Source organism: Bos grunniens, chromosome 8, assembly GCF_055505025.1.
Source record: "Bos grunniens cultivar Pamir isolate PY7600 chromosome 8, Bosgru_T2T1.0, whole genome shotgun sequence".
Classification (NCBI taxonomy): domain Eukaryota; kingdom Metazoa; phylum Chordata; class Mammalia; order Artiodactyla; family Bovidae; genus Bos; species Bos grunniens.
The window spans coordinates 62,343,040-62,631,397 of NC_141172.1; the positions used below are offsets into that span (position 1 = coordinate 62,343,040).

A 288,358-nucleotide genomic window follows, 5' to 3' on the forward strand; every position below is an offset into this window, starting at 1 on the left:
CATAGGTGGAGGGGGGCAGGGGGCAGAGGGGAGAGAGCAAGACCTTACGGTGGTTACCATCCTTCACACTGAAGAGCAAGGGCGAGAAGGTGAACACTGACGGAAGGGTGGAGGACCAGCCAGGTCATGAGCTCTCCTTTTCTTCCTTTTACAGCAAAAAATACATAAAATTTTACTATTTTAACAGTTTTTAAAGTGTACAGTTCAGTGGCACTAAGCACACCCACAATGTTGTATATCTGATACACCCATCACCATTATCTAGTTCCAGGGCTTTATCCTGACCCCAAAACGAAACTGCCTACACATTAAGCAGTGGCCCCCATTCCCTCAGTCCCCAAATCTCAGCTTCCCAATCCAAATCTCTATGGATTGACCAATTCTATACATTTCATATAAATGGGAATCACATACTATGTGGTCTTTTGTGTCTGGCTTCTTCTTTTCTTGGCTTTTTTCAAATTTCATCCATGTTGTGGTGTGGATCATTACTTCTATGGCTGAACAATACTGCACTGTGTGGCTAATCCCACTTTTGTATATCCATTCATCCACTGATGGCCATTTGGGTTATTTCTACCTTGTGGCTATTGTGAATTGTGCTGCTGTGAATATATGCATACAAGTTTTTGCTCGACTATCTATTTTCAATTCTTTGGGGAAGGAGTAGAGTTTCTGGGTCATACGGAAGTTTGATATTTATTGAGGAACCACTTCCCCTTCTTTTTACAGATTTTCACAGACTCAGGAGGCTGGAACTCAAAAGTGAGCTAGAACAATGTTTCTCAGATTTTGGATTTCACACACCTCTAAAACTAAAACTACCATTACCACCACCCCCACCAAAGTAATAGGGACTTGCGTCAGGAATAAGGCCAACCTCATACTCTTTGCCTTGTACTTCTCTTCCTATCACCTCCACCATTGGGTCGTTTGGCAAACACTTGCCTGGTCCAATCTGCATCCAAAGTCTGAGTTTCCCTCTCCAGCTGCCTTGGGCTTGAGCAGCCTCTGGGGGCCCATCTGGGGGATGCTCTCCTTTCTAGGTAGCCCTGGTCCCTGAAATGTTCTCCCTCATGGAGAGTTGGTCCTACTCCCAGTCTCCCCAGTCTTTGCTCCCCACTCTGGGGGTCTCACAGACATTGGCCTCCTTTCACTTGTTTTGGGACTGGGACCTATGCTACTTTCTGTCTCCCAAATGCTCTATAGGGCTGAACACAGGCAACATGAGACACTGAGAGCAGAAGAGGTAGAGATAAGGGAGTCCCCCAATTTGTGAAGATTCTTAGCAGAAACAAAGAGAATCTCCAAGCTGTATGGGTGTGTGTGTGTGTGTGTGTATAGTATTATAGTATTTCATAAACACCTCTCCTCCTACACACACAGAAAAAGTTGTGAACAAGCTATAAAGACTAACAAAGTTTTGTTTTGTGGTTGGCTTGGCTTATCCCAGTTCAACATTTCTGTGTGGAAAGTCAGCAAGATAGCATGGGGAGAATTCAGAGCTGAGGTCTGCATTCAAATCAACCTTCCCCCGTTACAGGGCGACCTTGGTGAAGTTAATATGTGTGCCACGCTCACCAAATTGGTGGAAAAGGGATTTTAAGGCAGACTCATGAGATTATCATGAAGGTGAGGCTACAGAAGTGCCCAGCACACCATAGGCACTTGCTCCGTAAAAGTTCTCACTGGAAGAAATCTGAGCAGCATTTTATACCTTCTATGAGCAAAATCAAAGTGAGAAGACATTATTTAATATACATTTGGCAAACAAAAAATACTTCAAAGAATCAAGTCCCTGTATGAAAGAACAATAACAGAAAGAAATGTTTAATGGTAAGGAACACGGGAACACACAGCAGGGCTGAAACAAAACAGCATTTTGGTCTCTTATCAGAGGATCCAGGGGCTCTGCTGAGGTCAAACCCTGTCCCTGCCACCTGGACAGTGGGACAAGGTCTCCCAAAAGAGGAAGGCCATGCCCTGTGTCCATGAGCCCCACAGAGGCAGTTCCAATGGGAACTGGGAGGGACCTTACACGGAAGGCAGTTGGCTGAACCTACTGGGCAGGAAGGACCCTGAGGACGGGCCCTGGGTGGTCCCTGCCTTAGGGAGGAAGCTGAAAAGGGGACTTACCACCCATCTCCCCTAGGGAGGAGATTCAGTCCCTGGCTGGTCCTGCCGAATTTGGTACTGACTTCAACAGGGAAAGAATCAGGTGTCTTTATATGCTGAATAGAATCTGTTGTCTGATTACCTTGCCTGAAAAAAGTACAGGTGGTGCTTTACAACACCTTCAGTCTGGGCTGCAGAATCTTCCTAGGAAGGGTTCCAAGCCCTCGAGATGTGCTTTCTTGGAAGGTCAGTGTAGATGTCCACAACTGTCTAGCCCGGGTCTGGCCTGCTGGGCAGTGTCCATAGGCAGCTCTGAGGCAAGAACAAACTGGAGGGGTTTCCTGCTTCCTTTTTGCCCTGGATCAGCTGCTGCAATCAGGCTGGAAGGCCTTCCTGATGCTTTCTGTCCACCTTGGTGGGAATCCCAGTGACATAAACACCAGAGTTGGCCACAGCTGGAGGGTGGGGATCCACCTCCAACCCTCACCGCTTCAGGGCTCCAATGCCAGCAGAGCCACCCAAGCTGTGGCTAGCTCTGGCTGGAGGCTGCTGCTTCTGGCCCCACCCACCCAGCCCGACTACATCAGGGCAAGCAGGAGTAGGCAGAGGGATTAACAGAAGATTTCAAATAGGCAACCATCATGGAGATTTCTCCCATCTGCAGAGCTCCACATAGTGTGAAAAGGGTCTTCACCTTCATCTGACCCTCAGAACACTCCCCCCTGGGAACCAAAAGGGAAACCGAGGCTCAAGGAGGGGAAGAAACACAGAACCCATTAAGATGAGGCTGAGCCAGAACCCAGTGCTAGGACTGGCTATATCGGTGCTATGCGTTCAAAGAAAAGAACCAAAAATTGGAATAACAGATATCTAACATACCCCAGGGAGAAGGCAATGGCACCCCACTCCAGAACTCTTGCCTGGAAAATCCCATGGACGGAGGAGCCTGGTGGGCTGCCGTCTATGGGGTCGCAGAGTCGGACATGACTGAAGTGATTTATCAGCAGCAGCAGCAATATACCCCAATGTTTAACCCATAAATGTCATACACTGCCTGCCTTCACACACTGTCCCCCCAACTGGGGAGCACTTTCTCTTCCCCACCTGCCAGCTGTGCTGACTCACCCTTTTGGACCCAGTCTTTCGAACAGGGCACATCCATGCCGACCTGAGCTGTCACCCACGATGTCCTCACCTTTATAAAGCACACACCTTTATTATGATTGCTTGTAGGCACTTATGTGCTTGTCTCTTCTATGCTACTGTGGATTCTAAGAGCAGAGGTGAGTTTTTTTCATCTCTGAATCCAAAGCACAAGGAGAGGATGGCACAGGGTAAATGCTCAGTAAATGTACGGTGAATGAAAAAGTAAATGTCTTCTTGCAAAACTTGCAGCCTCCATGTAATGGTCTAGTGCTGAAGCAAGGAGGTGGGAGCCTTCTCCTGGCCACTGGGGACAGGGCTCAGACACGCAGCACTTGCCAGATAGCACACTGTACCAGCACTGGGAAATGATGATCTGACCCTGCAGGAGACACCGTGGATGCAGAGCCCTCTGAGCAGGATCCTGCTCAGATCCTCTCCATCAGAGGATGCCCTCACCATGATGTCCCACTGCCAAGCAGAGAGCTGCTGGGAAGAGGCAGTTTACCAAAGACCCTGACCCAGCTGAGGGCCTTGAGTGCCCCTGGGCCCACCCCCAGCTGCTGTGAGGCCTCATGACTGCTGCTACCCAGTCACAGGAGGGTTTCCCTGACAGTGTTCAGGGAACCCGTCTGGTAAGAGTGCTGTGAAGCAGCATTCTGTGATCAAACATGTGGGAAATGCTACCAGTCATATCGACTCAACGGCCATGAGTTTGAGCAAACTCCAGGAGATGGTGAAGGACAGGGAAGACTGGTGTGCTGCAGCCTGGGTGGCAAAGACTTGGACATGACTGAGCTACTCCCCCATGTGTGGAGTTCTAAGGATTCTGAGGTGTATATAGCAAAAATTATGTGACTGGGTTTTGACCCAGTATCTGCCTAACCTATTAACCACAGAGCCTCACCCCCACTGGCACATATACATTCCCTCTCCCTTTATTTTTTATTAAAAAACCTGTTAACATTTTATGGAAGTAGGGTTTCAAGGAACGTACTTTGAGGAATGCTGATGGATCACCTCATAGGGCCACCAGGAAGTGGGTGACCATGGTCCAGAAAGGGTGCCAAGGATCTCTCACCAACCAGCCCACAAACTTCCTGGGAGAAAAAGACTCAGAACCACTGAGTCCAGTGAAAAAGATGAAGGAAGCAGCTGCTGTGAGCCTGTTTTCCCATCTGCCAAATGAGAATGAGCAGACTATCTGCCTGGGGTCACTAGATGAGATCTTGGAGGTGTGCATTTGTGGAAAGCTGACCCCCAGCATGACTCCTGCATGTCACACAGATTCTATCAAACTTACCCAAGTGACAGCTGTGCAAATACAGGAGTGACGAAAAGGGCAGGAGACCAGCAAAGAACGGACCCAAAACCTCACAGCACCTAACTCAGGGGTCCATGTGTATTTTAGGGACAAACAACCCTACACATACTGATAGGCTCTAAAGATATGAATACGTTAAAACCACGAGAATCCCTGGTGCCTCTAGCCCCAGGAGTCTATGAGAATCAGCAAAAGCATGGCCTCAGAAGCCCACTAGACCCAGGTCTCAGCCAGCTCCGCTCCTTCCCGGCTGGGGAACTGGCCTGCAGCTCCACTCCTCTGTGTCTGTGTCCCCAGCATGCAGGATGAGGTTAAACCATGCCAGCCCCCAGGCTGGTGGTGAGGAGAGATGACATTGGAGTCCAGCAGCCGCACAAAATAGGTGCTCAATGATTGTGTCTCCTTAGAGAAGGTTGGGACGCGAGGAACATTTATAAAGGCGTCTGTCAGTGATGTCTAAAACAAAACCTCTTTCTCCAGTTATGTGGGAAGGTGGCTTCTACAGGTGGGAGGATGAAGGAGGAATAGCACCTGCTGGATCGACGGACGCGAGGGAGAATACAATGAGACTCCAGGAAGCACGGTCATGACTGCCTCTAGCAGCCAGCAGAGGGGGAAGGGGCGCTCATGGCCAGGAGAGGGGGAGATGAGAAGCTGTACCTCCTAAGGAGACCAGTATGCAGCCAAGCAGAGATCACAGTAAAGGTGACAACTCTGCAAAGGCTCCCATCCACTGTGCATGTCCCACAGATCAGGTACTTGACGCACGCTGGCTCTAAGCACCAACAGAGAAGCCAAGTTACCTGACCTGGCCACACAGCTGGCTAGCCGCCGGGCTGGACCAGAACGCTGAGCCTGAGTCCAGAGCACACGCTCTGTCCACTTGTCCGTGCTCCCCCTCAGGACAGGACCATCCATTCACATCTTCTCTTACTATCAGGGTCCTCAAGGGTGGGGACTGGGATCTGACTCATCTCAGCACCCCCAGCACATGGCAGAAATGCAGCAAGTGTTGGTTGAATGAATTACATGCTTGAAAACATTTCAGAAACCTGTTGGACCTAAAAGTCAAAGTCCCTTTCCCAGAATATGACACAGTAGAAAACTACACGAGCTGACTCCCTCCTGAGGAATGTGACCTGAGGAAAAATTCCAAATTCGCCTAGAAAGTGTGAGCACCTAAGTCCTTCTACAATGGAATATATAAGAGTCTTCTGCTCCCGCTCAAAGTGGAAAAGCCCTACAGTGTTACAGGGTGAGCAGCATGGAATATCAGAGCATTGTGTTGCCTGACCACAGACAAGGAGACTGAAGGTCCGGAAGGAAAAGAGATCCCTCAAGGTGACACCTTGGGCCTCCCCCTTTTTCCTATATAAAAGGCTGCCTCTGCAAGAAAGAAAAATGCATTCAACATACACATCCTGAACAGCTGTTGTGTGTTGCCTACAGCAGGTGCAGAGACGTGCTAAAGCAGAGTCATCACACAGAACGGTGAGGGGCCCCAGTGGCTGGAGGAGTGAGTTCTGTGTAAGGGAGCGGAGAAAGGCTTCATTTGATAGGCGACATTAGGAACCATTAGGGATATGTTAGAAGGTCTAAGGGAAATATGGAAGAGTGGCTAATCTTGCCCCAAAATATGTGTTTCCCCATCTAAGTACAGAGTTCTGTATTATGAGGCCACTACTGGAACAACGACTACACTTCCCAGTCTCCTCTGCATCCAGGTGGGGCCACATGACTATGAGTGGCCGATGGGACATAAGATGGAGGAACCAGTGGAACGTGAGCAGTTAAGAGCAAGACAGCTAAGAAATGGCTATATGCCTTCTTCACCATCTCTTTCCCCTCTGCCAGCCAGAAACAAAGACTCGGAAGCTCCCAGGAACGGCAGAGCCACAGATGAAAAGAGCAGGGTCCCTGAATCACCATGTGCTTCTGCCAAGCAGAAGCAGCCACATTGGACTTCATGGGAGAATAAGTCTCTACCATGTCGGACTTTTGTTACAGCAACAAGCATCACCAACTACTCCAGCAGGGAGGGGGAAATGGGTGTTTCGGGACTAAGGCACAGTGGTGTGCCAAGGCATAGTGTGTTTCAGGGAATGGGGAAGGTCTGATGGTGGCGGGAGCATCGGCCATGTGAAGAGGATACTGAGATTCAGAAAGCTCACGCTGCTGACCACAAGGAGGAGGGTCACGTGCAGGGATTGTTTCCAGGAGCCCTGGTGTTGCTGGCGCTACTCTCGAAGGAAGAGTGGAAATTGTGAATGGTTTCCTGTAAAATCTGTCTCTCGCGTCCCTGTGGAGGAAATTGAAAACAGACAGAGAAAGTCTTGTTAAATCTTTTAACCATTAATTCAGTTGACATAGTGCTGTTAACATTTAACTCATACTTGAAAAACCCATGGGCGTCTTGGAGAAAACAAATTACCTAATTGAAAGAGCACTGGGTTTAATAAAAACATTCTGAGTCAGCACCCAGAAACACAGCATGCCAGGGCTGGAGAGCCCCCCAAGATGCAGAGGTCCAATCTCCCAGAGGAGGATTGGCAGCAGAACCCAGATAGCAGGCATGACTTATCCTGGGTCATTTGGCCCAGAACGGACATCTCCTACCCTGCCCTGCTCTGTGCATATTTCTAGCCATCACATTTCCAGGGAATTTTCCAGGAGCCGAACTTTCTGATACAGACTCAGATCTGAACTGCCTTGACTACCCCTTGTCCAAAAGATGACAGGTCCGTCTCCATAGTGATTCACTTCTCACCCCATCCTTGCAGACTCCCCTCCTAGTTGCCACCCTTTACACACACATTTTAAGATGGGTAAAGAGGGGGGATGTGGACATTTCTTTAAATCCAAAGAACATCTTTACTGAATATATAACTGAGAGGCAGTGATACACAGAGATTAATAACAGAGACTGGAATCAAACAGCCTGGGTTCAAATCCCAACCTCTCCCCATTTACAAGCTGGGTTACCTGGAACTAGGTACTTCATCTCTCTGTGACTTACTTTCTATAAAATGAAGATGATAATTGTAACTCAAAGGGTGCTGCTGACATTGGGCTGTGGGTGGGTAGCAGGAGGCTGGCATGTCCTGACCTCAGCGGGCAGCAGTGTAAATTAAAAAAAATTTTTTTTTAAACCAACAAATACATGTGGTCAAACTCTAAAGTAAAATAGACAGCCAGTGGGAGTTTGCTGTGTGACACAGGGAGCTCAACCCAGTGTTCTGTGACAACCTAGAGGGGTGGGATGGGGTGGGAGATGGGAGGGAGGTTCAAGAGGGAGGGGACATATGTGTGCCTGTGGCTGATTCATGATGATGTATGGCAGAAACCAGCACAATATTGTAAAGCAAGTATCCTTCAATACATTTTTAAAAAAATAAAGCAAATAAAAAGTGAATAATCTCTGGAAATCTATTCCCTGCCAAGAGTAGGGGGGGGCGGAAAAAACCTCTACCAAACATGACTAGACTTTAACCTTCCTCTTCTTTCATTTCATGGACTGCCCTTTCCAGATCCCCAAGCAGGGACCTCTACTGCTGATGAGGCTCCTGGACACCAGGAAGGGCAGAAGAGTCTCCCTTCACACAATCCATCCCAGACACCTGGAAAAGTGCCTTCAGGATTCCATCAACACACACCCAAAGGCTATGGGGCAAAGGTCAGAACATCAGAGGTAGGGTCAGAGGACCCCGAATCCCTACTCCACCATTCACTCTGTCCCAGGCGTGACCCCATGCTGCTGAGTTTCTACATCTCTAACAGGGGGAAGGCATTGCATGCTGGTGCTGTGATGTGGCTCAACCTGAGATAATGAACGGGGGTGACACTGTGCAGACTGCAGAGGGCTAAAAAATAAAAAGAGGGGATGACAGCCATGTTATTATTAGACCACCTCAGCCTTAATTGCTTGAGAAATGAGGTCAGGGTGAGACAGGGTTCCAGCGCGCTCCTAACCTCAGGAGTGAGCCGTAGATGATGAAAACCATAATCGCTCCCTGCATCCACAGCTGATTGAAGATGATAATGATAATTGCCCTTTAAAAACCCCAGGCTTCAAAGGACCATCCAGATAATTCTCAAAAGAAAAAAGCAAATGGCCATTAAAAGTAGAAAAAAAACGTGTTCAGTCTATCTAGTAGTTAAAGAAATGCAAATTAACACAAGGCATACTTATTGGCCTATCAAATTAATAAAAATTAAAAAGCAAATGGATAGCACCCAGTGCTGGCAAGGGTGCCTCTGGAACTTATATCCACAGCTGGGGCAGATGTTTACTAGCTCCTTCTGGAAGGTATTTCAGGATGAAGTACTATATACCTCGATTTAGACTATTTGACTCCATAAATTTCAGTTTTTCTTTTTTTTTAGATATCTATTCTGAGGAGATAATTAGAAAGGCTCATACACGAAGTTGCCCACTGCAGCACTATTTATAAAAGTTTGGATATCTACGTATCCAACAAGTAGGGATTAAAGAAAAATAATTTTAGTACATCCTAACAAACTTATTATATTAAAAAAGAGTTCTTAATGACATGGGTAACTGCATATATTTAACATTAAATGCAGTAAGTAGAATATAAAATTATAGATTTAAATTTATCTCAGCCACATAAAGAAAAATACTCAGCACAAAACACTGCAGAGTGATCTTCCCAAATACCAACAGCGTTGGCCTTTGGGTGGCTAGATTGTGATTCCTTTGTAAGTTTTTTTTCCCCTTTCTGGTACTGCATACATTTAGTACAATGAATATACACAGCTTTGATAATCACAAAAAAATAGGAATGGAAAGAAGCAATGGCTTAGGACCAACTAAAGGTGAAACTCAGGCTATCATTTCTGGTTAAACTTCTCCAATATATAAACCTGTTTGAAACTAACACACTAATAAGCAGACTCTGCTTATTCATAACTCGAATGCTGAGGTGGGTTCATCAGAAAGTCAAATGGTTTGCAGGCTGAGGGGACACACTGCTTTGCTAATATTCATATGGCTGAGCCAGGTTTTGGGTGAATATTCATTAAAACAATTTTTTTTTGGCTAAAATATTCAAACTTTTTTGATTATGTAAGAAATACATTTTACATCACAACCCATGTAAATTGATGCAACTGAAACAAGCTTTAGTCTTCTTACCTGCAGAGAATGTTGATATTTTCTACCCTATTCTATTTCCCTTGTTAAAATGCTGCTCATGAACTACTAAAAAATTGATTCCACAAGCCCCCAGTGTGTTGTGGACTGCAGCTAGAAAGACATGGGGGCAAGGGGGCAAGGAGAGCTGGGCTTATCCTCTCCCACATGTCCTGAGTTCTCAGATACATATAGAGCATTTGAACCACAGTGGGTACTCTCTTGGCCAAGGTTGGGTTTCAGAAGTAAAAGGATGAATGTTAGGAGAAGCTCATGCCCTGGAGCAATCAAAGAGACAGGAGTCAGGGTCAGGCGGGTCCAGCCCAGAAGAGAAGCGGCCCCAGGCATCAAAAGAGCTCTTAGAAGCCACACTCAGTCTGAGAAATACTTTGCTCTTTCTAAGAAGCAGCACAGACTTGCAATGGTGACCTAGAGTAGGGAAGATACACTTGCTTTTGTGACATTCAGCTTCTCCCAATCACATCTTTGCTCTCAGATACAGTTGATGCACATGGTCCTCATTTCCACAGCATTCTGCCTGGCACAGCTGACCTTCCAATAACAGGGCTACTATACAGCAATCGGTTCAGATCAGCCCCTTCCCTTTGCACCGATCTCCATGGGGGATAGCTTGACTTTGCAGGGTGGTGCCTGTGGGGAGGACATGGATGTCTTGGCATGTTGGAAGCACCTGGGATCTTTCAGCTGGGAGGTGTTCAGCTGAGGGCCCCAAGGAAGATCTTTGTTATGGGTTAAATGTTTGTGTCCTGTGTTGAAACCCTAACCCCTCAAGTGATGGTGGTGTTAGGCGGTGGGGCCTTTGGAAGATGATTAGGATTAGGTGAGGTTATAAGGGTGGGGCTCCCGTGATGCCATCCATGTCCTTACGAGAAGAGAGAAAGAGAGATTTTGCTTCTATTTTGGGCCACATGAGGAATTGAGAAGGTGGCAACGTGCAACTTGGAAGAGGAGCCTCACCAAACTCCACCACTCTGGCACCCTGATCTTGGACCCCCAGTCTCCATACTGTGAGAATTAAACTTCAATTTATAAGCCACCCCATCTAAGGTACTTTGTTTTGCAGCCTGAACTATGACAATCACCAACAGCTGTTACTCTGCTTCTCTTGATGGGACCCTGTTTAGTAAACAAGGAGAAGGGGGAGGCCAATGGATTTGAGAGAAAACTATAAAAAATGTCCTAGTCTGTACAGACTTTAAGAAAAATACCCTCCTTTGGAGTGGGGCTCAAGACGTCATATCATCCACTCTGACGATGACTATTAAGTTGCCTAAGATTTGCAAACTAACCCAGTGTGTATTCTTTTTGTGATTCTGGACCAAAGAGGCCATGCCACAGACAGCAGAGGGGAGGTTTCAGAAATGCTGGCAGTTATCATCTACCAAGACTCAGACCCTGCTCCAGTGACACCCAGCTCCGGTCTTTCCACGCCCTCTAAGATCCTTACTGCCCCTCCATCTAGAACCTCTTTTGTCCTTCCTTTTTGACTGGTCCAGGCTTTCTTCCCTCACCTCCATCCTCTCCTTGGCTCACACGTCTGGCCCTTGCAGGCCTGAAGAAGGAAGGGTCCTAACTCCTGAGCTAGAGCCTCCTCACCGTCACTCACCTTGTCCTCTCACACAAGCCTCTGTGTACTTGCCTGGGTTACCCTCGACCACACTGGGAGCCCTAATCTGTCCCCTCTGGCCTCCTCTCACACCAGGCTCCTTGCTCTCCATGATTCAGCCACTTCTTTAGTTCTTTTCGTTAATTAATTTTTAAAAACTTTTGGCCACACTGCACAGCATGTGGGATCTTAGTTCCCTTAGGGATTGAACCCGTGCCTCCTGTAGTGAAAGCCTGGAGCCGTAGGGACCACCAGGGAAGGCCCGTTAGTTCTTTAAATACACCACACACGTCAGCGCAGCACCTGTGCACATGCGCTTCCCTCTGCCGGTACCCTTCTTTTACCCCTGTGCCAGGTGGTTCTCATCTTCCTTCAGATGGCGGCCCTCCTGCCCTTCCTCGGGGATGTCTTCCAGGCCCCACCCTCTCACCGGGAGCTCTCCCAGCACAGTTCGCCTCTCCTGTGCTGGTGGATTACATCAAGGCAGGACAGCACACGGGTCAGGACACAGACACTGGGTTCTAATCCTGGCTCTGCCACTTACTGACTGGGTGATTACGGGCAAGTTCTCTGACCTCTCTGTGCCTTAGTTCCCACGTCTGTAAACTGGAACCAACCTCAGGGGCCTTCCGTGAGGGTGACATGAATGACTAAAAATGATGTGCTCAGAGCAGTGCTGGGCTCAGAGTGATTCTCCGTGCTCAGCACTCACACAGTACCTGGGACATGGCAGAGAGTCAAAGGACAATTTTTTCATGAATAAATCAATGGTCCAAAGACTTTGGTGCTGGCTTCGGGTGATCCACCCACAGTAAGCCACCCTAAGGTTTCTGTTCCCTGGATGAACCCTTCCCAGCAGCCAAGACCTGCCCACCTCCTGCCCTTCATGTCTAAGGGAAGAGCAGAAATGGTGCTGGTCTGGGAGTCAGGACTCACAGTGCCTCTCGGAGCCTCTGCTTCCCTCTCTGTAAAGTGAGGCAGTGAGTGTCCGGGACAGGTGAACAGAATCAAGGAAGGGACCTTACAAAGCAGAAAGAACACACAGCAAAGACCTGCAGAAAAATGCTCAGGCTCACATGCATGGGTAGCAATGCCAACCACAACATTTGGAAGGCTCACTTCACAGCCTTGATGTTGCTGGCTAGTCTCTTAAGTCGTGTCTGACTCTTTGTGACCCCACGGACTGTAGCCAGCCAGGCTGCTCTGTCCATGGGATTTCCCAGGCAAGAATACTGGCGTGGGTTGCCATTTCTTTCTCCAGGGGAATCTTTCTGACCCAAGGATTGAATCTGCATCTCCTGCATTGGCAGGCAGATTCTTTACCACTGAGCTAGCAGGGAAACACACCCCACAGCCTACAGACAAGCAAAACAGCGATGACAACAATGGCAATAAAACCAGCTCCCAACCTGAGTGGGCTAGGAGCAGGTTGGGGAAGGGTGGCAGGGCTGGTTGGAGAAGCTGCCTCCATACAGATCTGCCCTCCCCATCCCCAATTCTGCTCGTGGGCTGAACAAGGGAAGTGGGCGGGTACCGGCCGCCCAAATTAACTAAGGAAATGTATGTGAAGTGATCTGTGAGCGACAAAATGCTACATGGATATTCACTTGCCACTGTCACTTCAGGTCTGATCAGTATTTCTGTGCCTACCCAGCAACATATAGACAGAACCATACAACAGTCACAGTCTCTGACATAACCTCATGTTGTGGCACACAGCCTGAGGAACAAGACAACAGAAGAAAAAGCATACAGGCAGACAAGTCCACTCTGACACTATTTATAATGGTAACATCCCATTATTGCCCAACGAGTGAGGAGCTGTAAGGCAACATGTGAAGAAGCATCATGTAAGCAAGCAATATTTTGGCCAATATTGGTTTGGCCAAAAACTTTGTTCGGGTTTTTCAGTCAGCTGCTATGGAATAAGAGACAAAAAAATCCAGCCCACAGTAGAAGGAAAGGCAGAAGGCAAAGGAATGTGAACAGCCCAAGAGCAACTGTACAGCCGCAGAGTGACCGGTGCCTCGCTTCTGTGTTTTGCTTGCTTTCTGCATATGTGCCTTTGGGTGGGTGGGTGGGGGGCACTGCTAATCTTTAGCTTTAAAGCTAATGACAAAAGTGCAGGATGCCAACAATAACAATAGTGACTGGCAGATCTCTGTGTGCCAGGTGCTCTGCTGAGCATCTCAGTCCTGGCAGTCAGCCCATCACCCCCACCCTCCAGACCAGAAAGCTAGGCTCAGAGAGGGGTGCGACTTGCCCAGGGTCACTGCAAGTGGAGGAGCTGGGTCAGCCTGACCTGGGGGCCTGTCTTCATCAACTAACACTGTGCTCCAGAGGGCAAAACCCAGCTCTGTGGGTTGAGATGATTGGAGGGAATATTTAAGCTGGATCTAAAGAGAAACCACCTTATGAGAAGAGAGGCCTTGGAAAAGGAATAGACATACTGGAAGGTAGTGACCCACTGGCCTTGAGAAGTGTGTGAGCGGGGCCAGCCTCCACCAGGCATGTGCGGGAGACCAAATCAGACCACGAAGGTCCTTGGAACACCAGGGCCAAGGATCCTAGTGAAGCTGTCAGCTGTTCGAAACAAAAAAAAAAAAGATTGGGAACAATACCTTGCCTGCATTCAGTTCAGAAATTGCTGCCAAAATCTGCTGCCTGGATCCATCTGTCTTAATACCCAGCTCCTTCAAGTCGCCGTCGGTGAGTGTGAGGAATGCTTCCATATCCACCTGGGGGGAGAGAGGGGGATTTGCTACCATCTGCTCAGTGCCACACCTCTTTTTTCCCAACCACAACCGGACTATCATGATTATGAGCTATTAGTGCTTATTAGTAGTGAATTAATGATGATTTACTACTTCTCAATTCCCGGCTTTATGCTGAATGTTTATTTGAAAATATCATTAAAAATAAACTGTCCTCAGCTCTCACCCTGGAATTTTTAGAAGTGCATTCTAGAAAGACTCTGAAAACAAAATAAGTAAGGGAAGTCTGAGACAGTAATCTGGGTGACCAGAGTGGTAGAAAGCCAAGTCCTGCTGATAGAAAGTTCATTGCAATGTTGCTGCACTTCAAACAGTATAGGATACTGTACAGAAAATATGAGTATATGGCGGTACTTACCATGTTTACCCCCCCAAGGACAAGAGAGATGCAGGCTGTGGAAAGACAGAGTGAGAAAAGAAACAAGCAGAAGCAATAAAGGCAAGAAAGACTGTGAAGAACTGAGGCAGAGAAAGGATCAGAAAATGGGCATCTCAAAGCTGTTCGATCCCTGGTTTTTACTGGAGAAATTCTAACATTTCTGGCATCCCTGCCGGGGCCTCAGCTCCAAGAGAATCCCTTTCTTTCAATTTTCATTTTACTTTCCTGGATTAAAAAAAAAAATCTTGAACCAAGTTTGCATCAGTGGGGAAGGGTCTGCTCCCGCACCCAACACCATGCTCTCTCTGAGATGCAGAGAGGGCCCCTGTGATAACGATAAGCTCCCTGCATCTCTCAGGGGCTTTTCAGATCACAAGACACTGACAGGCTGAAGGAACAGGTGACATGGTTTTGATGGAAAACACCTGCCCCCTGATCCTACTGGCCACTCCCCTCCCCCCACCATCCCAGACCTGAGGCAGAGACCCCACATCCAGCCTGCGTGTGGGTCCCCGTGGCCAGCTCCTCAGAAAGCACGGAACACATGAAATAAAAGCAGCCAGCCATCTGCAAACAGGAAAGATTTTTTTGACAACGAGAAAAATTGCCACTGAAGTTTACGGCATCGAGAAGGCAGGAAGGACAGACTGGATAGGGCAGAAAAGCAAAAAAAAGGAAGAAAGTCGTGGCACTCCTGACTTCTTCTTGAACCGAAACACAGACTCCTTAACTGGGTCTGAAGCTTGCTGGAGACAAGGAGGGATTCTCGTGCTACATTAACTGTGACCGTTGTCGTGCACTAAACTGGGCACTAGAATGTTCTAAGCCAGTGACTGTACCCTGGTAGCTAATGGGCCCACTGAGGAGTTTTATTTCGCTGACAGTAAAAATTTTAACATCTTATTGAGATGTAATTCACTTACCATACAATTCACCCATTTAAAGTGTAAAACTCAATGATTTTTTAGTACAGAGTTGTGCGATCGTCACCACACTTAATTTTAGAGCATTTTCATCACCCCAAAAAAGAAAACCCATATTCATTAGCAATCACTCCCATTCTCTCCTCCCCACATTCCCTGGCAACCACTAATCTACTTTCTGTCTCTACAGAGTTGCCTATTCTGGACATTGCATATAAATGGAGTCATACCATATGTGGCCTTTTGTGACTGACTGCTTTCTCTCAGCACAGTGTCTTCAAGGCTCATCTGTTTTGTAGAGTGTATCAGTACTTCTTTCTTTTTAATGGCCAAGCTACATTCCAAGGTAGAGTGATAACACATTTTATTTACTCATTCATCAATTGATGGGCATTTGGGCTATTTCTGCCTTTTGGCTATTATGAATAGTGTTGCTGTGAACACTGTGCAAATGTATGCTTTCGATTATTGTGGGCATATACCTACCTAGGAGTGGCATTACTGGGTCATATGGTAATTCTCTTCAACATTTTGAGAAACTGCCAAACTGCAGAACAGTAATTTTTTAAAATGTGATTGTAAGTGCTTTTAGGATTTTGAGTGAGAGCAAATAGGAACTCTTTTAGACTAATACAGACTCTTTATGTCCAGATACGTAACACAGACTCATTAGAATTTGCTTTTTACTTACTTTAAACCTAAAAACTGGCTAGGTAATCCCCTTCAACTAAAAGAGACCAGAACAGACACAAACTTTACTACAGAGAGCAGAGCTCAAAATTACAAAATTTTATTATAACACAAGCCAGAAAGTCCCCAGGATTTCACTGTTATGAATGAACCAAATGTGCTGAACACAAATTCTATTTCTTCAGCCATCTCAACGAAAAAGATCAATCCAGGCTTAAAGAATGACAACCTACATATTTAGACAACTGTTTTATGCTACGATTTAAATGGACACTCAAAAAGAGTATTCTTACCTCTTGCTCCTCAAAAATGGGCTGATATTTCTCAAGTGATAGTTTCTTAAGGATTCCAGTCAGTTCATCTTCAAGAGGGAAAGAATGTAAAATAAGACATTTTACAATTTGGTAAAATTGCCTCAAGAGTGATCTTCAAACTTTCATAAAGTCGTGGTAATCTTATTTCAAATGAAATTCTACAAGAAGCCCCGACACAGAAAGCAGATCTACACTGCACTCCTGGGGTGCAGCTGCAGGTGGGTCTCAAGCCACATGCTGGTCACACTCTCCCCTCAGGGCAGGCTCCCAGCATTCCCCAAACCCCAGATCAGGCTGTGAAGACAGAAGATGGGGGTCTTCATGGCTAGGCTGACTCTCCAATGGCTGCAACCACCACGTTCTTAGAGTTCTAGCTTCTGGGCCTAAAACCCTGCACTCTATCCCAGAACAATTTTAAATTATGATTTCTCAACTGCTGTTAGCTACCCTTGGAATAAACACTAAGACTAGCACCCCTCAGCTAGACAGAGAAAGACCTGGAGAGAATAGGCAGGCGGGCTTCAGAGTCAAGGTTTGGTATAAGCATTTGGAGACTGTGGGCTTCCTGAAGAAAAGGCGGGTCTGAGTGGAACAGGAGAGCCAGATGGACACAGACCAGGGGAAAACAGAAGATCTGGGGTATCAAGTTATCAGAACAGGGAGAGAGACAGGGAAGGAGACAAGACCAGCATCTGGGGGGTTTGGAGAAACATCCATTCACACATTCAAAAGGGGTTTACCAGACTAGGCACTGGGGACTCAACAGGGACCAAAACAGAACACAGGCAAGCTGACAAGGCGGTAAGGAGAAACAGAGCAGGGTGGGAGGGGCTGACAGGGGAGGCGAGAATGCTGTTTTATAGATGGTGGTCAGGGAAGGTCTCTCAGGAGCTGACGTTTCAGCAGTAAACGAAGGAGCGAGCTGTGCAGATACCAAGGCGAAGAGCACCAGCAGCATCCAGGCAGCAAGAACAGCAAGTGCAAAGGTCCTGGGGCAGTGGGTGCAGCTTACAGAAGAGTGGACTGGAGGTCAGGTGGTCAGAGGTCCACTCATTCATCATCCGGCAATGGCTACTGTGCCCACTACATGCTGGGAATGCAAGTACAGACAGGTCCCTGTGGTAAAGGAACTCGGTGTGACTGGGAAGATATACTGAGGAGGGTGACGGATGATGCCCCGTGCTCACCATCAGGCACCCTCCATACCCATTTGCTCTTAACAACCCCACGTGGCAGACCCTATTACTGCTCCCACTACAGATGAGGAAGTCACAGAAAGCTGGCACCATATCTTGGGTGACATCACACCGCTAGACCACAGCACACTGGGGATTCAAACCCAGTGGTTTAGCTACCAGGCCTGTGCCACATTCCACTCTGCCACCCCTCCCACAGGTGGTGAGCACATGGTGAAGGGCGTGACTAAGGGGACAGAGAGGACAGCTGACCACCCAGGGGACCAGAAAAGCTTCACAGAAGAGCTGCTAATGAGCAGTGGTGTTATGAGATGAAATGAGTCCCAGCCCACACATAATCCATTATAGATTCAGGACGCCTATAATGCTGTTCCCTCCATGAGTCTCTCTTTACATTTGTGTGCTGGCTTTCTGGGAGGGGGAATGTATACATATATGTAGATACATAACTTTACAGCAGATTTTACTCATGTAAGGATGTATGTGCACAATTTATATATGATAATAAATTACATGATACTCTATATTATAAACTCCATATAGCCAATGCCTTCATTGGATATCAGGCATTTCACTGAATGTCTTCACTGATTTTTGCATCATTCTTGTAGCCAGAGGGAATGAGTATAGTTCCGACATGAAGGCTTGCTGATGCTTCTGTTTAGGTGAAAATGTGAGATGAAATGAAACAATGAAGACGAATGTTGGAACTTCAGATAAAGGTTTTCAAATCCTGAAAGACTATTTAGACTATTTTCTCAATTTTCAGTGCTAGAACAGCTATAGACATGACACTTTAAAGTTGAACCTGCAAAATTAACATTGTCTAGATGATATCCAGATGATCAATAAAACATTAACTCAAGTCCTGGTGGGTATTTGCTGATTTCCATGGTGTAAATACATCACCATGGCTGACTTCAACCTGCCAATGTCATGTTCCTGGAAATGGAACTGGGAAAGACACACAGAAGTAACACATCAGTACTCAGTATTCCCACCATGAAGAAAAAAGAGACATAAAGAACTTCAAGAACACAGATATTAGAATGCAGTAAAAGATAAGAAAATAATATATTTTGATTTAAATGCCACATACCTTAACATGTAGCATAATCAGCTTAATTATAAGTTCATGTAATTTGACTTGTCTATTTTTTTAACACATATTTTTGTTGTTGTTGTTGTAACTTGACTTTTAACAGCTGTGTTTAATTGCCAGTTCATATGTTTCCTTGGAGAAGGAAATGGCAACCCACTCCAGTACTCTTGCCTAGAGAATCCCGTGGACAGAGGAGCCTGGTGGGCTGCTGTCCATAGGGTCACACAGAGTCAGACATGACTGAAGCGACTTAGCATGCATGCATGCATTGGAGAAGGAAATGGCAATCCACTCCAGTATTCTTGCCTGGAGAATCCCAGGGATGGGGGAGCCTGGTGAGCTGCCGTCTATGGGGTCGCACAGAGTCGGACACGACTGAAGCGACTTAGCAGCAGCAGCAGCAGATGTTTCCTATAAATTTAACAATCAGCTCTGGCCCAACTGCACACTGTCTGCTCAGTCCCTGCAGCCCAGCCTGAGTGTCCTCTTCAGTGAAACCCACGATGATGCTCCATGCCTTGCTGGTAACACAGATTTAATCCCACCTTGTGTTATAATCATTTAATGTTGTTATGCAGAATGTATCTGAATCCCCAACCTGATGAATGATCAGGACACCAGCACAGGTTACAGCTCCCAGGGCTGCCCCAGGCACCTTCACGGAATGAGTGTGAAGCTTACATGACACTGTCGCCACTTCACCATTTCCTTCAGGAGGAGTGAACAGAGGGACACAGAGTGAGCAGGGCAAAGGCTCGCAAGTGACCCTTCACCGAGACTTTAGGTTTTCCACAAAAATATCATCAAGAATGGCTCTTTAGTGATGGACTTCAGGCTCTGGTCTGTGATAATCTAATGCCTTCAGGACAAGGGTCTTGCTGCCTCGGGACCCAGAAACCCCAGGAAGCAAAAGTAGGCTTTCTAAGCCAGAGAAGGTAATCTTAAAAAAAAATGTGCTCTCAAGTCTTCCTCTGTTTTTTATCCCAACAAGGCTTTGCAAATGTTTTTTCCAATAATGAATAAGAGGGGAGAAGAGTGGGCACAAACAGGGCAATCAGATATCCACTGTCTCAACTCTTTTGGGGGAAAATGTGGGGCACAAATCCCAAACTGAACCACTAGGAGTTTAGATTCCTGAGGCCTTCTGAGGCAGGAGAGTTCATGGGCGGGGAACTTAAGATGCCACACAGAAATTCTCTGGTGGTCTAGTGGTTAGGACTCCACGCTTTCACTGCAGAGGACCCGATTCAATCCTTGGTTGGGGAATTAAGATCCCACAAGCCATATGGTGTGGCAAAAGAAAAAGATCATTATATGTATATATATAAAGAAGACACAGGGAGGAATGGGGTTGCTAGCCAGCCTCTGAAGCTTTCATAAATGATCGCGCTAGATAGCACAAAACAATAAAAGCAGTCCCAAATAAAGAGGATGCCAGCGGTAGTGTACATTTATCAACGCAGGACAGACCATAGGCTGTGCAGTTGATTTCAACTTATCACTTGCTGGGCAGAATCTCCTCTGCACTCCCTCCCAGCAGCTGCAGTGAGATGCCTGCAAACCACACACACAGTGAGATCTCCTTGCCTGTCTGATTCGTACTCTGATTGCACCTGCCTGGTCCCTAGCTCTCATCAAAGCTCCTTTCCCTCCTCTCCCACCCCTCCTCCCAGGAGCCACCAGAGGGCAGTTTTTAAAAGGATGAGCTTCTTCTCTCCTTTATCATTTACGTCTTCACACCTGGGACCTCACTTCAGTGCCTCCAACTCCCTCCCTGCTGTCTGATCCATCTCCCTTTCCTCATCACCCCCACTCACGCAGGTTCCTGCTTTTACTTGCCCTCCATCCACTTCCATTTTTCCTTTAAGGAGCTACTTCCCTCCCGCTCCCAATCCACACAATCTGACCCTAACCGACCCAGGCTCCAAAGGCAGACACACTCTGCCCTTGGGGACACAGAGATAGTCGAGGATGGGCAAGCAACCCAAGTCATTATCAATATAGCCAAGACAGGACAATGATCTTTACCCGTGGTTTTGCCAGAGCTGCTAAGAAGTAGCACACTTTCTACTGGGGTGTCTAGGTTAGTAGGAAGAAGAAGCATGAAGCTACAGGAGGTATCCCTGCCACCGCTTGAAGAGAGCCTACCTGAAAGATGGAGTGAAACATTCCAAGGCACATGGATTTAGACACGCTTGAAGCACACCCTGGATACTTCCATTATGAGCCCACAGATGATCAGTGTTTTGGTTTTGTTTTTGCTTAAATCAGTTTGAATGGAGATTTCATCCCTTGCAACTGACAGAATTCTGATTTGTACAAGGTTCAGGGAAAGGTACATAATGGGTGGTGGAAAGGCAGCTTTACAGGTGTACATACCAGGTGTACATCTGTGTATGTAGACAAAACCAACCTACATTCAGAAACCACTGTATACCTTTTAGGCACATGAGCTCAGTGAAAGCAAAAATGCAAGGTACAATCAGGGAAGGGAAAGATATTTTTGACTAAAAAAACTAAAAAACGCCTGACCCAGGATAGCTATAGCAATAAAGGGCACCTGCCAGGTTACCACAGAGGGAAGGGTGGGTTTCAGGACCTTTCAGGGGCTCACCCTCATCAGTGATGGTGCCACTGCTGGAGCCCCCGCTGCCCTTGGACTGCCGGTGGGATGAGGAAGAGGACACGGAGGACTCGGCCGCGTGCCCCTTGGGAGAAGGAGAAGGCGTAAGGGTAGGGGAGGTGCTTTTGGAGGTAGTGGAGGTTCCAGATGGAGGCCTTTTGCTTGTCTCCAGTTTCTGCTGAAAAGAGTAAGACAAATACATAAGCCATCACCTGGAGGGCAGACATGATTCAAACAGACACCCACAACAGGGAACACGGGTGATATATGACTCAACAAGATGTCTAACCAGGACTATGAAATCTACTTCATAGAACACATGCAAAGCAGAAACCATAATATCAAAAGTTTCAGGAAACTCCTCCCCCGAGAAGAGACAGGGAAGGGGATGGAAAAAGTGGCACAAGTGGAGCCAGAAAACCCCAGTCCTAGTCCTGTCCAGATGGCGGCCAGCAGCATGTCCTTGGCCGAGTCCCCTGACCTCTCACTGCCGTGCCATGCTAAGTCAGTCGTGTCTGACTCTGTGCGACCCGATGGACTGTAGCCCACCAGGCTCCTCTGTCCATGGGATGCTCCAGGCAAGAATACTGGAGTGGGGTGCCATTCCCTTCTCCCAGGGATCTACCCGACCCAGGGGTCGAACCCAGGTCTCCCACATTGCGGGCAGATTCTCTACCGTCTGAGCCACCAGGGCAAGTCCTTGAACCCACATCTCTCTGGCATCTCCTGCATTGGCAGGTGGGTTCTTTACCACTAGTGCCACCTGGGAAGCCTGGTGACTGCTCACTGACCAGCTCTAAAATGAAAGTGCGGCTTATTAACACATGTAGGCCCATTCTGCTCTGGATGTTCCTTCATCTAAACCAGTCACTTTCAACCATTCACCACAGAAGACTTACTATTTTTCCTTTGTATGTGTTGCACACAAAAAAGGCCTTTTTATTTTGAAGTACTTTTGTTTATTTTATAGAAGTACAGTTGATTCACAATGTTGTGCCAGTTTTGGGTATACAGCATTAGTGATTCAGGTGGGGTTTTTCCTGCAGCTTATATTCCATTATAGGTTATTACAAGATACACAGGGATTTACTGCTTATACAGTAAATTCTTGTTACTTATCTATTTTATATGCAATAGTTTATATCTGTTAATCCCATACTAATTTGTCCCTCCCCGCCCCCTTTTGTAACCTTAAGTTTGTTTTCTATGTTTGTGAGTACTTTTAGACTTACAATTATGGGAACTAAGAAATTAACACTGGGATGATACTACCAGCTGAACTGCTGATGGGACGCAAATATCTGTAGTTGTTTCACTGATTCTTACTTGGGTCCAGGATTCATGCTGCATTGACCTATTTTGCCTTCTTGTACTCCTCCAACCTGTAATAACTCCTTGGTCTTGCCTCGTCTTTTATGACCTCGTTACTTTCGAAAAGTCCTGGTCAGGTATTTGTCAGGTATTCGTAGTGGGTTTGTCCTGTTTCCTCATAATGGCAACCCACTCCAGGACTCTTGCCTGGAGAATCCCATGGAGGGAAGAGCCTGGTAGGCTACAGTCCATGGGGTCTCAAAGAGTCAGACACAACTGAGCGACTTCACTTTTCTTTATGGATCTTGAGGTTGACAACCACAGAGGTGATGGGCCATTCTCAGTGCATCACACCCGGAGGTACAAAGCACCAATACCTTATCACTGATGATGATTTAGTTAAGGTGGCGTCTGTCAGATCTCCCCATTATGAAGTTACTATTTTTCCTTTATAATCAGTAATTATCTGGGGAGACATTTTGAGCTAAATATTTTTTTTTCCCTGTTTGTCTGTTAACTTTAACATTCTCTGGTGCATCTTCTCTGGAGCAATTACTACCATGATGTTCTAATGGTGATTTGTTTCTCTTATTCCTTCCACATTTATTACTTGGAATTCTGTCCAGAAGAGTTGTTCCTTCTCCCCTATTTATTTGTTCAGATCAGTAGGGGCTTGTGGATATATACTCTCTGGGCTATAATCCAATACTATTGTTATGCCCTGGTCCCTTTTATTGGAGGGTGGTATTTAGATACCAAAATCTGGATGGTAGGTTGTTCATGGCTACTGGGATGTCACTCCTTCTAGATCCTCTCAGTGAACAGAGCAACGAAATGTATGAAGTCTACTAACCTACGCATACACATGCAGCCATACTTGGTCCTCTATCAACCTGTGTACACATGTATACTTACAAGCATGCATTCATACTGATTCATACTGATAGCTCTGACTCCAATCCAACACCCACAGGGTTAGTTCCACCATTTCCCCTATGACTCAATCTCTGAGTCTCATTATTTGTTCAACTTTAGTGTATGTGTAAAGTGTATATATACACACATATATATATACACACACACACACGTAAAGCAGCTTCAGAATTGCTAGCCTATAACACCTACAAGGGAAAAAAAAAACCAACTAGAATACAATGCTTATGTACAGTTCTTTTGTCTTTACTCTTACAGTCTCCACTGACGTGTTTTCGCCCACCTCCTACAGTGTAGCTGTGTCACTCACTTGTAATGCAGCTAGATCTGTTGTCACAGTCTGCACACATCCTTAGTTCCTGGTTGATTTAAAATCCACATGCAGTAAAGATAACTTCTGCGTACAATTCTTCAGGTATTGATAAATAAGTAGAGTTGTGTATCCGCCATGGAACAGTTCCATCATCCCCCAAATTGCCCTGTGCTGTCCCTTTCTAGTTAACTCTTCCCCCACTCCAATCCATGGAAATAACTGCTCTGTTTTCCATTCCTATAATTTTGCATTTCGAAGAAACTGTCATACACATGGAATCGAATAACATGTACACTTTTTTATCCGGCTCAGCATAACACTTCTAAGGTTCATTTAAGTTACTGCATGTGTCAGTGGTGTATGCTTTTCCATTGCTGAGTAGTATTCCATTGTATGGGCTTCCGGGTGGTGCTAGTGGTACAGAACTTGCCTGCCAGTGCAGCAGATGTAAGAGACATGGGTTCAATTCCTGGGTGGGGAAGATTCCATGGAGGCAGGTATGGCAGCCCACTCCAGTATTCTCACCTGGAGAATCCCATGGACAAAGGAGCCTGGTAGGCTACAGTCTATAGAGTCACACGGAGTTGGACATGACTGAAGCAACTTAGCACGCATGCACATATTCCACTGCATGGGTATTACCACAGTTGGTTTATGTGTTTACCTGTTACAGGATGTTTCTAGCTTAGGGTATTTATGAAAAACTGCTGTAAACATTCACAAACTGACTTTTGTATAAATATAATTTTTTAAAAATCTATTGGGGTAAGTATCTAGGAGAGAGGTCACATACTCAATGTATATGTAGTTTTATAAGAAACTGTCAAACATTTTCAAGGTGGCTGTATCATTTCTGCATTCCCATCAGCAATGAATGAGAATTCCAGTAGTTCCACATTCTCACAGCTCTTGTAACTTAAATTTTTTTTTTAATTTTAGGCAGTCTAATAACAGGTGTAGAGTGCTATTTCATTGTGGCTTTAAGTAGTATTTCCTAAATAATGATGTTGAACATTTTATCAAATGTTTATATGCCATCTATATGTCTTCTCTGATGAACAAACTGTTCAGATATTTTGCCCATTTTTAAATTTGTTGGTTGTTTACTTACTGTTGAGTTTCGAGAGTTCTTTATTCTGGATACAAAACCATTATCAGATACATGATTTACAAATATTTTGCCTAGTGCGTGGCTTGTCTTTTCATTCTCTTAATGCTGTCTCTTGCAGGGCAAAAGATCTGAATTTTTATGAAGTCCAATTTAACATTTTTTCTTTTATGGATCATGCTCTTGGTACTATATCTGAAACTCCATGCCAAATTCAAAGTTACACAGATTTTCCCCTAGGAATTTTATAGTGTTTCATTTTATATTTCAGTCTATGATCTATTTTAAGTTAATCTCTGAATTCACTGTGAGATATATGTGGAGGTTCATTTTCTTGCATAGTCAATCGTTCCAGCACTATTCGTTGAAAAGACTACCTGTTCTTTGTTGAACTGCCTTTGCACCATGGTGAAAAAAAATTTAGTTGACTATTCTTGTTAGGTCTATTTTTAGCCTCTCTATTCTGTTCCAATGACCTATGTGTCTGTCCTTCCCTAATAACATACTGTTTTACAGTAAGTCTTAAAACTAGGTATTAATAATATGATTTTTTTTCATAATTCTTTTGCTTATACTTTCTTATTGCATCTTAAAACAAATTTCAGAATCACTTTCTAGATCTCTACAAAAAGAGCTAGCTGGGATTTTAATTTGGATTATATTGAATCTATAGATCAACTGCAAAAAAAAAAAAACTGATACCTTAACAATATTGAGCCTTCTATTGCTCATTTAAGCTTATTTATCAATGTCTTGTGGTTTTCAACCTATAGATTCTGCACATACTTTATTAGATTTATACCTAAAGATTTCACTCTCATAATACATTTTCATATAATTTCATTTTTATATAATACATTTCTAATGTACTGTAAATGATACTTTCAGTTTCAAATTTAAAAAGTCTAATTATTCTAATTGTTCATTGCTACTGTATAAAAATACAATTGACTTTTGTATACTGACCTCGTATCCTGAGACCCTGCTGAACTCACTTTTTAGTCCTAGGAGGGTTTGTGTAACTTTTTTGTACTTTCTGAGTAGACAAACATAACATCTAAAACTAGAGACAGTTTTATTTCTTCCTTTCCAATCTGTGTACCTTTAACCTGTTCCTTACCTTATCACACTAGCTATAGGATAGGTTTTGGTACAAAGTTGAGAGAGGCAACATCCTTGTTCCAGATCTTTGGTGAAAAGCACTCAGTCTATTATCATCAAGTACAATTCTAAGTACAGGTATTTCATATGAGGTCCAGGGAGTTCTTTTCAATTCTTAGTTTGCTGGAAGTTCTGATCATGAAATGGAGTCTGAATTTTGCCAGGTGCTTTTTCTGCATTTTATTCTTCAGTCTATTAACCTGGTGAATTATGCTAACGAAGTGCTCTTTTCCAGTATTTATCCTATTCAGTGTTCTCTGAACTTCCTGGACCTGAGGTTTGGCATCTGTAATTAATTGGGGGAGAAATTCTTGGCCATTAAATATATATATATTCCTTATGCCCCACCATTCTCTCTCTCTCTCTTCAGGGGTTCCAATTACCTGTATGAGAGCATTTGTTACTATCTTACAACTTTGGGGTGCTCGGCTTTTGTTTTTGCTTTGACTTCTTTACTTCATGTTTCAGTTTGGGTAATTTCTATTACCCTATCTTCAGGTTCATTGATTCCTTCCTTGGCTGTGTCAAGGAAAGAATCTTTCTACTGAGGAGACCATCAGAGGCATTCCTCATCTCTGTGTTTTTTATTTCTAACATTTCCATTTGGCTCCTATAGTTTCCATTTCTCCGATAAAATTGCTACTCATAGGAGTCTGCATGCTGTTCAGATTGTCCACTAGAGCCTTCAGCATATTAATTGTAGTTCTTTTAAACTTCCTGTTATATAATTCCAACACCTGTTTCACATCTACATCAGATTCTGATGACTGCCTTGTTTGTTGGAAGTCTGGTGTTTCTTGCCTTTTTACATGTCTTATAGTTTATGTTAAAAATTGGACATCTCATATAGGACAGTAGAGACCAAGATAAATAGTTTTCATGCCTAGAAATGGGTACACCTTTCCTTCTGCTAAGCCTTTAATGTTCCTTCTTGCTAACTACATCCCAAACAGAAGTCCCTTTCTTAGACTCGAAAAAACTTTGTCAATAATCTGTCTATATTATTAATGGATTCTTCCTTCTGCTTTTTTTGTAAAGACAGCCATTCCATAATAAAGCTTCTGACTAAGCAGGAGACAACTGGGATATCCCTACAAAACAGATTCTATTTCAGTCAAGGGCAAATAAACACAATACTCCAGGCCTATAGGCAACATTATTGGGGAGGAGGCAGGTAAATATAAGATTTGGGGTGCTCTGAAATATTTGAACTATCCCTTTCATCTCCAGTGTGGCAGATTAATCATGTCGTGGCATCATCTCCGCCCTTCCTGTACCTATACTCTTTGCTACATAACTGTGTGGTCTCCTGCAGTGGGTGTGATGACTTGCTTAAACTTCATTGGTTTTCAACTAATGCCTTTGACTGTTGCCATGAGAACATGTCCAAACTTGTGGACACGCATGGACCCACTGTTCTGATCACCCAACAGTCAAACATGTAAGAGATCCCCTCAGTCCAGAAGCACTGCCTAGCTAAGTCCAGACCAGGCTGCCCAGCCACAGATGTGCAATGTAAGAAATGCGTTGTTTTCAACCACTGTGCTTTTGGGTGGGAACAGAAAGCTGATATTCCCAGGGGGCCTTTGGGCTTTCTGAGATCTGGGAAGTGAAGCACACTCCGGCCCCACCCCATCTCCACTCTGTATCTGCTAAGGCACACTTCACGTCAGAAGTCATGCCTTAGAAATATTCTACCACTGCAGTGTGCTTGGTTTAAGCAAAGTGCAAAACCCAGAATCATCAGGCTCATATTTTGAATACTAATTTCTAATTCTCCCTTAGCGAGTCTTTGAAAAGCACTTTATGTCTCCATTTTGCTGCTAGAGCCTTTGACAGAAAGCCCACTCCTGTGTCCTTTGATTTAGGGCAGTGATTTCTAAGAACTTGGGCTGGGCTGGCTGCAACACTCTCAGAAGAGAAAAACAGATTCCTCAGACCCTACCCTGAGAGTCTCATTTAGTTAAGCTGTGTGGAACCCAGAAATCTGAGTTTTTAAGTAGCTCCCCAAGTTTACAGCATATTCTTATGCTAGAAATATCGGGTGATCATTGAACTGGATTGTTTCTCCAGTTTTCTGTTGCCTGAATGCATCTTCTGACACAATTCCCTTTCATCAGAACACACTTGTACATACCTTAAATATGACAGGTGCGTCCAGGTGATGCAATGGTTAATATAATTTATAACTTAGATGCCTCCCTATTTCCAACACCAGTGAGAGGAAGCTAACAATACATAACACATCTAATAAGACCATCAAAACAGAAACAGAAAATTTTACACAGAGAAGAGAAACAGAGAAGAGGAAAACTATGTGAAAATTCTAGAGTAGCAGATTTACTGTAATGAGTAGCTGAGTTTCCTAGCAGCAAAGGCAAAAAGAGAAATATGCTAATTACAGAATTTTTACTATTGGATGAAATAAAACATATTGAAATATCAATAGACATTTTGTACCTAGCGCTGAATTCTAAAAGGAACTTAATTTCATAAATCCTAGTACACAAGTAATTTTGAACATAATAGAAAATATGCTAACATATACAGAGATTTTTTTTTTTTTGGAGCTACACTGTACAGAAAATAATTATATAAGACCAATTGCATAAGGGACTTTGAATAACAAAGAAAGCTGTATAACTAACAACGGTTGGACAGAAAACAAAGACTATTTCTCATATATCCATTACGATATTAATCTCTGAAAGCACTTCTGGGCAAAGGTCCAAGGCTGAGGCCTTCAGATGATCTAACTTTTCCCGGGGAGAAAGTTAAGACATCTAGAAAATAAAATGAAAAGTGGGGTTGTGCCTTCTGAGAGGACTTGGGGTCCTCTCAGAAGAGGGAATGGGCTATGACACCCCTATGGAGAATCCAGGGAGCCACCTATTAAAGGAGCCAGTTCATGTTCATGACTAGGACCCACACTCTGGGGCTTACTCCATTAATCAACCCAGGTGGAGGGACTAAGGAGGTGGAGGGGGCAGATTCTGAAGATACTGGAAGACCCCCACTCCCTGAGGCATGTGGGGTTTCTCATCCATTGCAACCCCACAGGTGCTAACAATGTGGTGACTACTCTGTGCTTGCACACTAACTGCTCTGTGCTTGGATGCTAAGTTGCTTCAGCCGTGTCTGACTCTTTGCAACCCGATGGACTGTAGCCCATCAGGCTCCTCGGTCCATAGAACTCTCCAGGCAAGAATACTGGAGTGGGTTGTCACACCCTCTTCCAGGGGATCTTCCCAACCCAGGGATCGAACCCACGTCTCTTATGTCTTCTGCATTGGCAGGTGGGTTCTTTACCCCTAGGGCCACCTAAGAAGCCCGGTAACTGCTCTGGGGCTCATTAATGGAGGCAGATGAGTCCTCAGCTCTGTCCTGCTCACCATCCTTCCTATAGCTCCTTTCCTATGCCACACATTCACCTCTGGAGCCCTGCACGTGCCATCACCTCACCCTGGGACAGTCTCAACCCATCCCACCCTTGACCCTTTCACCTTGCCCTTCAGATCTCCATTGCGATGTCAGTGGTGCCCTCAAGAATCAGCAAGGACACATGCCCCATAGCACCCTCCCTTCTCCATAAGACACACTGCTGTGTCTGTAGTGACACCAAGAGAACAGTCACCAACCCCTTCATTCACTGCTGGATCCTCACTGCTGGAAGTGAGCTAAGAGCAGATACTCCAAAGATGTCACTAGTGGAAGGATAAGGTAGGAGGGTGATTACTGCTACAACTGTCAACAGTAACCCCCGACACTTACACAGGTGTACCAGGTACCAGCCCCATTCTAAATGCTAAAATGTGAGGCTGAGATTAGAACCCAGGCAGTTGCTCCTGAAACCACTAGGAACCCTTTTGTTCTAAATCAACAAACAAAAACGTGTTGTGTGAGACTGGATGACCAGCACAGGGCTGTGAACCTGGTGCTCACCCCAGCAGCACCCCATACCTCTGCACCCGTCCCACCTGGAGGTATCTTGGGGGAGGTGAACACGCGTGCACACGACACCAACGGCATGGGGCGTGATCTTGGAAACCACACTTCTTGGAAAGCCCAAGGGCAGCCGGATGGAAGGTTTAGTCTGTCCCATGACAGCGGCACTGCCTGCACTCCCCAGGGTGTCAACGGTGCTAGGACAGGATCTACAAGCATCAGAGGAGGAGACGGAAACAGAACAAGCACCTTGCCACCAGGAACACTGCTGCCTGCCGGGGAGACCGGGAGTTCAGACGGGCTGGAGCTGGGCGCTGGCCCAACAGGACTTGACCGATGGCTGGGCTTCTGCTCAGATAATCCAGCTGCTTTTTTCCTCTGGGCAGCGATCTGGGAGAGGACACTGTCTATGCTGCCACCTGAGGAAAGAGGAATAGGAATGACTGCCAAGGTCCAAAGCACTGCATCGTGGGCAGTGGGTGTCAGGGGCTGACCCAGCTGAGCCGAAACCACATCGCTCAGACCATCCTCTGGCTCTGGGTCAGGGCTGACCACAGGACTGCGTATGACAACTGGCAGGTGGACAGGCCACCGAGGCTCCAGTTTCTGCTCACTTTCCACCACACCATGGCCAACTCAGCCTTCAGCAGGCCAGACACCAGGCCAGCCCTGGGTTACCACAGCAGCCCCTCCCAGTGCCCTCTAACAGCCACACACATTGCCCCACCAGGGCTCCTCCAACACCATCCAACATCCTCCCCAGCTCCGCATTCTGAACCTCACATCCCCAGCTACTCCCACAGCTGTGTCAATAGCCTTCTCACTCCATAACATTCAGGGGCTCGGCTTCCTTGCTTGACTCATGATTGCCACGTTCCCTCTCCCTGTTTCTCCAAATCTATCAGCAACCTTGAATTATGATGAAGGGAAAAGGGAAAATGATAATATCCAGGGCTAGGGAGGGCATCAGAGGGGGAACACTGATAACTACGATTTACAGGGCACTGACCAGGTGTCAGGCACTGCTGGAAATATTTTACATGTATAAACAGGGCCGTTCTGGAAGGCAAAATGGAAAGCTTCAAAAACAGGCAAACCCATTGACCCTGCCACCCTGATTCAAAGGCACTTACATTAAGCAAATCACTAAGCAAGTGTGTAAGCCCAGTGCTCTGAAGCCATTACTTAGAGTGGGATCTACAGGAGCAAAAATCTGGAACAGCCTCAGTGTTCAACAAGAGGGAACTGGTTAATTAAAATTGTGACACCTCACATGAGTGGAAGGCTGTTTGGTTATTTAAAAGATGCTGTCCACAGGGAACTCTGTTCAATGTTATGTGGCAGCCTGGATGGGAAGGGAGTTTGGGAGAGAATGGATATATGCATGTGTATGGCTGAGTCCCTTTCAGGCTGTCCACCTGAACATATCACAACATTGTTAACTGGCTATGTGCTAAGTCACTTCAGTTGTGTCCAACTCTTTGCAACCCTATGGACTGTAGCCCACCAGGCTCTTCTGTCCATGGGATTCTCCAAGCAAGATTACTGGAGTGGGTTGTCATGCCCTCCTTCAGTGCTGCTGCTGCTGCTGCTAAGTCGCTTCAGTCGTGTCCGACTCTGTGCGATCCCATAGACGGCAGCCCACCAGGCTCCCCTGTCCCTGGGATTCTCCAGGCAAGAACACTGGAGTTGCCATTTCCTTCTCCAGTGCGTGAAAGTGAAAAGTGAAAGTGAAGTCACTCAGTTGTGTCCAACTCTTAGCGACCCCATGGACTGGCAGCCCACCAGGCTCCTCCATCCATGGGATTTTCCAGGCAAGAGTGCTGGAATGGGGTGCCATTGCCTTCAGTGCTACTTCAATATAAAATAAAAAGTTTAGAAAATGAAAGAATCTGTAGATACACGTGCATTGGCATAAAAAGGTGGTTACAACATGGAAACAGGCACAGAGAGGGAAAAGGTTGCAAAGCAGAGTATACTCAGAAGTCAGCCTGCCTGCGCGTGGGCCTGGCTCTGCTGTTTCACTGCTGTGTGACTCTGGCTGAGTTAATTGAACTCCCCTGAGCCCCAGTTCCCCGTTCTGGACTCTGGGGAGGCTACCTCACAGGTTGTTGGAAGACTGAAGGAGATAATCCACTTAAAGGGCACTGTGCCTGGCACACACTAAGTGCTCAAAAACTTATTCTTCTTTCAGAAAGAAGCGAAATGTACCTTGCAAGATATACATCAAAATGTTAACAATGATTCCTAGTGGGTGATATTATACTTTTTTTTGCCTTTTGCTTTAGCTGGTTTTCAAGCTTTCCCACAAGAAGCATGCATTACATTCCTATGATGGCATAAAGCATGGTGCCTTCCTGCAAAGCTCGCTTTACTTAATCCTGGATGCCCTAGGAGAAGACTAGAAAGTATCCTGTAACCAGCCACATTACCTTTTTCCATATTCTGTTTTGTTTGGTTTTTTTACAGCATTTACTATTCTCAGATTAAAAAAAAAAAAAAATTGCCAGGCAAGAATACTGGAGCAGGATGCCATTTCCTTCTTCAAGGGATCTTTCCGGATCAGGGATTGAACCCACGTCTCTTGCATCCTCTGCATTGGCAGGTGGGTTCTTTACCACTAGCATCACCTCGAAAACCCCTACTTAAACATCTATTCAAAATTATCTGTTTGCACCAGAATACAACTTCCTACAAAACTGACTTTGAATTTTTTATTGCTACGTGTTCTATCACCTAGACTTTGGCTTATATCTAATAAGTGGCCAGTAATATTTTCTGAAAGAATATGGTAAATAAATGTAATGATTGAAAACAAGTAAACTTAAAGAGAAGGAAAGTATGCCATAAGCCCAAAATAACGGTAGGGCAAACGGCTTTGAGTTTTAATTGTCACCTCCTTGCTGTGTACTCCTGGGCAAATCCATTAACCACTCTGAGCTTCAGTTCCTTCATTTGTTCATTGAAGAATCAGGATGAGAAGATACGTAAGGTTTAACCTTCAAGGATTTTAAACACCACAAAAACACTATTCATTTCTCTTAGTTTCTTGCAAAATTTTCTAACAAAATAGACCATTACAGACTATCTCTTCCCTTACCACTCCCCACTTTCTTGCCCTAAGAAACTGCATAAAACAGACTCGGATTGTGAATTCACTGAAAAATCCTTTAGGCACATCAAGGAGAAAGACAGTGCGCATGCAGTGGTCTCAAGGACTGTCTGCAGTTCACACCCTCAACCCTAAGTGATCTTCCTGTGTTCCTGGAGTGGGCTGCCTGGGTACCCACCTGAGCGGTTATGCAGCTCCCCACCATGCCTGCTCATGCCTCCTCCCCCACTGGAGCCACCAGAGGAATGAGGTGAGTGGTTGAAGTTTCCAGAATTGGCGGGGGAGGCTGGGCTTCTGGAGAGAGATGGAAATTTAACTGGCCTGACGAGAGTCTGCAAGAATAAGGCAGATATGGCAGTTAGGGTGTGCTGTTCATTCCATCTGACACACAGGTCATGATGGGGAGGGCCCTGGAGTTCAGCTGGCCCATCCTAGCCGATCCTTGCTCAGTCTGCGAGGAGGCCCCCAAGGGATGGGAGTGCACATCTACCTGCTGACAACTCGACCAACCACTAGCTCAGGCTAAGCACCTGTGACACCACTTCCCACAGGTCACCCACCTCCTCCCATGTGGTGGACTTAACATAAACTCACTCTGTCTCTTTTAAACACTTCCAGGCACCAGGGCCTTGGTCTCCAACTAGTGATTTGGCATTACAACAGTCCAGGAAGGCAATAGCAAGCACCAGGGTGTCAGACAGAGACGGGGGCTCTGAGTGGCTCCTGTCACTCAACACAAAGCAGCAGGGTCAGGGTCTAAGTCCCTGAATCTCCATTGTCTACAGTCTGCTCGTGTGGGTATCAGCTCCCACATTGAGAGGGACCGCCTCAGTGCATCACAGCAACACACTGAGGGCCAGCAGGTCAGAAACCACCATGGTCAGAAGGACAGAAGTCACACTCTGGTTGCAAGAAAACTCTAGGAGCACACAGAGCGGTCTCCAGTGTTTGAGTCTGGTCCTGAACCTGTGCAATAATGTGGTGTGGAGCCTGATTAAAGCCAAGAACCTGATTTTGGGTCCCAGCATCCTCAACCCCACGTGGCTCGGTGACCTTCAGCAACTACCTCCGTTCTCTGGGTTGTTGGTTCATCTATTAAAGGGAACATTGGGTTAGATCAGGTCTTCAACCTATGTTCCTCAGAGGTCCAGGATTCCAGGGACAGGGGCTTCCACTTTCGTTCACTCTAATCTGCTTACATATTTAATTCCTTTGTAGGGTTTCATTAGACAAAGGAGTATCACTCACTTAAAATAAAAAGCTACAGCCCCCCTAGATCAGAAGGGATCTGAGGTCCCTCTGCCTGCAATCCATCACGACATCAGAGAGTAGTAGATGAAACGTCGAAGTGTGTGAACTGGACAACTTACACTGTCCGTGCTCCCTCCACCCGTGGGGTGGCCTCTGCCGGCTCTCTGAGGCAGCACAGTCTTCATGGGGTCTGCCTTCCCGTTGTGACATGTCCGGGACCGATCCGAGCTCCACAGCTCAAAGCTGGAAGGGGGCAAGAAAGGGGGGATGACTGCCTTCAGCTTGTCGCTCGGGAGTCTGGTGAAGGGGGCTCCATTTCGAAGCTGAAAAAGACAGGCTGTGGGTTAGGCAAGCCCCAGGAGGGCTCCTAGCTCTGGGAAGAAGACTCCAGGTCTCCCCTGCTTCTCAGAGAATGGCAGCACCCCCGAATCCCATCCCCCACCACAGCCAAGCCAGAAACCCACGTGATGTTCTCAGCTCTCCTCCCAGCAAGTGAGTGATACCCTCGTCTGCTCTGCTCCACAACCCCAGGTTCTCTTGGGTCTGTGCACAGCAACAAGACTAGCACAGGGGGAGAGGCTGCAGAGAGCCATGGGGGAGTCTAGAAGTGCTGGGTGTGCTGTGCTGGGAGAGGGCCCTGCAGACCAAGGGAATGGAATGCAGGAAGGACTGGAGACAAGAGGAGCAAGACCAGTGTGCAGAACAGCAAGGAGGCTGGTGTGGCTAGAGCCGGGGTTCCAGGAGGCGGGGATGAGGGCACTGGCAGGCCCAGGCTGGCTCTCTGCAAGCCCAGCAGACACCCCCATCCCCCATCCCACCACCTCCTTCCTGCTCTAGCCACACCTCCCACTGCTGACATTTTTAACTGCAATTTTATTTTAAGTTTTGAAAATGCGATTTGGGGTCAGTATAAAATCCACACCATGATAACTGGTGGATCATCAAGGAAAAGCTTTCACGTGGTCCACAGTAACTTTAATTAATAAAAGAGAGTGAACTTGGTGCCAGATGGTTCTTTGCAGGGAAGGGCATCCCACAGCTAAACCTGCCTCGGGAGCCAGGCAGGCGGGCATCTCCGCAAGGATGGCTGCAAACGCCTACTCAGCAGAGCACCCTGGCCATCCTCCATCTGCCACCAGGCAGGTGGGCACACCGCCGCCCTCTACAGGGCATAAGGAGGTGGGACAGGAGAGCAACAAGATGGGAAGTGGGGAGCCTCCTGGGTTCCCATCAAGGCACTGTCCTTCTTTTCTGAGAGTCCGTGAATAAGGGCTGACCCCTCTGGACCTCAACAACTTCATCGGCATAAGGATAATTCATCAGAGCTGTGAAAACAAAAACTAGGAACCCCAAAGTCCAGCAGGTCAATCTTGGATAAAGAGATGATGGAATGTTACATCATTTAATCATTGGATGCATTGGGGCCAAAGAGTGTTTCTGACACAGAAAAGATGGTCATGACAAACTGTTAATACAGCAGGTTCAGCACAATGGGGGAAGATAACAGTGCATCACCGGCTCAATGGACATGAACTTGGGCAAACTCCGGGAGACAGTGATAGGGAGGTCTGGCGTGCCACAGTCCATGAGGTCAGAGTCGGACATGACTTAGAGACTGAACAACAATAAAAGTGCCTGACCTGGCATGGTTTTTTGGGATATAGGTGAGTGAATATATGCAAACTGCAACAAATACTTAATAAGCATTTGGCTGGTACATATTTAGTGCTGTGCTAAGTATTTGTTTATTATATATAGCATGATATCATATTCACAGATACAAAAAAATGACTAGGAAAAATACTCAAAAGATATATGCCACAAAATGTCAATCATGATTATATCTGGATGTGTGACCAAGGGCAATTTTTTCTTTATACTTTACTGCATCTTCCAAAAATTCAATAAGATCATTTCTGTCTACATACTGAAAGCAATTATTGCTATTTAATAACATTATCCAATGTTGTAAGTCCCACGGTCAGTGTGCAGATACCAATTTATACCTATCTCACAGCAGGGCAGAGCAGACAGACCCCATCAGGGCCCCAGAGATCCTGGGGTAGCTTAGTTCTTTGGGGGCACCTCTGCTTCCTTCTTCTCTCCAACACTGCCCTCTCCTGGCCAGCCTCCAGATTAGGGCCTCAGAGTTAAAGGGACTCGAGCCCAACTCCAACCAGGAGACTCTCATTTCAGAGAAGAGAAATGAAGCCCAGAGAAGTGAGGTAACACATCCAAGGTCACACAGCAGATAAATAAGAGTTCACTCTGGGTCAGACGTTATGTTAAGATCTTCCTGGAGATTATACTTAAAAACCACAACCATGAGGGATAGCATCTCCTACGGAAGAGAAGGCTAGCTATTGCCTAATATCCATCCTCCATATCTCCTTCACAGACATGCCTGATAGATAAGCACATGACCAACTTGGAACAAAGACTTCTATGCAGTGTGAATGGGCCATGTGACTAAATTCTGGCCCATTTTATGTTCGCAAAAAATGATGTGTGAATTTCCAGGAAACTTCTTTACAGACACCTGGCCTGTGCCCATGGTCACCTCTTCTCCAGTCATCTTTGCTGTCAGCTGGAATGAAGCAGTAACGGATGGAGCTCTGGCAGCCATCTCAGACCAAGAGGTAACCTTGGTAGTAGAAGCCATGCCAGGGAGACCAACAGGTAAAAGGAACCCAGATCTCTAATTCTATGGATCAATGAACCAGTCTTGAACTTCACTTACTTTAAATATCCTGTCAAATTTATGCCAATCATTCGGGGATTTTGTTACTCACAGCTGAACCTAAAACTGATACATTTCTAATTTATAGATGAAGACACTGCGGCCTCTCTGAAGCTGGAAATATACTCTCTTCTTTGACTCCTGTCTCCTTGGCTCTCCATAAAATGGTAAGTCCAATGTCACCATCAGTTCCTCCCCTGACACGGCCCCTGTACTCAGTGCTACCTCCCTGATAACATGATCAGGGCTTAGCCCTGGCTGCTAAGTACCAGCACAGCCCTACCCAGAATTTAGGGCTGGCATCTATTCTGATTCCTTGGTGCCAGAGATATACCCATTGCTAAACATTTTGACATCGACCCCATCTGTAACCACCACAAAGAAAGACAAATGTGACCACATCCCTCCTTATAAGCCAATCCACTAACGATTGGAAGAGATCTGAAATGCTTTTAGAAAAGCCCCACACTCACCATGGTTGTCAACAACACATCTTCCTTTTCTCCTCTTGTGCTCCCAGTACCTGAGAAACAAATGGAAGTTTCCTGAAATGACCCCCTCCCCCAACCACAACGAATTCACAGCATGAGGACAGGTGACCAGGTCAGCCTTCATCCTGGAAAACCAACTCTCTTGAGTGATTAAATATTTAATAATAATTGGTATTCAATACTTGAAGAGAAAAGAAGCATTTAAAAGCTATCTTAGAGTGTGTTTGCAGCTTTTCCATAAACCATTGTCATGCTGGGTCAGACAGTGGTATGTCGAGCTCAATAGTCTGTCTCAAACAATGGTACCCAAGGAACTAGTCCGGGTATGGAGAGTCGGACTGTTAGAACGGATCTGACCTAATCAGTTTTCCAGTGTGGGAATCTTCTTCAGTGCCCTGGCAAAGTCATCCAAGCTGTTGACTATCTCCAGTGGTGGGGAGTTCACTATCCCCACTCCAACCCTAGTAACTCATTCTACTTCAAAACACTGCTGGTGGGTGCAGACCAATCACATTTGGCAAGAAGGAAAATCTCCTATCAAAGGCTAGGGAGAGACAGTGACTGGCCAAAGGTTTCTCAACAGGGCATGCAGGACAGGAAGCCGGGATTTGCTGCCAGCCTCCCCATTCTACCCTTAGCAGTCAGTCCCTTTGATGAACTTCTGTCCCTTAAGTCTTCACCAAACTGGCCATTCTGCGCCAGTGTCACATCCCAACATCATCATCTCTCTGCCATCAGCCCAGGAGTGGGGATGAAGGGCAGAGGAAGAGGGCAAAGAGGTTCAGGCTTTGACCATTCTGGAAATCCTACCACACATGCAACTTTTTCTTACCATTGTCTTTGGTCATGGGGGCCACATCAGGGAGCCCAGAGCGGCTGGTCTTGTCCAGGGGTGCCGCCCTCATTGTGGAGTCCAGTGCTGGCTCTGGCTCATCACAGAAAGGCAATGGCTGGTTGCTGGACAGCCCACGCGGCAGTGTTTGCATCAGTTTAAGCTTCCGGAACCGATTAGACATTCGGTTCCACCAGGACTGCCAAGGGAATGCAGAGCAGAGGTCAAGCCCCAACAATACCGAGCCCAGGGAGAGCAACCACCCTCCACACGTGCCCCACCTCCCCTCTCCTGGGCCCACTGAAGGCATTACCCATCAACCACAGTACCCTTAGTTCTCTCCAAATCCTTCCTGACCCAGCCTGCAGAGGGCCTTTCCAATAGTCTGGAGGTGGCAGGGAACCCAATTTGCTAACACCCTACATCAATCTCCTCATTACACAGTCTGAGACACAGAGACCCAGCCATGTCGACTTGCTGGACGTCTTAGAGTCCAAGAGGGATGGACAGATGGACACAGAGGCAACACCAAACACCTTAACATCTCAAGCTACATAACCTCCTTCCCCCTATTCCAGTAACAATGTGAGAGCTATCAGGTTGTCCACTCCAAGGCCTGGGCCATCTGCTCCTGCAGCTGATGCCTCTTCACCTAGAGAGAGGACAGGTGCCACCCCCAGGGCATCTACACAACCCCACGAGAGCTCAGAGGTTACTGGCATGGCACCAAAGGGAGGCTGCGAGGCCTTGGTCTACAGAGATGGCAGTAAGGCAAGGATGACGAGATCTATGCAAACAACACTGAGAGGAAGGATCCAGGGCCTTGGGTGAGCAACAGACATGAGAAGAATGCCAAGTCTGCAGATCTGAGAAAGTGTTGGAACCCCAGCCAGGAAAAGGGAAAAAATAATTTTGATTTTCAACAAGCAGAGCAGGGCTGGGAGGATAAGACATTCAAAGAGAAACATTCAACTTGCAGTTTAGAAATAAGCAGCTGGAGCTTGGTTTCTGGGGCTTCCAGTAGCAGCTGATGGGGGCCTGTGGACCACAGACAGGCCCTAGAATGCGCAGTCAGCAAATACTGTCCACACTGAAGCACAGGCCACAGACAGATGGCCAGGGAGGAGAGGTGTTCGAGGCTAGCCAGCTCAGCACTACATCATGCAAAAAGTGTTAACCATTCTCTACATTTATAAATTGCATTTCTGCATCAAAATCTGGGGTTTTAGTTTCTCCTGAAAACGAAGGGAAGATGTAGCAACATGGACCCACACACTTGCAAGCAGCCACTACTGCCACTAAGTGGCTACGATCACCTCCGTTTTCCCTGGTCACCACCGTTCCTTACTGCTCACCTCCAGTTTACTTCCTGCCCCTACTGTTAACCCTACTTGTTACCCTGTCCTAAAGCAGCTCTGGGTAATGAGGAAGTGGCAAGCATCTTCCTGCTTCACCTATCCAGGCATGGCTCTCTGATGCTCTTCAAGACAGGAAAAGGCAAACCTTGAGCCCGCCTTTGTCATCAGGCAGCACCGGGACACTCCAGGGCTGTCGGACCTTCGAGTGGGGCAGAGGTGGCGGGTGGCTGGGCCGGCCTTTGTCTTTATTCACCTGCATGCAGACAGATGCCAGCAGTCGAACAAGTTCCGTGTCTATGGACACAAAAGGCAGCCTTTTACCTGCAAATATGTCTGTTGGGCCATGGGGACAGGGGTCTCAAGACGACCCCCAGCAGCCTGAGAACTCAGTCCCGCAGTGCCAGCACCTGTGTTACTCTGGGATCCAGGTGCCCGCCTCTCCACTGGCTCTTCAGAAGGGGCGCACATGGCAGCAGGGTTTAATCCACTTAAACAGAAATAAAAACCAGATGCCCTGTCCTACCAGGAGGGCAGAGGGGTGAAGTGTTTAAAAAGTAGAGGCTCTATAGCCAGATGACTGAAGTTGGAATTCTGCCTCTGTTCTTCCCAGGCTGTGTAACTGCAGGTCAATCAAGGGGTGACAGTACCCACCACATAAAGGTGTCTGAAGGACCTGAGGGAATTCCCAACATATGGTAAGTGCTTAAGAAAATTAAGTAGCATTAGTTGTTATTATTAACTCAACTAGGCTATTAAAAAAGCAACAAGCAGAATTGAGAAAAAAATACTATGAACTATGAATATGCTTTTCTCTTGACTGTTGCTTTTTTTTTTCTCTCCAGCATGTGTCTCTTTGAAAATTTCAGGCAAAAACTTCATTTGAAAACCCACTAGGAAAAAAAATCCACTGGGGTAGGTTGTTTTATTGGGAAAGGCAGGGAGGATGAATGGAGGGAAGGAAGAGACACAGTGGAAGAGATAAAGCTGTTGGAGAAAAGCCTGGGTGCGACGCAGTCCAGGGTCCCTGGCAGACTACACGCAAGGACAGAGACCACGCGACCTGCGTGGAGGGCCCACCTCTCCAGCCAGGGTCAGTTACTCCTGGGCACAAGCTCTCTGCGAGGGTAAGATGGAACCAGCATGTATCTGTGACAAGGGGGTCCCACAGGAGGGGAGGGTGAGGGGGTGGTTGTGCTGGCAGTGAGGAAGGGCACTTGGCCTGCTGCCCCCGTACTGAGAGGCAGAGGGAGCCCCTCCACTCGAGGAGGCAGAATCCTCCCCTCCCCAAGTCAGCAGGGTAGGATCCAGCTCAGGACTCAGAGGCTGTTAGGTCAGAAGAGCCTTCCAGCTTCTCCCTCTCTGGGCTAAAACTTGGGGGTCCCAAGAGAGACCCCTTACCCCCTGAGTTAGCTAACGGGAGGCCACAGGTTCCAGAGGAAGGCCTGTCAAAGTGGCAGAGGGTCCAAGGTCCTAGCAAGTGCTAGCTGGGGGTTAGTAATGTTGACAAGACCCTTGACCTGGAGCTTCCACCTACACAATAAGCCAAGGCGGTCCCTGCTTTGTCTATTCTCCTTGTCCACGGGGGCCCGTTTGCTCCTGAGTCACTCAGTTTCCAGCTGAGAGGCACAGATACCATTCCAGGATTTGTGTGGATGGCCAAGGCCTTCCTGCCTGGAGACTCCTGGAAGGCTGGAGCCAGAAGAGGCCTCAGGGACTAGCCAGTCCCAGCTGTGCCCATTCTCCCCAATGGCCTTCACTTGGGAGAAGTGAAGACTTGCCTGAGGCTCTGTGGGGAGCTCTGGGGGCTTGACAGTGGCTTCTGCCTTGAATACGCAAGTGCTTACACACAGGGGATGATCTGGATTCCCAGCCAGAAAACCCAGCAGGTTTAAAACGCTTTTCCTAAAACAACCCACCAGGATCGCTCAGCAGCATCACTAGGTCAAAGGCTGTGTACCCATTTTTTGCACGAAGAGTAACATCAGCTCCTTGGTTTAGCAGATATTTGACAATCTCTTTGTTCCTGTGGAAGAAAGAAAAAGCCTGAGTGAGACCTGCTGAAAGGGAAAATGTGGCCTTGCTCCTGGGCAACAAGAGCGGTGGCTTTAACTCCAGCAGCATCTGTGCACGTGAAAGAGGGCTCGGAAAGCTGTCTCCCAGCCCTTGTTCCCTACCCTGCAGGCAGTCATGACAGAAATCAAAGCCTGAGTGCTCCTTCCATGAATAAAATGAAAACACAAGGCTCTGCCCCCAAACCACCGGCTCCCAGGACCACACACAGACCCCATCCCTCCTGCCCCTCACTGGGACCTGATTGAAGTCCTCCGGCAGGCCAGAGTCTTTGATGTGGAAGTCTGAGGATCAAATGAGGAAGAAAATCACTTTCAGAGGACACAGGAGAGTGCTCTGATCACCTGAAGTGGGGCAAGGACGGAGCCCCTAATTTGGAATCAGATCACCACTGATCAAGTGCAAGGCTATGTGCAAATCCCTGCCCCTTGGTCAGCCTGCCCCAAGGAGGAGGCATCCAGGAAGGAAGAGGGGTGAATGGATGAGAAGGGATGCGGAAGCACCAGGTAACACTGCCGAGGCAATAGGAAATCTGGACACAAAGGGTAGGAATGCAGGACAGACCAAGCCTGCACCGTTTTGAGTGTCTCAGCATCTTCACAATGGGCAGGGTGCTTATCTGCAGCATCTCAGGACCAGCAATCCATCAGGCACCCTATTTCAGCCCAGGGCACCCTCTTAGGCTCCCTGATGAGGGGACGGGGCTGGCACTGACCCGTGGTAGGTAGCCTGCATGAGGGCTGTCCAGCCGTGGGCACTGTCCTGCTTGTCCACGTCAGCATGCCTCTCCACCAGCAGCTGCACCAGAGGCAGCTGTCCCATGACAGCTGCCAGCATCAGTGGGGTGGCCCCATCCCCGTTAACCAGGTTCACATGGTTGGGGTCTTCATCAGCAATCTCTTTGACCAGCTGAAAGTTTCCTGCCAAAGAAGCAGAAGTCCCGGTGATCCACGGGCCTGGCACTGCAGGATGATTTACCCAGTGGCTTCCCGTAACAAATGTGCTGAGCTGGCCTCTGTACTGGGTGGCTGCACCTCGCAGGGGCTATAAAGATGAGTCAGAGGTAGCCCCTACTCTCCAATCCTTCAGTCTACAAGGGATGGAGGCAAGCACGCAAATAGCTTTACTGAAAGAGAGACGCGTTATTGATATCTTAAGAGAAGAGTGATGATGAGGGGCAATGCACATGCAGAAAGAGAGCCCAGGTCTCCCTAAGAGGTGAGGATCAGGGTGGGCTTCCTGGAGGTGTAGGTCTGTTTCAGGAGAGGCAATTCTACTAAATAGTTCTTTATTACAAAGAGAGTGGAGTAGGCAGCCAGCATTTCAGAGGTAAGTAAAAGTTAGGACATAGCCACAGGGTCTAGCAGGAGAAGCAGAGGGGGCCTGAGAAAACAATCTGTAAGTTGTGTGCAAAGCACCATAACTACCAGCCTCCAGGGTCTGAACCTCCCTGGGTGAAACCAGAGTCAGGAAACAGCAAAACACCTGTGTCTTCCTCAAATACTCTGGGTGGCCTGAAAAGGACTATCAATATTAGTTTGGGAGAAACAGTACTGTATTCTTAAATATCCAAAAAGATTTTCTAAAGCGCTTACCCATTTTTAACGCGTGGAAAATATCAGGTCGCCTTTTCTCCTCATCTGGGTAAACAAAGATTTTTAAAAGTTAACCACGGAAAAGTGTAAAATAACAGAAAAGTCACAAGGGTGTAACGACCCAGCCCACCTTTAAAAATGATTTACTTTTCACAAGCAATCTAATCAGAGACCTAGGTAATGGACTAACTCCAGCAGCCCTTCTGGAAGGGTTATCGTCAGACTGTCTGAAAACGCTTCAGAGACAGACTGTGGGAGGTCATCTGGCCCGGAAAACATGAATAAGCAGACTATTTCCGGATCCCACAACTCATAAAGTAGTCTTTTTTAGGCATTCCAAATTTTGGAATGTCCTTTCTCAGATATAACAGAAAAGTATAGTCTTGGAAAAGTCTGTATTCCTATGAAGATTTTAAGAAGAAACAATGATTCTTTTATTCTAAAAAGTAAATGTACAACCATGAAGTAATTCCAGAGCAGGTTTTCATTCTAATACCTAAGACACTGGGCAGCTAAGCCCAGAGGTGGTCATGGTTGCCAATGCTAATATTTGCTTTCTTTCCCAAATAAGCAGCCATCTGAGTGATTCTGAAGGTCACCTATGACCCAAACCTGCAGATGCTCCCATCTGATATCTTCATGCTAGGCCTCGCTGCACCCACCCAATGCCAGCCCCTTCCTTATCTGTTCTCAATCACCCTCCTTGAAGCTAGAGCTAGTGGGTAACCTGCTCCCTCCTGTCACAAAGTAGCCACCCTCACGACTAGTCTTCTCGCTGGTAAGAGCCAACACAGGACTTCCTTTGACTAATACCAGAGGTCAGAGCAGCTGCAGGAGAAAACCTGTGACTCTGCGCCACATCCCTGGTCTTGATCGGCCTCCACCAGCAGCTGGAAGAAGGTGCAGAGTGGCACAAGGAGTCTGGAGCCAGGGTGTCTGGATCCACGTATTCCCAAAGAGATGTGTCTCCTTATCACTGATAATGCAGACAACATGCTAACATGGAGAGCAGGCGGTGGTTGCAGGGGTGGATAATATAGATGGGAAAACACTCCAGAAATTTTTAAGCTCTATACAAACAGCTTCCCTCTTAGCTCAGTTGGTAAATCATCTGCCTGCAATGCAGGAGACCCAGGTTCGATTCCTGGGTAGGGAAGATACCTTCGAGAAGGAAATGGCAACCCACTCCAATGTTCTTGCCTGGAGAATCCCATGGACAGAGGAGCCTGACAGGCTATATTCCACGGGACTGCAAGAGTCAGACACAACTTAGCGACTAAACCACCACCACCACACAAACAGCGATTTTTGTTATCTTTCCTAGTGACCAGCACTCACCCCAGAAAGGGCACCAGTTAACTCCAAGGCACTTATAGCAAAGTATAGGCAGGGCCATGGAACCAAGTGCCTAATTCTGCCTTTGAGATACTATAAAGAAATGATTATGAAACTTCATTAAAAAAATGTCTCATTCCTTTAAGTGTTGAAGAGTCTAATTTGCTATAGGCCACAGCCAAGACTCTTTGACAGAAAAGAATGTGTCAGCTGGGCCTAGTGTTGGTTGCTAAGCAACCATCTGGTACAAACGAATCAATGACAGTCTAGCCTGACCTCAGGAGGCTGGAGCAGCTATGCTCGATGCCAGCTGACCCTGGGCTGGTCCCTTCCTCATTCTGGGCTCCAATTATTGCATCAATATCAGAGCAACTCCAAGGACCCCTCCACAGCCCAGGGAATGATCACAGTGAGGGTGAGGAGGGTGTCACAGTGACGATCACAGCCTCAAGGGTACCCTTTCCTGCAGCTAATGTGAGGGAGAGAGCTGGGAGCCTCCAAGGCCCTGATGGCGGGGTGGGGGGGGTGGTTTCCTAGCACCTCACAAAAAGAGCTGGGGTCAAATACTATTTGTTTAATAATCTGTCATTATTAGTAACATGGCTCTTTTGAAGGCTCTTCTCTGAGAGCCTGAAAATGGAGCACTTTCTCAGCTCCTGCAACTCAGCTGAACTCCCAGCTCCTCTCGGGGGCCACCCAATGACCTGCTTGGTGGTGGCCTGCACCACCCAGTACCTCCACTGCTCCCAAATCCTCCACCTTGCCCCCGTTTTCTTCCTCACCACAGTACTTACCACCTACCTTACTATGTAACTTATTTAACATGCTTATTTCCTACTTCTTGCCTGTCTCTCCTCCAGAACCCAAGGTCCTCAAGGGCAGAGGTTGGATCTGGTTTGTTCACTGGGGCCTAGAATGGTACCTGGTACATTGGCAGTCAACAAATACTTGCAGAATACTGGAATGAACGAATGGTGAATACAAATCCACTTTGGTAGCTTCCACTCACTGCTCTCTATGTGCCAGGCTCCAGGGTATTCTGGGGTACTACCAGCATTATCTTCCTACTGCTCAAGGGACCTCACAAGGCAAGTGCATTCGTTACACCTGTTTTATGAAAGAGGACATTGGAGTCCTAGAGGGACAATGAACATGCTGAGGCCTCCCAGCCACAAAGTGAGAGCTGAGCCTCAAACGCATGTCTGCTCAACAGGGAAGTCTGCTCGTAACCATGACCTGGTCCTGTCAGTTACGACAGCAAAGGTAACAGGTGACGGCAGCTGCTGGCATCTCTCACGTGCTCTCTGGGCTGGGGTGGCCTCATTTGATTCTCACAGTGGTCCTGGGAGGCAGGGGACCTCACTTACGGAAGACAAAATGGAAACTTGGAGAATGGAGGCAACTGGTCAAGGTCTCTCAGCCAGCACAGTCACGTCCAGGTGGAGCCAGGTAGAGGGTGACCTTGGCTACGCCCACCACTGTGTCTGCACCTCCACATTTTGAGGAGAAGAGGGCATTGCTTCCCCAGAGTGCCAGGGCAGTCTGTAAGGAGGTTCGTGGGGAGCTAAGACCCCAGAAACCCGGCTGGAGGAATCTGAGGAAGGAGGAATCAGCTGCACAAGAGGCACAGCTCAGCACCCATAGGTGGGGCACACGTCCCCGACCACCCACTTCTAGGGCAGAGGCCTTGAGCAAGTCGCTTGACCCCCACCCCGAGCCTGACCTCCCTCACCTGCAACATGGATGAATGCTCCCCAAGGGGGAGGTAAGAGCCTGCCTGTCAGGCGTGGAGGCACAGCAGGGACGGGAGGAGGCAGTTCCCTTTTCCGTCTCGGCTACAATCACACCCCAAAGCCTTTAAACGAGGGCAGTGGCCTTGAGTCAAGAAAAACACCCTGGGTGAGACTGGAGCCCTAACTTCTAACTGCAACTCTGCCCGGGACCTGATGCTGAACTGCCATATTCTGGCCAGAGGGCTCACACACCAGAGGCCAGCTTGTTTTCTGCTCATGACCTCCTGGTAGTTGCCATTGAGTCCATTCTACACAAGAGACACAGGGAGGCTAAGAGAGAGTTACAAGCGTGTCCAGATCCCAGAGGCCCCACAAAGGCTAGACTGGGTGGGGTCACACCCATGCTCTTCCCACGGAACCCCCTACCTCCTAAGTGTCACACAGCTTCTAACAGCCTCTACTCCTCTGACCCTCACTGTCCCCATCCACGCAAAGGTAAGAGATCTCCTGGCTTCAGGCAGGTTTCCTTAGACTTTACTTCTTTTTCCCTTCTGTTTTGGTGTTCTCTCCATTTTTGCCATCTCTCTGTCGTTACATGGTTTTACAACATGTTTATTTCAGAGTTTTCTGACCAGACAGTGTATTTCTAATAAGCATTTCTCAAATTTGCAACATTTTTTGATTGATGGGTTTTCTTTTTTTTTTTAATGGGCCACTTGAATTTTTTTTAAGTTGAAGTGTAGTTGATTTACAATTTCATTGATGGGACTATTTGCGTATTCTCTGGATGGTATCAAACTTTGCAATACTTTCAAGTCTTTTTAGCCAATTTGTCTGCAGACCTTTTCTTTCAATTTTTACCTTTCAGCCTTAAATGCTCACATGCTGCAGCCTGGCCTTACAGCCTGGGCTACCTCAGGAATGATGCAGAAATCAGACCCATTACTGACAGAGGGCACTGCGGCTGTGCAACTCTACATTACATGCTCTGTTACACATGATGAACTAGGGGTTTTAAAACATGGTATGTTCTGTGGCAGATTTGCTAAGGAGTGCTTAGACAGCTCTTTATATGCCAGAAAGATGGCAAAAAGAAAAAAGAAACAGGATACACTAATAGATGCTGAAAAAACACAGCTCAAAAGTAGGCTGAATTTTCTGTGAATTAGTCTTTGGGGACTGGTCATTGGCAGCTGAGGTTAGGCACAGTGCCCTAAGAGCTGAGGTTGCCAAACCTGCCCCTACGCCTGTTTTTAGAATTAGAGTTTTCCTGGAACACAGCCCCACCCACCCTTGACATATCACGTAGGCTGCTTCTACTCTAGCAAAACTGAGGAGTTACAACACACTGTACGGCCCACAAAGCCTACAATATTTGTTATCTGGTCCTTCTCAGAAGAAGTTTGCTGACCACTTTCTAGAAGCGTCCCAGAACCTCCTACACCAGAATCATCTGGTTAGGAGGGAGAGGCCTTGCTGTGCAGGAGTCCAGGCTCTTCCGAGAGCTACAGATCACTCTGTGGAGGGTGGGCCAGGCACCTGCATGCCACGTCTCAAGTTCCCCTGCCCCCTGGGCTGGACTATGATTTCTGCAGGCCCTTTTGTTTGGGCAACCCTTGGCTTTTGCTATTTAAACACAAATCTGGGTCCTCTGGGAAGCCATGGTGGGATGAGGGGTAGGTTAGTGGTGGCACAGCCTGACCTGTCTTGGGCCTGACGGTGGTCAGCGGGTCCAGGTAGTCTGCAAGGTCCCTGTGCTTGCGGTCAAGTGCCACCTCGAAGGCAGTCTTCTCTAGCACACTGAGGTGGTCAGGGTTGGCCCCCTTCTCCACCAGCTGCTGAGCCATGCCAAGCTTCCCGATGAGTGCTGACAGCATCAACGGGCTCCAGCCCACAGTCCGGGCCTCATGGTTGGGGTCTGCGCCCCACTCCATCAGCAGACGCACCACAGCCTCATGTCCATGCTGGATGGCAGCCATCAGGGCCGTGATGTCCAGCAGCTCGTCCCCGCTGTCCCCCTCGCCTGAGGGTTTGTGATGGTCCACGAAGGCACCAGCTTCCAGGAGCAGCTTTACCACACCCAGGTGTCCACCCCGAGAGGCCACGGTGAGTACACTGGCCCCCAGGCGGTTCTGGGCATTGACATCAGCCCCATGATCCAAAAGAAGATGTGCCACGCTCACGTGCCCAAATCTGCCAGGGAGATGGACAATTAGTGACACAAGACACCTGATGAGGAGAAAGCTCATGTAGTCAATTATAAATTGTTAGGGCTTCCCTGGTAGCTCAGTCAATAAAGAATACTCCTGCAATGCAGGAGACCTGGGTTCTATCCCTGGATTGGAAAGATCCCCTGGAGGAGGGCATTGGCAACCCACTCTAGTATTCTTGCCTAGAGAATCCTCATGGACAGAGAAGCCTGGCAGGCTGTAATACATGGGGTCGCAAAGAGTTGGACATGACTGAGTGACTAAGCACATCGGTTGTTAAATTATTAATTATTGAACCATTAATTTTTCACGCTGTAATAGCTGCTTATAATGAAAGGCCTTCCTCTGGTGCTAGGCACACTGCTGGCTCTGTGTCTGCACCACCACAAAGGCGAGACACTGCCCTGTCTATAGTTTCCAATCCAGCTCTGCCATCCACTGCATATCCTGGACAAAGAACTTTAACTTCTTTGTGCCTTCACCTCCTCATCTCTAAAGTGGGGATATGACTGTGTCTACTAAAAGAGCTGTGGAGGATTAAATGAGTTAATATATATAAATATATAATATACATAAAGCACCTAGAACAGTGCTTGTCCAAAGGAAGCACTACATAAATGTCAGCTATTAGAATGGGAATCATTTAAACATTCTTACATCACACAATGTGCCAAGGTCACCCAGCTGGTGAGCGAAATCCACAGGGTCAGAACCCCAGTCTGTCTGAATCCTGCTGCCCCACACCTCGCTGCTTCCCGCGTGGCAGAGCTCATGCAATTCTGCTTCAGAGCTGGGTAAGCTGCCTCTCTGCCTGTGCTCACTCCCCAGGGGCAGGGCCCAAGTCTGACTCACATCTACCCTCCCCAGCCCCAAACACACATGCACAGAAAGCCCACAGAGCCCACGCCAAGAGATGTGGCATAGCTGTGGTCAGCAGAGGCGGGCTGGGGCACCTCTCCCCAGAGGCCTGATGCCCCCTGCTGGCTGGAATGTCCCTTGCTGGCGGCTGAGAATCTAGTCTGGGCCAGACCCTCTCCAGGGAAACTTGAGCAACCTCCCCTGCTGGGGAGACAGACAAGTACCCAACTCCGATACCAGGAAGAGGAAAACAGACGACTCTTCCCAGTAAAATCTCTTCCTTCTGCCACCAGAGGGCAGAAGAGTTCTGTTTTGCAGTATTTGCAAATACACTCTTTCTAGTGCACTCTCTGGGCACAGAGCTGGAAGGGCCCCCACCCCCACCCGCCCCGTCCCCCGCCCCCGCCGGCGCGCCAGGTTTTACAAGACGGTAATGTCGGCAGGAGGCCTGCATCTGTGAGGCAGCTTTTGAATGAATCCCTTGTGGCGCTCCCTCCTTTCCGGAAGCGGTTTTGTGTCTCATCTAAACCCAGGGCCTCCCTCCTCCCTGTGGAGGCAGAGCCAAGGCTGAACAATGTTCTGAACTTACAAATACCTTCTGGGCCATGAACCTTAACGGCACCGGGGTCACCCCACCTGCAGAGTGCGGAGTGGCTTGGTGAACTGGCTTCCCCAGCTGCAGGGGGGCCAGGCCTGTCCCGCCCCTTCTCCAAGAGTGGGCGGAATCTGACAAAAAGGCAGAGAGCTGTAACCCCAGCCTGTCTCCCTGCCTGTCCTTCACGATGATATTCTCCAAGCCTAAATCTCATGGCTACTGCCCCACGTCCCACTGCCCGGAAAGGACTGCCAACTTTGTCAACCTCATTTCTTCCCAACTCCCACGCTGTACTCTGGCCGTGCTAACCTGCACTGGGCAATTATTCTCTGTCCACGCCTCTGCCATCCTGCCTTTCTGACCCTCCTGTCCTTTTTGACTAAGCACATCCTTTATCCTGCTGCAGGACTCAGTTCGGATCCCATCTCCTCTGAGCAGCTTCCAGATGATGCCCCCACATCAACTAAGGTACACCTCACCTGAAAACCCACAATCCCCAGTCTTCACCCTTACTGATGTGCCTGGGCCCTCCTTCTATAATTATGTCTTCCTGTTAGACTGCACTCCAGCAGAGCTCAGGCAATTCTGTCAACTGAATGAGTGAATGAACACTTGGCATAACCAAAGAGGATGGTCAAAACAGGCAACAGAAACAGCTGAAGAACTGGTTCAGTTCAGTCGCTCAGTCGTGTCCATGAATCGCAGCACGCCAGGCCTCCCTGTCCATCACCAACTCCCGGAGTTCACTCAGACTCACGTCCATCAAGTTAGTGATGCCATCCAGCCATCTCATCCTCTGTCGTCCCTTTCTCCTCCTGCCCCCAATCCCTCCCAGCATCAGAGTCTTTTCCAATGAGTCAACTCTTCGCGTGAAGAACTGGTTAGATAATTATAAAAGATTACGCTATTTAGTCATCAAGCATGAGATAAAAATCTAGCAGCAGATAACAAGATACTATCCTGTTTTTATCTATTGGATCTTAGTAAGCCCTGAGATAAACTGCTAATAATGTATTTCACAGATGAGGAATCTGAAGATTACAATGGAAAGCAATAATCCAGAATCTCTCAATTTGGAAGTGATTGAGTCAAAACTTGAACCTAGACCCTAAGATCTGAAACTCCAGTTCTTCTGGTATAACAAACTCACAGAGGAAGGAAAAGCCTAAATCTAGGCAGGAATGCTGACACTTGAGATGCTTTCTGAATTCAGGAGTAGCCCAAGAGGCCATTGAAAATTAGGCTGAAAATATAAAAAATGATTCAATGAAGGCTGAGATAATTTGGGGGATGCTAACTTTCTAACAGGTAATTACTGAAGATAGGGAAGCTCGGGGCTTTCTGAGCAGCTGTTACGATTAGCAATTAATTTCAGCAATTAACACCTCTGTTGAAAGACCTGGCATATACTCCCACTCTGAGAGAGCCCTGGACGGAGAAGCCAGCTCTGCCACGCTGGCAGGCAGAAAGTAAGGAAGTCAAGGGTAAAATTGGAGCCAAAATAAACACCACACAACCTGTCCCTTTAGTGTTAAGCAAATTTGGCAAGTGGCTTCCTTGTGGCCAATACCAAGAGGAAAACAGTGAGTTATGGGACTCATAGCTAGGAGCACAGGCTCTGGAGCACCTGCCTAGGTGTGAATCTGACTCTATCCATTCGTAGCTGTGTGGCCTTGGACAAGTGAACTAACTTCTCTGAGCCTCGATTCTCTATCTGTAAAATGGAAGACAGCAGTAGCATTTCCTCAGATTTTGCGTAGACTGAATGAATTCACTCATTTGCAGCACTTAGCACAGAGCTTGACACAAAATAAGTACTCAATAAAGGTTGTTTTAAGAACAGGAAAAAAAAAAAAAAAAACATGAATGACACCATCTCTGATGCTGAAACATTCACAAGAGACCCAACTGCAGTCCAGGCACAGGGTCTCTGGTGGTCCTGATCCAATGATGAGCTCTGGAACACAGAGAGCTGTGACAATAAATAGATGCTCACTTCGTTGAAAGTGGTGGCTGCCGGGAGCACCATTGCTGAGGCACGTCTACTTTCATGGAGGAAAAGCACAAGACTGGAATGTGTCAGCACACAGCCATGTGCTTGGCCATCCTGATCCAAGGAAGCCACTGTGGGACACATACAACCAGTCATTTCAGAAAGATCTGGAAGCTCTACAGAGGAGGGATTACAGAAGGCACACTTGGTAGAAGAGAGAGAAGTAGGAAGCCACTTATAAATGTGTGCCCTGAACTAAGTAAGACAGAGGGGAAGGAGAGACAGGATGGCACAGACAGGTACTGGAATGAGGACTTACCTGGAGTTTTAAAGCCTGGAAGAGTGGATGGGGCCACGAAAAGAGACAGGAAACCCCAGAAGTAAGGTCCATAGCCCAAAAGATATTATGGGCACCCCCAGAGAGTGCTGGGCAAGAAATCAGGTGTCCTAAGACAAAGGGTGCCTGACACACTGATAGATGCATAACACACTGCATTACCCATGCGAATGGGCAGCTGAGTGTTACAGCTGGGATGCACTCCCTAGGTGTGTTTATAGACTGAAATAAATGCCCGAGGGCTAAGGTATGGGTAACCAAAGCACAGTACTGCCCATGGGCGATATATCACAAAGCAGTTGAAAATGACATATTTGAAAATAATGCACAATAAAAATTTTCCTGCAATACAAGTTAGATTAGAACAACCATGTGACACTTGGAAATGAACTCAGAAATAAAATATAACTGGGTTATAATGAGAAGATTATGGGTAAGAATGTTGTGATTTCAATGCCTTTGAGAAAATCAAATGGCCATACGTATGGAAAGATGTTTTACTTCACTCAGTTTAACAAGTGCAAATCACAGCCACACTGAAATATTTTTCATTCATCAGATGCAAAAATCCAAAAGTTTAATAATATACTCTGTTGGACAGGTTGTAGAAAAACAGGCACTCATAGACACTGTTTCGGGGAGGGTAAACCGGTACCACTACTGTGTCAGCAGAGTAATGGGTTCCCCAAAGATGTCCAGATCCTAATTCCCAGAACCTGTTAAATTCTGTGGGAAAGGGGAAATTAATCAGCTGACCTTGAGATGGAGAGAGTATCCAGATGAGCTCAGTGGAATCACAAGCGATCTTTAAAAGTGGAAGAGGGAGGTAGAGGAGTCAGAAAATGTGATGACGAAGCAGGGGTCAGAGTGATGTGGTTGCTGCTAGCTTTGTAATAAGTTGTTACAGCAGCCATTGGAAAGTAATACACTTGCATTGAGAGCAATTTGGCAATATCCATCAAAATTACCTAGTAGCTCAGCTGGTAAAGAATCCACCTGCAATGCAGGAGACCCCAGTTCAATTCCTGGGTCAGGAGGATCCTCTGGAGAAGGGATAGGCTACCCATTCCAGTATTCGTGGGCTTCCCTGGTGGCTCATCTGGTAAAGAATCCACTTGCAAGGCGGGAGACCTGATTCGATCCCTAGGTTGGGAAGATACCCTGAAGAAAAGAACGGCTACCCACTCCAGTATTCTGGTCTGGAGAATTCCACAGACTATATAGTCCATGGGGTCGCAAAGAGTTGGACAGGACTGAGTGACATTCACTTTCACCAAAATTACAAATGACCTTTGTTCCTTCCTTGGGAAATTTCTCCAAGAAACTGGGTGGGATCTAAGTAGATGGCTGACAGGAGTGAGACCTCACAGAATACCTCACAGTATATATAAAAAAAAGAGATTCTTCTTTTTTTAAAAAAATTATTTATTTGGCCGCATGGGGTCTTAGTTGCGGCACGCAGGATCTTTAGTTGTGGCATGTGGGAACTGGCTCCCTGACCAGGGATTGAACCCGGGCCTCCTGCATTGTGAAGTCTCAGTCACTGGAGTGTGAAGTCGCAGTCACTGGACCACCAGGGAAGTCCCCCCAGAGTTTCTTTATACTAGAATTTCAAGTCTGGTTCATCCTATTTCCTGAATACATCTCAAACTCATTTCTTTGCTCTCCCACAGCCATCTCTGCTCTGGTCCAGGCCACCATCACCTCTTTCTGGGTTGCTGCAATCCCTTCCTAACCAGACTTTCTGATTCTAGCTCACTCCTCCAATCCATCCTCAAACTGCAGTAAAAGTGATCTTTCCAAACATAAATCTCATTCTGTCACTTGCTCTGCCTAGAACACTCCATTACTCCCCAGTGCCCTTATGAACTGTCACTTTTCCCAGCCTTGCCACCAAGCATCTGCCTCTTTCTCTCCAGAGAAGACTCATCTCCCACTACTTCAAAGCCCTTCCAGCCACATCATTCTAGCAGTCCTACGAATGCATATTTCACTTTAGCTTCCAAACCTTTGCACCTATCATCCATCTTTCATTCCCTCTATCCAGGTCAACACTTAGGTATCCCTAGGTCTCGACAATATATACCTCATCCTTACCTGAAAGCTTCCCTCACTTCCTGAAACTGAGTCGGTTCTCCAAGAGCTCCCTCAGATTGTCCCCCCAGCAGTCTGTTCCTTTGCCTGGCCCGCCCACTGGCAAATGCACCGCTTCCGTGGGGACTTCATCTGGGTACCGCAGCATCCCCAACACCAAGCCAGGGTGGGTAGGTTGGTTCTTTGGGAAAACCTTGCTGCAATGAATATCACTAAGCTTCTAAGTCTCTAAGATTCTATTTGCTGTCTCCAGATTCTGTGTTTGAAAGGCCGATGCTTTTAGGATTCTGATTTTACGTTATTAAAAAGCGCGTCCGCTTCTAGTTCGTATCCCTAGCTGCTCAAAGTTTACGATTTCAACTCTCTCGAACCAGTACTTCACTCTTAACCTCCCGGAGCGTCTGCTGGGGGCCGCCGGGCAGGTTCGACCGCCTGAGCCCACCCCGCGCCCAGGGGGTCATTAGACACCACCCAGGCTCCCTGGCACCCCCGACCCCCTCACCTGGCCGCCTGCATGAGCGCGCTCCAGCCGTAGTGGTTGCGGCTGTTGACCGAGGCGCCGCGTCGCAGCAGGAAGCGCACCAGCGGCTCGTGGCCCCCAGCCGCCGCGAACTGCAGCGCCGTGTTGCCCGCCTCGTCCGAGCAGTCCACGGGCACCGGCGCTCCGGCCGCCGCCCCGGGCCCGGCCGCCTCGGGCCCCGCCGGCTCCGCGCCCGCCTCGGGCTCCACGCCGCGCTCCGCGGGTTCCGCAGCCCCCGGGTCCAGCAGCCGCCGCGCAGTCTCCGTGTCTCCCTGATCACAGGCGCGCAGCAGCAGCTGGAAGGCCGGGGGCAACCCGCCCTCACCCATCGCGGCCCGCGGCCCGGGCCTGTCTGCCGGGCGGGCCGCGCCAGCTCCGCCCCCGGATACCGCACGCCGGCGCCCACTTCCGCCGGCCCGCGCGCCTACTGTGTGCCGGCCGTGTGCGGAGGGCCGGGGCGCGCGCCTACTGTGTGCCCGGCGCGCGCCCGGGGCGAGAGCGCGCCTCAATCGCCCGCACCGGGGGCGGGGAACCGGGCGGAGGTGGACCGCGGGTTCCGGGAAGCTCCAGGCAGCGTCCGCCCGCCGAGCTCGCGAGTTCGACTTTGAGTTTTCGGCGCCCGCTTGGGGTCCTCCTCGCAGCTCCAGAGACTTCCTGCCCCTTACGGAGGTCGGAGCGGCCTCTCCAGCCCTCCTCAACGCTGCGAGTTCCTGACCACTGGGCCAAGGTCTGAGACCACAGCCTCATAGGCCTGTGGCACGCGCCACTGACCCTCAGCACCCAGCACTAACCCGGCGCCTCCTAAATGGTCGTTGACTGAGTTAAGGTACAGTTGGGTCCACTCTCTCTTCCCACAGTGTCCTGCCCGGCCATCAGTGCCGTTCTTGTCTGGGACAGGCGTTAGGGTTACAAGCACCTCCTGTACCTTCATGTCTCTTCATCAGTGGTTCTTGAAGCACCACCATCTGCGACATTTTACAAATGCAGGCTTTCTCATCTTACCCAGACCTACTGAATCGGAAACCGAATATGGAGTCCAGTCACTTGTATCCTAAGCCCTCTAGGTGATTCTAAAGCACGTTGAAGTTTGAGACCCACTGTTTGATCCTTAACAGCAATGCTGTCGGCCACGGGGAAGGGCCCAGACTATCACCTCCAATTTACAGCGTAACTAAGGCTGATGTGAACAGCCCACACATTGGAAAAGACCCTGATGCTGGGAAAGATTGAGGCAGAAGGAGAAGAGGGCAACAGAGGATGAGATGGTTGGATGGCATCAAGGACTCAATGGACATGGACTTGGGCAAACTCTGGAGATAGTGAGGGACAGGGAGGACTGGCCTGGTACAGTCCTTGGGGTCACAAAGAGTTGGACACAACTTAGCAACTGTACAACAACTAAGGCTTGAAGACGTTATGTCTTGCTAAAGGCCACACAACTGTCATGCGGGAAAGCTGTGACTGGGACCCAGGTCTTCTGACATCTAGTCCAGTTCTCTTTCTATCTCAAGAAGTATTTACTGAGTGCCTACTATGTGCCAGGCACTGTTTTCTCCAGGCACAGGTGCTGGAGAAACTTCAGGGAATGGAAAATAAAATTCCCTGCCATTCTGGGCCTGACAGTGGAAAGAGACAGGTACAAGCAAGTAAGTAACTTGTATGTTAAATTATGATGTGTTTTTAAACAAGAAACAGAACGTAACAAAATCCAAGTAAATGGACTAAAGGATGGGATGTCATTTTATAATAGATTGGGTAGAAAAGAAATCACTGAAAAGATGACATTTTCGCAGAGACCTGAAGGAATTGAGTGATAAGTAACGCTGATATGTGAAAAGAGTGCAATCCAGGCAGAGGGAAAGACAAAGATTCTAATAAGAGCAGCCCGGCCAGCAAATTGCTTTACGCTACATTCCCATTCATCATGATAACAGAGGTTAACATTCTGATCTGGGGTAATTGGTTCCCATAGACTGTGAGATGTGGCCCCAAAGTCTAGCAAAAAGCTATACGTTGAGTAGGTGTTTGTTAAAAGGACTATGTCATGTTTGTAGAATTATAATACAGAACAAAACTGGTTGAGGGTGTGAGGAAGGAATAAGGGTCATGGCTTTGGTAGATCGAAAGAAGGTGGTAATGCCCTTAGGGTCTGGGCCGGTGGGCTGGAAGAGAGTCTTTTAGGTGAAGAGTAAAATGAGGGGACGTCTTGAAAGTACACAGGGCTCAGATTGCAAAATGCTTCAGTACCAGGGATTTATTCTGTGACTAATGGATAATCATAGAACATGTTTGAGCAGATGAGTTAACGGGGACAGAGCCAATCACTTTGGCAATTTTGGAGGTGGTACAGTGATATATCAGAGATAATGTGGGTTCGGTGCCAAGCCATTGCAGAAAGGCGGGTCGCGTGACTTTTGGTTTCCCAGCGCATACCAAAGTTATGTTTACAGTATACTGTAGTAAGTGTGCCATAGTCTGAAAACACAACGTAAATACCTTAATTTAAAAATACTTTATTGTGAAAAGTGCTCAGCATCATCTAAGGCCTCAGTGAGTTGTAATCTTTTTGCAATAGTTAACATCAAAAATCACTGATCACAGATCACCATGAGATGAAATCATAATGAAAAAGTTGGAAATACTGCAAGAATTACCAAAAGGTGACAGTGATACAAAGTAGGCAAATACTGGTGGGAAAATGGTGCTCATAGACTTGCTCCGTGCCGGGTTGCCACAAACCTTCACTCTATAAAAGATGCCACATCTGGGAAGCACGATAAAGGAAAGCACAACAAAGCAAGGTGTGAGTGTACACAGTCACTCATTTCCAGATTTGGCTTCATTCACCAACAGAGATGAGAACAACTTCCTTCTCAATGTCTAATGAAGACTTGGTTCCTTGAAAATCCTGAGCAACTGTTTCCTTGTATTATTCTATTTATTAAGGTGTCTTTTCTTTAATAACTTTAATAACTAGTTGTTTCATTATAGAAATAAGGTACATGGTACAAAAAAGAAAATTCCAACAGTACAAAAGGGCATAAAGTGAAAGCAAAAGCTCCTTTCCCTTTTCCACTTTCCCAGTCCTACTTCCCACAGGTAACCAATATTCACATTTATTCTATCTTTACAAAGATATTTCATATGTATTCTAACATGCACACCTACTTATAGGCATTAATCAAGCTTCTTGATTGCAAGTAGCAGAAATTAACTCTCTGAATAATTTAAGAAGAAAGGGGATTCAATATGAGGTTTTGTTCATAGTTCACAGATCCCACAAGGGCCAGAGAACCAGCCCGGAAGGCTCCACAACCAAGAACAGTGCCCCAAATCATGCCAAGCTGCATCCTACACCAGGGTGGATTCTACACAGGCCCTTTTTGGTGTCACTGGCTTCAGAGTCCAAGCCAGAGATGGGAGCATCAGAGTGGCCTGGCCAGGTCATGTGTTTTGCCTTGCAGAAAGGGGGCTGGGAAAGTGCATTTCTGGTATTTTCAGCATGCATAATGGGAGGTAGGCTCCACTGTGGGTGCCCCAGAAGGTAGGGCACCTGGATAGGAAAGGGTTATGATGCTGGGCAGCCAAGAAGGATAACAAAGGTCTACTACAAATATTCCCTCTAGGGTGGATCTCTGTTGTTTATACCTGTCTTGCTTCTCCTACTCAGGAAAGAGATACCCTCTCTTTTGGGGGAGCTTCCTTCCCCCACTGTCAGTCTGAGTGGTTCAGTGATTAGTGTATGTCCAAGCCCATTCCAATTCCTTCAGCCCAGGATTTCTTGTCAAAGCAGCTGGGAAGAAGACCCTCTCTGCTGAGGTCCTCAGCTGTCATAAGTAGGCTGGGGCTTGCTCTGTCCCACTTAAAGATGGCCTGCCTGAGAGTGAAGCCACTATACAGAAAAGCAGAGACAAGTGATAGAAAAAGATGGAGCCGTAACTGCTCCCCATCTCCCAATTCTTTTCAGTTAGGTTTATCTTGAGCAGTGTGGTGGTTATTTGCAATCCAAGCTAACAAATGCATTTTTTTAACTTTTTAAAGCAATGGGTTCCTACTATGCATGCTATTTTGAACATCCCCTCCACCCTTTTTTTCATTGAACAAGTGGCTTAGGCATCTTTTCATGTAGGTGAATATAGATCTATTGCATCCTTTTTAATGGTTGCATATAACACCATTAAGCAGATGTACCATAATTTATTTAATCATTTTTTAATAATGCACAATTAGGTTGTTTCCAGTTTTCTGCTGTTATTAAAAAAAAAAGTCTTCATTGAATGGCACTTGTAGCAGTCAGGGTCCCAGCAGGTGACAGATGGTACATTTGGCTGGGGAAATGAGGACCATTTACTAACGGACTAATTACAGATATGTGGGCAGATACTAAGAGCCACAAGGGTTGATGCAGTACTCAGAGGCTGATGACAGTAGGGAGCCATTACCAATCCAGGCCTAAAGGGGGAAGGAAGAGAGCAGTTACTGGAGTTCTGCAAGAGAGAAAACTGGAGAAATGTACCTGATGGGAGTTGTGGTCTCTAATAGAGGGGCGCAGCCAGCCTATGGCAACCCAGCAGAAGCAATCCCCAGAGGAATAAAAATCTCTGGCCTCATCCTCCTCCTGTCCCCTGATCTCTTGCCAGTGCTCCTCATTGGCCAAACCTAACTGTTAGCCAGAGGTTCAGAGCCTACTGACGTGGTCCTCACAGTCAGCCCCTCCCAGGGAGGAGAGACTGAGGGGGCAAATAAAGAATCCAGTCCCTTGCTGCTCAAACTGGTCCCTGGACCAACAGCTTCTTAGAAATATAGCATCTTGGGTCCACCAGACACCAATTGAACCAGAATCCATTTCAACACCATTCCCAGGTGATTTGTGTACACAGAGATTTTGAAGAATGGATCCAGCACATCTTGGTACATAAATCTCTTCTGCAAGTGTATCTACAGTCTTATTATTTATGAGCTCTCTTCTAGGACTTTTTCACAAATCCTTATTTTGATCTGGGTCCTCTGAGAATCAAATGCCATAATGGTTTTTGCCTGGGAGAAATGCTTATATAGGATAAAGGTGGAAGGAATCAGGAAAGAGAAGGAGCGCCTTCAGACCAAGATGCAGGTATAACTGGGAAAAGAGAGTGGGAGGGAAGGAGGCTTGGATAGAAAGAGCTTCAGATTGCCCTGCGATTTTGGGGATGACTCAACCAGACTGATGGGGAGTGCCCAGGCAAAGGAAGTCTGCTAACTCTTCGTGCATCAAACAGAAATGGCTGGGTTCTGTGTCCTACCATGCTTGGTCACTGGGAAAAACCAAAGGAAGCGTAGCCTCAGGAAGAATATCACAGCTAGAGGTTCTCAGTCAGCTGTTCTCCCTGAAGCAGGTTCTCTTGAAGGGCCAGCTGAGTAGTGCACCTCCATCACAGACACAATCCCTGTTCAACCAACTTTGAGTGCCTCCTGTGTGCCAGACATTATGTGTGTTAAGGTGGTCCCCGGGGAATCCCACATGATTGTGGAACAGGGCAGACTGTAAGCTTTTTCGTCGTCAATTCAGAGTAAAGTGTCAGAGTTCAGGGGTGTCACTGACAGCTTCATGGGAGAGCTTGACCACAAGTTGGGCAGAAAGACTGGATATGATCTGGGTAGTTACACAAAAAGGGAGGAAATAACATTGGAAAAAGAGAACAGGGATCCAGAGATTGGTGCAGTGGATTAGCAGGGAGGTAAGAAGTGTGGAAGTAATCTCTAAAGAATATTGATTTACCTTAAAATATCTTTTTTTCCTGATAAGATGATAATATTTGTTTTAAGAATTCCAGTGTTGTAGAAATATAGAATGTTGGCTTCTTTAGCTCCATGACTTTGGGCATTTACCATCATATCCCTTGAATCTAGTACATTGCCTGTCAAGTAGTAGGTGATCAATAAATATTTGTTGAAAAAATAGTAAATGGAATGAAGATGAAAGGGCCAAAGAATCTCACTGATCAGAAATAAGTATGACATGATTAGTGGTTTGGTGAATATTTCTTTAGAGTTTTTCCTTTGTTCATATCAACATACTTTACCCAAACAGGATCATACTATTCATTCGGCTCTACAACTTGCTTTTTTTTACTTGACAATGCAGCTTAAGCTCATTTGTATGTTAAACACCCAGAATTAATGTCATTCTTGTTAATGACACTGTATGGATGTGCAGGACTTTATTTTGTAATCTCCTTTTAGTGGATATCTGGGTTGTTTCCAACTTTTTGATTTTACATACAATACTGCAATAAGCTTCCTGTAAGCTTATCTCTTGAGCACTTATGGATCTATTTCTGTTGAATAAATTGGTAGATGTGAAATTGCAGAATCAACAGGATATAAATACTAACATTGCAAATAAATCTTGCCTAATTGCTTTCCAAAAGGTTATACCAGTTTGCATTCCTACCAACTGGATAAGAGTGCCTGTTTATTCACATCCTTGACAACACTGGAATTGATAACCTGTTTTATCTTTTCCAATCTGATAGGTGAAAAACTATTTTGGAGTAAGTTTAGTTTGCATGCTTTTTAAGTAGAGAAGTTGAAGATATTTTGATATATTTATAGACCTTTTTAGATCTCTTTTTTGTGGGAGCTGTCTATTCAAATCCTTTGGTCATTTTTATTTCTATTTTTTCTTTTTATTTCTCTGTTAATTTATATATTGAGTAAATGTCATCTGCAAATATGTCTTTCTGACTTGTCTTTTGTCTTGAGCTTATGTTATTTTGGACCTTACAGAATTTAAAAATTTTATGTAGTCAAATTTATAAAACTTTTCCGTAATGATCTCTGGGTTTTTTTACCCAATACTTTCGTCATTAGATTTTATTTTATTTTTTTGTTTACTTTGACATTCTTAGGTCGTTAGAAATTTGCTTTGGTGTAAAGTGTGAGGTTGCAGCTTCCCAGGTGGCACTAGTGTTAAAGAACCCACCTACCAATGCAGGAGACAAAAGAGACGCATGTTCGATCCCTGGGTCAGGAAGATCCCCTGGAGGAGGGCAGAGCAGTCCACTCCAGTATTCTTGCCTGGAGAATCCCCATGCACAGAAGCCTGGCAGGCTATATAGTCCATAGGTTCACACAGAGTCGGACATGACTGAAGAGACTTAGCTTGCATGCAAGGTGTGAGGCTGGCATTTAACTTTATTTTTCCAAATGTTTATCAAGTTGCCCTGATCACTGATTGTATCAGCTATCTTTTCCCACTAATGTTTGAATTACCATTACCGTATATCTTACTAGACTCTAAAAGAAATGTAATGACCCTCTGTGACGGGAACTAATATGACAAATCAAAAGTGCCTTCTACAGAAATCTATCTGTTGGTTGAGCAGCAAATAAGATGGTGTAATCAAAGAACAAATAAGCTCCTCAAACTAACAAGAAACCCAAGGAGAGGGTAAGCTACTCAATTTGGAAAGAGGTATGAGAAGAATTAAGGTCCCCACTGAAATTGCCCTCTATGGGTGCCAACTTATCATCATTAGTAGTATTTACATAATACTCTGGGTAAGCAGAGTAACTTGTTACTTTACCTCTATTAACACACTATTTTAGTTCTAATAATTCCCAGGTGATACCAGTGCTGCTAATCTAAGGACCACACTTTGAGTAGCAAAGCACTAGGCATTTTCCATTTGCTCTTGCAAAAGCTCTTTCCACCCTTTCCAAAAACCTTACTCAGGTACTATTATTATCAGCAGCATTTTAAAGGTCAGCACTTTGAGTTGAAAGAGGTTAAGTAACTTTCCTAAGGCCTCACAGCAGTCTGTGATAGGGCTGGGGTTTGAGCTCAAGCAAGTGGGCTCCAAGGAGGTGCTCCTGCCACGAGGCTAAGCTGCCTGTGGTCTCACAGCTGCCTGCCATTGAGGTGTGTGGTAGAAAATCCTGAACTAGGTCCTTGACCTGGACTCAGATCCTTGTTCTGCCACTTGTGCATTGTGTGACCATGGATAAACTATGTCTGAACCCGAGTTTTCTCATCTGACTACCTTGCAAGGTTGTCAGGGGGTGAAGTGAGATTATACATGAAAAATAAAGTCTAGCAGTCCATTTATATATATATATGTATATATATATGCAGATATAGATGAGGTCTAGCAGTTTATATAAAGTTTAGGAATTTATATATCCATATATATGCATAGACTTTATAATATGCATATATATAAATAAAAAGCAGCAGTTTATATATATATGCGTATTATAAAGTCTATGCATATATATGTATACATATGTACATATGTATGCATATATGTATATCATATGTATATGATAAATTGCTAGGCTTTATATATATAAACATGCCTGCCTAAGTCCCTTCTGTCATGGCCAACACTTTTCAACCTTATAGACTGTAGCCCGCCAGGCTTGTCTGCCCATGGAATTCTCTAGGTAAGAATACTGGAGTGGGTTGCCATGCCCTCCTCCAGGGCATCTTCCCAACCCACGGATCAAACCCATATCTCTTATCTACATCGGCAGACGGGTTCTTTACCACTAGCGCAACCTGGGAATATATATATACATATATATATAAAACTATATAGGTGCTCAATATTGTATATATATAGATGCTCAATAAGTGATAGCTTGTATGCATTACCTGGGACTTGAACCTAGGTCTTATAAGGCCTAATTCCATCACTCTTTTCCCTGCAACTGAACCTCTATTGGGAAGTATTCCAATCTGGTAAATGAATCCAAGTTGTAATCCTTGTCTGTTTTCTAATCTGACCACAGATCTTAAATGTGTTGAGTGTTTGGACAGAGGCCAAAAGACACAGCTCCAAGCCTTTCCTATCACACCTGCCTTCCAACCAGCAGACTCTATTGTGGGTGGAGTCATCTCCCACTAGTCTGATACCAGCAGCAGTTCTGGGTCGAAGCTGCGTTCCCTGGTTCACTCCAAACCCCATTCCCCTCTGGAGCCCTGGGGGACATGACTCATGGAAGAGCCATACCCTCCAGGGAGCCCAGTTACTAGAGACTATAAATTGAAGCAGATGGCAAGTTAGATCCTACTCTGCCTGAGCCATCAACTTGTTGGACACCATCTCCCCTCTGTGTCTCAGGCTCCCCATGTGTAAAATGAGAGAATCAGACCAGACTTCTGCTTCTTAACTTTTTGGCTGTGATCCTTTTGAAAATAGTGAATATCTGATAAAAACCTTTGGACTAGTTTACCAATTTACACACTCTAACTTTCTATAGGAGATACAAGACTATCAATTTCCCTGAGTTGGGCACCAGCAGAAGGAGTTCCAGATTAACCAATATATGATTTCAAATCTCTGATATCACTTTAACATTCAGGTAACTTCTTCACAGCTGCTGCTGCTGCTAAGTCGCTTCAGTTGTGTCCAACTCTGTGCGACCCCATAGATGGCAGCCCACCAGGCTCCCCCATCCCTGAAGCCTTCCTAAACCCTTAAACCAGATTCTACTAGTATAAGTCCTTTTAGCACCCTGTAATTTTTCTTCAAAATACTTATCACAATCCTAATAAGTTATCTTTTTTATTATCTATCCATTTCAGCACACTCTCAACACCATGATGTCAAAAGTATCTGTCTTATGACAAAGATTTTCTCCATGACCAAACTCTAGACAGGTTCCTCCAAACCCTCTTCTTGACTAGGGCTCAACCATGGGCTGTAAAAGCTATAGACTCAACACAAATGATTTTATCCACCCATTTCCCCTCACATTAAAAAGACTTAAACACTAACATAGTTTCAAAGACTATGACCCTGGGACTTCCTTGGCAGTCCAGTGGTTAAGACTCCAGGTTCCCACTGCAGGGGGAGCAGGTTTGATTCCCTAGGAGGGAATGAAACTAAGATCCTGCATGCCATGCAGATCAGGCAAAAAAAAAAAAAAAGAAAGAAAGACTATGATCCCTTAAGTGCCTGCCTAAGAAAGCTCAAGGCTATCCAAAGAATTTGCTGTTTGTTCTGTCCAACACCTAACCAGAGGCCCCTGACCACCTTTTCTTACAGCATTTACTAAAAGGGGCTTACAGTTGTAAATCTTTCTCTGTCCCTTAAGATGTGTATATATCTCCTAAAATTCAGGAGTATCTTTCTCAAAGACCTGAAAGCCATTCTTTTAAAATGCAATCATCAGAAAGGACAGGGCCTCTGTTTCCCAGCCATAGTGGGAACATAGAATCTGACTTTGATGACTGCCAGCCAACAGACATGTCTGGGCTGATCATTTACACTGACCAATCCTTTGTAATTTTTCACTTCTTCGAGTTTACTTAAAGCTCCCAGTTACCTCTGTACAAGTCAAAGTTGAATGAGTTCATACTGGACCCTCTTTCCTAGTGCAATAGTGTGTTACTGATTCAAATCTGTTCTTCCCACTTTAACTAGTCCAGCTTTGTTTATCATTGACATGTGCTCATTATAGCATGCCTATCCCCTAGTGTGGTACCTGGCACATCACAGATGCTCAATAATATTTCCTGTTGAAATATGTTGATTAAAATCACCCATTTGTTCCAGTTATCTATCGTTGTGTTACAAACCATCCCAAAACTTTATGGTGTAAGACAATATTATGTTCATGGATTCTGTGGGTCAGGGGTTTGAAGACAGCACTTCTCTGGTCTGATGTCTGGGGACACAGCTGAGATGATGTGAAATGACTGAGGAGGATCCACTTCCAAGATGGCTTCTTCACTCACCTGTCTGATGCCTGGGCTGTTAGGGGTGGCTGAAGGTTGGGTTCAGCTGACGCTGTTTGACTGGGTGTCTACCTGTGGCCTCTCTAGCATGATGGCATCAGGATAGTCATATTTCTTTCCTGGCAGCTCAAGACTCCAAGAACAGTGGGCCTGTGAAGTTTCCCAAGGTGGAAACTTCATGGCCTTTTATACCTAACCTAAGAAGTTAAACCTAACTTCTTTGCTAACTTCTTTTCTAGTATACACCTAACTTCTTTGCTACCATATTCTATTGGTTGAAGCACTTATAAGTCTGCCTTGATTCAAGGGGAGGGAGTTTCAAAGAATTTGCAGCCTTGCTTTATTTATTTTTGTTTATTTATTGGCTGTACTGGGTCTTGTTTCTGTGAGTGGACATTCTCTAGGTGCGGTGACCGGGGGCTACTCTTGTGTTGTGGTGCACGGCCTTCTTATTGTGGTGGCTTCTCTTGTTCCAGAGCATGGGCTCTAGAGCCTGTGGACTTCTTTTGCTATGGCGAGGGCTCTAGGGTGCAGGTTCAGTGGTTTGTGGCGCATAGGCTCAGTTGCCCTGTGGCATGTAGAATCCTCCCAGACTAGGGATCGAACCCATGTCTCCTGCATTGACAGGCAGATTCTCCACCACTGGAGCACAAGGGAGGTTCTGCAACCTGGTTTTAAAATCACCATAGTATCAGAGTCAGATTTGGGAAGAATTCTCTTGCAACTAATCCTCTGTATCAGTGAGGATTAGACTTGATTGCCTAGGACAGAAAACTGATAGAAACAGTGGTTTCAATACTATAGAAGTTTATTTCTCTCTCACATAAACAAAGCCTGGAAGGAGGCCATCTGGACTGGTTCAGTGTCTACAATGTTAAGGAACTGGACTCCTGCCATGGTGTTTCACCATTTTCAGTGGATGACCCAAGGAGGTTGGTTGAGCTCGTCTTCATAACCACAATCCAGCCAGAAGAAGAAAAGGTAAGGAAGTTTCCTTTGAGGACGTGACTCAGAAGACCCATCTGACACCACCATTTATGGCCCATCACTGGCACACTTAAGTCACTTGGCCATGCCTAGCTGCAAGGAAGGCTGGGAAATCTAGTCTCTATTTTGGAAGATCATGGGTCCAGAAAAATAAGCAATTTTTTTTAAAAAAGGATTCTACTGTTAAGGAAAATGAGAAGATTGGATTTTGGCAGATATTTAGCAGTCTCTGCCACACCTTTTTATCCTGTTCTATTTCCTATTCTGCTACTGATCAGCAGTGGGCCTGAACAAGATGCTTCCTCTGGCCTGGTTACCAAGTTCTCTGGTAAGTAGGGAGGAGGATGCTGCAATCTAATAAAGAAGTTGAAAAGATTAAGCAAATAAAGTGTCAAGGCTCTGATTTCAGGGAGAAGAACTGGAGCACCACCCAATCAGCCTCCTTTCTACTTTTCTGGGTGGTTTTCCCCTGGGATATCTGGGAGCAGATTTTGAAAACTCCCAAACAGATTTGCTAAGTTCTTTCCAGCAAGAAGACCTAAAGAATTCATGTCTGTTACATTTTGGGAATAACTTCTCTCTGCACTTAACCAGGCTGAGCCCTCCATCAAGTATTAATACTTTCCCACTGAATTCAAATAGGTGCCTACAGAAGTGAGTGTGTGACACAAAGTCAGCCGTGAATCGAGCACTTATGATGTGTCTGACACTGAACCAAGTTCTGGGATCATAAAGTTACCTCGGCCTTAATGAAAGGTGAAAGTGAAGTCGCTCAGTCGTGTCCGACTCTTTGCAACCCCATGGACTGTAGCCTACCAGGCTCCTCGCTCCATGGGATTTTCCAGGCAAGAGTACTGGAGTGGGTTGCCATTGCCGTCTCCAGGGGATCTTCCCGACCCAGGGATTGAACACAGGTCTCCTGCATTGCAGGCAGACGCTTTACCATCTGAGCTACCAGGGAGGTCTCAGCCTTAGTCCTTTACATTCTTTTTGTTACAAGGCCAGGTTGTGAATTAAATACAATCCATTCCCAGGTGGTGGTAGTGGTAAAGAGCGCACCTGCCAAGGCAGGAGACATAAGAAATGTGGGTATGATCCCCTGGAGAAGGGCATGGCAACCCATTCCAGTATTCTTGCCTGGAGAATCACATGGACAGAGGAGCCTGGCGGGCTACAGTCTGTAGGGTCATAAAGATCCATAGGGTCCTAAAAAGTCAGACACGACTGAAGCGACTTAGCACACAATGTAGCAAGAGCATTGAATTGTGCCCCTCCCTCTCAAAGATCTTTACAGATGTAATCAAGTTAAGATTACACTATAATCAAGATATAGGATCAGGGCTGGCATTAGGGTGAGATGAATGAGGTGAGCTGTGTAACCACAAGGTTCAGTTCAGTTCAGTTCAGTTGCTTAGTCGTGTCCGACTCTTTGCAACCCCATGAATCGCAGCACGCCAGGCCTCCCTGTCCATCACCAACTCCCGGAGTTCACTCAGACTCACGTCCATCAAGTCAGTGATGCCATCCAGCCATCTCATCCTCTGTTGTCCCCTTCTCCTCCTGCCCCCAATCCCTCCCAGCATCAGAGTCTTTTCCAATGAGTCAACTCTTCCCATGAGGTGGCCAAAGTACTGGAGTTTCAGCTTTAGCATTATTACTTCCAAAGAAATCCCAGGGCTGATCTCCTTCAGAATGGACTGGTTGGATCTCCTTGCAGTCCAAGGGACTCTCAAGAGTCTTCTCCAATACCACAGTTCAAAAGCATCAATTCTTCGGCGCTCAGCCTTCTTCACAGTCCAACTCTCACATCCATACATGACCACAGGAAAAACCATAGCCTTGACTAGACGGACCTTTGTTGGCAAAGTAATGTCTCTGCTTTTGAATATGCTATCTAGGTTGGTCATAACTTTCCTTCCAAAGAGTAAGCATCTTTTAATTTCATGGCTGCAGTCACCATCTGCAGTGATTTTGGAGCCCCAAAAAATAAAGTCTGACACTGTTTCCACTGTTTCCCCATCTATTTCCCATGAAGTGATGGGACCGGGTGCCATGATCTTCATTTTCTGAATGTTGAGCTTTAAGCCAACTTTTTCATTCTCCACTTTCACTTTCATCAAGAGGCTTTTTAGTTCCTCTGCACTTTCTGCCATAAGGGTGGTGTCATCTGCATATCTGAGGTTATTGATGTTTCTCCTGGCAATCTTGATTCCAGCTTGTGTTTCTTCCAGTCCAGCGTTTCTCATGATGTACTCTGCATATAAGTTAAATAAGCAGGGTGACAATATATAGCCTTGACGTACTCCTTTTCCTATTTGGAACCAGTCTATTGTTCCATGTCCAGTTCTAACTGTTGCTTCCTGACCTGCATACACATTTCTCAAGAGGCAGGTCAGGTGGTCTGGTATTCCCATCTCTTTCAGAATTGTCCACAGTTTATTGTGATCCACACAGTCAAAGGCTTTGGCATAGTCAATAAAGAAGAAATAGATGTTTTTCTGGAACTCTCTTGCTTTTTCCATGATCCAGCAGATGTTGGCAATTTGATCTCTGGTTCCTCTGCCTTTTTTAAAACTAGCTTGAACATCTGGAAGTTCATGGTTCATGTATTGCTGAAGCCTGGCTTGGAGAATTTTGAGCATTACTTTACTAGCGTGTGAGATGAGTGCCATTGTGCGGTAGTTTGAGCATTCTTTGGCATTGCCTTTCTTTGGGATTGGAATGAAAACTGACCTTTTCCAGTCCTGTGGCCACTGCTGAGTTTTCCAAATTTGCTGGCATATTGAGTGCAGCACTTTCACAGCATCATCTTTCAGGATTTGAAATAGCTCAACTGGAATTCCATCACCTCCAGTAGCTTTGTTCATAGTGAGGCTTTCTAAGGCCCACTTGACTTCACATTCCGGGATGTCTGGCTCTAGGTCAGTGATCACACCTTCGTGATTATCTGGGTTGTGAAGATCTTTTTTGTACAGTTCTTCTGTGTATTCTTGCCACCTCTTCTTAATATCTTCTGCTTCTGTTAGGTCCATACCATTTCTGTCCTTTATCGAGCCCATCTTTGCATGAAATATTCCCTTGGTATCTCTAATTTTCTTGAAGAGATCTCTAGTCTTCCCCATTCCGTTGTTTTCCTCTATTTCTTTGCATTGATTGCTGAGGAAGGCTTTCTTATCTCTTCTTGCTATTCTTTGGAACTCTGCATTCAGATGGTTATATCTTTCCTTTTCTCCTTTGCTTTTCACTTCTCTTCTTGTCACAGCTATTTGTAAGGCCTCCCCAGACAGCCATTTTGCTTTATTGCATTTCTTTTCCATGGGGATGGTCTTGATCCCTGTCTCCTGTACAATGTCATGAACCTCAGTCCGTAGTTCATCAGGCACTCTATCTATCAGATCTAGGCCCTTAAATCTATTTCTCACTTCCACTGTATAATCATAAGGGATTTGATTTAGGTCATACCTGAATGGTCTAGTGGGTTTCCCTCCTTTCTTCAATTAAGTCTGAATTTGGCAATAAGGAGTTCATGATCTGAGCCACAGTCAGCTCCTGGTCTTGTTTTTGTTGACTGTATAGAGCTTCTCCATCTTTGGCTGCAAAGAATATAATCAATCTGATTTCAGTATTGACCATCTGGTGATGTCCATGTGTAGAGTCTTCTCTTGTGTTGTTGGAAGAAGGTGTTTGCTATGACCAGTGCATTTTCTTGGCAAAACTCTATTAGTCTTTGCCCTGTAGATTCTGCCTTTATTAGAGTGGCCCACATCCAATGACCAGAGCCCTTAGAAGATAAGTAGAAGGGACAAAGAGGCAAAATCATAAGAGTGTCATATGAGTATGGAGGCAGAGATTGGAGTAAAGCAGTCAAGGAATGCCAAGGATGGCTGACAAGGGTGAAAGAGATTCTCCCCTGGAGTCGTCAGGGAGACTGTGGCCCTGCTAATAAGACTGATTACAGATCTCTAGCCTCCAGAACGGAGAAGACAATGGCACCCCACTCCCGTACTCTTGCCTGGAAAATCCCATGGGCAGAGAAGCCTGATAGGCTGCAGTCCATGGGGACGCAAAGAGTCGGACATGACTGAGTGACTTCACTTTCACTTTTCACTTTCATGCATTGGAGAAGGAAATGGCAACCCACTCCAGTGTTCTTGCCTGGAGAATCCCAGGGACGGGGAGCCTGGTGGGCTGCCGTCTATGGGGTCGCACAGAGTCGGACACAACTGAAGCGACTTAGCAGCAGCAGCCTCCATAACTGAGGGGATAAATCTGTGTTGTTTTTAGCCACCTAGTTTGTGGTACTTTGATATGTCAGTTCTCGGAAACTAATAGACGTGGCCGGTTTGACGTGTCACCTTGAAAGTGAAAAGTGAAGTCGCTCAGTTGTGTCTGACTCTTTGCGACCCCATGGACTGTAGCCTACCGGGCTCCTCTGTCCATGGGATTTTCCAGGCAATAGTACTGGAGTGGATTGCCATTTCCTTCTCCAGGGGATCTTCCCGACCCCTTGGCTCGGCTTTAATCCTCAGTTATTCAGTCAAACAATAATCTAGATGTTGTCTTGAAGGCATTTTGTAGATATGATTAACATTTATGATCAGTTGACTTTAAGGAAGGAGGTTGTTTAGGTGAGCATGATTTCATCAGTTAAAGCCCTGATGAGCAGAACTAAGATTGCCCTAGAAAATAAATTCTGCCTGTGGACTGTCACAGAGTTTCAGCCCGTCCTTCCTGATGGCCTGCTCTACAGATTTTGAACTTGCTTGACCAGTCTCCACAACTGCATAAGCCAGTTTCTTGCAATAAATCTCAATATATCTTTTACTGCTTTGTTTCTTGTGTGGAACTCTGACTAATATACAAAAGGATAATGTGAACTTCAAATATGTTTACCTAAAAAGCTATGGAATTGCTGAAGGCTTCATGGAGGAGCTGGCTTTTGGCAGGGCCTTGAAGGATGGGTAGGAGTTTGTTAGGTGGGAAAAAGCTTTTCCAACAGAGAGAACAGCCTGTGCAAAGGCCTGGAAACCATGCCTCCTCTACCCCCAGTGATAGGCTTACAGAATTTGGAGTCACATTCTGGGGGCCTCTCCTGGCAAACTGAGGACTTCAGCACTTGTCCTGGAGGCTAGGGAATCTGCTTTATTTTTTGTTCTTTTTATGTATCTCTTTATTTTTTGCTTTTAAAACACCAAGATATAACTTTCATAGGTCTAGTGCACAGGTTTTAAATGAGAACTTGGTGAATTTTTAGATATGTATATATCCATGTAATCCCCACTATAATCAAGATATAGAATCTGGGCTGGTATTAGGATGAGGTGAGTAAGGTGAGCTGTGTAAGCACAGGGTCAGATTTTGCTTTTAAGATTTTGATATTTTGTTCATCATGGACTTTTGGCATTCATTTTGATTTTGAAAACTATTGTTTATTTTGATTACTTAGGCTTATTTGGCCCACATTTGAATTTTCCACCTTGGAGAGAGCCTCATGCCTCACTATAATTTAGACCCTATTAAATATTTCCAGCAAGCTTCCCTAGGGAAAACCTGGAGCCAAGGCCCAGGGTACTTAACATGAAGGCCTGGGGATGTATGCAATCATGTTATGGGTGCCTATGCATGTTTTTCTCAAGGGATAGTTCATTCCTTTGATCAGTTTCTTGGAAAGAAAGTGAAAGTGAAGTCGCTCAGTCCTGTCCGACTCTTTGCGACCCCATGGACTGTAGCCCACCAGGCTCCTCCGTCCATGGGATTTTCCAGGCAAGAATACTGGAGTGGGTTGCCATTTTTCTTGGAGGCATCTGTAAAGTGAAGAATAGGAAACAGAGTAGGTATTGACTAACAGGGAGCCAGTGGAGGGTTTGTTATGCAAGGTATGGGAGCAATAAGTCCTAGGTCGGTATACCTGCAGGCCTCAATGAAATAGCCTGGAGTCAATTAGCCTCACTGTGCTTGGGTCTCCTCATCTGTAAAACGGAGTAGTCCAATCCTCTCTTATTGGACCTACATTCGATCTCGGTTGGGACGATCCCCTGGAGGAGGGTGTGGCAACCCATTCCAGTATCGTTACCTGGAGAATCCCCATGGATGGAGGAGCCTGGTGGGCTACAGTCCATGGGGTCGCAAAGAGTAGGACACGATGGGCGACTAAGCACACAACAGCACAAAGGTCAGAGGAGATAATGGCAGTGAAATTTGTAGCGCCCTGCACAGCGCATCGAAGAAGGCAATGGCAAACCACTCCAGCACTCTTGCCTGGAATATCGCATGGACGGAGGAGCCTGGTAGGCTGCAATCCATGGGGTTGCGAAGAGTCGGACATGACTGAGCGACTTCACTTTCACTTTTAACTTTCATGCATTGGAGAAGGAAATGGCAACCCATTCCAGTGTTCTTGCCTGGAGAATCCCAGGGACGGCAGAGCCTGGTGGGCTGCCGTCTATGGGGTCGCACAGAGTCGGACACGACTGAAGCGACTTAGCAGCAGCAGCAGCACAGCGTATTCACCCAACACTTAACGGAGTACTTACGACGTGCCAGGAGCTGAACTGAGTCTATACCTTTTTAATAAAGCCCACAGTTCGGCGAGGAAGGTCCGCGTCTCAGCCCAACACTTACGGAGTACTTACGACGTGCCAGGAGCTGAACTAAGTCTATACCTTTTTATTAAAGCCCACAGTTCGGCGAGGAAGGTCCGCGTCTCAGCTAGCCGGCGTGCTGCTGCTGCTGCTGCAGCTAAGTCGCTTCAGTCGTGTCCGACTCTGTGCGACCCCATAGACGGCAGCCCAACAGGCTCCCCCGTCCCTGGGATTCTCCAGGCAAGAACACTGGAGTGGGTTGCCATTTCCTTCTCCAATGCGTGAAAGGGAAAAGTGAAAGGGAAGTCGCTCGGTCGTGTCCGGCTCTTCGCGACCCCATGAACTGCAGCCTTCCAGGCTCCTCCGTCCATGGGATTTTCCAGGCAAGAGTACTGGAGTAGGGTGCCATTGCCTTCTCCGAGGGGACCCTGCAAATATTCGCCCCCTCTGCAGGAGGGCTGGGCGGGAAGGGGGCGGGGCGCAGGTGGGGCGGGGAGGGGGCGGGGCGGCGCGGTGGTTCCGGGATCCGGGTCTCGGGCTGCGCTGCCGCCTGGGGCGCGCCGGGCGCTGGCCGCAGCTGGCGGGCGCATGTTGGGGCGTGCGGCGCGGAGACGCTGCCCGCGAGGGCTGCGGCGCGGCCGGGAGGCGCTGCTGGCACTGTTGGCGTTGCTAGCACTGGCCGGGCTGGCCTCGGTGCTGCGGGCGCGGCGCGGGGCCGGGGCGGCCGAGCCTGGACTCCGACGCACCCAGCGCTCCGGGCGGCGCGACCCGGTCCTGCCGCGGCCGCCGGTGCCCGAGGACGCTCTGGGCGCCCACGGCGAGGCAGTGCGGCTGCAGTTGCAGGGCGAGGAGCTGCGGCTGCAGGAGGAGAGCGTGCGGCTACACCAGATCAACATCTACCTCAGCGACCGCATCTCGCTGCACCGCCGCCTGCCCGAGCGCTGGAACCCTCTGTGAGTCCGCAGGTGGCGGGAGGAGCATCGCCCGCTGAGTCTCCGCGTCTCAGTTTCCGCGGCGGTGAAGTGACGGGGTGGGACACGGCTCTCCAAAGACCTGGGGATCTCGTGTCTTGTTGACTCACTCGCAAGTGGGCAGTGAAAGTGTTCACAGGGGGCTGGGAGTGAAGAAAGTTTTAAAAGTGTTAGTCGCTCAGTCGTACCCGAGTCTTTGCCACCCCAAGGACCGCAGCCCATCAGGCTTCTCTGTCTATGGGATTTACCAGGCAAGGATACTGGAGTGGTTTGCCATTTCCTTTTCCAGGGGATCTTCCCGACCCAGGGATCGAACCCCGGTCTTCTGGACTGCAGACAGATTCTCTACCGACTGAGCTACCAGGAAAGTTTTTAAAAGTGACCAAAAAATAAAAATAAAAAAAAATCTCGGAAACCGACAAATCTGCAGACAGGTTTAGTATGAGACCCTTAGGGCGCCCTTCTTGGGTTGTAAGGGACCCCCAACCCCCAGTCTAATTCCTCCTGAAATCTTCTACTCTGGCTAAACTAAGGACCCGTGGGTTTCAGACAGGCTTCACTCACTTACCTGTGTGGGCCAGGGCCCATAAATGAACCAGGAGTGAAGGGAGCCCCGGGCAGGTGAGGTGAAAGGTCAGGGCAGCAAGAAGGGCAGGTCAGAAGCAGCAAGCCTCCTTCCCCCTCTCTGGGAGCTGGATTCCTCAGCTTTGCAAGGAAGACAGGGAGGAGCAGCTGGTGGGAAGGGGTCCTTCTGGCACTGGTTCAGCCTAGCTTGCTCCTGTGGGTGACACAGCTGTGGGACCTGTGTGGTCAGAGGCCTCATTCCTGTTGGAGCTGTTGGCTGGAGGGGTTGTGCCCAGGGCTTAGTTAGGAAGGGAACAGACTGGCGGGTGGAGCCTGGCCTATCACCTTTGCTCTTTTGGCAGGGGTCTTTCAGGTCCCTGCTGGAGTCCCCTCCTGAAAGACTTGGTGGGAAAGAGGGCTCAGAGAGGAGATTCTGGGAGAAGCCAGTGGGACAGCTGCTGTGTGCACCAGGCACCACCCTTCCCTGCTCCTTGTCCTTCCTGCTTACAGGTGTGGAAATAGGCTTAGGTCAGATGACTCACTCAAGGGCCCAGAGCTGGAAAGTGACTAACTGGGCTTGGGGGACGTGGCCCTCCTGGCCCCTTGGGCACTGTGCTGATTGGGATTTTAGGGAACTGCCCTGTGGATTCTTGGCCAGAGAGAGCATGGATGTCTGCAGGGAGAGACCCAGCTCTGCAGCCATCGGAAAGTGTAAATGGTTAGCACCTCACTGTCTCCACTGCTTTTCAGGATCTACTTGTGTCTAGCCTATGCTTTTACCTTAGGCATCTTCAATGTTTATCTTTTTGAGTAGAGCTTTGTTTGTTAGGGTTGGTAGCAGTTCCTCCCCTTCAACCAAATGGTTAAACACATGTTTATCTCCTTGAAACTCCAGGGGTACTCACTGAGGAGGCAAGGTCTAGGGGAAGCTTTCAGGTCAGACTCAGGGTTCAGACCCAGTTCCTATGAGATAAAACCCTGGCTCTTTTGCTCATCAGCTCTGTGATGTTGGGCAAGTTATCTGGCCTCTCTGAGCCTCAGCTTCCCAATCTACAAAATAAGGGATGAGTAGAAACACAAGCTAGGAGTTGATGAAACACCTGATACCTGGGAGCGCACTGTGTACTCGGTTCTTATTTGTACTGCCAACAGTACCCTCAGGAGGGTGCTATTAACAGTCATCCAGGGAGTGGTCATAAAGTTTTTCTTTTCCAGGTTCTGACTTCCTTTATCATTGGAGGTTGTGAAATCTCTTTGAAACATTGTGGGGTTTATGGTATCCCGTCTCCATGGTGACACAGCTGCCCTGTGTCCTGTCAGGATTTGCTTATAGATCCTGCTGTTGCTTTGACCCTGGGAAGTTAATCCAAACCCAGCATGATAAGGAATGTGAAGGCCTCTTGCCTTTTAATTCCTGCAGCAAAGCCTGTTGGGTTATTCTTGCCTAGCTGGAAAGGTGAGCTCTATCTGTGTTAGTCTCAGCCCAGCCAGGCCTTCTGATATAACTGAGGTGTAGCCAGTAGTGTCAGGGCCTTTCATGAAGACTCACTTGTTTATTCCATACAGGCTTGGAGGACCTGATAAGGTCTTGAGATTTTAGCTTTAGAAACTGGAGTAGCAGCTTAGGAGTTCAGTCAGGGTCATGGAGGGTTGGAACTATAATTAGTAACAAGCAGAGGTGTGGTTAGGATCCTTGAAAGTCATAGCAGAAATGGCCCTGAGGGAGCATCCAGTCTTATTAGAGAGGATAATCTGTGCCCCCAAAGTAACACACAGATCTGTAGCAGAGTCAATCTAGAACTGAGGTCTTTTATTCCCTCCTCCCTTTCAAGATGGAGGCAGTTATTTATCCATTAATTTTAATTACCAAAACAGTACATGTTCACTCTAGAAAATTTTTCATATACAGGGAAGCGAAAATGAAAAATCATCCATTAACGTACCACCCTGAGGAGAACCACTGTTAACATTTTGCTGTGTATCCTTCTAGACTTTTAGGTATACAAAATAGATTTTGAAAAAGATATATATGGGTGTGTGAGTGAGAACATATTCAGACATGAGTAAATACAAGGCCCACACACATTTTTAACCAACAGGGGATAAACCTGTTATCATAGGCAAAGAGTTAGGAGCTACCATGGGACTGTTTGGCTTGGTTCTTCTGGTGTCTGCAAGCCTTGATAGCTGCTAGAGACACTTGGAAATATCGACTCTAATTCCTTGAGATTTGACGTAGACCCCTGCCCTTCTGCAAGGCTCATTATTCACACGCCAGTGGATTAGGTAACAGCTTTTATTTATTTATTTTTAGTTATAGCACTGAATCGAGGAGGAAAAGGAGGAGGAGGAGGATGACAGAACGTCTTTGCATGGTAATTTAGAAAGTATAGGGTTTGAAAAACTCTTTCACAAATACTGTCATATTTGAGCCTGGCAAAGAGAGGGAATTTTCACTCTGAGATGGTGACAGGCCAAAGTGGGGAATCAGGTAGCTAGGTTTGTGGCCTTGGGAAACTGAACAGTTATGTAAGGGACCCCAGAAAAATTAGGAAGAGTTTTGAGTTGGGCCGAGGCTGGGGCTGATGTGTAACTAGGGTTGAAAACTGAGAGCCTGTGAATTTCTCACTCCAAAGAGGAAGGATGGGTGTTTTTGAGGGTGTGGGAGAATACCAGAATTAGATAAAATGGGGATTGATAACAAGTTAAATGCAGCTGAGACTAGTGGTGAAATCACATCCAGTTTACAAAATAGATGGTGGCTAATAATGTACCAATACTTGGAGAAAGTTTCAGTTTTCATTGATCAGTTCTTGAGATAATCATCTTCTGTCATTCTCATTTGCATTCCGACCTGTTATTTTAGCAGGCTAGAAAGTTGGAGTGACGACACCCTTGGGGCTATGCAGTTCCACCGCACACGTATGGGGATGCCACGCGTGTGAATGTCAGCTGTTCTCTGCCATCGCTGACGAGTTGTGAACCACTGGTTAGAAAAGTGTGTAAATAATACACACAGGTTTTTGCATTTCTCGAATGTTTTGCCCTGGTTTTAGCCTCATTAGTGCTATAGTTGCAGGTGTGTGTCTGAGTTTAAGGACTAGGACTTGGGTGCTAGGATGGCAAAGAGTTTCTACATAGCTCCAAGCAGATAATTCAGCAAAAGGTAATGTTTGTGTCTTGCAGGGAGGTGGTTGGGATTTCTCTTTTTGCGAGAGATAGCCTGCTTGTCTGTTCTCTTAACAACATTACCTTTGGAAAAACATATTACACATGGGGTGGAGCTTATTAGACTTGTTTCTCTGCTTTCCCAGTAAAGTTGTAAACTGAGGCTGTTTTACTGGGTCTTATTAGACCCATCTTGTGGTTGTCAGTATGGTTCCATTCTTTGAATCAGTACTTTAAGCCTATAGAACAGGTTCTTTTTAGTTAGAAGTTTCATGATGCCTTCTCCTATCCTTTCACTTCTTCTGTGACCTTAGATTTTAGGCATGTCTCTAATCAACATGTTGCTGGATTTTGTGTTGTCACTGAAAAAAAAAATCCAGACTGACAATCTTTAACTAAATATTTATGTCCATTTATACTTACTGTGCTTACTGAAACCTTAGTGTTTGATTATGCCATCTTATTTATGCTTTCTGTTTATTATGCTTTTTCTATGTTTTTTTTTCTTTTTTTATAATGCTTTTTTGAATTGACAGAGGTTTTCCTCCCCTTCTGCTTCTATTTTTCTGACTCTACTGATTTGACAATTATCTCTTTCCAATCTTTAGTGGTAAATTTGAAAGTTCAACATCCATTTATAATAAAAACCCTCCAGAAAGCAGGCATAGAGGGAACATACCTCAACATAATAAAAGCCATATATGATAAATCTACAGCAAACATTATCCTCAATGGTGAAAAATTGAAAGCATTTCCCCTAAAGTCAGGACCAAGACAAGGATGCCCACTCTCACCACTACTATTCAACATAGTTTTGGCATTTTTGGCCACAGCAATCAGAGCAGAAAAAGAAAGAAAAGGACTCCAGATTGGAAAAGAAGAAGTAAAACTCTCACTGTTTGCATATGACATGATTCTCTACATAGAAAACCCTAAAGATGTCACCAGAAAATTACTAGAGCTAGTTAATGAATACAATAAAGTTGCAGGATATAAAATTAACACACAGAAATCTCTTGCATTCCTATACACTAACATTGACAAGACAGAAAGAGAAATTAAGGAAACAATTCCATTCACCATTGCAACAAAAAGAATAAAATACTTAGGAATAAATCTACCTAAAGAAACAAAAGACCTATATATAGAAAACTATAAAACACTGATGAAGGAAATCAAAGATGACACAAATAGATGGAAAAATATACCATGTTCATGGATTGGAAGAATCAACATAGTGAAAATGAGTATACTACCCAAAGCAATCTATAAATTCAGTGCAATCCCTATCAAGCTACCAATGGTATTTTTCAGAGAATTAGAACAAATAATTTCACAATTTGTATGGAATTACAAAAAGCCTCGAATAGCCAAAGCAACCTTGAGAAAGAAGAATGGAACTGGAGAAATCAACCTGCCTGACTTCAGGCTATACTACATAGCAACAGTCACCAAGACAGTATGGTACTGGCACAAAGACAGAAACATAGATCAATGAAACAAAATGGAAAGCCCAGAGATAAGTCCATGTACCTACGGATACCTTATCTTTGACAAAGGAGGCAAGAATATACAATGGGGAAAAGACGACCTCTTTAACAAGTGGTGCTGGGAAAACTGGTCAACCACTTTAAAAGAATGAAACTAGAACACTTTCTAACACCATACACAAAAATAAACTCAAAATGGATTAAAGATCTAAATGTAAGACCAGAAACCGTAAAACTCCTAGAGGAAAACATAGGCAAGACACTCTCTGACATAAATCACAGCAGGATCCTCTATGACTCACCTCCCAGAGTAATGGAAATAAAAGCAAAAATAAACAAATGGGACCTAATTAAACTTAAAAGCTTTTGCACAATGAAGGAAACTATAAGCAAGGTGAAAAGACAGCCTTCAGAATGGGAGAAAATAATAGCAAACGAAACAACTGGCAAAGAATTAATCTCAAAAATATACAAGCAGCTCCTGCAGCTCAATTCCAGAAAAATAAGCGACCCAATCAAAAAATGGGCCAAAGAACTAAATAGACATTTCTCCAAAGAAGACATACAGATGGCTAACACATGAAAAGATACTCAACATCACTTATTATCAGAGAAATGCAAATCAAAACCACCATGAGGTACCATCTCATGCCAGTCAGAATGGCTGCTATCAAAAAGTCTACAAACAATAAATGCTGAAGAGAGTGCAGAGAAAAAGGAACTCTCTTACACTGTTGGTGGGAATGCAAACTAGTACAGCGGCTATGGAGAACAGTGTGGAAATTGCTTAAAAAGCTGGAAATAGAACTGCCATATGACCCAGCAATCCCACTGCTGGGCATACACATCGAGGAAGCCAGAATTGAAAGAGACATATATACCCCAATGTTCATCGCAGCACTGTTTACAATAGCCAGGACATGGAAGCAACCTAGATGTCCATCGGCAGACGAATGGATAAGAAAGCTGTGGTACATATACACAATGGAGTATTATTCAGCTATTAAAAAGAATGCATTTGAATCAGTTCTAATGAGGTGAATGAAACTGGAGCCTATTATACAGAGTGAAGTAAGTCAGAAAGAAAAACACCAATACAGTATATTTAATGCATATATATGGAATTGAGAAAGATGGTAACGATGACTCTATATGCAAGACAGTAAAAGAGACACAGATATAAAAAACAGACTGTTGGACTCTGTGGGAGAAGGCGAGGGTGGGATAATTTGAGAGAATAGCATTGAAACATGTATATATGTGAAATAGATCACCAGTCCAGGTTCGATGCATGAGGCAGGGTGCTCAGGGCTGGTGCGCTGGGATGACCCTGAGAGATGGGATAGGGAGGGTCAGGATGGGGAATACATGTACAACCATGGCTTGATTCATGTGAATGTATGACAAAACCACCATAATACTGTAAAGTAATTAGCCTTCAATTAAAATTTTAAAAAATTAAAAATTGAAAAAACAACAACAAAAAGAAAGTATATATTTATATATTCAACTCAAAAAGGTCTAAATTAATCAGTGGATCTTGGAATGCTTTAACATTGATCACTTTCTTTCCCAGTTTGTATGTCATTTTATTCCAGTATTTTAATTCTGTCTTGCTTTTTAAATCAATACATTAAACATTTTTTTTAATGCAATATTTGTTTACATTTATCCACAAGTTTATTTTTTCTTCTCATCATTCTTTCCTGAATGGTGGTCTTTGTATCTTGGAGATCTTTCTGGAATTCTTTTCTTCTTCCTGAAATATATCATGTATTTCTTGCTGTAAGCAAAGTTATTGTTTTAAACATTCAGTTTTACTTATCTGAAAATGTTTTCTTTTTTTGTTCTTGTTCTTGAAAAATAGGTTAGGTATTTAATTCCATGTTGATAGTTTGGCATTTGAAGATAGTATTCCACTGTCCCCTGGCTTGCTCCATCACTGTGAGATGTCTATCTATACTGAGTTAATTTTCCTGTCATTTTTGTTTCTTTGTCCTTCGTTTGAGGTTCTCTTATTTATTTAATCATAAGAAGCATACTTATTCATGCTCTGTGTCTGCTACTTCTAATATCCAGGTATATATATATTTTCTTGTTGTTCCTGGACTCTGAGGACTTCTTTTGTTTTCTGTAAGCTGATCCATACATTTAAAAGTTTTTTAAAAGTATTTTATCAAGAATTTTTTGAGTGTCCTTTACTACGTGTGAAAGTGTTAGTCGCTCAGTCGTGTCTGACTGTTTTTCGACCCCATGGACTGTATCCACCAGGCTCCTCTGTTCATGGAATTCTCTAGTCAGGAAAACTGGAGTGAGTAGCCATTTCCTTCTCCAGGGGATTTTCTTGACCCAGTGATCAAATCTGGGCAGAGCCACCATCTGAGCCACCAGAAAAGCCTGATCTTTGATACTGCCATGAGTGGAAGTCCTAAAGAAAGTGAAAGAATGAAAGTGAAAGTCACTCAGTCATGTCTGACTCTTTGCAACCCCATGGACTGTAGCCTGTCAGGCTCCTCTGTCCATGAGGATTCTCCAGGCAAGAATACCGGAGTGGGTTGCCGTTCCCTTCTCCAGGAGAATCTTCCCAAACCAGGATTCAAACCCACATCTCACGCATTGCAGGCAGATTCTTTATCATCTGAGCTACCAGGAAAGCTCATGGAAGTCCTATATTCACTTAAAAAAAAAACAAAAAACTTTCTCTTTTACATAGGGTTCTTTTGATTAGACTGACTAAGTCAGTTCAGACTGACTTAAACATAAAAGAAAATATATTGACTTCTATGACAGAAAGATCTAGGATTTGAACTGGATTCAGATTATTCTGGGCCCTGGATATAGGGACTCAACTTATGTCATCAGGAAAATGTTGATTGGCCGGACCTGGGACATGTAACCTTCCCAAAGAGGGATGTGTATATTTGTGTATGTATCCATATGTGTGTATATGTCCAGCCCTGCACAAAACATACAGCTTGAGAGTCCAGGAGGCATGGTTCCTGAAAGGGAAATCAAAGTACAGTAAGGTGAAGAAAGGAGAAAGCATTCTGGGCCAATAAAACACACCTGTGTCCACTGTGACCTTCTTGGCCTGTTCTCCAAAGGAGGTAAATTTTCATTGTGTTAAAGATGTTTATGTGATAACCTAAATATAAACATAAAAGATCAGGAGGTGTTTGCCACACCCATTTACTCATAACCATAAAATACATAGACATATATTATACTGGTGGAGATTATGGTATCCTCATCCAGAAGGGTTTTTATGAAGATTATAAAGAAGATTATAAGGAATAATGTTTGTGGAATGTTTAGCACACTGCCTATCATATAGTAAACACTCAATAAATATTACTATTATTACTAGATACAGTGCAAAGCATGCAGAAAATACAGAGTAAAACACAACTCTGCCCCTGCCTTCACAAAGCATATGGATTATACCAGAAAGTTAAGGCAAAGATGGCTTACTATGATTTCATAGTAAATTTGGTTCTGAACTCTCTTTGTCTTTCCAGAAGTAGAACCCTGAGTGATACATGTCTGCCTTTGTCTAATTGAACAATACACAGCTTTTTATTGCCCAGAAAAAGAGGGAAATGTTTTTCCTGGATACAAATTTAGAGATGTTCAGGAGGATATATTGAAATTCATGAAGGAGAATGCATTTAAAGGATGTTTTGTCTTTTTTTTTTAAATTGAAATATAGTTGATTTACAGTGTTGCATTAATTTCTAGTATACATCAAAATGATTTAGTTATTCTTTTCCATTTTGGTTTATTACAGGATATTGAATACAGTTCCCTGTGCTATATAGTAAGACCTTGTTGTTAATCTCCTTTGTTTATAGTAGTTTGTATTTGCTAATCCCAAACTCCGAATTTATTCCTCCCTCTCCTGCTTTCCCGTGGGGTAGCCATAAGTTTGTTTTCTCTGTCTGTGAGTCTGTTTGTGTTTTGTAAATATGTTCATTTGTGTCATATTTTAGATTCCACATATAAGTGTTTCTCTGGTAATAGTACCTACCTTCTGAGACTATGGAGGCCATGAAATGATTTAATACACAGCTAGTGCTTAATTATGTCTGGATTTAGCATACCTCTGAGTAGTAGACAGGTTGCATAGAAAAGCTGCCATAGCCCACTAGAAGCATCAGAAAGAACTAATTGCTTGTACTACATGAAAAAAATGTATTTTTCTGAAACCTAAAGACTTTTTAAATCTTTAAAACAAAGAAAAGCTAACATTTAGTTCCACATGTGCACAGATCCAAAGAGAAATGGTGGAAATAATGACAGTGAGGTTTTCCAAATGAAATTTATTCAATTTAAAGAAAGGGTGAACATATTCAACAAAGACTTTAAAAATGGTCCACATCAAAAAGGCCTTTAAAAAAAAGAAATAAAGGATGCAGTCTGAGCAGAGGTCCAGCCGTGGGGTTGGAAAGGCGTGGACAGATGGGAGAGGTAGGTGTTAGGCGGGGAGAATTGACAGTACCCTCTCCTTTCTGAGTCTGCTGAGTTTGAATGTTGCATAAATCTGAAAATCGCTTTAAAGTTTAGAAACAGCATCCTGCAGGTCAAGCTCATTAGGTATCATTTTAGAACCTTTTAAAGAATCTGCTGGGATTCCTACTGGATCATGGGTGACTGGAAGATCCCAGCAGGTTATTTACCATTCCCCAGAGGGAGGCCCTGAGACCATGACCTGTGTTCCATTCACTCCAAACCCAGCACCAGCCTGGGCCTGGTATACAAGTCACCAGTAGGGTCTTAATTCCTGAAATTGTGTTGTATTTACAGGTGCAAAGAGAAGAAATATAATTACGATGAATTGCCCACAACATCTGTCGTCATAGCGTTTTATAATGAAGCCTGGTCAACTCTCCTTCGGACGGTTTACAGTGTCCTCGAGACATCCCCAGACACCCTGCTAGAAGAAGTTATCCTTGTAGATGACTACAGTGATCGAGGTGAGCCCCTGACTTGGGCCCTTGGAGGAGCCTGCCCTTTGGTGACTGTGCCTGTGAGGCGGGTGTGACATGGGTGCATAGAACAGGCCGGGGAAGATGGGCTTCCTGTGTCTCCCTGTGCCTGGCCCCTGCCCTCAGGGAGCTCAGAGCTGGGTAGGGGGATGCAGACATGATGGCAGAGTGCTCTACCACTCAGTGCTATAGGAGGCAGAGAGGGAGCACTCACCCACCTGGGTGCTCAGGAGCAGGTGGTTGACCATAGTCTTGAAGGCTGGGCAGTTTGTGGACTGCAAATGAGGAGGGAGGGCGTTTCAAGTGGAGGCCACAGGATATGGAAAGCCTTAGAGTTGCAGTGCTGTGTGGACTGTGTAGGATCTGCAAGTAGTTCAGGAAGGACAGAGAGCTGGCTGCTGCAGGCAGGAACAGGAAGAGGGTGCAGGACTTATACGCAAGCCTGAGGAGTTGGGGCTTTGTCCTGAGGGAGAGATCAAGGCAGAATTTCAAGCAAGAGACCCGTCTGCTCTTTGGGGAAACCCTCTGGACTGGAGTGTGGAGAATGGGGTACTGGGAAGCTCTGCAGGGAGATGAGGGGGCCATGGAGGTGACCAGGTTGGAGGGATGGGGAGGGCAGGCAGGTGGGAGGAGGATATTCAGGAGGCAACATCTACAGGCCTGGCTAAGCTGTGAGGAGGACACTCGGGCTTCCGGCCTGGGTCTCCGGGTAAGTGGTGGTGCCCTCCTTAAACTGGAAAAACCACAGGGCTTTGGCCTTGAAGATACTGACTTTGAGGTGAAATAGAAAAGGGGCAGTCCAGACAGAAGAACTGAAGCCAGGGCGAGACATTCCATTGAAAGGATGGTCGGTGTTCCTGCAGGCCTGACCGGTGACCTGGGATCCAGCAATTCACATGCAGTCCGAGGCTGGCCCTTTATTATTCAGGAAGCTTTTTTTTGAGCGTTTGCTGGGTGCTGGGGATTCCGTGGGACACAAGATAAATCCCTGCCCTCATAAAACTCACATTCCAGAGCTGTGGATTGAGATGGTCAGTAAACACATGAAGAACATAACACATGCATCACATAATAAACACTATATATATATATATATATATATCACACGTACATCACATAATACAATATACAGCATACCATAATAGAACATGATACTATACTACAGCATGAGTAGAAAGTGCCCTGAAAGAATAATGGGAATAGGAGAACACCTAGAGCGTGGGGACCAGGACTACTCTATCTGATGGAAATCAGGGAGACCTCTTTAAAGCCAAAAGCTGCAAACTCCAGGGACAGTGAAGGACAGGGAAGCCTGGTGTGCTGCAGTTCATGGGGTTGCAAAGAGTCGAACACGACTGAATAACCACAACAGTATGAATAAGGAGGCAGCCCAGTGAGGGTCTGGGCAGGGGGGCCAGGCTGGGAGCAGCAGGTGCAGAAGCTAAAACAAGCAGCCATTCTCAGGGTCAGACCACCAGCCAGTGGAGGGTGACCTGGGGGTTGGGATTGTGGGGTGGATGGGGCCAGGTCAGGTGGGGCTTCGGAGGACAATAGAAGGAATTTAGCTTAAATAGGAGCCTGCAGGGAGCTGCCTGAGGGCTGTTGGGAGAGCTGTAAGGTTGCTAGGTCTTGGGGAGACTCTGTGCTGCCCTGTTGAGACAGGCTGACTGATGCTGGGGGTTGGGGAGCAGGGATGGGGGGTGAGGATAAATGGAGGATATGTGTAGGGGCTGCTGTGGCCTTGCCCGGCTGGGGTTAGTGGTATCAGTTAAGCAGTAGTCAGATAAGCTTAAGTGAGGGGAAATGTCAGGGCCTTACCACAGGGAGAGCTGTGGGTGTGGTGCTGAGCCTGTTTCCGACCCAGTCACCAACCTCTGGGCACCCCCTTAAGGTAGAGCCGCTGCTTATCTGCCGCTTCAGGCCCTGAGGCTGGTCTGTCTGACCTCAGAGCCTGTGTATCTGTCCTGACTGGTAGGTGTGCTGCTCTCACAGAAACACAAAATAACAGTGATTTACATGAGATAAAAGTTGATTTCTCTCTCCTGTTGCAAATCTGGGATAATAGACTAAGGCAAGTGTGGCAGCTCCATGGTGTTAGGGCCCGGCTCCTGCTGTCCTGAGTTTCCCCTTTCTCAAGGATGGCATGGCAGGCTGGTTCTTCACCTCCTGTTTACTCCTGTCAGTGGAAGGGTTTCCAGGGGACTGGGAGTCCACTTGGAAGTCACCCTTACATCCCATTGAGTAGAACAGGGTCACTTGGCAACAGCTGCTTGTGAGGGAGACTGGAAACATCATCTCTATGGGGAGAGTGAGTCAGGGAACAGCTGGCGTTCCCCCTGGCAGCACGCAAGCCAGGCTGGAGGCCGAGGTTTACTGTAGTCTACAAGGCACTGAGGTACGGGGTCTGCGGCTGTAGGTGAGCTTTACCATAACCTGTCACGACACCTTGGACAAGTCACTTGTCTTCTGATTCTTGGTTTCTCATCTGTAAATGAGTTTATCTACACTTAAATCAGGGCTTCCCGGATGGCACTAGTGGTAAAGAACCCGCCTGCCAGTACAGGAGACATAAGAGACTTAGGTTCAATTCCTAGGTCCAGAAGATTCTCTGGAGTAGGGCATGGCAACCCACTCCAGTATTCTTGCCTGGAGAATCTCATTGACAGAGGAGCCTGGTGGGCTACAGTCCACAGAGTTGCAAAGAGTTGGACACAACTGAAGTGACTTAGCATAGCACATTTAAATCAGAGGAATGGTGAGGAATGAATGAGATCACGTGTAGCACAGAACCTCATGTAGCAGCCAGCATATAGTAGGCATGTGTCTCCATTTTCTTTCCTCCCAGGGTTGTTTTAAATATGTCTATGTAGACCCTGGTTCTGGGTCACACCGCATAGCCTAGAATCCCAGCTCCAACACTTTACAGCTGTATAGCCTTGAGCATAGAGCTTAACCAGTTTCAACCTTGGCTCCCTGTCCTATAAAATGGTATAATAGTAGTTCTTACCTTGCAGGGTCATTGTGAGGATTAAATGAGGTGGTAGCTTGTTAGGACCTGGCACATTGCTGGCACTTGTTCAATGATAACTTCTGTTTTTAGGAAATATTTTAAAAACTGTAAAGTGCCTGAAACTTTCAGAAATGTATTCATTCAGAAGTAGACATCAGATTATTTCTTTTTATGGGATGAAGCCACTGCTCAACAGGCAGGAATATGGTATGAACCCCTTCAGTACAATTCAGTTCTCCTGTAAATGCAAGATTCTGTGGGGCCAAGGTTCTCCGTCCCCATGGTGGTGACGTATAAACCAGGATTCTCCCCTCAGCCTGTACTGGAGGAAGAAGTCCCGCCCTGCGCTCTCCTCCCACACTTCCTGCACCCTCCTCACACCCTTCCTGCAGTGTCAGCCTGAGCCGATGAGAGTTGTCAGCACCTTCCAGGATGGGATAAGACAGTTCTGGCAGACAGAAGATTGATGCCGACCAAACCCATAATGAGTAGTGGAGAGCTGCACCAGCATTTTCCTGTGTGGTCACTGGGCCCTGCTACTAATTAGCTTTGCTTGGGAAGTTTCCTCCCTTATTCCTGCTATCCGCTTGTACGCAATTATATTTAGGGTTGAAAAATCAATCAATGAATGTTTGTTTTTGTTTTTTGTTTGAGTATCAAGAATATTTAGAGAAACATTTCACCAACAACAAAGCAACTTAGGACATTTTACAAACTTTTCCCCTTCACTGATGACTGAGGATGACTTTGAGACAAAACCCATGTATTAACCAATGTGGGGAGATGCTGTCCTTTTTATTTTGCTGAATGGTTCCCACCTGACCCACTGAGGGATGTGAATTGGGGCCTTTAGTTCCAGGGCCTGTGTGTGGAGTCAGGAGTCCTGGGGCCAGTTCTAGCTGTGTGCCCGTCCTTTCAGCTCATAAGAACTCATTTCCTCTTCTGCAAAATGGGGTAAGCATGTCCTCCTGACAAGTTTTGGATTTGTTTAATAAGGATGAGAGACTGTAGGAGAAAGCTCTGGAGGCAGTGTTAAGGCTGTGGACTCGAGCCTGAGTCCTTGGGTTCAAATCACAGCCCCTCTGCTCTCTTGTCTGGGACCTCAGCTCATCACTTAGCCTCTCTAGCCTCAATGTTCTCATCCATAAAATGGGTACAGTAGTAGTACTGTAGTAGTAGGGGCTTCCCAGGTGGCTCAGTGGTAAAGAATCCGCCTGCAGTGCAGGAGACACAGAAGACTCAGGTTGGATCCCTGGGTCAGGAAGATCCCCTAGAGGAGGAAATGGCAACCCACTCCAGCGTTCTTGCCTGGAAAATCCAATGGACAGAGGAGCCTGGCAGGCTACAGTCCTTAGGGTCACAAAGTGTGGGATATGACTGAGTGACTGAACACACACACACACAGTAGTACTTACTTCATAGGATGAGTTATGTGAATCACTCAGAGAGTAGTAATTAGCACACTAAGCCTTGTAATGTTGGCCACCATTATTATTATTACTGTGTCAACTGAATTGTGCTTCTGAGAAAATTTGGATTAATGTAATTATAAATAAAATCTGTGTTGACATAGTTCCATGTAAATTAAAATTTTATGATGTATTATATATTAACAAATTAACATTCATATAAGAATTTTTTGGAAAAATTGTGAATGGATGGTTCTTGTGCTTTTATTTAAATGTTTACAAGTCAGGGTACTTTTGGTGGGGAGGATAGCTTTATTGAGATAGATCCATATGCCACATTCACCCCTTACAAGAGTACAGATGTACCTACCTGTGTTTTGAGCAGGAACCCTTCTTCAGTGGTTCTAGAATCCTCCACCCCTGCCTCCCAGCCTTCCGGGGGCTTCCAGGCTTGATTCCCAGCACAGTGAGGATATCCCTGGTGCAGAACAAAGGAGGCTCGTGTCTATTTAGTCTTCTTTTGGGGAGAGGGAGGCCCTGGGAGGACGCGGCTGGGGATGTGTGGAGGTGACCCTCGTTGTCCTGCTTCCTCTGCAGAACACCTGAAGGAGCGCCTGGCCACCGAGCTGGCGGGGTTGCCCAAGGTCCGCCTGATCCGCGCCAACAAGAGGGAGGGCCTGGTGCGAGCACGGCTGCTAGGGGCCTCCGTGGCCAAGGGCGACGTGCTGACCTTTCTGGACTGCCACTGCGAGTGCCATGAGGGGTGGCTGGAGCCACTGCTGCAGAGGTGCGTCTGTGGGTGGCGGGGTCCCCGACAAACTGGCGTGGGAGGTAGGGGTGCTGGGCTCAGCGGCTCCTCGGCCAGAGCCTCTGCCCCTGACGTGGAGGGGATATGTCCTCCCACGTGGAGGGGATGTCCTGGGGCTGTGGAGGCAGTTAAGTTAGTTAATATATAGCCAGCACTTAGAACATGCCAGTAGACAGGAGGCCCCAGATGAGTGTTTGCTTTTATTACTGTTTATTTTACACATTTATTGTAGAAAACTTAGTATGATCAACCAAGAAAAAAATAGTCACGTAGAATTGTACTCCTAGAGAATATGTTTTGATGTATTTCCTTCAAGCCAGTAACCATTACACCCAGTACCAACAATGCCTAGGGCCCACCTGTGAAACTTTAAGGGACCCCCCAAAAAATTGTGATAATTTCTTTTACAATCAGAATGGAAAGTGAATATCACAATAATGAATATAGCCTGGGTCGTTTTTATGCCTATAATATAGTCATAAAATATGGGCTTCCCTTGTAGCTCAGTTGGTAAAGAATCTACCTGCAATGCAGGAGACCTGGGTTCGATTCCTGGGTTGGGAAGATCCCCTGGAGAAGGAAATGGCAACCCACTCCAGTATCCTTGCCTGGAGAACCCCATGGACAGAGGAACTTGGTAGGCTATAGTCCATGGGGTCGCAAGAGTCGGACACGACTTAGTGACTAAACCACCACCACCACCATAGTCATAAAATATTATTTTTAATATCTAATTTTATGGAGTCATGGAAGCATAAATACAGCCACGTCTTCAACACCATTTCTCCTGCTGTCCCACAGCCTCTTACGGCTCACCCTTGGCTGACTTTTGTTCTCTTCTCTTCCCTGTTTCCCTCCCTATCCTACTGATTCTGCATCAGGAGCTGGGCTGGCAAGCCCTGAGCTCCTCCAGGTGCGAGAGGAATGTCTAAGGAGGGGCAGGTTCTCTGCTTGGTCCCCACTGTGGGGAGTGGGTAGAGGGCTGGAAGATCAGAGTTTGTGCATTTGCGAAACTACTTTCCCCTGGCCCCCAGTGCTTGGTTGCCAAGGTCTATCTGGAAGAGCTGGGGACCCCCTCGCCTTCCTTCCTGCATGAGACCAGGCTCTGCTCTGACACTTCTGCCATCCTGGACCTTTGATGCCTCATTCTCCTCCCTCAGCTCTAATGGGCTTCAGCAGCAGCAAGGACTCAGGGTTCCTCAGGCTAGTGCTAGAGTCTTGAGATCACTTAAAACATAGTGACAGCTGGGTGCTCCCTCTGCAATCTGGCCTAATGGGTTCACCCTTCCCTCCTGCCTGCACTTTGCCTACAGAGGGCCACCTCTAGTCCTATCTAAAATCATAGGTGGGGGTGCACGCTTTTCCCCTTCAGCTGATGCATAAATGCCATCTGGAATTCCAATCCACTCCAGTCCACCCTTTGGAGAGAGTGAGGTGGCATTCCACATAATCACATCCTTATTCCATACCTGGAGTCAGAGGGATTCTCCCCTGGTTACCCATTAGAAGTAGCTGGGGAACTTTAAAAAGTCCTGGTCCTGTAGCAAACTATTTGGATCTGAATTTCTGGGGTGGTTCCTGGCCTTCTGGATGTTTCAAAAGCTCCCCGGGGAATTGGGTATGCCTCAGAGTTGAGACACTGGACTGTAGACTGTCCCTCAGGTGTGGTCTCAGCCAGGCACAGTAACCCCTTCCCTTTAGGGGCTTTTGAAAGTGGAAGATGTTCTTGGTTGTCACATTAACGAGGTTGTGCTCTTGGCATTGTGAGCTGCTGTTGATATCTGGGGCAGAACCATTCTTTGCTGTGTAGGACTGGACTGTGGGATGTTTGGTATCCCTGGTCCCTGGCTCCCAAGATGCCAGGAAGCTCTACCCAGTAACCGCTGCAACTGGGCCAGCACATTCTCTAACTGTGATTTAGAATCCTTTACTCCAGTACTGGCTCCCTCCAGTTTTCCCTTTCTTGTAGAAATTAGGCTACCCCTGGTTCCAACCTGCTGGATGCAAGTCACAAGTTTATGGTTTATGGGTTTATAGGCAGATTCTAGAGAACTGCCCCCAGAATATAATCCAGAGAAATCTAATGTTCACATATGGTCCAGTCTCAGTTCATGCTTCCTGGTGTGCTGTCAGATGCAAAGAAACACAGTCTGGAAGCCTGCTGAAAGATGGTTGGGCTTGTAAGAATGATTGTGGAGAGAATCACTGAAGCCTGTGCACAGGCTGATGGCTGCAACAAGAAATTATCACATTTTCCACTATATGTAACATTTAATCATAAAGAAGATTAAAAGAAAAGTATAGCTGTAGTTCCAGGTTCTCTGCCAGTCTCTTACAAACATTCTGTTGGGGAGTCCACATTAACCCTCCAAGTATGTATTATTGTTTCAGAGGCATCAGGCTCTGAGTGGTTAGATGACAACACTAATGTCACACAGCAAATAAGGGGCAGGATTAAAATTTATTTGCTAGTTCCAAAGCAGACCCTTTAGTCTGGGTGCATCTCTGTTCATAAGAAAATAATTATTTCTTGACTTTAAGATGTTTCATTGTGATTACAGGAAGAAATCGCTTACAGTCTTGAGAAACTGAAAGTCTGCTTTCTGCTTTAAAAGTTAGCTTGGATTTTGACATTGTGAGTTTCATAGAAGGATTGAAGTTTAATCAGAATATCTTTAGATGGAATCAGACTATTGAAGCTATGGAACTTTACATACCAGGGCTAGAATCCTTGTACCTGCCCCTCCTCCACCCAGCACCCCCATGATGTTCACCTGCCGGGGCTGACCTGGCTGCAGACACCTGGAATAAAAGAAGCAGGCCTTTCCACACAGGCGTTCCTCCTTTTAGTGGAAGGCTGAGGAGACTCGATTCTCAGGCTTCCTGGTGGTCCTCCTCCTGCCCGTACATGGTAGAATGTCAGGGTGTTCTGATTGTTTCCAGGATCCATGAAAAGGAGTCGGCGGTGGTGTGCCCTGTGATTGATGTCATTGACTGGAACACCTTCGAGTACCTGGGGAATGCTGGGGAGCCCCAGATCGGCGGTTTTGACTGGCGGCTGGTGTTCACGTGGCACACGGTTCCCGAAAAGGAGAGGATCCGCATGCGGTCCCCCATCGATGTCATCAGGTCGGGGGCTACTTCTTTGAGTGCCTTACCGCATCTGGCCAACTTGTCAGTGAAGGCTCTCGGGAGGGATGGTTAGCCGTTGCCTCTCTTTTCATTTTCCAGAGTATTTGTTTATTTTTGATAAAAAATCTTTGCTATATATGTGGATTTATATTGTTATATTTTAATAATTTTGGTAAGTATGTATAACATAAAATTTACCCTTTTAACCATTTTTAAATGCACAATTCACTAGCGTCACACACATTCACAGTATTGTACAACCATCACCTCTATATATTTCCAGAACTTTTCCATCATCCAGTGTTGTTGTTGTTTAGTCGCTAACTCATGTCTGATGCTTTGTGACCCCTAGACTATAGCCTGCCAGGCTACTTTGTCCATGGGATTTTTCCAGGAAAGAATACTGGAGTGGGTTGCCATTTCCTTCTGTAGGGGAATCTTCCCAACCCAGGGGTTGAACCGGGTCTCCTGCTTGGCAGGTGGGTTCTTTACCACTGCACCACCTGGGAAGTCCTGTATGGAAACTCTGTACCCATGAAGCAGTACCTCACTTTCCTCCCCTCGCCCAACCCCTTTTAACTAACCATCTCTGGATTTCCCTATGTTATGTACCTCATATAAGTAGAATCACACAATATTTATCCTTTTGTGTCTTGTTTCTTTTCCTTAAGAATTTTCCTGAGCAGTGCCACCCAGCCTGGCTCCTGCCAGCCTCTCAGAACTCGGCCTCTCACTTCCCATCTCTCTCTGTTGTCTGTGCTCCTAGAAGTTCAGGGGTTTCACTCACCCTTAGGCCTGTGGTCATGCTCCTGTCTTCTCGGAGAACCAATCATTCCTCTTCTGGGCTAACTCCCCTTTGTTCTGCAGACCATGCCTCCTCCAAGAAACTCAGCCCTGCCTGCCTCCCTCCCTATCTCATGGCTTCTTCTGTATTTCCACAGGGTCCCAGGTTGACCTTAGTCCCCCACAGAGTTCTGTGTTGCCTAGTGAGATGTCCATGAACTTCCGCAGGGCAGGGGCTATGGGGCAAGGGCTATGGGGAACATCCAGCTGCTGGCCCATCTTAGCTGCTGGCCTCTCTTAGGCAGAGAGCGTGAACTCGGGATGTGCTTATGTGAGTGAATGGACTCAAGGTTTGTGGTAGAAACCAACTGTGATGATTTTCTGCTGCTTACCTCAAATTATGATTCACATGCCTCTAGATCTCCAACGATGGCTGGTGGGCTGTTTGCTGTGAGTAAGAAATACTTTGAATACCTGGGGTCTTATGATATAGGAATGGAAGTTTGGGGTGGAGAAAACCTCGAATTCTCCTTTCGGGTAAGTACCCCAGTCTTCTGTTTCCACTCGCTCTTAACCTGTTTTTTGTCTCTCTCTGGGAATGATGGCTTTGGTAGGAGAGCCTGGTGGACTTTTCCTCTATATTGGCAGTTTATCCAATAATCCTGAAAGAATACAATGCCACACACATCCTATAAATACTCTTAAATTACACATTTAATAGATTTGGGGCTGCTAAAGTTCTTTGAAGTCACCTAGTTCTTTTACTTTACTGAGGGGAGGGATGGCGGGTGGAAGGGGAAGTGACTGGCCCAAGATCAAAGAGCGCGTGACAGACTCAGCACTTAAACACAGGCGCCTCCTGAGCCCATGTTTTGGAGCCTTAATTTGCTTGGCTTCTTGATAAAGTAGCCTCTTTATTTGGCACATGCGTGCTAAATCACTTCAGTTGTGTCCGACTCTTTGCGACCCCATGAACTGTAGCCCACCAGGCTCCTCTGTCCATGGGATTCTCCCAGCAAGAATACTGGAGTGGGTTGCCATTTCCTTCTCCGTTTATTGGGCACAGTGACTTTCAAACTTTGACATATATAAGATTTGTTAGGGAAACTTGTTAAAAAGGCAGATTCATAGGCATGGTCTCTGGAAAGTCAGATTTGATAGACTTATGGTAGGGACTGGGTGTCTGCATTTTGTAACAAGCCCATACATTGATTCTGCTGTGTGTGATACATAGATGCCCCTTTGGGAAAGCTTTAAGCATTCTGGTAGATTTCCTAGTTAACTGAATCTTGCATTTTAAGTATCAAAACCTTATGTCGATGTTTGTGCTTTTAAATGGAAAATTTTCAAATTGAGGAATATCTTATATGGTCTGCTGCTTTAAAAGAATTAATAAATAAGACTTTGGCCCTCCACTGAGGACTCACGCCTGCCCTCCATTATAAGCACTAGATGGCAACCCACTCCAGTACTCTTGTCTGGACAGAGGAGCCTGGTAGGCTATAGTCCATGGGGTCACAAAGAGTTGGACACGACTGAGCGACTTCACTTTCACTTCTCACTTTCATGCATTAGAGAAGGAAATGGCAACCCACTCCGGTGTCCTTGCCTGGAGAGTCCCAGGGACAGAGGAGTCTGGTGGGTTGTCGTCTATGGGTTGCACAGAGTCGGACACAACTGATGTGACTTAGCAGTGGCAGCAGCTATCTTTGGTCATATGTCCGTGAAAAGGCTCCAAATGGCTGTGTGCTGAGTTTTGGGGTGTGCTTTTAACAGTCTTTCTGCCTCTTCCCTAGGTGTCAGGCTGCTCTGCCTGCCTCTAGAAGCTCTTCCTTTCCCCCTTCCAAACCTCTCTTTTTACTTGCTGCTTTCCTATCTTCTATGGCTAGGAGACCAGGTAATCAGCATGTGCTTTACCTAATAAGTGAGTGAGTTCCCAGTGAGGTCCACTGTGGGTGCTCCTAGGCGTCAAGTGCATGAGCCTTCGTGCATGGAATTTGGGGTCTGGGTTCCGATGGCTTGTCTTTGCGGCTGCTTTCTTGCTCTTTGACTGCATCCTGGTCCTGAATATTCTGGGGAAGTGGCCACCTGCCTCATGGAGGGTGAGGTCTTGGCAGTGTTCACCATGACCTCTGTGTGCCCAGCCTCCTTACTGTAGGCATTGTGGACCAGCAGCTCACTCCCTGCTCAACCCCATCACCCCGCCTCCTCCCCACTCTGTGCACAGATCTGGCAGTGCGGGGGGACCCTGGAGATACACCCGTGTTCGCACGTTGGCCACGTTTTCCCCAGGCAAGCTCCCTACTCCCGCAATAAGGCCCTGGCCAACAGTGTCCGCGCAGCTGAAGTGTGGATGGATGAATTTAAAGAGCTCTACTACCATCGCAATCCCCAGGCCCGCCTGGTGAGTCCCCCCTGTACACCCACACTCCTTCTGGCCACATCCAAACAAAAGCAGCTGATTCTGGCCTCCTACTGTGGTAGATCTGGTTCCAGAAATAGAGAGGAAATCGGGTGCTCACAACCCAAGAGGAAAACTGTATTCCTTCACTTATAATAAACAACAGACAGTTGATTCTCACTCCTTACCATAATTACGCTCCATACAGTCACCGAACCACAATCACTGAATTTGGGACTGACTACTTAGCCATTGATCACGGGGGAAATACAGGATTAAGTTACTGCAGACCTCTTGCAGGTAGACATTCTTATCAACTGATCAATACATAACTTGGTTTTATGTGTGCTTCTGTTTAAATAATCTATTTAACGTATATTGTTGATTTGTTGCACTGAGCTCACACCCAGGTGAATCTAACCCGACACACCTCTTTTCTCCCTCCAGCACATCACCGCCTTCTTGCACTAGGAACACTGGACAGCACTAACCACTCTTGGGGGCCATTTTAAACAGTGAAGTCACCACCACAGTACAGAACAGTCTGAGAAGCCTGGTGCTAAGTAGTAAACAGGACACTTGCTTTCAGGACGAGGGCTGAGCTATAACCTCAGCTGGGAACACGCGCGTGCTGTGGGACCCTCATGTCTGAGAATGACCATGAAAGTGTGAAGACACCACAAGTATTGATTTTAGTGTTAAAAATAACATTTTATCAGAGAGCCCCACTGCCACTAACAGGCCACCCTCCACACACACCAGGACAGGGCTCCCACTGACCTATCTTCACATAACTAAGGGTCCACGTGACAAGACAAGAAAGTTGGCTCCAAGGCCTCTTTCCCGGCCACTTGTAAATTTCTTCTTGTGAATCTTTACAGCAGTCCTTCAGAGTAACTTGGAGATTTTCATTTTGTAGATGAGAAAACTGAAGTTCAGAGAGAGTGATTTAAGGAACTTGCCCAAGGGCTCGTAGCAGATGTGGGAAGAACTGGGTCTACTCCAGTGGCACTCTCTCTGTGCTGCGGAGCCCTGTGGACACTCACCTTGACCTCCACTGTGGCCTTTCTCTGCCTCTGGGCTACAGGGTCACTGCTTATTCTGTCTTGCCCAAGGCTGCGAGTTAGAAATATCTGCCCTTCCCTGTCACCCAGTCTAAAACCCACAGATCAATCCTTCTTTCTGACGGTTCCCAAAGAATAATATGTTAGAAAGAGGGGCACTCATGCACCTTTTGTCTGAATGCCCAGTGGCAGAATGTTGAAATGGATATTTGGTTGAAGATGAGGTCACAATGACTCTCATTGAAAGATGAACTTCTGGAAAATAAGCAGAAACCTGAAATTTTATTCAGACTTTTTCCTTATTGTTGTCATTTTGTTAAATATTTTAACTTGTCAAATTTTAACCATTTAACGGCATAACACAGGGACAGTCCTATCTCTGCACTCAGCGTTGCTCTCATGGTGGTACATTTGCTGTGCTAAATAGATGCTCGCTTTATTTGATTATTCAAAAATTCGTAATCATTGGTTTTGTCCATAAAACAAGTATTTATCATTGTAGCATTTTGCTGTTACTATTGGAAGAATATATTTAGACTTGAATAGATTGGGCACATAAGAAAGTTTTCATTCATAATTGCCTCTAGAATACTTACCTTTGTTTGGAAGTGAGTGTCCAGGTATCAGTGGTAAAACTATCAGAACACTATGACATACGTGTGCTACTCACATGCCGCTGGTCTGTGACCACAGAGGGCCAGGGATGCCGGTGCAGCCCCTGGATTCAGCTCCTGACCCATCAGCAGGGGCTTTGTGTCCTTCCTTCCTGCACCTGGCCACACCTCCCTGCAGCAAGAGCACCTGGGGATGTCGTTGTTTGAGCAACAGTATCTCCTGCTGGGGTGCTGCCACTATGTCTGAGACTGTTTCTTATCTTCTCTGTCCTGTGCAGGCTCTGCACACAATAGGTGCTCAATAAAGGCTTACTGGGCGAATGAAAGGCTTTAGTAGGAAGCACTGTGGCTTGCAGGGGCTCACCGTTTTGTCCTTTTCTCAGGAGCCTTTTGGGGATGTGACAGAGAGGAGACAGCTCCGTGCAAGGCTTGGGTGTAAGGACTTCAAGTGGTTCTTGAATACCGTGTATCCAGAGCTGCACGTGCCCGAGGACAGGCCTGGCTTCTTTGGGATGGTGAGCGAGGTGGGCCTGTGCTGGGCAATGTGCTTCTGCCCTCCAGGAGTGACCTGGTCTCCTGAGTGACCAACCCTGCAAAAGAAACGCCCCTTTGCGGGGACAGCTGACTTCTCTCATAGCGCTCCCCCTTCTCATCCAGTGTCCTTCTTTCTCCCCTTGAGTGTCTGGGCCTCAGGTCCAGAACGTCAGCACTGGAAGCATCTCTCAGTTGGTGAGTACAGCCTCCTGTTTTACAGATGGAAACTGAGGATCAGTTGGTGTTTCCAAGTCTTTTTTTTAACTAAGTCCTTATCACATGACTTCAAATCTCAATAACTGGACCAGTTACTAATTCCCGACTCAGGGATCCACAAAAGCCATAGTAAGGAAGAGGAATCACTTCTGTTATTTCAGAAAACCTAGAAGAAATATTGGTGGGATGAGGTCAACTCAAGTGTCCAGCACCTTTGGCTTTTGCTTGGAACTCCACCAACTTAGGGAAGGCTCCTCTGCTCTGTGGTGTTCATCAGAAGAGCTGGTGTTCCATTCTGCAAGTTTTGATAATTGCAAAGCAGGGTATTTTCAGTTTTCATTATAAAAATGTTCAAACATGCAGAAATGCAGAGAGAGAGAGAGTGATATAATGAATTCTGTCCCTGAGATTCTGTGTTTACCGAGAAGATGTTGCCTCTTCTGCTTTCCCTTTCCTCTGCTCCACCCTCCCATTGACAGTGTGACCCTGAATAAAGTTAAAGATTCCTTTGCAGCTCTATTTATTTATAGAATATATTTCACTAAGAAGGTATAGTCAAACACACTATGCTCTAAAGTTATTCAAAATCATTCCTTAAGTCTATCACCAACTTGATAGAGTTAGCTTAATTAATCTAAGTTTTAATCATTAGGGGTTTCTCCCTTTTCTTCTTTAGTTTTTTTTTTTTTTCTTTCTTTCTTTCCAGATTCTTTTGAATCTGGGAACTCATCTGAGGTTGAGGTCCTTTGGTGGTCAAGAGTACCAACTTGGCTTCATAACATTTGAGTTCTTCTAAACCTAAGATGCCCTGATTATTCACCTATCCTGTTCCCAGGTTCCTTCACAAAGTTAAGGGACCTCAAGAACATAGAGGTCTCTGTTTTATGAGCCAGTGGATTATGGATTCCTTCTTTCTATATGGCTGAGTCTTATTCCCAGAACGAAGCTAGACAAAGGTGGACAAAGGCCAGGGCCAGAGTGGGATTCAGAAGAAGCCAGTGAAGGGTTCTTTGAAAGTGAAAGTGTTAGTTAGTCAATTGTGTCCACTCTGCGACATCATGGACTGTAGCCCACTAGGCTCCTCTGTCCATGGGATTCTACAGGCAAGAATACTGGAGTGGGTTGCCATTTCCCTCTGTCCATGGGATTCTGCAGGCAAGAATACTGGAGTGGGTTGCCATTTCCCTCTGTCCATGGGATTCTGCAGGCAAGAATACTGGAGTGGGTTGCCATTTCCCTCTGTCCATGGGATTCTGCAGGCAAGAATACCGGAGTGGGTTGCCATTTCCCTCTCCAGGGGATCTTCCTGACTCAGGGATGGAACCTGGGTCTCCTGCATTGCAGGTGATTCTTTACCAACTGAGCCACCAGGGAAGGTTCCTTAAACTCTCCAGAAAGGGATTTGGAAGGTACTTGATGCTAGGAAAAATTGAAGGTGGGAGGAGAAGGGGATGACAGAGGACGAGATGTTTGGATGGCATCACTGACTCAATGGACATGAGTTTGAGTAAACTCCAGGAGTTGGTGATGGACAGGTAGGCCTGGCATGCTGCAGTCCATGAGGTCGCAAAGTGTCAGACACGACTGAGTGACTGAACTGAACTGAGTCTCTTTCTGGAGGCTCCTGGAAGGGAGTGGAAGCATGGAACCTTCCAGGGCTTTTTGCTTTTAGAATAATTAAAGGGATTTAGATCCAAAAGTACCTTAGAGATGACCTTAGATTAGAGAATATTGAGTGATAGAGCACGGGACTTGGATTCTGAGGTCCTGGATTCAAGACTCAGGTGTCTCCACTTATGTGTTGTATGACCTGTGTGCAAACCATCGGCTCTCTCTTATACTGTCCTTGTAGTCTACAGTGGTGGACTTCTGATCTGAGAAGTGCCAGGTCTCTTAACTGGGGTGTCCTTTGAAGATAATGTAATATCAGGAACTCCTTGGTACACAGGGCTTCCCAGGTGGTTTTAGTGGTAAAGAAACCACCTGCCAGTGCAGGAGATCCAGGAAATGCAGTTCAATCCCTGGGTCGGGAAGTAGGAAATGGCAACCCACTCCGGTATTCTTGCCTGTAAAATTCCATGGGCAGAGGAGACTGGTGGGCCCAGTCCTTAGGGTCACAAGAGTCAGACAGGACTGAGCACACACTTGGTGCATATGTGAGGTGACGACCCAGCTACTGAACTAGTAAAGCAATAAGCCTGCACTAATGAGACATGAAGCAGTGTGAGCTCTCAGGCCATGAAGAGTTCATCTCTCTGCTCCTCAAATTTATCTTCCTAAAATGTGTATGAATCATATGATATCACTTAGATATGGAATCTAAAAAAAATGATATAAATGAACCTATTTACAAAACAGAAATAGAGTCACAGATGTAGAAAACAAACTTACGGTTACAAGTAGGGAGAGCAGGGGAAAGGATAAATTGGGAGATTGGGATTGGCATATACATACAATTGTATATATAAAATAGATAACTAATAAGAACCTACTATATAGCACAGGGAACTCTTCTCAGTCCTCTGCAATGACCTATAAGGGAATAGAAACTAAGAAAGACTGAATATATGTATGACTGATTCACTGTGCTGTGCAGCAGAAACTAACACAACAGTGTAAATTAACTATACTCCAGTGAAAGTTAATTTTAAAAAATGGGGGTTATGATTCCTGCCTATGGTATAGAATGGGAAAGACGTTTAAGACTAGAAATGGAAGGGGCTTTTAGCTCTGAGACTGGTTCTTCAGGCAGCCACTTCTCTCGCTCCATTTACCTGCCTTCACAGCCCTGGGTGGAACCTGTTGTGTATAATCTGGACCAAATGCCACCTTTATGTTTTGCTTAGCTCCAGAACAAAGGACTGAGAGATTACTGCTTTGACTACAACCCTCCCAATGAGCACGAGATCACAGGACACCAGGTCATTCTGTACCGCTGTCACGGGATGGGTCAGAACCAGGTAGGGGCTGCTGCTTTAACAGCTTGACCTTCCCAGGCTGAAGGACAGTGGACAGCGGGAGGCCCTGTGCTCAAGGGATCATCGGTGTGGGCCTTTAAAGAGGGAGATGAGGGGAAGTCTGTGTGTTTTTAAAACATTGAATATGTGATTTCTTGTTATAAAGGTAATATGTACTCGTAATAGAGCATTTAGGAAATATAAAAAGTAGAAGCAAGTAGTAAATGACAAGACCCAGAATGACCACCATTATAATTAGGATATATTTACTTCCCATCTTTTTTAATGCATGACCTTGGGATTATGTATTTTAAATGGTTGTTGTAATATCTGCATGTTTTATAGTCTATCGTGTCCATTACTTAATCATACTTTTCATGTGTTGTTAGACATCCTTTGAGAACATCATCCATAACAGCTTCTTGCTAGTCCTTTGTGTGACTGTATTAATTACTGTTGAGGTAACCAATTCCTTCCTCCCTGTTTTTGTAATTATAAATAACCCTGCTGCTAACATCTTTGGTCAGAAAGAAAAAATGAAGGAAAGCAGATCTGCATTTCAGATGACTTATTCAGAATTAAATCTTATATGGAATTATAGGATTTGATATGTAGTGCCACATTGCAAAGCAATTTTTAGGGCAGTTTCCTCAGTCAGGGCCCAGATGGATATGTCTGGGTTAAATGCTGAACTGCAGGCGGGGCAGGGGAGCAAGACCTGGAAGGTCTGAGTACTGGAGCAGGACCCTGGACTGAGAAGCAGGCACACTGCCAGGGCGGGGCCAGGGGGGGATGCAGGAGAGAACAAAGCGTTGGTTCTAGACGTTCAAAGACTGCTGTCCTAAGTAAAGTGTGAGATACCGGAGACGAAGGGTGGGCATTCAGATTTTCCTCTAACCTGGAGTCACTCTGGTTCCGTTTGAATATTAGGCCCCATTATAGTCAACAGTAAACTTTCATAATTCAGACCCTACAGCCTTAAATTTTTCAGGTTCTTCAACCCCTTTTAGAACAGCACTCCTCAAAGGTGGTGCCATCAGCATTACCTGAGAGCTTAGAAATGCAGATTCCCAGACCCACCCCATCCCTCCCCAACCCACCTCTAGTCTTGACTGGTTTTCAAGGGAGATTCGTTTCAGAAGCACTACTCCATGTGCCTTGGGAACCTGTCACCTGTGTTAGAATCTCCTGGAAGCAAGGGGGTGGAGCGGGGCAGATGGGCAGCTGCCTGTCTTGTTAGAAGTGTGAAAGTGCAGCTTCTTCGGCCCCATCTCAGACGGAGGGAACCCTCATTTCCTCTTTGGGACCAGGACCCTGAATCGGCATTTTCCCTAGGCACCTAGGGTAAGAAAACCATTGCTCTGAAGAGCAAGTCCTCCCATTAGCCGTCCTTTGTCTGCTGTGTACAGCACTTTGTGGTCTCCAAGGCATGGTTGCATCCATTTCATTTCGAGGGAAGGAGGAGGAAAGGACTGAAGAAAAGGAGGGGAAGTGGCTGGTCAAGGGCACAGAAAGCCCTCAAGGGCTGGAACCAGTCTATATTCTTTCCTGCCATTTTGCACGAGCCTGGGGTTAGGCACAGCAGGTGCGGGGTGACCCGGGCCATCCCCCACCTCATGCTCTTGCAAACGAGAAGGGCCCCTCCATTCACATCGGCTACACACCTCTCCAGAGGTGTACAGGCTGCTCCGGGGACACATGCTGGTGTGAGGACCCCAGCACCCATGCCCTGGTAACCCCAGGTTCTCCTTCCTCTCTCTAAAGATTGCCCTCTTTGCACATCAGAGGCTGACTGGTGCATGTTGGCTACTCCATTTCTAGTTTTTCGAATACACATCCCAGAATGAAATACGCTACAACACCCACCAGCCAGAAGGCTGCGTGGCAGTGGTGGAAGGAACAGACGTCCTCATCATGCACCTGTGTGAGAACACCACCCCAGAGGACCAGAAGTTCATCCTTCAGGAGGTAGGCGACCCATCTCACGCCTTCCTTCTGTGGCTCCCCATCCCGTGGACTGCAGAGGGGGTTGTGGAGGTAAAGTGAGTCCCTAGTAAGTCTCAGGGATGCGGCCCCTACAGGAGGTCAGGCACTTCACAGTGAACCCGAGGGGTCCCATGGCATCCAGCACCAGTAGCAATTCCCTTCTTTGCTCCCTGTCCGCTCCCTGTCAGTTTTCCTGTCCCCTTTCCACCTTGAGCTGTGGCTGACTGGAATAGGAAGGGGAGCTGTCCCCAGCGCAGTTGGAGATTACTTGGGATTCAGGGGTTCAGATGAATGAAACAGGCCACCAAGTGTAAGGACATGAGATTAGACCCAAGTTTAAGCCACTCCTGTTGTCTAAGGCTCATCTTTCCCAGCTCTAAAGTGGGGATAATAATCGAAGCCTTATCTACCTCTAGTGAAGAATAGATGTGCAGCCAGAAAGAGTCCTTGGAAGCTGTAAAGCTGTACGTTGTTAACTTGTGGTGCAATAACCAAGAAAACCTCTCTTATGGAGTTGGTTCTCCGTCAGAAGAGTCACTGCTGATTTGGAACTGGGTGTCATTTCAGGTCTGAGAGGCACTGCCTCTTGCACATTTGTAAGAAGCTCACGGTGGGACTCATCCATCAGTCATATCTAGTGACTCACTAAAAAGCACTTGAGGACATAAATCTGAAGAAAATAATTCAAAAGAGAGAATTAGGTCACTTTTATCTCCATGAAGAGCTTTCATTCCCAGCCTGGCCCCAGGGATGGAAAGATCCATCTGTACTACTTATAAATGAATTAATTCTAAGTATAATTAGAAGTCAGAATATATTTTATTGTAGAAAGTGTTAAGATCAGCAATGAAATTCTCAGGTTTCCTGGGAAAGCCAGGCACTGTAGTGCTATGTGATACAAAAAATAATAGGGAAAATATTTCTGTAAACCCCAAAAGTTTTGCCCTTCCCTTCTTTCTTCCAACAGGAAGCCATTGTAAGACCTCAAAGAAGAGTAATGCAAGGTAGAAATCACAAAATTGGTTTGAAATGCCATTAAAATTTTATCTTAAAAATCTTAAATTTCAGTGAACATTTAAGCAAGTTTCTTTAGAGGGGTGTCAGGAAGGATGCTTTATTTGTTTACTTTCACATTATTCTGAAGGCAACTTGTGAACACTTTTAAGGGCTTTCCAGATTAATATTATTGAGCTTACAACAGAGAGAGATAGAGGGAAAGATTAACTCCAGAAACTGGGGAGAGACTTGGAAAGTGAGCTCAGCAACAGGTGGGGAAAAGAAGAGATGAAGAGGACTTAGAGAGGGCCATTGTCCTTTGGGGTTTGGACATTGGCATCGTTTGCGGGCCCTGTTTCCTCTCTGGTGACCTGTCTCCTCACCCAGCTGGTCTGTGGCTGAGCTGGGACTAAAGCCAAGTTCCCTCATTCTCCACTTAAATACAGGAGAAAGAGGCCTCCAGAGACCTAAGAGAAGTGGAAGAGATTAATAAAGGACCTTTGGACCTGATTACTCTGAAGGAAAAGAACATCAGTAGGGGTGAGATAGAGTCCTGATCCAGGTGGCGCAGTGATAAAGAATCCACCTGTCAATTCAGGAGATGCAAGAGACACAGATTCAGTCTCTGGGTTGGGAAGATCCCCTGGAGTAGGAGATGGCAACGCACTCCAGTATTTTGGCCTGGGAAATCCCCTAGACAGAGGAGCCTGGTGGGCTACAGTCCACAGGGTCGCAAAGAATTAAGAGGGGAGATATAGGGTCTGACTGATCCCAGAACAGCCAGCAGGTGGCACTATCGGCCCTGACGGTAGAGTCGAGGACCCCCTGAAGAGCTCCCAGGACAGGCAAGCGTGACACAAGCCTCCACACACCTCTCCTGTATGCACAGACGGTCGTGGGCTGCCTTCATACCTGCAGACACTTACTGCTCAATGAGTATTCCTGAAATGATAAAAATCACCCTGAGCACTTAACACATTTTAAGGAAAAGGTACTTTCTCAGGAATTGCTTGTAATTCTCTTGAACGCACAATGTCTATTATCTTTTGTAGGATGGTTCTCTATTTCATGTACCGTCCAAGAAATGTGTTCAGGCTGAGAGGAAGGACTTGAGTGACAGTTTCGTACCACTCTTACGAGACTGTACCAACTCGGATCATCAGAAATGGTTCTTCAGGGAACACATTGTGTGAAGTGTCACCGTACGACGGAGCCCGTCGGAGTGGATGGGGGAAGCCCTGGACTGTATTTAACAGACACTTAGCTAAGCACAGAGACAGACCCACCAAACACTTGGCTGCTCTTCTTTTTATAAGGAAATCATTTTGTGATTTGTGAAAGGAATGTTGTCTTTAGTAAAAATGTGAATAACAATTCGTATTGATTTTGAAAACAAAATTGTTCCCAAATACCCTGTTTTCAAAGGGTAGTCACAAAATGTTAACTCTTGGTATTTAAAGAATTAAAAACTTTAACTATTTTTCTATCAGGATGTATTTTCTACTGTCATGTCTTTTTATTCCCCATAGCAAAAAGGTAAATATTTTATTTTCATATTTGAAAGGATCCCCAGATATGAAGATGTCTGCTTGGAGAATAGACTCGTGTAATGGACTTTGCATAAACTGACAATACCTTAAACTTTGGGTTAGATTTTTCTCAGTATAGGTGTGTGGACACTGGGAACATATTGATTCCTTCAGGTCCTGGAGATAATCTACATTTATTTAACTAAGAATGCTCCTTGGTTATGTGTTGCTGCCATAGTCAAAACTGCTGTTAAAGTTTATGTTAGCCACAGAGGACTAACCAAAGCTGAAATTTCAAGGGAACAGTTTGACATAGGGGGCTAATATAAACTTCTACCCTACAGAGTGGGCTTCTGACAATGCCTAACCGCCGTATGAATGGCTCCTTTTAGCAGCCACCAGGATGACTTTAAAACGTGTTTATATCATTTTTAATTTTTATCACACATTAGTGTCAGGGAGAAATTTAATGCTCTTGGTGAAATTCAGTTTTCAAATTTGTTCATTAATAATAATTGGTCATTGAAATCCATATTGGATTTTGTGCTGCAGCAACTGTTACAGTTTCTCTTCATAATTATGATTTGTGAACAGTTCCAGATCTATTGATATTCTGAGATTTTGTCATCCTGATGAAGTCAAGAGGAGTGATTTTTTTTTTTTTTTTTTTAAAGCAAGAGCATTGCTAATCTTTGGTTTTGCAGTCTGGCAGATGTGAGAGATGAAGACACATGTCTTCAACTGATGAAAACGCATCAACTTTCAACTTTTGTCTCAGGCTCTTTTCTACATGTTTCCCTCTGAGAGATCCAGTTTAACAGTTAACCAGGAACAAATCCAGTTGACCTGGCTTGGAGCAATCTGATGCATCTTAAACCCCTCTGAACTTCACTTCATCTGTGAAATGAGAAGAATGAAAGCAAGCTCGTGGAGTAGTTGCAAGGACTAAATAGCATAAAACAGGGTAGGACTTAGCTTAGTCCCTGGCATGCAGTACGAGTTCATTACATTTCCACTTTCACAAATGCACTTTATAAAATGTGAAGCACAATAAATATCAATAGGCATTTATCAAAAAATAAGTATTAAATAATTCAGTTATTTTATCTTTACAGGATTAAATATAGCAGGCAGGAATACAGTATGAACTCCTTCCAGCACAGCTCAGTTCTCCTGTAAATGTAATATGCAATGGAACCAGAGCTTCCCTCCTGCATTGGGGTAACTTATAAAACAGGGGAGATGCCCTCTCAGCCTGTAATGGAGGTGAGAAGTCTTGCCCTGCACCCTCTCCCCCGCTTCCTGCAGTGTCAGTCCGAGCTCTGCTGAAGGGGAGTCAGCCCCTCCCAAGGTATAGGAAGACAGTTCAGGCAGACAGAAGGTGAATGCCAGTCAAACTTATCATGAGTGCTGGGAGGCTACACAAGTATTTTTGTGTGTGTTCACTGGGCACTGATGGTAATTAGCTTTGCTTGAAAAGTCATCCCTCTTACTCTTGCCAGCAGCTTCTACTTGGTAATTTTTAGGGTGGAAGAACTAATGAAAATATTCAGGGTGTCAAGAAAACTATTTTCACAGACTGGAAGACAGTTTTCAATATTTTTAGGATAGTTGCCTTGCCTAATGGATGAGGAGTCAGCCTGGGCAGGTCTCCGCCTGCCCCACTGGAAGGTGTGGCTTGGCCTCTGGTCCTGGTGTGTGCAGTCAGGATTCTGGGGGCAGCCGCAGTGGGGTAGGTGGTTTCACCTGCCAGCGCTCGTTTCCTCATTTGCACAATAGGGAGAGCAATGTCCTCTGTTAAGTTCTGTTATATTTTTAAGTTACATTTTTAGTGGTTGCCCTAAGGAATTACATTATGCTTCCTGGATTTATTGCAGTCTTCTTCACTCTTAATATTGTGTTAATTCCCATAAAACTTAGCAAATTTGTAGCAGTATAGCTCCTATTTCCTCCCTTGTGCTATTATGGACATATATGTTATAAACTCAGTAACAGAGTGGTTTGCTTATTGTTTTAGTAAGGCATAAAAAGAAAAAATATATATGTACAAAATACACAGTCTTTTATGTTTACCCACATAATGTACCATACTCCATGCTCTTCATTTTTTCCTATAAATCTGAGTAACCTTCTGGTATAATTTTCTTTCACTATAAGGCCTCTCTTTGATATTTCATCTAGGATAGATATGTTAGCAATAAATTCTGTGTTTTTGTTTATTTGGGAATGATTTTAATCAGAATAAAATAGTTTGAAATAAATAAAATAAATAAAATAGTTGAAAGATAGTTTACTTGGATATAGAATGCTAGCCGACAGGTTTTTTTCTTTCAGCACTATGAATCTGGGATTACACCACTATAATGTCACCACTGTTTTGGATGAGAGATCATCCATTAATCATTTTGCTATCTGTATGTGATGAGTGATTTTTCTCTTGCTGCTTTTAAGATTTTCTCTTTGTCTTTCAGCAGTTTAAGATATTTCTAAATGTGGTTTGTATTTATTGTACTTAGAGTTCTTTGAGCTTGGAACGTAATTTAATGTTTTGAAAAATAAATTTGGGAAGTTTTTAGCCATTATTTCTTCAAACATTTTTTCTGCCCGTCTGTTCTTCAAATTGGGTAATTTCTGTCTTTAAATTCATTGATTTCTTCTGCCAACTCAAAACTGCTCTTGAGCTTATGTAGTTATTTTATTTCAATTATTTTTCAAATCTGAATATCCATTTGGTTCTTTTTGGTAGTGTCTGTTACTGTGCTGAGATTTCCTAAATATTGACTTATTGTTAGCATGTTTTCCTTTAGTTCTTTGATTTTAGTTTTTTTAATTATTTGAATATACTTTTAATAGTTGCTTTGACGCCTTTGTAACTTAGCAACTTAAAACATTAAATGTGTTACCGTACAGTTTTAACAATTCATGTTGTCCCCAATAATTCACATCCCTTCTACATGCAAAATACATTCATTCCCTCCCAAGATTTCCAGGAGTCTCATCTTATCACAATATGAGTTCAAAGTCCATCTTTCTATCGTCTAAATCTCATCAGAAAAAAGTCTAAAGTCTAAATCAGGTTCAGGTCCTGGTGTGGCTCCTGGGTATCATTTCAGTGTGTGCAGCTGCTGGGACACAATTGCTCTCCATCTGTGGACGTGTTACACTGAAGAGGCCATTTATCCACCCCAACACTCCCAACATACAGTGGTGGGAAGGAATAGGATAATGTTTATAGATACCCTGGCTCAAAAAAGAGGAAATGAAAGTCAAAAGGAAACACAGGTCCATAATGGTTTTGAAATCAGGTAAGTGTTCGACTTTTCTTGATTCAGTTTCAAGACCTGGGACTAATCCTTGGGGGCTCTTGGCTCTTTCTTCTGGGGATGTGGTTCCATCTTCTTGTCATTCTTCTATTTATGACAAGTAACGCATCTGCAGTGGAGTAGTTTTCTGAGCCTGTTTCTTGCCAGTAGAATTTTGGGTGTCCAGCCGTCTCTTTCTATCTTCTTCTTTTTCTCTGTTCCTTTTGGTCCAAGCTGGCAGTATTTCTGCTGAGATAATCCCCAAGAACTTGATGAGTCTTGCATGGATTCACTGCTTTTCACTCCACTTGACAGAAGCCACATCCACAAATCGTTTCAAATAAATCCCCTTTTTCTCTTGGCCTCTTATTTAGATGGCTGAGCGAAAATGACCTTAAGCTTCCTGGATGCCCCCGGTTTAGTCAAGAAGATCCGTGACGTGCGCACACTCTTAATCTCTTAAAAAGGTCCTTTGTGTGACTGTGACCTTTTGATCTCTCTGAGGTCTTAACGGAAGATTATACAGTCACGTACTCAGCCTTATCTCTGTGCCACATTTTCAGCAGCCATTCTGACTTTTAGCATCTTTTGCCAACTGGAGAAGCTGAAAATTTTCCTAAATAATTCAGTCCTGCTTAATTTTTGTGTTATGACTTCCCCTCTCTCTGTCTCCTCTTGCACTTTATTGTAAGCAGCAGGAAGAAACCAGGCAGCATCTTCAGCGCTTCTTGGAGATCTCCTTAGCAACAGAACTAGGTTCCCTTAGCTATCTAATCAGGTTCATCTCTTAAAAATTCTTCATAACTGCCAGAGACAATCTGCTAAACTTTCTGCCACTATGTAATAAGGCTCTTTCCCCACTTTCTAATAACATGTTTCTCTCTTCCTTCATAACCTTCAGCAACAATGTCCTCAACATTTATATTTCTACTAACAGTCTGATCAAGGAAATTTAAGCTTTCTGTATCCTGTCCTGCAGAATTCCTCCAGCTTCCTTCTACTGCCCCATTCTAAAGCTGCTCCTACATTTTAGGTGTTTGTTATAGCACATCTCACTTCCAGGTACCAAAATCTGTGTTAGTTTTCTATTGCTGTGTAATGGATTGCCACAAGCAGAGTGGCTTAAAACAGCATAATTTATTGTCTCCCAGTTCCTGTAGGTTATAGTCTGGGCATGGCTTAGCTAAGTTCTCTGCTCTGGGTCTCACTGGATGAAATCAAAAGTGTTGACCAGGCTGCTGTCTCAGCCGGGACTTGGGCTCTTCTTCCAAACACAGTTTGTTGGCACAATTCATGTCCTCGAGGTTGTAGGACTGAGAACCTCAGCTTCTAGAGGTCACCTGCTGAGAGATTGTCCTGCTGGCTTTGAAGAAATCAGCTGTCGTGTCATGATGGGCCATGTGGTTAGGACCTGAGATGGCCTCTGGGAGCTCAGAATGGTTGAGTTTTGAATTTTGAATTTCTGGAAGCAGAGACTCATCAGTATGATTATTCCATTAATAACAATGTAGACTGCGCAAGTGCATTTGAAACTCTGGTTCAGGGATGCCCATATCAGATGCCTACTTAACATTCCAGGAGGTTAGTTTTTGAAAACTTACAAAAATTCCCAAGAACCTAAACCTTCATTGCATGATAGTCTTCTTAAGTGTCAGTTGGGAAGGATTTGTTTCATTATATGGGTCAATTCTGAATGTATATTAAAGTTAAATCCCTGTCCTGACTAGCTTCCCTTTTCTCCTCCTATTAAAGCAGTGCTTTTCAAAATTTCATGTTTCTGGGAATCCCTTGGCATCTTGTCAAAAGGTAGATTCAGATTCACTAGGTCTGGGACGGACCTTGAGACTCTGCATTTCTCACAAGCACCCAGATGATGCCAGTGCTGTTGGTCTGTGGATCAGATTTTGAGTAGCGGGTTATTCAAGAGAGAATAAGAAGGTCCTGGGTGGCTGGTCACTGGTGTCTGTTCTCACACGCACACTAGGTGGGGGTGTCAGCTCAGGAAATACAATGCCTTAGCTGTGGACATGTCTGTTGGTCTAAAAAAATCCTCCTGTCTCGGGTCCATGGGATGCAGACCTGGATGGCACCCAGAGATCATTCTGTGCCCATTGTAGCTGATGGAGTGGGGAACGAGGCCCATGAGGGAAGGGCTTTGTATGAGATCACATAGCAAGTTAGGGACAGCATTTTCTTTGTCAGTACTTTTCATTCTATATAGTAATCAGTGTTCTAAATTTGGGCTGGGTGTGTTTTTCTTAAAGTGTTAAATTGGTACTCTTAAAAATCGTATCTTCAAATATTGGCCTTGCTAAATTAAATTATAAAAGAAAGTTAGTTTCCTATCTCAATAAAAAGTTAGACTTTGCTGCGTGGTTTCTTGTATCATAGCCACAATGTTTATTTAGCAAGTAGAGTTGGAAATGTTAGCCTCTTACAGTCTCCTAATATTTGTGAGAGTTAATGCACCACACATCAAATTTCTCACTTATATATAACTGCAGAGTTTCGTTTTCAAGAGTTTTATTTTGTTCATTCCTGTAAAGTCAACCAAATGAGGATTGCTGTCTCCTTTTCATCATCATTAGCTGCTGCTGAAAATAATACCATGAGTTGGGCGCTCTTCTAAACACTTAATGAAATGAGCTAATTTAATGCTGAAAACACCCAGTGAGGTAGGTATTGGTCCTCCCCTTCACTCTTCCCAGCACCGCCCCCCCCAATTTAAAAGTGAGGACACAGGCTCAGAGAGTGTGGGAAACTTGTCTATGGTCACACAGCTAATCAGTGGCAGTGCTAGAATTGAACCCAGGAGAAGGAAATGGCAGCCCACTCCAGTGTTCTTGCCTGGAGAATCCCAGGGACGGGGGAGCCTGGTGGGCTGCCATCTATGGGGTCACACAAAGTCGGACACGACTGAAGTGACTTAGCAGCAGCAGCAGCAGCAGTTTTACTCCAAAAGTTCAGTTGTAACTGCTGTGACCCGGTGCCTCCTGAAAGGGAGGGGAGGTGACTTGCCCAAGCCAGGCGGCTCGGACGCCCTGGCCACAGCCCTCCCCTCACTCTTAGTCCAGTTACACCACACTGCCAGTCATGGCACCAGAATGAATGAAAGTCTGTCCTGCTTGGAAAGTACAGAGGTCACAGAAGAGCTGTGTCTCTGGGTAAGTGCCAAGTCGGGGACAGAACCAGGGACAGAGCCCCAGGCCCAGACCGGTTCCTCCAGGGGCCATTGTCCAGGGGGAGCTCCATTTTGCCCACACTCAGCCCTCTTTCTCTTTAAAACAAGGCAAGAATGGGAAGGCGGGACTTGTGGAGGTTGGGGGGTGGCGAGCATTTCTTCAAGTTTCCCCTTTGAGATTCTTGCTGCAGAGCCAGGAGGCCCAAAGTACATGGCCAGATCCACAAGTTGCCCCATCCAGCGCTTCGCTGTCTTTGGAGGATTTAAAGCCCATGGGACTGAGAGTTGTGTCCCATCTGCCATGTCATGATTGCTCTGTGAATCATCTCGAACCTTCTTTTACAAGGCAAAAGTCAGTGGAACTGATTGTTCATCAGACTGTTAAGATGGTTACTTCAGTGTCCTAAAAAGAAATTGCAGATGGGTGTGACTATTGGGCAGCTCCGGTTTTTAACTCGAGTGATTGCAGAGCACCACTGGATTCTGATTGCAAGCTGTTACAAAAGGAAGCAAGTTACTGGGTTATAGAATTTACAGGGACTTTATAAGTCGTGTATTCAACTCCCTCCTAAGCAGGATTTCCTGTTCTTCTCCAGACAGCCCTAGCTTGTCTACTGCCAGTGGGGGGATGTGCCCCCCTTCACAGGCCATCCGTTGTATTCTTGGATGACTCCTTATGAAGCTGAAATCTGTCTCTCTGTAGCTTCCTTCTTACTCTGGACCCCCCTTGGAGGCCACCCAGTGTGTGTGCTCTCCCTGTCCCTCAGAGACTCCAGGAGAGAGGTTATGTGTCTAAATCTCTGCTCCAGGCTGTCTGCCCTCCCTTCCTCAAACCATCGTTCTGGGATGTGGTTTATACTGGAGTTCTGAGAGGGAGTAAAGATAGACGTTTGCATTAAACCTGCTGCATTTAACTGAAGGTCAAGGCTCCATTCCCTGGACTTCCCTGGTGGTCCGGTGGTTAAGAATCTGCCTAGCAGTGCAGGGGACGTGGGTTCCATCCCTGGTCGTGAAACTAAGATCCCACGTGGTACAGAGAAACTAAGCCCACGTTAGAGGGTCCGGGCACTGCAATGAGAGGTCCCACATGACAGTGAAGACCCGATGCGCTGCAACTAAGACCTGGTACGGCCAAATAAATCAATTAATAAAAATTTTAAAAAAAAGGACTCCATCCCCCATCGCTTCAGAGAGGTCTAGTCTAGCTCAGGCTCCCTCAGATCCTCTGAGGACAGTAAAATGAAATTAGTGGGAGGGCAAGGGGGAGAGAAATGGTACAAGAGAAGCTCCATTTTCCATAATAGGAAGCCAGTAATAATGGTCTGAGAAATCATGAGAAAGCAGAGCTAACATGTTATTTGAAATTCAGAGGCAAATACTGGAAGAAATTACTGGAAATGTTGAGAGGAGGGACTGTCTTGAGAACCAAATCTAGGTGGGGTTGGGGAGGAGCAGAACTGGGGACTGCTGATTTTATTATAAACCTTGAGTACAATTAGGCTTTTTAAGCTAAGTACATGTACTTAAGCTAAGTATATTTATGATCTTTTAAAAATTCTCCCAAATGGAGTCTGAGCCCAAAGTCTTTGTTAGTAGGGAAACAAATAGGGACCTAGGTTTGTCTTCATTTAGCAGCATTTGTGTGTGTGTGTGTGTGTGTGTGTGTGTGTTCAGCAGTAGACACTTATCCACAAAAGAGGTCAGGATATGTAGAAGCACAGACCTGAATGTAAATTCAGTCTGGTGCACTTGCCAGCTTTGTGACAAGTTACTTAACCTCTCTGAACCACAGTTCCTCATCCGTAAATAGAAGCAGTGCTAGGACCTAACTCTAGGGGGGCATGAGGATTAAATGAGATGAGGCAGGCTTAGGGCACTCTGAAGAATAGGGGCTCGGGGACCATTTCCTGGCCAAAGATTTTTTGTTCTCAAGCCCAGAGATATCCCTAAGACCAGAGAAGCTGTCAGCAAAAGCACATATCTCAGTTCCCACCGGCAGAATGTTTGCTCTTCATGAAAGTCCTGGATTCAGGGCCTTGTGGCAGAACAAGCAGGAGCCCTTGGTGGTCCGCAGATCTCCTCCCCTCTCCATCCTCAAGGATTTTAACTTTTTAACCCTTCTGTTGTAACAAGTTTATCTCCAGGAAAACTTTGAATCCAAAGCAAGTAGGGGCTTGGGGATCACTTTAGTCCAATCTTTTTGCCATGGAGTGGGGGCAGTGGTCCTCAAGAGGGGCCAGGAAGGGGCCCCCAGGCCAGTTCATCCTTTGTGCCTGCAAGTAGGGGACAGAAGCATGAGCCTTGGCTGCTCTGCAAAACCCTAGCAGGCCACGGGCTTCGGAAGACTCGAGAGCTTGTCCCGAGATGGACTGGGCTCAGCTCAATCCTTTTGGAACCAGAAACTGAAGCGAAATAAAACTGCCTTTTTCTGGGTAGGATTCTGGACAGTTCTGGGAACTGGTCTGCAGAACAAATTGATTTATGGGGATCCAGCTGTGAGGAGCTGTACAAAACAGGGATCAGAGGAGATACACTCCAGATGTGGCTTCATTAAGGGCAAGGGTGGAACAATGGGGTTGAAAGACTTCTGAGGTCCACTGGGCCATGGAGACTTCAAGAAAGTATGGCCAAGAGCCGTGGCTTCCAGCTGCTAACAGCTTACAACTCGTTCTGTCCAACCTCTCGAAACTACAGATGGGGACCCCGTGGCCCAGACAGGGAAGGGGCTCGCCTAGCATCACACAGTGAGGACAGACAAGGCTGGAACCAGATCCCACATCTGCTGCTGCCAGTTCCAACATCTGTCTCATCACCCGCCCCTTCCTTTTAGAATCCGGCCCAAGGTTGCTTTCTTAGTCAGAAGTTGAGGGAAGGCTTAATTTTGCCACACTCTGATGGTGAGTTGCCCAGAGAGGAAGAGACCAGGCTGAAACCAATGCTGGCGGGGAGGAAGCTCCCTCCCCACTTCACTGGCTGCTGAGACCCTGGGCAACACCTTCCGTCGAAGCAGTTGGTCCCTGCGCTCCTAGAGCTGGCCTCGGTGGTGCATTGTCAGGGCCTCTTCCTCTGTCAGGTGTTGGGTTCCTTGAGGGTGAGGACAGGATCCCTTCCTGCTGCACTGTCTGTATTGGGAATCGATTTCAGTTTTTTTGAAACTTAGAAATGAGAATCACATTTGCAGAATCTTAGATCAGTCTGATCTACTCTTGTCCTATGACACTCCTGACATATCTCTTCTTTTTTATGAAACGCTTTATTTTTTCCAGATTCAGTTCAGTTCAGTCGCTCAGTCGTGTCCAACTCTTTCTGACCCCATGAACCGCAGCACGCCAGGCCTCCCTGTCCATCGCCAACTCCCGGAGTTCACTCAAACTCATGTCCATTGAGTCAGTGATGCCATCCAGCCATCTCATCCTCTGTCGTCCCCTTCTCCTCCTGCCCCCAATCCCTCCCAGCATCAGGGTCTTTTCCAATGAGTCAATTCTTTGCATCAGGTGGCCAAAGTTTCAGTGGAGTTTCGGCTTCAACATCAGTCCCTCCAATGAACACCCAGGACTGATTTCCTTTAGGATGGACTGGTTGGATCTCCTTGCAGTCCAAGGGATGCTCAAGAGTCTTCTCCAACACTACAGTTCAAAAGTATCAATTCTTTGGCGCTCAGCTTTCTTTATAATCCAACTCTCACATCCATACATGACTATGGAAAAACCATAGCCTTGACTAGATGAACCTTTTTTGGCAAAATAATGTCTCTGCTTTTTAATGTGCTGTCTAGGTTGGTCATAACTTTCCTTCCAAGGAGTAAGTGTCTTTTAACTTCATGGCTGCAGTCACCATCTGCAGTGATTTTGGAGCCCAGAAAAATGAAGTCAGCCACTGTTTCCATTGTTTCCCCATCTATTTGCCATGAAGTGATGGGACCAGATGCCATGATCTTCGTTTTCTGAATGTTGAGCTTTAAGCCAACTTTTTCACTCTCCACTTTCACTTTCATCAAGAGGCTCTTTAGTTCCTCTTCATTTTCTGCCATAAGGGTGGTGTCATCTGCATATCTGAGGTTATTGATATTTCTCCCGGCAGTATTGATTCCAGCTTGTGCTTCATCCAGCCCAGTGTTTCTCATGATGTACTCTGCATATAAGTTAAGTAAGTAGGGTGACAAGATACAGCCTTGACATACTCCTTTTCCTATGTATCACAATATATATGCTCAGCTGAAAATTTGGAAATGGCACAAGAATAGAAAATCATTGAAGTTCTCACAACCTGAAGACAGCACCATTTGGAAGTGTTTCCTTCTAGCCTTTTTTCATTATTGCAATTCCTTTGATTTGGCTGAAATTGGCTCAGTATCAGCTTTTGCCAAACAAATGCAGTTCTGTCCTTTGGGGAGATACAGGATTAATCTCCTTCCTCTGCCTATAACAGGAGGGCAGATAGGTGATGACAATACACACCCCAGATTCTTCCCTCCTCTAGGAGAAAACAACTCCATTTTCAATGCCAAGATTTTTAACAGTCTGATCCTTGCCATTTATTAAGAGTGAACTACTTAAAAGGCACTATAGTGACTGATTTTCATACATCGTTAAATCTTCACAACAACATCACAAAAGAGGTATTTTCTAGCTCCAGTTTACAGCGGAAGAAACTGAGGCTCAGAGAGAATGGGTCCCCTCTGAACTAAGGGGAATCAAGTTCAGAGAGATTATTACCTCCCTTAATCTGGTCTTTTTATCTTTATTAATATGATCTTACTAAAACTGCCCATCTTGAATGCCAGACATGCAAAGCAAGCCTTTTTATTTGTTTCTGATAAATTTAGCTCCTTCATTCTGGCCCACAAAGATCTTTTTTTCTCCCTCGTGACAGTTTCTCTGACGCAACATGACTCATGTAAAATTCCTAGCAATAATAAAAAAAAAAGAAAAGAAAACCCTCCTAGCACAGTGCCTAGCACAGAGCATTCACTCAGTACCTGGTTGCTATTATTATTATATAGGGTGGGTGACACTGTTTGTTTGGTTCCCTGGGTTTCCCTCTGTTGCCCACAAAACACAGAACAATGTGCTAAAAGTAGCATCATGCTAAGGAGGGGCCCATCCACAGTGGTTGGTCTCTAAGGTGGCTTCCAGAAGCATCCTTCCTTTCCAGCTGTTGGCAGAAACAAGGAGCCCAGAAGATGCTCCCTTGAATGTGGGCCCCTCCACCCCACACCTGACCCCACCCTTCCCCTGGAAGTCTCAGCATCCCACCCGTCAGTTGGTGAGAAGACCCCCTCCCTGCCACCAGCCCCCCAGTCCAGACATGGCAGCCTGCCTTGCTGCTACTCCTCCTGCTGGTCCCTCGGAGGAGACATTCCTTTCAGAGGGGTGGAGCTGTCAAAATGGATTTTAAAATATGGGTTGTATTTTAATTTTTGGTTGTTTTCTAAATTTGGTCACTCATGTCGTCTTGTTCTAAAAAGAGAGAAAGGAAGCAGCTGCCCTCTTGGAATGCTCCAGAGAGAAGGGAAGAAAGTCCTCACGCTCCCTGCTGATTGTTCAGCTTCCTTCCTGAGCTCTTGAAAGCCCACTCTGGGGGAGTAGAAGGGACAGGAGTGGTCTCTCTGACCTGAGAATTTCATGGAGGGCAGACCATCTGTCACCTGCCCCTGATGATACTCACTAAGGCAAGTGACCCCCTGCAAGTGCCAGACTGCACAGACCCTGTTCCCACCTGGACCCAGGCAATATGATTCAAGGTAGACACAGAGAGATGGGAGGATCCTGGGGATAGAGTGGTCCAGTCTTCCTCAGAGAGCACTGGCAGCTGGGCCATCTTGAAGGGCTGAGCAGGCAGGGGGCTAGGCAGGGGGATGACGGACCAAGGGGAAGGCAGCCTGGCCAGGAATGGCAGGTGGTGGTGTTGCCTGGATGTGAAGAGCGTCCATCCCGAGAGCTGCAGATTCTATCACCCTCTGAGGTTTGGCTTCTCTCCACAACCCTGCATGAATCTCCCCTGCCAAGGTCCAGGACCTCTCGCTTGCTAAATCCACCAATGAGTTTTCTTCTTCATGTTCCTGCATCTCACTGCCACATTTGGCCTGGTCCATGCCTGTCTCCTGGCCCTCTCTCCTCTGGTGCCACCACATCTTCAGTTCTCCACTCACCCCAGACTTCTGTGGGCTTCCTCTACAACATCCTTGAGCCACATTCCCCAGGATTCCAAGGGACCCTTTATGTTCTCTCTCTGCCCAAGATCTCTGACACAAGTGTGGCTTCAATGCCAATGATTACCATCAGTTAGGAACTATAATCAGCTGCAAGTAGTGGAAACCTGAAAAGCAGTGGCAAAATCAACTTCAAGGGGATTCCCAAGTGACTCAGTGATAAAGCATCTGCCTACCAATTCAGGAGAAGTGTGTTTGATCCCTGGGCCGGAAAGAGCCCCTGGAGATGGAGATGGCAATCCATTCCAGTATTCTTGCCTGGAGAATTCCACAGACAGAGGAGCCTGGCAGGCTATACAGTCCATGGGGTTGCAAAGAGTCAGACATGACTTAGCAACTCAGCAACAGCAACAATCAACTTCGAGGCTTTCTTTTTCTTACATGAGAGGGTGTCCAGAGTTAGACATTTCAGGGCTGATTTGGTGGCTTATGGTGCTACTAGAGATGGTGCTCATTCTATCTTCCCATTCAGCCATGCTTAGCTTGTGTCTATCCCCCTGTGGTTGTAACATGTCTGCCCCTGACCCCACTCTCACCAAACATCTAGTTTGTCTTCATTCAAGGAGAAGGGTAAAGAGCAAAAGGCCTGCTAAGTCTGTCACCCATTAAAGAGTTTTCCCAGAAGACTTTTCCCATTTCTATATTAGTCAGTTATGGCCACAAAGCTGCTCTGTAATAACCACTCCCAAACTCAGTGTAACAAGTTGATTCTGGCCAGGCTCAGCTGGGGAGCATTCCAGACTTGCACCAGCTGATCTTGATCTAGGTTAGCTCCTACTGCACTGGCTCTGGATCCTAGGCTGAACAAGCAGAGATGACCCAGGGCAAACTCTTCTCATGGAGAGTAACCAGAACAAAAAGAAGGCCAAACCGTGCAAGCAGATTTAAGATCTCTGCTTATTCCTTCTGCTAATGTTTCAAAGGAAGTCATGGAGCTAACGCCATCAACAGCAGGTGAGTACTCAGCCTCCATACACAAGCGGAGAGGAGAGTGCATGTTTGTGGAGTAATATCCACGTGCACACAGTCTCCATCCAGTCTTGTGTCCTGTCATCCTTTTTCCGAACAGGAGGCTGATAAGTGTGGTGTTTCTGGCTGGTGTTTTGCCATCCTAAACAAACTCAAGGTTTTGATGACGAGGAAGTAGGGAAGAGCAGAAATCCAGTAGGCCCACTTTGGCAGGACTTTTTTCAATAGTTGTAATCCAGGGACTACCAAGTAAAGGTAATGAAGTTAGAGACCACACTGACTGGCAGTGACACTGGTGACTAGACTTCACATGCTGTTCCTGAGCCAGGGAGCCCAGGATGGCTTCCAAAGCCCAAGGCATCACTTGGCCTCCTAAGCTTCTCTCTCACCACATACACAGCAGCAACTCACGGATCTCCCCCCAACCTGGGTCTCTCCCAACCTGTTGCCTGCTTTCTTTGGTTGTCCCATCCACCCTGCAAACACAACCCATTCCAACGTGGACTCATCATCATTTCTTTCCCTACCCTGCTATTCCTCTGCCCTTGCTGTTCACAGAGCTGGAAAGATGTGGTTTATCTCCCTGACCTCCACTTCCCTCTACTCTGGCAGGAGCCCCAGTGTTTCTTCAGGATCCACCCCTTCCCCTCTTAGTTCTCTGTAGTCTGTATGATTCCAGCAAAACTCATGGATCAGGTCTAAGTCAATTATCATAATCGTAACTAGTTCGGAGGTGAGCATGTGACCTAAGCTCATGAATCTCAGAACATTCATGCAAGTGCTAGGACACAAGCTCTTTGTTTCTGTTGGAATTAAACTTGGAAGATATAGCTCTGAGCAAGGCAGATGAAGCTAGAGCCTGTTACAGAGTGAAGTCAGAAAGAGAAAAACAAATACCGTATGTTAATGCTTGTATGTGGAATATAGAAGAATGGTATTGATGAGCCTATCTACAGGGCAGGAATAGAGAGGCAGACATAGAGAACAGACTTGCTGACACCACGGGGGAAGGAGAGACTAGGACAAAACATATACATTAACATATGTAAAACAGACAGCTAGTGGGAAGTTGCTATATAACAGGGTGCTCTGTGACAACCTGGAGGGGTGGGATGGGGGTGGGTGGTGAGGGAGGGGACATATGTACATTTATGGCTGATTCATGTTGCTGTATGGCAGAAACCAACACAACATTGTAAAGCAATTATCCTCCAGAAATTGTTTAAAAAATCACCTCGGAAAAATCAGAGTATATTAGTTTCTAGGGCCGCCATATAAAGTATCACAGATGGAGTGGCTTAAACAGCAGAAATTTTCTCACAGGTCTGGAGGCTGAAAGTCTGAGATCAATCTGTTAGTAGGGTTGATTTCTTCTGATGCTTCTCTCCTTGTCTTGTAAGTGGTTGTCTTCTATTTCATATGATCTTCTCTCTGTGTTTCTCAGCCTCATCTCTCTTTTTCCCCCAATTTTATGGAGAGATATTTTACATATAAGCTGATGAGAATGTGGAAAACAAGAATCCTTATACACTATGGGAATGTCCATTGGTATAGCTATTATGAAAAACAAAGTGGAAGTTCCTCAGAAATTTAATGATAAAATTATCATATGTTCCCAGAATTCTACTTCTGGGTATTTATCCAAAGGGAATTAATTCACTATCTTGGAGAGATTATTCAACCATCATGTTCATTGCATCATTATTTACAACAGCCAAGACATAGAAACAACGTTAAGTGTCCACGGACAGCTGAATGGATAAAGAAAGTGTGGCATATATATAGGACAGAATGTTGCCCTCATCTCTTTTTATAAAGACACCAGTTATATTGGATTAGGACTCACCCCAATGAACTCAGTTAACATTATCTGCTGAAGACCTTTTCTCCAAATACAGTCACGTTCCAAGGTACTGAGACTTAGAACTTCAACATATAAATTGCCCATAATTTGAGCCCATAAGACAGGGTGTACACAGGAGGGACAGGGAGCAGGAGCCATCAGCACCTTCTCTATGCCAGACTTGGAGCAAAGTATTCTGGGCCTGTTTTCTCACCAAATCCCCAAATAGCCCTGAGAGCTACAACAATCACTGTTGAGATCTTCCTTGCAGTAAACTTGGGCCAGGCATGTTTTTAAGCGATCCCACTGAGTCCCCATAGGCACTCCTTCTCACCATCACAGATGTGGAAACTGAGACCCAGAGAGGAGAGGGGACATGCTCAAGGTCATTCAGGGCACTGGTGCTGGAGTTGGGTTCAAGACTCAGGGGACTGTTCTCCCTGCTCTCTCCTCCCTCTCCACATCCCTGCACTGCTCCTCAGGATGCCACAGTAGAAGTCCCTTTACACTGACATCATATAAATGCTGGGAGGGTCTCTCATTGTGAAAGACAAAAAACAGTGATACACAGGGACTTTCCAGGTGGCCCAGCAGTTGAGACTCTGCACTCTCAATGCAGAGAGCCCAGGTTCGATCCCTGATCAGGGAAACGGATCCTCCCCACCGCAACTAAGACCCAGTATGGCCAAATAAATTAATTAATTTTAAAAAATATTTATGGTATTAATGTTCTGCCTTGTTCCTAAACCGATTCAATACAGCTTAAAACAAACAAACAAAAAAATAGCAGCTAGTATGACTTATAGAGCTACATTGATTTAAAAGGTGTGTTCTATAGCCAGAAAGAGCAGGACTGGATACAGGAATAGAATATGAACTCCAGGAGTGTGCCCAAATAAATACGATAATTTCATATGTTAAAAAATGTAAAACTAGGAGCCTGCATGCTGCAACTAAAGATCCCACATGCCACAACTATAATCCAGGGCAGCCAAAAAAAAAAAAAAGAAAAGGTAATAGTAATATATTTAAAAAAGAAGGAGAAGTGATCCATAAAAAGAAATCTGCTGGCAATATCCCACATGCTGGGTCTGTTGTGTGACAAATGTGGGATGCCAGGACCCTTTGCAGGTGAGGGGCTGGGTTAGTCCAGCCTCAGGAAGGAGGCACCAACTCTGCCAAGTAGGAGGTTTGTGTAGCTGGGCTTTGCAGCATACCCTGGCTGGGGGCACTCACAGTGCCTTCCTCAGTCCTGAGAGCCCCTGTTTCCTTCTGCCAATGGATTCTCCTTCCGTATCCCTCATCCCTGGGGATGTTTATGCATCTACACTGGGGTCATGGGATCTTAGAGTAGGCAGAGGTGCCCTGGAGGTGCCAGTGACCAGCCCACTGAACCTTGCGTGGATCACAGACACCTTTGAGAATCTCAAGGAAGCTATGGGCCCCATCTCTAGGAGAACATGCATGGGTGTGTGTGTGGCTGCCTGGAACACGATCACTGCTGACTGCACATACCCACAGGAGTCTCCAGGGAAAAACTTCTGCCTTAGAAGAATCCTTCTTTCAGCATCTCAAGCCTTGTTGAGAATCCTCCAGGCTCTCACCACCTTCCACACCTGCATTCCACTTTGTGGCTGCCTTTTCTTGGAACTGGTTATGCTTCCCAGTGACTTCTTCCCACTGGTCCTTGTCTTGCTCCTCAAGGTCACCTAGATGAGGTCACTTAGTCCTCCCATGACAGAGATGAGAAGATAAGGAATTACATCTCCCAGAATCTGCCCTTCTCCATGACGTTCGGCTGCTGCTCTTTCCTCACAGAATGGGACATCCAGACCCTTCTCTGCACATCTTGGCCCCAGTTACCCTCTGTTTCTCAGTGTTCCCATTAAAGGCTGGTCCCAGAACACAGCATTCTAGGTGCAGCCTGCCCATTCTGGGGAAAGCTGACCACACACCCATTTGTTCTGAACACTAGCTCTGGGGACAGACAGACAACAGCAGATACACTGAGCTAGAATTCAACTCAGATCCCTCAGATTTTCTCCTGTAAACAGCTGTTTGGTCATAACTTACTTTTGTTGTAGGATAAAATGGGGCACAAGAGGAGGGTCATGTCCCAGGTTTCGAGTGAGTCCCTGGGGTGGGCTGCCAAGTGAGGGTCCTTGGCTTCCAGCAGAAAGAATTCAAGAGCAAGTGATTGTGAAAGCAGGTTTATTCGGGGAAATATATACTCCATTGATGGGTGTAGCATCTCAGAAGGTGAGAGCTGCACTGAGAGATTCACATTCCATAGACAGAGTGCCATCTGTCTCAAAAAGTGAGAGTGGAACTGAGGTGTGTGGGTGGTTAGTTTTTATGGGCTGGGTACTTTCATTGGCTAGGGAATGGGAGGAATATTCTAACTATCTTGGAAAAGGGGCAGGGCAGGGATTTCCAGAATTTGGGTGTCACCAACTTTCGGACCTTTTATGGCCAGCAATCTGCCTGCCTGTGCAAGAGATGCAGGAGACACAGGTTCGATCCTTGTGTTGTAGCCACGCATTCCAGGAAACAAACTCACTCAGAAGGACAATGCAGATAGTGGAGTGAAGTTGATCACACCGGTGGGCCCAAGGCAGAGTTTCCTCTTAGCCAAGGACCCCGACAAGTTTTTGTGAAAACCTTATATAACCTAAGCGAACGTGCCCAAACCCGCCTCCCCAAATTCCCTGAAACTAGTCTGAACAAAGGAAAAGAAAGATACAATCAAAGTTAACCCATGACAGATAATTAGGGTATTCTTTTAGGCGATGGAGAGCCCTGGGGCTCTTTCTTCTGGGGGCCTGGTTTTCCAGTTGGAATGTCTTTTCCATAGATACTGGGCATCTAGCTCAAAGTCCACAGTCTGGCCCAAGATGGAGTCCTGCTTTCAAGACGGAGCCTGTTCTGTTTCCTCCTTCACTTGGGCTAGGAAAATCCCCTGGAGGAGGAACTGGCAAACCACTCCAGTATTCTTGTTTGGAGAAATCCAGGGACACAGGAGTCCGACGGGCTGCAGTCCATGGGGTTGCGAAGAGTCAGAGAGGACTGAGCATGCACACACATATACAAAGGAAGGGTATATGTCAGGGTGCCTGTGGGCGTGTCACTTAGCATATGCTAATGTATTACAATGAGCACAGAATGAGGCTCAAGGTCCGTTGGGAGTTGAAGTTTCTGCCATCTTGGGACTAGTAGGTTCTAACTGGTTTCTGTGGTATTCTATTCTTCCTAATGGTTGTGTCATTTTTTTAATAGGTGTTCTCTGCCCCTTTCCTTCCTGTCTCACTTTCCCTTTTTCTAGGATTTGGAGGATTCTAAACTGAAATCTCAGGTTAGACAACACATTCAGGTTTCTGTCCCGTTCACTAACTTTCCATAGTGTCCTCACCCAAAGACATTTCCATCCCTTCCCCACCCAGCCTCCATTTCCTCACAGGTTTGTGGGCTGGTCAAATATATAATGAAAATACTGGGGCTTTGAAATATGTTTAGAATTTTTTCTGTTACTTGTTATTTCGGAAAAGATTTCTGGTCGCTTTTGTCGACCAAAAAAACACACACACAACATTAAAGTTGAGAGTTAGGTTTTATTCAGTGGGAATGTTAGGGCTTGAGTCAGGGAGACAGTATCTCAGGCGAGCAGGAGAGAACTGACTCCAAGGAGGCAGGGGAGGAGCCAGGTTATGTACAAGTTTGCAGCAAGGAGCAGGTAATCTGAATATTAAAAGATTACTGTTAATTAAAAGAAAACTAAATCTCTCACAAGAAGAGATTTAGTGATCTTCTATGTTCAGGAAGATGCAAGCATATGGGCTTGCTGAAATTATTTCTTTCATATGCATCTAGCTATTTGGGGCCAATCCTGCTTTGTTTATTGTTCATTCACTAATTCCTTGCTTACCGAGAGAGATGGCGGAAGTGGCGGATGGCCGCTTCAGAATTTACCCAGGAGGAAGTAGCTGATGGCTTCCAAATAGCTGGCTTTGTTTCACCTGAGCTCAAAAATTTGCATTTGGAAAGGCTTGTTTACTGGTAGAGTGTAGAGCACAAAATACTTCATTTCACATTTCCAAAATCCATTTCCCCTCCTTTTCATAAGAATAGAAATTTAGCACACAGGTGCTCAGCTTAAGATCATAAATCCTAGCCTGCCTTGTGTTAAGTGTGGCCCTGGGAAGTGAGAGGAGTGAAGTGAAAGTTGCTCAGTTGTATCTGACTCTTTGCGACCCCGTGAATATACAGTCCATGGGATTCTCCAGGTTAGAAAAGTGGAGTGGTAGCTGTTCCCTTCTCCAGGGGATCTTCCCAACCCAAGGATCAAACCTAGGTCTCCTGCATTGCAGGAAGATTCTTTACTAGCTGAGCCACCAGGAAAGTGAGAGGAATGGTGCAGTCAAAATGCGGTCGTGCCTTCAAGGGAGAGTGTGCCTTTCCCTGCCCTCTGCCCCTCCTGTGGCTGTGGACAGGGTGGTGTGCCATTTTGAGCCACAAGTATGAGTACAGCACCGCTGGAATGACAGAGCAACAAGACAAGGAACAAGGAAGGTTTCTGGGTCTGTGATGACTTCAAAGAGCAGCCTCCTCATACTTGGGACAACTTTTATGTGAGTGAGAAAGAACCCCTACCTCCTTTAAGCCACTATTATTTGTGATGCTCTGTGTGTGTGCTCCGCTCAGTTGCTTCAGTTATGTCCAACTCTTCGTGATGCCATGGACCGTAGCCCACCAGGCTCCTCTATCCTTGGGATTTTCCAGGCAAGAATACTGGAGTGGGTTGCCTTTTCCTTCTCCAGGGGCTCTTCCTGACCCAGGGATCAAACCTGCATCTCCTTCGTCTCCTGCATTGGCTGGCAGATTCTTTACCACTAGTGCCACCCTATTGTTAGGGGAAGCACACTGATTGAAACCACCCATCCTGGCCAGGCACCATAGTAACTATTTGCATGAGCTGTTTTACGACAGGAGGTCCTGGTAAGGAACAGGGAACTAATAAGTCTCCACCAACCAGAAGAGTTCAGGAAAGGTCGAAAGGAGACACCACCTGTCCGACCACCTCCCAGAATCCTTCTCTCTGGCATCCATCTTGGCTGAACAAGGCATGCACCACCAGGAAGGACTCTGAGTCAGAATGATTGGCTAAAGACAACCCAGAAACTAATCCCATCACCATAAAACTGCAAGCCATGTGACAGAGCTGTTCTCCTGGGTTCCCTCACCTGACTGCTTTCCACTCGGGTGCCCTTTCCCAGTAAAATCTCTTGCTTTGTCAGCAGATGTGTCTCCTCAGACAATTCATTTCCAAGTGTTAGACAAGAGCCCAGTTTCGGGCCCTGGAAGGGGTCCCCTTTCCTGCAACACTATCTCCTTTAAGCCACTATTACTTGTGCTGCTCAGCTCAGTTTTATCCCAGCCTAATGATTGAATTTTCTTGAGGCATGTTAATTTTAAGAGGGAAGTGTTGGTTTAAATTAATACGGAAGAGTTGAGTTGAGTTGAGTTCAGTTCAGTCACTCAGTCGTATCTGACTCTTTGCGACCCCATGAATTGCAGCACACCAGGCCTCCCTGTCCATCACCAACTCCCGGAGTTCACCCAAACCCACGTCCATTGAGTCGGTGATGCCATCCAGCCATCTCATCCTCTGTCGTCCCCTTTTCCTCCTGCCTCCAATCCCTCCCAGCATCACAGTCTTTTCCAAAGAGTCAACTCTTCTTTCTGGCTTACTTCACTCTGTATAATAGGTTCTAGTTTCATCCACCTCATTAGAACTGATTCAAATGTATTCTTTTTAATGGCTGAGTAATACTCCATTGTGTATATGTACCACAGCTTTCTTATCCATTCATCTGCTGATGGACATCTAGGTTGCTTCCATGTTCATGGGAGAGGGAGAGGGTGGGGAGATTTGGGAGAATGGCATTGAAACATGTGTAATATCATGTATGAGACGAGTCGCCAGTCCAGATTCGATGCTGGATGCTTGGGGCTGGTGCACTGGGACGGCCCAGAGGGAGGGTATGGGGAGGGAGGAGGGAGGAGGGTTCAGGATGGGGAGCACGGGTATACCTGTGGCGGATTCATTTCGATGTTGGGCAAAACTAATACAATATTGTAAAGTTTAAAAAAAAAAAAGAGTCAACGCTTCGCATGAGGTGGCCAAAGTACTGGAGTCTCAGCTTCAGCATCATTCCTTCCAAAGAACACCCAGGACTGATCTCCTTTAGAATGGACTGGTTGGATCTCCTTGCAGTCCAAGGGACGCTCAAGAGTCTTCTCCAACACCACAGTTCAAAAGTATCAATTCTTCGGCGCTCAGCTTTCTTCACAGTCCAGCTCTCACATCCATACATGACTACTGGAAAAACCATAACCTTGAAAAGACAGGCCTTTGTTGGCAAAGTAATGTCTCTGCTTTTTAATATGCTGTCTAGGTTGGTCATAGCTTTTCTTCCAAGGAGCAAGTGTTTTTTTAATTTCATGGCTGCAATCACCATCTGTGGTGATTTTTGAGCCCCCAAAAATAAAGTCTGACACTGTTTCCACAGTTTCCCCATCTATTTCCCACTCAAGTGATGGGACCAGATGCCATGATCTTAGTTTTCTGAATGTACAAATAGCTGTGAAAGAAGAGAAGTGAAAAGCAAAGGAGAAAAGGAGAGATATAAGCATCTGAATGCAGAGTTCCAAAGAATAGCAAGAAGAGATAAGAAAGCCTTCAGCGATCAATGCAAAGAAATAGAGGAAAACAACAGAATGGAAGACTAGAGATCTCTTCAAGAAAATTAGAGATACCAAGGGAACATTTCATGCAAAGATGGGCTCGATAAAGGACAGAAATGGTATGGACCTAACAGAAGCAGAAGATATTAAGAAGAGGTGGCAAGAATACACAGAAGAACTGTACAAAAAAGATCTTCATGACCAAGATAATCACAATGGTATGATCACTCACCTCGAGCGAGACATCTTGGAATGTGAAGTCAAGTGGGCCTTAGAAAGCATCACTATGAACAAAGCTAGTGGAGGTGATGGAATTCCAGTTGAGCTATTTCAAATCCTGAAAGATGATGCTGTGAAAGTGCTGCACTCAATATGCCAGCAAATTTGGAAAACTCAGCAGTGGCCACAGGACTGGAAAAGGTCAGTTTTCATTCCAATCCCAAAGAAAGGCAATGCCAAAGAATGCTCAAATTACCACACAATTGCACTCATCTCACACGCTAGTAAAGTAATGCTCAAAATTCTCCAATCCAGGCTTCAACAATACATGAACCATGAACTTCCAGTTGTTCAAGCTGCTTTTAGAAAAGGCAAAGGAACCAGAGATCAAATTGCCAACATCTGCTGGATCATGGAAAAAGCAAGAGAGTTCTAGAAAAACATCTATTTCTTCTTTATTGACTATGCCAAAGCCTTTGACTGTGTGGATCACAATAAACTGTGGAAAATTCTGAAAGAGATGGGAATACCAGACCACCTGACCTGCCTCTTGAGAAACCTGTATGCAGGTCAGGAAGAAACAGTTAGAACCGGACATGGAACAACAGACTGGTTCCAAATAGGAAAAGGAGTACATCAAGGCTGTATATTGTCACCCTGCTTATTTAACTTATATGCAGAGTACATCATGAGAAACGCTGGGTTGAAAGAAGCACAAGCTGGAATCAAGATCACCGGGAGAAATATCAATAACCTCAGATATGCAGGGAAGAGTTAGGGACCTGCAAATAAATACCCTAAAGAAACCTATGTTTCCCTCTTTCTTTCTTTCTTTCATTTCTCTCTCCTCCATCCCGTTCGCCAGAATGTATTGGGTTCTTTTTCTGTATCAGGCCCTCTTCTTGGCACTGTGGATGAGGGATGATTAAGGCACAGTGCCTGCCAAAGGCTAGCCAGGGAGAGAGATATAATAACTAATTATCTTCAAATCACAAGATCACTGTGGAGGTGTGTACAGGATGACGGATGAACCCAACCACAACTTTGGCTTGGGCAGGCAGGAAGCAGGGGCCTGAGTTGGTCCATGAGAGTTGAGTAAATGTTCTTTGGAAGAAGGACTTGCTTTGCTGTGATTGCTTTGTGAGAGATCAACTTCCTTCTGACAAGCCCTGAGCAAGGAAGAGACAACTGCTTTGCAAACAAACACCTCATGTATTATTTCCTCCATTCTCCTCACATATCTCATCTCCTCCCCTGAATAATATGCCTCCCTGTGTCACTTAATTTCCACAGGAAGCTAGAAAGAGCAACATCTGTCTAAATTTCCCCTAACTCACTCCAGATTTCCAGGGTCAGAATGTGGACCCTGGGAGATGGAGACACAGTCTCTGTGGGATCATAGGTGACAGCCCCAGGACTGGTGGACTCCCACAGAGCCCTTGTGGCAGCCGGGCCGCCCTGGCGCCAGTTCTCTGCACAATACAGATGTTCTGCTCAACAAGACTTTCACTGGGAGCATAATCAGCGGCTGAGGCAGCCCCTGGAGAGGCGAGTGCAGGCCTCGTTCCCACGGGCTCCTGCCCAACGTGGTTCCTGAGTCTGCTGTTCCTAGGAGAGAGGGCGGCCAGCAAATGCTCCAGCTCCCACACCAGCTGCTCCAGGAAAGCAACTTCCTCATATGGCTTGGGGCCGCTCCCAGCCATGGGGACATTGTTTCATTCACAGCCCAGTGCTAATGGCATTTATTTAGGGGACACTTTCCCTTCTGCTACCCATAAGAAAGCAGCTTGGAGCAGAGTAAGGAGGAGAGATCCACCTTTAGGGATCGGGTTCTAGCCCTTGGAAAGCTGCCTTCTCTCCCTGAGTCTCAGTCTCCTCACCTATAAAAGAAAATGGGTTAGTCTAGGTGGCATCCAGGGGCAATGCATGCTCAAGGTGTGATTTTTAGAGACCAGCAGACGAGGTCTGAATCCCCCCTGTGCTGACCTCATGGTCCTACCTCGGAGGCCCTGCACCTCACCAACCATGGTTTCCTCATCTGTGAATTGAGAGAGGTGGGACCCAGTCACCCCCAAGGTCCCTGAGGGCTTTATAATGATGGGAGCGTCTGCCTTCCATAAAGCAACTGAGGAAAAGCATTTTATTCTTTCCTCATGGTAAATCTTTCTAATTCTGTGCCTGGTGAGTATAAGCAGGGTCAGCACGAAAGAACTGGCCTCCACCAGTTACCCTTCTGCCTTCTGCCCCACACAACTGAGTCTCTGCAGATCAAAACACCATTTTTCTAAAGCAAGAATCTTATGATTCCTTAGGGTATCTTCCCAGGTCCTGTAGGATCCAGCCCCTCCTGATACCCCAAACACTTCTCTGCCCTTTCACTTGCCCTGGCCCATTTCAGGCCCCTAAATGGTCTATGATAGATGCCCCAGTGACGGTGCCAAGGGGTGGCTGTGGGTGGGGGCGGTGGATTAGCTCTTCCATATAGAAGTGGACCTGTGAAGCTCAAACCCATGTTTACGCAGGGGTCAACTGTATTCCCATTGCCTGGTATGTATGTATGTGTTAGTCGTTCAGTCATGGCCAACTCTTTGTGACCCCATGGACTGCAGCCCACCAGGCTTCTCTGCCCATGAGATTTTCCAGACAAAGATACTGGAGTGGGTTGCCATTTCCTTTTCCAGGGGACCTTCCCTACCCAGGGATCGAACCCGGGTCTCCTGCACTGCAGTCAGATTCTTTACCAACTGAGCTACAAGGGAAACCTAGGATAGTATAGATGACTCTCAATAAATAATTAATGAATGAGTGAATGAATGAACGACTCGCCCAGAGAATCTAGAATTTGGTGGTAGAATGATGACAATGGAAAGAGTCTTCATCTGCTCCTCCAAAGCCACTCCCAAATCCTTGATCCAAGTAAAAGCAGGGTGCTGTTGGTACAGGACACTGCCATGTTCCCCAGATCACCCTTTCAAAATGCTGCCCCCCCCCAACCAGGCCCCACAATGGCATTTCCTCTGCCTGTATCGCTCCTCCCCTACTTTAAGATCTTCCTGCCACCATCCTTCTTCCAAATGACATTTTCGCACATCCTGCCGGTCCCCCTGCTCTCTCTTCTCTCACAGCATCTGGTCCTTTTCTTCAGCGAACTCATCACATTTGTAATTACACCTGTATCTTGTACTTACTTCCTTAATGCCTGACTTCTATCTTGCTATACAGTTGACCCTTGAACATGAGGCTGGGGGCATTTAGGGGAGCCCATTCCCTCTGGGGTCGAACATCAGTGTATAACTTTACTGTCAGCTCTTGAGTTCCATATCCTCAGATTCAACTGTCCATTGATTGTGTAGTTGTGTAGTATTTATAGAAAAAAACTCACATAGAAGTGGACCTATGAAGCTCAAACCCATGTTATGCAGGGGTAAATTGTATTCCCGTTGCCTAGTATAGTGCCAGTAAATAGCTGACTTGATAAACAGCTGATGAATCAGTGAATGAATGAATAACTTGCCCAGAGAATCTAGAGTTTAGTAGTAAAATGATGACAATGGGAAGGCAAATGGCTGCAAATAATGCTGTGGAACTAGGCCTTGGCACCAACTCTGTGGGTACAAATCCTGCCCTTGAAACATGGGTCTCTGGGAGGGCAAAGTCTCTGAGCCCCAGGAGAAGAGTATCTCAAGAAAGACAGGAAAGTCCCCTGTGTTGAAATGTTTCTGAGAGGTGCAGGGAGGAAGTAAAGGTCTGAGACATGTCTGTTGAGTCTGCCAGGGGAGGTCATGGTGACCTTGAGAACAGTTTCAAAGGATTAAGGAGTTGGGAACTAGACTGCAGGGGAGTTAGCAGGAAGTGAGGAAATGGGGGCTTGACTTAATGACTGTTTCTAGACACTAGAGCAGGAATGGCAAAAGAGATGCTATTAGCTATTTCTTGCCATACAGGATCACATCAAAAAAATTTCTGAATAATAAAAATGATTCATCTACTGGATGGCTAGCAAAATATGATGCCTCAACTCCTTTCTCTCAGAAAAGTACGACGTCAGAGTTGAAGCGATCTCAAAGGCCAGAGGTTCCAACACAACCCTCTTATTTGGTAGACAAGTGTCTGAGACCTAGAGAGGGGCGGGCACTTGCTAAAAGTCACACAGCAGACGAGGAGCACAGCCAGATTTTAAACCCAGGCTTCTATAGGCCCAGCTTGAGGTTCTTTTTCATACTTTATGTCTTTCTTTCCTCTGTCCTTTCCAAACAAGCTTTATTGGCTCCAGGAAATAGGGAAGATAGTTATTTTTAGTTTATTCAAAATGAATAAAATGGGTAATTTTTTTTTCCCATATATCAGATCCAAAGTATGTCTTATGTAAGAGCTAAATGGGATGAGAAATGGTTCCACAGCAAGAACAAAGATTGCTTTGAATATTAAAAGTTCCAGAGTGAACTCCAAATGGGCCCAAATGACTGGGACCAGCTTTCCTAGCCTAGCTGACTGCAGAAAGTTGTGTGTGTGTATGTGTATGTGTGTGTGAGCGGGTTGGGGGAGCAGGTAACAGGCTCCATCTGTGGGGTGTGATTGCCTAAGGACCACAAACCTCCTCAATACTTCTTTATTATGATAATTATTTTTAAATATTTTTAGATTCACAGCATAGCTGAGAGCAAGGTACAGAGATATTTCCCTTTTACCCCTGCCCGTACACAGGCACAGCCTCCCTCCCTGTCAGCACCTCGCACCAGAGTTAAGCAGTTGGCCCTGAACAACATAGGTTTGAACTACATGGGTCCACTTACGTGTGGATATTTTTCAATAAAAATACTATAGTACTATAGGATTGCCAGATGTAGAACCACCATAACAGAGGAATCTCGGATGTGGAGAGCTGACCATAAGTTATCCTCTGATTTTCAACTGTGCAGACATCAGCGCCCTTAAACCTGGTGTTGTTCAAGGGTCATCTGTATGTTTGTTGTAATGGGAGAACCTTCCCTGACACATCACTATCACCCAGAGTCCATAGGTTCATAGGTTCGTAGGTTCAGGGTTCATGGTATTGTACCTTCTAAGGGTTTTGACGAACGTATAGTGATGTGACCCTGAACCTCCTCCATGCTTCTTTATTATTATTATGGTGAAATACACATAAAATTTGCCATCCTGACTAACCATTTTTAAGCAGTATTCACACTGTTGTACAAACATCACTACATTCATCTCCAAAACTCTTCTCGTCTTGCAAAACTGAAACTCTGTACCCATCAAATGCTTGCCCTCCATCACCCGCAGCCCCTAGCGACCCCTTCTGCTTCCTGTCTCTGGGACTTCCACACTCACTCTTCGTCACAGAAGTGGAATCCTGCAGTATTTGGCCCTTTGTAACTGGCTTCTTTCACTTTCAGTCCCTCGCTGCCTGTGCCCCGATTCCACCACTAGGAAGCCCCGCTTCTGGCAGAGGATCTGATTCTCTGCTGAAGAGGGGCACATGCCCTGAGAATAAAACACTTCAGGTGTTACTGGCAATTTTTCTTTAATGCCCATCAGTGGATGATTTCTTGAGAGCAGATTTTGAAGGGGGTTGGGGTGACCCTGGTTGAAAGCACTGGGTGAGTAAGAGAGAGAGGGAGAGACATTAACAACAGGAAAAAAAATCCTGTCTGAAAAAACAATGTTGTTGGGATGATAATAAGTGAAGTTGTGTAATTGGTTTTATATCGTAGCCACCCCCCAAATTTATGTCTCAGGGTCTATTGACCTTCTGTCCTTTTCTGACTTAATCCCTTGCAGCATCATGGCTGAGGCAACCCCTAACGACTGCTAGTGATAATCACAATAATAGCTTTGTGTTTGCCTTGCAGTCTACAATTTAATTTAGTACATGTTTTTAAATTACAGTTGATTTACAATGTTGTATTAGTTTCAGGTGTACAACAAAGTGATTCAGTTATATATATATAAATATATTCGTTTTCAGATTCTTTTCCATTGTTAGTTATTACAAGATATTGAATATATTTCCTTGTGCTCTACATGAGTACATGCTCAGTTGCTTCAGTCATATCCGACTCTGCAATCCTCTGGACTGAAGCCTGCCAGGCTCCTCTGTCCATAGGATTCTCCAGGGAAGAATACTGGAGTGAGTTGCCATGCCCTCCTCCAGGGGATCTTTCCAATCCAGGGATCAAACCTGCATTTCCTGCGTCTCCTGCATTGCAGGTAGATTTCTTTATTACTGAGACCCTGGGAAGCCTGTGCTATACAGCAGGTCCTTGCTGTTTATCTTTTTTTTTTTTTTTAATTTCTATCCATTTAGTTGATCAGAATGACAACACTGTGAAGTATTTAGAATAGGACTTATTATCTTTATTTTTCAGGGCTGTTTTGACCTTCTCTACTTGTTAGTAGAACTGGACCAAGAACCCAAGTCTTTAGTCCAGGGCTCTTCTCAGGGCTCCAAATTTCACTGGCATTAATTAACTTAAAATATCTAAGGATAACATTTACTTGCAAATGTATGGTCCTCTCCTCACCTCTCATACTCAGCCTTCCACTTGATCTCAGACCCAGTCCTTCTCCAAGAATGACGCATTACCATCCAGATGCTCAGATTAGAAATCCAGGAGTTGTCCTTGACATTTCCCTCTCTCTTGCTCCGTAATCAATCTTCAATTAAGTCCTGTGGTTTTCAGTTCCTAAATACATTTTCAGTATACCTATTTCTCTGCCTGTGTCTAGGCCTCTCTCTCTCACTTGGGAGTTGACCCTTTGTATGGTTAGGCTGTTCTTTCTACTCATCTGTTCCTCTGTGATTTCTTGAGAAATGTGGATTTGAACAATGTTAATCAGGTCTCTGTGTTACAGGATTTCTCTTCAGTATGCTAATCATGGTCACAGCGACTCTTCAAGATGAGGGATCAAGCATTTTGCAAGCCCCAAACCTAGTCATTCTGGACTCTTGCAGTCCATTCTCCAAACTAAAGCCAAAGTGATTTCTAACTGCCAACCTGACCACGTCTCCTGCCCTCCCCACACCTCTCCTGCCCCCCTGGCCTTTCTGCTTCTCTGCCATGGGTAGGACACAAAACAGTGCCCCACGATGACACTTCTCCAGGATCCAGCTCCAGCTCCAGCAGCCCTCACTGCTGACACCCACAGCTGCCTCTTCTGGGGAGCCACCTACCAAGGAGCCCTCCACAAGCATCTTGTAGCCATGATCTGACTGGGTGAGTGGGTCCACAAAAGGCCGCCCACCCTCACCTCAAGGAGAGAAGCTCTGCTATGCAATTTATGGTTCCAAGCCAGCCATGGATCAAGAGCCAGTTAGACTTTACCCACCAGTACCTCCTCACTCTTGTTATGCTTCCCTCACTCTCCGTAGGTTTTTCCTGACAATTACTCCCTGGATACTTCCTTTTGTTAGGCTCCATCCCTGAGTAGCTCTCTCTAAGACACCTGCCACCTCTCAGCTACCAGACAGGTCCTCGCACAGTATACTTCACTCTCTTGCCTCATTCTCTCATAACGCAGGTCTGTCCCTCCCATGGTGCTGCCAATTTCATCAGAGACCACGTGCGTTTCTGTCCACAACTCCATCCCTGATGCCTGGGGGGGGTCTCAGGATTGGCTAGATGAAGTTAGAAAGCACCATAGATACCCAGAATGCAAATGAAAAATATTCATAAAATATGGCAGGCAGCAAAGTAACATCTAGAACATATTAAAAACTTTTGGTAACAAGGAGAGGCAAATGTCTTAATACAAAAAGGAACATGACCAAACAATTTATGCACACAAATGGAGATGATTGTTACATCTATGGGAAAGTAACTTAATCAGAAAATAGCAAGTTAAAACAATGGTTGACAGAACAATTTTTTGACTATTGATTACCCAAGGTTGATTCTTAAAAGAATATCATGCTGGAGGGGAGGAGAAGCCAGGCACTCTCATATATGCTGGTGGGAAGATAAGGTGGTTCCATGTTAGAGCATAGCTTCCTAGGGCAGAAAGTTTGTCTTATTCTCTGTTGTATTTCCAGGGCCCAGAACCATGCTTGGCATTGGGCACCAAATTAATATTTGTTGAACAAACAGAGGCAATTTGGCAGTATCTATCAAGAATCTTGATATTAGGACAGCCTGGCGTGCTGCGATTCATGGGGTCGCAAAGAGTAGGACACGACGGAGCGACTGAACTGAACTGAGCTGAACTGATCAAGAATCTTAAGTTTTTCATACCCTTTGCTGTATTAATTTTACTTCAAAAAGAGACCTTTGAAGAGTAGGATAAAGATAGAGTAAGTCCCCTACATACAAACAAGTCCCATTCTGAGAGTGTGTTTGTAAGTCCAATTTGTTCAAAAGTTAACCTAGGTACTCGATTAACACAGACAGTTATACGGTACTATACTATACTGTGGGGCTTCCCTCATGGCTCAGAGGTTAAAACGTCTGCCTGGAATTCAGGAGACCCGGGTTCGATCCCTGGGTCGGGAAGGTCCCCTGGAGAAGGAAATGGCAACCCACTCCAGTACTCTTGCCTGGAGAATCCCATGGAGGGAGGAGCCTGGTAGGCTACAGTCCATGGGGTCACAAAGAGTTGGACACGACTGAGCGACTTCACTTTCACTTTCTTTCACTTTCATACTGTACTGTAGTAGATTTATAATACTTTTCACACAACACAAAACAAAAAACCAAACACAAAAAATAAAGAAAACATTTAAATCTTATCGTACAGCATCTTGAGATACTGTATAGTATCCCAGTACAACAACTGGGCATGGTTGCAACTTGGAAAATTTGCAGTTTGAAGTCTCTTATGTAAGGGACTGGCTTCCCAGGTGGCACTCGTGGTAAGGAATCCGTCTGCCTTTGCAGGAGATGCCAGAGCTGTGGGTTTGATCCCTGGATCAGGAAGATCCCCTGGAATAGGAAATGGCAACCCACTCCAATATTCTTGCCTGGAAAATCCCATGGACAGAGGAGCCTGGTGGGCTATAGTCCATGGGCTTGCAAAGAGTCGGACATGATTGAGCTTGCACCCACAAGTAAGGGACTTAACTATATTTGTATCAGGACATTTTGCACATTCACTTATAGAATTAGAAGACTGGAAACAGCCTGATTGTCCACAGACAGATGACTAGTTAAATTAATTATGGCACATTCACACTGACCAATCTGGTATAAATTATAAAAATGACATATTTGAAGGATATTGTGTATATAGGATTAAGCTACTGATAAATGCTAAGTGAAAAAAGAAAATAAAACTCATACAGTGTAGCTTCAATTTTTGTAAGAAAAAAAACTGAGTTATTAATGGTGGGTTACAGTCATTTTTATTTCTTTGTTTTTCTCCTTATTTTCCAAAATTTTAACAATGAATATGTACAGCTTTTATAGTCAGGAAAAAAAAAGAACTTTGAAAAAGAAAGCGTGGTTAATAACAAAATTCTGGGCAGCCGGGAAAAGTAGGAGTTACTGGTAATCTTATTTTTTCCCATTAATACTTCATAACGATCATTTTACGGTGGGTTAGGGAACATAGTCCCTGATTGAATTAGTTTGGTTTTATTTAGACAACAATGAGAAGTAAATTATGTGCTGTTGGAGTCACTTGGTATTGTTTTCATGTTCTTAGTGTATATTTTTCCATGACCTAGAGAATCTTAAAATATTGGCTCTACTTTTTAAAAGAATTTCACAACTCATTTGACTGGAATTGATTTCTCCTGTGGCTCCTGGGGTCTGTAAAAGGCATCAGGATGCGACACGTCGTTGACCTTTATTCTTTGCCTTGGCCAGAGAATTTCCCTATGGCTGGCTCAAGGTTTTCAAGAGGAAGGCAATTAAATGACCTAGCACAATTGCCTGGATTCTCGACCCAGACCTTATCTTGATTAGGAGGAAGTAGATAGCTAGTTGTTCCAAATTTAGAGCACAGAAAAGAGCCAGATGTTTGAGACTATCACATGGAGGAAGAATTAACCCTTTAGGGCATTTGTCCTACTCACCACTTCTCAGATTATCTGCTAGCGCCCATCTTGACACAAAGCAAAGGAGTTTTAACTTCCATTTTCCCTTTCCCAGGATATCTTTCCTGGATTCTAAATTCATGGTACGGCTTGTGGGATCTTAGTTTCTTGATCAGGGATTGAGCCTGGGCTTTCACAAAGAAAGGGCTTTCCTAGTGGCTCAGAAAAATCTGCCTGCCAGTGCAGGAGATGTGGCTTTGGTACCTGGGTCAAGAAGATCCCTTGGAGAAGGAATTTGCAGCACCCTCCAGTATTCTTGTCTGGGAAATCCCATGGAGAGAGAAGCCTGGTGGGCTACTGTCCGTGGAGTCGCAGAGTCAAACACGACTTAGCAACTAAATGACAACATCCAAGCACAGAGTCTAAACACTGGGCTGCCAGGGAATTCCCCTGTTGGCTTATGTTAAACCTTCATCAAGTCCTGAGTTCAGAGCCTGGTAGTCAAGGCTCTTTACTACCTGGCTCCTGCCTCCGTCTCCTACCATTCATCCTCACTACAGTGAGAGCGCAGAATTTAAGAGAACAAACTTCAGGGACTAGACCCAGATTTGGCCCCTAGGGTAGTGGGGAGACAGACATGAAGCAGAGAGTACATTCTTCTGACAGAGGGTCTAGGTTTGAAGACCAACTACACCTCTTACTAGCTGTGTGATCTTGGGCAAGTTATTTCACCCCTCTTTGCCTTAGTCATTTCCTCTGTTAAAGGAGAATAACAATAATAATATTAATATTAATAATATCATACTTCATGCCTTTGCTCACTTGTTCCTTTTGTCAATAAATCTTCCCCCCATTCTCTGCCATTTGAAGCCTTTCAAGATGCATCTTAAATGGCATCAACCTTGTAAAGCCTTCCTGATCCCCAAATTATGACCTCATCATTGTCTCTAGTGCTCTGCACAAGCTCTCTGACTCTAGCCTTTACACTTCAATCAGACCTGATCAGATAGAAACGTCTCCCAGTGGACTGCAAGCCCCTTGAAGGCAAGTATATGCTTGACCCATTTCCATGTCTCTGTGACAGCACAGGGCCAGGTGCACTGTCGATGTTTAAGAAGTGTTTGTGGTTGAATGAGTGAATGAATGAATGAATGAAGGGGCACCTGACATCATAGGAGAAACTGCTGCATTGACAGGGAGATGAAGTAGAAGGATGCTTCCTTCCTGTAACAGTATTTTATCTGCTCTGCAGATAGTTGGATCCCTCCTACTAATTAATTTATGGACAAGGATAAGTTTATATAATCATTGGAAACTTGGAGAAAGTGCATGTTCGCAGCAGTATCTGCCTGAGAAAGCTCTCCTGAGTGTGGCTTTCAAGTTGCTAACATTATCAGGAGCATCCTGAAAGGGTTAAGACCCTTGTCCTGGTGCTGGTCTTATGCTGTTCCATTCTCTTTTCACTTTGTGAGAGAGACTATTTAAATGGAAGTGGAGTTGCTCATGCTGATATTGCAACAGAAATAATTGGGTATACAACCACATGTGCTTTGGGGACTGGGATACAGAAATTTAATTATTTAATTCTAGTTTCCTCACTTATTTGTTGGGTGACCTAGGGATGACTCTTTCTCCTTTCTGGACCTAGTAGTGATTGTAGGAGGCAAGAGTTAGGGTGGTGAGACAGATTATTACTCTCTAAGGTTTCTTCCCCTGAGAAGGCAATGGCAACCCACTCCAGTGCTCTTGCCTGGAAAATCCCATGGACAGAGGAGCCTGGTAGGCTGCAGTCCATGGGGTCGCACAGAGTCGGACACGACTGAAGCGACTTAGCAGCAGCAGCAGCAAGGTTTCTTCCCCAGCTCTGATAAGCCATATCTGTAACTTACATGATCAAGTTGACCAAAAGCCCATGACACTGAGTTGCTGGAAAGTGATGTGAAGTTCTGGAGAGAATCCCAGTCCTTGTGAGTTCATGGCCAAAAGCTCAGAAATGCTCTGAAACCACAAATGGCGAAATCCACCCACTGGTAGTTAAGCACAGACTCACTCAAATATGTAAACTAAATGCAGAGTTTCTTGAGTTGCTGGGAGGATGCATGGCTAGATATAACCTGGTAGTGGATGTTTGGGTTGACTCATCATAATGAGGGAGAGCTTCTCTGGATCGTAAAGTGAGGAAGCGTATCTCTGGTGAGTCCACCCTGGCCATCAGAATGTAAAAATCCCTTAAGGGAGTCTTATTCAGGCACCAGGTATTAATGACACCCTAAAGGAGTTCTTTTTAAAAAAAATTTTTTTTCAAAATATTTACTTTACAATATTGTGTTGGTTTCTGCCATACAGCTTTAAAAAAAAGAATGCATTTGAGTCAGTCCTAATGAGGTGGATGAACTTAGAGCCTGTTGTACAGAGTAAAGTAAGTCAGAAAGAGAAAGACAAAATATTGTATATTAACGCATGTGTATGGAATCTAGAGGGCTTCCCAGGTGGCGCCAGTGGTAAAGAATCCACTTGGCAATGCATAAAACATAGAGACGTGGGTTCGATCCCTAGGTTGGGAAGATTCTCTGGAGAAGGGAATGGCAACCCATTCTAGTGTTCTTGCCTGAAGAAGCCTATGGACAGAGGAACCTGGCAAGTTACAGTCCATGGGGTTGCAAAGAGTCGGACATGCCTAACGTGACTTAGCATGAGCACAAGCACGTGGAATCTAGAAAGATGGTACCAATGAACCTATTTGCAGGGCAGCAGTGGAGATGCAGACCCAGAGAACAGACTTGTGAACACAGTGTGGGAGGGAAGGTGAGACAAACTGGAAACATACATTACCATGCGCAAAATAGCCAATGGGAATTTGCTATGTGACAAAGTTCTTCTAACTCACTGTTACAGAGGCAACAACAGGGTCAGTAGAGAACTGAGCCCACTCAGTAGTGAATTGCAACATTTACTTTTTAAGCACATGAGATATAGTTCACATACCATAAAATTTGCCCTTCAAAGTGTATAGTTCAATGGTTTTTAGTATATTCACAAAGTTATGCAACCATCAACACTAATTCCAGAACATTTCATCACCCCAAAGAATACGTTAGCAGTCACACACCATTCATCTCTCACCTTAGTCCCCAGCAACCACTAACCTGCTTTCAGTCTTTATGGATTTACTTATTCTGGACTTTTCATTAAAAAAGAATCTTACAACATGTGGCCTCTCAGGTCTGACTGCTTTCATTTTAGCATAATGTTTTAAGGTTCATCTACGTTGCCTGGAGAATCCCAGGGACAGGGGAGCCTGGTGGGCTGCCGTCTATGGGGTCGCACAGAGTCGGACACGACTGAAGTGACTTAGCAGTAGCACCTTGACTGTATACTTTTTGAACAAGTAAAATTTACATATGCGTATCAACTTCTAGCTAGCACAGAGGCAAAACTGTAGTGTGAGTTTGGTGAGATCACCAGCTCATCTTTGTAGACCTAATGAAGAACAAGGCTAGCTAGGTTCTCCTTACTTCATTATTCCAGTTCCATTTTTTGCCTTTTTAAAAGATTTATATATATCTTTAAAATTAAGTCAAGTTAATGAATTTTTTGTTTCATCTTTGCTGGCAGGTTTAATTTTTTTTTCCCAACCCAGGATTATTTAAATGTACATGTATTTTCTTGTCATAGTTTTATGGCTTTATTTTTCCATTTATAACTTTAATTTATCTGGAATTTGTGAATGATGTGAGGTAGGCATCTAATTTTAAGTGTTCCTGTGTGGTTAGCAAGTTGCACCACCAGACATCTTTTTCTCATTGATTTGGAAACAATAGCATTAGCATCTACTACTTTTTATATACAGTTGAGATTATTTCAGAACTTTATTTTCTGCACTAATCTGTCTTTTCTTAAGCTGCTAGCATACTGTTAAATCTTTTGCCCTTTTATAATACAATTTAATAATTGTTTGGATGTGTTTATATTATCACTCATTTTAAAAACATGCCTTGTTATTATCATATGTTTATTTTTCTAATTTAGCCTTATTTGTTAAAATGACATACTTATTTTGTATGATGTGTATTACTATGCTATTAAAAATTTTAAACTCTGACTCAGAGAACAATAGAAACAAGCAGCAGTGTGACATATTACAGATGAAGTTAGTAGAGCATGTACAGGCCTTACGTTGATGGTAAGGACAGAAGGACCAAGGAAGCACTAAATATTCATGAGGTCTGAGACATCAGATATATGTGACAGCTATAATAGAGCTACTATATGAGAGCCACCTTGGTGATGACTGAGCAGAGAACTGGAAGGTTCGGGTCTCTGGAGTCCTAGAATCACTTCTCCACCAGCCAGGTCTGCTCCCTCCAACTTAGGCGAGTGTCAAAGACGTTTCTGTTTTGTTTAGGCCAATGATTACATAAAATTGAACATAACCCTCATTAATATCACCTCTAACTTCATTTTTGTATTTGGTTGGCTGGATTAGAATTTGCAGAACAGAGTTAATAACACCTCTGGTTACTTATGTGAATGGAACAGATCATTAAGAATCCCAATGACTTTGATTTTATAGAATACATTTGTCACCTTAAGACAATATTCTGCTTCTTAAGATAATGATGATTGATGATGATGGAATAGTGAATTTTCTCAAGTGTTTTTTGTCACCTATCAAAAATTTTTGTGATATTTCTGCTTTGCCTTACTGGTATGATGAATTAGACTAATATGTTTTCCTAAAGTTGAAACATTTATGCAATTTCAATTTTTTTATCTCCTCTGTTCTCTTCTATATGCAGAAACTCCATTGCAGCTATTGGTTCTCCAATTTTTCTTTCACCATTTTTTCTCTCTTTAACTATTTCTTTTGCATTCTGGGAGAACTGTCCATGTGTGTCTTCTGATTTCTTACTCCTTAAAGTGTGGTCTAGGGACCAGCAGTATCAGCATCACTTGAGATTTCTTAGAAATGCAAATTCTTGGGTCCCATCCCAGACTTACTGAATCAGAATCTGCATTTTAATAAGACTCCTAGGTGATTTGTGTGGTGCCATAAAATTGCTCTTGCCAAGTTTCAGACTTTCCCCCTTATTACCGTAGTTTGTTATTGGAGTAGTGTAAATTTGGAAGAAGTTCAATGCAAGGCTTTAGGTCACTTTTTGGGACTAGAAGCCACGGGCTCTTTGTGGCAGGATATGGGGAAGCTTGGGCTTCCCAGGTGTCTCAGTAGTCAAGAATCCGTCTGCAATGCAGGAGACATAGGTTTGATCCTTGGGTTGGGAAGAGCCCCTGGAGAAGGGAATGGCAGCCCACTCCGGTATTCTTGCTTGGAGAATTCCATGGATAGAGGAGCTACAGTCCATGGGCTTGCAAAAAGTCAGATACTACTGAGAGACTAACACACACACACACAAACAGATACACACATGAGCAAGGGCAGTCAGTTACTGTGTGTGATGACATGAAATAAAGACATCTCAAAGGTCATCAAAATCAGGCATCATTAGCCCAACAAGAAAGGATCCTTGTGTTGCATTTCTGAAGAGCAGTGTGTATCCTCCAGAGGGCTTTGCCCACATAGTTCTTCAACAAATTCATAAGTGCCAACTGGTATCCACATGAAAACCTCTTGTCCTGAGCTGACAGAAGGGGGAAGGGTTTCTGAGAGACTGGTTTTGTGTCAGGCATGAATTTCCCTCTTTCCTTGGTGAGTAAAAGAGACTTCTATGATCACTGATGTTCTCTGGGGCTCCAGTATTATGTCTCAGGGCTGCCTGGGAGGAGGCAGGGAAATCACAGACCTAAATTGTATGAGTAGTAGCATGTGGAAAAGATTTCCCTTAAATTTTTTAAGGAAAAATTTAATTCAATAATACCCAGTTCTCCTCAGTCATGGCAGAATTGGCAGGGAAAGTCTTGGTAAGGCACCAACGCTGCTGAAATGATTCTAAAGAGAACAAGAATCTTTAGGACAAGTTGGCTCATTCTTTTTTTTTTTTTGGCTCATTCTTTACTGCTATCAAACCCTTTATTCCCTGGAGATTGTTGAAACAATACAAGTGCATAACTCTCATTGTGGAATTAACAAACATCCTACTTTTCTTAATGGTTTAGTGAAGTTGTTGTCTCAACAGGAAATTCTGGGCATTGTCACACATTCTTCTTGTTTATTATTAGTAATAATAACTTTGCATCATAAGTGGGCTCTAACCTTATAAGGCTTTTCCACACAAAGTAGGTCATTTGGTCTTTCCTGAGAGTCTGTGGAGATAGGAGGATCAGCAGGCATTAATATACCCATTTCTTTAGTAGAAAAAGGAACGAAGTTGTCCAAGAAATTAAAGGATTTTCTTAAGGGCATGGTGTACAGTAAATGGCAACCTTAGACCTCAGACTTGTTTCTTGGCTTCAGGGAAGATCTCTAAATCATATATAGCCAAGTGTCTTTGATCCATAAGCTTCCCTGTCTACTCAGTGATTACTGCTTTTTTGCAGTGCCGTACATATACAAAACATTGAGCATAATCTCCATCCATGTGTAAAGCTCACTCTCTGCAATTTTATGCTGAAATGCCACATGTAACTTTAGTGAATTTACAATCTTCAGATTAGATTTGCATGGTTAGACATCTCCAGTTCTCTGTACACTGTTTAGATTTCCCTACTTATGACAGACCTTTATTAAACTTCTGCTAAAGATCTACTCCAGCCCAAAGAGGGTGAGATTCATTACAAACCAACAGGAACTATTTATAAGTTATTTTTTAAATTTCCTAAATTTGATTCATCTCAACTGATGGGGAAGAGTGAAGTCATCTTTTTTCTGCTCTTTTATAAACTAAACTTCTATTTCTCATTGCTCCCTTAAAGAACTCACCGAATTTCCTAGTGTTCTTTTTATTCTCCCTTCATATGTTCTCTTCCCTTTCTTCACTTCACTGCTTTCACAGTTTTTATCCTTAATGAGACCCAGCTCAAAAATTACCAGTCTAGGTGATAAGAAAGTCTTAAAGAAGGGCTACTTAAATAGAGCAAGAATGAGCTGTAATAGCTGATACTTTTAAAGGACAGTAGGTACTCAAAACTTGCCTCATTGGTTTATCTTGGATTCTGTTCCTTTATGTCTCCCAGGTTAGCCATTTTAGTATAGAGCTCTTTATCAACATCTTTTATAATTTTGTCCAGGGCCAGGCCACCTTGGGGGGGTTCAACAATTTCTTTGGTATTAGGGCATTTTTTTTCCAGCTCCTTCACAATCAGGAAATTAATACTCAATAGTTCTCAACCTTGGCTGTAAATAAGAATCACTTAGGGAGCTTTAAAAATTACTGATGGGAAATTTTCATGGCCTTAAGTGTTTTGCTGAGTACTAAGCTGTACATGCACAGAGCAAGGCTCTGAGAGACATGGCAGGAAACAGTTACTGGAGGGTTATGAGCTCAACAGAGATTTAAGTAGTCTCACAGTGCTGATGGATACTGGATTTCTGTCTAGCCATTTTAGAGAGACATCACTGAATGCTCTGGATATTTAGTTGAGACCCCAGAAAGGCTGTGCCTTTCTGTCTTTAAAATAATGTCAACTGCCTGCCAGAAAAAAATGAGACTCTTTTAAAGGAGATAGCAATCTAGACTTTTAACATCGTATCTACAATGTCCAGCAACACAAAAATGACTGGAAACATGAAGAAGCCAGGAAATGTATACCAAACTAAAAGAAAGAACAGTTAGTAAATACAGGTCCAGAGATGATGAGAAGATGGAATTAATAGATAAGAATTTAAAAATAGCTATTATCAATATGCTCAGAAAAGGAAGAGATGGACAAAATGAATAAACAGCTGGAGAAATCTCACCAGAGAAATGGAAACAAATAAAAAACTCAATAGAAACTCTAGAACTAAAAAATACAAGATCAGAAATTTTAAAACTCACTAGATTGGATAACAACAAATTGTACACTGCAGGAGGAATAAAGACCAGTGGAAAAGGTATATAAATATATGGACACACTGAAAGACTCTCTTCTCAGTACTTCAGCCCGACGATTGAGGTCATCATCAACTGTCAGAAGTCACATTATTAGTATGCACCCTTGATATGATGTGATGACAGTGATACTTTATCTCTGTGGTCTTCTTTCTCAGAATTTATAATCCAAATCTAATTTTGATAAAAAACATAAGGCAAATCCCAACTGAGGACACCCTATAAAATACCTAACACTTCTCAATGCTGACGAAGTTATCAAGAACAAGGGAAATCTGAGAAACCGTCGCAGCCAAGAGGGGACTGGTAGAAGACATGCTGACTAGATGTAATGTGGCATTGTGAGTGAACTTCTGGGACTGAAAAAGGACATTAGACAAAAACTAAGGAAACCTGAATAAGAATAACATGCTTACAGTGGTTGACTAAGTGTAGCAAATGTTAAGTGTGAATAATAAGGGAAACTGGTGCAGGATATATAAGAGCTCTCTTAGCTACCTTTACAATTGTTTTCTGTAAATCTAAAAGTGTTCTAAAATAAAAAGTTTATTCAAAAAACTAAACTGACAATAACAAGTGCTAGCGAAGATGTGGAACAACTGGAATTCTCATCCATTGCTGGAATACATGTAAAATCTGCACAGTTTGGAAAACAGTTTGGAAGTTTCTTACAAAGTTAAACCTCTACTTACAGTATAACCCAGCAACATCTCTTCTAGGTATTTAACCAAGAGAAACAAAAATGTATGTCCCCACAAAGACTTGCTTGTGAATGTTTATAGAGGCTTTATTCAGAATTACCACAAACTAGATATGACCAAAATGTCTATTGACTGCTGAATGGAGAAATAAATTGTACACATCCATACAATGGAATGCTTAGTCACATCCAGCTCTTTGTGATACCATGGGCTGTAGCCACAGGCTCCTCTGTCCATGAGATTTCCTAGGCAAGATAACTGGAGTGGATTTCCATTTCCACCTTTTCCAGTGGATCTTCCCAAACCAGGGGGATGATCCTGCATCTCCTGCATTGACAGGCGGATTCTATACCTCTGAGCCACCTGGCAGGGAGTGGATTGTTATGCTGATGGGAGTGTTAAGCTGGAAGTGGACCAGTGCAGGTATTACTGTGGGGCAGGGGGAATTATTTTTCCATAACAATTTTGAAAATGCTTCTGTCTTCAGTTAGCTGGTACCACACATAGAACACGGTCACACACACACAGCAAGGTCCCACTGGATTCTGCATCCTGACCTTCATCCTGATTTTGTCCTCTTGGTAACTTCAGGAAGACTAAAAGGAGAGACAGTTGGACATGCTTATGTGTTGAGCACGTGCCCTGCACTCTGCTGGAACTTCACTTCTTGTTTCTACTTCGGGGTTAACACTGTAACTGCATAATTTTTCTGTTAGCCATTTTTCTTCTTTTGAAGTTGACAGGCAACCCATTAACATTTTTAGGGTGAAAAAACACTTCTCTTAAAACTTTATCCAATATTAATAAAACTGTATAAAGAAAACTGAAATGATAAATCACAGCAGTTATTCCATGGCTGCTCTTTTTCTGATATGTATATCAGAACACACGGCCATGTTTCCGAGAGGTCTCATTAATAGCTAGGACTTTGCCTAGCCATTTCATCTAGGGTGCATCAATAAATTAAAGTATAGACCTAGACGCTTCCAGTTGAAAAGAACTTTAGAGGTGACTAGCCCAGTCCTCTCATATAGTGCCTGAACAGCTGCTAAGCAGTACCCAGTCTCTGCTTGTACATGTCCCCAAACGGAGCCTTAGAAGACAACCAGCACACCTGTGAGCAGTTCCAACAGCAAGATTTTCCTGGTGTGAAGCCACACCTGCTTCTCTGTAACTTTTAGAGAGCAGGAGATCCCTTTTTCTGTTTGCTGTCCTTGAACCTTTTTCTGCAACAAGTTAAACATCTCCAGTTAACTTAAAACATTCCTCCTATGATCTGGATTTTTCTGCACTCACCAGCTCATGTTCTCTTTCCCTCATCAGTCCTAGTCCATTTCCATCCACATCAACACAACTCATCTGAACCAATGTCACCTGAGCACCTTCTCAGTGCCAGGAGTCACTAGGCTTAGTGCTGTGGGGAAGACAGGAGCAAGTCAGCCTCGGTCTTGTAAGAGAGAGAGGGCTTGTCTGTAAATGCCGAAGAAAATGGGCTGTGATACAGGACAGGAGAGAGGAGGGACAGTCTCCTATTTCCCCCAGATCTCCCAGGTTCTCATCTTTCAGTGCAGCATGTTGGCTAAAATACATGACTATACAATCTCAGGGCATGATTAGAGTAGAAAAATTGAAAGTGTCAGTCAGTCATGTCCGACTCTTTGTGACCCCGTGGACTCTAGCCTGCCAGGCTCCTCTGTCCGTGAGATTCTCCAGGCAAGAATACTGGAGTGGGTAGCCATTCCCTTCTCCAGGGGATCTTCCCGACCCAAGGATTGAACCAGGGTCTCCTGCATTGCAGGCAGATTCTTTGCCATCTGAGCCACTAAGGAAACCCTGATTAGAGTAGGCTAGTCATCAAATGTTTGATGAATGCATGTCAGTTGACTAAGTCTCTGTGTTCCAAATTCCTGGGAGAGAGTGTGATTGGCTCAGCTTGGGTGTAAGGTCCACCTGGCTCCATCACCTCTTGCAGCATCTCACAAGAGGCTGCATCTGCTGGTATGAAAAGCCACAGTTTTTGAACTAGAAACAAGGAAAGCTCCATGAGGAGTATTAATGACATTGGGGAGGAAATGGTAGGCATCTTAGAGATATATCATAGATGTAATCTTCATGATATGTAATACCCATAGGTATACATAAGCAATATAAAATATCCATAAACATCAATCCTGGAAGATGGGCATTTTCTCCATCTGGGAGAAACAGATTTAGAGAGGTGAAGTGACTTTGCCAAAGTTAGTGGTGGTTAATGGCAAACTTGTAGTTTGGATTCAAGACTGCCACATTGACTTCCTGCATTTCCTCAGCAATTCTTTCTGGAATTCATTTAGTCACTCACTCATCTATTCTTATATTCATTCAACTAAAATTTCTCCAGCAACAACCACATGTCTGGCATTACGTGAGGGTGTGGGATGCAGTAATTAACCACATAGACATGTCTAGAAGGACACTTGTCAAGAGCATAAGAGAGGATTCCTGCCCTGCTCAAACATACAGTTTTACTGGAGATGAGACATACCATACGAACACCACAGGTTCAGGCAATGTTGCATGAAATGACTCTAGGAGTGACCGACATTGGGAGGGCTAGATGTCAGAGTAGAGGGAGATACCTGCAGGCTGGCATGATTGAAAACGCCTCCTGGAGGCAGAACTTTGATTAGGTGTTTGAGGATAGAGAAAGAAGGAAGAATTCCAACAGGCAGAAATTTACACTGAATTCTGTCTTCTGGGTATTGCTTGTTTATATCCACTTCTCTCTGTTCCCCACTGTGCCCTCCCCTGGTCCATGTCACCAGCTCCCCTCACTTAGACACAGCAAAAGCCTCCCCAGCAGAACTGCCACCACCTTGCCTCATTGTCCACAAATTCAGTAAAAAGTTCAATCGCCAGAAACTTCAAACATCAAAAAGGAGAGGGAACAATGCAAGAGCCACAAGATAGTAACCATTTTTACTCAATAGATAATAACATTTCACTATATTTGCTTCAATTCTGTCTTTTACGGAATTATAAGAATATAATTTCAGCTAAATTCCTACACTATCCCTTAACCCTCCCTCCATCCATATATGTTAAGGCGCTTTAGTTGTGTCCAACTTTTTGCGACCCTGTGAACTGTAGCCTGCCAGGTTCCTCTGTCCATGGGATTCGCCAGGCAAGAATACTGGAGTGGGTTGCTATTCCCTCCTCCAGGGGATCTTCCCAACCTAGGGATCAAACCTTCATCTTTTACTTCTTTTGCATTGGCAGGTGGGTTCTTTATAACTGAGAAGCCCAACCTTCCCTCCAGAGAGTAAATAATATCCTAATTTGTTGTGATAGATTCTCACATGTATTTTCATATCTTTTTCTACTTATGATCCACAAACCACAAGGTATTACGTTCATATCCTTTTGCAAGTTGCATATTTTTCCCCACTGCTCTTTATATTTTCAGCTTTGTCCTTGATACATGGAGACCCAGTTCATTCATTTAGTTTTTGGGTAGTATTCCAGCAATAAGCAAATTGCAGTTGGCAGAGTTGTTTGTCCACAAATACCTGGATAAGTTATTTCTACTTCTTTTACTAAGACAAACTGTGCTTCAGTGAATATCCTCACATATGTCTCTTTGGGTAGGAACCAAAGAATTGGTTAAGAATACCCCGACCTTCAACTTTACTAGGTATTGCCTAATGGTTCTTTAAATTGATGGTGCAGGTTATATGTTTATATCCCATTGTATCAGAGTATGGGAGTTCCAATGGCTTCACAACCTCAGAGAGGCTTGGTATTGTCAATCTTTTTTCTTTTTAATCTGAGACCCTCTTCCCATGGCAGTCAGAGGGATCTTTCCAAAGTCATGCCTGACCGTGTGTCTTCCTGCTTATAATCCCGCCAATCCTCCCCCGCTTCTCTCTCTGTGTACCACCCAGAGTCTTGCTCTGCAAAAGCTCGTCCATGCCCACTTCTCCAGGGTCACCTCTCTATCCTCTCCTACTCCAAAACTCATGAGTGCACACACAAACCCATGCATGTATACACACATATATACACCCACACACATTCATGGGCTACTGTCCAATCAAACCAAACCATGTTTGTTCATGTCCCCTAAACTTCTCTTGTCTTTGGGCCTTGGTTCAAGGTACTGCCTCTGCCTGGAATATTCTCTTTTTCTTCTTCAGAGGGCTGATTTCTACCAGATCTCAGCTTGATGTCTCATCCTTTGGGAGGTCTTTGCAAGCCTCCCAGGTGGACTTGGATGCCTTTCCTCACGTTCCCCCAACACCCTTGACTTCTGGCATCTCAGTTCTCAGAGCACTGTCTTATAGCTGCCTGTCACTTTTCTGCCCCACTAGTCTGCAGACTCTTTGATAGCAGAGCCTGTGTAGAGCTTCTCACAGGAGCGTGCTCTGTACCCAACCTACTTATTGAATGGATTTGTTAAATAATCCATGGCTGGAGCAGAGATGGCAAAAAGGGGAGCAGCTGGAAATCAGACTGGGAAATCATGCCCACCACCTTCACTACCCCATTTTCCAGGAAAGAAAACCGAGACTCAGCAGGTGACTGACGTCTCTAGAGTCATGCATTTAATAAGTGACAGAGCATCTTTGATTCCCTGTCTCCTGACTCTGTGTCTGGACTCTCTCTGCTGCCCCTCAGCTGCAACTAATGGGAATGAGCCAACAGAGCGGGAAGGAAGGCTGAGCTGGAGAGGGAGGCCTCGGGATCTAGGACACAGGTGGAGGGCTTGGCCCAGCAGCTACGACCCTGGATCCTCTGAGCCAGAGAGGAAGGAAGACCATTGGGCCAAATTTCTAGATCAGATACTTGTTCAGACCGTCCTGGGAGACTTGGATGGGCCAGCCCTTCTCTGGGGAGGAGCAGACTTATGGAAAGTAACTCAGCATCTCCCTCAGCACCCAGCCCACCCGAGTGGCCTCTTCCTGCTGCACCAGGAGAATGATTTCTCAAGGCCCCCTCTGGTAAGAGGGAGACCAGAGCCAAGCACAGCTGGGAAGAAACAGGAGCCTAACACAAACAGGCAGAAGCTGGCCCAGGGCCAAGGGCCCAAATGGAGAATCCATGGGTCCGGTTCAGAGACTCCGTTTAGTTATCAGGCATCTAGAGGAGCTCACACGTGCCAGGGCAAGTGGACATTAGTGAAACAGGGACAATAACACCCATGTCTCATGTGATGATGGTGGGATTAAGTAAAATGAAATATGTAAAGGGATTAGGATAATTCTCAGCACGTAATGTTACCCAACCAACTGTAGTTATTTTTTTTACAGGGTTATTGGGAGGAGTCTACAGGATCATATGGTGGACAGACCTGTAAAACTGTATGAGTGTTGGTGAGCAGTCCTTTTTTTTTGTCAGGAACTTGATAAATGAATGTGGACAATGTGAAACATCTAGTGGACAGAGAAAAGGGGTGTGGACTCAAGTGACCTCCATTCCTTTGGTTTCTTCACCTGACGAGTGCATCAGAGACAATGTGAGTTGGTTCTGGGAACTGCTTAGAGATGGCACAGTCTAATCCTCTAGCTTCTCATGAGTCCTGGTGGAAGCAACCTGACCCGGGCTGCACACAGCACATCACCAACTCAGATCCAACACTGCTCCCTCGGCACCCTCGGTTCAGCCCCAGCTCAGGACGTGTCTCTTTCTGCCAGGTCAGCGGTGGGCCTTTCTTCCATAGTTGTCCATGCCCACCCCCGAAGTCAGTGGGTCTCCTGCCAGCTCTGAGCAACTCTGTCTCCAAGAGCTCCCTGCTTTGATCACTCTCTTCCTATCTTCCCACATAGGGCAGTTGAAAGTAACTGAAAGCCACTTCCAGCTCTGTTTTCCCTACAGAGGTCTCCTGCCCTGGGCCTCTCTTGGAGAGGTCGGGGGCAGGTCAGTGGTGTGTATACACCTGCTGCCTCCCCAAATTTCCTTTAGCACTGGGCAAGTGTGAGCATTTCCCTTCCCCTCAGACAGCATCCCCTCCCTCCTTCCCTCCCTCCCCCCTTCCCTCCCTCCTTTCTTCTTAAAATGACACCCCCATCCATACCCACCATGCCGTTAAGCTTACCTGGCAAGAACATTTCTGAAGGACCCTGAGTCTGTGTTCTTGTTGCACAGGTGGGGTTTCTTTACTGAAAAACAATTGCCAGAGAAAGCAGATAATGAAATGTCAGGCTTGCTAAGAGCTCATTTAACCCCAAGGACAGGCTGACGTCCAGAAGGCAGATTGAGTAACTGAGCTTACATCTTACTAAATCATTTGGATTTTAGTTTCTGGGTAAAAAGTTATCAGTCTGTGGCCACTACAGTTACTTTGCAGACATGGATCATTCTTATGGCTTCTGGAAGGAAAGCCCCCCCACCAACATCCCTGCATCCCATTTCCCAAAGCAAGGAGCACCAGGCCTCACTCATCCTTCCAGCCAGGAGAGCTGAGAGGACAGTGTAGGACATGCTTAGAGAAATGGAAGGAGGAAACTAATAGTGTTTCTCAAGGACTGGGCTTCCCAGGTGGCGCTAGTGGTACAGAATCCATGTGCCAATGCAGGAGATGCAAGAGACTTGGGCTCGATCCCTGGGTCAGGAAGATCCCCTGGAGAAGGAAATGGCAACCCACTCCAGTATTATTGCCTGGAAAATTCCATGGACAGAGGACCCTGGCGGGCTGTAGTCTGTAGGGTTGCAGAGTCGGACACGACTGGGGACACACGCCTAACTGCTTGTACAGGTGTGGTCTTAGGCTTTCACATACACAAGCACACCTGGGAGGTAGGTATCTCAGGTTCAGTTCCAGACCACCGCAATAAAGAGAATACTGAAATAAAGCACATCACACAAATCTTTTGGTTTCCCAGTGCATATAAAATTTATGTTTACGCTACACTATAGTCTAATAAGTGTACAACAGCATTATGTCTTTTTTAAAAAGTATGTACTTTAATTAAAAATACATTATTGCTTAAAAATGGTAGGAGAAGAGGGAGACAGAGGATGAGATGGTTGTATAACATCACTGATTCAAATGGACATGAACTTGGGCAAACTCCAGGAGATAGTGAGGGACAGGGAGGCCTGGCATGCTGCAGTCCACAGGGTCACAAAGAGGTGGACATGACTTAGCAACTGAAGAACAAAAACTGGTGACCATTATTTGAATCTTCAGAGAGTTATAGTAGTAACATCAAAGATCACTGATCACCATAATAAACATAATCATGATGAAAAGTTTTGAAATATTGTAAGAATTACTAAAAATGTGATACAAGACACTAAATGAATAAATGATGGAAAATGGTGCCAACAGACTTGCTCAGTGTTGAAGAGTTGCCACAAAACTTCACTTTGTTAAAAAGAAAAAAAGTGATGCCTGAGAAGTACAACAAAGTGAAGTGCAATAAAAAGAGGTCTGCCTGTAATACAGGGGCTTCCCAGGTGGCGCCAGTGGTAAAGAACCCACCTGCCAATGCAGGAGATATAAGAGACATGGGTTTGATTCCTGGGTTGGGAATATCCCCTGGAGGAGGCCATGGCAACCGACTCCAGTATTCTTGCCTGGAGAATCCCATGGACAGAGGAGCCTGGCGGGCTACAGTCGATGGGGGTCTCAAAGAGTCGGACACGACTGAAGCGACAGCATGCACATGCATGCATGCACCTGTAATATGTGTGTATGCATTTGCATACAACAGCCCAGGGACAGATCCTGGGCTCTCCCTGATCCCCAGAGGAAGAAAAGGAAGCTCAGCTGCTTGATAGCAAGAGTAATGGAGATTGGATCTGAATGTTCAATTCAGTCTTCTCTGAGATCTTTCCACCCAGCCTTTCTGCACACTGATGACATCCAGAAAAGGTTGGTGCTGCCTTTTCAGAGCTGGAATGACAACATTAAAGGCCCCTGGAGCTGGTCTGACCACCTGGGGCTTTCTGATCTCCCAGATGCTGTCCTTCACCCCAGTCTGTCCCGCTGATGTCCACTGAAAGAGCTGGAAGGCTGGCCCGGGCATCCAGAGGCGAAAGCTCCGTCCTGGGCCAGGGGCTACTTGTTGGTAAGATATGAATGCTGCTGCTTCCCTGGGAGGGGATCTGTGAACCCAGCTGACAGGACGTGCTGGCTGCACAGGTTTGCCTGCTATCGGAGCCAGCGCAGTTGGTCATAGGGAATTTGATGAAAATAATCAGCTGCAAACTGCTCAAAAACAAACAGACTACGATCCAGAGGTTTGAATAACAGCCCCCTCAGCCAGATGGCCACAGAAGCCTTGCCAGGGAGAAAAACTGATCTCCCACCCTGAATTTCCTCTTTGTTCTGGACCTTGCTCTCTCTGGATGTCATTGGTTTCCCACCCCTTTCATGCGCCAGCCACCCAGACTGAGTCTTGTGTTCAGGGAGCTTAAGGAAGCTTTCCCCTAGATTAGGATTTGGGGATAGGGAATCCAAGCAAAGAAGCGGCTTTCTTGCCCCAAAATGAGTCACCCTAGTTCACAGCTGTCTGCATCTGGACCTGGAATGCTGCTTCCTCCTCTGAGGACACTCCCAAGAATCGGGGACCCTTGTGGGTGCAGAGCAGGAAGTCATAAACAGGGCCGCCCTGTGTGGGGCAAGCCCTCTGGACACTGCAGTCCTCACCAAGAGACCGTCACGTCTAAGCTATTGGGAAACTGAATGCTAGCCTGTTTCCACATTAAATTAAAACCATCCCTGAGAGAATGGTGACCAGTATGCCCTGCCAAACTCAGCCTCTCTATGGCTCCAATACAAGCATTGATGTAAGAGTGAGGCCAATGTGAGTTTGAATCCTTCCTCTGCTTGTGAACAACTTCTTTGACCTCTTTGGGCCTTAGTAAGAATGATAAAGAAATTATATCTTCAGTGCATGTAACACAGTATCTGCTACACAGCAGGTACTCTATAAATATTGGTTTCTTCCCTCCCAGCCCTCTGGTCCAGAGCTTTTTGGTACTATTTTTTTTATATTACCCACTCTTGAATGCTTTTGCTGATCCATAATTTAATATTTCTTTCTTGACTTCTAGCAAAGTTCCAGGTACAGTCTTCTCTGGTTTTTCCCTGAGTGGATTCCAATTTCTCCTCCGTGGTTATGTTAGTTACACTGTTTACCAATATATATTTTGACTTGCTAAGCTACTACAAAGTTTGTTTGGAAGGAGACTAAAAAATGTAAAGTGTTAGTCACTCAGTCGTGTCTGACTCTTTGCGACCCCATGGACTGTAGCCCACCATGTTTCCTCTGTCCAATTTTCCAGGCAAGAATACTGGACTGGGGTTGCCATTCCCTTCTCCAGGGCATCTTCCTGACCCAGGGATTGAACCCAGGTCTTCTGCATTGCAGGTAGATTCTTTACCATCTGAGACACCAGCGAAACCTAGAAGGTGACTATACTATCAATTCAGTTCAGTTGCTCAGTCATGTCCAACTCTTTGTGACCCCAGTGGACTGCATGCCAGGCCTCCCTGTCCATCACCAACTCCTGGAGTTTACCCAAACTCATGTCCATTGAGTTGGTGATGCCATCCAACCATCTCATCCTCTGTCGTCCCCTTCTGCTTCCGCCTTCAATCTTTCCCAGCATCAGGGTCTTTTCCAGTGAGTCAGTTCTTCACATCAGGTGGCCTAAGTATTGGAGTTTCAGCTTCAGAATCAGTCCTTCCAATGAATATTCAGGACTGATTTCCTTTAGGATGGACTGGTTGGATCTCCTTGCAGTCCAAGGGACTCTCAAGAGTCTTCTCCAACACCACAGTTCAAAAGCATCAATTCTTTGTCGCTCAGCTTTCTTTATAGTCCAACATTCACATCCATACATGACCACTGGAAAAACCATAGCTTTGACTAGATGGACCTTTGTTGGCAAAGTAATGTCTCTGCTTTGGAATATGCTATCTAGGTTGGTCATAACTTTTCTTCCAAGGAGCAAGCATCTTTTAATTTCATGGATACAGTCACCATCTGCAGTGATTTTGGAGCCCCCAAAAATAAAGTCTGACACTGTTTCCACTTTTTCCCCATCTATTTCCCATGAAGTGATGGGACCGGATGCCATGATCTTCGTTTTCTGAATGTTGAGCTTTAAGCCAACTTTTTCACTCTCCTCTTTCACTTGCATCAAGAGGCTTTTTAGTTCCTCTTCACTTTCTGCCATAAGGGTGGTGTCATCTGCATATCTGAGGTTATTGATATTTCTCCTGGCAATCTTGATTCCAGCTTGTGCGTCTTCCACCCCAGCATTTCTCATGGTGTACTCTGCATATAAGTTAAATAAGCACGGTGACAATATACAGCCTTGATGTACTCCTTTCCCTACTTGGAACCAGTCTATTATTCAGGAAGGGTATAATTACCTGAAGTCACAGCAGTCTTATTTAATTTACAAGTTTACTTTATTCCCCCATAAGAGGTAATGACATTAAAAAAATCTTATCAACAAACAAATAAATGAATATGTATTCAGATTATAAAGCATATTAATCAGGGTCAGCTGGATTTTGCTGCAGTAACACACACCTCCCAAATACAAAATCCTTAAGACAGCAAAAGTTTGTTTCTCCCTCAAGCTGCAAATCCATTGTAGGTCAGTGGAGTCTCTGCCCAACACTGACCTCTCTTAGATACTCAGGGTTCACCATCTGGAGTGTTGTTTACTTCTGCAGCCGGGGGAAGAGAAGTGCTGCTTAGCACTTGGCAGAACTGGAATGCCTCTGCCGGGGTGTAACACACATCACTTCATATTTCATTGGCTACAGCCAGTCACATGATCTTGCCTAACCTCAAGAGAGCAGGCACATCCAATCCTAATGTATTCAAGGTGGGAGATAACCGATGAACAGCAACAGTACTGTCAACCACTTGGAATCTCAATGTTTTTAGAAGAATGGAGGAAACCCTGCAGGCAGGCAGATTCCACCCCGGCCATCTACCCCTAGGGAGTGGCTAGTCCTTTGCAAAGCAGGACAGGCTCAGATATTTGCAAAGCAGTCTCTTTTGTCCCTCCCTTATTGTGTTTCTTTGGTCCTCAGTTTCCCGTGTGCACAAGAACTATTATTTGACTTCTCAAAACATTGTGTATACAAGGCTGCTGCTGCTGCTGCTGCTGCTGCTGCTAAGTCGCTTCAGTCGTGTCCGACTCTGTGCGACCCCATAGATGGCAGCCCACCAGGCTCCCCCATCCCTGGGATTCTCCAGGCAAGAACACTGGAGTGGGTTGCCATCTCCTTCTCCAATGCATGAACGTGAAAAGTGAAAGTGAAGTCGTTCAGTCGTGTCTGACTCTCAGCCGCCCACCAGGCTCCTCCGTCCATGGGATTTTCCAAGCAAGAGTACTGGAGTGGGGTGCCATTGCCTTCTCCATACAAGGCTAAAGGGTTTCCAAATTGTTTTAAGCATACATAGTTTTCCCTGTCTGTGCTGAATTTAGGACCTGACTTGTTAGGGTGTGATTCTATAGTATTAATACTAGTGCCTGATTTTATTGTTTTTTTAAACCATTTTATGGAGGTATGTGAAAGTCGCTCAGTCGTGTCTGACTCTTTGCACCCCTGGACTATACTGTTCATGGAATCTTGCAGGCCATTCCCTTTACCAGGCTATCTTCCCAACCCAGGGATCGAGCCCAGTTCTCCCACATTGCAGGCAATTCTTTACAAACTGAGCTACAAGGGAAGCCCCTATTGAGGTATGACTGACATACAAAGAGCTGTACAATGTAATGAAAACAATCTGATGAGTTTGGAGATAAGTACACATCCAAGGAACCAGAGATGAAATTGCCAACATTCGCTGGATCATGGAAAAAGCAAGAGAGTTCCAGAAAAACATCTATTTCTGCTTTATTGACTATGCCAAAGCCTTTGACTGTGTGGATCACAATAAACTGTGGAAAATTCTGAAAGAGATGGGAATACCAGACGACCTGACCTGCCTCTTGAGAAATCTGTATGCAGGTCAGGAAGCAACAGTTAGAACTGGACATGGAACAACAGACTGGTTCCAAATAGGAAAAGGAGTACGTCAAGGCTTTATATTGTCACCCTGCTTATTTAACTTACATGCAGAGTACATCATGAGAAACGCTGGACTGGAAGAAACACAAGCTGGAATCAAGATTGCCAAGAGAAATATCAATAACCTCAGATATGCAGATGACACCACCCTTATGGCAGAAAGTGAAGAAGAACTAAAAAGCCTCTTGAAAGTGAAAGTGGAGAGTGACAAAGTTGGCTTAAAGCTTAACATTCAGAAAATGAAGATCATGGCATCCGGTCCCATCACTTCATGGGAAATAGATGGGGAAAAAGTGGAAACAGTGTCAGACTTTATTTTTGGGGGCTCCAAAATCACTGCAGATGGTGACTGTATCCATGAAATTAAAAGACGCTTACTCCTTGGAAGGAAAGTTATGACCAACCTAGATAGCATATTCAAAAGCAGAGACATTACTTTGTCAACAAAGGTCCATCTAGTCAAGGCTATGGTTTTTCCTGTGGTCATATATGGATGTGAGAGTTGGACTGTGAAGAAGGCTGAGTGCCGAAGAATTGATGCTTTTGAACTGTGGTGTTGGAGAAGACTCTTGAGAGTCCCTTGAACTGCAAGGAGATCCAACCAGTTCATTCTGAAGGAGACCAGCTCTGGGATTTCTTTGGAAGGAATGATGATAAAGCTGAAACTGCAGTACTTTGGCCACCTCCTGCGAAGAGTTGACTCATCGGAAAAGACTGATGCTGGGAGGGATTGGGGGCAGGAGGAGAAGGGGACGACAGAGGATGAGATGGCTGGATGGCATCACTGACTCGATGGACGTGAGTCTGAGTGAACTCCGGGAGTTTGTGATGGACAGGGAGGCCTGGCGTGCTTCGATTCATGGGGTCGCAAAGAGTCGGACACGACTGAGCAACTGAACTAAACTGAACTGAACTGACACATCCAAGGAGCCATCACCACAATCTATGCCATAAGTATGCCGATCACTTCCAAAAATTTCTTCCCACCCTCTTTAACTGCCTGATTGTTCCAACGTTTAATTGCCTTCTCTTCTGTGCTTTATTTAAGCTCTTAGGGGCCATTTCATCTCTGAATCCAATTGCAATGAATGTTTTTTGATTTTGCATATGCACTTGACAGGAAGACAGTAAGTCATAACTGATTTGTCTCCAAAACTCTAAAAATGTCTTCCACATATATGATGTCATTTAGTAATTCTCACCATGACCCCAAGGAGTTGGATTATTAATGGAACATTTCCATTCTACTGATGAGATGATGGGGCTCAGAGAGGCTGAGTGAGTTGCACAAGGACACACAGTACAGATGTGTTGAGGTTAAGTTTTAGAGCTTAATTCTGTCTGCCTTCAAATTCCGCAGGGACCGCTCTGGGCACACAACATTCTGGAACCTGGACGTCCAGGAATTCCTGTCAATTAGGCATTTGTTCACGGAATAAACATTTCCCTGAAGCGCTCTCCGCAGCTGGCCAATTGTATGGCCGTGCCGCAGTTCGGTCTAGGTAGTGAGATGCCTGTTCGTCCTGGAGTCGTGACATGAAACATGCACACTCACAAATGTATTGAACTGTCAGTGTGTAACATGTGTGTATGAGCTGGGTTCTGTATGTGGCGCTGTTTGTGTAAGCTTTCCTTGATGTGCAGGGTCATGAGATAAAATACGGACACCTAGTTAAATTTCAATTTCATATGAACAACAAATTATTTTTAGTGTAGTAAGTCTGTCCCATGCAGTATTTGATATATACTTATACTTAAAAATAGTTTGTTGCTGACCGGAAATTCAAATTTAACTGGGTACCTTGTGTTTTTATTTGATAAATCTGGCAACTCCAGATGTGCAGGCATGTGTGCAGGTATAAATAGCCTTGCTCATTTGTGTCTCACGTGAATCTGGGCATGGGTGTGTCTGCATGTTTTCGTGTGCTCATGGGGATCTGTGTGCACATGTACCCCAGCTGGAGAGGAGACAGCAAGTGGTTAGGAATAAACCGGTCCACCACCCAAAAGCTCATCACCGGCCAGGCCAACCCCACTGGAGCAAATGAGGTCAGGAGGGGCTGTGAACACCAGGCCAGGGGGCTTGCACCTTCTCCTGAAGGCAATGAGGGGCCATGAAGACTATAGGCTGGGGATGGGAAGCTTTAAATGTGTGCTAAGATGGCCATCTGACTGTGTGACCAAGTAAGAACTGGAGGGGTTCACAGGGCAAGGAGGCTGAGCATGTTGGGAGAGAGGCCTCGGTGAGAGAGGATAAGGATGAAGATCTGGGCTCAGGACTTGGCAGTGGAGATGGAGGGAAAGGGGCAAATTGCAGGGCTTGTTTCACGTTCCTGCTGGGGCTTTAAGGAAGGAGGAGTGGAGGTTACTTTCTCTCTTGGGCACCTGATGGGCTATAGGCTCCTTGAGGGTTTATCTTGTTCCCTTCTCATCCTCAGTGTCAGCCTCGGTGCTAGGCATGTAATGGATACTCTCTTGGTGTTTATGGCACGAATACGTGCTTACATGAGTAAGAGAAATGGGAACCCAGGAGGAGGCAAGGAGGAGATGAGAAAGGAAGGCAAGGTCTGGGAAGTAAGCTGTCCTGTTACTTGGGGAGACCTTGAGTCTGAGGCAGAAGGGGAACGTCCCAGGGAGACGTCCAGCAGGAAGCTGGCCAGATAGCCAACTCAGGAGAATGGTCCAGGCTGGAGAAGCAAACTCAGGGGATGTGAGTAAGTGGAAAAGGTATGAAACCACCAGCTGGGATCAGCTCACTACAGGACACAGTGAGGAAGGAGAGGGCAGCAGGAGAAGGAAGTTTGGGGGACAGCGGCATTTAAGGGGCTGTAAGCAGGATACCGAGAGGGTCAATGTTCCCGCTCACTGGGCTGCCAGGGGTTAAGTGAAATACTCATGGCCTGGCAGCTCGGGAGGGTCAGGCAAAGGTGATAAACAGAACACTTAACAGGCACCGGCCAGTCAGATCCGGCCGAGCTACCACCATGTGCCAGGTCTTCTGGGCTTGCAGCTGTGTTGGAGTCAACTCTGGAGTGGCTGGATCTTAGGGAAGTTAGTGGGGAAGGATGGGAGGAGGGCCTGGGGCAGCTGGAGAAGGGAAGGAGACACTCGGGGGCTCAGGGCAGCTGCTCTGCAAAACAGAGCATTACAAAACATGTAAATATTTTTAACAAGTAGGCAGTTATATAGGGACATCCTGGCTGCATGTCAGCCCTGGGGACTGACTGTATGTATATATTTCATTCCCGGCTGTGACCTCACATTAAAATAATGCCTGTGCATGCGTGCTAAGTTGCTTTAGTCACGTCCAACTCTTTGCTACCCTATGGACTGTAGCCCACCAGGCTCCTCTGTCCATGGGATTCTCTAGGCAAGAATACTGGAGTGGGTTGCCATGCCCTTTTCCAGGGGATCTTCCCGATCCAGGGATTGAACCCGCGTCTCTTATGTCTCCTGCATTGGCGGGCAGGTTCTTTACCACTAGTGTCACCTGGGAAGCCCTAGAATAGCGCCCCGCAGTGAGTAAATGAGAGTTCACGTCAGATCCCCTCACAGCACCTGGTATTTAGCAGGCTCTCCATAAGTGTGCTTCCAGTCTTCTCAGGGAATAAAGATGCCTCCATAGTAACAAGGAGTTTCCTCCCCTGAACATGATTTTCCTATTTTAGGGAATCAAATTTCCTTTCATTTGGGAAAAACCTGTCTTTTCTGCCCTTGAAACCCCAGGAATTTCAAAGGCACCAGGCTGCAAGCTCGCTGAGGTTCACAGGATAGTCACAGCCCAAGTGAACAATGGCCCGATCTCGAGGGACAGCTCCAGTCAGGGTCACCCCTCTGGTAGCTTCCCCTTCCTTCTGACACAGCTTAGTCATCTGTCGGGAACCTGGGCTTCTCCCGGGCCTGGCACACAGGCTGTGCTGTGTAAGTGTTTGCTATGATTATTTTTGTTATTACTGCCCCTGGGTCTGGTGTTTCCTCAAATCGAATCTTTCTTATGACTCTAAAGCTTAGTTTATTTTACTTTATCCAAGCCTCAGACTAATACCTCAATGGTTTTGGATTCCCAAACAGGGTCATTTTGTAGTAACTCATTTCAACACAATCTCTTTCCGGTGATTTTTTAAACACTCACAGCACAGAGGAAGATAGGCTTCCTTCAAGAGCTCACTTAGTTTACTTAAATATTTGGCCTTGTGGATATACAAACAGTCCTATAAAAATGTACCTTTTCCTAGGTATAAGGTCTTAAAAGGATTTTCAGGATTCAACGCACATTCACTCAGTTATCAATCTGTCGACTTACTCGTTCCCACTGGAATGTCAGCGAGGGTAGGGCTTTTTGTCTGTTTTACTCACAGTTGTAAACCCAGAGGCAGAACAGTGCCTGTCACATCAAAGGTGCTCAGGGCATACTTGTTCAATGAATAAGTGAATGAGCATCTGTGTGTCAGGATGCCTGGCACTGGAAAGCCAGACTAGGACACAATCACCCTGCTGACCATGAGATCATGGTCTTGTAGAGCACCCCCACATTCCCATAACATCTGAAATTCAAAACAGATCAACATAACTCCCCATGTGATATGTAGACACCCTGTACTGGTCACAGGAGCCTGGCAGGAGGGATGACACTGCTGTTGGGAGCACCAGTGAAGGTGCCCTAGAAGAGGTGGCATTTGAATTGGGTTTGATTTCAGCAGGAGGAGTTGGCAGAAGAGAAACAGTAGGACACAAGTTCCAGAGCAGGAAACACTGGCTTAGGAGAGGAAGTTGTGGGAAGGCAACCCGGATTGTGTAGGTCCCTGGAGTACAAGCTCCAGGAGGGCAGGGGCTGTGTCTGTCTTGTCCCTTGTTACGTGACACTGCAACTGGTGCATAATAGGTGCTCAGTAGATTATAAATTGTAGCTTAAGAATGAATTAGTGACACGAGAATGGAAGGAAAAGATGAGACCTAGAAATCTTTTTGGAGGTTTGTTTAGCACCTACAACGGATTTCATTCTCCCATCCTCTGGAGTAGGAAATGGCAACCCACTCCAGTATTTTTGCCTGGAAAATTTCATGGACAAGAGGAGTTTGGTGAGCTACAGTCCATAGGGTTGCAAAGAGTCGGACATGACTGAGCATGCACACGTGCGCTTCCATCCTGCGTGAATGTCCATGTCTGGAAAGAACCTTAAGATCAACCCCAATCATCTCTGTAACACCCCACCAAGGGATCATGTACTTTTGGTTGGGATGCCCTTCAGTGATGGGGTGCCCCCTCCCTCTCACACACTGACCCCTTTTTTATGTAGATCTGATTGTTAAAATAGCCAGCCTTATACTGACCACGTAGAAGCAGAGGGGAGGCAGGGAAAGACCACTGAACTTGCCACTGACTCATGTGGTTCCTTGGGCAGGGCTGGTGTAGCCAATAATTTTAAATGTGGGCTCTGGCGTCTAACAGTTATTTGATATCTCTGTGCCTTAACTTTCTTATCTGTAAAATGGGGATAGTAATAATAGTGCTTTCCTCAGAGGATCCTTGTGGGGAGCCTATGAGTTCTCAGTACTTCACTGAAAAGTGTAAGTGCTAGTCACTCAATCATGTCTGACTCTTTGTGACCCCATCAACTGTAGCCCACCAGGCTCCTCTGTCTGTGGAATTTCCCAGGCAAGAATACTGGAGTGGGTTGCTGTACCTTATTAGCAAATTATAAGTGCTCAGTATAAGTTAACCATGATGTGTAGTGTTACCACCTCCTTTCTGGCTCTCAGTTTCTTCTTCTGTATAATGGGACTAAGAACACCTGGCTTAGACATCTCAGGTGGTTGGTGTGAAGAGCTAGAGAGTACAGGTGAGAGGCATCCATAGCTCTGTGAAAGTGCTGCGCTCAATAGACCAGCAAATTTGGAAAACTCAGCAGTGGTCACAGGACTGGAAAAGGTCAGTTTTCATTTCAATCCCAAAGAAAGGCAATGCCAAAGAATGCTCAAACTACCGCACAATTGCACTCATCTCATATGCTAGTAAAGTAATACTCAAAATTCTCCAAGCCAGGCTTCAGCAATACATGAACCGTGAACTTCCAGATGTTCAAGCTGGTTTTAGAAAAGGCAGAGGAACCAGAGATGAAATTGCCAACATCCTCTGGATCATCGAAAAAGCAAGAGAGTTCCAGAAAAACATCTATTTCTTCTTTATTGACTATGCCAAAGCCTTTGACTGTGTGGATCACAATAAACTGTGGAAAATTCTGAAAGAGATGGGAATACCAGACCACCTGACCTGCCTCTTGAGAAACCTGTATGCAGGTTGGGAAGCAACAGTTAGAACTGGACATGGACCAACAGCTTAGTTCCAAATAGGTAAAGGAGTACATCAAAGCTGTATATTGTCACCCTGCTTATTTAACTTATATGGAGAGTACATCATGAGAAACGCTGGGCTGGATGAAGCACAAGCTGGAATCAAGATTGCCAGGAGAAATATCAATAACTTCAGATATGCAGATGACATCACCCTTATGGCAGAAAGTGAAGAAGAACTAAAGAGCCTCTTGATGAAAGTGAAAGAGGAGAGTGAAAAAGTTGGCTTAAAGCTCAACATTCAGAAAACGAAGACCATGGCATCCAGTCCCATCACTTCATGGCAAATAGATGGGGAAACAGTGGAAACAGTGTCAGACTTTATTTTTTTGGGCTCCAAAGTCACTGCAGATGGTGACTGTAGCTATGAAATTAAAAGATGCTTTTAAGGAAAGTTATGACCAGCCCAGACAGCATAATAAAAAGCAGAGACATTACTTTGTCAACAAAGGTCCGTCTAGTCAAGGCTATGGTTTTTCCAGTAGTCATGTATGAATATGAATGTTGGACAATAAAGAAAGCTGAGTGCCGAAGAATGATGCTTTTGAACTGTAGTGTTGGAGAAGACTCTTGAGAGTCCCTTGGACTGCAAGGAGATCCAACCAGTCCATCCTAAAGGAGATCAGTCCTGAATAGTCATTGGAAGGACTGATGCTGAAGTTGAAACTCCAATACTTGGGCCACCTGATATGAAGGACTGACTCATTGGAAAAGGTCCTGATGCTGGGAAAGATTGAAGGCAGGAGGAGAAGGGGATGACATAGGATGAGATGGTTGGATGGCATCACCAACTCAATGAACACGAGTTTGAGTAAACTCTGGGAGTTGGTGATGGACAGGGAGGCCTGTCATGCTGCAGTCCATGGGATCTCAAAGACTGAGTGACTGAACTGAACTGAACTGAACCCATAGAGAGGAGGGTTGTGTTCTATTCCTACCAGCTGTGGCCTTTGCCATGGGAGACCTCATCGCATGGCTGACCCCCCTAAATGACTCCCATCCCACCCAGATCCCAAGTTTTCTCTCTACCTTTGATGCTGGGTCTCTGCGTCTTGCCATCTTATATCCTGACTTCTAAGAAATATATTTAGAACAGGTCTGCAAGGAATGGAAGGAGGAAATGAAGGAAAGGAAACAGGCAATGTTCTCTCTTTCAACAAATCCTTGAGGGACTCAGGACTGAGGTTCCTTTGCAAAGTAGGCTTGCCCAGCCTTTGAAATAACCACTTCCTTCTCTCTTGGCATTTTCAGATCAGAGAGTTTGGAAGGGTGTGGAGGTTCAGTTCCTGGACTAACTAAACAGGAGGCTGCAAGCTTTCCTCTGATGTGCCCCCTTGTCCAAGGGCCCTGCCCCTGGGAGACAGAACTCTGGGCTGTGGCCGCTCCTCCTGGTGTCTGCTTTGGACTCGCCACAAGCCCAGCTGCTATTGACTACCTGGATTTCTTTTAAAAGGTTTGGCTATTTTTTCAGCAGGAGGTGTTATCAGAGCTGGAAAAGTTGTTGAGACTCTTGGGCAGTCTCAGTTCAGTCTCAGCCCAGTTCAGTCACTTGGGCTCCCAGGCTGGGAGCCTCTGGGTGCTGAGTTCCTCAGATTATTTCCAGTTCTTTCAAAAGCCTAAAGGAAACAGACTATGGCCCCTATGTGAGGGCTCACAGTCTCTTAATTAGTGTCAGGTTTTTCCATGTTTCCAAAGGCAATTCAGTATGGCCCCTCTGTACCCTCACATTTGGAGAAAACAATAACAGCTTCTTATTGAGCCTCTCCTCTGCCAGGAACTGGATAAAGCCCTTACACATATCACCTCACTGATCTTCAATCCAGCAAGGTAGGTGCATTCATGATTCCTATTTTGTAGACGGAGAAACTGAGTGTCAAGGGGCTAAGCAAGCTGCCCAAGGCCACACAGCTAGCCGATATTCCAGCGCAGACAGGTTGGAGCCCAGCTCCACCCTCAACCACTAGGCATAGTCTCCTGGAAGCTCTCTTACATGTCTCTGAATATTGCAACAGGGAAAGACATTCGTCATTACTCAGGAAAAGGCACTGGCAGGGAAGTTTTTCAGACGCCAGCATTCAGTGTAAGACGAATAATAACAGAGGTAGTGAGATAGTGCGAACCAGCCTCCTTATGCTGGCTTGTGTTGTAGAACCAAGGCCCAGAGAAGTGAAGGTCTAGCCCAAGGTATTCTTGTGAACTGGTGACTGGGACAAGAACTTTTTTTTTTTACTTCAAGTGGACTCCTTGGGCCTGACTCCAGAGTGTCCTTGGCTAGCCAGGAAGCAGGCCAGCAGTGGGTTTTTTCCAAGCTGATGGCTCATACCTGTGATGACATAGGCCTGTGGCTCTTCCTGGCAGAGACTCTGAGCTCCCCCCATGCCAGCAGCTGCTCCTCAACATGGGTCAGACCACATATCCTGACTAATTCTCCACTAGTCCCCACATACCTCCCACCAGCTGCACAGACTATGGTCTTGCTACTCCACAGGGCTGCTGAGTGCTGGAGTCAGGGGCCAGTGGTATTTGTCTTCAGCAAATCTTCCTTCACTACCTCTGACTTCCAATTCCATACTTGTGCATGCACATTAGAGTGTGCAAAGTGCTTCCACATCTATTATTTCATTTGAGACCCAAGGCTGCCCTGGGAGCTATGCAGGGCAGGGATGAAGCCCTGTATTACAGAGGAGGAAAAGGAAGTTCTGGGAGGCAAGTACCTTGTTCAAAGTCACACACTAAGCTAAGAAATGGAGCCAGAAGCTGGAGCTAAGTCGGCCTGTCGCACCTCACCAAACAGTCTTGCCCCTTTAAAAATGAGGACTCTCAGGGAGCGGTGATGAGTAAGGTGCTAAGCAGTGTCCTGCAAAGCACTTTGGCTCAGTGGGTAAAGACTCTGCCTACAATGCAAGAGACACAGAAGGAATGGGTTCAATCCCCTGGGTTGGGAGGATCCTCTGGAAGAGGAAATGGCAATGCACTCCAGTATTCTTGCCTGGAGAATCCCATGGACAGAGGAGCCTGCAGGCTACAGTCCATGGGGTCGCAAAGAATCAGACGTGACTGAGTGACTAAGCACAACAACATCACCATTAACCATATCTTTCTTTCTGTATTATGTACAAATACAGGTACCTCACTTAAAACAGCTAAACCTGTGTCAACTAAGAGTCCAGTCCTGCACTCTGAGAACTCATGATGTGATGCAAATACACAGATGCTCAAGTCAGAAGAGGTTCCTGTCTCATTGTCATCATCTGAGCCTTGTGGCCCAGTGGACAATGAAGGTGATTATAATACTTACCTTGCTTCTTATGAAAATGAGCATGACCATCACACATAAATTTCTTTGAGAATTAGTTATACAACTGTTACACATGACAATGAATATTCACAAGCAGGGAAGGCAAGGGAAATTCACATTTACAAGCTAATGATTATGAAGTGCTTCCTGAGTAATTTACATGAATCATTCCATTAATTTGAACAAGAGTTACATGGTTCATTCCATTAATTTAAACAAGAGCCTTTAGGAGGCTGGTACCTTTATCATCTCCAGTTTAGATGAAGAGACTGACACCCAGAGATTTTAAGTAACAGACAGCAAAGGGCAGGGTCAAAATATTAAGTCTTGGTAATTTAGTGCCAGCAAATGAGCGTTTTAACTATCAGATGCCTCAACACCACCTGAAGGTCTGGATAAAACAGAAATTGCTGGGTCCCACTCCCAAGGTTCTGATTCAGTAGCTTTGAGAATTTGGTTTCTAAGACGTTCCCAGGTGACCCTGATGCTGCTGGACTGGGGGCCACACGGTGAGAATTCTGTGTCACACAGAGCTCTCCTGGTACTTCCTGCCCCATCAGTGTCTAAATCAGGATCTCTGAGGCCTGTTTGCACAAGTGAGCTGGACATCTGTGTGCACAAGGTATTTGATTTATGTCATGAAGACATTTGTTACACTAATGGGCAAAATAGATTAGGACGCTGAGGAGACTCTGACTTCTTCAGAAGTGAAGTGAGAGAAGTTGCTCAGTGCTTGATGGCCCTGCCACTACCCAAATCATTGTAGCTCTGGCTGCTCAGACTCTTCCCCAGAGCTGGCCAGGGGGAGGGGAGGCCATTGTCTGAGGAAGACACAGAGAACAGATTCACAGCCTGCTTCCTTAGCTTCCCTCAGCTTTGCCCTTTTAGCTGGTCACACTCTCGGATTTCAGAAATCATCTATGAGTGGAGAGATAAGGCATAGCTTGCAAGAAGAGAAAGCATAGGCCAAGAAGATTTAAACTTAATTAATATTAATTAAATTTATGGTTTTTAAAAGGAATAAGAAAAAAGATCTCTAGAAGAATAATAGGGGTTGAGCCAAAAGCAGAGGTCATAGACAGAAGAGAGCTAAAAAATCAAGACATATAGATATACTGTTATTCCAGAATTCTATTTGTTGAGAGGACTATGCTTTCTCCACCAAACAACCTTCATAGCTTTGTCAAATCAGTTGTCCAAATTGAAGAGCCAAAACAATCTTGGAAAAGATGAATAAAGTTGCTGGACTCAAACATCATGATTTCAAAATTTACTACAGATCTACAGCAATCAAGACTGTGTGGTGCTCACATAAAGATAGACATATACACAATGGAAAATAATTCGAGAATCTACAAAGAAACCCTCACATATATGGTTGATTGATTTTCTGCAATGGTGCCAAGACTGTTTAGTGTGGGTAAAAACGGTCTTCACCAAATGGTATTGGGATAACCAGATATCCACATACAAAAGAATAAAGTTGGACTCCTGCCTCACACCATATACAAAAGTGAATTCAAAATGAATCACAACTATAAGACTCTGAGAAGAAACATAAGGGTCAATCCTTGGGCACTTAGATTAGGTAATGGGCCATCTCTCCATTTATTTAGATCTTATTTAGTTTCACTCAGCAATGTTTTATAGGTTTCAGTACAGGTCTTTCACATCTTTTGCAGATTTATACCTATTTTATGCTATTACAAATAACGATTTTTACATTTTAAGTTCTAATTTTTATTTCCATTAGTGTATAAAAATAATGTTGATCTTTGTACATTGATTTGGTACCCTGCAGCCTCACTAAACTCACTTAGTTTTAGTAGCTTTACTGTAGATTCCATCAGCTTTTCTCTGTAAACAGTCATGTCATTTGTACATAAAGGCAATTTTACTTCTCCAACGTATATACCTTTCATTTCTTTTTCTTGACTTAATAAACTATCTGGAGCCTCTGGTATAGCATACAGTCACAGTGAGAGTGACATTCTTATCTTGTTCCTGATCCAAGGTAGAGAGAAGCGTCTTCCAGGAAGATATTAGCAGTGAAGTTTGTGGGTGTCCTTAGACAGAAAGAGAAAGTACCCTTTTATTCCCTTTCAATTTTTAAATTGCTGAAACTTTAAATCAAGAATTTTGTCAAATGCTTCATTGGTTTCTACTGACACAGAATATACCATGATCACAGATGGAAGAGAGTCCAAACTCAAGAGTGGCCTCTGTTTCTCTCAGAAAGAAGGAAACAGGGAAGAAAGAGCCCTGCCCAGTGAAAGGAGCCTGTTTTGGGGAGCTGGGCTTGCTCCACCTCTGCTCTGCACCCCTCTCCTTGGCTGGTGTTCCTAGAGTTCAGATGCTATCCGGCAAACTCCAAAACCAGTGCTCTTGCCTCTACACTAAGATGTCTAAAGTCTTTGACTCCAGAACATCACATGGTTGAGGCCCCAAAGATGGATTATCCCTCAGGAATATAAAATAGTAGTAGCCATTTACAGAGCACTTTTAGAATATCAAGAATCAAGGCTGGGACGAGGGTGGGCTGAGTGAACCATCTCTGGATGCAGAATTTCCTGGTGGCTCAGACAGTAAAGCGTCTTGTCTGAAATGCAGGAGACCCGGGTTCGATCCCTGGGTTGGGAAGATCCCTGGAGAAGGAAATGGCAGCCCACTCCAGTATTCTTGCCTGGAAAATCCCATGGACAGCAGAGCCTGGTAGGCTACTGTCCATGGGGTTGCAAAGAGTCGGACACGACTGAGCGACTTCACTTCACTTCACTTCACTGCACCCATAGGACCACAGACATCTCATTCACCTCACCGTCATCCCAGCCCCACAAAGAACAGTGCTAAACAGTCTACTTGAATTGCTTCCCTTAACCCTCAAGAAGCCTACAGCGGTAGGTGCTATTATCATTCTTATTTTGCAGATGAGGAAACAGGATCAGAGGTGAAGTGACTTACCTGAGTGATAAGTGGCAGAGCTGATTTTGAAGCCAAGTTTGTCCATGATCCGTCTGTGCTTTTAGTTCTTAACCCTAGTGGATCAGAATCTCCTGGGAAGTTGGTGAAAACATTGATGGCTGGGCCCCAGCCCAGAATTTCTGATTCAGTCAGTATGCTGTGTGGGCAGGGCAATTTGCATTCCTAACAAGTGCCCAGATGATGCTAATGCAGCTGGTCCAGGGACCACACTTTGAAAACTACTCATTAAATCTCAGAGGGCATGAAGATTCCAAGAGTAAAAGAGAGAAGTCTGAGAAAACACTGCCAGATCCCTCTGGCTTATGAAAGGAAAGAAAGCATCAGTTTCCCAGGACTGGATCAAGAGTTTCTATGTCATTCCTGCGTCTGTTAGAGCCCCAACCCCATTCCAGAACTCCTTTCAAAGAATCAGTGAACAGTTATTAGTTGAACTGAGGGATTAACTGACCAGTCATGATGGACCTCTGTAGGGACTTATTCATCTGAAAAGAATGCTTGACATTTATTCTGAAAGACGTCTGTCTATAGACCCTCAATCCTTGTAGAACCAAATGACACTTGCCCCTATATATATTTCAATGAATTTCAAATATTTTCTAATTTATTCTTAGACATGTGTATCAGAGGGATATCATTCATCAAATTTTGCAGGCCTTTGAATAAGGGCCATTGCAAAATAATAGGGAGGGGAAAAAAATCAACACAGAACTATTCATCATGTTATTCAAAAAAAGCAAACTTAAACCAGGTTTGGCAAAACATCCAAGCTTTAAACAACATTTCAGAGTTGACCCTAGTGTCCAAAGGGGTTAAATTTCTTTAATTTCCCAAGTCTTCGGACCCCAAGACCCTCATTCAGCTGCACTTGTCCCTAAAGTGCAATAAGAAAAAAAGCTAATTTTATTCATTAGCTTGATCTTTATCAGTAGAATCACAAGGAATGCTCAGCCCCAGTGGCCCACTGGAGTCACTTGGGGAGCTTCTAAACATCTCTTTGCTCCTGGACACCTCCCAGACCAAGCACATCAGATCTCTAATGAAGCTTGTGAATCCTAAATATCTCCCTTAAAGTGAGTCCCCTTGCTTTAGAATATGGAGACAGCTACTGCCCAGCGCTCTGACTGAAGGGGTGATGAATTGGGAGAGAACTCTTACTTGTTGAAGATCTTCTGATGCCAGCCTTGTCCCAGCCACTTAACAGCCCTACAAGACAGGTATTACTGTGTCCACTTTGTAGAGGACACAGCTGCCAGTCAGGAAGGTGAAGTGACTTGTTCAAGGTGGCAAAGTGGGAATGTGGAGGCAGGCTTCACTCTTTCCTCCTCAGGAGAGAGGAGAGAGATGAGAGTCCCTGTGACATCCTCTGCCTGCTCCCTCCTGTGTAAGGCAACGCCTCTCTGTCCTTCCACCTGGACCCCTGTGCCCAGCTTGGAAACAGTTCATGACCTGCTCCACTTCTAGGCCTCTGTAGCTAAAGGTCTAGGTCAGGACTCCTCTCCCATCCCCACGCCCCCACGACTCGCTGTGAGATAGATGGTAGGTGACACGGGCCCTGCAGGCTTCTCCCTGAGACTCTCTCTTTTGGCATCCTCTTCCTTTTTGTGATCTGACCAGTAATCAGCCACTCAGCAGCCGCTGAGGTCACCACGTGTCCTCTGTCCTCTCACAGATCAGGAGCCAGGGCTCTGGGTGACCTGACCAAGCATGGCCAGAGCTTGTGCCTTATGCTACTCCTAATGTATGCACAACACTCAACAGCTTTTCTCCCCCAAACAGGTTGTGATATTTATAATATTAAATATATATTTGGTCTTCATCCCTATTTCTGGCACAGAGTTCCTAAAATCTTTGGAATTTCCTGTGGTGAGAGGGATAAAGGTGACTTTTGTTAGATTAATGAGGCGACTTTTAGACCTACACCTAAGAATGGGGGCTCCTTGCCTGTTGGAACTTTCATTCCCACCTCCAGACCCCTGGGGAGGGGAGAAGGGCTGGAGGCTGAGATCAATTTCCAATGGCCGATGATTTCATCAATCATGCCTATGATTGAAGCCTCCGTAAAAACCCAGAAGGATGGGATTCAGAGAGCCTCAGGGTTGGTGAACACGTGGAACTGTGGGGAGAATGGTGCACTCCCAGAGGGCTTGTATGCTCTGAGCTCTACACTCCTTCCCCTGACCTTGTACTGTGTCTCTTGTCCATCTGGCTGTTCCTGAGTTATATCCTTTTATAATAAACCACTGATCTAGTGAGTAAAATGTTTCATGAGTTCTGTGAGCAGCTCTAGCAAATTCGAACCCAAGAAGAGTTGGAACCTTGTCTACAACCGGTCGGTCAGAAGCACAGGTGAAAACGTGGAAGTGCAACGGCCTCTGAAAGGGCTGGAGGAAGTGGGCAATCTTGTAGATGAAACCTTTCACCTGTGACCTGATGCTACCTTGAGTTGAATTTTAGGACATCCAACTAGTACCAGAGAATTGTTTGGTGGTATAAGAGGTGGAACCCACCCCTCCCCACACACATCCACACTTTGGAAACTGGAAAAGGTAGCTCAGACAGCAAAGAATCTGCCGGCAATGCAGGAGACCCGGGTTTGGGAAGATTCCCTGGAGAAGGGAATGGCAACCCGCTCCAGTATTCTCGCCTGGAGAATTCCATGGACAGAGGAGCCTGGCAGGCTGCAGTTCATGGGGTTGCAAAAAGTTGAACACGGCTGAGTGACTAACATTTTCATACTTTAAAGAATCTTTAAGGTGTCAAACAGCTTCACTGGTGCATTGCAAGATAAGATCTTTATCCTTGGTTAATGGCTAAGGAAACTGAGACTTTGAGGGCATAGGGCTTGAAGCAGCTCCCCTGGGACCAGGGCCAGGTCCCCTGTCTGTAAGAACCTCTCTAGAATTCTAAGATCTCCACTGCTCATGCTTTACCCCCAAGTTCCTCATGGCATCCTTTCCACATCATGTCTGATTCACCCCTCCAAGGCACTGCCTGGCTTATTCCTTCATTCAGCAAACTTAAAAGACATTGAAAACAAACAGTTTTTTTTATTACAGAAACTTTCAAAGAAATATAGAACATCCTGCCCCCAACTACCAGCTCCTCACATCTTTTCATCTTCACCCCAACCACTGCTCCCACCGCTCCATATTTTGGACAGCAAACCTCAGATTTCATATCTTTTAATCTGTAAACATTTCTGTATTTGTCTTTAAAAGATAAGGACTTGTAAAAAGTATCCACAATAAACATTATCATCTTTAACAAGATAAAACAATTCCTCAAGATGAACAAAAGCCCAGAGTTCAAATTTCCCCCAAAGTCTCTTAAATGTTCATGGAACAACTGACTGGTTCCAAATTGAGAAAGGAGTATGACAAGTCTGTATATTGCCACTCTGCTGATTTAACCCATATGCAGAGTACATCATGTAAAATGCTGGGCTGGATGAATCACAGGCTGGAATCAAGATTGCCAGGAGAAATATCAACAACCTCAGATATGCAGATTATACCACTCTAATGGCAGAAAGTGAAGAGGAACTAAAGAGCCTCTTGATGAAGGTGAAAGAGGAGAGTGAAAAAGCTGGCTTAAAACTCAACATTCAAAAAACTAAGATCATGGCATCCAGTCCCATCACTTCATAGCAAATAGAAGGGGAAAAAGTGGAAGCAGTGACAGATTTTATTTTCTTGGGTTTCAAAATCGCTGTGGATAGTAACTGCAGCCATGAAATCAAAAGACGCTTGCTCCTTGGAAGAAAAGCTATGACAAAGCTAGACAACATATTAAAAGGCAGAGACATCACTTTGCTGACAAAGGTCTGTCAAAGCTATGATTTTTCCAGTATTTATGTATGTGAGAGTTGGACCATAAGGAAGGCTGAGTGCTGAAGAAGTGATGCTTTCTAATTGTGGTATTGGAGAAGACTCTTAAGACTCCCTTGGTCTGTAAGGAAATCAAACCTATCCATCATAAAGAAAATCAGCCCTAAATACTTATTGGAAGGACTGATGTTGAAGCCAAAGCTCCAGTACTTCGGCCACCTGATGTGAAGAGACAGCTCACTTGAAAAGACCCTGATGTTGGGAAAGATTAAAGGCAGGAGGAGAAGGGGGCGGCATAAGATGAGATAGTCAGATAGCATCATTGGCTCAATGGACATAAATTTGAGCAAATGCCAAGAGATAGTGAAGGACAGTGCTGTAGTTCGTGAGGTCGCAAAGAATTGGACACAATAGCAACTGAACAACAAAAACAAAACAATTCATTTGTTTGGATCAGGATCAAAATAATGCCCCATTATTGCAATGGATTGACCAATCTCTTAAGTTTCTTCAAACCTCTAGATTCCCCTTCTACTTATTTTTTCTTTTCCTTGTAATTTATTTGTGTAAAGAAAACTGATCATCATGTCCTATAGAGTTAGTGTCATGCACTAACTGAATTTGTCTGTTTGTATCCCCTACAGTGTTGTTTAACGTGATTCTATGTTCTTTATATTTTAAAGGAAAAAAAGTCTAATAGGAAACGTAATGATCTAATGCCATTGCCCTAATAAAACTATTTTTATTCCTGTCTGTTCTCCTTTGATCCCTGTTTATATGCATATAACCTTTGGTGGATTTTTTTTTTCTGTTTAACACCACACTGTAAATATTTTCCATTTTTCTATGTAAAATTTTCATAATTAACATTCTTACTAGCTACTTACTATTCCAGAGTGGTGTCAAGCCTTAATCATTTTCTTACTGTTGAACTTTTAGGTTTTGTGTACTTTTGTATGTCTGATTGATAATAGTAAATCTTTTATGTCTCTGGTATAATTACTTTAGGGTAGATAGTGAGCCCAGGAGTGAGACAAGGGCTCAAAATGGGTGAACAGTTTCATGTATTCTGTACCTACAACAAGGAGTCTTCTCAAAATGTTGTCCCCATTCACATCATCACCAGCAATGTATGCACGAACTCTCCATCCAGGTCTTTACACTGCTTCCTCCCTGTGACTTCCCCCCAGTTCCATGTATGTAAAATGAAGCTGTTGTACATCAGAGTCGACCACAACTTTTTGCTATTTCTCTCATTTTGAGGTGGAATCTTATTCCACCCCACCTTGAACCTGGACTAGACTTACTGATTATCTGACCCATAGGTATGTGACTGAAGTGATGTTCTAGAATTTCCAGCTAGTTTGCAAGAAGTCTAGGTCTCTGAATGCTTGCTCTGGGCAATGCCAGCTACCATGTTAAAGCTCCAACTTGCAGAGGAGACTGCTGGCCTGGTGTAGCAGCTGTGGTCAAAATACCCAGCCCAGCCCAGCCTGCCAGCCTCCCCAGGCATCAGGCACGTGAGGGAACTTTTGAATCCTCTAAACTCATTTGCCAGCTGTGTACCACTGAGTGTCCTCAGATGCCATGAAGAGCCTTGCCTGAATTCCTGACTCAAAATCGTGAAATACAATAAAGCAGTTCTTATTTTAAGCTGCTAAATGTTAGGGTGGTTTGTTATGCAACAATAGAGACTAGAACAGGTGCCTTTATGCCCTCCCCTGTATGTTTCTTGTGTTAAGAACTATGTTCCTTTGGTTTAAATTTCCAGTTTGCATTTTCCCAGTGATTTGGATTTGTGGGATTTTATTCACCAGTCCATTCTAAAGGAGATCAGCCCTGGGTGTTCTTTGGAAGGAATGATGCTAAAGCTGAAACTCCAGTACTTTGGCCACCTCATGCAAAGAGTTGACTCATTGGAAAAGACTCTGATGCTGGGAGGGATTGGGGACAGGAGGAAAAGGGGATAACAGAGGATGAGATGGCTGGATGGCATCACCGACTCGATGGATGTAAGTCTGAGTGAACTCCGGGAGTTGGTGATGGACAGGAAGGCCTGGCGTGCTGCGATTCATGGGGTCACAAAGAGTCGGACAAGACTGAGCGACTGAACTGAAGTGAACTGATTCACCTTTGCGGGCTTCCCAGGTGGCTCGGTGGGTAAAGAATCCACCTGCAATGCAGGAAATGCAGGAGACTTGAGTTTGACCCCCTGGGTTGGGAAGGTCCCCTGGAGGAGGGAATGGCAAACCCACTCCAGTATTCTTGCCTGGAGAATCCCATGGACAGAAGAGCCTGGCAGGTTAAAGCCCATAGTGTCGCACAGAGTCCGACATAACTGGAGTGACTGAGCACACACACACATTCACTTTTGTTATTTGACCTTGTTTTGCCCCCGAGTAGAACTTTGACTCTGGATTCACATTTATATATCGTGTCTGGGACCCTGCATGCCCCAGCCGCCTGCCCCCCAACTCACTGGGACATGTGCTCCTGCCAAGGAGATTTCTGGAGAAGGCAATGGCAACCCACTCCAGTGTTCTTGCCTGGAGAATCCCAGGGACGGCGGAGCCTGGTGGGCTGCCATCTATGGGGTTCCACAGAGTTGGACACGATTGAACTGACTTAGCAGCAGCAGCAGCAACAAGGAGATTTCTACCTGAATGACCTGGATGACCCAGAGTTTCCTTCCAATTCTTCCATGATTCTAAGTGTCCTGGATGGTAGAGGGAGAAAATGAGATTTGTTTTCTAAATCCAACACCCATATCCACTGGATCATGGCATATCAAGTGCTGCAGATGATATAAAAACTGTAGTTAGACACTAAGTATCATTTCAATGTTCCTTTACAAGAAGCCCCTTGTAAGTGGATCCATAACAACCTGAAAACACAGAAATAAGAGAACCTTTAAACCCTGAATGGTTTCTGCAGTAATATAATTTGGACTCTTTTGTTTCTTAAACAAGACTATATTTTTATATATGCTTTTTGCATATATTTTATATTTATTTCATAAAACATGAAACTATTATAACACAGTATTTAGGCAATAAGATGGGCAGTTTCTCAGATTACCCCCCAGCCTCTACTAATGATATTTCTTCCTACTTAAAGCATTAATAATAGCATTGATTGCCTTCTTTTTTTTTTAGGGATTGAACTTTTTTTTTAAAGGCTATGGTTTTTCCAGTGGTCATGTATGGATGTGAGAGTTGGGCTCTGAAGAAAGCTGAGTGCTGAAGAATTGATGCTTTTGAACTGTGGTGTTGGACAAGACTCTTGAGAGTCCCTTGGACTGCAAGGAGATCCAACCAGTCCATCCTAAAGGAGATCAGTCCTGGGTGTTCATTGGTAAGATTGATTTTGAAGCTGAAACTCCAATACTTTGGCCACCTGATGCGAAGAGCTGACTCATTTGAAAAGACCCTGATGCTGGGAAAGATTGAAGGCAGGAGGAGAAGGCGACGACAGAGGATGAGATGGTTGGATGGCATCACCGACTCAATGGACATGGGTTTGGGTGAACTCCGGGAGTTGGTGATGGACAGGGAGGCCTGGCGTGCTGCGGTTCAGGGTCACAAAGAGTTGGATCCGACTGAGCGACTGAACTGAACTGATAATACTAAAAGAGAAATTTGAAAACAAGGTAAAAAAAATCCATAAGACTACCATATTAACACAATGACAAGTACATTTTTATGTTCCCTGCTTGTTTTTATAAATTGTGTGTGCAAGTATTTTCCAGACCATTTTTTAACTTAATACTTTATCATAAGTATTTTCTTTGATCCTTCATTAACTTCATACCATCATATTTAATGGTTATAGAATATTTCTTCAAGGCTTATACCCCAATTTATTTTACCATCGTCTCTCCCCTTTTTGAATATTTGGGCTGCTTCCAGTTTTTCACTAAGCAACTCTTTGATGAGTATTTTTCTGTATATGGCTTTTTCCATATTTCAGGGTATTTTCTTAGGCTAGCTTCCCAGAAGGGGATTATGGAGTCAGAGTGTATGAACATTTTTTATGGCTTCAAAGCATCTTTTGAAGAAGGTAGGTGTTCCATTTCATGAGGTTCACAAACATAAAAGAGGAAACTTTGCTTCAAAAAAATCCCTTGTAACACATGTACATAAAAATTTGGGCAAAGAGCTGTTTTAATAGTTTTTTAAGTTATTAAAGCTTGCCCTTTTAAATTTAAAAGTTACTTTTGATTCTATTTGTTTTTGACGAGAGTCTTTGCTAAGATGTTTTACACTTCTGAGCTTTTCTAAAAAGAACCCACAGAGCACAGTTTAAACTTTTCTTGATGACTCACGTGGTCAGTATCACCATCAGCTGTTTCCCTGGACTGAACACCCTAGGGCTTTCAGGAATTTTTCAGGTGGAGAGGCTACTGCTCTCCTTCACAAAACAGCCACAGACCAGGAGCACTTCTGGAAATCTGTCCCAATCTCTAGTTTCATGGCTCTGCATCTGAGTTGCTGGCTACTTGCAGTGAGCTGCCTTCTCAGACACAGACTTATCTGGCCAAAGATGCCAATGGCTGCTCTGATCTTTCCTTTTCACTCACAGGCCACAGGCAGTTACTGGAATTGGTCTGAAGGATCTGCTCCCATCAGACAGCAAGCTACCCACATCAGCAATTGTCCCTCTTGGCAAATACTATTTGTGAAGCACAAATACTGAAGTGGTGAAAACTGCATGTTGGGATTTCCCTGGACTCACTGTTGGAAACTTCCATCTCCCACTGAAGTCCCGTGAGACTCCTGCAACTTCCCACGTGAAGGTGAAAAACTGCCAGTTGCCCTTTTGTGTCTCTTCTGGATAACGAGGTAGGTGAATGGAGTTCTGAATAAAGCCTGGGTGCTTTACTGAGGTGGTAGAGACAGTGAAATGTGAATGGAATATTCATGGGGGGCCGGAAGACTCAAGTTCAAGTTCCAGCTCTGCCCTTCACTAGCCTACTAGCCTTGAGAGAGTCCGTTACTTAACCCTTCTGAGTTTCAGTTTTCTCATCTCTGAAAGGGATACCAAGATGTGCCCTGTCACCTCCAGGGTTATTGTGATGATAACATGAGATCAGTGGTAAGGAAGCTATGAAGGCCCCTACATATGTGGGTCATCATAACCTTGTTCAGATTGTAAGAATACAGACTGCTGAGGTCAGTGCAAGCTAACATTTTATTTTGTCAGCTTTTTGGTGGGAAAACGTATGACATTTCATGCGTTATTAAGAATGTGAGCCCTGGCAGGGCTGGGATCCCCAGAGCATGGAGTGGGTGAGGGGAGGGTTTGAAGAGTTGTCTGAATCCTTGGTGGCAATGAGGTGCCGCAGAGAGAGTGTGATATTCTTCTCAAGGTTCTGCATGTGAGAGCACCAAGTCGCAAAACCCAGGAAGCAGAAAAAGCATAAACCAATATAGGGAGGGATTTTCCATGGAAAAGAAAGAGGAGGGCCACATTTTCGGGTATCATTTCAACCATTTAAAGTAATATGTTAATATGATGGTTGTTACGAGTGCAATAAAATATTAGAGGAAGCAGTTGGAAGACGGGATCAGTCTATGATTGACTTTAGTGGTTAGGAGATGTCAAAGGGTAGCTGAGTGTCCCAGCAGTTAGTGTGACAACTCCACCCCTTGAGTCTAACCTTGCCCTGGGCTTCCCAGGTAGCATCTACTCTTGTACTTTTCCCTCTATTTTAGAGCCTAGCCTTCTTGCACACAGTGGCAGGGCAGGTTGGGATCCAGCTGGAGAACCAGGTTGACCTCTGCCATAGGTGCCAGGTTGTAGTTCAGAGAAGGTGAGAAGAACTGTCTTAGAGCCTTTCAGCTGAATTCAGGGTCCTCAGCCCTACAGCCAACACCTCTCACCGTGGCTAGTTCCACCGTCCACTGTGATGCAAGAGCCTTTTCACTGTTGGGCCCATTTGTTCCCACTGTGGGGAAATGCAAAACATATGGGCCACTTATCGCAGAGCAGGGTCCTGTGAAAACCACAGGCCTCAACGATGGACCATTGTTTGTCTCTCTTTAGGCATCTCTTCGGGAGACAGAGCATGACAAGTTGAGCCCATCAGAAGTCACTGGGGATTTCACTTTAGCTCTGAAATTTCCCATGTCAAGTAGTGTGGGTGACAGCAAGCAAATGATTCTTACAGTGAGAGTCATTCCATATTCTACTGCTGCTGCTGATCACAATTTTGACATGATCACATCCTAAAATGACTTTTGGCCCATTTGGAGGTCATGAAATCTATTTGGTAAGTTTTTTTTTTTTTGTAGGTTTTGACCAGTCTCTCTCTGTCTTTTTAATTCAGTGGAATAGTACAGAATAGAGTAGAAAATACCCAAGTTCATACATGTAATAAGGGCAAATACTGTTCCATGAAACTTTTGTTTCAGAAGGGTGTATTTATGGGACTGTGAGACCACGTGTCTTGATCAAAAAAATTTGGAAGTCACAATCTGCTAGCATTCACAGTTGGTAATTTTTCAGGGCTATTTTTTGTTGCTGTTATACAGATTGCCTTTTGCATTGTAGAACTCAGCATCCCTGGCCCCTGCCTGCCAAATGCCAGCGGCATCCTCATTCAATGACAAAAGAAACTTCCCTATTTGGACGTTTCCAAACACAAGGTGCAACTGACCAAATACTTGAACCTGTAGGGTTGAGGAAAGAGGAAGACACAATCTATTGCTGATTTAAGACCTCCTGCAGATTTGCAGTCCAGGCCAGCAGAGCCAGGGCAGGAGGCACATAAAGGAGGAGAGAGAGAAGCTATAGATTTTGGAAGCTGTACCACTTACTGGCAACTCTCAAAAGGAAAGTGTGGCCTTGCCATCTGGGTTCATCAGTCTTTAGTCAGTGATAAAACCCTGTTACTTTGGACAGATTTCAAGTCCTGCCCTCTCTGACTTATTACAAAGACATATTTATCAACTCTCATCCTCCTTCAGATAAAAATAGCATGATTCCATATTCATGACAGATATTCCATATTCTTTACAGATATTGGGGAAAGGACAGTTATTATCTGGTGTTTGGGGTTGGGTGGAAAATAGGTAGCCCCCAGAGGAGAGATTTGCCTACACATCCTCTTCAACAGGTTTCCCTCTCCAGTCAAATGGCAGACAGGGGATCCCCTGGTTCCCTTATTTCTTTAAATTTGCACAGCAGAGATGGATTTGATAGGACTTGGGGATCAGGTGCAAGGTCCCTTCCATTTTGGGCTGCTTTGTTTCCAAAATCTTGGCCTTAACAATGCAGGATCTCTTGCTCTATCAAGGGTGTGGCAAATGGGAAAATTCATCCAAGAGAGGTTGTGGCAGCCCTGTCTGAGCTAGAAACTGCAAAGGCATCATTGTAGGGGGTTATATTTGAACAGTGAACTGTCTTAAGGCAAGAAATGGCAAGATAGAGGTCAGAAACCAGGTGCTATAAGAAATACAGATGTGAATTTTAGGCCAATGGAAATGAAATTTCAGTGTGCATAAGACAGACCAGAGGAGCTCCTGAAAATTCAAATCCCTGGTTCTACCTACAGACATTTTGATTTGGTAGGTGCTGAGTAGAGACTCAGAAGCTATACTTTTAATATTTTCTCCATGAAATGATTCTGATGCTCATGGGCCACAGGTTAGGAAACACTGGTCTGGACTGAGGCTGACTGATGCTAATTGGCAGAATGACTACGACTTTTATCCTTTAAGGGTCTGCTCTCTTAGCTACCTTGTTTATTTCATTTGCTCACTTACCATCAGTATGGAATATGGAACCACCAAGAAATCCCCCCCAAATTACCTGAGTTCCTCTCTGTCCCCAATAAGGTAGTCACTGGTAATACTTCTCATGGTAATCAGGGTTCTTATCCCCACAAATACAGCAACACTTTTCTTTGTCTACTGGCTCTCTGGCAAGAACAACTTAAAATGGTCAGGTGGTACTTTCAGCTTCGAGTGGTCTTACTATATTTCTTGGAAGAATTCTTCCCCTGAAAATCAGCACCTTTACCTCAAAAGAGTCTAGTTTCAGTGGATCACTGGAAGAGGTAAAGGGCTCAATCCTAGTACTATCCTTTGATTCCCAGACCCAAGTATTCTAGCTCCTGGGGACATAGGCCCATACAGTGACCATGAGTTCCATGTTCTAGAGCAGAGTGCCATAACACTGCACTGTATCGCTAAGCTGATGCCTTAGCTGAGCCTTTAATAGGCCCGTCCACCACTGTATTAAGTTAGCTGCTTCTTGTGATGTGGTAAAGCTAAAACCAATGGATCCCTTAGTCATTCATCCATTTTCACACCTCTCTTGCCATAAAATGGGTCCCTTCATTTGAGACAGTGTTATATGAGACACCACATTGATATATCAAGCATTCTGCTACTCTTTGAATGATGGTGCTGGCTAAGGTACTTGGACAGGGAAGGCAAACCCATACCCAGAAAGGTATCAAGAAGCTTGCACAAGCCTTTTAGCCTCATCTATCAAAATCACTGCAGATGGTGTTTGCAGCCATGAAGTTGAAAGACACTTACTCCTTGGAAGGAAAGTTATGACCAACCTAGATAGCACATTCAAAAGCAGAAATATTACTTTGCCAACAAAGGTCCATCTAGTCAAAGGTATAGTTTTTCCAGTGGTCATGTATGGATGTGAGAGTTGGGCTCTGAAGAAAGCTGAGTGCTGAAGAATTGATGCTTTTGAACTGTGGTGTTGGAGAAGACTCTTGAGAGTCCCTTGGACTGCAAGGAGATCCAACCAGTCCATCCTAAAGGAGACCAGTCCTGGGTGTTCATTGGAAGACTGATTTTGAAGCTGAAACTCCAATACTTTGGCCACATCATGCAAAGAGTTGACTCATTGGAAAAGACCCTGATGCTGGGAGGGATTGGGGGCAGGAGGAGAAGGGGATGACAGAGGATGAGATGGCTTGATGGCACATGAGTTTGGGTGGACTCCAGGAATTGGTGATGGACAGGGAGGCCTGGCGTGCTCTGATTCATGGGGTCGCAAAGAGTCAGACAGAAGTGTGCGACTGAACTGACTGACTGACTGACTGACCAGAGGACAGAAAGAAGAAGGAAGAAGAATTACAATCCTGTAGCCCACAGAATGAAAACCACAATCATAAAAGTTAATCAAAGGGAAAAGGCAGAGGATTATATCCCATATGAAGGAACAAGATAAAAGCCGCAGAAAAACAAATAAATGAAGTGGAGACAGGAAACCTTCCAGAAAAAGAATTCAGAAAATGACAGTGAAGATGACCAGGATCTTGGCAAAAGAATGGAGAAGATGCAAGAAATGTTTACTGAAGACTTAGAAGAACTAAAGAACCAACAGAGAAGGATGAACAATACAATAGAAGGAAGCAATGGCAGAGTAACTGAGGCAGAGGAACGGATATGTGACAAAACTGTGGAAATCACTGCTGCAAAACAGAGTATAGAAAAAAGAACGAAAAGAAATGAAGACAGCCTAAGAGACATCTGAGACAACCATTAAACATACCAACATTTGCATTCTAGGCGTCCCAGAAGGAGAAGAGAGAGAAAGGACTGAGAGAATATTAGAAGAGATAATAGCTGAAAGCTTCCCTAACATGGAAAGGAAACAGTCAATCAAGTCCAAGAAGCACAGAGAGTCCCAGGCAGGATAAACCCAAGGAAGGAAACATGGAGACACATAGTCATCAAACTGACAAAAATTAAAGACAAAAATAAAATATTAAAAGCAGCAAGGGAAAATGATAAATAACATTCAAGGGCTCCCATAAGGTTATCAGCGGATTGCTCAACAGAAACTCTACAAACCCAAAGGGAATGGCATGATATATTTAAAGTGATGAAAGGGAAGAACCTGCAACCAAGAATACTCTACTTAGCAGAAGGATGTTGATTCCGGTGAGGAGGAATTGCTCAGAAGGGGTCTGAAGAAATCAACTTGTCACCAAGTGGCCAGGTGGTCTCTTTGAGGAATAGTACCATATTGAGGATTCAGTGTCAGTCTCTGTAGCCAGCAGGTTGGCCTTTCCACAAAGTCAGGAGGTAGATCAGCTTCAGAAGGATGGGGCCCATGTTGCTGGGTCTTTACTCACCATTTGCCCCTGCTGTCACTGTCACTCTTCTTAAGGCTCCACCATGTCAGCCCCGGGATAGCCAAGGTGAGCTAACATCCGCAGGATGAGTCACTCTGTCCACCTGGCTGTTGCATGTCTCCTCTGTGTTGGATGCTCTCTGGTGAGCACTATGAGATTCAAAGACCAACACATTTTGTGCCCATTCCTATACATAATCACATAATACTTAGCTTCCAGCAGAACCCTTATATTAACTACCTGACTTACAAAAAGGTTAAGTGGAAGTCCTTGAATCTATCTCCCTTTTTCCACCTCCAAGAGTAAATCAGAACCAATACCACATCCCAGGAAGTACTGCAGAATTTAGAGCTACTGCATAAATGCTAAGTCACTTCAGTCGTGTCCAACTCTTTGCTACCCTATGGACTGTAGCCCACCAGGCTTCTCTGTCCATGGGATTTCCCAGGCAAGAATACCGGAGTGAGTTGCCATTTCCTTCTCCAGGGGCTCTTCCTGACCCGGGGATCGAACCCTCATCTCTTATGTCTCCTGCATTGGCTGGCAGGTTCTTTACCACTAGTGCCACCTGGGAAGCCCTTAGAGCTACTATTAACACTTAAATGGTACAGGGGCAATAGGTCCCATTATATTTCCACTAATTCACTAGTGTGGTCCTTGCAAAAGCCAAATGGATTATGGTGGATAATAATGGATTGCTATAAACTTGGCCAGATGGTAGCCTCCGTTGCAGCTGCCGTGCCAGATGTGGTAGCTACTGGAACATATCAACACATTTGACATATGGATGCATGATGATTTGGCAAATGCACTCACAGTCTCCATGGAAGGGGAAATCAAAAGCAGTTTGCTTTCATATGGTAAGTAGTGTAGTCCATATTCACTTTTTGTTCCTAGAAATATGTTAACTGTCCTGTTCTCTGTTATAATATAGTCCATAGGGACCTTGTCATCCTAATCAGATCAGATCAGTCGCTGAGTCATGTCCGACTCTTTGCGACCCCATGAATCGCAGCATGCCAGGCCTCCCTGTCCAACACCAACTCCTGGAGGTCACTGAGACTCACGTCCATCGAGTCAGTGATGCCATCCAGCCATCTCATCCTCTGTCATCCCCTTCTCCTCCTGCCCCCAATCCCTCCCAGCATCAGTCTTTTCCAATGAGTCAACTCTTCGCAGGAGGTGGCCAAAGTACTGGAGTTTCAGCTTTAGCATCATTCCTTCCAAAGAAATCCCAGGGCTGATCTCCTTCAGAATGGACTGGTTGGATCTCCTTGCAGTCCAAGGGACTCTCAAGAGTCTTCTCCAACACCACAGTTCAAAAGCATCAATTCTTCGGCGCTCAGCCTTCTTCACAGTCCAACTCTCACATCCATATATGACCACAGGAAAAACCATAGCCTTGACTAGACGGACCTTTGTTGGCAAAGTAATGTCTCTGCTTTTGAATATGCTATCTAGGTTGGTCATAACTTTCCTTCCAAGGAGTAAGCGTCTTTTAATTTCATGGCTGCAGTCACCATCTGCAGTGATTTTGGAGCCCCGAAAAATAAAGTCTGACACTGTTTCCACTGTTTCCCCATCTATTTCCCATGAAGTGATGGGACCAGATGCCATGATCTTCGTTTTCTGAATGTTGAGTTTTAAGCCAACTTTTTCACTCTCCACTTTCACTTTCATCAAGAGGCTTTTTAGTTCCTCTTCACTTACTGCCATAAGGCTGGTGTCATCTGCACATCTGAGGTTATTGATATTTCTCCCGGCAATATTGATTCCAGCTTGTGTTTCTTCCAGTCCAGTGTTTCTCATGATGTACTCTGCATAGAAGTTAAATAAGCAGGGTGACAATATACAGCCTTGATGTACTCCTTTTCCTATTTGGAACCAGTCTGTTCTTCTATGTCCAGTTCTAACTGTTGCTTCCTAACCTGCAAACAAATTTCTCAAGAGGCAGGTCAGGTGGTCTGGTATTCCCATCTCTTTCAGAATTGTCCACAGTTTATTGCGATCCACACAGTCAAAGGCTTTGGCATAGTCAATAAAGAAGAAATAGATGTTTTTCTAGAACTCTCTTGCTTTTTCCATGATCCAGCAGATGTTGGCAATTTGATCTCTGGTTCCTCTGCCTTTTCTAAAACCAGCTTGAACATCAGGAAGTTCACGGTTCACATATTGCTGAAGTCTGGCTTGGAGAATTTTGAGCATTGCTTTACTAGTGTTTGAGATGAGTGCAATTGTGCGGTAGTTTGAGCATTCTTTGGCATTGCCTTTCTTTGGGATTGGAATGAAAACTGACCTTTTCCAGTCCTGTGGCCACTGCTGAGTTTTCCAAATTTGCTGGCATATTGAGTGCAGCACTTTCACAGCATCATCTTTCAGGATTTGGAATAGCTCAACTGGAATTCCATCACCTCCACCAGCTTTGTTCGTAGTGATGCTTTCTAAGGCCCACTTGACTTCACATTCCAGGATATCTAGCTCTAGGTCAGTGATCACACCATCGTGATTATCTTGGTCGTGAAGATCTTTTTTGTACAGTTCTTCTGTGTATTCTTGCCATCTCTTCTTAATATCTTCTGCTTCTGTTAGGTCCATACCATTTCTGTCCTTTATCGAGCTCATCTTTGCATGAAATTTTCCTTTGGTATCTCTGATTTTCTTGAAGAGATCTCTAGTCTTTCCCATTCTGTTATTTTCCTCTATTTCTTTGCATTGATAGCTGAAGAAGGCTTTCTTATCTCTCCTTGCTATTCTTTGGAACTCTGGATTCAGATGTTTATATCTTTCCTTTTCTCCTTTGCTTTTCGCTTCTCTTCTTTTCACAGCTATTTGTAACAGCTTCTTTTCAGAGCTATTTGTCATCTTAATGCTCACCCCCTACTGGGTAACATTATGCTGATTGGACCTGGTAAGATGGAAGTGACAACCAGTTTAGAAACCCCATTATTATCATGAATGTGAAAGATAAATTCCACCATCTAGCTTATCCTGCCTCACACACTGAAGTGTTACTCAGTCTTAGGTGCCTCTTTGGTATTAGGGAGTAAAATCCTAGGGAGCAGAAGTAAAGAAAAGGGAAATGAGGCAGGGAAGAAGAAACTGCTGATGAGAGAGATTATATGATTGGTCCCTTAGTATTGTGAGAGTGTCTCTCAGATGCCTCATAAATGACCATCTCAGGACAGTGCATCTGGGAGAAATAGGGAGAGAAGTATATTTTCTGGCTTCCATTGGCTAAATATTGCTTCCTGGGGTGTTATTTCTACTTACTTCCAGGTTTCTCAGAGTGGGTTATACAGTGTGTCACAGGTCAGCACCCACAGGACGGCCCTGAGTAGGAACGGAGAAGTGCTCAGTGTGGAGAAAGGGCAGGGGCTATGACACGGGCAGGGACTCCAGGGGTCTGGAAATTCCCGCCAACTGGGAAAGGGAGCTGAGTTTTTTATCCATGAGCTCCTGCAGGCCATTGGTTGAGAGCAGCGGGGAGGTCAGCATTAATTCCCTAGCAGCCAGAGAAAACACTCAGGCGAAGGGCAGCAGTCGCTGACAGCTGGATGGCCTTGTCTATACTGCACATGAGTGATGGAGGCAGAGAGTAGGCACTGGCAGTGGCACCTAAGAGGTATTTTACACACTCTTCCCTTTTGCTTTTGCCCTCTTCCCACTAAGACTGTCAGATTTTCAAATTCATCTCACTTATGAAGAGGGCTTCCCTGGTGGCTCACAGGTTAGAGCATCTGCCTGCAATGCGGAAGATCTGAGTTCGATCCCTGGGTTGGGAAGATCCCCTGGAGAAGGAAATGGCAACCCACTCCAGTATTCTTGCCTGGAAAATCCCATGGACAGAGGAGCCTGGTGGGCTACAGTCCACGGGGTAGCAAAGAGTTGGACAGGACTGAGCGACTTCACTTACTCACTTATGAAGAACAAATCGACTCTTCTCAGCCCATGGTCCCCTTTGGTGTATCCAAACACATCAAGGCGCTCTTCAGAACTAAAGCATCCTCCGTGGAAGGCACTTTGGGGATTGCACTGTCATTGTTTCCTCTTGATTACCCAAAAGGCGGTGCTTTTCTCTGAATAGTTAATTCTTCTCTGGTCCACTAGCTAGGTCTCTTCTTTTTCTGCTCTTGAAACCAGATGAGGGTGCAAGCTTTGAGTGTCTCTTGTGAACTTCCTCACCACAACTCCACAAGAGAGATGTTATCCCCATGTTCTGAGGAAGCAGGTTCAGAAAGAGGTGTGCTATGTGCTTATATGGGTATGTGCGCAGTCGCTAAGTCATGTCCGACTCTTGGTGACCCCATGGACCGTAGCCTGCCAGGCTCCTCTGTCCATGGGATTTCCAAGGGATGCATACTGGAGTGGGTTGTCATTTCCTCCTCCAGGGGACCTTCCTGACCCAGGGGTCGAACCCGTGTCTCGTGCAGCTCTAGCATTGGCAGGTGGATTCTTTGCCACTGAGCCACCTGGGAAGCCCCACTTTATCCCAAACCACAACCCAGAATCCTTCTGATTTTTGTGCCCCTTCTAACTGATTGAAACAGTCTGGAGGATGCTTTTGGAGACCGAGTTTACTGGGACACTTGAGTGGTATATAGGAAAATGCAACAGCCCATTAATTTAATTGAGTCCTGGAAGAGCTGGGACATAGATCCCCTATCTCCACACGTCTCGATCTTGTAGATTGTACTGAAGCCATGGTAAACAATTTAGACCAGTTCCAGTATGACACAAAGCTTCCTCTTGGCTATTTCTACAACTTCATATTGAATAGAAGGAAATCGCTTAAACCCTCAAAACACAGTCTGGCAGGAGGCGAACTGCCTTGCTTGGCATGCTGCCCTCATCCCTCCCACACGAGCAGCTGGGACCATTTGGTCCCCTTCAACTCCCAGGCCAGACACCCTCTCTGTCCTCCATCATCAGTCAGTTCACGGTTCCCCCCTCCAGGCCCAGCTTTAAAATGAGAGCCCTGATTGCTGATGAACATGGTCTGACTTCCCAGGAGAAATAAGTACAAAATTAGAAATATTAACATGCATCTATCTCATCATTTATAGGAAAGAAATGTGCTCTTGGGATGTTTAGATTCTAGTGAACTGGATATTAGCAGATATTTACACAGAACCAACAAATATAAAATGTGTACACAGGACTTCCCTGCCAGAGTAGTAAAGGAAACTGCTGCCTTATGCGTATGTATCTTGGACTGATAAATTGGACCACGATCAAGCCCACCAATCAAAACGCACCTGTTCTTTCACACATCAGGTAACATGCATAACTGAGGGGGACCAGGTTTGTTTCATCATGGCATTTTAGTTTTCATTCTTTCAATGTAGATATACTTAATTGGTGTATTAAACATGAAGAAATATGTTCTTCCACATCTTTCTTGAAACATGCCCCCCTTCTCTATCTGCATATCTTTCCCCCCCTATTTTTAACAGTGACACGAGCACTCAATCTATTCCACTTTTTTCTTTCTTATAAAAGGCAGAGTGCATATGTGATGATAAATGGCAAATGATTCTTAGCTTTGGTGTTGGGGAACAATAGGGATGGTAGTGAAACTGAAAGTTACTCAGTCAGGTCTGACTCTTTGCAACCCCATGAACTATATAGTCCATGGAATTCTCCAGGCCAGAATATTGGAGTGGGTAGCATTTCCCTTCTTCAGGGGATCTTCCCAACCCAGGGATCAAACCCAGGTCTCTGGTATAGAAGGTGGATTCTTTACCAGCTGAGCCACAAGGAAGCCCAAGAATACTGGAGTGGGTAGTCTATCCCTTCTCCAGCAGATCTTCCAGACCCAGGAATCAAACTGGGGTCTCCTGCATTGCAGGTGGATTCTTTGCCAACTGAGCTATCAGGGAAGCCAGGGATGGTAGGGACCATGGCAAACTGTAGAAATTGGCCTTGACTGAAGGTAGTGGTCCCTTTCAATGCAAATCAACCACTGGCACAAGGAACACAAGTCCCGTTTACCAGGTTTTCCAAAAATTTAAAAAGAAGCCAGAAATCTGGATTTTAATGTAAACCAACTAATTATCAAATATGAAGTGAAGTGAAGAGAAGTCGCTCAGTCGTGTCTGACTCTTTGTGACCCATGGACTGTAGTCCACCAGGCTCTTCAGTCCATGGGATTTTCCAGGCACAAATACTGGAGTGAGTTGCCATTTCCTTCTCCAGGGGATCTTCCTGACCCAGGGATCGAACCCAGGTCTCCTGCATTGTAGGCAGACGCTTTACCATCCAAGCTAAATTATCAAATATATTGCTAACTAATTTAATTTGGAGATTGATACCAGGCACCTGAACAATACCTATCTATGGGCCAAGCTAAGCCACCAGTTCATAGCCTTCAGTTTTAAGTGTTAAACAGAACAATAGAACTATTATATAATCATAGCCGATGTGGCTCTTTCGAAGCAATATAGAATTATAGTTCTAAGAAAGTCAATTACATTCCCAGTCATTATGGTACTTTATAAAGAATAAAAAATATAGAACTAATAAGGCAAATTCCTTATGGTTAGTAAACCAAAATAAAATGCTTTGTCCAGCACACTGTGACTGCAAGTGGGAAAGAATTCATCTTCACAGACAATATGAAGAGAATAAGAAAGAAGCCTGATCGTGCTGTTAGAATGCACTGGATCTGGTGTATTAGTTTCACGTGGGGCCATCCTAGCTCTAGAGCTGCGCTGGCTGTTTTACAGCTCCCTCCTGCTTGCACTCGCAGACCCCCGTCTGGGTTAACTTTACAACTCTATTGAAGCCTCTCTGGCCTTCTCCAGGCCATACTGAATTTTCTGTCTGTTTTGAAGACTGTGTGCATTAACTCCAGACCTGACCCCTCACATCTGTACAGCACTTTACAGTGGACAGAGCACTGCTGCATGCATGTGATCTCACTGAGACTCACAGTCATGCACTCACAGCAAGATCATTACATCCATTTTATAGATGATGAAATAAAAAGTCAGATAAGGACAGGATCTGTCCAATGTGGGCCAGAACTGGCCGGGAATCCAGGCTCCTGACTCCAGGCTTGAGCTCCCTTTGGAGCCCTTACTGCCTGTGTGGGTATTAACCCCTTCATGCCTGAGTGCTCCATAACTCCAGTGCGATTTTGCTCTTAAGGGTGGGAAAATGGGTCTAATCTTGTTGTTACAGACAGCTAGCATGACAGGGTGGTGAAGAGCATGGGTGTTGGCCAATGTCATGCACTAGCTCGGGCACTTTTTAGACCTCAGCTTCCTAATCTATGAAATGAGGATCACTGAAGTACCACCTATCCAGGATTGTTGCATGGATTGACCTTTGTGAATAAAGCATTTAGCACAGGGCCTGGGACACAGTCAGCACTCAATACATGTTAGCTACTATGTCCACCACCATCCCATCTCTGCAGGGCCAACTCATATTACTGTCTCACTTGGCAGGTGGTGACTTGTCATCTAGAAATGAAAACCAGGAACTGACCACAGAGCCACAGCCCAGCGTGGCTACTTCATACATGGGGGAGAGAGGACCCTGCGCCTGCCTGGCTTCAGAACTGTCCAAGTCTCAGCTCATCTCAGCTGGGCCTCCTCTCCCCCAGATATCTTACACTACTGGGCCTGGTGGTAATCATAATAAAGAGCCACCATTTGAGGGTTTAGCCAGTGCTAGGCCCTGTGCTATGCCTAGTGCACGTGGAACAGTCTACCCTCGGCTCCTCCTTCCCCTGTGAACTCTCCTGATGGCTTTTGGAGACTGAGACTGGTTCATCTTTCCCCAGTCATCACAGTGCCTGGAGTGGTATCTCACTTAAAAATTGTGTTCCTTCCCCTGTTTATTGGCATCTCCTATGGCCAGTTACTATTTTAGACAGAGAACAAAACAGATGTAAATTCTTGCTCTCCCGGAGCTTATGTTCTGGTGGCGGGAGATGGTGGTGCAGGCAAAGCACAAAGAGGAGAAGCTTGGAATATTAGATATATTTACATTTAAAAAATTAGGATTCTCTTTATTGCATTTATTTACATGTATCACTTATTCCCCTTCACCCCGCCCCCACCAAATGTGCCATTCCTGGGCGTTCAAGGGAGTTGCGAGTCAGGGGTGCAGGGCAGGGTCCAATCCAGCTGTGTGACCTTGGGACATTCCCTGCATCTCTCTGAGCCTCCAGGTTCTTCGTTGTCATTTAGGGAAATCACAGCGATTCCAGCCTCTCTTGGCTGGTGAGAAGATTCCATTGGCCCGTGAAAAGGGAGTGTTTTGTCGGCCGGGCAGCCCGGACACTGATAGACTAGAGGGCGGGAGGGAGCTGCCTGCTGACCCAGACGAGCGCGGGCGCGGGGCTTTTCTTGGTTACCCAAGGCCGCCCGGGTGGAAGCTGCGGCTGGGGGGCGCGCATCCGTCGAGGGGGAAAGGGGCGTGGGCAGGCGGTAATTGCAGCCCGGAGTCCCGGGGTTTGAGTGCGCCGCTGCGGCTCTGCCCGAGGTGGGGCGCGGCTCTGCGCGAGGTGGGGCGCGGCGCGGCTCGCGCGGGAGCGCGGGGTGCGGCGCAGTCGGGTTTCAGAGCGCGGGTGACTCAGGACGCGGGCCGTGCTGGGATCCTGGCCGCCGCTGCCGCTGCCGCTGCCCCTGCCCAGCGCCGTCTTTGTTCCAGGCAGGAAGGACGAGCGGCCCGCGCGCAAGGTCCGTTGCAGTCTGCAGAGCTCGGCGGCCCGGTGCCCTCGGGGGCCCGCCGAACGGCGGGATGGCGCCCAGGTATGACTCGCTACCCCGCGCCCCAGCCCCCGGCCCCTACCGCCCGCCTCACCTTTCTCCCTCGACCACTTCTTGCAGGAGGGACGTACAGTGCTGGCGCCTGCTTTTGCTGCTTTCCACCTCCGCGCTTCTGCCCGGTGTCACCCGGACCCGCTCCGCGACAGGTAAGCAGCCCGGCCCGAGCGCTGCACCGGCAACCTCCGCGCCCCGGAATAGTTGGTCTTGGCGGCGGGAGCGGCTGCGGTGCGCGCCTCATTCCTGGACATAAAAGGGAGTCCTCGCCGCTCGGGGCGCACTGGTGGTTCGGCTGCGGCTTCCCCAGGCGGTGCAGGGGATTCGAGGGTTGAAAAAGAGTCGCTGGGCGGCCGAAGCGGGCGGAGCAGTATCCTGGAACCCGAGGCGTCTGAGCTAGGCGCAGCTCTTTCAATCTTGGGCATAGAGGGACTTTGGAAGCCCAGTAACAGTGCCAGCGGTCTCCACTGGAATAGTTCGCTCCAGCTCACCCAGCGCCCGCGCTCAGGTGGTGCGTGCTGGTTGGCTCATTGCAAGGGCAGATGTGATGACCCGTCTGTACACAGGTGCGGAAGCAGACCGCCACCACCTGGCGCTTTGCCGCGCAAGAAATAACGGGACCGAATTGCTCTGATACCTAACTTAGCCCTGAGTTACCTGGAGAGCCCCATCCATCGTGGGCAGTGACTCTATGGATGATGGGAAGAGCTATAGACTGGGAACCAGGGGATCTGGTACTTTCAGTTCCTGGGTCTTTGTTTCCCCACCAAGACCCAGAGGCGGTTGTATGAAAAGAATGTGAGTTAAAATAGTTTTGACCTAAGGTGTGTGGCTGGATTAGGTGCCATTGGACAATGAATTTTACTATTCTGTGCCTCACTTTTCATATCTGAAAAAGGGAAATACTTAGACCACCTTTCCTCCTAGGGATGCTGTGAAGATTAAAAGAGATATTAGAAATAATATGCTTTCCACACCATGACACAAAATAAGTGATGGAAACTGCAAGTTGATCCTTGCAGTAGCTATGTTGGAAAGCATTGCAGGCATTTTTACAGCAGAGGATACTCAGGGTGAGACAGGCTTTAGAAACTGTTCTGTGCAAAAGGCAGGGCTCGGGCCCAGGTCTCTAGGCTTTCTTTCCCTGCTCAGCCCTTTCTCCATGCAGTTTTGCAGGAGAACTACCGCGCTCCAAATAGTAGCCTCTGACTGCGTTTGGAATTAGGAGATTAGTACACAGTCTCAACAGGAGTAAGTGAGCAGTGTGCAGGGAGACTGTGGTCGGGGAGACAACCTCTATCCCTTGAAAGAAACTGACAACCGCCTTGCTGGCTGTGTTTAACTCTCTGTGTGCTAGAGGAAAGCTGGGACAGCCCAGACTGTGTCTCCTTGGGAGCAAGACTCAAAGGCCATGACAACTTTTCCTGCCAGAGCATCCGACTGGCATTTCTTACAGATCAAAGGGCAGCTGGAGCACAGTTTTGGCTTCTCAGCACTGTGGCCCATGTCAGAACGTTGCAATTTTGCATGTGACATAGGGTACTGCCAACTCAGTGGCAGAGGGCATTTTCAGATTCTGTGGTCTTTTGTGAACTTTGCTGTAACCCCATCCCCCAAATGGAGAAGGTTCTGGAGTTTCTTTTTCCTCCTGCATTTGTAGGCTGGCTCCCTCAATGCCAGGTCAGGGCTGTTTTTCTAACACAGAAGAAGTCCTGTAAATATCCATAATGTAAAAAGGGCCTGCCAGGAAACCCTCGGGAGATGAAAAGGGCCTGGAGAGGGCCATTTGCAATTGATGGGTAATTGATGAATATTCACTGTCCCTCTGGGATTCTGGAGAGACTCTTCCTAGATGTGGAATATCCTCTGCAAGTCAAATCTTGCATGAAGTTTATTGAGGCTAATGCTTGTAAACCACTTCATAGGTGTGTATGATACGTTCATACTTCATTCACCCAGTCCTCACAATCACTCCAGGAGCTGGGTACTGGGACTGTGCTCAGATGAGGAAACAAGACCCAAAGTCCCAAGGCTTCTCAGCTCCCAAGGGTTTCCTGGCCCACCCTGTTTAAAGAGACCCTTGTCAATGGGCCCCTTGTCCCCCACATCGACCTTTCGTGTCTGATTTCTTTCACTCGGCATGTTTTTGAGGTTCATTGATGTTGTAGCATGTATTAGTACTTCATTATTGTATGACCAAATAATGTTTCATTGTATGGACATAGTGCGATTTGTTTATCCATTCTTCCATTGATAGAGCCATTTGTGTTGTTTAAGCTTTTTGGCTGTTACGGTTAGTGGTTTTGCGACATTTGGGTACAAGGACTTGAGTACTTGCTTTCAATTATTTTGGTTGTATACCCAACAGTGAAATTGCTGGGTTATATCATAATTCCACACTTAAATTTTAGGAAACTCTTTAACTATTGTCCATAGTAGCTGAACCATTTCACATTCCCACCGGCAGTGTACAAGGGTTCCAATTTTTTCGTATCCTTTCCAACACTTGTTATTTTCTGCTTTTTAGGTTACAGCCATCTTAGTGGCAGCTTTCTGTGGTTTTGATTTGCATTTCCCTAATGACTAATGATGTTGAGCATCTCTTCATGTGTTTCTTGGCCATTTGTGGGTCTTTTCTGGGAGAAACTCTGAATACTAATCAGGGCAGGTTTAGGATTTCCCGCTAATCCTCTGACTCTTGCTGGTGGCCAGCTGATGTGCTTTCCTGAGTGAGAGACAAGGGGATGGGAGTCACAGCTAGGATTTTACATCACTGGCCTCCTGGCTTACCTATGCTCTAGCCTGTAATGAGTTCCTGTTGTCCACGTACCATTAGAAGTTGTGATGAATATGAATGATTGTAGTATTTTAATTACTGGCTAAATTTTTGGTTTTCTCTAAAGTTGGGAATGCCTATGGTGGCATAAAGTCCTGCTTATATGTTTTATAGCAGATTGAAAACTGTTTTACAGCAGATTGAGGCTGAAAACCCTCAGCACACTGAACCACTCATAGCTCCCCATGTATATTTGGGATTTTGTAGTTTCCTTGACTGTTCACAAGATGTGAATGAATCTCCCTGTAGATAGGGTGCACTTCCTCACCCTGTTTCTCTTTAGGGTCTAATTCTACCTCCCAGCTTAAACAGCATCTCTTACAGGGAGCCTTCCCTAGGTCTCCCCAGCTGATCTTTCTCATCACTAAGCCACCACAGCCCTTCATCTATCTTTCCAGCACCAGCCACTGTCTCACCCTGTGCTGACAAAGTATTTATTTCACACTTTTTTTCTATGAGAGCACCTTGAGGGTGTGGATCATGCCTTATTCATCCAGAATTTGCCACTTGGACCTTGGCCATTTCATCGTTATGATAAACAGTGCTGTTGGGAACATCTTCAGACAAATGACCTTTGTTTTCTTCTGGGATTATTTCCTTTAACTAGATTTCCGCAAACAGATTTGCCCATCAAATAACAGACTAGTTGGATAGTTCTTAATATATATTTAGATGGGTCTTTCTGAGATACAAATTGAATCGTGTTGCTCCTTAGTTTAATTGCTCCTGCTGGGTTCCCCGTGCACCTAGGATGGAGTAATGCTTCTTGCCTCCAAGTCCCCCTGTGTCCCACCTCTGTGTCTTTGCATGGGCCAGTCCCTTTTTGGAATGCCTTTCCCCTTGTTCACCTAGCACCCCCTCATTCATCCTTTAGGATTCCTCTCTGGGAAGCCCTCCTATTCTACCAGGCATGTTGACTGTCTCTCCTCTGGGCGAACACTATATATCACCACCTCTCAGTCACAGGGCTTCCCAGGCTGGACCATGACCATTGATTACTCATCTGTTCGCCACCCGCACCCACCCCCCTCCACTACACAGGGAGTTCTGTGAGCCAGGGACTGGGCCTTGCCCAGATTCTGAATCCCAGAACCTAGCACTGGGCCTGGCACAGAGTAGGTGCTCAATGACTCAAGAAGGGAAGGAATGGGCAGGTCCAGCCTGTGGTCTAGGGAGAATGCACCCATTTACCATGTCCTCTGCCAGGTCTAAGTCCTCCCCATTTTTCCACAGCTCTGCCAACTGTGGAGTGGCCATGGCTGAGTAATCAGGGCACGTTATAGGGCTTTTAGTTTTATTTAATGACTTTAATAACTAGTTATGCTGGAATTTACCCTAATGTTACTTTGCTCTTTATCTTTTTTCCATTACATCTATTTGTGTAAACAATTTATTTTCTAGCTTATCCCGCTCATACCTGAAAAGCCTCTATTTTGTCAAAATCTGTGCATTTATCTTTCTCTGCTAGCTTAATATATGAACTTATTTTCAAGTTTTCCTTGAATGTCCACAGCTTGATCCATTTAAAATGGACCAGTGATTAAATAGATTACATAGAGTATATGCTGAGGTTAGTTCTTTTTCAAACTGGTACCCAGGATTCCCTGAAATACTAATTAAAATGTAAACTATTTTTCTATCATAGCATTGCTTCTGGTTATCTTATAAATTTTTCCTTTTCATGATAGAATTTTTTTGTGTAATCTTTATACTATTCTTATGCATATGTGTTATTTTTTAAAAAATTCCACATGGTCCTGATAACTATTGTTTTGTAATATGTCTTAAAATCTGGTAAGGGAAGTTACCCCTTCCTTCTTCACTAAGTCATAAATCCTTAGCATAGACTGATTTATCACATAATTTTCTCATGATATGATTGGATACTGGGAGTGTTGTAGTGGTGGTGGGTGGGTGAGGATTATAAAAAGTGAGGTAATCTTACAATAAGATTCAATTTAAGACCTTAATATGCGGTAAGGAGAACAGATAAGCAACTAAGACTTCAAAAGTCAGAGGAGCAGGTCGTGGGGCCTGAGTTATTGCTGTTGTTACAGAGCACAGTTTGCTGAGATGGGTCAGAGGTGTTGGGAGGGGCCCAGTTTGCTCACTGACCTCCTTCTTCCTCTCCTTTTCAGGAGAAAAAAAAGTATAGGGTTAGAGCAGAACCTAGAGAAGGCCCAGACCTCTTTCTGGGCAAGATCTAACGAGGCAACACATGAGGCTTAGGTCACCTAGTGAGTAAACCCACTCCTTACCTCCAATCAGAATCAACTCAACTCAGCCCAACCTAATCCCCGTGCAATCCATCCCAACCCAACTGTATCCAGTCCATTTCATCTCACACTTGTTACATGCCTTGTTACATGGATCACTTAAAGAACTGGACAGGGCATAAAATTGTTCTGAGGGCCTTCATGTCTCTCTTGAGTGAGCAGGACCCTTGGTTTCAGGTGTTGGGGGAGCCCTTTTTCAGTTTGGAGAGCTTGGCTAGAATCTGGCCTGCAGAAAGCAGCGCTGCCTAGGTCTTTCCGGGAGTCACCCCTCCTGTCACTGAGCGCCTCAGATAGGACCCAGCTTAAAAGCCCGCTTCACCACTGGGAGGTCTTGGCAACTAATCTCCTCCCAAAGTAAATGTCTGCTGAGGTCCTCAAAACTGTCAGCTCTGTTCTGTGTTCTAGCTACTACTATAGATTTCTGTCTTCTCCTGTATTTCCTGGCTGCCTGCCCTCTCTAAGGCCCACTGGGGTGGGTGGCCAGATGACTAAAGAGCCACATGGGACCCTGTGTCCGTCGTGGAGGGACTCATAATCTAGTAGTAGAGACCGGGGTGCAGCAGCTGGCTTGAATGCTCTGGAGCTTGTCCCGAGTGTCCTAGTGTGGATGCAAGCAAGCCTCTGCACCACTGAAGTGGGGGTGTCCATTTACACCAGAAGATGGGGAGGCGGAGGGAGGTAAGCAGGCTTTGAAAGAAGAGATTTGTATTTTTCAATAACATTAAAATATTTTGATAATAAAAATAATAGTCACTGTACAAATCTAGGTTGGAAAAAAAGGAGTTTTGAAAGGTCACATGTTATCTCATGACTCAGAGATAAAGTCTGCTAACATTTGTGGACTGTTTTTCAAGTTTATTTTCCATGCCTAAATATGCACATATATGTGTTACAACATGAATAGATCATTCTGTACATTGTATTTTGTTGCTTGACATTTTTTCCCTTAACTATTATCTAGATACTTCCTCTGGAACATTGAATATTCTTCCCTAAATCCTTTGTAATTGACAGAGTATTTCATTATGTGGATTTCCCATAATTAACCTAGGCCTCTTTTAATCCTTTAGGCTGTCTCCAGTTGTTCTTTCCATAAACACTGTTGTGATAACCCTATTCTTTTTTTAAATTTTATTTATTTTTTATATTAATTTTTATGAATTTATTTTGGCTGCACTGGGTCATCATTGCTGCGCGGGCTTCTCTCTAGTTGTGGAGAGCGGGGGCTACTCTCTAGATGCGGTGCTCGGACTTCTCATTGCAGTGGCTTCTCTTGTTGCAGAACACAGGCTCTAGACGCACAGGTTTCAGTAGTTGGGGTTCCTGGACTCTAGAGCACAAACTCAATAGCTGTGGCAGACGGAATTAGTTGTTCCACAGCATGTGGGATTTTCCTGGACCAGAGATTGAACCTGTGTCTCCTGTATTGGCAGGCAGATTCTTTACCACTGAGCCACCAGGGAAGCCCAGTGATGACCCTATTCTTGTATCTCTGTATTTGATCTTTTCCGTAATTATTTCTTAGCACAAACTCCTAAAACTGTTGGGTCTGGTGCTTGCCCAATTTTTTCAAAGTCTTTCATTGTGTTCTCTTTTTTTTGGAAGGTGTAGTAATTTATATTCCCTGCAACCGTGTAAGAGAATACCCGCCTAGCTTGCTCCACTGTTGTCCACTGCTGCTGTTTTTCTCACTGAAAGGAGAAAATGACAACAGGGCAAAGGACAGTGCCCAGCATTACTGCTCCAAATTGTCCTTAGCTGAATGGTGCTGGGGATTTCCTCCTCCTCCCTACCGTTTGTTCATCAGTTTGGCATGGGCCTTGTGGCAGGGCTAGAGGAGAAGAGGGTTATTCAGGACATTAGAATGCAGGAGCTCAGGTCACAAGGACTTTGGTGGTTCTCAACCCTGGCTGTACCTTAGACCCTGATGCCCAGTCCTCCCCACGTCCAGGGTTCTTCATTTGTCTGGGGTCTGGTTTTCTGCAGGTTTTAAAAGGTCTTGGTGTGATTCTAAAGTGAGGCCAGAGTTGAGAACAAGCAGTGCAGTCCAGTGACTTCGTTTCAAAGGTGACAGTCCTGAGTCCTAGAAAGGGAAGGTCTTACCCGTGATTGTAACGCAAATGAGAGGCAGAGCTGCCACTGGACCCCAGAGGAGCTCTGGGAGCCCACACCCTGGGTTCAGATCTCAGCACTCTACTCCCTGTTGAGTGCCCTCTCTTATCCTTATTTTCCTTGTCTGTCAATTGGGACAATAATTCCTACTATGAGGAATAATGAGGGAAGCATGGGGCCTGTAATTGGTACAGTTCAGTACCTCTTTCCTTCCTGCTCCCACATCTCTGTGAGTCCCTGGAGGGCATGAACCCTACGTTATTTATCCATGTTTCCTCAGCGTCTGACATGGCACTGAATGGACACAATGAGCATTTGAACACATTTATGAAAGAATCATTCAAAGCCTGGGACTGTGGAGATCTGAGTGAAAACGCAGCATTAGGAACCCTGGACCATAGCGGAGTCTGTGTGAACCTCCAGCTCTGCTGGAAGACCACCCACAGCCATCCACTGTATGAGGGTGCTGCTGCTGCCGATGGTGGTGGTGGTGGAGGGGCCAAAGCAGGGTGGGAGCAGGGGCTGTGTACAACAGATACGTCAGGGATGGAGCACATTCCATGAAAGAAAATTGAAGGGACGCTTTTCCAGTCTTAAAAAGTTATAACCATTGCATTCTGTAGAACAGAGTCCAAAAAAAGGTGACAAATTCAACCTAAATCCATGAAGTTTCAACAGCGCCACACACTGTTGGGTCAGCCAGCTGCTTCTCCCCTTCCAGCTGTACAGTCTTAGTGCTAGCTTGTCCTGTCTTTGTTTCAGGCAAGCAAGTGTGTCTCCTGGCCTCCGTTCTCTCCACCTCCCCCTCTGTATTGCAGCCTTAGGAGTCTTCTGGCTTCTTTCCACTTAGGTGTGACCCACCAACCAGCAGTATCGGTATCACCTGGTGACTTTTTGAGCTGCAGACTCTCCGGTCCCGCTCACAGACCCAATGTATTAGAATCCGCATTTTAACAGGATCTTAACCTTTGAGCAGCAGTGTAAAACCAGCTCTTACTATGTCACCCCCTGCTGTAGAACCTTTTGTCATCTTCCCAAGCTGACCAGCTGTGATAGGGAAAGTACTGGCCCTCCAAATATGTCCACGTCTTAATATTACCCCAGAAACTGTGAATATGTTAGGGTCCCAGACAAAGGGGAATTAGAGTGCATATGGAGTTAATATTGATAAATATCTAACCTTCAAAAAAGGAGAGGACCCTGGGTTACTCAGGTGGGCCCAGTGTCATCACAAGTGTCCTTGGAAGTGGAAGAGGGAGGTGATGTGAGAAGGACTTGACCTTCAGCAAATCAGTTGTATTTGCTGATGTTGAAGGTGGAGGAAGGGTCCATGAGCCAAGGAATACATGTAGCCTCTAGAACCTGGAAAAATCAAAAGAGAAAAAAAAACAGATTTTTTTCTTTAAAGCTTCCAGAAGGGAGCACGATCTGCTTAATTTTGATCTAAGATCTGTGTTGGACTTCTGACCTACAAAACAGGAAGGTATTGGTCAATTCCATAACACAGTATGGAAAAATCCAAACAAACTTTTTGGCCAACCCACTAATACATTTATGTTGATTTAAGTCACATAATCCGCAGTAACTTGTTACAGCAACCATAGAAAATGATTTTAACTCTCCTTATCATGGCATTTGACACCCTCTGAAGTCCTCCCAGTATGCTGTTTTAGCCGCATCTCCTGGAGTGTCCCTCCTCATAGCCTTATCTCAAACTGCACAGTCCCCAGGGTGGCTGGAACGTTGGGAGGCATCCTGAGAGTCTGGACTAACGTTATTCTCCCCTGTACCTCCAGCACCTAGCCCCATCCCTGGCTCTGGCAGGTACTTGGTCAATGCTCGTTAAATGAATAACCCAATGGAAGCCTGCTGTATTCTTTCAGATCACCACCAGCCACATAGGGTCCCTAGTAGGCTGGAGGCAGATATGGCAACAGAGGGGTTCCGCTTCGATGTTCCCCTGCTCTTTTATTTTGGGCAAATGGTCGGCTCTCTATGAGCCTCAGTTTCCATATCCTGGAAATAAAGGAATTGGACTAGATGAACCCTAAATGCACTGTTAACTGGAACTTTCTAGGATATCTGAGTTCACTTTGCCCAAACTTTGTGGCAGCTGTGGGAGGTGATTCAACTCAGCAGCTCTCAGTCTGGTTCCCACCCTTCCCTGACATCCTTTTCCGTGGGTCAGGGTACAGAACTGTGCCCAATGGCTGTGTGTATTTGGTACAAAACGGCGACCACAGATTTTCTCCTTTCCTCTCGAGTTAAAATGTCAAATTACTCACTCTCTCACAGGACGAAAAAGGGAGGGTAAAAGAAACCATTTCTCACTGCAGAGTTTTTCCATGTGACACATTTTCTAATTTTATTTCAGGTTTAACTGTCTAGAGTAGGTGGTGCCATTTCAGCGTCTCCCCCTCCCCTTTTAGAATATGAGCTTCCAGTTGAAGAAGTGGAATGGTTTTGCTTGTTTAACATTTGCAAGTGTGGGCTGCTATCAAGCTGCAGCTGAATGTCTTCATTTTCTCTGCTGCAGGAAGTGCTCTTAGGTGCACAGCACTAAGCTAATAGTAGGATTCCTGGGGTCTGGACCCTCTGTGGGGAGCTTGGCCAAGTCACTTCCACTCTTGGACTCAGACACTTAATCTGCAAAGAGAGGGAAAGGCTGGGTCACTATAGAGACTGCATGGCCCATGGGAAGGACTGTTTTGTGGGCCCTGTTTCTAAGAGTAGTTTTGTTTGAAACTTTGTTGGAATCATGTGCCCCTAAGTTTATATTTGCCATTAGCTTTGTCATCTCTGCGCTGTCGCTGGAAGTGCATGGAATGACCGAGTTTTCAGCGCCTGGGGAAGACTGTTGTGACTTTGTTTCAGAGAAATTGATTCTGCCCCTGCAAGGTCGGTTTCATCCAATCTCATCCTTTCATTCCTTCACCCCACTGGGTCCAGGCCTGTGTCATGCTCAGTAAGGGACTGTCACAGCAGCTCCCTGTCCTGGCCTAAGACCCCCCATCTTTCTGACCTCTAGTGCATCTTCTCACTGCAACCTGAGTGGCAGATGCCATCATGTCACATCCCATGAGAACCCTTCCCTGCTTTCCATTGCAGCACCTGAAATTCTACCCCAAAGCTCTTAGTAGAGTGCCTGGAACACCATGAACCCTCAGTGAAGGGTAATGGCCATGGTGATGAGGTTCAAACTCAATGCTAACTGATGAGTTAAACTAACTGACGGTCCCTAAACCTTCCTGTGGCCTCTTTCAGCATAGCTTGTACCTGGTTTCTTCCATCAGAATCACTTGTAAGTCCATCTCTCCAAGGATAGGGAGAGCCAGGGCAATGCCATTCGTCTTTGGAGTTCAGAGTCATTGACCTTGCAGTGGAGGGAGATAAACAGCCATAATCCAATGTGGGAAAAATGAGATATAGTTAAGCATGGACTTTGGAAGTATGGTTGCATGAGTTGGATAGATTTAATGCCAAAATTTCTTGATGGTCATCCTGCTTGTCACTGCCTGGTAGGTTTTTCAGTCACTCATTTGTTCCCTCACTTTTTTTTTTTATTTTATTTTTAAACTTTACAATATTGTATTAGTTTTGCCAAATATCGAAATGAATCCGCCACAGGTATACATGTGTTCCCCATCCTGAACCCTCCTCCCTCCTCCCTCCCCACACCCTCCCTCTGGGTCGTCCCAGTGCACCAGCCCCAAGCATCCAGTTTCGTGCATCGAACCTGGACTGGCGACTTGTTTCATACATGGTATTATACATGTTTCAATGCCATTCTCCCAAATCTCCCCACCCTCTCCCTCTCCCACAGAGTCCATAAGACTGTTCTATACATCAGTGTCTCTTTTGCTGTCTCGTACACAGGGTTATTGTTACCATCTTTCTTTTATTTAATAAATATTTATTAGCTGCTTACTGTGTGCAAGGCAGTGTGGTACATCCTGGGTATAAAATGATGAACAACGTAGGCATGGCTCCCCACATTGTGGAGCCTAGACTCTAATGCGGGACATAGATACTAAACAAAGGGTTGTGCTGCTGCTGCTGCTGCTGCTAAGTCGCTTCAGTCGTGTCCGACTCTGTGCGACCCCATAGACGGCAGCCCACAAGGCTCTGCCATCCCTGGGATTCTCCGGGCAAGAACACTGGAGTGGGTTGCCATTGCCTTCTCCGTTGTGTGAAAGTGAAAAGTGAAAGTGAAGTCGCTCAGTCATGTCCGACTCTTCGCGACCCCATGGACTGCAGCCTACCAGGCTCCTCCATCCATGGGATTTTCTAGGCAAGAGTACTGGAGTGGGGTGCCATTGCCATCTCTGAAAGGGTTGTACAAAAAGCCCTAAATACCTATGAAGAATAAAAAGAGTTATGGAGAAGTAGGGACCTGTGAGAGGCTTCCCAGGTGGCTCTAGTGGTAAAGAACTCACCTGCCAATGCAGGTTAGACATAAGAGATGCAGGTTCGATCCCTGGGTCAGAAAGATCCTCCAGAGAAGGGCACGGGAACTTTCCAACCCACTCCAGTATTCTTGCCTGGAGAATCCCTTGTTCAGTGGAGCCTGGCAGTCTGCAGTCCATGGGATTGCAAAGAGTCAGACACGACTGAAGCAACCTAGCACACACATACAATGGGAACTATGAGAGCACACTCGTGGCCACTCTGATCTGTACTGTGGTGTCAGGAAACGCTCCCCAAGTTATGACAATTTAGCCAGGAAAGGGGTGGGGCTGATGGACTAAAAGAGAAGGAGAGTGTTCTAGGTAGAGGCGACTGAATGAGAAGAAGATGGAAGCAGCCTCCTGGTGTGTGGCCTGAGCAGTTAATTCTCCAAGCCTAGGCAGGGAGGGAGGCTGGGATGGGACAGGACAGGACGGGACGGGATGGGGCTGGAGTGTGTGTATGTTGGGGGGTGGTCTCCAGTCTCCAGCATGAAAGCAGAGCCTCCGTGGGGTAGCTGCTTTTCTGACCCTGGCTCTGGGCGAGCCTCTGGGCTTCTGCCATGCCTTGGGTCCTGCCCAGTGCTCATAGCCCTGGGTGAGGGCCTCTGAGTGCTCCTTCCTGCCTGGCTCTTGCCTCTACTTACCCAAAAGCTAATGGCTTCAGCGAGCGGCACAGGGTCTCCACCTTTGTGTTGCCCAAGAGACATGTTTGTGAGAGACTTTCAGTAAAATGGTAGGGAAGCAGGGGTGAATAAGAGCCCAGAGCAGAGTGTCTGGTCCCACCTCGGCCACACAGAGCCTCCTAGGCCGACCCAACTGCCCAGCTGAGAGGTCGGGAAGGTCATGGGGAAACGATTCTAAGAATTGCCCTCTGCAGTTAGTCTACAGTTAGTCTTGGCTCTGAAAAGCTTCTTCCTGTCTGAAATGAAGGGTTGGACCCGCCCTGAGGCTCATCCAGATATTATCTCTTCTGATTTCTCTCTCTGGATGTCTGTGTTCAGAATGTGTATCCACAAGCACAACGCAGAATTCTCTTGCCAGGGAATGGAGGTCGCGGGAATAACTCAGGTGGGAAGTTTTTAGATGTTTTCACTTGGGGACCAAGTCCTTTAGAGATGGTGGCGGAAGAGCGATGCATTGCCCACTTCTGTCCTGGCCGTTCCTGTACAGACCTGCTTCTCAAACAGGGTGTGCTCGTGGTCCTTGGCTGTGTGACAGTGACATGCAAAGCCACATTGTTTATTTCCGCATCCATTTTACCCAGCGGTTGGTAACTTGGGGAGTCCAGTGACAACTGGGAAGTAATTTAGAACATTTTTATACTAAACAGTCCACAGTTATTATGGAGTGGACTGCAAAACTTAAGTGCTTTTAACAATAGAACAGGAGACTTTAATTAAATTTCCAAGCTCTGAACGGGGGTGGGGCAGGGGGTGGGAAGGGTGGCTCTTTGGGTAGACCCAGGCCCCAAGGTGTAGGGTCCCCTCTCTCTGCTGGTAGGATGCTTTAGTGGAGATAATGTTACATATAGATTTGAGATCCCCAACTGGTGGGAGGCTTGAAATTATTGTAGTGGCTGCCAGAATCCATTCTTGTACAGACATTTCCTCCATCGATAGTTACCTCGTGCACTTGTGTGTGGAAAAGGCTATGGATGTGTTTTTAGCTTTTGATAAGATGGAAGTCGCTATTCTCCATAGCTGTTGTACTGGAACTTTCAGCTCCACGAGGGAAGAAAATTGTCTGTCTTAGAACAGAGGTACCATACAGTGCTGCTAAGTCACTTCAGTCGTGTCCGACTCTGTGTGACCCCATAGATGGCAGCCCACAAGGCTCCCTTGTCCCTGGGATTCTCCAGGCAAAAACACTGGAGTGGGTTGCCATTTCCTTCTCCAATGCATGAAAGTGAAAAGTGAAAGTGAAGTCGCTCAGTCGTGTCCGACTCATAGCGACCCCATGGACTGCAGCCCACCGGGCTCCTCCGTCCATGGGAGTTTCCAGGCAAGAGTACTGGAGTGGGGTGCCATTGCCTTCTCCACCATACAGTAGGTGCTCAATAAATGCTAGTTGAATGAACAGTATGTGTGTTGGTGGCTACAAAAGGCTTCCCTCTCTCAGTCAGGAATTACCTTTCCAGGAATAAGTGTGTGGGGTGCATGAGCATGGGAATGTTGGGTGGAATGTGAAAAATGCTGTTCATGCATATGCATGCAGGAGACTGGCCAGTCCCACTCAAGTTCAAGGTTTCTAAGAATCCTTTTGAAGGCAGCCTCCTACCCAGTGTGGTCCGTGCCCATAGCGGCTCCTTGTGGGGGAAGGCACAGATCACCATTCATGTGCCTAGGGTAGCTGGGGATCCTAGGCTTCCTTCTTAGGGTCCATGTGTCCCTCAAACACCTCGCTCCCACCAAAACCCACTGGGGACCTTGAGGACCCAGAAAATGTTGGGCTTTCAGGGTCCTCTATCTGGCTCTCCTAAATTACAGAGAGGTGGGTGGAGGCTCAGAGAGAACAAGGGACATGATGAGAGTCACACAGTTCAGATATAAGGAGCTGGATCCAGAACTGGGTCTTCTGATGTCCAGGTGGCTGGCATCTCGCCACCCTCAAAGTCCCAGGTTTTGCTGCTGTTTCATCATAGACACATTGTCCCATCATCCTCAGGGATGGGGGAGGAAGGGTGGGGACAGGACTTCGCACATGCTGTGGGTCTCTTCTGTGCCTGGCAGCCTGTGGTTACAAGTAAGCCTTGGAAACATCATGTGTTGTGCTTAGTCACTCAGCTGTGTCCCACTCTTTGCGACCCCACGGACTGTAGCCCACCAGGCTCCTCTGTCCATGGGATTCTCCAGGCAAGAATACTGGAGTGGGTTGCCATTCCCTTCTGCAGGGGATCTTCCTGACCTAGGAATTGAACCTGGGTCTCCTGCATTGCGGGCAGATACTTTACCACCTGAGCCACCAGGGAAGCCCTTGGAAACATCAGATGGATTTCAAATCCCAATTCTTCCTTGTGTCAGCTCAGTGACTTGGGCAGATTGCTCAGAAGGAAGGTTGGTTCCCTCATCTGGACAGGGGGTAGTCAGGGTGCTGCCTCCCGGGCTGTGTGAGGCACTCAGCGTAGAGCCCGAGATGGCAGGGCCTTGGTGGGTGAGGGCTCTCCCTGAAACCATGAACCTCACCCTGTACGTATAACAGCATCCCTGGGGAGCTCTTAAGACATACTGAGGCCTGAGCCTCATCCCCAGAGATCCTGACTAGGGTGGAGCTGGGTATCAGTCTTCTAAAGCCCTCAAGTGGTTCTTCTAAAGCCCAGCTAGGAGCTCAGTGCTAGAGCATACATGCCATGAGGGCAGGGGACACGTCTGTCCTGTTCACTCGTAAATCTTCCACAGTAGCAATGCCAGGCGTGTGGTGGTTGGTGCTTGATAATATTTGTGAATGAATGAATGAACAAAGATGAACAAGGCAAGCTTCCCTATCTCTATCTACACTTACCTTTTCAGGAATAAGTATGTAGGCTCGTGAGTTCAGCATCTGACATTACCCTGTACCGCCACCCTGAGAACTGGCATTGTCATCTCTATGTCCAGATAATGAAACTAAGGCTCAGAGAAGTAAACGAACTGGCGCAAGGTCACCAGCTAGTAAGTGATGAGTTCTCTCTGGAATGGAATTTCATGTCCTTCCCAGCATCTGCTGGGTGAGGCTCAAACTCCTGGGGTCCTCTGCCCAAGGTCACCCTCAGTTTCGGGTCTCCAGTTAGGGGCATCTCCTGGGTACCCAGCTTGGAAGGCCTCATTCCCTCGCCCGTTATTCCAGAGTGCACAGGCTCTTCCTCCAGCTAACATTTGGAGGCCATCAAGCTGTACTTTCATCTAGATTGAACAAGAGTCAGGCTGTTTCAAAATATGACTTCAGGGTCACCATCTGTTCTGGCTGTTCCCTTAAACTCCAGTCCCATTTCAGGGCCACACAGGGCTCCAGCAGCATGCAGAGAGCACATCTCGGCCCAGAGGAGCAGGAGAACCTGTATAAAGCAGTGGTGTGCTTGATAACAGCTGTAGGACTAAGTTCTTATGTTGTTCGTTTCCCCCTACTCAGTGGCATCAGGTCGTTATATGTGTGGACCACAAACCTCTCCCCGCTCCCCCGCCACTGTGCATCCATTCCCATATTGGGCACCTACTGTGTACCATACGCTTCCCCATGCCTCACCTTCTTAGGGAAATGGGTGAGAGTAGCCTGGATGGTGGGAACATGAATTGCTGGGCAAGTCACATTGTCAGTCTGGGCCTCGGTTTTCTCATCTCGGGGACACTGGACTGAAGTCCTTCCCAGCTCTGGAGGTCACCCCAACTCTCCAGGCCTCTATCAGCCTAGTCAGTATAGGCAAGATTGCACAGTGCCTGCTGATGCCATGAGCTCATTCTACTGGCTTCCTCCCTGCTCTGGCTAAATTCACACAAGCTCATCTGTGGACGCCCTGGGCCATTCCCAGGGCAGCTTGATTTTGCCCAGGGCATAACATGCCAAGTGCTGAGAGGCTGCAGGAAAGTATGTCTCCTGCTGTTGCCAAAAGACCGCCTTCGCTCCGCATTCCAAATCACCCAATCCACCCTCTCCTTGGCAAGGGAAAGGAAGGGGCCTGACTGCCGGGGGCAGCAGCTCGGGGTGAAGTGGTGATAGCTCCTAAAATGGTCAGCAGCAGCCTTCCTCAGAAACCTTTCAAGGCACCCCATAGCCTGCAGCATAAATTTTAGTCTCCTCAGCTTGACATTCAAGGCCCTCCCTGATCTGTTTCCAATCTCCCAAGTGAAAAAGTGATTAAGAGTAGAAAGAGCTAGGAAGGACCTCAGATGACCCACACGTGGGCTGCAACCACCCCATTCCAGCTCTGTGGTCTTGATCTCCTTCAGCCTTGATCTGCAAAATGGGAGAGCAATAGTCCCCACCTTATCAAATTGTCCTGAGAGTGAATAAGCTGATGTTGGCTTTACACTTCTGAATCTGGCTTCGTAATTCTCTCCTTGCTGCTCTAATGGTGGAGGTTACCTGAGCGTCCCATTGCTCCCATTCTCCAGGACCACTCACAAACCCCTCAGTTTCCTAACCCCATGGGTTTGCCTGTGCTCTGCTTGTTCCACGATGTTCACCTGTGCAGAGTTCTCCGGTTCAGACACCTGTATTGGGGCTCTGTGTGTTGATGTCTTGCCCCCTTTTCTAGGCTGAGAGCTATTTAGGACCAGAGTCTGAGTTTTCATGATCTCTCAAAGTCCAGCCCAGGCCCGAGTCCAGAAGAGGGTGGCCACTGGGTACTGGTTGTGTACAATGCCGAAACCCTCAACTGGGACCAGGATAGAGGGAAAGACAGGGAGGTCTGCTCCTGCCTTCCCTTCCAAGATCCATCCTTCCCTTGTGGCTGCATTCTCTCAGGGCACACAATGTAAATTATGACCAAATTGCATGTGGTTAGCAACTCTGTAGGAGATTTTATGGACCATGTGGTTATCTACCATGGGAAAAGAACTCAAATACCTAAGGACATGCCTCACTTAGAGCCTTAGAAAGCTCCAGAATTACTCTTTCAAGCTCCTCCCATCCCAGTGATGCCCCTCCCACCACAGTACCTTACATCAAGAGGCTGGGGTGGGGGGAGAGTGGGACATGGCAGCGAGGAGCAGGAGTCTTATCCTTCTTCCAGGACCACGAGGGCTGGCCTGTCCCATCCCATCTTGCCCAGTGGCCCCAGCTCATGCCCTAGCCCCCAGGTGGCAAGGAGCAGCCTCCCTAAGGTCTCCAGCCAAACCTCAAGAACCTTATGGTATATAACCAGAAGGGGAAGCATATGTAGTTCACAGTCCCTACCCAGACACTTGTTTCAGAGAGGCAGGAGGTGGAGGCAGCTGGAATTCAGTCTGAAGTCTAGGAGGCCAGTGTGTTTTAGAGCGGCACTCCCAGCTCAGTCGGTGGGTGAGAGCCAAGGCAGGCGTTTTTCAGAAGACTGGTCATTCTGTGCCCTCCTACTTAAGGGTCAGCCAAAAGGATGGAAAATCGCAGCACTCAGAAAAGTTAACATCAGGCCTCTGTGTGGCTATTAAGACTACGTTGTACTTCAACAGTGGGATCAGCGGAGAGCTAGACTATTAAGTGCATATTGAGCTAAATGGTGCTGGTGGGATGACTGCGACAACAGCTGGTGTTCATTAGAGTTCTTTGTAATTGATGACAAAGACTATTGATTTTATCTATTGATGAAAATAAATGCGATATGGCAAGGCAGATATATGGTCACTCTGGTCCAGAATCCGTTAAGCTCATTTATTCACTTACATGTGCATTTTTCATTCATTCATTCCTCCATCAATGCTCAATTCTTGCCTAACTCAGGCAAGCCCTGTGCTTGAGGGGTCGGGGTGAAGCTGGGAGATATAAACATGAAACAGATGATGCCTGCTTGCCCAAGGGCTCACAGACTGGTGGGAAACATAGGCAAATAAACAGATAATAACAGAGTATTGAGGAATTGGACCTTCCTGGGAAATTTACCAAGGGAGGGTTTCTTCGCAAGATTGGGTGATTCATTTGTAGGCATTTAGAAAAAGTCATCTCTGAGGCCCGGCTTCACATGTGGCTGGAGAGGAGTTCCTGGAGTCTTCAGGCCCCTTAAGCTCCGGGCAGGGCAAGGGGACAATGGGGAGGCAAGGGAAATAGCTGTTGCTACCCCTCCTGGAAGGCGTGGGCTCCTCCTGCTTGGGACAGGCCTTCTCTGGGGGAGCAGCCCCCTTGGAGTTGCAAGCTTCCTCTTGGCTGCAGAACCCTTGCCGACATGCCCAGTTCCCCTGGGCTGACCTCCCAAGCCTCTCTGCATCCTCAGACCACCAGCCTCCTTCCCACAGCTGGGTTCACTTGGCTGCCTCTCCCTGTTAGTTAGTGGGATCTAGTCACTCAGGGGACTCAGCCTCCTATCAGCCTGTCTGGGAAGCAGCCCATTCACTGTGGCTGTGCTGTGATCCGAGGGAAGCCCCATCTCAGCTGGGGCTCTGCCTAGCCCCATGCCCGGGTCTCCGCCCCTACAGTGGACTTCTCTGCTGCTGGCTGCCTGCTCGTGTCTCCTGCTCCATGATTCCCCCACTGCTGGCCTCCGTGCAGGTCTTAGGCCTCCAGCTTCTGCTCAGCAGCACAGTGTAGGGCAGTGGGTCTCAAACTTGAGTGTGCATCATTACCTGCGGGGCTGGGTAAAACACAGGGTGCTGCTGCCCTCTTCCCTGCACAAGGTCTGATTCAGCAGGTCTGGAGAAGAGCCAGAGCATCTGAATCTCTAGTAAGTTCCCAGGTGAGGCTGATGCTGCTGGTCTGGGAATTGCACTTGGAGAATCATCGTTGTGGTTAAGCAGGTGGGCTATGGAACATGGACCCAGGCTGGGTTCTCGTCTTGTCTCTGCCACTTACTTAGCTGTCACACTTAGTGTCTCTGTTACACTTAGCTGTGTGACCTCCTCTCTCTGCATCTCGGTCTATTCATAAAGAATATACAGGTAGTAACACCTTCCTCACTGACTCAGTCCAGGCACTGCACTCAGAATAAGACTGGCATACAGTTCAGTCGCTCAGTCGTGTCTGACTCTTTGCGACCCCATGGACTGCAGCATGCCAGGCTTCCCTGTCCATTAACCAACTCCCAGAACGTGCTCAAACTCATGTCTATCGAGTCAGTAATGCCATCCAACCATCTCATCCTTTGTCCTTCCTCCTGCCTTCAATCTTTCCCAGCGTCAGGGTCTTTTCTAATGAGTCAGTCCTTTGCATCAGATGGCCAAAGTATTGGAGCTTCAGCTTCAGCATCAGTCCTTCCAGTGAGTATTCAGGACTGATTTCCTTTCAGATGCTTGGCATACAGTAAGTAGTCAATGAATGCTTTAGGTTCCTTGTCCGCTGTAACAAACTACCACAAACTGGTAAAATTCTAGAGGCAAGAAGTCCAAAATCAAGATATCAGCAGGGCTGCACTGCCTGTGGAGGCTCTGGAGGAGAATATTTCTTTGCCTCTTCCAGCTATGAGGGCTGTCCATAATCCTTGACTGCATCACTGTATCACTCCGGTCTCTGCCTCTGTCTTCTCTCTGTCAGATCTCTCCTTTGTCTTATAAGGACACAGGTTATTGGATTTTGGTCCACTCGGGTAATCCAGGATCATCTCTTCATCTTGCGATCCTTAAGTGTATCTTCAGAAGACCTTTATTCCAAATAAAGCCACATTCACAGGTTCCAGGTACCTATCATTTTTGAGGCCATCATTTAGGTCCTCTACAGTGAACATGCGCTATTATTATTATTATTTAGTTACCGTTTCTTCCAGCTGCTGCAGTTAGCCTGCCTTGGGGTTGGAGCCTGCCTTGGAGGGGATGGAGTGGGAATGTTATACTAATTTCTAAGTTCCAGCTCCCCTTGGTCAGCCCCATTTTATTCAAGCCATCTCCAGGGTGGGTCAGGAAATTCTGTTTCTGAAGTTACACTGGCCACATTATAGCATTTCAGCAGGTTCGAATTTCACTAATCTGAGAAAAACAGCACTCTCCTCCTCCAGACACCAGTTTAGAGTCCCCTGTCCATTTTAGTTGTTCCTCATACCCGAGCAGGGTACACTTAACAAAGCATTTCCACATGCAGACCCACACTTGACCCTCACTGCAACTAAGCTGAAGGAGATCATATCACCCCATATTGCATGTGAGAAAACTGAAACCCAGAGGGAAAACTGCACAAACCTACCTTTCCTGGCAATTATAGACAGTAGTTCAGCGGGGAGAAAAGAAGGCTAATGTCATTGACGATGACCGCAGTAACAACACCCACTGTGCTGTGTAGAACGTACGCTTTGCTAGGCCCTCTGCTTAGTATCTTATGTCGATTTCTCAAAACTCTCTGCTGAAGCAGGTGGCATTAGTCCTGTGTTATGGGTGTAGACTCCAAGGCTCAGAGAGATGAAGTGCCGTGTCCAAAGATGCACAGCTTTTAAATGATGAACTTGAAGCCAGAGCTGGCTGAGACTTTCTCCCCATTACTGTGCTGCTTGGAGGTCCTTTTCCAGTTTGAAAGATAGTTCGGAGCAGCCAAGATGGGAGAAGTGGCTCTCCAGGTCCCTCCCCAGATCTGCTCAGGAGATGAAGCTCGTAAGAGACTGTCTCTCTCTGGTGCTGAGTGCTGATGCTCAGAGCGGTGGGGCGGGGCAGCAGGGCAATGGGAATAGAGAGGCAGATGGGCCCAAGGTCACTGAGGGCTGGGACAGTCAGGGTGTGCTCCCTGGAGTGGGCCACCCTTGGCTTGAAGTGACATTCCTGGGCAGCAGAGGGAAACCACTCCTTGCCTCAGGCAGATGGGAGTTTAGAATCGCTAGTTCTGGGCCCTGATAACTGTGTGCCCTTGGGCAGGTTATGGAACTTCTGTGTGCCTCTGTTACCTCATCTGTTGACTGAGAACAGCAAGAGTGGAGTTGTAGAGAACTGGGTAGGGGGGCTGTGAATCAGCATCAGCTGGGGTGCTGGTGCCCAGGCCCCGCCTGGACCAACTGAATCAGCATCTCTGGGGGGTGGGCTGCTGGCATCAGCATTTTCAAAAAATCTCCCCAGTGATTCTGTGCAGCCAGGGTTGAGAACCACTGCTCTGCAGCTAAAGTACACGGCACCCAAGACACAGTAAAGGCTCAGTAGGTCCGTCATTATACGTCCCTCATACAGTCATGAACTTAACATGTATTGGGGTCCTACCTGTGCCAGGCTCTACCAGGTGCCCGTATCACCTGCAGTGCGTACTTCTTGCTCAGCCGTTCCTAGCACTGATTCCGAGAGCATCAGTTAATTGGGTTCAATGCTGTACGAAGACATGGTCCAAATCTAATATTCTAAAAAGAAAGTTTTACCGACAAGGGGGAGAATCTGGAAAATGTGCCCACATCAGAGAAACAGAAACCCTTTGTGTAGGAAGAGCAGTCAAAGATCTCCAGCCCTTTACAGAGGCAACTGGAGAAGAAAGAGTGGGCTGCAGACTCTCTGTGGGTCCCCTGGTGAATACCTGCCCCTACAGTGCCCTCACTTCAACATCTATAATGTGGAAAGGTTTCTGTTGGGTGCCTCTGTATTGAGGGGTTAGTTTTTAGCTGCAAAATTCTTTCCTAATGAGACCATAATTGGAACCCAATAAATTAAGCAAGAACTTCCCTGCCATGCAATCCCTGGGGGTGCGGTAAAGAATCTGCCTGCAGTGTAGGAGCCGCAGGAGATGTGGGTTTTATCCCTGGGTCAGGAAGATCCCCTGGAGTAGGAAATGGCAACCCACTCCATTATTCTTGCCTGGAAAATTTCATGGACAGAGGGGCCTGGTGGTCTATAGCCCATGGGGTTTCAAAGAGTTGGACATGACTTAGCGACTAAACAACAGCATATTAAGCAAATCAGATCTGAGTTGCTTTGGTGTGAGTGTGGATCAGGATAGGTGAGTGAGCATGTGTGAGAGTCTCCATGAACAATTTGCAGGTGGATATGTGTGTGAGTGTGTGAAGGCGTCAGGGTGCTTGAGCATGGGGTGAATGCAGGTGAAGGTATGTGTCTGTGTGAATGAGTGTGTATGAGTACCTGTAGCGGGGTGTGAGTATGTTCATGGGATTGTTGTGAATAGGTAAGAGTGTGTGTATGTGTGTGGTTTTTGAGTGTGAATCTGTACGAATGTGTGGGATGCATGTGTGTCCACATGTGTTAGGGGCTGGGGGCAGGCCTCCTCCTTATCCTCCCCTCTCCTGCTGGTGACCTCCTCCACATCCTGCCCTGCACTCTTGCCTCCCCTGCCCCTGGGGAACAGTTAGGAACCATCTGGTCCACACATCTGTCCTGACCTCACCACCCTGCCAGCCTTGGTTCTGTGTCCCCTTGCAGTACTGAGCCAGGCATTGTCAGGAGTTCCTGAAATTGGTGGAGACCCAGCAGGTCTCCACCTATTCCTTTCTGGTCCCCCTCGTGTGCCCCAGGCAAGCCCCTTCTCCAGGCCAGTGAGTTTTCCTTGCAGAGCTAGGGGCCCAGTCCTCCAGAGCTGCTGCCCGGAGTGATGACTCACTGCAGCTGATGTCATCCTCAGGAGCCCAGGCCTCCATCACACTCAAAGACGCTTTGTTCCCCAAATGAAAAAGGATGGGCCATAAACTGAAAGAAGTTACTGCAAGACTCTTCCCAGATGCCCACGGTGCTCATGCCTGCCCACACCTGCCAGCCTCTGCTGGACCGCTTGGTGCGTGTGGTCCCTGCGTGGCTTTGAACCCAGGTTCAGGGAAGGCCATGAGGAAGGGGTCTGAAGGCCCTCACTGCAGCAGGAGAGCAAGACACCCTGCCTGCTTCCTGGGGCTCAATTCCGCCTAGCTCACGGTGTGTGTGTGTGTGTGTGTGTGTGTGTGTGTGTGTGTGTGTAGTGGGTGGTGCAGGCCCTGGCCACAGGATGAGAGTCATACACTCTCCAGGCTCAACTCGTCGGTTCCCTGGTCTCTGGGCCTGCTTATCCAATTCTATTATTTATTCTGTAACGGCTAACAGTTGGGGGATGGCTGTGAGGGGAACTGCAGAGACCACAAGGGTATCTGGCTCAGAGTCAGTCTATTCGCTGGGTCCTGAGTGCTCCTGATGCGCTGAGCCCTGTGCTGAGCACAGCCCTTGTCAGGTTGTCCATTCTCTCCGGGACAATAGAATGTTGTCCATTTTCTCCAGTCTCTTCTATTGCTGCCCTGCTCTACAGATTAGTCTACAGCTCAGAGAAGCCAATTGGCTTGCCCACCCCAGTTAGTGGTGGACCTAGGGCTCACACCCAGGTTGTTCTGCTCCCAAAGCCCAGGTGGTTAACCCTTACCTGTGTCTGCCAACCAGGCGAGGGCATTAGACTCACCCAGGCCAGACTCTGGAAGACTCTGATTTGATAGGGCCGGGCAGGAAGAGCAGATCCCTGTCTTTTCAGAAGCTCCTTGGGTGACTCTGATGAGTGGTTAGGGCTGGGACCTTCATACCACATCATACTACATAGTCAGATTTGAATCCTGACTCCAGTTGCTCATTATCTTCATGGCCTTGGGGGCAGTAACTGACTTTTCCAAGCCTCAGTTTTCTGTCTTGTAAAATGAGGTTAATAATATCTACTTCATAAAGAATCAAGGGTGAAGAGATGATGGAAAGCTCTTTGAATAGTGCCTGTCACGCAGCACGCCCACAGTAAATCTTAGCCACAGATCTTATTGTTTCTTTTCATCCCTTTATGGGTCACCCTTGCTGGACTGTGCTGGTACTGGGGACCGAGATATGGATCTGCATGGTCCATGCCCAGGAGCCCATGTCTATGCGTATCAGGGAAGGAAGGGCACTAACCAGCAGAATGCAGAGAGGAGTGTGCTGAGGTGGAGGGATGCTCAGCTACTGTGGGGACACAGATGGAAGGCCTTGGGGGAAGCCAGGAGGCGGTGGGCTATAATAGGTTGGCTCCTGCACTGCGGCTTTGGGTGAGATACTTCCCCTCTTTGGGGCTTGATTCCTTCCTTTGCCAAATGGGAGAATGACCCCCATCTTGCCTCCCTTCTGGCAGAGGGAGCAGATGAGAGGATGCTTCAGAAACCACAGGGGATGCTGCTGGGTACAGACTTATTCCTGCTGGGGCTGCCAGCTGGACCCAGCTCCTTCCAGCTGCCAGGCAGGGCAGCCAGGCTGCAGAGCCCACACCCTGCTAGGTCTCTGACCACCTCCAGGCCCCTTCAAAACCATCCTTTTCTCAGTTGAGGTCAGAGGCCTGAAAGAAAGAGACAGAGTGCGCGCGAGAGAAAGGAAAGCTCATACAGTAACTTCATTGAGCAGGAAAATTCTTGCACTATATATGAAAACCGGAAAAGGGAAAGAGGCGTTCTAAGTTTACATGTAGAAAAATGCTCTTCTGTAATTCAGAAAAATGAGGTCTTTGATTGTTGGCAAGCCCAGGTCTCCCTTCTAAGTTGATCCAGGATTTTTTTCCCTGGCAGGGAAACAGTTCTTTTTTCTAAGAAATGCATTGGGTGGTAGGTTTTTCTAAGAACCTCTTGAATCTGTGCTGGGTGCAGATAGAGCCCCTGCAGCAGGAATTCTGTTGCACTCATTTTCCTTGGGAAGGGAGTCAGGTAGAGCTGGGCGCCTCGGGGACTCCAGGCTGGGTGGGGTGACGTTTCCTCCCAGGCAGAGCCATGACATTTTCCTGGGCACAGTGCTCATCGCCTCTGGCCAGGTTGCGCTGCCCAAAGGCAAGGACATCTGTGAGGGGAGGGCTGGATTTGTGCTGGTCCCTTTTGGAGTCATTCCTTCCAGGCCTGAAGGCTGTGGGCTGAAGGAACTGGCAGTTAAGAGTGGTTAGAGAAACTGGAAAACAGATGGGAGATGAGGATGCAAAATTGGAGACATTCAGACCTGGCAAGGGCCTTTGGAAGCCATCTGATGCAAGCCTCTCATTTCAGATGAGGAACCTGAGGCTCAGAGAGAAAGGAGACGGCTACATTGGGCTGGTGGCAGAGTCTGCCTCACAGGCCACGGTCCCACCCTGTATAATGTCCGAGAGGCCATGGTGTGGAGGTCCAGGCTGACTCGTGTGTGGTCCAGGGGGCAGAGTTAGGCCCAGCCAGGCGGGTGGAGGCTACAGGGGGACATGCCTCAGCTTACTGACTTCGATTTGCCCAGCAGTGGCCAGGGTTGCCCTGGCGTGGGGGATGAGCTCCTGGACAGTGGACATTATGCAAGCAGTAACCGGATGGACTTTCGCTGTGGGAAGGGAATGTGGCGGAGGAGGCTCCTTCTCCAGATGGTGAGCTGCACATTTTCTGCATCAAGTCTGTGGCTTGGTGCACTCGCAGCAGGCAGCATAGGAGGTATTGGGGATCTCCCCTCTGAGTGCAGGGAAATCCAGGAGAGAGATGCCCTGCTGGGGCCCCCAGGGCCATCATGCGCACTTTACCTATACATACTTAGCCTGCCTGCTGGCTCCAGTAACCTGGGGTCATCTGGACCCTTGTGCCTGCCCCAGTGGGAGCAACAGGAGTCAGTGAGTTGCTGTTTAAGCTGACTGAAGTGTTCTGTAGTCTTCACAGCTGCAAGTGGAAATGGGATGTAGGGAGGGGAACACCCTTTGCCTTCCCAGACAGCCGGGGTAGGAAGGGGGCAGAGGATGGGAGGGAGGCACCTGGGTTCTAGTCCTGGCTCGTCCACAGTTCCCCACTGACCTCAGGCCCGCTCTCTTGGGTCACTTCCAGACCTGACTCTGAGTCTATTGTTGGGGCCACATTCTCCCAGTTTCCCTAGGCTCAGGCAGTGTCCCTCTCAGCTGCAGCCCAGGAAGCCTTTCTTGCGTTTCATGGGTGCAGTTCTTGGTATGGCCACCAGGGGCCGCTGCCGCGCGCGTTCCTGAAGTGTCCTCAGCCTCCCTGTCTGGCTCTCTGCAACCGGCTTTGACCTAGAGCCAGGGGAATGCTCCTCAGTCCCTTGGGGCTGACAAGCACGAACACTGGGCTCAGGTCCCAGATATTCATCTGTGAGATGAAGATGGAGTTTTGCAAAGCCAGATTCGGTTCCCTAAGGAGGCAAAGCTCCATAGCCCAGGCTAACCCCAGGCACTGCTTCAGGACCCCACAGATGGAAAGGCTGAACCAGCCCATTACACAGAAGGAGAAACTGAGGTCTGCTTGGGGAAGAGAGGTGTTAGCTATCCTGGAGAGGAGGAGGGGGAAGGGTTCCAGTTCCTCACCTCCTCTGGCCTCTGGTCACGGTCATCTCTGTGGAAAGAAAACCTGAACCCTGCCCTGTTTGTTTCTTCATCACTAGAATTCTGTCCCAGTTTCCATGGAAACTAGCTTTGGACCCCTGGGAGGAAAGTTGCACCATGTGGTGACTATTCAGATTTCCTCTCCCCAGTCCACCTCTAAAGCCGTCTGATTCCTCTTCCCTGTGCCCCCGGGAGGGGCTGCTGCAAAGTTGTACTCCGGTACCCAAACCAAAGACTTGAGGAGAGTGAGGCCCAGTTGCATCTGTCTGCCCCCTTTCCTCAGGCCACAGCTCTGAGTGCCTGCTCTCTGCCAAGCTCTCATGTGGGTATTTGAATGGGGGAGTCATGCCTGTGGCTCTGTGTATAGTGTAGGAGTGAAGCTCCGGGGTCTTGGGGTGCAGCTGAGTGAGCGTAGAAAGATTCAGCTGTTAAAAGATAGGGGAAGGTGTTACCAATAAAAGGGACAGAGTGAGCAAAGGCAAGAACAGGAAAAGGGGGAGAATGACGAGAGGAATCAGAAGGTGTCTTGAGTGGAATTTTGATTTGATTCTGAGCATGCTGGGGAGCCATTGAAGGCTCTGGAGTTTGAGTAGCATAAATGGCTGACTGCTAACAGAGACATCTAGATCAGGAACTCCTTGAGAGCCTGCATTCTGGTTTCAGTTCCACATCCCTAGCTGCACACAAGGCATAATGTGGGGGCTTCACAAATGTTATCAAATTCACGAATGGAAAAGTGGGTTGAAGAACCCCCACTGAAATGAAGCTGCAAGTGTGTGTGCCAAGTCGCTTCAGTCGTATCTGACTCTTTGCAACCCTATGGACCATTGCCCACCAGGCTCCTTTTTCCATGGGATTCTCCAGGCAAGAATACTGGAGTGGGTTGCCATGCCCTCCTCTAGGGGATCTTCCCAACCCAGGAATCGAACCCACATCTCCTGCATCTCCTGCATTGGCAAGTGAGTTCTTTACCACTAGTGCCACCTGGGAAGCCCAGAAATGAAGCTATCCCTATGCATTAATGAAGTGAGATTAAGACTGAGGTCAGATGTCCTCTGAGATAGGCAGTTATCTGTGGAGAATTGTGGCACCCTCCCACAAAAGGCCCCAAGCTTCCTGAGGCTAGAGAGTTCTGTGATCAGTCCCCTATTAGCACCACCCCCTCCAGTCTTGCCCCTCAAGGATGGTGGAACGTCCTTCCAGCAGCTGTGATCTCCATCCCCCTGCTTCCCACCCAGCACAGAGCCATCCCAGGACAAGCCTATGGACCTAGCTGCTGGGCCTGTTTGTCTTGGCTTCTTGGCTTCTCTCCCCTCCCTGGTGGCTGCCTGAGCAGGTGGCCCTCCTGCCAGAGGCCAAGGGGAAGTGAGCCAGTAGGCCCAGGCGCAGCCCTGAGCATGGGTCACTCCAGGCCAGAGGTCACTCCCTGCCATCCCACAGCATGCCGTGGGACAGTGTGTGTGGAGGGAGGGGGCGGTTGCTGAGAGCACAGCAGGGGCTGACTTGGACTTCCTTTAGGTTGTGGCTTGGCTCCCCCTGTGGCTGACCCAGTGGAAGCAAGGCCTGCTGCCTGCTGCTTGCATGCTGGTTCTCCCTCATAGCCGAGGTCTGGGCAGCAGGGGGCAGGTAGGATTAGGAAAGGATCTCTTTGCAGACTTTGGTTTTTACTAAACTTAAACCTTTGGATCAAGCAGAAGACCAGTTTCTACTATTTGTTGAGCACTTGTACTTTTCCTCCATTATCTCATTTGGTCCCCATGTGTGAGATGGGTGGGACATTCCTACATCACCAGTAAGTTATCCGCCCAAAAGCTGCCTACTTGGTAACTGGCACAGGTTGGATCTGAACCCAGCTCTGTCCAGCGCCAAGGCAGTTCTCTACAGGCTGCCTCTTCCGTCCACTCTCGAGCTGGCCCACCAGTGGCCTGTGCCTAGCGTGGCTAGGGCAGCCCAGGGGTCGTGGAGGGGCGCCAGTTGCGGGTCACCTGCCACTCCAAGTCACCCCAAGGCAGAATCACATCTCCCCCTCCACCCATTCTTGCTTCACTGCTCCCCCTGTTACTTCCTGGATGTGTGTCCTAGTCATGAAACTCTCTCCTTGACCATTATTTCCCTGTCTATAAAATAAGGAGGTTGGCTCGATGGGTGATTTTTTCTTTTTTTTTTTGAAGCAGAATCCCTCCTGGAACTAAGAATTCCCAAAATGGCCATGTGGAAGCCTGGGCTTTACTGCTTTACATGGCAGCACTGGGCTGGTTTAAGCAGGCTTCTGGGTGGAAACCTTTCAACCCCTGTCCCGGAGTCCCTGAACCCCACCTGTTCCTGAGTCCTTGGAACACCACTTAGAAACAAGCCTCTGGATGAGAGGCCTGGGTCATATACCCACTGTGGAACCACACATTCTGCAGACCTGGAGCATCCCACTGGAAAGGGGCTTCCTCTCCTATTCTCAGTTGGAGAAGGAGACGAGCTGGAGGAAAAGCTTTCACTGGATCAGATGGAGAAGACAGAAAGCTATCAGCAGGGTACTCATGCTTTTATTTGGCTTTTATCTTTAAACTGTGGAGGGGAGAAAAGAAATCTCAGCGGGGTGCTTGCTTTTATTTCTGTTTCATTACTTTTCACTCTTTCCCCCTTTGTATACAGAAATGGGCTATCTTTGAGTGAGGAAAAACATAAAAGATTTTGTACTTTCTAAAAGAGGATGTAAAGAGTTTATATCTTTAAAAATATGTAAATGTCTATTTTTCACTTCATGTGCTTGAGGTAAAATTCAAAAAGTACAAAAGAGTATCCATTGAGAAGAAAGTCTGTTGTCACCCAGCCACTAGCTTCCTTCCCTGGAGAGTCTCTGGCCTCAGCTTCTTGTGTATCTTTCTAGAAATATTCTAATATATATTTTATGTATTTAACATGTATTAATATATGTACTTCCAATGGATAGCATGGCATCTGGTCCCATCACTTCATGGGAAATAGATGGGGAAACAGTGGAAACAGTGTCAGACTTTATTTTTTGGGGCTCCAAAATCACTGCAGATGGTGACTGCAGCCATGAAATTAAAAGATGCTTACTCCTTGGAAGGAAAGTTATGACCAACCTAGATAGCATATTCAAAAGCAGAGACATTACTTTTCCAACAAAGGTCCGTCTAGTCAAGGCTGTGGTTTTTCCAGTGGTCATGTATGGATGTGAGAGTTGGACTGTGAAGAAAGCTGAGCGCCGAAAAATTGATGCTTTTGAACTGTGGTGTTGGAGAAGACTCTTGAGAGTCCCTTGGACTGCAAGGAGATCCAACCGGTCCATTCTAAAGGAGATCAGTCCTGGGTGTTCTTTGGAAGGAATGATGCTAAAGCTGAAACTCCAGTACTTTGGCCACCTCATGCGAAGAGTTGACTCATTGGAAAAGACTCTGATGCTGGGAGGGATTGGGGGCAGGAGGAGAAGGGGACGACAGAGGATGAGATGGCTGGATGGCATCACTGACTCGATGGACGTGAGTCTGGGTGAACTCCAGGAGTTGGTGATGGACAGGGAGGCCTGGTGTGCTGCGATTCATGGGGTCACAAAGAGTCAGACACGACTGAGCGACTGCACTGAACTGAACTGAATGGATAGCAATTCTATTCTGCACCTTGTTTTTCTGTTTGTTTCTAGTTCATACATCTTGTTGTTGTTGTTGCTCAGTTGTGTCCGACTCTTTGTGACCCCGTGGACTGCAGCTTGCCAGGCTTCCCTGTCCTTCCCTGCTTCCCGGAGTTTGCTCAGATTCATGTCCATTGAGTCGATGATGCATCTTCTGTCGCCCGCTTCTCCTCTGCCCTCAATCTTTCCCAGCATCAGGGTCTTTTCCAAGGAGTCAGCTCTTCCTGTTTCATATTAACACCTAAGGAATCACACCTTTTTAAAGGCTTCACAAGTGGACTTCCCTGGTGGTCCAGTGGTTAAGAATCTGCCTTGCAGTGCAGAGATTGTGGGTTTAGCCCGTAATTAGGGAACCAAGATCCCACATGGCACAGCACAACTAACCATGATCAACTAAGACCCGAGGGAGCCAAATAAATAAATATTTTTAAAAAATAAATAAAGGCTGCATTGGATTGCTTTGTGTGACTATAACAAAAGTTAGTATTTATTTAACCATTCCCTGAGAATTCCAAGATGGAACGGTTTAGATATGTCCAGATACATTTTAAACAGTGCTGCAATGGATATTCTTTTAAGTTCTTTATATGCACATATATAACTTTATCTGTTTCAAAAATTTATAGAAGTATAACCACTGCGTCAAAGAGTACACGTGCACTTTTAATTTTGATACACATAGTGAGGACGCTCCTCCCGCAGATGTTATCATTTTACACTTCCAGCAGCAGTGCATGCAATGGCCTGTTCCCTCAAACGCTTGCTAAACAGGATGTTAGCCAACGCTTTGATCTTTGCCAGTCTGATAGGGAAAATGCTGTCTCTTCATAATCTTACCTTGTATCTTTCTTGTTGTGAATGAGGCTAAGTATCTGTTCGTATGTTTAATAGCCCTTTTTTTTTCTTTTACTGTGGAAAGACTTTCCTATTCTTTGCCCATTTTTTCTTTTGGATTATTTTGTTGTTGTTCAGTCTCTCAGTCGTGTCTGACTCTTTGCGACTCCATGGACTGCAGCACACCAGGCTTCACCATCTCCTGGAGCTTGCTCAAACTCACGTCCATTGAGTCAGTGATGCCGTCCAACGGTCTCATCCTCTGTCGTCCCCTTCTTTCTTCTTCAATCTTTCCCAGTATCTTCGGATTATTGACCTCCTGCTTATTCATTTGTTTTGTGTGTTAAGGTAATTTGTTTGTTGTCTGTGATATATGCAGCAAATATTTTATTAAGATTGGGATTTTATTTGACACTGTGGGAATTTATTTTTGCTATGCAGAACTTAAAAAATTTGTGTGTCATTAAATTTAACCAATTTACGAATCTTCTTATTTTTGCCTTCTTGGGTTTGCTATACTTTACTTTCTGTTTTAATGCAAATTGCAAACTGGACAGAAAAAGCATTGGATTGAGAATCAGGTCTGTTTATAATTACTAAACCCCTTCCCTTTTTTAACCTCAGTTTTGCCTTCTTTCTGTAGACTGAAGAGGTTGAATTTCATTTATTTGTTCATTTTTTTTCATTCATTCATTCCTTAGCACTGAGCTGGAGGCGGGAACATAGAGATGAATGGTGTGGTCCAATGGGGAGAGAGACAAGTGACCAAGAGCGACCTGCAGTGTACAGGGGGTGAAAGTGGGGGACCCTAGTGTGTTTTGAAGGAGGAGGATGTAGGTCAGGAGGTGAAACAAGGGATTTCGGGGGTGGGGAGAACGAGGAGTTATTCTGGTAAAAATAGCCAGTGGGATGAGGCGTGGAGGGAAGAGCATTTGACGTGGGGGGAGAGGACCTGCGATGGCCTGGGGCACTGGAAGGACATCATCAGGCTTGCTGGGGAGTCAGAGTGCTGCTGGGTCTAGACCAAGAGGGCCCTCCAGCCAGGTGCCCAGGCCGCTGGGTACCCTGAGAGCACAGGTGACCGGAGAAGCCTTCTCATTAAGGCCTCAACATGATCAGACTTGCCCTTTTGCTGAAGATGCAATAATCATTTTCTTTAGTGTTGTGAAATATTTACCATGACCGTTTTTAACAAAGAATACTACAAGGAATACTTTCGAATATCACCTAGTTTAAGAAATAACATCATCGCTATAGTTGAAAAGCCCCATGGACTTCTCCCCAAATCTCATCTCTCTACCTCCCCTAAATGTTGGCAGGAACATGCTTCTAGTGGGTGTGTAAAATGGCACAGTTGCGTCTTAATGATAATTAAGATAATAATTACATCAAAAAGAAATGATAATTATAGCATGCGAGGTGGGCATTAACTAATGCTAGAGTGGTAATCATATTGCAATATACAAGGGTATCAGATCAACACTTTGTTCACCTTAAACTTATACAGTGTTATTTGTTGGTTATATATCAGGTTTTTTAAACGGCACAGTTGCTTAAGAGAGCAATTTAGCCATACTCAGTGAAGTTACAGGTGCAAATGTTCATATCATTGAATAATTTCCACCCCAAAGTGGTGGACTCACTTGCACAGGTAAGCACAAGGAGATGTGAATAAGAAAGTCCATAGCAGCAGTGGCTGTAATAGTGATGGGAAACCTCACTTTCCATCAGCAGAAAGATGAAGTAATCCACAGTGACTTATTTATACATAGGATACTGCTATGAAAACATGAGACTTGGAGCCACACTCAACAGGGATAAATCACAAAAATACAATGTTGAGTGGGAAAAAAAAGTTCCAGAATACACGCAGCCTGCCAACACTTATATGAGGTTAGGAGACAGGCACTGCAGTGCTGAATTCTGTTAGAGACATATACTCGTGTAGTAAACACACAAAGACATGCATGGGGATGATAAACACCAGACCCCTAGAGTGGCTGCCTCTGGGGCATGGGCAGGGGGAAAGGATCAGAGAGTTCCTGAGAGCTTCGGCTGAGTTGATGTTTCCTTTCTTAAGTGGGGTGCTGGGCCCATGCCTATTCCTCATGTTATTCTTGTCTTAAAAATGTTAATAATATATTTTATATAGCCCAGAGTGTCCCCAAATTATCATCTCCATGTGTAATCAATCTAAACAGATTAAATAAAATGACCATCTTACATTCCTTTTTTCAAACATTACTTTTTCAAAATCCAGTTTGTATCTACTGTCCATCCGCAGGGTTCCTGTCCACCTCTTCCTGGGACCTGCATTCTTATCTCATCTCTTTAGGTGCATGTGGGTGCAGGTGTCTGTAAGCCAGCCTGCAGCCTTCTCCCAGGGAATAGTGGTTGGGTGGCTCAAGGCTTATGAGCCTAAGTCCTCTCCAGGCCACCACAATGGAGCCCTATGTTTCTCCCGGCAAAGGGTGGTGGTGAAGAGCACATCCTCTTTAGTCAGATGCTCTGGCTTTAGACTTCTGATGGGCTTACTTTGGGCAAATTTTTTACCTTCTCTAAGTTGTCTCTGGGGCTTCCCAGGTGGTACTAGTGGTAAAGAATCCACCTACCAATACAGGTGATACAGTTTCAATCCCTGGGTTCAGCAGATGCCCTGGAGAAGGAAATGGCAACCCACTCCAGTGTTCTTGCCTGGAGAATCCCATGGACAGGGGAGCCTGGTGGGCTACAGTCCATGGGGTTGCAGTGGGGCACAACTGAGCAACTGAACACACACACACACACACACACACACACACACAAGTTCTCTCTGGAATAGAATGGGATAATAGTACCTATCCTCATAGCGTGGTTGTGAGGAGTAAATGAACTAATGTATGTGAAGAGCTTACAGCCTGCTAAAAATGAGAGATCAGGGAATGTGGGTGATGCTGTCATAATGACGACAGTGACAAAGGGAGTTGACAATGCATGACAATGATGCAAATTTCAGTTGTCCTAACGTCTGGGAGCACTTCGATTTGTCCCTGCTTTCCCCCATATCCTGAGGCACTTGAACAGTAGACTTCACTCAAAACACAACAAAACAAACCTGCCCACTTTTACAGAGAGAAATGGGGGGAAATCCCTATGTTGATGTGGGGGAACATTGTAGAAATATTCTAGAAATATTCTGATATGTTTTCCAAACTAATCATGACTTGTTCGTGGGTAATGAAATCAATTTAGTAGGTTGTTTTCCAGCATGTTTTTAATAAAATAAAAGAGAAAAAGAATTGTTAAATGGAAAGGAAAACATCGTAGTGCCTGGTGAGTATTAAAAGTAAATAATGTTTTATGAAACATCTGTTTCAGGGTTACAGATATATATTTGTCTAAATGTGCATAGTGGGTGGCCATGTAAATGTATTTCTTATTATGGGTCATTGTCAAAAAAGTTTGACAAACAGAAATTAAGATGCTGCAGTGGGCTTCTTGAAGGATCCCATTTCATTTCCTGAGTATATTTCCTCCTTATTTCCAAGCAGAGAGGAACATATGTGTGAAGCATGGGCTCTTCTCTCCCTCCCTGCAGAATCGGCTTCCCGGGGCCCCCTGGACCTCACGGAGCTCGTCGGCGTCCCGCTGCCCTCCTCTGTGTCCTTTGTAGCTGGCTATGGTGGCTTCCCAGCCTACAGCTTTGGGCCTGGTGCCAACGTCGGCCGCCCGGCCAGGACCCTCATCCCGTCCACCTTCTTCAGGGACTTCGCCATCAGCGTGAGGGTGAAGCCCAGCAGCCCCCAAGGCGGTGTGCTGTTTGCCATCACGGACGCCTTCCAGAAGGTCATCTACCTGGGCCTGCGGCTCTCGGGCGTGGAGGACGGCCGCCAGCGGGTCATCCTCTACTACACGGAGCCTAGCTCCCAGGTGTCCCGCGAGGCCGCCGCCTTCCTGGTGCCCGTGATGACCCACAAGTGGAACTACTTTGCTGTGGTCGTCCAGGGCGAGGAAGTGACCCTCCTCGTGGACTGTGAGGAGCATGGCCGCGTCCCCTTTCCAAGGTCCTCCCAGGCCTTGACCTTCGAGCCCAGTGCGGGAATCTTTGTGGGCAATGCAGGAGCTACGGGGCTGGAGAGATTCATTGTGAGTTCAAGTCTTCCAGACGAGGAGGCTGCTGGACACTGCAGCAAACACGAGCGACTGTTCTTATTATCATTTTATCCTTATGTCCTCGGGCATGCATGCTAGTGGGACAAAAGCTAGGCTCAAAACTCAGAACTTAGATTCTATTGCTGAGTTTTCAGTGTAGCCTGATGATTTTAAACAGCAGCTGAATTCTCTGATCCTCTCTGTGTTTTCTTATCTGTGAGTGGGGATTAGAAAACTTAGGCTATAGGGCTGTAGAATCATGTGAGCTAGCCTGTGTGAAAGCACTTTTTCTGTTTTTAGGCATTATAAAAAGGGTAAGGTTTGTAATTCAAGGTTTGTTCAGTGATTTTGTCTTTGGAAAATGGTGACAGCTGCATATAATTTCTGCGAAGGTGGAAGAGCTGAGCTGAGAGTGTGAGGTAGTTGCTGTCTCTCCTTTGGGACAATGTGCCTTGAAAAAATATCAGAAGACCGATTTTACTGTCAAATGGATTTTTATGAACGAGCCATTCTAAAGCAAATCCCAAGTTATTGTAGTCATTCATTTAGTCACCACTAGTCTTACTGGGTTGGGAGGATCCCCTGGAGGAGAGAATGGCTACCCACTCCAGTATTCTGGCCTGGAGAATTCCATGGGCTGTATAGTCCATGGGTTTGCAAAGAGTCAGACAAGACTGAGCAACTTTCACTTTCATTTTGATTCTTACTGATACCTTCCCAATTGATTCAAGACAGGATTGAGCTGGAGTTTGGGTTTATCTGTAATACAGTGGAATATGGATTTTAAGAAGGTAGAATCCAATGAACAGTTTTGAAACTCTCACTTGGAGATGGACTTCCCTGGTGGCTCAGATGGTAAAGAATCTGCCCACAATGCAGGAGACCCGGGTTCAATCCCTGGCTCGGGAAGATCTCCTGGAGAAGGGAATGGCAACCCACTCCAGTATTCTTGCCTGGAGAATTCCATGGACAGAGGAGCCTGGCAGGCTACAGTCCATGGGGTCACAAAATTTTGGACACAACTGAGTGACTAACACCACCACCACATATGCAGAATGGGCTGTCGGGGGTAGGGAGGGGAGGCAGAGTGGAGGCAGGGAGCCTGGCTGACAGCTACTCTGGGGACAAGTCCTTCCAGCTGGAAGCTTTGAGCCATGGGGGAGAGACACTTTCTGGTGGGGGAGGCGAGTACTTTAGGGTTCACTGCTGACAAGTTAGGGACCTGGGGACCTGTTAGGAGGCTGCTGTTATTCTGCACTTTGAATACTGAGCTCTCTAAGGACCTCTCTGGTTAGTGAGGCTCATTTTACATTGTCCCAGGGAGAGCCCCCCTTAATGAGAGCAGGCCTGGGGATGGCATGGTTTTCTTTTCATGGCCTCGGGCAGCACTTCTCACTCCTGTCCTTTCACTGGTTCTGCTCTGTATAAAAACAGTCGTGTGTCCCAGGGGCACTTGTGCTGTAAACGCGGCCTCTGACCCCTCTGCTTTCCTCTAGGGTTCCATACAGCAGCTCATCATCCACCCTGACCCCAGGACTCCCGAGGAGATGTGTGAAGCTGAAGACTCCTCGGTGAGCCGCCCCACTTCTCCCTGCCGCCCCACTTCTCCCCGTCACCCCCACTTCTCCCCGTCACCCCCACAGTGGGCCCTGAAGCCCCAGCAGCCAGAGAAGGGCCCGGCACCCAGGCAGTTTTTCACCCCAAACGTCATGGAGTCTCTGAAATCCCCTATCTTGGCAAGCGCTCCATCAAGTCCTATTTTGAGCTTTTTGGCTTTGTTATTATTTTTGAGAACTTCAGCCATGTCTTTGGTGTTTGGTGGAGGATTGGTGGCGGGGGGAGTTGTGTTTCTTCTAAGGTGTTAGGTTCTTCCATGGCTGTACCAGTCAATGGCCTGGTTTCCAGACTTCCTGCCAAGAAAGGGTGTCAGGATTCTAAAATAAAAGTTAAAACTCCAAGACATTCTGAATGTAAATTCTTATAAAAACAAACCTAAATTTAGCTTTTATGCTTGGCAAATGAATCAGTTCCTCAATTAAAGGGGGTGGTGAGCAGGAAAAAAAAGATGGCTCCTTTTCCCTCTTCCTCCTTCCTCCCCCTCCCTCCAGGCTTGACTGAGTACCTGCAAGGTGACCGACCTGGGGAGATGCGGGAGATAAAGAGATGAACTGGGGACCGTCTGCATCCTCAAGATGCTCAGACATACCCAAAAGCAGTGATAGACCTGAGTGTAATTGGTCCTCAGACCCAAATTCTACAAGTCAGGCGGGGGCAGGAAGGTGGAAGAGGAAGAACAGGAAGCCGGTCAGGAAGGAGTTGATACCTGATCAGTGACAAGCAAGAGTCAGCCAGATGAAGAAGAAAAGGTATTCCCAGCAGAAGACACCGCACAAGGAAGGAAAGTCATAGGCCAGCAGAGCATGGCGTATTCGTAGACCTTCATATCCTCTATCTGTCAGCCCCAAAGCTAAGCATAAACTTCTTTCATTCATTCAGTAAAAAATGTTGCCAGTGTACTTGGACAGCCAGCCCCTCAGAGGTAGAACTTGGCCCTGGGAGAATATTTGCTCTCCTCGAGTCCATGATTCCAGCCTGGCATTCCCATTATGCTGAGAGAAGGGAAAACTTGTGTGTATATATTGCTTCATCTCTATGGTGCTATTAATATTGAACAAACAGAAACAATCCAAGGGTCCACAAGCAGGTTACAAAATCATGGCACACGGTGTCCTGGCTGCCATCAGGGGGCTAATGGTGAAGACTAGGTAACAAGAGGAGGATGTTCTTCAAATATAGTGGTTCCCAGTGAGAAATTCTGATGACAGTCAGCACAGAGGGAGTGCCTTTTGATCAAGATAGGAGGGCACTTGGGCAAAATGTAAGTAGGTATGTTGGAGAGACTACATTGATTGTATTTTTTGTTTGAGCAATAAAATGTGGAAGGAGACAAAAAGAATAGCTCAATCACATGCTTTCCCCTTCACCCCACTTTCTCTGTACACCTCCATCTACATCTTTCCTTTTACATGCACCCTGCTTCTCCATAGGAGTCTGTTTCTATGACTCCCCAGTTATCAACTTTTCTCCCCCTCTGCCCACATGATTTGTCTCCACACAGGCATCTGGAGAGACCAGCGGGCTCCAGGAGACGGATGGAGTAGCTGAGATCTTGGAAGCAGTCACCTACACTCAAGCCCCAGTGAGTACTGGGTACTGTGCTATGTCATCTTGGTCAGCTTTTAGAGGGCTAGGCATTGTCCAAGAGGACCCAGACTTGGTCTGAAGTCTCTGTCCTCACATCTGTGACTTCATTCGACAGCTCACCTGGGGAAGTCAGGAAAATACTGGCCAGTGGGCATTTTGCAAAATCCTCAGTGTAGGGGGATTCCCTGGTGGCTCAGAGGTTAAAGCGTCTGCCTCCAATGCGGGAGACCCGGGTTTGATCCCTGGGTTGGGAAGATCCCCTGGAGAAGGAAATGGTAACCCACTCTAGTATTCTTGCCTGGAGAACCTATGGATGGAGAAGCCTGGTAGGCTACAGTTCACAGGGTCGCAAAGAGTCGGACACAACTGAGCGACTTCACTTCACTTCACTCAGTGTAGGGGAACGCCGATACCCAGGTGCCACCCTGTGCTGTGACCAGGGGAGGGCTTTCCAAAGGCGAACTCTGCTCCATCGCCTCCCAGCTGTGTGAGCTTAGGTGACTTACTCAGCCTCTCTGAGCCTCAGCCCCTCTTCCACCAAACAATAATCAGAGTGCTATCTTGTGGGGTCCTTGCGAGGTCTGATGAGGCTGTGCAAGGAAAAGGTCTCGGCCCAGTGCCTGGCACAAGGGAAGTGGCTGTTGTCGTACTTGTTCGGGGCTCTGGCTATGAGAGGGAAGTTGGGGCCCTCACTCCTGTGAGATGGAGAGCCCTCCTAGGAGCTCATTTCTGGTCCCATGGGAAAGGCAGCGGTGGTGTGGGCCTCCTCCCTCCTGGGAATGTGCCCTGTGGCCGAGACAAGGAAGTGGTTTTGAAAGCATTGAATCAGACTGTGGAGACACCAAGGAGCCTGTTCTAATAAAAACAGCCAGCAGTGTCTGAGTCACTGAACACGGAAGCCCCAGCCATCTCCTAGACTGGTCTGGCTCAGTCTATGGACACATCTCTGATGGAAGAAAGCAGGGAGCTGGAAAGAAGGCAGAGGCTATAAATCACAGACCTCCGGAGACAGAGGTGTGGGTGGGGCAGAATAGGACCAGAGTCTGTTACTGTGAGAGGGCCTTAACGGTCACCTCTTCCTGTTCAGAGATGTACAGAAAACTGCCCTTGGTACTACTGAACAAACTGTGAGGTCCAAAGAAGGAAAGAGACTGGGCCTAGGGTGTGTGGCTGAGCTGAGGCTAAAGCACAAGTCCCATTATGCCCCATCAAGGATTTGGCCATGACCTTGTGCTGCTGGCCGGGGTGGTGTTGCAGGGGTGCCCCCCCAGGACTACAGCCAATTTGGGGGTAGCTGTGATGGAGAAAGTGAAGGGTCCAAGGTGCCTGCCTGGGTGGTGACTCGGGGTAGCTGTGCTGAGCAGTGTTGCAGTCCCATGAGCCCATCATCCCTTGGCCACCCCACTGGCATGTCCAGGACGTAGGGCAGCAGGGCACAGAGCCATGGTCCTCTAGGCTTTCTGGTCTGATGCTGCCCCCCAGTGTACCAGCTCACAGCTAGGAGTGAGGCTGACTCGGGCAGAGAGACTAATAACCCAAGGTGGTCCTGAGGGACAGACTTGAAGCGGGGCTTAAGAGCATGGGACGCCATGGAGGTGGAGGCGGGTCAGGCACGGCTGTAACCTCTTTCGCAGGGCGGTGTTTTCCTTTCGTTCCCCGGGGGAGGCACGGGAGTGCAAAGCTTTGCCTGAGGATGTGCAGTCTGGAGGCGGCAGAGCCGGGTTTCCAGCCTGGGTCCAGGCCACAGTCAGTCACATCAGCCCCAAACTGGGGACTGCCCCCCCTTTCACCCTCCCCTGGAAAACTCCCCCCCCGGCTCCCCACCCCAGGACGGGGGAATTTCCCTCTTTGGCTCAGACGTTCCCCTCCCTTCTCTATCTGGCTTTTCTCTTGGAATGAATCTCACTTCCCTGTCCTCACCCTTTGCAACCTGCCACCCTCTAAGATACAAACCATGACCCTCAGACTGAATCATGGACTGCCTGAGCGGTCAGGGACTTAAAAAGCCAGCCCCTCCTCACCTCCTTCCCCATTTAGGGTAGGAGTCCCTGCTGCCCCATTCTTCCTCCTGCTAAGTCAGTGTCTGCTGACACACCTTTCCATTTCTGGAAAGCTCTATCTTTGCTGAGTTAGAATTAATACCCTATGGTTCTCAGCCCTGGCTGTTCATCAGAGTCCTGAGTGTGTGTGTGTGTATATGTGTGTATATGTCTGTGTATATGTCTGTGTGTGTATGTATGTGTTTATCTATACTGTGTGTATGTATGGGGTGGGGTGGGGGGTGGGCGGAACTAGGAGTCGGTCTTAAAAAAAGCCCCTTGCCTGGGCGCATGCCCAGACGTTCAGATTCATGAATGAATGGAGTGAGATCGAGGGTCTGTCTTACACAAAGCTCTGCAGAGGATTCTTTTCCACATCCAGGACCTCTCTTCCAGTGACACCCAAGGCTCACAGATCCCCAGCACACCAGGCCCTTTCACCCCTCGTCCATGCCTTGGCTCCTGCGGTTCCATTTGCCAGGCGGGCCCTCCCCCATCCCATCTCTACCTGGCCAGTTCCCACTCCTTCAGGGTCCAGTCCAGAGCCCCTCATTGGAGGCCACGGCCTCGGTCCCCTCCTCACGTGTGGCTCTCCATCCTGTAATCTCACAGCGAGTAGTGCCTGGGTCTGTGTCTCCCCGATTGTCCAACAGTTCAAGGACAGACACCCTTCTTATTAATTCATTTCCATATCCCAGGGATCAGGTAAGCCATGGAACACAGTAGGGCCTCAAGAAATATGTGTTGAATGAGGGCCAGCAAATTACCACATTTTAATTTAAAATTAAAGACTCAACATTCGCATTTTGTCACAGGCCACGCTGGTTCTCCATCTACACTAACCCCTGAAAACCAGCAGCAGCCTGTTGGAGGCAGGACCCCTGACCCTGACCACCAAGAGTTGGCTCACCAGCTCTGCCTTGAACCCAGGCTTCATGGCTGCCTTGGTGGGAGTTTATCTAAAGAGGTTTTCAGCTGACAGGCTGGAGTCAGTGATTCCCTGTAACCCAGCATTTGCCACATTGAGTTACTAAGCTTAGCCCACCCTTTCCTGACTGTCCTGTGTTTCCTGAACCCTGACCTGCCCTACCTGCCTTATCTCCAATCCCATGTCCCTTATGAAGCCACTTGGCTTCCAGCCACCGGCAGCTTTGCTCCAGGATAAACACGGGCTTTCTTGGCCCCATCAGGGAACCATGTGAAGTGGCTTCCCCTGGACCCTGGGCAGGGAGAGGAGAGGAGAGGACCTGCCTGGGGCAGAGGTGCTTACTGCTCTGCTGGATCACTGTACAGCTGGGAATGAGGAGTTCTTCTTGGTGCTCTTCCCAGCCTCTCCTTGGGTGGGAGCGTGCCTGTGTCCCGCTCCCACTACCCCTCCTGGTCCTGCCTCACCAGCCTTCTTTAGTGCATCCTCCTGGTCTCCTGGCCTAAACTTCAACACCCCCGATCCGTGTTTTCATTAACACCAGGGTGAACTCCCTAAAGTTCACACCTGCCCGGATCCCCTCATCCTGCTACCCAAGGGATGCTGTTTGTTGCTCCTTTACAAGCCCGGACTTCTCACCTAAGAGCCAGTCCCGTCCCTCTTGCTGCCTCCCCAGGCTTCATCCCCCTGCTACTCCTCCAGCCCTCTCCAAGATCAGGTTTTCAGGCCCTGTCAGTGTTTTGTCCCTTCTTACCTCAATGCCTTCCTCCATTCCTGCTTTCTGAAACGGTTTCTTCTTCAAGGCTCAACTTCTTGAAGCCTTCCATCCTTGCTCTCACCTTGGAAACTTTAGAGTACAGTAAACTACATCTTTTTTTTTAGTACAGAAATATTCCATATTCATAATTGAAAAAACAAGTGTAGATGAGCAAAAACATAATTATTACCTTTAATATCAATACCCAGAGAAATCACATCTAGTGATGTGGATGATGGCTACCATTTATGGGCTCATGCTCTGGACCTGGCCCTGTACCAAGCACCTCCATGCATTTTATACCTTTTAAGTAGTTACTATTTTATTATTATTATATTATTCCTCCCCATTTTATAGGGGAGGAAGCTGAGGCTCAGTAAGTTATATGACTTACTCAACATAACATAGCTAATAAGAGGAGAGTTGGGATTTGACCTGAGTTTGATTATGAGAACTGAACCATTAAGTCCTAAGTTATGGGGCCCATAAGAATCTTCCTTGTTCTGATGGACCAGAGACTCATCATTTATATACTAGGTTCTGACATTAAGGAAATAGCTTTCTGTTATTAGTCAGGATAGGTAAGTGATGGTTGTGGTAAGAAATTTACCCTGAAACCTTAATGTCTTAGTTATTTCCTGTTCTTACCACAGACCCAACACTGGTCAGCAGGATCCTTCTGTTCACCCCAGTCCCTTGAGCTCAGAAAATGATGAGACTGTCTGACCCCTGATGAGCCCTGGGTCACAGGAACTGCTGTTTGACTCTGGGTCTGGGGATGACCTTTGCTACCCTTTATCAGGATTCCTACCTAGATGTCTGAATTGTTGTTTCCAACTATTGGTTTTTTTGTTTGTTGTTTCCTAGTTGGCAAAGGTGGTTAAGATATAGGTTGACTTTGAAGAAGCTGCACAGAAACTGAAGTTTCCTAGAAAGGAAACCATACCTGTCTTTTATTTTCATAGGCATGCGTTATTAGTATACATCTGGGATTGGATTTATCCAGCTTTCGCTGAACACAGCCCTCTTCCCCCCGCTCCCTCTCTTCCTTCCTTCTTCCCACCCTCCTTCCCCCCCTTCCTCCCATCCTTCCTTCCTCCATCCCTTCCTCTGTCTCCTCCCTCTAACACATCTTTACCGAGCACCTCCTCTGTGCTGGCCTGGGATGCAGGGATCACAGGAGTGTGATCTCTGTGCTCCAAGAGCTTCATCCAAGAGTAGCAGGGTCTCGCTGTAAACTGAACAAAATTTAATTACCCCAACATGCACCTTTTTCAGGGACTGAGGAAGATCAGTGATGACCTAGGTACACAATAGGCAAGATAAGGCTTTCTGGGTTTATTCAGCTTTTGTGGAGATACTGTTTTCTCCAGTGATACTCACTGCCGTCTTTCCTGCTCTCATGCCAAGTAAATCCTTTTGGGTCTCATTTTTCCTCCCTGCAGTCTAAAGAAGCAGAAGTTGAACCCATACACACACCTCCAACTCCATCCCCTGCCTCTGAGGATGCAGAGCTTTCTGGTGAACCTGTACCTGAAGGGACCAAGGAAACCAGCAACTTGAGTGCTGACCCGCACAGCAGCCCCGAGCAAGGCAAGTCCCTGGAGCTGCTTCATACTCCGTGGGTTATGTTGAGTGATGACTGGGCGATGTGTTTATGTATAGATGATGTGTGTGTGGAGCATCTCACTTGACTTTCCCTTCAACCTTGAGTAAGGAGCTGCAATCATCCTCACCTTACAAATAAGATGGAGAAGTCAAGTCATGGAGAAGTGATGTCACCCAGCTAAGATTGTACAGCTCATAAATGGCAGAGCTGGCATTTAATCTTGATACCAAGCACTTTTAACCCCCAGACTCCACCCCTCTAGGAGGGCCTGGAGTGTGAAAAGCTTGTGATCACTGTGACTGTTTATTAAATACCTACTGTGTGCCAAGTGTTATATACTTCCTCTCCAATCCCTACAACACATCTCCTAGTTGGTAGTATTAGCCAGGATTTTACAGATGGAAAAACCGATGCTTGGAAAGGTGAGCAACGTGTCCACAGTCACACAGCTAGTGAGTGGTGGAACTGAGCCAACACTCAGGCCTGACTCCAGAATCCCTACTCTTTCCAGCCTTGGCCACAAACTCACTGACTCTCAGAGGATCAGGCCATCTAAACTCCTGTTGGCACTTATCGGAAACTAACGAATGGCCAGAGAATGGCAGACACCCAGGAGGTTATCAGCAAGCCTGGCCTCCTGGTTACCCATCCAAGGCTCTCACCATTGCTCAGCCATACAGAGGAGCCCCGGCAGAAGTCCAGGGTCTGACAGATCCCCCAGGCAGCAGCTGGACATGTGCCCATAGCCTGAGATCAACCTGCATTTTCTGCTCTTTATCAGAGGGGTAGCCATTCAAATTGAAGTAAGTTATAGCCAACACCAGAGCACCGAAATTTAGGTGCAAGACCCCCCCATATTCACACATGCAGCCCTGGAACTGGTGACACAGAAGATTTAATTACCCAGGGACATGGTCATGGTGAACTCTGAAGGAAAAGCAGCTTTCAAAACTATGTGTGTGCTATGACCCTAAATTTGAATATGTGTTACTTATATCTATTTATATATTGCCACATAGAGCTGTGTGTGTGTTTGTATGTGTGTGTGTGTTAGAATGATATACAACAAAATGTTGTGAGTAAGCATGATTATAGGTGGTTTTCATTTTCTTTTTTCTTCTGTATTTTATAAGTCTAAAAAAATGACTTAGATGGTGAAGAATCTGCCTGCAATGCAGGAGACCCAGGTTCGATCCCTGAGTCAGAAAGATCCCCTGGAGAAGGAAATGGCTAACAACTCCAGTATTCTTGCCTGGAGAATCCCCTGGACAGAGGAGCTGGTGGGCTACAGTCCATGGGGTTGCAAAGAGTGAGACAAGCCTGAGCAACTAACACTTTTACTTTCATCAGTAAATGAATGTTATTTTAGCAAGTAAACTTGGGAAGTCTGTTCGTGAGAGAAGGTATACAGTACTGAATTTAAAAAATTGTATAATAATTTAATAAAGTCACAATACCAGCAAGGAGTCAGGGTGTAGCTATGGAAAGACTGCTGGCTGAGAGTAGACCCTTTGGACGAAAGCCCTGCTCAGCCACCTATTTGCTGTCTGGGCAAGCTGCTCAACTTTTCCAAGCTTTGGATTCCTCCTCAGTCCACTGGGAGCATTCACAACCCCTGCCTCCCGGGTGGATGAGAGGGTTGAATGTTGCCGCTGCGGGTATGGAAGTGGTTTGTGAGCTGCGCATGCTGCTCTCCAGGGCGTGATTAGAATCTCAGAGAGAGGAGCAAGGCGAGGGCAGAGACTGCGGGGTTGGGAGGCGAGGCCTCTCCTAGACTGAGAAGTGAGTGCGTAGGAGGTGGGACCCAGTCTGAGTGCAGCTCGCCTGTTCCCAGCATCTGCCAGATTCCTTCTGTGGCAGACAGAGGCCAAGCGGAAACAGCAGAGCTGGCTGGAGATCTTTAGAGGAAGGAGCTGGACCCCGAGCCCCAACTCTGGCTAGGGAAAGCCTCCCAAGAGTTGTATTCCAAGGGTCGCTGACACCATCCCGGCACAGGACATTTGAGCCATCCTCACCTTCATTCTTCAAGGGGTGGGGAAGCAGAGGCCTGGGGTCCCTCTGGCTGCTTGCACAGCACCCTCTGGTGGCCAGAGTAGGGAGAATGAGAGAGTGACTGGTGAGGGGCTGATGACTCCAGGACATTCCATTTTTTAAAGTGCACACGGGCACAGCTTCCCTTGAATAGTTCAGCATCTCCCTTCGACACCGTCCTTACCGCGGGATATGGCTGAGCACAGCATATGTGTAAATGGCTGGCTTTAGGGCCCCTCCCAGCCTCTTGTGTGGGACCTTGTTTTTCCTCTGCAAAATGGGACTAATAATCACAAGGTACTAATATGCAGATCAGAGCAGAACACATGCCGTGGGGTGACAATGGGGAGACTGAAAACATGGGACTCCTACCTTGGTTCTGCCCACCGACTGTGAGGTGGTGGGAGGTCCTTGTAGGGAGCACCGATGGGCCAGCCAGAGGATTCCAGGGAGGAGTGCATGGCATGAGTTAGCCTGGGACCTAGCCCATAACAGGCAAGCACTTGTGTAGTTTAATGTCTTTTTCTTTGCTTTAGGACTCCATTTGCTTTTTAGATTGCAAAAGAAATATGTGCTTGCGGTAACAGTTCAATCAATGCAGAGTTGTACGAACCAAAAAAATGGTAGTTTCCTCTCCTGTCCTCTGGAGGAAACCAATATTAAGTACTGTGGTTTAGCTTAGTATGTGTGGTTTATCTGCACACACATATATATGTATGTATCTGTATATTTTATATGTTATGTATAATAATATATTAATTACATATTGATGATGATATATCTAATGATAATGAAGCGTGTATTCTCATACGTATATTTTTTTCCTTTTACAAATATAGAACCACACTAACAATGAACATTTATCCATCGCTAACTGTATGTCAGGCACCGTCCTCAATGCTTTTCTTATGTTAGCTTAATTAATCTTTGTAACACATAATCTTCAAAATGACTCTATGAGATAGGAATTACGATCCCTTCTTTATAGGCAAGCAGCCTGAGCCACAAGTTAAATGACTTGCCACAGGTCACATGCCTAGTAAACAGCAGCGCTGGGTTCTCACCCTACAGTTGATGCTGGAGCCTGTAATTGAAACCACCTTGCAATACTGCCTTTCAGCGTCTGTCTTTCTGCAGCACTTTTTCCCTCTTAATCCTGTATTACGAACATCTTTTCAAGTCATAGATGAAAAGAAACCTCATTCTTTTTCACTTGCAAAGTGCAGTTACTCATTGAAAAATGCCTGCTTCCTGTAGGGTCTGGTGAGATCCTGAATGATACACTGGAGGCAGTTCAGACTGTGGACGGTTCCCTGACTGCAGACACTGGCTCAGGGGATGGGGTCTTCCTTCATGTCACTGAAGAGGTGAGTGAATGGTAAATTTCATGTAAGTCGGTAGTACGTTTGCTTGCTTATTTCAGACCTGATGGTGACTTGTCTTGGGCACTGCAGAAGGCTGCAAGAGTTTTAGTTGAACACCATGGAGACTGCCTCCCTCTTTCTGGTACAGAGGAGGTGGGAGTCCCAGGGCCCAAGATGCTCCCCAAGGATGTGCCAGGACAGGGGAGGAGACACAGCTCAGGCCGGTCCTCAGACCTCCCCAGAGGTGAATACTGGGCTCTCAACACAGAACCTGACTCCCTCCTGTTGTGAAGATGCACAGCCTCTTCCGCCCTTTGAGCCCCTTCAGGACAGAATCAGATTTTTTGCAGTGTGTCCACTGTATTGTTTGGAAATTGGCTTTTACACATGCAAAGCCAGTTGTTTAAAATGCTGGACATGGGAGGGTGCCAAATTAAAACATATTATGTTTCTCTCCTCTGTGTTAGTCGCTCAGTCATGTCCGTCTCTGAGACCCCATGGACTGTAGCCTGCCACGTTCCTCTGTTCTTGAATTCTCCAGGCAAGAATACTGGAGTGTGTTGCCATTTCCTTCTCCAACTCAGAACCTTCTTACCTCTGACCTTTGCTAAGAACGGTGTGTCAGCTCATTCCTTCCTCTATCCTGGGGCGAAAATTCAAGACACTCCTCTCCCAGTCACTGTCTGGTAAACAGCCTATTTTCACAGGTATTTCCAAAATCCAGTCCAGCATAATATAAAAAAATCAATAAAAATACAGATACAACCAGGAGCCAGGCAGGGAAGGAAGCACAGGAACTTCCTGTCTATTTTCTTACTTCTTTCTCCTCTCTCTCATCACTACCCACCCTCCAGCAGCTGTTTTCAACATCTGCAGAGCCTGGCCCATCTGGAGAAAACGGCACAGTTTTATGTGTCTGGTCAGACTGTGATCTGGGCCTTTTGTGGGGAAGATGTCTTATTGCTAGAATATTCTCTCATGGGGGCTTTTGTGATTCCCCAGAGGTCCTGCGAGGGATCTAGGACCCAAGTCCATTTTTGACCTTTTAACTTCCTCCTGGGCTTCCACCCTCTCGTCACCCTGAACCTCTACGGGGCCCTGTGGGTTGAGTTCATCTCAGGATGGCTTTAATGGCTCTTTTTGGAGCGGTTGTTATCATTCTATCACCAGGAAAGCAACAGCAGGACAGTTATCTCTCTGTCTCTCTCTCTCTTCACTCTGAGTCTAGATGGCTGCCTGCTTTTGCCTTTGGTATTTCCCTAGAGGAATCAAACACCAGTCCCTTTGTCTCCCAAAGTCCGAGGACTATGTATTCTGCTTAACAAATGGTGGAGGGTGGGGGGAAGCCACAGCACACAGAAAATTGTCTCTAGAGGAATCTTTTTGAAATAATTTTTTTAGTTTATTTATTTATTTTTGGCTGTGCTGGGTTTTCGTTGCTTTCACTAGTTATGATGAGCCAGGGTTTCTTCATTGCAGTGCATGGGCTTGGCATTGTGGTGGTTTCCCTTTTTGCAGCGCAGTCTCGAAGGCAAGTGGGCTTCAGTAATTGAAGTCCCAGGCTCCAGAGCACAGGCTCAGTAGTGGTGGTGCGCAGGCTTAGCTGCCCAGCAGCACGCGGAATCTTCTTGGACCAGGGATCAAACCTGTGTCCTCCGTTGGTAGGCTGATTCCCATCCACTAGGCCACTAGGAAACTGCCGAAAGGAATTCTTGTTCTCTAATTGCTTAGCCCCTAAATGAATTCTTTCCCTTTTCTTACATAGCCCGGAGGTGGGTGGAGGGCAAATATCGATAGGATAGGATAGAACTGATTCTGTTTCCTTTCATTGTCTCTGTGCATGTCCCACATACGTGGTCTGGCTCTTTTTTTTTTTAGAGGTTAACAGAGGTTATCTGGAGCCTCTTGAATTATACTTGCCCTTTGGAACTTTAGCTGACACTGAGTCAGAATAAAATCTCATTTTAACAACTTATGGACCAAAGATGTATTAATGCGTCTTTTGCTGCCCAAACATTATTGACTGGAGTGTTTCAATATTCACTTATATAACAAATTGCCAACCAAAGGCTTTAGTTTCTGCAAAAATCCCCTGGTCAATAATATGTTAAAATCCTATGACATCATCTTTTCTCTTTTTTTGGGGGACAATAATTCTATAAGGATTTAATGTTATATGGGAAAAGAGTTCTGTAGCCCAGTGGGTTTGGGAAATGCTCCTCTCTGTATTCTGGTTATAGGCTCTAAGTCTTTCAGCAAAGAAATCTAACTCTGATCAGGTTAGTGTTTTTAGTATCAAAAGAACTATTTTCTGCAATGAAACAGAGCAAAACCCCACCCAAATATTTTTTTTTTTTAAAAAACAAACCTTTGTGAAACCGAGATAAAGCACAGTTGGTTTGGTGACACGAGCCGCAAAAGTTGCTCTCTCTCATCATATCCTGCACCTGCTGTGTAACCTTCAGAGAATCTGCCTGTGAATTTTCTAAGGAAACTGAGTCACAGGGAAAGAGAGTGGTGTCCAGTCTTGAGAAGGCTGAGGAGGACAGGGTTTCTGCCTACATATCTCTGAAGCAGTGTCGTGGGGGAAGACACTCACCCTGTTCCTATGCTCCTGGACGGGCACGCAGGAGAGGTCACAGGGAGGCAGATGGGGCTGGACTGAAGTGTCTAGTACCCGAGCAGGCGTCTCAGGAGGCAGCGATCTCCCAGTCACTGGTGTGGCAAACAGATGCTTGGAATCAGGTGGAAGACACAGGGGCCTTGCAGTCTCTCCTGCCAAAGGGATTCTGGGGGCTTTTGTGGAGCTGGGGCAACATCATAGATAAGAAAGTACTTTGAGGAAAGAAGATACAGAGATGCCAATTGCCAGCCACAGCCATCTTGATCAGGGCTATGGGCAAGTGATCTGGTCCCTAGTGATGTCTTTGTTCCCAGAGTCCATACACAGAAGACTTGGCAGCAACAGCAGCAGCCGGGGAGGCCAAGGTGCCCATCAGCACTGCTTGGGAAGCAGAGGCCAGCAGCGTGCCCACCGGAGGACTGACCCTCTCCATGCCCATTGAGGACCCCGGGGAGGGGGTCACTCTGGTAAGCAGCTCAGAGTGCATGCTCTACTTCACTTGTTGCTGGAGTTTGGCGGTGTCTCGGATGGGAGCAGTCACTGGTCTTCCTCACCGGCTTGCAAAGTACAAAGCGATGGCCTTGTGGGGCCAAGTCCAAGTAGACTCAGATTTGGAGGCCCAGGCCTCTGTTGACTGACTCAGCAGGTGTTTGTGGAGTACTGCGCTGTGCTGGGCACCAGGTGAAAAGGACAGATCCAGCCCCTGGGGGGACAGAGAGGGAAGAGGTATGATAGGAAAAGCACAGGGGAGCACAAAAAAGGGGGCCCAGAACCCAGAGTTGGGGGTCCAGGAGGCCTTTCTGGGTAAAGGATGCTGAAGGGGACACCGGGGGATGTTTAGAAGTAGCCTCATGATGGGAGTGAGACAGATGTTCTAGGAGGTAGGCCAGTAGGAGCAGAAGCTGGAGGCATCAAGATGAACACAAAAGACCTACCCAAGTGCAGCATGCCTGCAGGGCCAGGCGTGAGCAGTGGGGAAGGGAAACTCAGCTGGAGAGGCCTCTGAGACCACGGGTGCTGTGAAAAAGAACCTGAACGCTCAGCAGAAGTGGGGAGTCACTGAAGGGCATTTCGGAGGAAGTGACCTAGTCACAGCAGGATCTTAGATCCCTTGACTCCTAAGTGGGGAAAGAAGGAAGTAAACAAGCCGGGAGGTAGGCAGGTGGGTTTGGGGGCTATGTCTAGGTCTGGAACAGGAATGTTGCCTTGCTGTAGGAGTAGTCAGTGATGCCACCTCCTGCCAAGAATCCCAATGAGTAAAGGCCTGGAAAACATCCATCGGATCTGTCACAATGATGGTTGCTGCCCTCAGGGAGGGCAGTTCAGTTCCTTCCAGCCATAGTGCAGCAGGTCAGTGATGGTGGCCCTGGTGATGTCTTCCTATTCAGGGTCCAGAAAACGAAGAAGGTTCAGCAGCGACAGCAGCAGGGGAGGCCGAGGAGCCCGTGACCATTGCCAGGGAAGCAGAGGCCAGCAGCGTGCCCACCGGGGGACTGACCCTTCCTATGCCCACCCAGGACCCTGGAGAAATGGTCACTCTGGTAAAGAGTGTAAAGTGCTGGAAGGCTGTGGGTCACAGCTGGGAGCAGATCCCAGCCTTCTGAGAGGGCCAGTCTCCATTCTGTCTGGCAAATCCAGAAGAACCTGAATGGGGAGGGGGCACCTGACAAATACTCCCTCAGAGGTGGGGTCTGCCGGTGCCCATGAGTGTGCTGTGGAGAGTGCTGTGGCCCCTGGAGGCATGGGGACAGCGCAGGGCTGATGCAGGGCTTGGGAGCGGGAGTGGAAGAGTGCTGGGTGTGAACGGGGGAGGTGATGGTGGCCACAGCCACGCCCATTTCTGGGCACAAGCACAGGTGGTCAGAGCACAGTGGAGGGTCCAGGTTCAGGCAAGCCCTGGCATGGTCCAATGGCCTGGCCAGGCCTTCTCAACCCTCCTTTCAGGCATCATGGAGAGACACTCCCATCTCCTGAAGGCAGGATGCAAGGATCCAAGGACACTGCAAGTCTGTCCTGTAACACTGTCATAATGGCTGTCCTGCACGTCCTTCAGACTCGACAGATTCAAACCTAGACTCCTTATTCTCTTGAGTTCCTGTCTCAGATGATGGAGTCCTCATCCACCAGCTGCCAAATCCAGAATTCTCTTCCCTCTTCCATACTTCCCACATTCTGTCACGTGTCAAGTCTTGTTGATTTTTCTGCCTCAACATATCACACTTGTGCCTCTTTCTACCTTTCTCCAGTGCCAGCACCCAGGATTGAGCCACCACATCCCCAGCCCAGACGATGGCTAAGGCCTCCCTTGGCCACCTCCACCCTCTCTCCCAGCTCCTCCTGGTGGGGGCAGCTGTCTGTGGGAGGCTTCCCACTGTTCCCCTTGCAGGCCCTGCTCCCCCACCTGGCCTCCACAGCTTGCAGGGTTCAGCCTCACCAGCCTTGGGGCCACATCTTGGGCCACTGTCCCTGCTCTCAGTGCTCCAGCCTCACTGGCCTTTTTTCAATTTCTGGATCATGCCTCACTCCTCCTTGCCTTAGAACCCTCCCACCCCCCTCTCTTATCTGCCTGGACCTTTTCCTCCTCCTCCTTCCCTCCTTTAATTCCTGCTTATCCTTAGAGTTCAGCTCAAACATCACTTTATTAGGAAGGCGCCTCCCAGGCTGTGAAGTCTGCCTGTCAGACACATTCACAGCACCCCTGAATGTCTCCTTGGAAGGTCTCATCACAATTGTAATTAAGAATAGTCTGGGTAAATTGCTCATTTCTGGCTCAGCTGGGCTGTGGGCTCTGTGAGGCTGGGGAGCACACACATCTTGCTCATAGATCTGTCTGCATCCCTACAGATGCTGGGGCCTCAGTAGATGTTTGCTGGGTGCGTGAAAGGAGGGGGTCGTCAGGCTGTCACATACCAACACTGGTCTTTGAGATCCTTCCACACATTCATTCTCAGCCTTTCACCTCTGGTACTAATGTCCAGACAAGGAAACTTTACAATGGAGAGGGCATGCCCCTACCAGGTGATGGAGCGCCCCAAGCCACTTGCTGGTTACATGGATTATTTTAATTAACTAATCATCACTACCACCTGCCCTTTCTTTTTCTTCCTCTTCTTCGCCTTGCTTCCCTCCGCCCTTACCTTTCCTTCCTCTTAAAGGCAAATCCCTTGTCACAGGGTGAGAAAACTGGGGATCAGGTTCCAGTCTTTACTCAAAAGAAACTAAGCTAGCAGAGCTGTCTGGAGATAGAAGGGCTTCCTGTGCAGGTGGGGAGTTCCCATTACTCAAGATGTGCATCCAGCAGAAACGTCTTGGAGGGGACTCTGGGGCAGGGAGGGGATGACCTGAGGGGTGCATTCTAAGCCTGGAGTTCTGGGGGTCTGTGGACTGAGGCTGGTGCTAGATGAGCTATGGCCATGCTTTTGTCTGATGACCTCAGTAGTTTCCTCCCTGCAGTCACACACCCAGCGACCCGGGGTATGGATGAGGTGGATGATCCCTTGCGCCAATTTCCTTTCAGAGTCCAATCAGTGAAGAAGGCTCTACAACAGCAGCAGCTGCAACAGATGTGCCACTCGGCACTTTTGAGGAAGAAGAGGCCAGCGGGGTCCCCACCAACGACCTGGCTTTCATCACACCGACAGTGGCCTCCGAGCAAGGGGTCACTTCTGTAGGTGTCTCCTAGCATCCTCTCCAGCTCACAGCGGGGAGGGAGGTCAGGGTCATGAGACAGGAGCAGTTGCTGGCCTTCCCAGAACCAAATGCACAGGCGACTTCATTAGGGCACGGATTTAGGTCGGTACCAACAGAGGGAGGCAGGATGTAACTGAGGAGCATGGCAGAGGGGGTCAGGGGAGCAGGCTTGGTCTTGACCCTACTACGCCCAGCTTTGTCTTAGGAGAACTTTCTCAGAGCGTGGTCCAAAGTTAGACAGCGTTGCTGGGATCAGGGGAGGCAGTGAGCACTGCTAGGGAGGAGGGCTTAGAGGAGATGCACGTTTCAGAAGAGGATCGTGAATCTGTGCTTTGGTGAGTATGTAGGGAGTAATGACAGTTGTAGGTAGGCAAGTGCTTTGAAACTGGGCTAGCACCACTCAAAGGACAGTCGACAAAACTCCCCAGCAGCAGTGTGCGTGTGGCGTTGTGGGTGAGGCGACACGAGTCCTTATGTTGCTTTGGCTTCTCAGGGTCCTGGCGATGAAGACTTAGCAGCAGCCACGACAGAGGAGCCCCTTACTGCGGCTGGGGCAGACGCATTGGGCAGCACTCCCCCTGAGGGGCCCCCACTCCCCTTACCCTCAGTAGCCCCTGAAAGCGGGGCCCCTCCGGTAAGTGAAGATTTCACTTCACGCAGAGATGTGAAGATTTGACTTGGCCAGTCTAACAGAGGAGGGAAAGAAAGGCCAGAGTCATGGGAAGGGCGTGGGTTTTCATCTTGGTTTGCAACATGCAGAATTGGGGCTTTTGAGAGAACACATGAGGAAGCTGCAGTCTGTAGAGATAAAGCACGAGGTAAGAACCTAGGGCACCTGGCTCTGTGTCCCAAGTTGCCCACATCTTTAACTGAAGTGAGTCCAACAGGCAGACCTGCCGAAAGCTACAAAGGCCCATCTCAAATGTCATGAGATTGCCATTCTGGAGGTGAGAAAGCTTATAAGATGTGGCAGAGACTATAAAGGAAATAGAAGCATCAAAGGTGTGTGTGTGTTGGGGTGGGGAGAGGGTCCAGTTACCTTCAGGTGCCGTGTAACACAAGTTTCTGTAATTCTGGGTTGCAACTATATGACCTCAGGCAAATCCTTTTTTGGGGGCCTCAGTTTCCTCATCTGTAAAAGAGGGTAGCTGTGATGTCAAGTCAGAAATGCAGGTCAGAGACTGTTTGGAAAGTTCTGTGCACAGGTGTGAGGTTGTCACTACTTAAGGGCTGTGACTTTGTCTTTTAGAAGTGGGAAACCCAGAGCCAGTCCTCGGCATGGGCTTGTGTGAACTGGGGAATTAAATTGCCCTTTAAGTGTCAATATTTTTAAAGGAAAGTGTTCCATTGGTGACCAGCTTGGGCTTGCCAGTTCCCCGAGTAGCACTTGGTCACACATGCTTTCAGAGCCTTGAGTCAACCTCCAGGCACGTGGTCCCTCAGCCACAGTGCTGACCCGGGACTGGAGGGACTATGGGATGGTACATCTGAGAGCCAGCTGCAAGTCCCAAATGCCTACTGCACCAGCACCTGGTGCTTGCCAAGCACTGCTCTGTCTCTTTATTTTTTGTTCATTCACTTGTCATGACTCCATGCACAGCAACTCAGGGCCTTTAGTCTATACACTTGGAAACTGAGATGAATATGACCTCGTTCCTATCCCCAAGGAACTCACAGTGAAGGGGCAAGAAATAAGCCTTTTGCATGGACATTTATTAAGCACTCTGGGTTCCAAGTTGATCTATGCACAACGCCACTCTCTGGTGCAAGGAGAGTCATCTCTGTTTCCCAGGCAAGGGGAGTGACATTTAGGTAAAGGAAGCTGCCTGCTGTGGCGCGCCCCTAAGACCAGGGCCAGGATTTGAACCCGGGCATACTGGCCTGCAAAGCTCATGCCCTGGAGCATCCCCGAGAGTGTGGTGTAGTGAAGCGGCCCCAGGTTGGGAGCCGGGAGGCTGAGGTTCTGACTTGTGGTGAGTCTTGGTGTTGCTTTCTGTAAAAGGAGAAGGTGAGCAAGAGCTCTGGTTTTTAAACTTTTCTGCATCTTGGAGACACCTGGATGCTTAGGTTGCTGCAGGTGTCTGAGTCCACTGCCCAGCCAGTTGAGGAGCTCCTGGTGCCAGGGTTCGTGCTCCCAGGAGACTTGACCAGGCAATGAACATGGAACCTGCCAGGCTGGCTGGATGCCTGTGGCCCCCAGCTCCTGTGCTGTGACTCCCTAAATGAAGTGCCTCTGCTCCTCTGGTCCTCACCCCAAGGAGCACACAAAACCCCAAGACTGCCTCTCCCCACAGAGATGCCACATCGGGTGCAGCGGTGCTGGCTGGCCATGTGCCTTCACGTAGAGCCAGTTCTCCTTTTTCTAAAACTTTTTTATTATGGCAACTCTAAAAATTCCCAAAAGGACTTAGAATAGTATAAAAAACCCCCTCATATACATCAGTCAGCAACATAATATGTCTTGCTTTTATCCACCTCCTACAGCTATCTTTTTGGAGTGGAGGGAAGGCTGGAGTGTTTTAAAGCAAATCCCAAGCATCATATCTTTTAACTCAAAAACACATTAATGTGTATTAAAAGGTTGATCTGGGACCTTTTTTCCCTTTGCCACAGTATCATCCATCAGTGGGTGATAATGGATGTCATTATCCATCTAACAAAGCTGACAATGGTTCCTTCACATCATCTAATACCCTGGCTATTTAAATATGCCTTTTTATGGTTAGGTTGGATCTGAATCCAAACAGGGTCTACATTGTTTGGTTGGTGTCTCTTAAGTCTCTTTTAGTCTGATTTTCTCCCACCTACTTTGTTCTTTTTGCCATTGATTTGTTGGGCAGCCTGGTTCAGTTGTCCTTAGATCCTTTATATTTTGTGCTTTGAGAAGCTGGTGTTTGGTGAGGGCCTGGTGAGACCAGCTATGCTGGTGGCCGTGTCAGTGACTGACTACTTCTGAGAAGTTCTTTGTCAACACATATAAACACCATAAATTGCATTTTGTTGACCCAGACACTTCTGTTCTAGGAATCAATCCTAAAAGAGGTAATCTTATATTAAAAAAAGCTTTCTGTACATGGATGTTAATCTTAGTATTGTCCCTAATGGAAAAAGAAAACTGGATACAGTTTAGCCAACAATACGGGAGTTAACTGAATTAAAGGATGTTCAAATAATGGGACATTATGCAGCTATTAAATTTAAACTTACTAGAAGTATTTAATGACAGAGGAAAATACTGTATAATGCTAAGCGAAAAAAGTTGGTTATGAAATTTAGTATACTGTGTGGTCTTAACATTTTAAAAATAGATACATGCAAAAGCCCAGGAAGGAAATACCCTTTCTAAATGTCAGCAAGTATGGCCTTAAAGTAGCAGAACTGTGGTGGTTGATAGTTTCCTAATATATGGTGGTGTTTCCACCAAGGATGCTTCTGACTTTTCCAATGAGACTTTTTAAAATTTCTAAGAAGAGAGGTGGCTGGCTCAGTGGTAAAGAATCTGCCTGCCAACACAGGAGACATGGCATCAATCCCTGGCTCAGGAAGATCCCCTAGAAAAGAAAATGGCAACTCACTCCAGTATTCTTGCCTGGGAAATCCCATGGACGGAAGAGCCTGGTGGGCTACAGTCCATGGGGTCACAAAACAGTTGGATAGGACTTAGTGTCTAAGCAACAAGAAAAAAGGAGAGAGAGGGAGAGAAAGGAGAAAGGGAAAGACAAGCGTGCAGCATTTCATCCTGGCATATAACCTGTAAAGATACATCACCCTAAGTGCCTGTGTATAGAATCTGTGACAAGCTGAAATAGGTACCCTGATTCCTCAGGAAATGATTTAAAAACACCACAAAGACAGTAACAGGACCACCCACTCTGAAGTATCTTTTGGATGATTTTGAATCTTAGACTTAACCCAAGGTAATGGGTGAGAGGGATACCCACATCTGGCCCTGCCACACCCCTCTGTCTGTCTGTTTATGTGTATAATGGGGATGTAGACCTTCTCCCTGGGATGAGAATCAAATGAGCTAATACCTGGAAATTTTACCTGGCATGTGGTACATGCTTAACAGATTAGGTATATAAAACTCCTGCATAAGCCTCCTCTGAAGAGGAACATAATTTCTGGAGAGAGAAGGGGACAGGAGGAAGGGGTGCCCAGTGCTCCACTGACATCTTGTTCTCTTTAGGGTGAAGCTGAGGAGGGGTTTCCTGGCCCCCCTGGACCTGCTGTGCCTACTGAACCCACGGTGAGATTCCTACCCATGCTTGTCACGGGCACAAAGTGCGGGGGGCCAGGGATGCACAAAACAGCCACAGAGGATTCGTCCCCTCAAGTGCCCTGCAGTCAGAGCTCAGTGCTCACTCCTGTACCAGGACTCTCTCCTGGAGCCCAGCAGTTTTATATTTATAAAGCTCCTTTATATCCTGTGCCCTGAAAGGCCCCTGGGTCCCTCACATCCCAAGCTGAACTTGTCACCATGCTCCTAGGCCTGCTTTCCCTGCAGGACTCCCGTGTTCTGGGAATGGTACCCCATCTTCCTGATCACCAAGAGAAAAGCCAGGAAATGTCCTCAAGTGCCTCCCCCCACCTCCCTGATCCAGTCAGTCCCCAAGCCCGTCAGTCTAGTTGTGCAACACCTCCTCATCCCTCAGATGGGGACAGCAGCCTCCTAACTGTCTCTCCACCTCCATGTCATCGCTTCCCTTCTCCCACCCACACGCACACAACCTGCCCAGACTCAGCTCCAACCCCTAACCCAGATCCTCCTTGATGATTGAAGGAGGCTTTGCCTGGTTCCCATCCTCAGGAATTAAGTACCAGAAAGGTGTTTTGGAAGTTTCCTTTTGTTCTTTGGAGGAATTTGATGACATTCAACAAGTAGACATTGAGTGCCTTCCTGGTCCCAGATCTCATGATGGACCCTGGGCACCCAGAGGTGTCTCAGGACTGGGCCAATTCTGGAGTCTTAGCCTAGTGGGGCCAACAGATACACACAACTGAGCTTCAAAGCCAGGTGGCCCTACGGCCAAATCCAGAGTTCCACAGAGGCTGGTGGGAACACAGAGCAGGAGAGATGAATTTTGTCTGAAAACGGGGTTGGGCAGGGCTTCCTGGAGGAGGAGACCATGGAACTGGACCCTGAAGGATGAGTAGGGATTGGAAATGCAGGAAAAGAGAGGATGAGAGGCTGTGAAAGTGTCCTGTGTTTGAGCACTGGCTGTATGTTGGCTGCACAGCTGGGAGGGAGAGAAGGAGGGCAGCTGTAGAGGGGACCGGGCAAAAGAGCCAGAAGGGAAGTCACCAGCAGCAGTTACAGGGGCACAGAATACTGGAAAGCTTTCAGTGACATGCCTGTCCTTGGAGAATGATGGTGAAACCCAGCATGGGAACTTTTTCTCTCTGCAGGTGGAAGTGGAGGCTGAGGGCTCCGGCCTGGGCTGGGGCTTGGATGTCAGCTCTGGCTCTGGTGACCTGGTGCACAGTGAGGAGCTGTTAAGAGTGAGTGTGAAGGGTTAAAAGGCCTGGTGTCAGGTAGTGAGGGGAGGGCAGCCTTCATGAGGATCTAGGAGGGGGGACACAGGGATTGATAACAGATGAAACCAGCCTGGCCTCTGTAGATGACTGCTGAGGCTGACGGTGGGCTCCTGGGACTCACTATACTTCCCATCTACATTTATGTATGCCCGGCATTTCCATCTTTGGTCAGTTTTAAGTGAGTCTGACATTAGTTTATAGTCAGGAGCCCCACTTTACACTTGCCTCCTTCCCCTGGGAGCCTTCTCCAGCACCTCTTCCACAGCAGGTATGCCCATGACCTTCACTTCTACCACCGGCTCTACCCTCCACCCCCTTACCCATCACAGAGACCTGCTGGCCTCTTCTCTACACAGCATTTCACACTTTGACTTCCAGACCCTTCTCAAAACCCTCCCTACCCTGAGGCAGCCCCCTTTCTACCTCTGCAGACCACTCTTTCTGCCTCCTCGGCAACTCTTGGTCCCCCAGCCTCTTGCCCAAGGCTGGGCCACCAGAGCTCCCTCTAGATTTCCCCCTGGGAGCACCTCTCCTCTCACCTGGATCTCATGCATCTGTCCTCAGAGCCACAACCTCATTCCATCCCTTCCTCTGAGCCCCTGTCAAGAATCCCCATCTAGAGGGCTCTGCTCAGCTGCCTTTCTGCCCACTCATCATGACAGGGCTGGAAGGGTTCAGGACTCACTGGATGAGTGGGACAGGACCCACTTAGAACGTCCAAGCTGGTGACATCAGCAAACCCAGCCCCAAGCTAAAAAGACTAGTACATTGCAGGGGTATTTTAATAAGGCTTAACAAATAAGCCTTAACTCAGACAGTAAAGAATCTGCCTGCAATGCAGGAGACCTGGGTTCGATTCCTGGGTCAGAAAGATCCCCTGGAGAAGGGAATGGCAACTCACTCCATTATTCTTGCCTGGGAAATCCCATGAATAGAGGAGCCTGGCAGGCTATATAGTCCATGGGGCCACAAAGAATTGGATACAACTGAGTGACTAACCTTTTCACTTTATAACAATAGGCAGTTTTAGACTAACCTCTCAGGTAACCAGAAAACTAAAGTAGAGCACCTCTAAGAATTCCAACAAATTGCATCTGTATCGTATACATACATCTGGGCAGAAAACATTATATAATGGGCTTAAAAAGACTTGGGTCCAAATCTCAGCTCTTCTCCTAATTAGCTGTATGCATGAGCTCTTAAGCAAGTCACATCATCTCACTGAGCCTCAGTTTCCCCATCTTCTAAGGAGCAACACCAGTCTGCCCGTAGGGTCGTTGTCAACAATGGAGTGAGTGGAATATATTCATTTGTCCCCTCCTGCCCTGTTTTTTAACACGGTGTCTTTTTTTAGGGTCCTCCAGGTCCCCCGGGCCCACCTGGCTTACCTGGGATCCCAGGAAAACCAGGAACTGATGTTTTCATGGGACCCCCTGGATCTCCTGGAGAGGATGGACCTACTGGTGAACCTGGTCCCCCGGTGAGCTACCAAAGTCACTGCCCCCTCTCGGTACCCATGGGGCTTCCTTTAGCCAGGGAGGGGGTACAGACTGCAGACCCCAGTGCTAAGACTTATGACTAGGTGTGAGCAGCTAGCTGGCACTTGTAAACAAAATCCTCCTCAGCCAAGACATTGCTATTACTAAGACTCCAGATAAGAAGCAACAGCCAAGGAAAATATCATCCTACACGTTGTTTCACTGCTTCACTGTTTCACTGCTTAATCTGTGTAAAACCTTGGAAACGTAGTCCGTCAGTGCTCGGCCTGGGGTGGGAGGCCCTAGAGACCGTCTAGTCCAGCCCTGCCCCTGACTGCCCTGCAGAAGAGAAAGCACAACCCAGAGAGTGAAGGACACTCGTCTACAGGTGCACAGCCAGCAGTGGCCGAGCTGTGGCCAGGACAGTTGTTCCGCTACAGACTGATGCAAGGCTTTAGACCCACCCGCCTCACCCGCTGGGTCTTCTCAGCTCTGGCCTCCTTTTCCAAAGAGGGTTCGTATTTGATACTTATCAGAGATATTGTAGGCTGATTGTCCTTGATGTTCCTCAGGGCCCCGAGGGAAAACCTGGACTTGATGGAGCGTCTGGTCTTCCGGGAATGAAAGGAGAGAAGGTACGGGGAAAGGGGGAGGGGTGTTGCATAGGGAACCACCAGGCCATCCTGCCTCTGTCCTCTAAGCCCGACCTTGCCTCTGACCCCATCCTGGTCCTCCCTGCTGGATGTCTCTCCCCAGGGCTCTCTATACCCAAACCTGCACTCAGCATCTTTTCCCATCTACTCCTGCATGTTCCCAGCTTCCAAGAATGGCACCGCCATCCACCCAGTCACCTGGACTCAAAAACAGAGTCTTCTCTAACTCCTCCCTCCTCTCCTTTCCTGCCACCATCAGTCCGTGGCCAGGAGTGGCCAATCTTAAGTCCACATCTCTCACCCCTCTCTCTGCCCTGACCTGACATTCATTCTTCCTTGCCTACAGGGTGGCATCAGGCCCCTCACTGATGCCCCTTCTCCCCACTCACAGTCCAGCCTCCACCCACCTGCCAGTCCATCTTGCCAGAGCAAGCTCTCATCACTCACTGTCTTTCCACTGAGAAAGCACCCTTGGCTCCCTCATGCCCGCAGGATGGAACCTTCACTATGTGCAGATCTTCAAGTCCCTTCCTGACCTACCTCTTAGTTCCCCACCACTGCTCCCTCACACACCCGCCTCCGGGCCAGCCAGCGCTACTGAAAGCCCCCAGGCTTGCACAACCTCCTGGCCTCTGTGCTGGGCTTCCTGTCCTTTCCCTTTCCTCATCCTCCTAGGCCCAGTTCAGATCTATCCTCTGGGAAGTTCTCCTGGACTGTTCATGAGTAGAAAGCACACTCCTTCCTCCACTTGCCTTTAACTCAATGTTGATTCTGCTGGGACCCCTCCAGCCAGGGACACTATAGCTGTTAGCTTACCATTCTGCCCCCCACCCTACTCTGACAACCAGAGCAGAAGCATTGTCTGTGTCTCCTTAGAATCTAGCACAGGCTTCTGTGAGCAGTTTGATGAATCCTCCATTTCTGAGTCTCACACGCCTTCATTCTCCTCCTTCTCTGTAAACCCATGCAATCCTCTGTCTGTTAAGTCCACTTGGTGCTGTGGGGGTGGGGTTCCTGCCCATTGTGTTCCTGGCCTGGTTGATGAGATAAGCTGTGTTCTGCCAGGCAGACAATAAAGATAAGGTGAGCTTCCTTCTAGAGATGTAGTCTTGAGCTTCACTGGGGTTCAGAGGAGGGAGGGTTCATCCACATGGCTAGGGGAGTGGAGACCCTCTGTGTACCCTACCTGGACAAAGCTATGGGAAATGCTGACTCACACTCCCATCGTCACTGAACTGAATTTCCATTTTCAGTCAGCTCTCAAGTGTGTTTAATTGAAACAGTAACTCAGTTTTCATGGAAAGCTCATTTCTCAGAAAAAGAAGAAACAATTGTTGAGTTTTACAGAACTCGTTTTACATAGACCAGCTCTTTCATAAGAAATTAAAATTCGCAGGAAACATTACAAGACTTACTCTCGCCTTCCCTCCTCTTCTTACCAGCTCCCCTGCCCCTGCCCCACACCCCTTCCCCTCACACTTCTACCCCGTCCACACCCTTCGCTGCTCTGGTCTCAGACTGAAAAATGCCCAAGCCCACGCCCACATCCGCCCGCAAACACCTGTGCAGGCGCACTCTGCAGCTGCTCAGACACTCGGTCATGCACAAAAGTGGCAGGCTTCCCCAGAATAATTGTGGCAGATAAATCACTTTTTTCTTCCTGGAATTTGCTATGAGATCTAATTTGTTGCCCTGTGTGTCTATGATGGTTTCTGGTCAAGGAAAAACAGATTCTAGAAAGACTTGGAAATTTGCTTCAGGAGAGCTGAAGGGAAACCTTGAATATGACACTTACCTGCACCCCCGCAAAGTAAACCAAGCAGAATAGTCTGAAGGTGAAAGAACAACAAAAACATGCTAAAGAAAGTGAATAATCTCAGGGATGTACCACATAAAACCCAATGATACAGGTGATCCTCGAGTCTCCTCCGATCCCTGCTCAGTTTACATGCCTCCAGTGCCAGAGGACTCGTTTCCTGCCCAGGCAATGCCTTCCACGGCTAGGTGGACACTTGCAGGGAGGTCGTTCCTCGTTGCTACCAGGACATCAGCCTCTCTTCTCTTCACCCTCAAGTATCAGCCAGTCCAGATAGTTGAAAACCCTGAAGAATAAGATTTGGTTTACTTGGCTGGAAATAATATTGTTATAGATAATCATTTTCAAATGTGAGATTGTCATCAAAATGTGGATGTCATTAAGAATTCATCAAATAGATGATTCTGTGTTGAGTTTGATCATAGGAATATTCCATAGTTTATTTTCCCCAAATTAAGATGAGCAGCCACTCTGAGATCTTTAGCCCATGAAGGAATGGGCAGGGGATGGCTTGCTTTCTCGTCTATAGAATGGTTCTGGAAAGGCTGCTGAAGAACATGCTGGAAATGGCTCTCTGAAAAATTTCTTTCTGCTTTTGCACTGTTGATTCTGCCGTCTTCAGCACAGACCTAGGACTGATGGTTGTCATTCTTTTGCTTATTTCATAATCTGACTGATACATGTTATTCTTCAGTCTCAAAAGGCACTGGGATGCCCAGGCAGAAGAGAGTTTATGTTTCAAATTTTCTTCAGTGCCCAGAATTGCTGAGGACTGTTAAGCTCCCAGTAACTGGCTGTGAGTAACCTCACTGAGCTCCTGAAATGTCATTGCTGGGCCCTGTAAAACCAGCTTTTGCATGAGATGTGTGAGGAATGCAAGTAAATGACCATCACCTTCCCTTTCTCCAACCAGTTCCAAATTGGCTTCGATCAATTCTCTAAATCTTGTGTAGTAAGGAACAGTGTACCCCTTCCCAAGAACCTGAGTGGTGAGCTGCTCTTAAGTAGGATCTAGTAATGGGTTTAGAGCTTACAACAGCTTGTTTCAATTAAACGCTATGATATTGGCTGGATTTCCTATTTTATATCTTCTTTAATCATCAAATGTATTTGGTAAAAAATCTGAATTGTAGGCCTCCATGAAACCATATAGAGCATAGTCAATTTTAACTGTAACAAATTGAAGTTATCAGTGTAATACTATATGCAAAACCAGCAGACTTGATAAGGCAGTAAGAAACCACAACTGAAAAGGTCTTTGATATTGTGTGATGAAGTCTAACACTGTCCTTAGCAAACCCAGCTACCGTAATGAGCCAGAATTTTAAAAAATATTTATTTGGCTGCGCCAGGCATGTGGGATCTTCCGTTAGTTATGGCATGCAGGATCTTTTAATTGTGGCATTCAAACCCTTAGTTGCAGCACAGGGGATCTAGTTCCCTGACCAGGGATTGGACTCAGGCTGCCTGCATTGGGAGCATAGAGTCTTAGCCACTGGACCACCAGGGAAGTCCCCAGAATTTCTAATAAATTCTAGACCATCATTTTGCAACAGGCAGCACTCCCATACCTGGTTCTTTCACAGTGTTTCTGCTGTAGAACTGGTCTCTCCATACCATCATCATATTCAGACTCGCAACTCTGCTGGTTGGAATTCCAGGACAGTGCATAGCCTCACCACACAGCTCTCTCACTGAGGAGTGAAGTATAGGTCTGCCTTCACCAGTTTAGCTGTGGGGTCTTTGCTGATCCTTTAAATTGGAGCTCCCACTTTGACTCTGCCTGTTCATATACGTTACAGTAACATAAGCTCTTCCATCCCTGAACTGATCTACTCATATTCCAAAATGGTGGTCACCAAATCTGTGAGCCAGTGAAATAGGCCCAGATACTATCTCTTCATACCTACAAGCTAGATAAAATCATCTGTTTCTGAGACAGATAAATCAAAGGCTAACATATCTTCTGGAACTTCCTTTGAAACTGCTACAAGATGTACTCTTGATTTGAAAAGTCAGAAAGACAATTGAAAAAGTACAGTTTTTCATCTTATGAGCATCCGTTTCTTGAATGGAGTCAACAATAATAATGTTTTCAGAGGATAGAGTCCAAAAATCAAGAGACTGGGCTAAGTTAACTTCTATTTCACAATATCTCTGACTGAGATTTGACTTATTACTGGAAAAATACATAAGGATGGTACTTCCTTCAAGGACAAATTGCATCGATGCAATTGCATTGCAGACAAATTGCATCGTCTGCATTGCAGACGATGGTGGCTGGTCACACCCAAGAAAAACAGACACAGAAACTGTAGCCTGCAGGTTGGGCAGCAAAACTGGAACCCAATTCTTTCTGTTTCTGCTCTGGATGTAAGATCACACTTAGTTTTTCCCAGGTCAGGTTGGCAGGCAGGGAAGCCACAGGACCCCAGTTACCTCTACTTCCTTCTGCAAGCACTCCTTTCCTCCCGCCACCCCACAGAGTAGCCGGGTTCATTCTGGGGTTCTCTCTTTAAGTATGTCTGTTCTGTTATTCAACCTTTCTATAGAGTATTTCCTCTCAGCAGGTACATATCTTTGTCTAAGATCTCTAATTGATTTTTTTTTCTCTAACCACTGTTCTTATTTCATAATAGTTTGTCCTTGTTTCTTGGCTGTAATAATATCCTCCCTTTTCTCCCTGAGAATATATAGTATTTACTTAGAGTACTGATTAGTTTGCGTTCTTAGCTCTGTTTCCTCAGGAGACATTCCATGATTGATGCTGTTCTCTTTCAGAGTGTGCTTTTGCTCAGATGTGTAGGGTTTCTTGCTTGTGTGTTTATGCTTTAGAAATTGGAATCCCTCTTTAATCTGTTTTCTGCCTCTGTTTATACAAAGTACTGGCGAGTTGGGTGGTAGCTACTTCTGCAGGTTTTAGGACAGGAGGACTAGGATGTGCCTCAACAGCTGATCTTAGGTGTTTGGGGTACCCTTGGACCTCCCAGAGTCTGCTAGCCACCTGGGGCTCTGCCATATCCCATTGTTTCAATAAACAGCTCTTATTGTTTTTGTAGTGAAAATGGAAGGTGAGGGGAGAGGGGCAGGGCTCCATGGCTATCTAGCTCTGGAATGTCAACTTCTATCTAGCAGAGCCATAGTCTGCGCTTGGCTTCCACTCCTCCCTTACCTGATATTTTTCTCCCTGTGTTTTGTCTCCATGGCTGAAGCCTCTGGCTTCAGCTTCCCGTGTTTTCTCGTTGGCATTCTTCACTGTTTCAGGTTCAAGTGTCACTCACCATCTTAGTTTTGAGCATGACTGTTTAACTATCCACTCTGTCACTTCTGTGGATTTGATATAGAAAGGGGAAGAGGGGTTTGGGAGAAGGCGCAGCCTTAGACTGTGGCTTTGTCATGGTGTCGAGAGCCTTCTGTGTGGCCATGCGGTTTCTGGCTTCTTCTCCTGAGCGTGCTTGGGGTGGTCTCCTTGGAGGTTCTCCGGCTGGGAGCCCCCAGCTGCAGTCCTCTGATGCAGGGCAGTGTATCCTGTGGCTGACCGCGCCTGACCATCAGCTCCCATTGGTCCTCCCCTCTGCTTTGAACTCACAGCTGGCTCTTTATCTCGGGATCCACATCTAACCCCCTAGAAAACCTCTTCCATGGCCCCCATTGGTGGTGGACACATAAGCTGTTTTAGAGACCCTCCCACTCAATTCTGGGGCTATTCCAGCCAGCTTTTGCTCTTTAGATTTTTCCAGAAGAGAGTCAGCCATTATATACATATCTCCAAAAGCCTAGGGAATACATATCAAATTCTTGAAGCCCCTTTTCTTGGCTTCAAGGAGGAGAGGCACCCCTTTACTTCCATCTTGGGAAGGTGGGGAGAGGGTCCACTCAGTACACTGACAGCTTTCCAGGGAAATCCTTCCTTTACAATCTTTCCCTGGTTCATCTTCAACTTCTGCTTTTCAATCTTGAGGTAGGTAATGAACTAATGGTTGAAAGATGGGTTTCACAAGCTTTCAGCATGACCTGCCTGGCAAACTCACAATTACTGTATTGGGCTCGGGTTTGAGACATCAGTCAAAACTGCACAGGAAGAGTCCCATTTTAACATCCTGTTACTTATGTGTCTGTAATCCTGCATTTTCTTCTAAACGTACCTAATGGAAGATATATTATTATATTATATATAATCAGCCATCATTTTTTTTTCAGGGAGCTAGAGGACCTAATGGCTCAGTTGGTGAAAAGGTAAAAGATGAAAAAGAAAAATTTTCTCTTCCTTCTTCCTGTCTCTCTGGGTTTAGTATAATTGAACTGTTGGGCTGAAGTACGAAACATGTAAATGTCATGGATCAGAGAAAAACATCTGGATGGAACTGCTTGGGGAAGGCGGAACATCTGGAGCTGGAGGAGAGTGAATAGCCTGCCAGGTTCTCTCCTCTGTCACTCCCTCCACCCAAACGCATTCAGTGAGCGCCGTCAGCTTATCTCCAAGTAAAATGTCAGTTGGCAAGACGGCTGTTTCTGTACCATTAAGCAGCACCAATCAGAGAATCCATCCATCTAATGAAATTCAAAGAACAATTTTTCTGACTTAGGTGTGAATGTTGTTCCTTCCATGAATGAACCCAAGACTAGATAGTCAGCCTGTCCTCTTCCTCACAGGGTGATCCTGGCAACAGAGGCTTACCAGGACCCCCAGGGAAAACTGGACAAGTTGGTGCTCCTGGGGTCATGGGACCCCCAGGGCCTCCTGGACCCCCTGGGCCCCCAGGCCCTGGATGCACAACAGGACTTGGATTTGAGGTATTTTCCTTCATCCCTGTGGTTAAAGAGCAATGTGCATTACAGATGACTGGAAAGGCCAGCTAACTGGATGCCATGGTGCTGCTGGTTCCCTGCTGAGCCCCAGCTTCCAGCACCATACCTGGCACAAGGAGGTGTCTGGGAGTCAGATCTGAAATTCTTCTTCTTCCTTCCCTAGGATACCGAGGGCTCAGGAAGCATCAGGCACTTACACGAGCCCATCTCTGGGCCAACGGCTTCAAGTGTAAGTTGACTTTTGAAACCTTCACTTTGAGGATTGTCATGCTGTCATGCTGGAGCAGGGAAGCTGTGGGGTGCCGTCCTGCTCTGTTACTTTCAATAATTCACACTCTCTGAGCCTCCAGCTTCCAGCTGTGCAGTGGGGAGACCAGGTGCTCTTTATAGCTTGTTTCTTTGAGGAACAGCATAGAGGTTTTGCACAAGATATAATATGGGAAAACTTGAAAATTACCTTTCTCTCTCTCTCCCCAGTCCCTAACCATCAAGCATCTCTACTTCATTGCCTCCTTTCTGCTGCCCTTTCAAGACTCACACTTTGCCCCATTTCAGAATCCCATGCTCCTAACAGGTACCCCTGCCCGCTACCTCTTCCCCCAGGGAGGTGTGGTCCATCTTCTACTATGATATTTCTCTCAAGACCAGTCCCCAGGATCTCATTATGTTTGTCAAGTGGTACCCAGAGCTGAGCACACTGGTACAGGAGGAGCTGAGCCCCACAGAGGAGAGCATCACTGCCCCCTCCATGATTGAATAGGAAGACCTCCCCCATCCCCCAGATGCAGAGGGCTCTGAGGTGCAGGGTCAAAGGACACTCAGCCAGTGCTGGGAGAAGACCTCTGTTCCTCTTGCTGTCTGAGATGTTCCTTCCTTCTGACTCTGTAAGGGGAATTTGCCGTTCATCTTTTGCTACCATTATCAGGGATAAAATCCTTATGAGAGCTTAGGGAGAGATGGCAAGACAGAAGGGTAGATGGAAAGTGGGCAAAGTGAATAGAAAAAAATTCAAAGAATATTTGTTTGTTTTGCCAGGGTCCCAAAGGAGAAAAAGGAGACCGGGGACCGAAGGTGAGGTCATAGATCTGTAGTAGGGGTGAGAGAAGTTTTCATCCCGGTTCTAGGAGCATTACCCATATACAGTGAATTTTTTCCCACTTTCACTGCTATATCCAGGGTGACAGAGGGATGGATGGAGCCAGCATTGTGGGACCCCCTGGGCCCAGGGGGCCACCAGGGCGCATCGAGGTCCTGTCTAGTGTGAGTATCACCAGGTCAGAGCATGGCTATGTGTTTTGTGACTTTGCTAAAGGGGAGGGAGGGTTATCCACAGCTTTGGCGCCTTCGGGGCTGCTAGTTATGCAGGGGGTGTGTAGCTGGCATCTGGTGGTGGAGTTTCTACCTGCCAGCGTGGGCCATCTGTCTGTGCCTACTGTGATACCTCTGTTGTCTCACATAGTGTGTCCCCAACCCTCTCTTCTGGTTGGCAGCATTTGCAGTCAGGAAAATAAGTGTAACAGAGCTGTAACCAACAGGCAAGGAACATAAGTGGGGGAACCAGGGAGGAAAGATGGTTTAGAATATGAGAAATCCAGACAGATTTTCTGGAAGAAGTATCTTTAAAGAGGGACTTGAAAGCTAAGCAGGATTTACCAGGTAGGTGTGGAGGACAGGACTTCCAGAACTCAGGAGTCGGAACTCTCAGAACCGAAGCACAGAATAGAAAAACATGGGTGTATCCAAGGCCCAGGGAGCTGATGGGCTTGGGGGTATGTGGAGAGTGATGGAAATTTGTAGAGAAGACTGGAATGTGGGCTGGGACCCGATCGCAGCCCACTGGACATTAGAACATCACATTTGTGAAAAATCATGGCGCTTATGAGAGAAATAACATCATACTAGTAGATGACAGAAAGACAAAAAGTCCCAAATAACTGAAAAAAACAATGACATAGATTTTTAAGTATAATTCAAAAATATCAAATGTAGATAAGGATGTGGTGAAATAGAAAAATCTCTTTGTTGGAAGTATAAATTGTACAGTCCCTTTAGACAGCTCTTTGGCAACGTGCTAATATGTTCATACTGAAAATTTCCACATGGAAAGACCTCCATGTCATATGATTGAGTAAAAAAGGCAAGTTGAAGAATAATACACATAGCCTGGTACCATTTATATAAAATAACCACTTGGACAGATACACATAAAACACACATATACACCCCAAAAACACTGTTTTCTGTAGGTATTAATATTATTATTAATTTATAATTATATATTAGTAACATACATATAATATTAATTGTTTCAGTCACTCATTCATGTCCAACTCTTTGAGACCCCATGGACTGCAGCCTGCCAGGCTTCCCTGTCCTTCATTATCTCCTTCACCATGTATATATTTTAAATTCTAAAAATTAATAAAATTTTAATATTTAAAATCATGCAAGAAAGAAGACATTCATATACTGTGCAGTTTTAAGATTAATCAAAAGAGAAAAGTGATAATATGGCTCAGTGCCACCTTAAGAAGTGGGTGGAGTGTGTGTATTGGCAGTGGGCGGGTGTTGTCAGTCTCCACCTGCATCTGCCATGCAGGGTGACTTCAGTTAAAGCCTCACTGCCAGAAAGAGGTGGAATATGTGCCACCCTCTGTCTCTTTGTCTGATTTTTCTCTTTTCAGTCTTTGACCAACATCACCCAAGGATTCATGAATTTCTCGGACATTCCTGAGCTCGTCGGGCCTCCGGTGTGTATCCACAGCTGCCCTGGAATGAGGGTCCTACCCAGATGCCCCAGTTGAAACTAAGTTGGGTGGGTTTGGAATCTTTGGGCTCCTGAAGCACAGAGCTTAAGTGTTTCAAAGTAGAATGGAAAGAGAGCTTGTGTCTCTGAGAAGTTGCTGCAACATTAATTTGATTGTGCTGGGAGTTTTGTCCAATGCGGTGGAAGCTTCCAGTCCCTTGCATCAGAAATATGTGTAATGGAAATCAGAGAATCATAACTAACAAGTTAATTGACGTCTGAGCAATGCTTTGGGCCTGCTTTTATTTACGTGGTCTCATTTCCCAGAAGGGGAGGAGCCTACTGCTAATGGGGAAACTGGCACATGAGGAGGGAATGTGACTGGCTTCAGTCTTCCTGGCCCCGTTTAGAGATCAGGAACACACAAAGAAGCTACCTCATTTTTTCAAGTCCACAGAGTCAGTTTGTGACACAGTAGGACCTCAGAGGAAGGAAGCTTCCTCCTGCAGCCCGGGGGGTGGATTTCCACTGCATCTTCTGCATCTGCTGGTGACAGCTGGGGAGAGAGGAAAGAGCTCTGGCCGTGAAAGCTTTGGGTTCCCAGTCCCCAGTGGGGTTGGCCTGAACCCCTGCCATCCACATCCTGGGGAAAACTCAGCTCTCTCCCCAAGGCTCTTGCAATATATATCCTGAAACCAAATATCTGAGAGATTCCTTTAGAGCCAGTGTCTCCTGCCGGGTGCCTCTGTTCATGGGTCGTTTCACTGTCTCTTCCCTACATTTAATGGGGCTCCCTTTCCTTGATTTCTGCTAGAACTACCCAAAACACCCCAATAAGCAAACCCTAAAGCAAAGAAGCAAAAGTCATTTCCCAAAGTTTTCTTCTAATTATTGGAAGTTTAGAGCATTAGGTGGCTTAATTCTAAAGCAAAACACAGCCTAAGATCTAAGAATTGGCATCTCTTTTCTGAGTCCTTGGGCCTTGTCTGCCCGCACCCCTTCTCTTTTTCCCACCCCAAGAATCTTCTTTCTGTCTCAATCCCTGGCTTTCTCTTTGGCAAATCCAGGCCTTCAAGGGTATCTCTAAGGGAGGATCAAGGTTTTCCTATTCAGATGGTTCCCTCCCCATTACATCCTTACGCTTTTCCACTCCATTATATCAATCTCTGGTTTGGGAAGATCCCCTGGAGAAGGGAATAGCTACCCACTCCACTATTCTAGCCTGGAGAATTCCATGGACTGTACAGTCCATGGGGTCGCAAAGAGTCAAACATGACTGAGCGACTTTCACTTTCATCACTTTTCGTCTGTACACTATATATATATATATATATTAGTATATAGTCCTTTGTACCTGTTGCTTCTGCATCTACATATTCAACCAACCTTGGATTAAAAAAAAGACTGAAAAAAAATCCAGAAAGTTTTAAAAAGCAAAACTTGAATTTGCTGCCTGCTGGCAACTGTTTACATAGCTTTTACATTGTATTAGGTATTATAAGTAATCTAGAGATGATTTAAAGTATATGGGGTATGTATATTGGTTATATGCTGACCATTTTATGTAAGGGGCTTGAGCATCTGAGGATTTTGGTATCCACAGAGGATCCTGAAACCCGTACCCCTCGGATACCCGGGGGTGACTGTGCATTGGGAAAGTTGTTGTCGTTCAGTTATATCTCTGTATGTATATTCTGCCAAACTCTTACGCCTTTAATAGGTATGTGGGTAGCTGGGCTTGGAGGAAAAAGTGTCCTGGCACCATGTGGAGTGAACCACAAATTTTGTTTCCTAGAGCCTTTAAAGCCACTGGCCATTTAAAATAATCCCTCTCGCTGAGGGAAGAGAACTGAGTCTCACCAACTGCCCCCACATCTAACCCCAAATACCCCAGCACACCCTTGGGGCCCACCCCTCAGAGTTGGGGAACTTCTGAGAATATTTGTGAAGGTCAAGCACTGCATTCATTGCCCCAGGGGTTTCTGAGGTCGAGAAGGAGGAGGAGTGGTTGGGGGTGGGGGAGGCTGGGACTTACCGAGTCCCACGGAGCCCCAAGTCCTGACTGGGGGTGCAGAGGCTCCAGGCTTCTGGGCATTTCCTGGCTCCGTGCCAACTAGCTGTGTGACTGCATGGTTCCTCCCCCTATGGAATGGGTCTTGAGTCCCACTGGGTGGGGACATGCTTGGGCCTTTGGGAGGTGCTAGAGGAAGTGTGTTCTTGCCTGGAGAGTCCCGGGGACGGGGGAGCCTGGTGGGCTGCCGTCTATGGAGTCGCACAGAGTCGGACACGACTGAAGCGACTTAGCAGCAGCAGAGGAAGTGAGCCCCTGGGGTGCAGGTTCCTGCTGGCCTGGAAGTGCTGCTCCTGAGCTGCCTCTTTGTCTTTCTGTGTCACAGGGCCCCGAGGGCATGCCTGGGCTGCCAGGATTCCCAGTGAGTACCATGGTAGCCATCTTCCTTTGTGCCCTGTGGCTATGTACATTCTGTTCCTCCCACCTGGAATGCTGTTCCTCTCCATCTGCCCAGCTGAGCTCTAGTAGTTCTTGCTCATGTAGTCTTTCCTACTTGCCCCCACCTAGAGTGATTGTTCCCACCTTTGAGTCTAAAAGGGCTTTATTTTCACCTCTTTTCTGCCTTGAATAACAGTTACTTATGCCCCTATTCTTTTTTCCTCAACTGTACCATGATCAGCTTGCAGAGGGTGGGGTCTTGTTCATCTCTTTCTAGCCTAGGCCACCCAGAGTCAGAGTTGGAGCCCATGGTTAGCTTCCTATAAATGCGAGTAGATCAATCAGTCATTTCAGGTAGCTAGCGTCAGAGTGGCAAATAGATGGGGAAACAGCGGAAACAGTGGCTGACTTTATTTTTCTGGGCTCCAAAATCACTGCAGATAGTGATTGCAGCCAAGAAATTAAAAGACAGTCACTCCTTGGAAGGAAAGTAATGAACAATATAGACAGCATATTAAAAAGCAGAGACATTACCTTGTCAACAAAGGTCTGTCTAGTCAAGGCTATGGTTTTTCCAGTAGTCATGTATGGATGTGAGAGTTGGACTATAAAGAAAGCTGAGCACCAAAGAATTGATGCTTTTGAACTGTGGTGTTGGAGAAGACTCTTGAGAGTCCCTTGGACTGCAAGGAGATCCAACCAGTCCATCCTAAAGGAGATCAGCCCTGGATGTTCATTGGAAGGACTGATGTTGAAGCTGAAACTCCAATATTTTGGCCACCTGATGTGAAGACCTGACTCATTTGAAAAGACCCTGATGCTGGGAAAGATTGAGTATAGGAGGAGAAGGGAATGACAGAGGATGAGATGGTTGGATGGCATCACTGACTCAATGGACATGAGGTTGGGTAAACTCCTGGAGCTGGTGATGGACAGGGAGGCATGCTGCAGTTCATGGCGTCGCAAAGAGTCAGACACAACTGAGCGACTGAACAGAACTGAACTGAGAGTCAAAGTAGATAAAATTCCTAGAGAGAGAGGATGGTGGTGATGGGGGACCGAAAGGGGGGAATCAGAGCCTGCAAGTCCAGTAATTAGCAGTCTGTGTGCACCATGCTATGGGGCTTCCACCGTGGAAGGTGAAAGTGCATCTCTGTGTAGGAAGTGATCAGTTGAGTCTAAATGCTTGCGTCTGCTCTGAAGCCCAAGGCTCCAGAGTGAAATCTGCACCATTGCTCTGTATAGTGCAGTCATGAAAAGGCCTAAATGCCGCTGGTGATGTGTGTGCTGTTTCCAGGATAGGTGAGGGAAATTTATCAAAAAATGTAATGGGGATTTGTCATTGATGGTAGAATTATAAGTGGTTTCTTATTCTACTTTTTTATATTTCTGAGGTTTTCTATTTTTTTAAAGGAGCATATGCTATGCTGACACTGAAAATACAGGAGAACTTGACATTAAAAAACAGGAGAGAGTGACAGCCACAGGAAAGACCTCTTAGTTAGGAAGAGGAGGCGAGACCTCTGAGCTCCAGGCCCAGCTTGGCTTCTCCAAAACCAGAGTGTGTCCCAGACACATTTGCCTCTGAATGACTAGTTCTGTGTTCCCGAGGGAGCCTTGGGCTTCTCAGAGGAGCCTTTGGGACCACTTGAAGAGTAAGGAGGGGGCCAAGTAAGCAGGATCCAGGGCACTGACAAGACTCCATCTGATGTATTTTATATACTGGGCTTTTGTTTAAGACTTTACTTGAAAAAAGGAATGAAAAGAATTTCACTGCTAAAAAATAACAACTATTTGAGGACCACTGCATTAACCCAGAAGAAAGGGACTTGTGAAAAGCTAAATTACATAAAAAGTGTTGAAACTCTTTTTGGGGACAGACGTCTGGCTGTGTGAGTCATTGTCGCAGATCTTAAGTGTCTGTTGGAGTTGAGACTAGGTCACCTCTCACCGGATGTGCAGAATTTGGTTCTGCAGAGGGAATAGTGGAGGCATTGGTGGGGGTTGGGGGTGGGTGCAGAGAGGCTAAGGGGACAGGCTCGCCCCTGGTGGAGCTACGGGAGTGGAGGATGAAGTGCCAAGACCAGCTGGGATCACTTTGGATGTCAGACTAGGGTGTCTGGATCCCATTCCTTAGGTAGTGGGGAGCCAGAGAAGGGGGGGAATCATGGAGGATGGATGATGGGGCAAGTGGGCTGCAGGACAGCCCCAAGGACCCATGGGTGAGCAGAGGCAGCAGGCAAGGCCGTTTCAGTGATGCCCATTGGAGGAAACCATAGTTCAAAGAGAAATGGGGCCTCTAGGGCTCCTAACACTCGATGCTGTCTTCCTCCCCCAGACCACAATTTCCAGACCACTTAAAATTAGGAAAACATCGTAACTGTGACTTCCACTGACACTCTGTGTTCTTTTACTTTTGGGGGAAAAAGAAAGAAACTTTGTTTAGTTAAAGCATTTTAATTTTAACAAACAACCAAGTACTCTCCAATAACTCCTTCTAGGGCCCAAGAGGTCCAAAAGGTGACACTGGCGTACCTGGATTTCCAGGACTAAAAGGAGAACAGGTAAGAAGGGCCAGGTGTGTGGGTGGGAGAATTTGCTACATATTTCAAGTGGGTTGAAAGTAGCTGTTAACTTTTTTAAAGTTTGAGATATAACTCAGGTACCATAAAATGCACCCCTTTCAATTGTGAAATTTGGTGATTTTTAGTATAGTTGCAAGGTCGTGCAGCCACCACCACTATCTAATTATAGAACATTTTCATCATGTTGGAAGAAACACTGTCTTGTAGCAGTCACTCCCCAGCTGTTAACTTTCGTGATCTCAAGATTCCTCCAGGGTGCAGGTGCGGTGCATGGAGAAATAGATAGTCATCATAGTTGGAAAGAGAACTCAGCCAAGACTCCCCTGAATGCTCTTCCCATGAGTTCTGTGCTCGGTCTATGCCTCCACCGGGCTCTCACATTATGATATGCACTCCCTGAGGGCAGGCACATCCACTTTCCTTTCTGTGGCTCCAGTACTTAGCACTGTGCCTGATACATGAATGGCACTCAAAATATTTGCTGGATGAAAGGATGTATGAGTAATGAATGCAATGAATGCTAACATTTAGAAATTCTTATTATGCTATTATATTATTATGATTATTATAAGCTGGGGCATTCTGCAGTTGGTTAGCAGTCTTGGTCCAGAAGTTTTGGGATAAATATTTAGCATGCAGAGCACTTCCTGAGATTTCTAGGACATTGAAATGATCTTTGTACCTTTCCACATTTGCCTTAGAATTGGTTTCCCAGTTGGTTTTTATAGGTAAGGGGAGAGTAACATTTTCATACACAGACTGATGTGACTCTGCATTGGATTCGTCTGTCCATCCATCCATTTATATACTCATCCTGCTTACATCCATTCCCTTTGATATACCAGCCAGGTTCCTATGCTAGGCGCTAGGAACAGTGAGATAAGATGTGAGGAACAGACATGCAGAGAGCCACAGAGAGACTGGTTATTGTTGTAATGGGAGTCTGTACAAAGCCAGCAGGAGAAACCCTGAGCCTGCCTTGGGGTGTCAGGGAAGGTGGGTGCATCTCTAAGAGAAAGGACCATTAGCTACTCTCTTTCCTTCCTTCCCAAACCATTTCACACTAGCCCCAAGGAAGTGGAGAGAGTCTCTAGTGTCTGTTGGACCACAGTCCAGGGGGCGGAGGGTTCAGTGTGCTGGGTCTGAGTTTAACACTACATGAGACCTTGTCTTGGGGTGCCTTTTGCTGCCTCGGGCCTGCAGAGAGGGTGTGGGGCCAGGGCAGCTCTGGCTTGCGAGGAGACCTGGTCAAATCCGATTAGCTCTTGCCTTAAACCCTCTGTTTTCCATGTGGCAAGTTCAGGCGGATCAAGAAGGACCTACTTGCCATCCCTGCCCTATCCCCTGCCACCTTGAAAACTGGGAGGAACACCCAGACAGCTCTGCTCTGACCCCAGCGGCAAACGCACTTTCTCTGGCTTTACCTCTAATGCTTTTGTGCTTGCTTCTTCTTGCTGCTGGCGTGCTCAGGACCGCTTTTCCTCACCAGTTGAGTGGTAAGATCCAAATATCAAGTGTGGGCCTCGGGGACAGAGAGGAGAGGCTGCTCGGATTGCTTTGGCGCCACTGCCCTGGCTGCTTCCAGCCCTGTTGAAGGGAGACTTTCGTGTGGTCCAGCCCAGCTTTTCAGGGGCCAGCATTGAAGTTCGGAGCCAGAGCCTTGAATGGTTCCTTTCCCTGGCCTTTCTCTGAACATATATCTTCTTGAAAGCCTCCTGGGTGGTAGGTAGCCCTACAGAGTACAGAATTGGGGGCAGGATTCTGTGTCCCTGCCACCAGTCTCCCCATCCCCCCTGTGTCCCAGCAACTGAGATAACTTTGCCTGATCAGGTGAGTATTTGTACAGGAGCCTGGAGCTTGGAGGCAAAATTCCACATAGAGACTCAGGACCCCTGTGTTGACAGAGGCCTCCACTGATCATGCTCTCATGGCTTTCCCAATTTTAGATATTTTAACAAGAATAAGGATTTTAGGCGAGAACAGATCTCAAGTTGAGCTGTTAGGAGCACAAGCCACCAGATATATTAATGTTAGGAGCCAGAGGTTCTTAGCGGGGAGCATACAGCCAGAGGTGGGGTGGACCTTGAGGATTGAGGTTCCTGGAGGATTAAGGTGGGGATGCTGAGCAGGCAGCAGCAGGAGCCTTGGAGGGGCTTGCAGGACCCCAACCTGTGCTTTCAGACAGTAACTGAAGTACATGGAGGCAACAGAGTAGACGATATTTAACCACTTAGGAGGCTGTGCAATATTTCAGCAAGAGGTCATGTCAGGGCAGGGGGGTTGGAGAGGCGATTTGAAGGCCAAAGAAATGGTGGTGAGCTTGTGGATAAGGTGGCGAGGTGAGGCCCAACTTCATCAAAAGGTTCTCTGAATTACAGGGTGAGAAGGGAGAGCCAGGTGCCATCCTGACGGGGGATATTCCTCTGGAAAGGCTGAGGGGCCAAAAGGTAATTATTCTACCAGACCCTGAAACCACATGTCTGCTTCAAATCTCATCTTTGTTTCTGCTGCTGACTGTGTTCATCTGAGTGACAGGTCTTTATCTTCCTGTTTTAGGGTGAACCTGGAGAGCACGGAGCCCCGGGACCAATGGTAAGCCAGAGCATGTTACCCCTAAACTGGGGTTTGAAGCATTTATCGTACTTTGGCTCAACTAGATTGAGTTATGAAAATAATGATATGGCAATGTGTGTGTGTATCAATGTATCAAGGGTAGGCTGATTGTAATTAAATAAAATCTCAGTGGTTTAGCATAGTCGTGGCTTAGTTCTGAGTTTTACAAAATCCACTGTGGTGGTTGCCAGTTGGGTATCTCCCCTCCAAGCAGTGACTCGGAAGCCCATGATGCTTGTGTCCTGTGACTTCACTGTCTGGTGGATTCAGATTCACACTGGCATCTTCCAGCTGGCAGGCCAAGCTTGGGGAGGGGACAGACCATGGAAGATGATGAGTTCCACCTCTGGCCTCCACTGATGCAGGAGGCAGTGGGGTGAGTGGTGGGGGAGCTGTGTGTCCAGAAGGAAGTGGGGAAGCAGATGGTGGTGAGCCCCACAGTTGTGCCATGGGTCTCGCCAGCTATAGACTACCATTGCCCAGGCAACCTGGGCCTTTTGGCTTCTTGTCTTAGATCTGCTGCTCATTTGCTGTATGAGCTCAGACAAGTCCTCTTCTCTCTCTGGGCTTCTGTTTTCCCAACTGCAATTGAGGATGTTGACTGAGTACTGAATGACATGATTGGGCCTTTCTTGCTTTATCGCTCCAGAAACCTATAACTCGTTCAGGCTTCTGAGCAGTTTTAAACTACCAGTTCTCTCCAGATGAACCCTAAACTTCCCTGTCATATATTTCTCCTCAAAGAACAAAGAAAACTCATGCAACATCCACCATGGGTTGGACAGTGATGCTTCAACACAGATCATCTCATTTAATTTTCACCACCCTGAGCGGTGAATGTCAGAATGCCCATTTTATAGACCAGGAAACTGAGGTCAAAGCAGTTAAGTAACTTGCCCACTGCCACACAGCTTGTTAATAACAAGCGGGAATTTGAACCGAAGTTGTAAGAGTCTGTGTCCTAGTTTTTCCCAGCACACCTCACTGCCTCCTGTGAACGCCTTCATTCTTCTGAAACATTTGGGGCTGGGGAATTGCACACTGGGATTTGAATGTGGGGTTTGTTTGAAGCTGGATCTCTGGACTGGGGAGAAAGGACCTCACAGTACTCTAACAGGCACATGGCCTTGATGAATGGTGCGTAAACTCCAAGGTGCAGCCTTCAAAGGACTTTCTAAGGCCTTTGGTCCCTTCAGTTCAGTTGCTCAGTCCTGTCTGACTCTTTGCAACCCCATGGACTGCAACACACCAGGCTTCCCTGTCCATCACCAACTCCCAAAGCTTGCTCAAACTCATGTCCATCAAGTCAGTGATGCCATCTAACTATCTCATCCTCTGTCATCCCCTTCTCCTCCTGCCCTCAATCTTTCCCAGCATCAGGGTATTTTCAAATGAGTCGGTTCTTCGCATGAGGTGGCCAAAGTATTGGAGTTTCAGCATCAGTCCTTCCAATGAATATTCAGGACTGATTTCCTTTAGGATGGACTGGTTGGATCTCCTTTCAGTCCAAGGGACTCTCAAGAGTCTTCTCCAACACCACAGTTCAAACACATCAATTCTTCGGTGCTCAGCTTTCTTTATAGTCCAAATCACATCCATACATGACTACTGGAAAAACCACAGTTTTGACTAGACAGACTTTTGTTGGCAAAGTAATGTCTCTGCTTTTTAATATGCTGTCTAGGTTGGTCATAGCTTTTCTTCCAAGGAGCAAGTGTCTTTTAATTTCAAGGCTGTAGTCACCAACTGCAGTGATTTTGGACCCAAGAAAATAAAGTCTGTCACTTTTTCCATTGTTTACCCATCTATTTGCCATGAAGTGATGGGACTAGATGCCATGATCTTAGTTTTCTGAATGCTGAATTTTAAGCCAACTTTTTCACTCTCCTCTTTCACTTTCATCAAGAGGCTTTTTAGTTCTTTGTTTTCTGCCATAAGGGTGGTGTCATCTGCATATCTGAGGTTATTGATATTTCTCCCAGCAATCTTGATTCCAGCTTGTGCTTCATCCAGCCTGGCATTTCACATGATGTATTCTGCATATAAGTTAAATAAGCAGGGTGACAATATACAGCCTTGACGTACTCCTTTCCTGATTTGGAACCAGTCTGTTCTTCCATGTCCAGTTCTAACTGTTGCTTCTTGACTTGCATATAGATTTCTCAGGAGGCAGGTAAGGTAGTCTGGTATTCCCATCTCTTGAAGAATTTTCCACAGTTTGTTGTGATCCACACAGTCACAGGCTTTGGTGTAGTCAATAAAGCAGAAGATGTTTTTCTGGAACTCTCTTGCTTTTTCGATGATCCAGTGGATGTTGGCAATTTGATCTCTGGTTCCTCTGCCTTTTCTAAATCCAGCTTGATTATCTGGAAGTTTGGTCCCTTAAGTCAGGCAGAATGGATGCCCTGGAGAGGCATCCTTGGTCCTAGCTGCAGGCTAGGGCAGACTGGGAGAGTTTTGTGTTAACCACTGGTTAACCACTTACTAGGGCTTCCCAACGGAGAAGGTGATGGCACCCCACTCCAGTACTCTTGCCTGGAAAATCCCATGGATGGAGGAGCCTGGTGGGCTGCAGTCCATGGGGTCGCTAAGAGTCGGACACGGCTGAGCGACTTCACTTTCACTTTTCACTTTCATGCACTGGAGAAGGAAATGGCAACCCACTCCAGTGTTCTTGCCTGGAGAATCCCAGGGACGGGGAGCCTGGTAGGCTGCCGTCTATGGGGTCGCACAGAGTCGGACACGACTGAAGCGACTTAGCAGCAGCAGCAGCAGCAGCAGGGCTTCCCAAATGGTGCTAGTGATAAAGAACCCACCTGCCAATGCAGGAGACATAGGAGACTTGCATTCCATCCTTGGGTCAGGAAGATCCTCTGGAGTGGGCATGGCAACCCAGTCCAGTATTCTTGCCTAGAGAATCCCATGGACAGAGGAACATGGTGGGCTACAGTCCATAGGGTCACAAAGAGTTGTACACATCTGAGTACTTTGCATACATAGCCTGTCTCAACACAGTCTGTTTGCCATTTTTTTAGGGCATGGATGAACATGTTATTAGAGCAGAAAGAAGTGGCTTGATAGGTCCCAGGGTTAAACCAGTCATTCCCCTGGAAGACAGGACAGACCCAGCTTCAAAAAAAAGAGGTGTCCACTGGACATAGAGCTTGTTCTAGGAGGAGATCATGCATTGTATGCATCCCAGGCACTGGAAGGCATGAAGGCTCCTGCAGGAGGGTGGAGCAGTGTCTCTGGGAGCAAGGGGACACAGAAAGCCAGCACTGGAATGGAGTCCATGGGCGGCGCTCATCTGGAGAACTGGGATGCCAGGCCAAGACTCTGGTCCTTAGGGACATGTGGGAGCAAGGCAGGAACCAAATCCTGGAGCAGATTATTGGACTGGGCTGACGTGAGGAGTGGGTCTGGGCTGCATTATTCCAGCAGGGGATATGGAGAGCCCTGGAACTTAAGACTGAAGGCAAAGGTCCACGTTCTGAGCTGGCCCAGCACACAGCTCCTTGGGAGTTGAGGCCTGGGGCTCCTGACCTCTTGTTTCCTTGTTATTCCTGACTGGCTGAGAGGGTTGGGTCCTGTGTATGTGATGGGGCGGAGCCTGTAGGAGGGATGGAGCAAGTGGGTCCAGCTGAACTCAGAGAGACCAGCAGCCAAGGAGCCAGGCAGGTGGATGCCTCGTAGGTTCTTGTCCCCCATCCTCCTAGCAGTGGTTCATTGTCACCACTGCCCACAGAGGTAGGCTGGACACCTCCCATCTCCCTGGCCTTTTAGTTTCTGTTCCTTTGTTTCTTTTTTAATTGAAACATATGTGACATACAGCACTGTGTACATTTAAGGTGTGCATGGTGATTTGATACATTTATATATTGTAGTATGATCGCCATTGTAGAGACAGCTGCTCTCTCACATCACATAATTATCATTTCTCTTTGCGGCTGGAATAAAGATGTAGACTCTTAGCAAGTCTGAGGATTATAATACAGTGTGGTATTCCCTGTACTGTGCGTTGTTAGCTCTCCAGGACCTCGCTGTACTAGTTGCAAGTTTGAACCTTAAGCCAGACCTCTCCTACTCCCCCGCCCTCCTGCCCCAAAACCACCTTTACACACTGTTTTTTACTATTTTAGCTTTTTTAGATTCCACATATAAGTGACATCATACACTATTTTTCTCTTTCTAATCTGGCGTTTACTTTGCCTCCAGGGACCCAGAGGACCACCAGGACACAAAGGAGAATTTGGCCTCCCTGGACGACCTGTAGGTATCTGAGTTCCTCAGACTGCCCGTGGAAGAAGGACTTGTGGGCCAGGCTAGCCTGTGGGTTTACTAAGGCCTCTCTCATGGGTTTCAGGGTCGCCCAGGACTGAATGGCCTCAAAGGTGCCAAAGGAGATCGAGGGGTCATGATCCCGGTGAGTGCCACACCAGAGGCCCAGCCCCACACCCAGGGACGTGGCCCCAGGGCCAGTGTCAGGAGGAGGATTGGTCGGGTGCCAGGTCCAAGTGAGCAGACAGAATACTCAGGAGTGTTCTTCTTCCTCTGCTGCCACTTCCAAAGATCCGCAGCCCAGCCCTGTCCTCAGGCTCATTCTCAGGAGGTCCTGCACCAAATCCACCTTAGTGGAGCATAAGCTTCCGCATCCAGACCCAGAGAAGGGTGGGAGAACACGATCTGGGAATCCTCAAGAAGTCTGGTTTCAAATCCCAGGTCTTCTGACTCGGGTTATATCATGTTTTTCTTGGATTACACATTCCTGGGGGTTTCACAGGTCACTGGTGTAGATGGGGTGGGGCTGGTGAGCATTCTTGAGAGAACATAGAAGCTCAATCAGCTGCGTACACAGAGCCTCACCAGATGGCAGACCCTGGAACATCCGCAGTGTCCCGCATCTGCGAGAAGGAAGCCAGTGTTTATTGGTGCTTTTGAGGACAAGATCTCAGTCTTGATAGTAGCTCTCCTGAGAGACACTCTGCGGAGTCCTTGTTTTACACAAAAGGAAACCAGGGCCTTTAGTTAGTTAGTCACCTTTAGTTAGTTAGTTAGTCACCGTGGGAGGCCCCCCATTTGCTACATGCAAGTGCAGCTTGAAGTATGTTGTTGATTCTATCTGCACCTCCTGGTCTCCAGGAGGTCTCCAATTGGTCTCCAATTCTGCATGCCCAGAATTGCAGAAATGAGGTGGTGTTGAATCACTGGGCATTGACTCACTCACCAAGCCCTTGGGGCTGCAGGTATAGCAGCCAGTCTAGTGATCACGTGGAGCCTCCACATGGGCTGGGCGCCTCTCACCTGCGGTCAGAGCCTCGCCCTCCCCCACGTCTGCTTCAGGTGCAGCTTGGGCTTCAGGATCAGCAGAGAAAATATCGCATGGTGTCACTGCCAGGCTGACCTGGCTCTGCCATGGACTCTGCCATCTAACAGGAGTTGGTGTTTATCGTTACATTTATGAGGGGTCCTTTCAGGCACCGTATCCCAGCAAGGTCCCACCCCACCACTCCCTCCATATGAGGGATACGTGGGTAGAGGTGGTGGGCTCTGTATCCGCTGAGCACTGCTCTGGGGGTCAGAATCTGGCTTCCAGTCTCCATTCTTCTGTGAATTGCTGCGTGGCCTTTAGCAGGTCAGTTCCCCTTTCTGGCCCTTGTTACCTCCAATTGTAAACCAGCAGTGATACTTGCTCTGCTGTTGTGAAGATCCAGTGAGGACACAGAGGTAGACATGCTTCTGGAAGAGGGTGGCCCACCCGTGGGAGGAGTTAGTCGACTTTAGAAGACCCTCCTTTCCTCGTCTCCAAACCCTGCAGAAGTACCCTGCAGCTGCCTCTGTGCTTACAACAAGCCGAACTCAGTAATGGCCTTTCTTGCCCCCCTTCAGGGTCCACCTGGCCTACCTGGCCCTCCAGGCCCCCCAGGACCACCGGGAGCTGTGATTAACATCAAAGGAGTAAGTTGGGGTGGGAAGGGAGAGAGACTTCCTGGGAAAGCGGGAAATGGTCCCCTACTGGCCTGAGCTGGAGTCAGGTGTCCTCAATCCCTTCTCTCATTCTCATTTCCAACAGGCTGTCTTCCCAGTTCCAGTCCGGCCACACTGCAAAACGCCAGTAAGTAGAAAACAGTAATGGCCTTAAAGAGCAGGCTTTAGCATAGAAAGCAACTCAGAGACGATAAGTTTTTAGGTTTTGTTTTGGGCCACTCCGTCAGTGTTCTCTCTGATGTCAAGTGAGTAGGTGGCTCTGAATCGTATTAGGGCTTCTAAGGGCACACGTGTGGACAATGTTTCTTTGCGATCAAAAAGCAGTGTCTTTTGTTATCTTCATGTAGACACGTTAGCTTTGTGCTTGGAGCAGTATAAAAAAGGGAGAAATAGATACTTTAAAACACAGAGGAGAATAAAGAGGCAATTCTGACTAGTGATCTTCACATTGGGAGCTACAGGCTAAAATCTATAACTATCCTTTCTTAACTGTCACGTTTCTGCACAGTACACAACGCTGAGAGGAGGGACTTCCTCTCCCCCTTTGTAATGACAAAACAATCTGTGACTCAGACAAGCTCACCAACTTGTCTAAGGTCACAGGAAGGACACAGCTGGGCCATCACTCAGGTCCCCTGGCACCCCTTGGTACCCCAAGGGGTCAGGCACATGCCTGTTCACCCCACTGGTCAGTGCACTGTCCCTGAGACCTCACCCATGTGAGGAGGGTCTAGTTTTTGTGGGGAAACGCAGGGGGGTTAGCCTCTCCCCATGCACAGGCATTAGTCACTGAACATAATCATTCACTCAGCAAGTATTTATCAAAGATTTACGAATGCCAAGTACATGTGAGGCCCTAGAACTGCAGTGGTGAACTAGACAGGCATGAGCTCTGTTCTTGGGAGCCTGCAAATTACAATTTAGAAAGGTTCTTTGAAGCGGGTTCTTAATTGATGTCTGTAGGGGTGGTGATGAGACTTGGGTCAAGGGCTTTAAAATGACACAGTTTGACTGAGTGTTTGCCCAGACATCTGTCCACATCTAAACTTTGAAACAATCAATTCTGCAACCCAGGACCTGGAAACTCTGGTCTTGAAAACAGAGGATGGGACCCACCTGTATAGGGACCTACCTACGTAGGGTGACCTGAGAGATGGCTGCCTCCCACCATAGACAAGGAATCATAGCCTAGCGAGGCCAGATCTCTCTCTGAGTTGGTGCCCAAAGCCCCTCCCAACAAACAGGCTTCAAATGGACTGACCATGGGACAGAACTTGGAAAACTCACGAGTATTGTATAATGCTACTGCAATTACTGTGACCTATGCTAGGATCCTTTGCAGTGACCATGGCCATTGGGGGTCATGATGTTACTTTAAAAAAGCCAGAGATGAGCTAAGAGCATTTGATTTTGATTTCATGTTGCCTGGCTAGACACCATGCAGGCTTGAGTGTGGATGTTTCTTGACCAGCTCTCAAAGTGGACAGTTGAATAAGAAATGCTTCCTCTCACATCCAGCGTTTCATGGGCTTCTTCTCATTTCATCCCCTTTCTAATACCATAACAATTAACAGCTCACCCCTGGAGTGGAGGAACTTTATCAGCACAGCTATAAGATACCTGCTTGGCACTGCTGCCTTTGTCTTTAACTTAGAAATGTTTTTCCTGGAAGATTACTGTCCCTTTCCCACATCTTCTGTTGGTGACACCTGAGCAGCTTGTGACCCTCCACCCAAAAGTATGGGAGGATCTGGGATCAGAGGGATCATTTTGATTCACATATTAACTGGGAAAAAGCTGGACTTATAAAAGGAGGGTGGCAGATAGCTCTGTTATTAAAAAAGAGGGAAAAAAATGCAGGAAACTGGGGATGAACTGTGAAGGAATATTATCTTGAACAGCTTGGACCCCAGACCCATGGCACTTAATGGGAAGTCCAGAATAGCACCCTAATCTAATGATAACTCCTCTTTATTAATTATAACCACCATCAACTCCTGTTCTGGGTGCTCATCTTTGATTACACATGGTAGCAAAGCTAACGGCTGACCCAGGTTCATGACTTGAGTACATCACTTACCATCGCTTGACCTCCCATATGAGTCAGTCCTAACTGATCAGAAAGGAGGCCAGGAATGCTCATGGTTGGCCAGACCAACATTGCTATGACTTATCTTTCCCTTTGCAGAGTTGTTCAGCCCATAGATTTCACCCTGGCTCAGCTACATGACGCACCCCCGACCCCTACACCTGCTAATTGAAGACCTGAGATGCTTTGCATTGAGGGGCCCTGTGGAGCTCAGGGCTTTTGGGGGCTCCAATATCCAGGGCAGGCCTAACTCCATGACCTTGCCCCTTGCCCCTGGGACAGGGGACTAGCTCCCTGCGCATACAAAAACCAGAACAGGGTTTACAGTGTATGACCTTGGCTTTCTCTCTCTCTCTAGGTTGGTACCACGTATTCTGGGAATTCAGAACTCATCACTTTTCATGGTACACACTCCCGTCTTCACCTTATGTTTCTCTGGGATGTTTCCTGACCCTCCTATCTCTGCAGAGGTGGTTTCTGTTTGCCCAATTCTGGGCGTAAACTAGGTGCTCTGAAAAGTCTGACTGCATTGTGGGAGGGGAGCTGAACCAAGGCTGAGCCAAGGGCACCTCTGTTTGCTTGTGTCACCCAGCTGCCTATTTTATGCATCTTGTCTGGGCCTCCTAGCTAGGAGCCAGCACTCCATTTTTCCATCCGTGTGTTAGTTTGTTCGTAATGCGTCCACTGATAGCTTCTCCTCGCCTGGTGCCGTCCCATTCACTGGGCTGAGACAGATGGACCCCATGCTCTTCTTGCCACCCAGGCCCTTAGACTCTGCTGGGCGAAACCATTTAAAAAGTCATTACAGTGCAGTATACCAAGAGCTAAGGCAGGGAGGTCCTGCAGCTCAGAAGGCCTTTGCCTGAGAGCGTTCCTGGACCAGCAGCATCAGCAGTCCTGGAGCTTGTTAGGAATGTAGACCCTTGGGCCTCATCACAGACCTGCTGGGTCAGAAGCTTCGTTTCATAAGCTCCCTCTGAGGTGTATACACACACAGTGCGTTGTGAGACACACTGGCTCTGAGGGATTTGTAAACTTCAGCATGTTTGCGGCTGGTGGGAGCTTATCTACCACTCATCAGACAGGAAATAGGCTAGGAGACGGGAGCCGCAGGTGAGCAGTGACTCTGGTCCTCTGTCCCCACACAATGTCACACCGTGTGTGCCTGTTTTGATTGAGAAGTCTGGACACTTGCAGTTTAAACAGGGAAAGGCCCATTTTTTCCCCCTAATACTGATCTCTGGCTCAGCTCTGTCACCCCTGGCCTGCCAGGTGGTGGTCTCCCTGATGGTATCTAGTGTCACGGGTTTTTGGTCACTTTTGGTTACAAAATCCAGGATGTTCTCAGACTTCTTGTTCAGATCCAATTCAAGGTAATCCCTTCCTCTGGTGCCAAGGTGACCTTGGGGAGGAGCAGGTGGGGCTGGATTTGTTTTTGTCAGATCCCCTGTGTGTGGCTACACATTGGTTAGTCTCTCTCAGGAACCAGGAGTTCAGAGCTCTAGTGTCCACCCACTTATCCAGGTGGGGAAAGGGCACTGCCTCCTTTTCCAAACTCTACTCCCAGGAGGCTCCCTCTGAGCCCATCTTCAAGATAAAGAGCTGGGGGAGAAGGGAGGGCTCTAAGGCTGATTCTGCAGAAACAGTGCTTCTCACAAGTCCTCTGGGAAGTAGGATACGGCACTGTTGGCATCCTTCCAACTGTGAATGGAATACTGATCACCCTAACTGTCCTCTGCGGCCCTCCTGGGGCATTCTTCCCTTCCCCTTACACCGCTGTGCTGCCCAGGCTTAGGTGATATGAGACTGAGTGCTTGACTTGGTGTTGAGTCTCAGTCCACGTGCATGAGGCCATCCAAGGGAGCTCACTGTAGCCTCTGCTGTACTCCCATGATGCACTGCTGGTACCTTGATGATGGTACTTATTCCATCCTGCCTGGTGCTACCCTGACTGTGTCTGTCTCCCTGAGAGCTTCCCAAGTTCAGGAATTGTGTCTACTGCATCTACCTCTGCCTCTCCATCCTACAGCAAAAGATTTTATACCCTCAATAAGCTTTTGTTTGTTGATTGGACTTAAGAGGCTCCACTTCAAAACCTTCTCAAAAATGTCTTATGTAGGATGAAGGTGTTTTTCCACTATCTTATTTTTTTAAAAACACGTGTGTATTTGGTGGCAGGTGTTAAAGGAGAAAAAGGATCCTGGGGCCTTCCCGGCTCAAAAGGAGAAAAAGGCGACCAGGGACCCCAGGGACCACCAGGTATCTCAACTCTTGTTCTGTATATTGCCCTTTATTTTTGTTCTCGAGAAAGCCAACAGAGCCAGTAAGTGAGGCTAATTACATTACCACCCAGCCTGCAAGCTCCATGAAATTCCAGAAAGACCCAGTCATGGGTGATGCGTGTTCAAGATGGAACATTGTCAGGAGAAACCAGAAGTTGCCATCATTCCAGCTTCATATGCAGATCGAGCCCCAGAGAGGACCAGGGAAGAGCCTAGAATCTCACAGGATCACAGATTCTGGACTGGGGCTCATTTCCAAGCTGTGTCCCCTCTACCAGCTAAACCAATATGAGGTCATTTTGGCTAGGCACTTATCATGTTCCTAGATGCTTTGGTATTTGAATTTCTGAGACTGATTGCAAATTTTAGAAAGCATTTCTTTTTCAGGCCCTCCTGTGGATCCAGCTTACCTGAGGCACTTTCTGAACAGCTTGAAGGTGAGCTTTTCTGAGACTTTGGCCTGTGTTTCCAAGTTCTCAGGCTTATGTCAGAGACTGGCTCATCTGACTCTTTCTGAATGTTCTCTGAATGATCTTCCAGGGGGAGAATGGAGACAGGGGAATCAAAGGAGAAAAAGGAGACTCTAACAGTGGCTTCTCTGGCTTCTCTGTGTCAGGGCCACCGGGCCTGCCAGGAAGTCCAGGTCTGGTGGTGAGTAGTGACCCCTCCGAGTCCCTTTCCTCAGTGAATCCTGGAGTTCCTGAAGCTTCCCAGTGTGACTAGGCAGCTGGGAAGCAAGGGCCAGTCACAGGCTAGAGGAGGCCTTGGGTGTCAGACTCTTTCCCCGATACTTGCTAACTGGTAGGGAGCCTGACTGAGGCCACGGAGGAAAGGGAGCTGGCCAAGGCCATGTGCATGCAGGTAGCTTCCATGTCACCCACTGCATTGCCTTATGCACACCAGTGGTGGAAACTTCACTCAATGCAAAGAGTTGTTAATGGTAGACACATCAGATAATAGACGCAGAAGCAAAGGTGAGGAAGATATTTTTAGAGTGGCTATTTGATTCTTCTGGAATTTCATCAAACAAGAAGCCCCTGAGTCAGCTTGGTCTTCTTAGGATGAGAAGCTTCTCCAGGTCACAAGAAAGAAATTCAGTTTACGTCTCCAGTGAGATTATGACGAGATCATTGACCCTCAGGGGGCCTGGAACTCGCCATGAGCAAGACAAAGCAAGCCGGGAGGCCAGGATTCTCCTCCAAGCTCTGCTGCCAATTTGCTCTGAAACCTTGGCCAAGCCCAACCTTTCTCTGGGCCTCTGTTTCTCCATCTGTGAGATGCCAAGGCTGAACTAGATGAACTCCAGTGGACCTTGTAAGTCCAGGGCTTCCTGGGCTTCTCTCCTGTCATTCAACATGACAGCTAGGCCACTGCTCTTTAAGTCTTCCACCACCTAGCTTGTGCTCAGGGTTGAGGACAAAGATAACAATAGCGGAGTTTACTGACTTCTTACCAATGTCCTGACAAAAAGACCAGACTTCTAGTGACTGATGGTGCTTTCTCTCTTCTGTTACCATGCACCTGACAGGGCCAGAAAGGGGAGGCCGTTGTCGGGGCCCAGGGACCCCCAGGTGCTCCTGGCCTGCCTGGGCCACCTGGCTTTGGGAGACCTGGTTCCCCTGGGCCACCAGGACCCCCGGGACCACCAGGACCTCCAGCTATCCTAGGAGCAGGTCAGTACCGTGAGTCACCACTTCTGGGTGGTACGTCGGAGCCACACTGTCTGACAGAGGCTGTGTTGAGCCTTGGATTGAGCCTTCTTTCTTTTCTTTTGTTTTAAACTGAGATGTCATCTGCATGCCAAAGAATTCGCTCACTGAAGTGGACAGCTGAATGGTTTTTTATGTATTCACAAGGTTGTGCAGCCTTCGCCTCTCCCTAACTCCAGGACATTTTCATCACCTCGGATGGAAGTCCTGTACCAATTAGTAGTCACTCCTCTTTCCAAACCTTGATCTTTCCCTGATCTTGGAAACCTCTAATCTACTTTCTGTCTCTATGGATTTGCCTATTCTAGACAGTTCATGGCAGTGGAATCACACAGGGTGTGGCCCTCGGCTTCTTTCACTTACCGCAATGTTTCCAGAGTTCCCCCGTGTGTTGCATGTATCATTTCGTTTATTCATTCATCAGGTGATGGACATTTGAGTTGTTTCCACTGTTTTGGCTATTTTGTGTAGTGCTGCAGTGAACATTTATATACAGGTTTTTGTGTGAACATATGTCTTCAGTTCTCTTGAGTTTATACCTAGGAGTAAAACTGCTGTGTCATCTATGTGATGGAAGGTGAAGGTGAAGTCGTTCAGTCGTGTCCGACTCTTCGCGACCCTATGGACTGTAGCCCACCAGGCTCTTCCATCCATGGAATTTTCTAAGCAAGAGTACTGGAGTCGGTTGCCATTTCCTTCTCCAGGGGATCTTCCTTCCTGACTCAGGGATCGAACCCGGGCGTCCCACATTGTGGGCAGACGCTTTACCGTCTGAGCCACTAGGGAACCCCCAATATATGTGATTACTCTATATTTAACCTTGGAGGAACTGCCAGACTGTTTTCTAAAGTGACTATAACATTTTGCATTCCCACTAGCAGTGTACAAAGGTTATAATTTCCTTTTGTTGTCATCATCATTTGTTATTATTATATCTTTTTTATTCTAGCCATCATTCATTCTTGTGAAATAATATCTCATCGTGGTTTTGGTTGCATTTCCCTAAAGACTGATAATGTTGGACATCTTTTCGTGTGTGTGTGTGAAATTCTTGGCTGCTTTGTCAATGCCTGGGCCTTAAGGGACTTGAGGACCAGCATTGATTCTAACCCTCTATGTAAAAAATTTTTTTACCCCTTGGTACTTCACTTCCTCAAATGAAAAATGTGTGAAATAGAAGAAAATCTCCATTTATTGAATACTTACCAAGTGCCAGGCCATCTGCTAGTCACTCTCCTACAATATTTTGTGGGTTCCTACAAAGCCTTTCAAGGAAAGTATTAGCATCCCCATTTTATAGATGAGGAAAGTGAGGCCCAGAGATGTTTAGGAACCTTTCTGAGGTCACATAGCCAATAAGTGGCACCAGATTAGGACCCAGATCAGGACCCAGGTCAGAGTAACTCTGAAGCCTACATTCTTTCCACTGTGGCCATGGTGGAAAATAACAGTAGTGGCAGTAATAGCATAAATACCTCATTTTTTGTTGTTTGGGTTGACATGAGCCAGGTGTGGCGGAAGCACACCTGGGAAGAGGCCTACAATGTCTGGGGCATCTAGGAGAACTTTACACAGGAAGTGACTCTGGGGCAAGCGACAGAAATGGAACTCAAACTAGTTCAAGTAACAGGGAAGCTTACTGCATGTGAAGGAGGGGTGAACAGTTTGAGGGGGGCGGGGGCAGGCATGCAGTGAGACTTCAGATACAGCCAGAACCAGGGATTCAGTCCCTGTGAGGATTCTCCGTCTGTTGCTAGGCTTCTCTCTGAGTGCAGCTTCGTGCTTCTTCACCACAGACCACATCCTCTGCGAGTGGGAAATACCAACAACCTACAGCTTCCACTGTCATCTACAAATCTTGGCCTTCTTTCTCAGTTTTCATTTGAAAAGTCTTGGCATAGGGATGTTCTGGGGACAGATTCTGACTGACCTGTCCTGGGCCAGATGCCCAACCTTGGAGCAGTCACCCGGGGCCAGGAGGTGGGCTCACGTGAGAACGTGGCAGCTGCTTCTGGACCTGAATGGTCATAGAGGTGAAGGGGAAGCTCTCAGGAGCAGGTAGGGATGCTGGTCCCATAGGTGCCCACAAAACCTTGAGGGATAGAAGGGAATTGCAAAAGGCGAAGGGACATTGCAGGGTGAGTACAGGAAGCAGAGACTCTGTTGTCCACAGTAGCCCTAAACTAGGGCCCCAGGACTCCTTGCTGCATTGGAAAGAATTACCTTTCACACAATACATGACAGTTCATAGTTTACAAAACCCTCCCATATCCATTATCCCATTTCATCTTCACAGCAACCCCAGGAGGAAGATGAAATGGATAGGATTATAAAACTCATCTTATGGATGAAGGCACCAAAGCTCAGACAGGTTAGGAGACTAACTCAAGGTCACAAATGCTAGGAAGAGGCATGGCTGGGGTCCAAACCCAAGTCCTCAGGCCCTCTTTCCACTGGAGACATTCACCACCTGTGTGTGAACGTTCAGGTCCTGTGTCAGAACTGCAGGCTTCCATGCACAACCTGAAAAATCTCACGCAGTAGTTTTCCTGTGCTGTATTAAGTCGCTTCAGTTGTGTCTGACTTTTCAGCCCCATGGACTGTAACCCCCAGACTCCCCTGTCCATGGGGATTCTCCAGGCAAGAATACTGGAGTGGATTGCCATGCCCTCCTCCAAGGGATCTTCCCGACCCAGGGATGAACTGAACCTGCATCTCTTACTTCTCCTGCATTGGCAAGCGGGTTCTTTACCACTAGCGCCACCTGGGAAGCCCCAAGTTTTACTGGGACTTTTACAAATATCCTTAACCCTGCCAAGAGTTTTGCAGATTTTGAGGGGAGACAGGAGGTTAGAAAGATAGAAGGAGAACAACAAAATAGCTGTAATGATATTTGTGTTTGCCTAAAGTAAGGGCTATTCATTTGGGAACCATAAACTCCTAGGAATTTCAAGGATGTGCCTCAGAGAGCTATCATCCCACTAACATTCTAAGTAGAAAAGTGTGTGTGTGTGTGTGTGTGTGTGTGTATCTCTATCCTGGGGGAGAGCGCCTTGATCTGGTTTTTAAGGGCACTTTGACTTTTCAAAAGCTAAGACTCTCTGGTTGGATACTATACAGTTTGCAAAGCACATTCCTAGTTTCTATTTTTCTCAGTTCTCAACATAGGCTAGTGAAGAAATATCTGTTTATATTTTACTGATGAAGCTGAGATTCAGAGAGCTTGTTACTTCCCTAAGCTCACACAGCTGAGAATCAACAAACCAGGGTCTTCAGTCTTCTGGCTGGAAGGCAAGGGCCCTGGCACTGCCCTACCCTGCCCTCCTGTAGCTTGGCACCTTCTCTTTTTTCTGAGTCTTCTTCCTCTGTTCAGTAATTACCTGTTTGTTTCTTGGGACAAGTAAGTTGTATGAATCAGGACATTTGGGGATGCAAGTGACAGAAAACTCAACTCAGACTGACTTATACAAACAGCAGAAACAAAAGAAACGTATTCACTTACAAAACTGGAAAGTCTTAGGCATGACTTCACTCAGGGCTACAGTTAAGAATCTCAGCCCTCCCCTAAGCCAGCCAAATGCGGCTGAGTCATAAGCTGGGCACAGAGCTCCTAAGATT

At 46.4% G+C, this 288,358-nt stretch overlaps 3 protein-coding genes and 1 long non-coding RNA gene across 9 annotated transcripts in view; 2 read left to right on the forward strand and 2 right to left on the reverse strand.

The window, feature by feature from the left end:
• Positions 1-1,803: 1,803 nt before the first annotated feature.
• Positions 1,804-55,725, reverse strand: ANKS6 (ankyrin repeat and sterile alpha motif domain containing 6). 3 transcript variants are annotated; one of them, XM_086416053.1, is made up of 15 exons: positions 55,240-55,725; positions 48,353-48,843; positions 43,583-43,627; positions 42,703-42,907; positions 41,834-41,940; positions 40,063-40,211; positions 38,560-38,758; positions 37,710-37,759; positions 34,616-34,819; positions 33,424-33,577; positions 30,383-30,552; positions 21,354-21,540; positions 16,421-16,488; positions 13,983-14,099; positions 1,804-6,881 (listed from the first exon to the last, which is right to left on the reverse strand). In XM_086416053.1, the coding sequence occupies exons 1-15, from the start codon at positions 55,584-55,586 to the stop codon at positions 6,777-6,779; spliced, it is 2,598 nt and encodes an 865-aa protein (XP_086272179.1). In that variant the 5' UTR covers positions 55,587-55,725; the 3' UTR covers positions 1,804-6,776. The 3 variants fall into 3 exon arrangements, 2 of the variants coding, with proteins under 2 accessions (XP_086272179.1, XP_086272180.1); XM_086416054.1 differs by having other exon boundaries at positions 4,182-6,881; positions 21,354-21,537; XR_015169953.1 differs by having other exon boundaries at positions 6,400-6,881; positions 34,616-34,739.
• An 18,371-nt stretch (positions 55,726-74,096) lies between these two features.
• GALNT12 (polypeptide N-acetylgalactosaminyltransferase 12) lies at positions 74,097-106,131 on the forward strand. 2 transcript variants are annotated; one of them, XR_015169954.1, is made up of 10 exons: positions 74,097-74,504; positions 84,548-84,717; positions 89,746-89,935; positions 92,900-93,085; positions 94,291-94,408; positions 96,099-96,275; positions 98,334-98,465; positions 101,547-101,660; positions 103,422-103,625; positions 105,692-106,131. XR_015169954.1 is itself a non-coding variant. In XM_086416055.1 (10 exons), exons 1-10 carry the CDS (start codon positions 74,140-74,142, stop codon positions 105,830-105,832), a joined length of 1,740 nt encoding a protein of 579 aa, XP_086272181.1. In that variant the 5' UTR covers positions 74,097-74,139; the 3' UTR covers positions 105,833-106,131. The 2 variants fall into 2 exon arrangements, 1 of the variants encoding a protein (XP_086272181.1); XM_086416055.1 differs by having other exon boundaries at positions 103,479-103,625.
• On the reverse strand, positions 82,035-153,445 carry LOC147367232 (uncharacterized). Its single transcript, XR_015169955.1, has 3 exons — positions 153,373-153,445; positions 89,519-89,626; positions 82,035-82,172 (listed from the first exon to the last, which is right to left on the reverse strand). It is a non-coding gene; the product is annotated as an uncharacterized LOC147367232 (long non-coding RNA).
• Positions 153,446-194,043: 40,598 nt separating this feature from the next.
• Positions 194,044-288,358, forward strand: part of COL15A1 (collagen type XV alpha 1 chain) — a 103,590-nt gene continuing 9,275 nt past the window's right edge. The window contains exons 1-35 of one of the 3 annotated variants that reach the window (XM_086414389.1): positions 194,044-194,121; positions 194,552-194,652; positions 194,731-194,816; positions 229,193-229,740; positions 231,243-231,317; positions 232,865-232,945; positions 238,117-238,264; positions 241,569-241,678; positions 244,613-244,765; positions 245,687-245,839; positions 247,816-247,965; positions 248,482-248,622; positions 252,178-252,237; positions 253,398-253,490; positions 254,881-255,006; positions 255,577-255,639; positions 261,674-261,709; positions 262,127-262,267; positions 262,446-262,511; positions 263,318-263,353; positions 263,459-263,542; positions 264,967-265,032; positions 267,425-267,460; positions 269,979-270,041; positions 272,441-272,509; positions 272,619-272,654; positions 276,891-276,944; positions 277,039-277,098; positions 278,562-278,630; positions 278,746-278,787; positions 281,108-281,153; positions 282,928-283,008; positions 283,419-283,468; positions 283,572-283,682; positions 284,560-284,704. In XM_086414389.1, the coding sequence (XP_086270515.1) occupies positions 194,642-194,652; positions 194,731-194,816; positions 229,193-229,740; positions 231,243-231,317; positions 232,865-232,945; positions 238,117-238,264; positions 241,569-241,678; positions 244,613-244,765; positions 245,687-245,839; positions 247,816-247,965; positions 248,482-248,622; positions 252,178-252,237; positions 253,398-253,490; positions 254,881-255,006; positions 255,577-255,639; positions 261,674-261,709; positions 262,127-262,267; positions 262,446-262,511; positions 263,318-263,353; positions 263,459-263,542; positions 264,967-265,032; positions 267,425-267,460; positions 269,979-270,041; positions 272,441-272,509; positions 272,619-272,654; positions 276,891-276,944; positions 277,039-277,098; positions 278,562-278,630; positions 278,746-278,787; positions 281,108-281,153; positions 282,928-283,008; positions 283,419-283,468; positions 283,572-283,682; positions 284,560-284,704 (3,289 nt within the window). In that variant the 5' untranslated portion in view covers positions 194,044-194,121; positions 194,552-194,641. Of the gene's footprint in view, positions 194,122-194,171; positions 194,653-194,730; positions 194,817-229,192; positions 229,741-231,242; positions 231,318-232,864; positions 232,946-238,116; positions 238,265-241,568; positions 241,679-244,612; positions 244,766-245,686; positions 245,840-247,815; positions 247,966-248,481; positions 248,623-252,177; positions 252,238-253,397; positions 253,491-254,880; positions 255,007-255,576; positions 255,640-261,673; positions 261,710-262,126; positions 262,268-262,445; positions 262,512-263,317; positions 263,354-263,458; positions 263,543-264,966; positions 265,033-267,424; positions 267,461-269,978; positions 270,042-272,440; positions 272,510-272,618; positions 272,655-276,890; positions 276,945-277,038; positions 277,099-278,561; positions 278,631-278,745; positions 278,788-281,107; positions 281,154-282,927; positions 283,009-283,418; positions 283,469-283,571; positions 283,683-284,559; positions 284,705-288,358 lie in introns of those variants that run through there. The other 2 variants (XM_086414388.1, XM_086414387.1) reach the window with 2 other exon arrangements.

Coding starts and splice junctions, on each gene's coding strand:
- GALNT12 (XM_086416055.1), top strand. CDS start 74,140: ATGTTGGGGCGTGCGGCGCGGAGACGCTGCCCGCGAGGGCTGCGGCGC. Junction 89,936..92,899: donor CTGGAGCCACTGCTGCAGAG/GTGCGTCTGTGG, acceptor GATTGTTTCCAG/GATCCATGAAAAGGAGTCGG. Junction 103,626..105,691: donor AGAAGTTCATCCTTCAGGAG/GTAGGCGACCCA, acceptor TATCTTTTGTAG/GATGGTTCTCTATTTCATGT.
- ANKS6 (XM_086416053.1), bottom strand. CDS start 55,586: ATGGGTGAGGGCGGGTTGCCCCCGGCCTTCCAGCTGCTGCTGCGCGCC. Junction 43,628..48,352: donor CACCGTCAGGCCCAAGACAG/GTCAGGCTGTGC, acceptor TTGTTTACCCAG/ATGAGGAGAAAAGGCGACCT. Junction 42,908..43,582: donor TTTCCACGCGTTAAAAATGG/GTAAGCGCTTTA, acceptor CTTCTTTGGCAG/GAAACTTTCAGCTGGTCAAA.